This window comes from Leucoraja erinacea, chromosome 4 (genome assembly GCF_028641065.1).
Source record: "Leucoraja erinacea ecotype New England chromosome 4, Leri_hhj_1, whole genome shotgun sequence".
Taxonomy (NCBI): domain Eukaryota; kingdom Metazoa; phylum Chordata; class Chondrichthyes; order Rajiformes; family Rajidae; genus Leucoraja; species Leucoraja erinaceus.
The window spans coordinates 64936229-65180021 of NC_073380.1; the positions used below are offsets into that span (position 1 = coordinate 64936229).

The window sequence follows — 243793 nt, forward strand, 5'->3', positions numbered from 1 at the left end:
GCCAGCATTACAGTTAAGTTTTAATTACGTGCTATATCTGGACATTAGATTTGTCTTTCTGATATATCAATAACTAGATACTGTGCTCATCTGTTCTCCATTTGTTCTCGCTCTTCTTCGTAGGCAGCTTTGTTATCACTCCCCACAATAATGCAACATTCTGGAAATCTGGTGTTGGGCAGATGAACAACATGGTCTGTCCAATGTGGTGAACAGTGTGTGCCATGTTTTGTAATGCTGGAGACCTGACACTGAAGTTGCTTCGGTTTTTCTTTCAGTGAAGAATGAAGGATTTTGTCGAGGCAATAATTGTATGATTCCATTGCCGTGCAATGGAAACTGCACATCAGAACCCTCAGCAGTCAAACTGCAGTAAGCAGATGAATTTTCTGTTTTCACACACTTGGAATTCATGTTTCAATTTATTGTCAACTCATTCACTGAAACATATGGGAGAATGGGCCTTGCATTCAACATTCATAATACAGAAAATCTCTACTAATCTTAACCCTGAGAGCCTTTAGTTTATTTAGTATTTTTTCTCCAGTTAATTTAATTGCTTCATTGTATTCATTTCTCTTACCCTTTGGCTACTTACTATTTTGGTATACTTTCAGTGTTTTGCACTGTGAAGAAGGATGTGAAATATTTATTCAATTAATCTACCACTTCCTTATTTACTGCTATTAATTACTGTGCTTGGCTTCCAAGAAACCCACAACCTCTTCCTTTTTAATTTATAAAAAAAATATTTCTTGCTTGCTTACTAGGGAGAATTTCTATTTTTTAGTTTGCTTTTGCTCATTTCTACATCTCTACTTGTACTCTTTTCAATATTATTGGGGGGTTTTTAATTTGCGTGCTTAACTTTAGCCACAGCTGAATCTTTTCTCAGTAAAATGTAGGTTCCTGGGGATTTTCCTCAAGTGTCTATTCAGTTTCCTCTTAAAAGTCACTGATCGTCTCTTCTCATGGGCGTTGAGCTTCAGGTCATTACCACTTGCTAGGGGTGGGAAAATCTCTTGCCCAAAATCTTGAATCTGTGCCTTAGTTATTTTAACACAATCTAATGGGAATAACTTTTCACTGTCTACCTGACATAAACTTGTATATTTCTCCCTTCAGCACTTTTTGCATCAAGGAGATCACACAAGCTTTTACAATTTAATCTTACAGCTAAAATCTTAATTAAATACTCCCAGTCTGTCCTGCCACCTTAAAAAATCTATGCCCATGAATAGATTAATACAACGGAACAGTCTGAAGAAAGGCGACGATAGACACAAAATGCTGGAGTAACTCAGCGGGACAGGCAGCATCTCTGGAGAGAAGGAATGGGTGACGTTTCAGATCGCGACTCTCCTGGTTGCTACCTGGACCTACCTGATCTCCCGGTTGCCAAACACTTCCCATTCCCAACGTGAACTTTCTGACCTTTTTGTCCGATGTCTCCTCCAGTTAGAGTGAGGCTGAATACAAATCGGAGGAACAGCATTTCATATTTCTCTTGGGCAACTTACAGCCCTGTGGCATGAATATTGATTTCTCTCACTTCAAGAAACCCCGGCATTCCCTCTCTGTCTATCCCTCCTGCACCCAAGTCGCACCAGCTGCTCGTTTTCACCCAACGAACAGCGAACAAAGGTCTCCTTTATCATCGTTACTTTTTTGCATTCATTGTTCTTTATCTCGCTACAATACATCATCATCTATATCTTTCGTTTCCCTTACCAGTCTGTTGAAGAGTCTCGACTCGAAACATCACCCAGTCCTTCTCTCCAGAGATGCTGCCTGTCCCGCTGAGTTACTTCAGCTTTTTGTGTCTATCGTCGCCCTTCTTCAGACTGTTCCGTTGTATTGACCGAAAACGAACGATGTGACAGTACCAGCGACTTAATGAATGAAATGGAGACGCGCGGAATTAAATGGACTTGGAATAACTGGTGCGGTGGGGTTTTATCGAAAAGTGATTACATGAAATCGGTGGAAGGCGAGGTTTCGGGGCAGGGTCCTTCTTCAGACTCCATGACCCGCTGAGTTCTTCCAGCTGTCAAATGGAGACATGGGGGCCCACAGATGCTGGCATGTTGAGCGAAACACAAAGTGTTGGAACAACTCGATGGGCCGAATGGCCTAATCCTATGACATGAACTCATGAAGTGTCGAAGTAAGCCAGCGGGTCAGGCAGCATCTGTGGAGGGAATGGATATGCAACGTTTCGGATCGGGTCCCTTCTTTTCGAGCCGAATAAACCTCTGCCCATTCCCTCCGCTGATGCTGCCTGTCCCGCTGAGTTGTTCCAGCGCTGTGTGAGTTCCTCCAACACTTTGTGTGTGTTTTATGATCATGATTCCAGCATCTGCAGTTTCTTGTCTCTACATAAACTAGACCTCAGCAAAACTGAGTGTACTGTCCGGGAGATTATGTTATTGCTGCCAAAACAACAGTTGGCAATTTATGTACGGTAGATGTCATATTGCGTGGGAAACGAGGTCTCCAGGGAGACAGACGCAAAGTGCTGGATTAACTCCGCGGGACAGGCAGCATCTCTGGACATTTATAAAGCATTACATTTTGGAACACAAGGAACTACAGAAGCTGGTTTACAAAAAAATACAAAATGCTGGAGTAACTCAACTGGAGTATCTGGAGAACATGGACAGGTGACGTTTCGGGTGAAAGAAGGGTCTAAAGTTTGAAGAAGGGTCCCGACCCGAAACGTCACCTATCCAAGTTCTTTAGAGATGACTAATCTTCAACATTTCACTTCTGGCACTCAGGCCAAACCCATGGTTGACTCAAGAGTCACTACGGTAAACTTACGGGCCACTACGTTCTTACAACGATTTTAAATGTTCCAAATTTTAACTTCAAGAGTAAATTTGTGGAATTTGTGGAAAACTTGAAACATGTTTCAAGTTTTTCAAGAGTTAACAAGTTTCCCGGGTACCTGCCGTTAGCGGCACGAGTCGCGAAGTTGCGTCCATGATTTCCACAGATTTAAAAAACACTGGACATCATGCTGGACATAATATACGACTGGACAAGCTGCTTGAATGTGTCCTGTCCTATATTATGTTGTCCAGCATGATGTCCAGTGTTTTTTAAATCTGTGGTACAGATCTGAAGTAATTGACTCATTCTAACTGTAACGGCCCTGTAGTAGAAGCATCCACGTCGCGGGGCTGCAAACTGGAAGAATCCCGAGCTAATTACCGTTCACAGGGTGCACGGCTGAAGCTTCCGATGCCTCGCGTGTGAGTGTGCGCATGTGAGCGAGGCCGCCAAGAAAATGTGCCGTCCCCCGGTCCCCTCCATGATTTGACAGCGGTTTCCATCTCTGCGATAACGTGCATCATTTGCACGTCTTTGGAAATTCTGCCAAGCGCATGTCCATTCTGAAGTTTACTGATGTCCTATTCAATAGGTATTATTCAATTGGTATTATTCTTGCTGTTTGCCATGTCACGTATGGTGTATTAGACCAATTGTGAAATCTTCTGAATTCCAATATTTAAGTCACTATAACCTCAGAGAACACCACTGATTCCAATGACTGCTGGGATAATTATAGATTAAATGAAATATCTGAGTATTCTAAAAATGCTCATATTAATTAAGTTATTAGTTAGAACCAAGTAATGGAAAGAAATTGAGGTTGGCATGTGTAGTGCAACCATTCTGCAGGAATAGATAATAGTGAGAATTTGAAAAAGCATGCTAAGATGGAATATGAAGTGACAAAGAGGAAAATAGCCACTGTGGTTAGTGTATAAGCAGTGACAAGGGAATAATCACTTTCCCTTCTTGGCAGGAGGAAGTGATTATTTTGTAGTTTCTGAAAATCAATAGAAATAAATTTAGACGATGTACAAGGTGTTAAGGCATATAATACTTGGATATTCAGTGATCTTTGTAATATTTACTCGAAGGTAAATTGTATAATTCCTAATATTATTTCCTTCCAAGATAGAAGGTGGCCATTTCAGCCCATAAAATCTGTGCACAATCGCATTCTCTAATGATTTTACCCACTTTCCTATCAATTCCTCTAAAACTGCTTTACTAACCTACCTATATTCCATCTTCATTTTCCTTGCCCATTCACTTCATTTTCCTTGCCCATTCACTACATCCCCGAATTCCTTTAGCATCCTCTTCACAAATCGCAAAGTTGGATGTAGTCGAGGGTGAAGGTATAAGGACAGGTGTTTTGCAGGGGAATGTACCTGGGAGTTGGCGGTTTGGGTGGGAATGGATGAGTGAAACAAGGAGTTGCGCAGGGAGGGGTCTCTGCGGAAGGCGGAAAGGAGTGGAGATGGGAAGATGTGATTAGTGGTGGGATTGCATAGGAAGTGGCGGAAATGTTGGAGGATAATGTGTTGGATGTGGAGGTTAGTGGAATGAAAAGTGAGGACTCTGTGCCTGTTGTGTCTGGGGGAGGGGAAAGCGAGAGCAGAATTACGGGACACAGAGGAGACACTGGTGAGAGCTCCATCTATGACAGATGGGGGGAACCCACACTCGTTGAAGAAAGTAAGATATTTTGGATGGCATAGTATAAGAACACCTTTGGAGATGATGCGGCAGAGGCAGAGATTAGGGATTAGCATTTCAACAAGAGGCAGGGTGGGAAGATGTGTAGTCCATATAACTGTGGGAGTCGGTAGGTTTGTAATAGACGTCCATCGATAGTCTGTCACCTATGGTAGAGACGGGTCGAGAAAGGGGAGAGAGGTATACGAGATAGTCCATGTGAATTTGAGGGCAGGGCGAAAATTAGTATATTGTATAGTTCTGCTGCTACTGATGGTCCACCTTGTCTTGTTGATGCTCAGTTTCAAGCTACCAGATTTGTCGTGAGTTTAATATATTTCACACGATTGCCATGCCTCACAGCACCATGGAGGATGCCTTTGGACTGAAAAGTTGATTTTGCCTCCATGATGGCAATACTAAATTTTCTGTACTAAACTGTTGAATATGTTCAATTTTAAATTCCTATTGCACCATGTCTAACTCTAAATTTTTTGTGGTTAGTTAGTTTTCTAACCACATGTAAGTGATAGATTTGAACGTTAGGTTCTGAGACATATGGTGAAAAAAAAATGTCATGTGACGACAAGATCATTACAGAGCTAAAACAGCTGAGCAGTTGATAGAATGGGATGACTGGAAATTTTCAATAGTGGGAGGCTGATATCTGAATTAATTACTGTGATATTGGTGGCATTTTTCATTTATTTGCAAGTCCTTTGCAGTGTTGTGATGGAAATGTGCAGGACTAACATATATACACATGTGGTTAAATATACTGACTTTCAAAATTACATTTTTTAAATAGAAAGTTCATAAAACCTTGGATTCATCTATATTTTGTTCGTGATTCTACTTTTTAGAAGCTGTCAGAAAGAGGAAAAATAAGTGAAGATTCACATAGGTAGTTACAAATGTTCTCAGCAAGACATATTTGGAATTATTTCTACTTCTCAATATTTCACCTTTCGAATGTTGACACTGACATTCTTCAGACAATGGGCACTTTCAGGAATGATTCTCAAATCTCACATTTAAGGCGGCACGGTGGTAGACCGCAGGGCTGGCGGTCGAAGCTCCTCACCAGGGGTCCACGGCGAGGCACCTCGCTCCCAAAGGTAAGTCGCCGCCGCGCCCACGGTAGAAGTAAGCCGCGGTGGAAGCTTCTTCTCTTCCAGGGTCCCCAACGCGGGATCCCAGGCTGCGGACGCCAAGCCAGCTGGAGCTCTGCAGACTTCAGGCTGCCGCCGTCCGGCAAGCCCCGGCGAGGGCTCGTCCGCTCCACACCAAGAGTCCACGCTGCGCCCGCAGTTGAAGACCCGGGCGCGTCTCCAGGAAAGGCCGCACCGACCCTCGATGTTAGGCCACGGCGGAGGCGACATGGAAAAAGTATTTCCCCATTCCATTTCCCTTCCTTCAAAATTTGTTGGGGAGAATGAGATGATAATAAGTGGGATATCTTGGAGATCACTACTGGGGCCTCTTCTTTTTACCATTTATGTATGATTTGACGCAGATATGGTTGATAAATTTATTGCTGACAGGAGTCTAAAAAGCGATATCGGTAGGTTAAGTTAATCAATTATCTGGTAAATGGTGTAGATTGTGGGGAAAATGTGAAATTTACCATTTTGGCAGGAAAAATTAATAGGAAATGTGCCTAATGTATCTATTTGTGAGTGATTATAGGGTGAGGTGCAGAGGGATCTGCCTTCCTTGCACATCATTCCCAAAAAGTTAGTATGTCGATGTAGCAAATAATTAGGAGTGATAATAGAATGTCAAGGTTTTTTGTGAGGAGAATTGAATATAAATATAGGGACATTGTGCTTCAGTTATGTAGGGCTTTGGAGGGACTATCCCAGGGGTACTTTGCATAGTAAGTGGCTTTTTATTTAAAGAAGGATGTGGATGCATTGTAAATATTTCTGCAAAGCTTTACTCGACTCGCACCTGGAATAGGTAGTTTATATGTGAGAAAAGATTGGGCAGAACGAGACTGTATCCTGTGGATTCTAAAAGAGTGAAAAGCGACGTGATTTAAACACAAGATCCGGAGGGATATTGATAGGACGGATGTGGAAAGGATGGTTCCTCATGTGGAAGAAAATAAAACTAAGAGTCTGTTTAAAAATAAAATGTCACCAATTTAAGACACTTGTAAGTTAAAACATTTTCTCTGAGAGTCATGAATCTTTGTAACTCGCATCCTCAAAGGGCAGTGGAAAAGGCAACAATACATAAGATAAGCAAGGGAGGGTAAAGGGCCTGTCCCACTTTCACGACCTAAATCACGACCTCTGCCGAGTCTGCCCTTGACTCGTACTGCAGCATGGTCGTCACAAGGTTGTAGGAGGCCGCAGGTAGGTCATAGGCGGTCGTAGCAGGTCGTGATGCTAGTCGTAAGTACTCATGGCATCTGTAGGTTGGGGCGTTTTTTCAACAAGATGAAAAATGTCCATGAGTAAAAATGGTCGTGAATTAGGTTGTGAAAGTGGGACAGGCCCTTAAGATTACTGGGCTCAGGGAGGAATGCAGTCACAGTCAGAACAGCCATATCGGAGCAGGTTCGATATACTGAGTAGTCTACTCTTGCTTATGTACATATTATGTTACGTATATGAACATAAGAAATTGGAGCAGTAGGCCATCTGACCTGCTTCACCTTTCATTATGATCATAGCTGATTTTCTCCCTGTTTCACATTGTCCCCCAATTTATTGATAATTTAATGTCCAGATATTTAGCAGTCTGTGTTTTGAATGAACATAAGAACTGAGCCTTCACAGCACTGTGAGATAGAAAATGCCAAAGGTACAACCTACGTCATCCTGGCGGCAACCTTCGCCATCGTGGCGAAAAGCTACGACAGCACCTACGTCAGGAGAAGACAAGCTACGACAAGCTCACGGTCGCCGACTGTCGCCGATAAGTTTTGAACATTTCAAAATCCAGCGATGACCAGAAAAACGCTATGATTCTTTGGGCAACTGAGGAGACTACTCACGACTGTACAGGCGACACCCTGGCGACCGTGTAGCGACAGCCCAGATGCCGGCAGTCGCCTAAAAAATCGCCTGTGGGACAGATCCTAAAATCAATAAAATTTGTGATTCTACTGGAGGAATTCTAGTGCTGTTCCCCTCCCCCAGAGACACACACCACACACACACCACACACACACACACACACACACACACACACACACACACACACACACACACACACACACACACACACACACACACACACACACACACACACACACACACACACACACACACACACACACACACACACCTGGGGGCGAGGTTGCGTTCTGAAAAATTTTAGTACACTTTGAATACAAAGCTAAGCCGTCATCTGCAAATACGGCAAGTTTAAAAAAAAAAAAAATTCTGTTGATTTATTTACTACTTTTTCACACAAATTCAATAAGAGTGATTTTTGGGGTGATGATTTGTGGATTTTGTAAGGGCTAATTTTGGAAACCCAAATGGCTATAACACGGAAGTCTACTTTATAATTTGAACATTTATTTAGTTTGATGCTAAATTTGTGCTCATTGCATGGGGGAGCTTTGGAAATTTTAATTTTCTCCTCAACCCAAGGGGCATTTTCACAATGGGGAATGTTTGACTCGGTGAGATAGATACTTTTGATCCTGACTGCAAGAAAGGCTAAAGAACTGTTTGTTTTTTAAGCTGCTTGTTTACATAGAACAGTACAGCACAGGAATAGACTCTTACGCCAACAATATTTGTGCCAAACATGATGTAAAGTTAAAGTAATCTCATCTGCTTGTACATGATTCATATTCTCTATTCCCTCCAATTCCATGTGCCTATCTAAAAACCTCTTAAACACCACTCATTTCTTCCTTCATCACCACATTCAGGCCCTCGCTACTCTGTGTAAAAAGAACTGGCCCCACAAATTCGCATTAAGCTTCCCCCCCTGTCACCTTATAGCTATATTATTATCTGAATGGTGGCCGATTAGGAAAAGGGGAGATGCAACGAGACCTGGATGTCATGGTACACCAGTCATTGAAAGTAGGCATGCAGGTGCAGCAGGCAGTGAAGAAAACGAATGGTATGTTAGCATTCATAGCAAAAGGATTTGAGTATAAGAGCAGGGAGGTTCTACTGCAGTTGTACAGGGTCTTGGTGAGACCACACCTGGAGTATTGCGTACAGTTTTGGTCTCCTAATCTGAGGAAAGACATTTCTTGCCATAGAGGGAGTACAGAGAAGGTTCACCAGACTGATTCCTGGGATGGCAGGACTTTCATATGAAGAAAGACTGGATAGACTCGGCGTGTACATGCTAGAATTTAGAAGATTGAGGGGGGGATCTTATAGAAACTTACAAAATTCTTATAGGGTTGGACAGGCTAGATGCAGGAAGATTATTCCCGATGTTGGGGAAGTCCAGAACAAGGGGTCACAGTTTAAGAATAAGAGGGAAGTCTTTTAGGACCAAAATAAGGAAATAATTTTTTACACAGAAAGTGGTGATTCTGTGGAATTCTCTGCCACAGAAGGTAGTTGAGGCCAGTTCATTGGCTAGATTTAAGAGGGAGATAGATGTGGCCCTAGTGGCTAAAGGGATCAGGGGTATGGAGAGAAGGCAGGTATGGGATATTGATTTGGATGATCAGCCATGATCATATTGAATCGAAGGGCCGAATGGCCTACTCCTGCACCTATTTTCTATGTTTCTATGCTACGTAGTGTTGGATATTTCCACCTTGGGGGGGGAAAAAGGTTCTGAAAGTCTACCATATCTATATCTCTCATCATTTTATATACTTCTGTCAAGTCTCTCCTCAACCTCTGCGTTCCAGAGAAAACAATACAAGTCTATCCAATCCAAGTCTCTCCCTGTAGCTGAAACCCTGTAATCCAGACAGCATACTGGTAAACCTCTCTAAAGCATCCACATCTTTTTTTTAATAATGAGGCAACCAGAATTGCATCCAATACTCCAAATGTGGCCAAACCAAAGTCTTAGAGAGCTGTGTCAGGACTTCCTGACTCAATGATCCAAGCAATGAAGACAGTTCTTAACCACTTTGTCTACTTGTGTTGCCATCTTCAGTGAGCTATGAACTTGGACTCCAAGATCCCTCTGCACTTCAATGCTTTCAGGGTCTTCCCATTATCAATATGCCCTTGTCTTTCATTCAACCACTCAAATCACCTCACACTTGCTCGCGTCTAAACACCATCTATATAACTAAAAGTCTCATCTTGACCATTTCCTGTCTGCGCTGTATATTAATTTTAGAAAAAACGCTACCCTATATCGCTAAGGCCATAGGGGCGCCGGAGGAGGGAGATGGCAGCCCTGCCGGCAGTCCGTTTGTTTTTTCACCCCTTTTGTTATTTGTTTAAAGATTGTTTTAATGTTCTTCTGTTTGTTTTATGTGGGGGCTGAGGGAAACTTTTTTTTTCAGGTCCTTACCTTCCCGGAGAGGTGATCAAGTTTCGGATCACATTCCCCGGGCTCTGCGGCCTACCATCGCTGGAGCTGGGAGCCGCCTCGGACTGTCGTGAGCACAACCGCGGGGCGCGGACTTACCATCGGAGCGGATCCTTGCCTGGGATCGCTCCCACTGCGGACTTACCATCAAGGGCTCACAGTCTCGGGAGAGGAGCTCCAATGCCGCAGAAGGTTCGTCCAGCCCCGACGCGAGGTTTGATCGCCCAGCACGGGGGAGCTGACAACTCCCCGATGCGGGAGCTGAACGCCTCGATGCGGAGGGCCCGAACGCCGCTGACTACGGGACTAAAGACCATCCCATCAACGCGGGGTTCGAGGCCCCCAACCAAGGAAGAACAACAAGGGAAGGACTTGGAACTTTATTTTCGTCTTCCATCACAGTGAGGAATGTGTAGGAGTCACTGTGATGGATGTTTATGTTAAAATGTGTTTTTTTTAGTCTGTTGCTTTTTAAATTGTATGACTGACCTGGCCAGTGAATTACACTACACCAATTGGTGTATGTGACAAAAAATGAACATGAACTTATGAACTTACTTATGAACTTACTATTTTGGGCCATCTTACTCACAGTCCTCCTCCACTGAGGCAGCCCCGAGGATTTTCCAATCGATGAAAAATAAAAAAAGTTATGTTTGAAAAATCTTGAGATCAGCTGATTGGTTCTCTCGCCTATCAATCACCATGATGAAGGTAACGCCCCTTCCATGGGTGGGGGGGGTGCGCAGGACTATAAAACCCCTGATGCTTGGAAGTGAGTCAGTCACTCTTGAAGATTGCGAGGGAGAGGCCACAACTTTGATTCTAAGCTGTGAATCGACTGAGCTGTGAGTCTGCAATGTACTTGCAATAAATGATTTGTTAGCCCTTAATGAAAATGCAATGGGCTGTTTGGCCTGCCCTGTTCTTGAAACTGCAATGGAAATAAAAATGAAATGGAAATGTAATCTTTGGCCTGACCTGTGCTTGAAACTGCAATGGAAATGGAAATGAAATGAAAATGCAATGAGCTGTTTGGCCTGCCCTGTGCTTGAAACTGCAATGGAAATGAAATGAAAATCCAATGAGCTGTTTGGCCTGCCCTGTGCTTGAAACTGAAATGAAAATGAAATGAGTTGTTTCGACTGCCCTGGATTTGAAATGTAAATGGAAATGAAAATGAATTGAGTTGTTTGACCTGCCCTGTGCTTGAAATTGAAATGGAAATGGAAATTAAATTAGTTGTTTGGCCTGCCCTGCGCTTGAAATTGAAATGGAAATGGAAATGAAATGAAAATCCAATGAGCTGTTTGGCCTGCCCTGTGCTTGAAATTGAAATGGAAATGGAAATGGAAATTAAATGAGTTGTTTGGCCTGCCCTGCACTTGAAATTGAAATGGAAATAAAATGAGTTGTTTGGACTGCCTGAAACCACTAATTTCTGCCCAAAAGGCCCCCTATTAGCCGAGAAACCAGCCCCCTTTGCCCAAAATGTCCGTATTCGCCCAGGAAGAGCATTTTGGCCCAAAAGGCCCGTGCCTGGCCAGGAAAAGTCCAGAAAAAGTGCCTTTCACTAAGATTTCACTCAGATTTTTTTTTAAAGAGCCCCTTCGGCCCATCAGGCCTGTACTAGCCCTGGAGGAGTCCCATTGGCCTATCGGTAAGTATTCCCCCTGCAAGTATTAAACCTCATCCCAGTATTTTTTTCTCCCTTCATTGGCTCCCTGTGAGATCCAGGCCAGGATAGACTTTCCTCCTACATTGCTGTGATCTGCAGAAAAAGATGAAAATTGTCTAAAATTGATTCTCCACCCTCTCCTTCTCTCTCACAGAGTTTCTCGCCTGTTTTGGGCAGAATTTCTGGCAATTTCTGAGCTGCCAGCCCACTAGCCCTGAGTGACTGAGCTGCCAGCCCCCCAGGCCTGAGTGACTGAACTGCCAGCCCACTAGGCCTGAATGACTGAGCTGTCAGCCCAGCATGCCTGAGTGACTGAGCTGCCAGCCAACCAAGCCTGAGTGACTGAGCTACCAGGCCTGAGTGACTGAGCTGCCAGCCCACCAGGCCTGAGTAACTGAGCTGCCAGCCCACCAGGCCTGAGTGACTGAGCTGCCAGCCCACCAGGACTGAGTGACTGAGCTGCCAGCCCAATAATCCATTCGGCCCATAATGTCCATACTAACCCTCTGGAAACCAGTCCCTTCAGCCCACAACACCCATACTAGCGCTCTAGAAAGCACCCCCCCACCCACTGGCCACCAATATTGGAATTGGTGGAGAGGTAGAATATTGCGTTGGGGGGCCAGCCCTCCGGTGTGAACATGGTCTAGTAAATTTAGCCTAGTAAATTTTGATTTTTTTGGCTGCTTTTATTCCAACATTCAGTTTGTGTCTGTGGAGAAGAAACCTAATATACCAATGTTTTCTCTAAAGTTCGCCTGCATTTTCGAATTGAATTATTGGACTGGGTTTAAATTCTTAATTGTTTCATATTCAGTTTCAGTTATTGTGAAAGACCACATTTGCCATATTTCCCTGCTAAGAACTCTGAGTGAGTGACGCAATTGAAAGCTGACTCAGTTCCTGTATAAAATTGTTTTGCTGAATGACAAGGGTGTATTAAATTACCACATTTAACTATGATTCTCAGTATATAAAAGGATGCTTTACGAACCACAGATCACTTAGAGATATAGAATGACCGAGAAACAAAGTGAATGGTTTCATTGAAGAAAATAAATCGGCAGCAATGCTTCGCTTCCTTTAGTAGTAAATGTTTTTATGATTTATTTTTTTTTGTAAATGAAAGACTGTGCCATTACTTTGTTCAGTTGATTAATTATTTTCTTTTTCTTTTACAGGTGACTTGAAAATTGAAGATTAAAAGCTGCATTTGCTTTAAATGAATACTAAACAGAAATAAATGAGATGGAAGATGTTTTTATTGCATTTTGTGGCCTGGCCCACAATAATTACACCTACCAACCAAATGAAGAGTCTCACATTAAAGACATTTGTTTCAGTGAAGGTGTAAATCTTCTCGTGCATCTGGCATTTGTGTTCTGCACCCTAATTGGTGTGGTTGTGGTTAAGTGCAGACACCGTTCCAGTACAAGATTTCCTACAGGTTTGAGAGGCTGGATACATTTTCCATGTCACAATGCTCGATGGATATTAACATTCTTCTACATTTTTATATCTGTCTGTGTTGTGGGAGATGGCATCTTATCACAATTGTATTCAAAGTTCAACAGACCGTTTATTTATGTACCTGATGCAGCACAGCTAGCTTCTTGTGTCCTTTCCATAGTTTACTATGATGTTGCTGAAAGTGCAAATGTTCCTATGCTGTTGGTGCTTTTCATTTTTCACTGGCCTGCCGCCTGTAGCATTAATGTGTTGAAGGCATATCAGATGTATTCGCAGAGATTCATCACTAGTGATCTGACTTTTCTCCTTGACTGTACCTTGGCTTCAATCTATGGATTCTTCCTCATCCTGGAACTCAGCATATTTTTTAAAAAGGTATGTCCTACAATTTATGAAAGAAAAATACATATAAAATTAAATTATATTTTCGTAGTGCCTTCTATCATATATTTTACTGTGAGCCATTACACCTGCTCGTGATGTAATACAAATTGCCACTAGATTGACAATGCTGGTGTAGAAATGAAAAGTAACATATTTGTTAACCAAATTTTGAAGTTGGAATTGAGGCATATTGTTGTTTTAGTAGATGTTTCAATAATTCAGTGGTGCTTTATTGTCGCATGTGCGAAGTGCAAACGCACAGTTAAATTATTTACTTCCTAACAGTCCAGTAGAGTATTGCCATACCTAAGCACATCCCCGATTACAATAGTACAGAAATAGTCTTCTCAGCCCACATATAAGATGGGCCATTTTCCTAATCCATGCTCCAGTTTTTATGAGGAGTGCCCAATTCAGACAGGCGCCAGGCTGCTGCGGGCCTCTAGCCATCTCCTTCTTTGGTCGACCAACAACCAACATCCTCTCCTCGCTCGTCCACTTTGGTGTCCTAGGGCCGCCTCCTATAACCGACCTTGAAGGCGTGGTAGGCCAGACCGTGGTTCCCTTCCCATTCCTACTGGTCTTGCTCCTCTCCATCACTTCCGTTGTCCTCGCCGGCTCCATCCTCTCGGACTATGGCCTTCGGTGGACGGGTTGTGGGTTGGGACTCTTCTTCAGACTTCAGACAGGTTTACTCTGAATTGATTAAACCTGTAGTGATATTTTGATAAACTACTACAATTAATTAATACAATTAATAGAATAATCCATTTCAATACCTTAAAAATAGTGCTGCATATTTTAGTTGACTTTTCATTATTTTGCATTAATAACATATTCTCATGAGTTCAGGATTTGTTGGTATTACTTTATTTCTAAAATGTATTAAAAAGAGCTGCATATTTGTTTGGATTTGTTTTCTAATAACAACGTATTGTGGCATCAGCTGATAGTCAGACCACTTGCTGTCCTAACCCTCATCTGTGGTTACGAGGGCTGTCACGTGACGTCTTGGGGTTAAGGGGAGTGTCCTGCTACATTCGCAGATCTCACCTGGAGATCACCAGTTGACAGGTAACTGAGCTCGAGACTAATGCAGCAGCAATGACAATATGTTAGAGGATTAAACGTGTATGTATTTCGAACCTATTATGTCTGAATAAAACAACTGTTTATTCACCACGTTTTCCGCTACATTGGTGACCTGCGACGATCCAAATTTGGGATTTAGTATTTCTCCCGATGCAAGCAGCCTCGAGAGACCTGATGTCTGCAGCCAACGGCCCAGCCCTGCTGAACAATGCTGCTGCCAACCCGGCCCTACCGTAAGGTATGCCGCAGGCCGCCCGGGTCGATGGGCACGGTCCGGGCCTTGTTTGACGGCCGCCAATCTCTCGCACATGGCCTGCCTGGAGCTGACCACCGGGGCTGAGAGGCCACGGCTGGCGCCGCTCCACCACCAGCTGCTGCCCACCGAGGCTGAGAGGCCGCGGCTGCCATTGCTCCCCCACCAGCCGCCGCTCCCCCTACCAGCCGCCACTCCCCCACCAGCTGCTGTAGCAGCCCTCCAGCATCACCGCCGCTGGCCCCGAGAGTGGACCCACCCATTACCCCTCCGGCTACTGCTCAAAGCCTAGCCTCCCGATAGAGTGGGCCTACCAGTGTCGGCTGCCCGAAGACGTCCTTTTGCACCTCACCGGCAAGGACCCCGAAGATCCCCAGGCGCTGGCTGCCCGTCCGGTCGGGCTGTGGTCGGCCCAGCAGTGGGGCGGAGCCTCGGCCAGTCGTGAGTTGGCGGTACCGCGACGGATTCCCTGACTTCTTCCAGTCTCCGCCGAGGGCGCGGCAGCGCAGCTGGTCTCCGATGACACGGGCGACGGTGGGTGGAGTCCCTACGTGCAGTGGTGGTGCGAGGCCTGTCGATGCCGGCCGCCCCACATGCATCCGGGAATCGCCTCGGTTGGCCGCCTTTAAAGGCTGCCTCAGCCGGCCGCCAAAGTGGCCGCCATGACCTACTTCCACATGGCAGACGCAGCGACTGCAAAAATGGCCGACGCAGCCGGCCAGAAACAACGCTAAAACTGCTCTGACTGTTGTCAACAGCGCCACATTCCGGCCAGACACCGTCACAGTAGCCTGAACGGCGTCAACAGCGCCGCCTTCTGGCCGGATGCCATAACTGCAGCCTGACCGCCGTCCACAGCGCCATCATCCGGCCGGATGCCGTCACTGCAGCCTGACCGCCGTCCACAGCACCATCTTCCGGCCGGATGCCGACTCTGCAGCCTGACCGTCGGTAACAGCGCCACTTCAGGTCGGATGCTGTCACTGCAACCTCCAGTTTTCCAGCACAGCTTGGATCGCATCCTGCACCATGGACATTGGACAATTTGCACTTTTACTTTCCTACCACTTTGGACTTGTTTGCTCACTGTAGCTTGATTTGTTTCTTTTCATTTTTTTTTACACTGTAATGACCTCGCCGGGTTTAGCAATAATTTATTTATTTAATTATTTTCTTTGTTTGCATTGTTGCCGGTGTCTCCCAGCCGTTGTTGGGTGCCGTATTTCTCAGGACACGATCCCCAGCTGGTCGATGAGATGCAACTTTGTCTCGTCAAACCTGCGGCTTTTGCATTGGTCTCATCGCACCCCTCAGCATACGGCCAGGGTGGCCCACAGCCGGAGCGTCGACTGCACCCGCGGGACCCACCATCCCAACCCACGGCTGGGGTGCCTCCGACCCACAGCAGGAGCCGCCCTCGACCATGCTAGCACACCTTCTTGTAGAAGGTTAGCGTGTTCTATTCCTTCCCCCGGTTCTGGGCGGGTCCTGTGGCATCAGCTGATAGTCAGACCACTTGTGGTCGAACCGTCGTCAGTGGTTACGAGGGCTGTCACGTGAGGTCTTGGGGTTAAGGGGAGTGCCCTGCTACAGAAGCAGATCTCACCAGGAGATCACCAGTCAACAGGTAGCTGAGCTCGAGACAACAGCCTCACTCAGCTGCAGCAGCAATGACTATGTTAGAGGACCAAATGTGTAAGTATTTCAAAACTATTATGTCTGAATAAAGCAACTTTTATACACAACATTTGGTGCCACTACAGTATCATTGAATTATGATTTGTAATATACTGATTTCTCACTTACTATTGAAATAATTTTTAATTATTATAAATGTATTTATTATGCATTTATTTATTATAGATCTATTTTGTATGCTATTGAAAAATTACAATTTTTTTTGCAATCCTAACAAATAGCAGAACAAATTAATTGGTAATTTCTTTATTTTAGGGTTACTATGGTCCAGGGTATTCCAGAGATATCCCACCTTTAGAATTACAAGACCCAGAAAATAAATTTCATCAGTCTTATGTCAATGTTTTGTCACAGATCACCTACACGTAAGTGAAAAAGTGCAGAATTTTAGCACCTACTTTTTGAAAAATATTATTGCTCAGTTATATCCTTCCAAAATCTTTCAGAATATTAGTTTGCATCAAAACCATTCATTGGACATCTATCCCTGTTGCATAGGTTACTTTTTAGTCACAGGTATGACCACTAGAACATGCTGTATATTTTCATATCAAGAGGTTACATTTATTTTCTGTCTCATCTGATAGTCTTGTCTTATGTCGATAGTGAAAGCATCTCTGTTAGTAAATTACCCACATAGTCATAAATTTTGAGTAGAAGTAGATGATGATTATTGAAGGAGACCATTTGACTCAAGGGCATTTTAGATAAACCCAATCCTCTTCTTGCTATCCTCCAGAGCTCCTCCTACTATTATCCATATGTTACACATGGAATGACAGTGGGTTGGAACTTTGACTGCTTTTCCAGCCAAAGTAGTTATGTTATCCAACCTGCAACTAGTTTACTGGGGAATGGTGACATTTTGGTAAGGCACCATGAATATGACACTCTTGACCAGATCATGAGAATCAGTAATCGTACACCGGAGCACACATGAGGGTCCAGATCAAATCCAGTGCATTCTTTTCTCAGTTAGAGCAAACTCGACATTTGCATAAAGTCACACCTTTGCAGTCAAAGATTATAGGCTCATGCCCACTTGTTGCATTAGCACTCAATCAGGCTGTTGGTTCCATGTAACGTTTTCAGTGCATTATGGAGGAGCAATCTTTTATGTAAGGTCTTGATTAGCAATTCTGTCTTTTGTGAATGGTGTGCAAGATCCAGTGGAACTTTCCCAAAATAACAGGACATTCTCCTATTATGGCCAAAATTCCAATAGCATCCAACATCACCAAAAGTCAATTAATCAGTAATTTGAATGTTTGTGAGAACTTTAAGAATTGGCTATCAGGTTTACATTCATTTCAATATAACTTCATTTTTTTTCCTTAGGTGGATTTCATGGCTTTTAATAAGTGGCTATCGGGAACCAATCAAGATGGAAGTTCTAGGAAAACTCCCTCAGGTTATTTTGATATTGCACCCTCATTGTTAGAATATAGAGTTCCAATAAGGTTTGCATGAAATGCAAAATTGACTAGTATGCACTCCACATGAAAACATTCTAAAAGTAGATAATTCATCAGAATTAGTTCAGAAATGTAATTTCAGGCAAGTTGAACCGAGTGATGAAGTCCTTCGTAATAGCACACGTACTATTGTAAAGATCAGCACAGACTATGATGGAAAATGGATTGGAAATACAAAAGAACACTGCAAATGCTGGAAATCAAACAAAAACAGAAACTGTTGAAAGACGCGATTGGTTAGACAACATCTGTGGTAAGAGAAACAGAGTTAACATTTCAGGGGGAAACTGAAATATTAGCTCTGCTTCTCTTTCCACAGACATTGTCTGACCTGATAAATGTTTCCAGCGTTTACAGATTTGGATTCTTTGCTCCTGTGCCAGTGATGTTATTTTTTCTTTTCTGTAACCCTTGAATAATTAGAAAGACATTTAGGGAGATTGAATCTGATATTTAATTTTGATTGTTTTGGGCTACATAATCTGTAATGGACATGGAATAGTTATACATATTGCACTATATTTATTATTCATTTCACTTACAAATTATCATAATCCACCATGAAAATCTTAGGAATCTGAAAATGTTATTCATTCCACCATATCATTGTATTATTCTTGTCAGATTAATAGTTTGTAAGTATAAGAAGACAATATATTACATTTTTTGTTAAATAAATTCTGGTACAATTTGACATGGTCCACAGAAGAATTTAAATTGTTTTCCCTTTCCCTTCATCCAAGAACCTTTCCTATTTAATGTGAATTTCCTTCTAACTCAGAATACACAAGCACTCCATCTCCACCCTTGTGACTTGGTTAGTGGATTATTTTTCTGGGATGAATGATTACAGTGCTGGCAGTCTAAAGTCACCAATCTTACATTGGTATTTTCTTTTTAGGATGAAACCGCACAGAAAAATTTTGATTTATTAAAATTGAATTATGATAAGCAAAAGGTAAGTAAGCTTTTATGATATTTATGCATCTAGAGAATTCTGTGTAATGTTTACGAGATGGTGATTTGAACTTTGTCATTTTATTGTGAATTTTAGGAAAATATCTCTTCAGGAACAACTGATTCAAGAAATCTAGGCAAAGTAATTTGCAAAACTTTTGGGAGACCTTTCCTGCTAGCAGGAATTTTGAAGCTTTTGGGTGATCTAGCAGGATTAGCTGGGCCTTTCTGCATTGATGGTATTCTGAGATTTGTGGAAGCAGAGCCAAAAGAATTGGTGAAGGTAGGGTTTTAGTGTGTTTTTCTACAGTAACTGTAACAAGCACAAAATCTGGTTGTATGGCCTAGAAGCAAGTTACTGCCATCTACTTTGCTAATAGGGTTAAATCACATAATGCAAAGTCTTCAGTGTTCGAAGCTCTCCAATAGCTATGAATTTAAATAACATTAGAAACTTCAAAGGTTTTGAACGTTTCAAAGGTCTTTTATTGTCACACGTACAAATTAAGGTGCAGTGATATGCGAATTACCATACAGCCATACGAAACAAAAACTCAAGACACACAACTACATAAATGTTAACAAACATCCACCAGAGCGGATTCCCCGCATTCCTCACTGTGATGGAAGGCAAAAAAGTCCAAGCGTCGTCCTCTTTAATATACATCAATAATTTAGTTGAAGAGATTCAAAGTAACATTAGCAAATTTCCAGATGACACAAAGCTGGATGGCAGTGTGAACTGTGAGGAGGATGCTATGAGAATGCAGGGTGACTTGGGTAAGTGCACAGATACATGGCAGATGCAGTTTAACGTGGATAAATGTGAAGTTATCCACTTTGGTGGCAAAAACAGGAAGGCAGATTATTATCTAAATGGTGTCAAGTTGGGAAAGGGGGAAGTACAACGGGATCTGTGGAGTCCTTGTTCATCAGTCAATGAAAGTAAGCATGCAGGTACAGCAGGTAGTGAAAAAAGTGAATGGCATGTTGGCCTTCATAACAAGAGGAGTTGAGTATAGGAGCAAAGATGTCCTTCTGCAGTTGTACAGGGCCTTAGTGAGACCATACCTGGAGTATTGTGTGCAGTTTTGGTCTCCAAATTTGATGGCGGGACTGTCATATGCTGAGAGAATGTAGTGGCTGGGCTTGCATACTCTGGAATTTGGAAGGATGAGAGGGAATCTTATTGAAACATAAGATTATTAAGGGTTTGAACACGCTAGAGGCAGGAAACATGTTCCCGATGTTGGGGGAGTCCAGAACCAGGGGCCACAGTTTAAGAATAAGGCATTTTGAACGGAGATGAGGAAACTATTTTTCACACAGAGAGTTGCGAGTCTGTGGAATTCTGCCTCAGAGGGCAGTGGAGGCCGGTTCTCTGGATACTTTCAAAGGCTCTTAAAGATAGCGGAGTCAGGGGGTATGGGGATAAGGCAGGAACGGGGTACTGATTGTGGATGATCAGCCATGATCACATTGAATAGCGGTGCTGGCTCGAAGGGCCGAATAGCCTGATCCCGCAACTATTATTGATTGATTCTCCCGTGGTTGGGGCAGTTGAACCTGTTGGGCGATCGAAGCCTCCGCGATGGTAAGTCTACAAGCTACCATTATTCCTCAGTGTAAATTGTTCGGAGGGCGTGTGACCAAATATTCCAAAGCATTTCTTCCTCTCACTTTTCATATAGTATTCTAATTATATATAAAAATGTATACAACTAACTGTATATAAAATACATAATTACTGTTAAATATCCGATTGCACTTATAGTTCTTGAAACGGTTGTCGACCCACCCCCACCATTATTTTTTATTCTACTGATGTTTTTTTAATAGTTTTCAAACCTTTAATAACCAGAGCAGCTTGAAGCATATGTGAAATAGACTTCCAGTACAATTACAACACTGACATCTACCTAACAATGTGGAAAGTGTCCAGATATGTCCTGTTCATTAAAAGCAGAACAAATTCAATGTTTTTTCATTGTCACATGTACCAAGACACTGTGCATTCTTTTCTGGCGTACAGTTCATTGAAGTATTACTATACATAAACACAATCTTAGATTAAGTACAAAGTGTAAGGAAATAATCCACTGAGAAAATATCCAAGAGTCACCAGGTTTTGGCTCCATTTTCAAAGTCCGATTTTCTGCTAGGTCAGCTGTCCACAAAGGCCCATTGTCCTGCCAGCATTGCAGGGTCAGCCTGGCCAAGTGAAGTTGTTCGGCATCCTCCACCACTGATCTGTGCCTTTGCAAGCCACGTCCAGTCTGGGAGCAGTCTCTTGGAGCAGCGCCCGTTCTAGTTGAGCCCCTGCAGAGGCTACTGCAGAGCCTCTAGCCATCAACTCGATCTGAATCCCCATATCGGCCATTGAACCATTGTCCCTCTTCTCGCCCCACCCCACTACCGTTGAGCCCTTGTGCCCCAGGGGGGCCTCCCGCAACCGACCTTGAGTTGAACATTCTGTATTCCCCTCTGTTGAGAAGAATCCAATCCAGTTTAATAGCCATCCAATCAGCCTGCTCTTAATCATCAGTAAAGTGGTGCAATTCAATGCTGACTTTGCTAGCAAATGGCACTTAGTGACCAATTACCTACTCACTGATGCCCAGTTTGTATTTCGCCAGAACCACATGATGCCAAACTTCAGCATAGTCTTGGTCTAAGCGTGGACCAAAGAGTTGAATACTGGCTAAGGGTAGACTGACTGCCCCCAATATCAAGGTGCCTTGTTTAAACTAAAGTCATTAGGCATTAAAGAAAAAAAAAAATCAAGTGGTTGGTGTCATTCTTCACACCAAGGAAGTTAAAGCTTAGCGGTTAGTCATCCCATTCCCCAGGACATCACTATAGGTGTTCCTCAAGTCAGGATCCTTGCCCCATCTGTCATGAACTGTTTTATCAATGACTGTCCTTCCATTGAAAAGATCAGAAAGAGACTGTTCTACTCTTAAGTAAATAAATCAGTCATACCCACATGGAGTTAGACAATATTCAGGCACAGGCTGATAGGTGGCAAGTGACATTTGTATTACAAGTACCAGGCAATTACCATCTCCAATAAAAGAGAATCTAACCACCTATCAATGACATTACTATCACTGGTTCCATCATCACTATCCTGGGTCATCATTGACCAGAACCCTCCAGTGGATCATTCACAGAAGTATTGTGGCTACCAAATCAGGTTGAAATAAAAGTAACAAGATTATGCTGATTTTCATTATAAAATTGTGATAAACAGATGAGGATCCAAATCACATTGTAAAACGGAAAATCCATCTGCACAGCTCTAGGTATCTGTTTGGGAAGAGGTATCGGAAATATTTAATAAATGGTAATGATGTTTCATCTCCTGATTTTACATAGGAAATCCATTTTGTCAGTTTCTGGGAATTTACTAATAATGGCTATGTTTTGGCATTCTTGATGATGTGCACAGTGCTCTTTCAGCACCTCTGCTTGCAGATGTCTTATTATATTGTTATTCGAGATGGAATACGCATAAGATCAAGTCTGCAGGTAAGATGGTTTTATTTTATCCTTCTTTCCCACAAGCCAATTTTCTCTTTTCCTTTCCACCTGTTGACATTTTTCCCCAGGTTCTGATTTTATGCCAGTACTGCGCTCACCTACATCTCATCTATGTCTTAAGAAAGTGGCCATTCTTTAAAGATGTTCAGCTGTATGGGCCTCAATCCTATGGCCTCCTGCCAATCTGTTTAAATTCAGCAGGGTCAAATGCTCGATTAATGTAAGACATATCCTAATCCAATTTAAAATTTACATAGACTATATTACTCGAAAACCAAACTGAATAAAAGATTTTCCAAATGTTTCCCCCATCTGTGATAAATGTCTATCTCAAGAAGCAACTATAGCACACTCCTTCGTCTCCTGCATAAAACTTCATAAATTTTGGAAATAAATCTTTGAAATCTTCACAAAAATATTTAAAATAAAATTGGACCCTAACACAGAATTGATTATTTTCGGAACAATGGAAGCCTGCTCTGAGGTAACTTCATTTCAAAATAGTTTTCTTAACTATGGCTTGATAACGGCAAAAAAACGTATACTCAAATTTTGGAAAAATGCACCCACCCCAGCGCTTAAAATGTGGATCACAAACACGTCTGAAATGTTACATCTTGAAGATATGAGATTCGTCCTAGCAGGAAAATCAGAACAATTCTTAAAGATATGGTCTCCTTTCATCGATTTATTACGTATAATATGGTGCAACATAACTCAGGAAATTAACCGTTTCAGAACTGGGTGAGGGGTGTGGAAAGATATGAAGTAGGTATATTCCTTTTCTTTTCTATTCTATTTTTTTCTTTCCCTTTTTTCTCTTTTTTTAAAATTTCCTTTTCTGGTTTTCTCTTATTTTTCTACATCTTTATGGGCTCTTTCTCTCTATCCATCCACAAACTACTAATTGTTCACTTCTAGGGCTTACACAGCACTACTTTCCTTAATCTTTTTTCTTCTTTTCTTGTTTCTGTTATTTTTCTATTGTTAAATTTAAAACAAGAAGTTGTACACGAAATATATTATGTTATATGCCACGGTTTTTATGACTGTACATTGCTTCTAATAAAAATATTTTAAAAAAATTCAGCAGTGTCTTTAGATAGAATGAAGAGCCTGACCCAATTTCAATCTTCCCCCTCTCTTCCCCCAATTACAAAATAAAAAGAGAAAATGATAAAGATAGCAGGTCAGGCATCAATTGTAGAGAGGAAGGTTTTAGGACTAAACCTATTATCCTAAAATGACAACGTATGAGAACTTCATTTTCCCCTCTTTCCATTCCTTAGTTCACATAGTGGAATGATTTAGGGGTGGGGAGAATGAGTGGGAGATTAAATAAGTAGTTATCAAGTTTGGGTGCACTAAAGGTTAACAGACTTAATAGGCATGGTTCATGTTTCTCAGCTGACAGGAAATATGGCAACTAAAGGGAAGTAAGCATTTCTGATTCCAGCACTTAAATGATTATCCACGAACTACATTGAACACAATGACCTGGCAGGCAGCCCACCTCAGCCCAAAACCTCCAAGGTAACTAACCACAATATGTCTTCCAGTAAACGTGATACCCCAACCCTCACCATAAACTGTTGTTTGCCTTTGTCATCTTACAACAGCTTGCCAACACCTCCCACTGTCTTTATTTCTAATTCAGATTCAGATTCAAATGTATTGTCATTGTGCAGTGTACAGTACAGAGACAGCGAAATGCAGTTAGCATCTCCCTAGAACTGTGCATTTATGTAAATAAAGCATGGTGCACGGACACCACCATCATCGAGAGTCACTGCTCAGCTAACCTAGAGTTCCTCTTGGTTAGATGCAGACCGTTCTATCTGCCCAGAGAGTTTACCTCCACTGTTGTGATTGCAGCCTATATTCCTCCTGATGCTAATGCTAAGCTTGCAATGAAAGAACTGCATACTGCCATTAGCAAACAACAGACTCACAACCCCGAGGCAGCCTTCATTGTTGCGGGTGACTTTAATCACTCCAACCTGAAGACTGTACTCCCCAAATTCCACCAACATGTCTCCTTCGCCACTAGAGAAGACAAGACACTGGACAAAGTCTACACAAACATGGCTGAAGCTTACAAAGCCGTCCCCCTCCCCCACCTTGGACAGTCTGATCACCTCTCATTGTTCCTGCTCCCAAAGTACTCCCCACTCATCAGACGGGTTAAACCCACTGTGAGGACAGTTAAAGTTTGGTCAGAGGAGGCGGACTCCACACTTCAGCAGTGTTTTGGAAACACTGACTGGAAGGCGTTTGCAGCCCAGGCCACCCTTGACTCTCACACGGACATTGATTCCTATACATCCTCTGTTCTGGACTTTATAAACTCCACCATCAATAGTGTCACCTCCCTCAAACGGGTGACCATATTCCCGAATCAGAAGCCATGGATGAACAGCGAGGTCAGGCTACTGCTGAAAGCACGGGACACCGCTTTCAGGTCAGGCGATGCCCGAGCCTACAGTTCATCCAGGGCTAACCTGAAGAGGGGCATCAAGAAGGCCAAGCACTGCCATAAGCTAAGGATTGAGGAGTACTTAAACAACAACCCCGACCCCCGACGCATGTGGCAAGGCATCCAGGCCATCACGGACTATAGACCCACCAACACCACCCCCACATCCAGCGACGCCTCCTTCCTTGAGGAGCTTAACCACTTTTATGGCCGCTTTGACAGGGACAATCTAGAGATGGCCATCAAGGTCATCTCTACCGCTTGTTGAATAATTCTCAACTTTCAACCATTAAACTCATGGAGGGAGATTTTTGCCCTGAGTCTCATATAATTTGTTATAGATTGGGCATAGCCGAGCTCTCCTCACTGCCCCTTTTTTCCTTCCTCCATGCTCCGCTCCCACTTACCACCTCTAATGTTCTGATTTACCAAGTACTATACCAAGTGAACTTCAGTTGATTCCCCTTCTCTGGGTAAAAGACTGCATTCACCTTATTATTATCATGATTTTGTACATCTCTATAAGATCACCCCTAACCAAGTGAAAAATTCTAATTGCATTTTACAGTACCTCTGCTTTCCATTTTTGCAATGTATTAATACTTTTTCAGGCCATTAACCCCACCATTCTGTCCTCTGTAAATGTGGTCAATATGTTGCTTTCATTGGTATGCTTTATGGCTTTGTAGAAGTAATGCCTATACTGCATGCACAATCTTTATGTTTAAATAATTCTCCTCATCTACTACAACGGTACTTCATAAACTCTCAGCCTCCAACACCAAATGCACAAGGTCATCTAGTGTGTGGAGTATCAAAACATGCCCTATCTACCATTCTAATTTGAATGTATATCACTTATCCTTTATGCTCACTAGATTTTCCTACTCTTCTTAAGAACAATTAGGTCAAATTTATTGTCACAAGAACAGGGTTATAGAGACAATGAAAATCTTGCTTGCAGCAGCATTACATGCACCTAGTGTAACGCAAAAGATCATTTTAGACATTAATTACACCTTATACAAGACAGTGAAAAGAACCATGCAAAAAAAAAAAATATTAGAGCAAAAACACAATTGGAAAACAATTAGTGATGAGCAATGTACTATGAACTGAATAAATTGAAATAAATCAGAATTATCAAGGCATTTCGTATTAATTTTCTAGACAATGATTTACGTGAAAACGTTGTCACTGCCAGTGCGGGTCTTCAATGGTGATCATCTGACGGTGGGCCAGATCATCAATCACATGTCGGTGGATGCTTTTCAAATAATGATGGTGGCATTTATGGGATTCTATGTCATTGCAATTCCAATACAGGTATGTTTACTTCATAAAAGCTAAATTATCAGAAATTAACTAAATGGGAAATATTTCGTAAAGTGGCCTTCTCTGGGGCATTGTAGTGTTTGCAGCTCGCATGTCAATAATGTGGACCATAGAATTAAAGATGTTATTGCAGTAAATATATTTAGAAAAATGGCCTTACTCATGCATGGAGACACCAGCTTCCTGACAATTATATACAGAAATTATAGAACTGCATGCATGCTTCTGATAAATTAACCATAAATAAATGATGGTTGCCATCATTTTCTTTGCAGTTTTCCACTGAAAAAATGATAAATTAAGTTAGTGATAGAGAGGACCAATGAACTGAGAAAATTTCATTTTTAATTGGAAAAAAAACTTCACTTCCAAAAGCAGTGTAAATTGTACCATGTGTAGATTGCAATAAATCGTGAAACCTATAGAATTTTCCTGGAAATTTCCAGATTTGATCACAATTGTGACAAAATAGAAAACTTTCCATATTCTATCGAAGACAATTAGTAAGTAACCTGGGGTTGTAAAATGGATTCTTAAAATGCTAGTTTAGGAACAAGTAAAATATTGCAGCGGCACATTATTCAAATAATACAATCTATTATTGTAAAACTCTGATCTTGGATGTTTACTTGTGGGTTTGCTTGCTTGCTTGCTTGAACTTTTTCTTTGATTCACATCTCCAAAACCTGTCGTGGTAACGATGACATTTTTACATATTCTGGTAGAGTTTTACCTCATGATCTCAAAAATCCCCTCATCTGAAAATTTGATTTATTACTTCCTGAGTTTTTAACTAAAATTGTTCACCAATCTGACATATTTTTAAAATCTAACGTGCTGAAGCGAGCTGGATGACGTCACAATGCCTCTGCTCCTCGCGGTAAGCTGCGTAGAATTTTCAACCTGCCCCCCCCTCCCTCTCTAGGGAGTGGTGAATATTGGGACCTATGGGTGAGTGGTGGAGTATTGCGTTCGGGAACCAGCCCTCCCGTGTGATGTCACACCCCTCCCACCCCTCAATTTCTACCCGCCTCCTTCTCCCTCTACCCCCCCCCCCCCCCCCCCCCCCCCAGCCGCGCCTGTGCAGTTGGGGGTTATGCGTGAATGGATAGCGCGGGGGATTGGGTAAAAGGAGCAAATTAATAATATTAGTATAGTATCAAGGGGGTGGGGGTTAGTGTGTGTGGGGGGTGGTTAGTGTGTGTGTGTGGGACGCCAGAGGCCGCCCCCCCCCCCTGCAACAGCGCGTTGAAGGGACAGGACCCAACGGGTCCCCCTTGGTCTAGTGAACAATAAAGAACAATATTTTTCATGCATTGGATCACTCGCACAGTGTGTATTTTACCAAGTCTTGCTGCAGTTCCCCAAAATTACAAACTATTTTTAGTTTAAAAGATATTGTGGCTTCATCAAACTGCTGGTGCACCCTAATTAATGCTACTTTGGATGCACATATAAATTGTAACAATCGGTGAAGCATCTCGGCATTATCTTTTAACGGTCAATTAGGGATGGGCATTAAATCATGTCATTGTCAGCAATCCCCATGTGTTCAGCGACAAAACTGCGATGGAACTTTTAAAACCTTTATTGCAATTGCATGAAACAATTTAGTTGTTACTTTATTTTGTACTATTCCAATCATTTTACTACTAAATACATTACTTGTATCTTGATTTCAGATTATATTGACAGTTCTGTTGCTCTATCTGCAACTGGGGTATAGTGCGTTGATAGGAATCTCTATCATTATAGTGCTCACCCCTCTTCAGTACTATATCGCAAAGAAATTTCTTTCTATTCAACAAATAACAATGGAGTGTACAGATGACAGGATCAAGAAATCCCATGAAATGCTGCAGAACATAAAGGTAATGACTGCTATATTTGGTGAGTACAACTGCATTCCTGTTTGAATTTGGAAAAAAAACTGTTAAATAAACTATTATCTTGGCAAACAATTACTTTTTTTATGTTATAAGGAAAACTGTTTACTTCCATATATTTATATACAATCCTACTTTATATACAATCACTATTTCATTCTGACTTTAATATTAGCTTAACAGCAGATGGTGATCTCAAAATGAGCTGATATTTGGCAAAAAAGTATTTAATCTAAGGTGTAGAGGTTTGCTGGGACTCTAAGGGGAATTTTCTTTTTCACACGGAAAATGGTTAGACCGTTAGAGTATGGAATACATTGACTGCAGAGATGGTGGAGGTAGAAAATTTCATGAGATTTAAGAATCGGATAGACAAGTGCTTGAATCGTCAAGGTTTAATATGCCACAGACCTAATATAGGTAAAAAGGATTATATAGGAACCACAGATATAGTGGGCCGAACGGCATGTTTTTGTGCTGGACAACTCTGTGACTCCTGCAACTGGATCCTCAATTTCCTGGACTTCCTGTTATCAGGCAACCTAACCATCCTATCAACAACTAGAGAGCAGTCCTGAACTACTATCTACTTCATTGGAAACCCTCAGACGATCTTTGAATGGTCTTTACTGGCTTTATCTTGCACTACACGTTATTCACGTTATTCCCTTTATCAGGTATCTGTACACTGTGGATGACTCGATTGTAGTCATGTTTTTTTGTTCTTTCCATTGACTGGTTAACACACAACAAAAGCTTTTCACTGTACCTCGGTACAAGATTAAAGATTCAAGAGAATTTATTGTCATGTGTCCCAGATAGGAGAATGACATTCTTGCTTTGCTTCAGCACAACAGAATATAGTAGACATAAATAAATACAGAACAGAATTGATCAGTGTGACCATATACCAGGTGTGGGTCCTTGATGATGCTGGCAGCCTTTTTGAGGCAGCGACTGCGATAGATCCCCTCGATGGTAGGGAGGTCAGAACCGATGATGGACTGGGCAGTGCTTACAACTTTTTACAGTCTTTTCCGCTCCTGGTACACGTGATAATAAACTAAACTCAAACTCTATCATTATGAGTTCAAATAACTTGGAATTTTAGCTACTGAGTTGATGATCTTTCCAGCAGCTCTAATTTTTCAAAGTAGACAAAAATGCTGGAGAAGCCCAGTTAGTGAGGCAGCATCTATGGAGGGAAGGAATGGGTGACGTTTCAGGTCGAGACCCTTCTTCAGGCTGAGGTGGGGGGGGGGGGGGGGGGGGGGGGGGGGGGGGGGGGAAGAAAGGAAGAAGAAAGGAAGAGGTGGAGACAGTGAGCTGTGTGAGAGCTGGGAAAGGGAGGGGAAGGAGGGAGAAAGCAAGGACTACCTGAAATTGGAGGTCAATGTTCATACCGCTGGGGTGTAAACTACCCAAGCGAAATATGAGGTGCTGCTCCTCCAATTTGCGGTGGGACTCACTCTGGCCATGGAGGAGACCCAGGACAGAAGGGCGGATTCGGAATGGGAGGGGGGAATGAGAATGGGAGGGGGAGTTGAAGTGCTGAGCCACCGGGAAGCGATCGCCAAGCCTGCGCTTTGGTCTCACCGATGTAGAGCAGTTGGCACCTAGAACAGCGGATGCAATAGCTGAGGTTGAAGGAGGTGCAGGTGAACCTCTGTCTCACCTGGAAAGACTGCTTGGCTCCTTGGATGGAGTCGAGGGGGGAGGTAAAGTGACAAATGAAACATTTCCTGCAGTTGCAAGGGAAAGTACCAGGGGAGAGGGTGATTTGGGTGGGAAGGCACGAATTGACCAGGGAGTTGAGGAGGGAGCGGTCTCTGCGGAAAGCCAAAAGGGAAGATCTGAAGATGTGGCCAGTGGTGGGATCCCGTTGGAGGTGGCGAAAATGTTGGAGGATTATTTGTTGTATGTGATGGCTGGTGGCGTGGAAGGTGAGGACAAGGGGGACTCTATCCTTGTTACAATTGGGGGGGGGGGGGGGGGGGGGAGAGTGGAGTGGAGCTACGGGATATAGATGAGACCCTGGTGAGAGCCTCATCTATGGTCGAAGAGGGGAACCCCCGTTCCCTAAAGAATGAGGACATCTCCGATGCCCTGGTTTGGAACACCTCATCCTGGGTGCAGATGCGGCGTAGATGGAGGAATTGGGAGTAGGGTCCTTACAGGAAGCAGGGTCGGAAGAAGTGTAGTCCAGATAACCATGGGAGTCAGTGGGTTTGTAGTAGATGTCGGTCAGTAGTCTGTTATCTGAGATGGAGATAATGAGGTCTAGAAAGGGTTGGGAGATGTCAGAAATGGTCCAGGTGAATTTGAGTGCCAGATGGAAATCTTCCATATCAAATGGTGACACGGAGCAGAACTGAGGTTGCCCCTTTGAATTCCCCTTATTAGGTTACTCTCCGTAGTATGGAAACTGCCATTTTCAAAGTCGCAAACAATAATCACCTGAATTACTGTGACTAGGGTAGCAGGGAGTTGTAGCTGCCTGGAAAATGTGTCAGAGTTGGTGTTGGGACCAGATATGATGGTATTTAAGAGGGTTTTAGAACGCAGAGATGGAAGGGATATGGATCATGTGAAGGCAGAAGGGATTAGTTTAATTTGGCATCACATTTGTCACTGATATCATGGTCTGAGTCGTGTTTCTGTGCTGTCCTGTTGTATGTTCTATGTACACCAACTATCTTTCCACTGGTACCTGTACTCCCAAGTTGTTCTCCAACACTGACATATCTTCAGCTCTTCCATGGACAGGTATCACAGTCTTTAGGCCTTGTGATTGCTAGAGAAACAGTACCTAGAGTCCCTCCTCCTTTAACTGCTCCTATAACTCCATTTATTTTCACTCTCCCAACCTGAATTGCCCCTGTACCTCAGTGCCCTAGTCTGTTTGCTCATCTACCCTGTAATTGTGCCTCGAGCAATTAAGTTGCATGTGGTTTCCATCAACTCCTCTGTACTTCATGTGCACTATTTCACTTGCACTAGCTCCACCATTCTCCCTCTCTCTGCCACCTGAATCATCTGCCAATTAACCCCTCCTTAGCTGCTCCAACTATCACTTGCCAGCTTTTGCCTCAGCCTTTTCTGTCACCTTTCTACCAGCTATGTCCCCTGCACTCCTCCCTTGAAGGAGGGGTCCCAAAATATCATCTGTCCATTTCCCTTCACATATGCTGCCTGGCCAGCTGAGTTCCTCCAGCAGTTTGTTTTGTTTGCCTCGCATGCAATGCTTGCCTTAAAATATTTAATTCTGTTACTTTCAGCTTTATCTCACATAGCGCTTTATTCAACAATACACCAATTCTATACGCCACAGTCTGTGGTCTTTCTGGATATTGTGGTAAAAATAATTTTGTGCGTTAAGTGGGACCATTTAAATTCCAACCCATTAATACCTTTGTGTCACCTTGCAATAATTAACCAGTTCTAGCTTGTTGCCTGATACTTGTGGCTCGGTGTGGTGTGGCGGCGCCTATCATAGAAACATAGAAAATAGGTGCAGGAGTAGGCCATTCGGCCCTTCGAGCCTGCACCGCCATTCAATATGATCATGGCTGATCATCCAACTCAGTATCCTGTACCTGCTTTCTCTCCATACCCCCTGATCCCTTTAGCCACAAGGGCCACATCTAACTCCCTCTTAAATATAGCCAATGAACTGGCCTCAACTACCTTCTGTGGCAGAGAATTCCACAGTTTCACCACTCTCTGTGTGAAAAATGTTTTTCTCATCTCGGTCCTAAAAGATGTCCCCCTTATCCTTAAACTGTGACCCCTTGTTCTGGACTTCCCCAACATCGGGAACAATCTTCCTGCATCTAGCCTGTCCAACCCCTTAAGAATTTTGTAAGTTTCGATAAGATCCCCCCTCAATCTTTTAAATTCTAGCAAGTACAAGCCGAGTCTATCCAGTATTTCTTCATATGAAAGTCCTGACATCCCAGGAATCAGTCTGGTGAACCTTCTCTCTACCCCCTCTATGGCAAGAATGTCTTTCCTCAGATTAGGAGACCAAAACTGTACGCAATACTCCAGGCGTGGTCTCACCAAGACCCTGTACAACTGCAGTAGAACCTCCCTGCTCCTATACCCAAATCCTTTTTCTATGAATGCTAACATACCTTTCGCTTTCTTCACTGCCTGCTGCACCTGCATGCCTACTTTTAATGACTGGTGTACCATGACACCCAGGTCTCGTTGCATCTTCCCTTTTCCTAATCGGCCAGCATTCAGGTCTACTTTCCTGTTTTTGCCACCAAAGTGGATAACCTCACATTTATCCACATTATACTGCATCTGCCATGCATTTCCCCACTCACCCAGCCTATCCAAGTCACCTTGCAGCCTCCTAGCATCCTCCTCACAGCTAACACTGCCCTCCAGCTTCATGTCATCTGCAAACGTGGTGATGTTGCATTCAATTCCCTCGTCCAAATCATTAATATATATTGTAAATAGCTGGGGTCCCAGCACTACAAACTGGGATGAACAATTGTTGTAGTTCATCCATGCAGTCTTTAAATGCCTTCCATTGCATATCCACCGTCAACCCTTTAAGAATCAATTGTGTCTATCTTGGCCAATTCACATTTCATACCCTCAAAGTTACCTTTCTTTAAGTTCAGAACCCTTGTTTCTGAATTAACAATGTCACTCTCGATCCTAATGAAGAACTCAACCATATTATGGTCACTCTTGCCCAAGGGGCCATGCACAACAAGACTGCTAACTAACCCTTCCTCATTACTCAATACCCAGTCTAGAATAGCCTGCTCTCTCATTGGTTCCTCTACATGTTGGTTTAGAAAACTATCCCGCATGCATTCCAATAAATCCTCTTCCTCAGCACCCCTGCCAATTTGATTCACCCAATCTATATGTAGATTGAAGTCGCCCATTATAACTGTTTTACCTTTGTTGCACGCATTTCTAATTTCCTGTTTGATGCCATCCCCAACTCCACTACTACTGTTAGGCCCGACTACAGTCCGTCTGTTTTTTTTACAGAGATTATCTTTGTCAGTAATTTAAAGTCTTAGCATTTTGCAATGTTTGCTGTATTCTGAGGATTCAAGAGATGTATCCATGGTGAACCTTTAGTGCTAAATAATTATTTGAGAAATATCATTTTTTTCCTTCAACTTGGTTGGTTTTTCAGAGGGAAATGGTCTCATTGTAAAACACAAGGAATAAAAATGTAGTCTCCTTTAAAGCCTCTTAGGGCTTTAACCTTTGGAATACTGCTTAGAATAATCCTTCCAAATGAAGAGGCAGCAAAAATTAACAAAAAATCTTCATTTCATCAGCACTTAAGGTTCACCAAGAATTCATTGCTTGAATACTGAGAATTCAACAAACACTCTAGCAGTGACTAGTGGGGTGCCGCAAGGCTCAATGTTGGGACCCCATTTATTTACAATATGTATTAACAATTTAGATGAGGGAATTAAATGTAACATCTCCAAGTTTGTGGATGACACAAAACTGGTGGCAGAGTGAGCTGCGAGGAGGATGCTATGAGACTCCAGGATGACTTGCATAGGTTGGGTGAGTGGGCAAATGCATGACAGTTGCAGTATAATGTGGATAAATGAGAGGTTGTCCACTTTGGTGGCAAGAACAAGAAGGCAGATTGTTATCTGAATGGTGTCAGATTAGGAAAAGGCGAGGTGCAATGAGACCTGGGTGTCCTTGTACATCAGTCACTGAAAGTAAGCATGCAGGTACAGCAGGCAGTGAATAAAGTAAATGAGGATTTGAGTATAGGAGCAAGGAGGTCCTACTGCAGTTGTACAGGGTCCTGGTGAGACCATACCTGGAGTATTGTGTTCAGTTTTGGTCTCCTAATTTGAGGAAGGATATTCTTGCTATTGAGGAAGGATGAAATGGGATCTTATAGAAACATATACAATTATTATAAGGATTGGACAGGCTAGATGCAGGAAAAATGTTCCCGATGTTGGGGAAGTCCAGAACCAGGGGTCACAGTTTAAGAATAAGGGGTAGGCCGTTTAGGACTGAGATGAGGAAAAAGTTTTTAACCCAGAGAGTAGTGAATCTGTGGAATTCTCTGCCACAAAGGATATGGAGGCCAATTTACTGGATGTTTTCAAGAGAGAGTTAGATTTACTGTGGCTCTGGGGGCAAAAGGAATCAAAGGATATGGGGAAAAGCAGGAACGAGGTACTGATTTTAGATGATCAACTATTTTCTATGTTTCTATGTGTCTAAAATGCTAAAGATATTAAATTAACATCCCAGGAGTGGCACTGGAGGCACCCCTGACAGTGGCATATAAGAGGCTTTTGTTGATACATGAATCTGCAGTGAATGGAGAGATATGGATCACATGTAGGTAGAGGAGGTTGGTTCAGCATTGATGTTGTGGGCCAAAGGACCTGTTCCTGTGCTGTACTGTTCTATGTTCTATAAACAGCGAAGCTAATCTCTAGCATGTAAATGAACGCAGCAATAATTTCTGATTTCTAAACATTACATTTTTAAGAAATGAAACTATTTGCCTAACTTTGTTTTATTAATGCCTGATAACATCACAGCATTTAAAAGAATAAATAAAATGAGGTTCTCAGTGTATTTATACATTGACAAAGTCTTAAGTTTGACTACCTAGTATCCAGAGTGTGATAGCAAATTGGAAACAAAATTGGCCTGGAGGTTGGAGGTAGAGCGTGGAGGATTGGAGAGAAGGCAAATGATGTGCCTGCCTTCTTTGACCGAGACAAAGTGTGTAGGAATTGGGACGTCATGTTAAGGCTGTACAATGGTGTGCAGCTCTGAGAATAATGTGATTAAGCAAGATAGAGTGCAGAAAAGGTTCACAGGAATGATGCCTGGAATAAAGGCCTTGAGTTAGAAGGAGAGATTCGGACTGTTTTCCTTGAGCGAATGTGGTTAAAGGGTGAACTTATAGAGATATACTAGACTGTGGGACCCGTTGAATCCCATGTTCACACGGGAGGGCTGGTCCCCCAACGCAATATTCCACCAATTCCAATATTGCTGGCCAGTGGGGGTGGGGTGGGGCTTTCTGGAGCGCAGGTTGGGTGTTGTCGGCTGAAGGGACTGGTTTCCAGAGGGTTAGAGAGAGAGAGAGAGAGAGAGAGAGAGAGAGCGTAGATCGCGCAGGGAGCAAATGACCATGTAACAATTACAGCACGGAAACAGGCCATCTCGGCCCTACAAGTCCGTGCCGAACAACTTTTTTCCCTTAGTCCCACCTGCCTGCACTCATACCATAACCCTCCATTCCCTTCTCATCCATATGCCTATCCAATGATACCAACGAACCTGCCTCCACCACTTCCACTGGAAGCTCATTCCACACCGCTACCAATGAAGGGAGGGAGAAAAGAAAAATACTGGGGTGAGGTTTAATACTTGCAGGGGGAATAGTTACTGATGGGCTGAAAGGACTCTTCCTGGGCTAGTACAGGCCTGATGGGCCGAAGGGGCTCTATAAAAAAAAATCTGTTAACTCCCTGTGAAAGGCACTTTTCTGGACTTTTCCTAGCCTGGCATGGGCTTTTTGTGCCAAAATGCTCCCCCTGGGCTAATACGGGCATTTTGGGCAAAACGGACTGGTTTCTTGGCTAATAGGGGCCTTGTGAGCCAAAAGTAGTGTTTCAGGCAGGCCAAACAACTCATTTCATTTCCAGTTGCATTGCAGTTTCAAGCACAGGGCAGGCCAAATAGCTCATTGCATTTTCATTTCACTTCCATTGCCATTGCCTTATCAAGCACAGGGCAGGCCAAGCCAAACAACTGATTGCATTTCCACTTAATTTCCATTGCCATTACACTTTCAAGCACAGGGCCGGCTCAAGCCAAACAGCTGATTGCATTTTCACTTCATTTCCATTACCATTGCCCTTTCAAGCGCAGGGCAGGCTCAAGCCAATTAGATATGCACATCGTCGTGAGATACTTTGATAGGGTTAAATAAATCTTTTAAATTAATTTCCTTTTCTCGTGTTGGTATAATGGAGACTTTTAACCCTGTCTGCCAGAAAGATGGCAGGGATGGCTCCGTCGTGCTCTGGCATATTGAGTGTCCAGAATGAACAGTTGAATTGCTCTTAACACATATTTTAATTTCATGATGTTGGATTACATTTCTGGGGAAATGCTACTAGCTTTTGTAAGGCATGTTGTAAGGTCTTCCAATTGTTATTGATTATTCTGTTGCAAACAATGTCACTGAAGTTATGTTTTATATTATGCCCTGTTAAGAATACAATCAATAGTATTTTCACCAGAAGATGTAAATAATCACTTCAAAATATTTAAATTGTTGTTCTTATTGAATTTATACTTCAATTATCTTCCAGCTTTTGAAGCTTTACTGTTGGGAAGGGATCTTTCTCGAGGCTATTGAAATGTCAAGGGGGAAGGAGCTGAAATATATGCTGAAAGGAGCATTTTATGTGATTATGACATGTGAGTTGCACTTATAAATGATAATTACTGTAATACTTTAGTATCTTCCAAATCCAAATCTGCTCTGAGCTGTAATATAATATCATAATGCAGTTTAGGAAGAAATTACATGATGGGTAAATGCACGACTATCCTCTGATAGTTTAGTTTAATTTTTGAACTTTTGAAGTTTACATTATTTTTCAACCAACTTGTAAAGTAGAAACTTAACACTTAAAATGTTTAAATGTACTTTGAATCAAAGAGACCATAATGAAAAAGATAAAAAATTGGATTAGCTCTGATAAATATCTTATGGGAATTATTGTGTCAGATGATTTGCAGCTCTCTGGTTATCTATCTATTTATATCTATTTATTTGTCAGTATACACCAGAACCATCTTTTGAGTGTGACCAAGTATGTTAATTTGTGTCGATTTAAAAAAATGCTTAAATGACATGTAAGAATTTTGTGAACGATGGACTTTTATGCTCATTCTTCACATTTTCAATCCTTAAACTTCCTAATCAAATCCAGTTCATTACACAATACAAAATCCAGAATTGTCTTTTCCTTTCCAAGCTGCTCTAAGAAACCATCTCATTGGCACTCCACAAATAGCCTCTCTTGGGATCCAGTACAAACCTGATTTTCTTAGTCTACCTTCATATTGAAATCCTCCCTGCCCGTTAGCATGCTGTACTATTTTATGTTGTATGTTCAAATGAGAATTTTTTTTTTCAAGCTTCATGGGCCAGATGACATATTCCTGAACCTACTTATGTTCTTAAACATAAGAAAGACTTGATGTTGTATTTCACGTCAAGATGACCTTTGGAAATTACATCCATGTATTCAATAATGCTGCCTATTTCCGTTCCTGGAGCACGAATCATGCCTGAGCTCATTAACTGCTGAAACTTTGATCAATACCTTAGTTGCCCTGAGACGTGATGCTATCAGTGTATTTCTGGCGAGCTCTTTTCATTCTATTCTCCATTATTGAGGTCATTGAAAACTTTGCTCTCCTATTCTTTGACTGCACCAATTCTTACACCTCTCACCTGTTTTGTACGTTAAATGCTTTGTTACATAAATGCAAGTAGTAACAGGAAGACATACATTTATAACACTCATTGAATATGGAGAGAAGTTAAAGATTTCTTTGCACACAGTTGGAGGTGCTTTAGTTGAAAGTACAAACATTATTTATTTGGGAAAAAATGGATAAATATATGAATCAGAACTTGCATGGGACTAGTGGGAACACAGAGTACATTTTAGATGTAATTTGCAAAACACTAATGTTGTTGAATTACCCATTAGGATGTAATGAGTCCATCATGCATCTCAGCTTCAGTGAAGATGAAATCCGAACAAAATAGTTTGGCCAGGAAAGTCAGTAGGTGAATGTATCAAGAAAGTAGATTATAACAATTATATTATGAATAAAGTTTAAAGAAACAAGAATATTATTGTTCTGTTAAAAGTTACAAAAGGGGTCAAGGTATAGATTCAGCTATTGTACGAAAGAGTTATACAATGAGAGCATAGAACCTAATATATACTGTACTGTGGAGTGAACAGTTGGAAAGCATAGGGTTGCATGATGAATTAAGAAACTTTGTTGAGATTAAGGGTAAAAACTGTAATACATCATGAAAGATAAACATCTGTTAACAACTAACCAAGGGTGGGTTAATAGTTCTGGTTAAAAGGCATTCCTTTTAATGTGCCGTTTCTCTATAAACTAATCTCTCCAATATTTAAAAAAACATTTCTGCCAGATTGTAACATTCAGTTGGCAGCAAATCAATTTATGTTTGGCTAATCTTTTCCTTTTAAGGATAGATTTTGAATGACCTTGAACTGTATTCTATATCCTGCAGACTGGTCTTTTTTTCTTATTTTTCTTTTGTGCAATGAGACATGAATATCGTGCACTGAAAGCTGTCATGACAACAGATTGAGGTGTTGCTTTGATCAATGATTCAATCTGCGTATTATTAGATCAAAGGTATAATTCGGATGATTATTAGTTTAATATTTGGGAAAATGTCATATAATTAGGAAAATGCCAAGTTGTTAAATGATACAAAAGAATAGTGGCATTGATCAATTGAAGCATGCCCCCACTCCAACCTACCTCGGAGTGACCCTTGACAAGACCCTATCCTTCAAGGAACATCTCAAAAGAACAGCAGCTAAAGTGAAGTCCAGAAACAATCTCCTCAGTAAGCTTGCTGGCTCAAAGTGGGGGGCAGCAGCCCCCACACTGAGCATTTCAGCAATAGCCCTTGCATTTTCTTCAGCCGAATATTGTGCCCCTGTTTGGTCCAGGTCATCTCCCACACACACCATGTGGACACCCAATTGAACTCAACAATGAGGATCATCACAGGAACAATCCGCTCAACACCACTCCCCTGGCTCCCTGTCCTATCCAACATAGCCCCTCCACACATCCGGCGAGTAGTCCTCACTCAAAGGATGCTCCAAAAGACCAAAAACTCCCCTCACCTGCCAATTCACATGGACATCTTTAACTAACCCACTGCTCGACTTCCATCTAGATGACCAATTTGGAAGAACCCACCACCAGCTGATTTCACCATCCAATCAGCTTGGAAAAAGGAATGGGAGTCCAAGGACGTCCCAAATAAACATCTGGTGTCAGACCCCACCCTACCGGTTCCTGGCACCAATCTCCCAAGGAAGCAGTGGATGACGCTGAATAGATTCAGGACTGGACATGGCCCCTGCTTCACAAATGGGGCAGCAGTCCATCCCCACGGTGTGCTTGTGGAGAGCAGCAAACAATGCAACACATCATTGAAGCATGCCCTCAACAAAGACTCAAAGGAGGACTTGTCACCCTTCATACAGCAAATCAAGAGGCAACTGCTTGGCTAAAGGACTTTGCATTAGCTAAATAAATTGATCAATTTATTTTAATGTGTGCAAAACTTAATTCAAAATATGGAAAACTGAGAAGCTTCTTTAAGCAGGTGGATGGGATAGATGGGAAATTGTGGTACAGTATTGGTTAGCCATCAACATAAATTACTTTGAAAAATCTGGTAAAAGGCAATGCTTTCACACAGCCATTAGTTTTAAAATACAGTTTTATCGTGTATGAAAAATTTCTTCCTGAAACTGCGAATGAAACTATCATTATAACTAATTGGCAAATAATTTTTAATTTTGTTAAACTTTTTGCAAAGTTTGAGGTATGAAAGGTGAAGTTTAGCACTATAGTTTAAGTTGTTGATGGAGCTCGTTGCATTTTTATTTTGTAAGTTTCTGTCCTTTATGAAGTTTTCTGTCTGTGTCTAACTAAATTGAATAATTAATTTTATTAAAAAATATCTTTGCAGTATTCCTCACCCAAGTGACACCTGTTTTAGCAACTATAGTGGTAGGTAGACATATCTTGTTCACCATTTTGATTTTAATCTTTGTGTCTGTTTTAACTGAGATAATACAAATAATATAAAATCATAAACAATGCAATAGTTTACATTATAAGACTGCACTAACTTTGCAATAATTTAGCACACTTAAGAGTTGAATTATTTATTTGTTTCATTAACTCTTTTCGTCCTGCCAACTAGTTTTGAGTTACTAATGTTTACTATATCATGTATACTGGACATAACAAAACGAGCAATGGTACATTTTAATTGAATATCAAAAATATTTTGACGGCAAATGTACTTGTATTCTAATACATTCTGCCATGATCCTGATCTAATACTGAATGAATTAGACATGCGGAATAAGTAAAGCATGTTGGTCAATATCTGAAGTAAAAAACATAGGCCATTATTTTTATTGTCAAGTTTACCAGAAAGTAAGTTGAGATTTGGGTTCTGATAAAAGGTCAGACAAATATTAACATTTCTTTGCTTTCTCAGTTGGTGAGTAACTTGGTGAACTTTATCTGTTCTTATTAATGTGAAAGTTGGGAATATTCACATTTTCTGATCTGCACTTTTAAATGAAACAAACATGAGAAGATAATTTGGTTGACCATGAAAAATTAGAAATGTTTTGCCTGTTTTTCCCCAATCAATAATTGAACAAGAACATTAAATTATGCATATTACATACTCATGTAAAGCTTAAGATTCGTAATGGAGATTAAGGCCTCAAGGTACTGTTGTCCTTTATTAGAAAATGTGAGTTAAAAGTTAGCTTCATTATCATCAGTTAATGTCTGGAATTACAATCTTTGTTGCTGTTGTACTTTTGGCTGTCATCTGTCAGTTTGATTAAATGTCATTGCAGTAAGTTTTGTAAAGAGTAAAACATTAATTGTGGTATGCACTCAAAACATACAGCCATAGCTTTGGTTGATCTTCAGTTATAATGTGCGTTTTGAGTCTATTTGAAGGGAATTACTAACTATCACTACCTTTTTACCTTTTTGGTATATTGTGCCAGATGGCATACAGTTTGTATGTAGATGTTATCAAATACCTTTCTATGTCTTTTTTTGCTATAACCACTTTTAGCTTAGTCTTGAATAAATACATGTGAAATGTTTAATATGATCACAGCTTTATCAGTTGCATCATTTAACTGAGCTCAACATTTTCAGACAGACATTGCCTTAATAATGTAAAACCCTTACACATTGTATTTTAATATGGTAACATTTATTTAGTCTGGATGCAAATCTAAAAAAATGAATGAACATTTGTCACTTTTTGGAACTTTGCATTTGTAGTTGCATTTTAAAATGTATGCACATTTTAAGAATTTACAGATTGCAGTTGAAAACTTGTAGTGATTTGTGGGTTCATAAATATAAATTAACCCTACTAATCTGCAGTCTGATTCAAACATTAAGGAATGCAGGGTTTTATTGATTTCTATTGGTTTTATTGATTTCTATTTTTCTTTGTGCATCTAGACGTTCAGCATCTATACTAGTTTGAGTGGATCACCATTGACTGCTAATGTGGCTTTTACAGCACTAGCACTTTTTGATAAATTTAATGGTCCACTCATGATGTTCCCAATGGTAAGTTCCATGCTAACTATTTTGTTAATAAGTACATATAACAAAATATTTTAGAGGTACTTGCAATGTAGAAAGATAAAGGTGAAATAATTTGTGATATGGACTAATATCCATATCGGTGCGAATTGCTCAACAGTCAAAGTATCAATAAATTTAAAAAAAAATCAAATCATGAGGGATCAACCTCCTTAGCCAGTGCTATTAAATAGTTACACCTGTGCTAAGGTTCTCTGTCAGCTTAGTGGGTCAGTAATCTTTATGTTGTCCAAATGGACCATTCAGCAATGAAAGAGGAATTTACAACATAATACATAATCGATTATAAATTAATTTTATTTACTTGTTCTTATTCCTTCTTCCTTCATGTTGTTGTTGATCAAAAATATTTACCAATACCTATGTTGAAAATTTTAATTAATCCAATGTGCAAGACCTTTGGAATTTCTGATGTCCACTACTCTAATTTAATCTCAAAATGGGTTGATCGGTCACTAATTCTAAGATATTGGCCTCTTACAGTTTTCTTTAATGGAAGGACTTTAATTTTTGCATCTATGTTATTCTATTGAAGGGCAATGTTGTTTTAATCATCCTTCAACCTTTCAAACATGGAAAAACAGATGTCAATTTCATTCAACATGCCCGTTATATTTTAATCCTTTAACCTCTACGCCATCAGAGAATTTGTAATTTATCCCTTTTATAGAGAGCACATTGCACCAGGTTGTCACCAAGACTGACTCTTGCCTACCTGCTCATAATTCATATCCCTGCATTCCTTGTGCCTATCCAAAAGTCTCTTAAATATCACTATCATATCTGGCTTCACCAGCATCCATGGCAGCAGGTTCCAGGCACTTGCCATCCTCTGTGCAAAACAAACGTGACCAGTCCATATGACATAGGAGCAGAATTAGACCATTCAGCCCATCATGTTTACTCCACTCTGCAGTCATGGTTATCCTATTTTTCCTTCTCAACACCATTCTTCTGCCTTCCCGTAACTTTGATGCCCTTGCTAATCAATAATCTATAAATCTCCACCTTAAATATACTCTTGGCTTCCACAACCATTGTGGCAATTAATTCCACAAATTCACCACCCGTTGGCTAAAGAAATACCTCCTCATCTCTGCCCTGAGGATTTTATTCTGAGGATTTGCCCTCTAGTTATAGACTCTCCCATCACTGAAAATGTCCTAGTCACATAGAATAGAATGCTATTTATTGTCATTCAAACCTAGGTTTGAACGAACTGTCACTCTATCTAGGCATTTCATTATCCAGTAGGTTTCAATAAGATCCTTCCAAACTCCAGCGAGTATGGGCTCAGAGCCTTCAAAAGCTCCTCATATGTTAACCCAATCATTCCCAGGATCATTCTCATAAAGCTCCTTTGGACCCTCTTCATCACCAGCACATCCTTCATTGGGTATGGGGAACAAAACGGCTTTGAATATACCAAATGTGTCCCAGCAGGAGAGTTATAAAGCCTCTGGATTGTGTTGATGTTCCAGTAAATGAATGCCTTTCTTAATGACCTACCAATTGGCCTTTTAAAATGTATCAGCACTCCCAAGTCGATTGTACCTCCAATTTTTGAATTCTCCCCCCTTTTGGAAAGTAGTTTATACCTTTATTCCTTCTACCAAAGTGCATGCAAGTACACTTTGCTCTGCTGTATTCCATTTGCCACTTCTTTGCCCACTTTCCCAACCCTTTTCCCCAAGGTGGAAATATAGAAAACATAACTATAAGGTGAGAGGTGGAAGGTTTAATGGAGATGCACAGAGCAAGTTTTTTTTTGCATAGAGAATGATAGGAGCCTGGAATGCATTGCCAGGGGGTGGTGGTGGAGGCAGATTTGTTTGTTTGTTCGATCGTTCCGGTTTAGGCACCGGCTGTCCACACGGCAGCCAGCCAACAGTCACTTGTCCTTTTTTTTCACTTTTAACAATTTCCCTCCGGGGATGAATAAAGTTTATCATATCATATTGTATATGACAGTAGTGTTTAAGAGGCTTTTAAATAGGCACATGGTAGTGCAACGAATAAAGGGAAATGGATTATGTACAGGCAGATCAGATCAATTTAACTTGGCATTATGTTCAGCACAAACATTGGGGGCCAGAGGGCCTTCTCCTGTGCTATACTGTTCTATGTTCTGTCTTTAATAGCCAGATATCATGCAAATATTCTAACCATGAAACTCAGAGATGATGCAGAAGCATGCTGTTGTGCACAGGTGGGTGGCATGTATAGGATCAAACAATATATAAAGAAGCAAAGAAGCAGTGTAATAGAAGGAGTTGTCAACAGTGGTATTGAATCTCTCTTAACGCATCAATGCTGATCCTTTATCGTTTCTGGTAAAAATTGTGTACTTTCCTTTCTGAAGGAGCTCCTCCAGTGCATACACTGCAGCAGTTCATGAAGGCAGCTCAACAACACATTTTCAAGAGTAATTGGAGATGGTCAATAAATGCTGCCTTTGTCAGCTCTGCCAACATCCATGAAAGAATTTTAAAATTGATTGGCTATTCCTTATGAATGTATTTCGTAAACATTCCTCAGGATTATTTCTTTGTGCACTTTTGTTTTCTGCTTGAGTACATTTTTTGGGAACCCGGGACAGCGGATGCCAGGCCACTGGAACAACAGGCCACGACTGGCCCGTGAACACGTCGCACAGGATGGAACCACCCGAAGGGCCCAACGGCACATCCTCCAGCACCAAACCCTAGATCGTGGTGCTGTACGCCAGCATCTCTTCGTCCAGCAGCTGGAGTAGTCTATTCCGCAGGGCCGGGTTGAGAATGGTTGCGATCGCCGGTGGGGGGGGGGGGGGGGGGGGGGGGGGGGGGGGGGGGGGGAGCCCAAAGCGTCCGCTACCAGGTTACATTTACTGGTGATGTGCCGGACGTTGGTCGTGAATTCTGAAATAGCCGTAAGCTAACGCTGCTGACAGGCGGACAAAGGATCCGAGACCTTGGCGAATGCAAAGGTGAGGGGCTTATGGTCCGTGAAGGCTACGAAATCCCGGTCCTCCAGGGAATACTGCACCACGAGGTGCAAGACGAGCAACTCCCAGTCAAAACCACTGTAACGTTGTTCTGTTGTTCAGCTGGCAGCTGAAAAAGGCAAGAGGCTGCCATTGACCGTTGAATAACTGTTCTAGAACGCCGCCGACTGCAGAGTCCGAGACATCCACGGTAAGGGCTGTGGGGGCGTCGGCCAAACCAAGGCTTCCTTTGCCCCCTGAAACGCCGCCACGGCGACATCGTCCCATTTTACCTCCCGCCTCTTGCCAGTCAACAACTGGAAGAGCGGCCGCATTATTTTAGCCGCCGCCAGCACGAACCTGTGTAGAACGTCACCATGCCCACGAATTCTTGGAGACCCAGCACTGTGGAAGGCCGCGGAAACTGGCGGATTGCCTCAACCCTATGCGTTCGAGGCACTGCTTCATGTCACGTCACCAGGTGGCCCAGAATGTCGATGGCCCGGAGGTCGAACTGACATTTGCCCGGGTTAATAACCAGGCCGTGCTCGCTGAGGCGTTGGCACAATAAACGTAGGTGAGTGCAGTGCTCCTGCCTCGAGCAACTTGCCACAAGGATGTCGTCAAAATAGATGATAAAGAAATCGAGCCCACGCCCCACCAGATGCTGGAAGGCCTGCGCGGTGTTCTTAAGGCCAAAGGGCATCCGCAGGAACACAAAAAGGCCGAACGGGGTGATGATAGCCATCTTTAGGATATCCTCCGGTCGCACAGGGATCTGATTGTATCCCTGGACTAAGTAAATTTTTGAAACTAGCTTAGCCCTGGCCAGATGGGCTGAGAAATCCTGGATAAGGAAAATACGGTAACGATCAGCTGTTGTAGCCTTGTCACCACAAGGCCTCCAGTCCCCGAAGTCCTTTGGCACCATGTGCATCAGGGAGGCCCATGGTCTGTTGGAGCGTCGGACATTGCCCATGGCCTCCATTTTTCGAAACTCCACCTTCGCTATCAGGAGTTTATCAGGGGCAAGCTTACGGGCACGGGCTTGGAGCGTTGGACCCGATGTGAGAATAAGGTGCATGACACCATGTCTCGGGCTGGCCGAGTCGAACTGCGGGGTGACAATGTCCGGAAACTCAGCCAGTACCTGGGCATATACATTGTCCACCGTCGCTACTGGGTTGTTGATTGGTGCGGGCGACGCAGTAGGGCACAGGTAGATCTCCTCCAATGTCGAAGCATGGACAAAGCGTTGTCCTCTCACATCCGCCAGGAGCGATTGCGCCCGCAACAAATCTGCGCCCAACAGCGGCTAGGCCACATCCGTAATCATGAATGGCCAGGTGAAGTGGCATGTTCCAAAGATGATGGGAATAGTGCGGACGCCATATGTGCGGATAGAACTGCCATTCGCAATGGTTAAGGGGGGGGGCCGCTTACCAGCACGTGTGTCCACTCTGGAGAGGGGCAACACGCTGACCTCCGCTATGGTGTCCACCAAGAACCTGAACCCCAAGCATCGGTCCCAGGCATAAAGACGATGGGTCCTGCCGGCAACCGCGATGACTATCGGCGGCCAGCACCGGCATTTCGCGGAAGCGAACATGGCTGGCGGCATTGATGGGCCGCTGAACCCCAGCGTTGGTGGTAGAAACACCACATCCATTTTCTTGGCTCCTGTGCAGCCTGCCTAGTCTGCGGCTCCATGGAGCCTCTGGTGGGCGTGGTCTTAGGCCGCTTTGCCTTCCAGAGCACTGTGTCGATCCGGTCCATTACAAAGCGCACCCACTTCCTGCTGGTCTGCCAGCCACAGCTTGTCGGCACGCGCCGCTAGCCTCAAGGGATCTTCAAAGCTCTCCCCTGAGAGCTGCCGATGGATGTCGTGAGACATGCGCGAGCATCTCGCTCATGAGGCCCGAGGGCTTCCTGTTGCCGAACCCGCCCATGTTGAGTACTCACGCCGCTCGGCCCAAAGATCTGGAGCAGCAGCTCCTTGAGGCCTACATATTTTCCCACCGCTGGCAGATTATCAGAGGGAAGGCACGACCCGGCCGGCCGTTTCCTGGTCGAGAGCGCTCACCATGTAATGGCAACGGGTCGCGTCGGCTGTTACGCCGCAAATGTGAAACTGCGACTCTGCCTGTTGGAACCATGCCTGCGGCTGCGAGGTCCAGAATGTAGGCAGCTACAGGGTGACCACGTTGAGTTCGGCCTCCTAGGCGGCAATGGCGGGTTGGGCGATGGCAGGGTGCATTTTTTATTCATAAATTTTCTTCAGAATTACACTTCTGGATGTCAGGGTCACCATTGTAGCGGGGACTCGCAGGAATCCAGCCAAGAATCAGACACAACACGAAGTTGCATGAACGAACGGTACTTATTAACAGTGCTTCTCCCTACTCCTATAAAAGGGCACTGGCGTTGCCCAGCCTTAAATAACCCAAAGATCAACCCCGTGACCTGCGCCTGCCACACCAAGACACCTAACTCCTCCCTCCAGAGCTGAGGGTTCACTGTGCCCGTGGCCTACTTCCAGGTAACGCCACAAGATTTTTATTTTGAACTGGTCAAAATAAGAACATAATATTTTGTAATTAAGCATATGAAATGAAGATACAATGCTGGTATTAGTTTTCACCCATCCAAATTCAATGTAAAATTTTGATGATAGCATAATGCTGGTGGAACGAGTGACTTTTGCTTAAATCAGATGATTGAACACATTGGCCATCTGGGAATTTTTACATTTTAGTTTAGAGATACAGGGTGGAAACAGTGTTTTTGGCCCACCAAACCTGCACTGACCAGCGATCCCCACATATTAACACTATTCTACACACACGAGGGACAATTTTTACATTTACCATGTCAATTAACCTACAAACCTACCCCTGCGCCACCGTACCACCTGGTTTTGCCTTGTTTAGTTGTATTGCAGTTGGTGAGCAGTTGATATAGTGTAAAATTACTTTCTTAAGCTGGCACATCAACATTTGATATGATAATTGCATTTGGACATTAGCCTGTTATTTAATTGAATTATATATTTTGCCATCACTACATATTTTTGCTTGCTGTGTTTTAGATTTTCATTTACTATTTTGTTATTCAACAACTATGCCGTATCTTCCAGAATTAAATCTATTACTTTTTCTGTCTTCTTTAAAATTTACTCACCAGAAAAAGAAATCTAATTCCTATCCACTTTATTACAGATTGCAAAAATTATCGTGAATGGAATTGTTAGCATTCGTCGATTAGTATCTTTCTTTAACACTGAGGAACTGAAACAAATTACGGAATCTGATATTGGCCATAAAGATACCGAATACCATATAAACTCTCCAGACTCATCTAGCAAAAATGGGTATTTGCCTGTTGAAGTAAGTAATAGTTAATAATATTCTTGTATTTTAATTAAAACTGATATTACCTTGACCAAAAAAAGCGTGAGTTAAACTCCAGCTATGTTTTTACGCATTTTTTCTAAAATGAGAAGGCCCATTTCAGAAAACGTTTAAGGAAGACGGGAAATGTTTGATATTAATTTGAAGTTTAAGATTAATTTTAACAATGATTATTATTACCAGCTGTTCATTAAGCTTGTACTTATCCATAGACCTATATGTTTTTGAAATGGAATGTAATTAGAAATCATTTTCATTCTCTACTGGAGCTCTGTATTCTGTGCAAGCAGGGCAATTAACTGTTTATTTCTCAAACAATTTTTGTGAAGTATCCTTAATATTTATACAAAGTCAAAACCAATAGTAAAGTTCAGTGGTTAATTCAATGCTAACTCATACAGGAAAAACAAAGTAAAGAGAGTAAAGTAAAACAATACCTTGAGTTGACCTTTTGATGCCAAAGATTATTTGCCAGTAATAGCACCGTATAATTTTATTGAAAAAGAAAATCCCCTGCAGTCGAATGGGCCTGAATTCTTTTTTTATCCCTGGTGAATTTCTTACTTATTTTCAGGCAAGATTACAACTGAACATTTTTTATGTGTTTCAGTGGTGAAGCTCAGTGCTCGATACTAGTACAGCAACATTTTAGAGGAATAAGGCAGCCTTTTCCACACAACTACATTTAACCTTATCTGATTTCCTGAAATTGCTGTTAAATTTATTCTTGGAAAAACTGTAAGGATTGCTAGGTCATTGTTATTTTTGCTGCAAAATCAAGGCAGCTGCCTCACAGCACCAGTGATCTGGGTTAGATTTTAACCTTGGATGCTGACCGTGTGAAGTTTGCACATTCTCACTATGACCGTGTGAATTTCCTCTGCGTGAATTGGTTTCCTCGAACATCCTAAAGGCGTGCGGGTGTATAGGTTGATTTGTTTTTTGTAATATTCTCCTAATGCATAGGGAGTGGATGAGAAAATGGGTAACATAGAACTAATGTGAAAGGATGATCAATGGTCAGCGTGGACTCGGTGGACCGAAGGGCCTGTTTCATGCTATATCTTTAAAATTTTAAGTCTTTTAAACTAATATATTCAAGTCAAGTCAAGTCTATTCATCACAAACACATACGAGATGTGCAGTGAAATGAAAAATGGCAATGCTCGCGGACTTTGTGCAAAAAGACAAACAAACAAACAAACAAACTATAAACACAATATAAACACACACATATTCTTTTACATATTAAATATTGGAAGGAAAAACGTTCAGTAAAGTTAGTCCCTGGTGAGATGGGCGTTTACAGTCCGAACGGCCTCTGGGAAGAAACTCCTTCTCAACCTCTCCGTTCTCACAGCATGGCAATGGAGGCGTTTGCCTGACCGTAGCAGCTGGAACAGTCCGTTGCATGGGTGGAAGGGGTCTCCCATGATTTTATTGGCTCTGGAGTTGCACCTCCTGATGTTTAGTTCCTGCAGGGGGGCGAGTGAAGTTCCCATAGTGCGTTCGGCCGAACGCACTACTCTCTGCAGAGCCTTCTTGTCCTGGGCAGAGCAATTCCCAAACCTGATGGTAATATTTCCGGACAAGATGCTTTCCACAGCCGCTGCGTAGAAGCACTGGAGGATCCTCGGAGACACTCTGAATTTCCTCAATTGCCTGAGGTAGTAAAGGCGCTGCCTTGCCTTACTCACGAGTGCTGAGGCGTGTGATGTCCATGTCATATCCTCAGAGATGTGGACTCCCAGATATTTAAAACAGCTCACCCTATCCACAGGATCCCCATTTATCCTCAATGGTGTGTACGTCCTCGGATGATGTGCCCTCCTAAAGTCCATGATCAGCTCCTTCGTTTTTTTGATGTTCAAGAGGAGGCTGAGTGCTAGATCAGCCACCTCCTCCCGGTAGGCCTTCTCATCGTTGTCTGAGATCAGGCCCACCACCACAGTGTCATCAGCAAACTTAATTATTGAGTTGGAGCTGAACCTAGCCACACAGTCATGTGTGTACAGGTAGTACAATAGGGGTCTGAGGACGCAACCCTGGGGCGATCCTGTGCTCAGGGTGAGGGACTTCGATGTATTCCCTCCCATCTTGACTACCTGGGGCCTGGTGGTGAGAAAGTCCAGGACCCAGGCACACAGGGAGGTGTTGAGCCCCAATTCCAGTAGCTTCCCGGCCAGTCTGGTGGGGACTATCGTGTTGAAGGCTGAACTGAAGTCTATGAACAGCATCCTCACGTAGCCCCCCTTCCGGCTGTCAAGATGAGAGAGAGCGGTGTACAAAACCTGGGAGACCGCATCGTCCGTGGATCTGTTCGGATGGTATGCGAACTGCAACGGGTCCATGTTCCGAGGGAGGAAGGCGCAGATGTGTTTCTTCACCAGCCTCTCAAAGCATTTCATGACTACCGAGGTAAGGGCCACCGGACGGTAGTCATTCAGACAGGCTGGGGAGGCATTTTTTGGTACCGGTACAATGATGGATTTTTTGAAGCAGGCAGGGTCCACGGACTTGTCCAGGGAGAGGTTGAATATTGTAAGAATTTTCCTACCTGTAGGCATTTTCTTGAGCATGCATGTGACTTAACAACATGCATGATTCAATGATGTTCCAAGTTGGAAAGCAATATTATTTTAGGAAATGTAAGAATTTCTTTTGTTTTAATGCAAAGCATTACCTTGATAATACGTGGAGTATTTGAACCTTTTACAGGTTTCTAGCTGATGTGAAAGAGCTGGTATAGAATTTATGCAATTAATAAATAGTTTGAGCTCTTATGTACACAGGAATTATGTTCAATTTTAAATCTGAGATTGGTAATTTTTGTAAATATTTAGAGAAAGGTATATTGTTAAGTCACATGCATGGTCAAGAAAATGCCTACAGGTAGTTCTCTTCCTTTGTCCCTAGAAAGTTTAGGTTTATTATTCTTTCTTGAACGTGCTAAGTTATTACTTATTCTGAGGCATTTTGCATTCTTCTTAGCTTTGGCGTACTTAGCCTTAAGGACCTGTCCCACTTTCCCGAGTTACTCACGAATTCTCACGAGTTTTCCCCTTGATTCAAACTCTGAGATGCCAGCCGTAGGGACTCGGGGCAATTTATTTTACTCGTGGACATTTTTCATCATGCTGAAAAAACGTCCCGACTTATCTGATGCCCCGAGTACCTACGGCTGGCATAATGAGCCGCTACGATATAACCATGGACTCCTAAGGCTTCCTACGGACTCGCTACGGACATTCTCCGAGTTTGAATTGAGGGGAAAACTCGGGAGAATTCTTGAGTAACTCGGGAAAGTGGGACAGGCCTTTTAAGGTTTGGATTACACCCAAAATGCTACATCATATTGTTATGCTCATCAAAAGTTTCATTTTACTAAAGGTTTAAACCTCAATGGTCATGTTGTTGGTAATTTCAGTTAATTTGGAACTCTTCCTATTATAACACCTTATGTAGATATTGATATACTGTTGCTGATAGTTTTTCTGTTATTAGAAGAGAAAACATTTGGGTCTTTATTTTTACATTCAACTTTCAAAGATTGTTCCCCAGATTTTGTGGCAAAATGCAAGGCAAAAATAATGAGCCCCATAATAAGCAATTTGGGGATGATACAGTCAAGAAGAAATGGAGCAAGTTTCTTAGGCATGATATAACATTCAGTTAGATTTTTGTTTATACTCATCTTATTCCTGTCCACCCACATTGGATGTGAAACCATTAATATTCTTACGTGGGCGTGCACATCTCTGAAGATCTTTCCTGGTCCGAGAACACTGATGCAATTATTAAGAAAGCACATCAGTGCCTCCACTTCCTGAGAAGATTATGGAGAGTCGGTTTGTCAAGGAGGACTCTCTCTAACTTCGACAGGTGCACAGTAGAGAGCATGCTGGCATCGTGGCTTGGTTCGGCAACTTGAGCGCCCTGGAGAGGAAAAGACTACAAAAAGTAGTAAACACTGCCCAGTCCATCATTGGCTCTGACCTCCCTTCCATCGAGGGGATCTATCACAGTCGCTGCCTCAAAAAGGCTGGCAGTATCATCAAGGACCCACACCATCCTGGCCACACACTCATCTCCCTGCTACCTCCAGGTAGAAGGTACAGGAGCCTGAAGACTGCAACAACCAGGTTCAGGAATAGCTACTTCCCCACAGCCATCAGGCTATTAAACTTGGCTCGGACAAAACTCTGAACATTAATAGCCCATTATCTGTTATTTGCACTTCATCAGTTTATTTATTCATGTATTTACGTATATAATTTACGTATGGACACAATGATCTGTTTTGTAGTCGATGCCTACTATGTTCTGTTGTGCTGAAGCAAATCAAGAATTTAATTGTCCAATCAGGGACACATGACAATAAACTCTCTTGAACTCTTGAACCAATTTCTATTTATCCCAATTCAGAATCTTAAAATTGACCAGCTGAGCAGCTTTTTGAGCGAGAGAGAGAGAGACAATGTTTGATCATTTGTGCACCAATGTTCTTACAGATGTGTTTCTTAAATAGCCTGTTTCTGCTGATAGGAGAAATCCAGTACAAAGGAACATAATGTTTAAAGATAGACACAAAAAGCTGAACTAACTCAGCGGGACAGGCAGCATCTCTGGAGAGAAGGAATGGGTGACGCTTCAAGTCGAGACCTTTGTTCAGACTGGTTACGGATAAGGGAAACAAGGGATATAGACGGTGATATGGAGAGATAAAGAACAAAGAATGAAAGATATGCAAAAAAAGTAACAGGAGGAATCACAGAGGGGGAACAGCGAGAGAGGATGTTGCAGAACTCTCGTCGGAGAGAGGAGGAGAACTTCTTCAAAAAAGGGAATACCTTGAGGAGATTTTGCCGTAGAGTAGACGAAATGTGTAAGAAGGAACTGCAGATGCTGATTTAAACCGAAGATAGACACAAAAAGCTGGAGTAACTCAGCAGGACTGGCAGCATCTCCAGAGAGAAGGAATGGGTGACGTTTCGGGAGGCTGCCTGTCTATCTTCGGTTTAAACCAGCATCTACAGTTCCTTCTTGCACATAATGTTTAAAGAGTCAGTCGAACAAAGATAGAAGTTAAAATTTTCATGCAAAGGGCAGTAAAGTACAAATTTCTACCCTCCAAAATATCAGCACAATTAATAATTTTAAATTCAATATTGATAGACATTTTGCTGGGCAAAGCCATTAAGGGATATGAAGTTTAGGGCAATGAATGGAATCACTTACAGATCAATCACAATCTCATTGGATCATAGAAGAAATTCACAGGGAGTGCTTTTTTTGTGTGTTCTTGGTTAATGATATGGTATTAATTTAAATTTGGTTGTTTGTTCAGATGTGCAAATGTTTAGTGGTTGGCGATTACGTTTATTGTTGTGATCTTGCAAGCTTTGTTGCTAGTTCCATTTTAATTTTGGTAGAATCATTTACCTGAACTTTACAAAAAAACGCAATTTATTTTTTATCTCGATTCTAATCTCGCACCTCATGCAGACAGAGAGAAACGATGTTGATCACTTTAACAACTGCAATGATTCATCAGACTGCCCAGACAAGTCTCATCCAGACGTAATTAATTACTCGCATGAATCAACGCTTGAATGCAATCCAAAGGATGTTGAACTCCTTCCCAAATGCAGGTGAAATTTCAAATTGACAGTGATTGTAAATTTGGCTTAGTTAGTTATTTATTGCATACAATTAATAACTGTTAACAGCATAGAGTTCTAAATAATAGAAACAGGCCCTTTGGCCACCTGTATCTATGCAGACCATCGTGCCTATCTATACTCATCATAATTGCCTGGCCTAATTTCAGATCACTCTGTTTTGTTTATTCAAGTGTGTGGCCTGATGCCATTAATATGTTGTTATTGTTCCTGCCTCCACCACCTCCTCTGACAGCTTATTCCATGACACCAAAATCGCAGCAGGGCCTTGATTAGATGTCAAGTGGACCGAAGAATGGCAAATAGAGTTTAATTTGGCTAAGTGTGAGCTGTTATATTTTGTGAAGTTAAACCGGGGCAGGGCCATAACACTGAATGATTTGGTTCTGTGGAGTGTTGTAGAGCAGAGGGATCAAGGGGTAAAAGTACATTGTTTCCTGAAAGTGGCATCGCAAACTAATAGAGCGGAGATGAATGTTTGGCACACTGGCTTTCATCAGTCAGGGAATTGAATACAGAAGTTGAGAAATTACGTTACAGTTGCATAAGATGTTGGTGAGGCTGCATGGAGTATTGTGTTCACTTCTGATCACCCTGCTATAAGGGAAATACCATTAAGATGGGAAGAGTACAGAGAAGATTTATAAGGATGTTGCCAGGACTCAAGGGCGTGAACTATAGGGAGAGGTTGGGCAAGCTAGGACTTTATTCCTTGGAGATCAGAAGACAGGGGTGATATTAAAGAGGTGTATAAAATCATGAGGGGAAGAGATAGGGTGAATGCATAGTCTTTTACCCAGGGTTGGGGATTCAAGACTCAGGAGTCATAGGTAAATAGTTCCCCGAAAATGTCCTCCAGTTTCAGAGAAACCTACCAGAGGAACGGACACTGCTATCTAGCCTGTCCATGCGCATCATCATTTTATACACCTCTATCAGGTCACTTCCCAGCTACCTTCACCCCAGGGGAAACAGTTGCGGCAAACCCAATCTCTCCTTGTAACTGGTTGCACACCAATCCAGGCAACATCCTTGAGAATCTTTTCTGCTTCCTCTCTAGCTTAATCACATTCATCCAATAATGTGGTGATCAGAACGGCACACACTATTCCAGATGTGGCCTAACCAACCTTTCTGAATCTGGTGGTATGTGCTTTCCAGCTTTTGTATCATCTCCCTGGCAGGAGAGGGGGAAGAGGGAATAACTGGGATGTAAGTGGTTCTTAATTATGTTGGCTGCTTTTCTGATGCATCATGAAGTGTTGATGGCTGTGATCAAGGACATGTAGTCTTTGCTATGTTCAGTTATGAAGAAATTGTTCACTACTATGCAATATATTGCAGTCTGTTTACTGAAGGGGAAAAGTGAAAAACTACTAATTGACAAAAATGTCAATTTTAATTGTTGAATATAAAAAAGGAAAAATGTCCTTTAGCATTTTAATATTCCCTGCCTTGCAAACAGAAACACTTGGACTTGCAATGTGCCTGTATTGTAGATATTTTTTAATAAATAGCTCACTGTCCAGAAATCTGAATAAAGTATTCAGTGTATGTTACTGAAGAACAATTTGTGATCTTTAACCCCAATCTATCTTAATGTCAAAGGTTCTTTTGAAAATACAATGTGCAGCAGTTACCAGACAATTGGAGTATTCATTTAACTGGAGCATTTATTCAGATGAGGATTTGTTCTCTGTACATTTTTAAATAGAAGTACTGCTGTTTCATCAGAACAGATTTATCCATGGTCCCCATAGAGTAAATACATTTTGGCAGTTGACACATATTAGAACTGCCACCCTATGATGCATGAATTTGCTGCAACTGTTTACCTAAAAATAATGTCAGGCCTCACCAAAGCCAGGAGCGATAAAGTTGTCCGGATCTATAGTTTCCACTATGTTTTTATAGTTGCCATTATGTCACATAAGTGTTAAATGCTAGCCTGCTTTCATATGTTATAGCCCCCTCATAACAGTTTTTATATGTTTAACAAATCTCAAGTTTATCTTTTGCATAAATAACATCAATCTGCTTTTTACTTTTATTATGCCTTTAATCTCATTTATATTTTTTAAACTGAAAATCTGATTTTTGCTCATTATTTCTTCAGGGAGGGGATAAATACTCATGATTCTTGCGAATGTCCAAAGTAATAATATAAATTAATAACACTCCATTTTGTGCCAGCAAATAATTTCAAGCCTGAAAGCATCTTTTATTAGAATTGGATAAAAATATAGTTTAGAAGGAGATCATTCAGAATGTTTTTGTTGTTGTTTGCTTTGCTATTCAATTAATCTTATTTTCTGGTCCTTTTCTTCAATCCTTGTACGTTTTTTCCCCCCTAAAAGTATTTATCCCATTGTAGTGTATTTGCTTTCACAGCCCTTTGACAGCGGTAGAAGCGGGGGGAAGGGGGTTATTTAAATTCACAACAACCTAGCTATGTGGAAAAACATGTTTTTATTTTCTGATTTAAATCACTTTCCTTTCATTAGCAACCCAAGGACTACTGAAAATAGTTTATCCTTCATTACTCCATCAGAACTGATTATAATTGTGAACTCCTAGTCAAGTCTTCTCTTAATCTTTCCAGCACTAACAACACCCATACCCAGCTTTTCAAGTATCTGAAGTCTCTCATCCTTGAAATAAAGGACTCTTTCCTGGACTCGTACGGAAAATATTTCATGCATCTTTCCAAAACTCCCATTTTCTATGGTGGGTGTCATATGGCACACCTCTTAAAGCCACAGCCACACAATGCCAGCGACCTAGGTCTAGTCCTGACCCCCCCAGTGCTGTTGATGTAGTTTCCACATTCTTCCTGCAACCACATGGGCTCCCTACTCGGCTGTAGTTTATTTCCACATCCCAAGATGTACAGGTTGGCAGGTTAATCAGCCATTGTAAATTGCCTCCAATCTGTAGGTGAGTGGTAGAATCTGAGTGGTTGAGTGGGGAGTACAATTAATGCAATTTAGGTGTTCATGGTTGTTGTAGACTAAATGGGACGAAGGGCCTGTCCCTTTGCTGTATATCTCTCTATGATTATATGACTATAATTGTCTCCCTACATTTTAAGAATGCAAAGGTAATCTAAATGAATGGTGGGGAAAAACATTTTTTTGTTTCAACTTGCAGATGTTTATATATGTCAAAATTTTACTTGAACTGAAAGCAATAACTTTATTTTTCTAGTGCAAGCAGTATACTGGAGATCCACAATGGCTTTTTTGCATGGGATAGCCATTCTGAAAAATCGATTCTTCAGGATATCTCATTAAAAATTTTCAAAAGTAATGTTACAGTTATTGTAGGCAAGGTAAGTTAATATATTGGTAATATGTTATTTAATGTTACTTCTATTAACAAGGTGTTTCTTATATGAAAGGTCATGTTAGATTGCAAATACAAACTTTGGCGGTAGGGTGGTCATGATTTACAATTAAACTAGTTTGTGGGTGTTCAAAATTATGGTATTTCATAAAGTAAAGATAACAAAACCAAGCCATTTAGAAGTAAAACTAGATGTACTTTTTTCATGCCAAGGTAATATAAACACAGAGTCCTCTCTTTGCAGATGGCTTGATAGTTTTGTATGTTAAAGAATGAGAGTAGACTTACCAGGGGAGATGGATCAAAACAACACTTCTACTATTTTTAATCAGGCACTGGAAGGCAGCCAAGTCAAATGTTTCATCTTGCAGAAGAGATATAAAAGTTTAAAATTTGCAGTTGGTTGTGGACACAATGCACGATATGGAGATGTGCACATTTAAATCGCCCTTTAAAATTTGTTTCCATTAATACATCATTTTGTTAATTAAGGTGATGGCCATAGTAATATGGATGGAACACTGAATTTTGAGCATCTTGAATCAGTATCAGGGATCTCAAATGTGAAATGGATAAAGAATACATTTCTGCCTCCTCCCTAAAATAGCTGCTGTTTTGTATCAAATTACGTTATTCTATTTGCTATTCTTGATATTATGTACGTATGTCCTTAAAAAGCTGGCAATTCAAAAAATGATAACGTTTCATTTATTCATATACCTGTATTAATAACGGGGTTAACATCATTATATGAAAGCTTGAATGACAAGGTATCAATATTAAGAGACATAATTTTCATGGTGCCTTGCCAGAAAATTAGAATGTGATTTGATGAAGGAGAGTTAAGGGCCTGTCCCACTTTCACGACCTAATTCACGACCTTTTTTACTCGTGGACATTTTTCATCAGGCTAGATAAACGCCCCAACCTACTTGAGTACCTACGACTAGCATCACGGCCTGCTACGACCTCCTATGACCTTGTGACGACCATGCTGCGAGTATGAGTCAAGTGCAAACTCGGCAGAGGCCGTGAGTTAGGTCGTGAAAGTTGGACAGGCCCTTTAGCAAAGCTGTTTGGTTGGACAATGCAGAAAAAAAAACACAATTTTAATTTAAGCCAAACTTTAAAATATATAGGATTTATCTTTTGGAAAATTATCCATTCTAATTGTTATTCACACTTGGCTAATTAACACACGCATTTTTGTTTGGAGTGGCATTATCTGCTTCAAACAAAACCACCCTTTATCTGCTGCTCTATACTGTATATATATTTGACTCCAAATTCAACCATGTAGCATTATTTGTTTCCGTTCTGCATGGTTAAAAGTAATTTTCCTGGAGTGAAACACAATAATGGCCACTTTGGTTTTATTTTATTCCCCATATAAGAAACCCCCCATCTGGGATGACTAGCGCTATCAATAGAATTATTCTGGGCTGGGACTTCACAGTTAAATCCTACTGCGTTACCTTATAACCATTGACCCTGCCCAAACCACCAAACTTATCACCCAATATGCAAATGCTGAAACCCTAAAGTCTAACCCACTGCTCTCCCTCACCCTGACATTGGCTACTCTTGTACCTTGTCACTAGGAACCAGTTCAGCCAATTCAATGCAAAACCATCAAACTTATGCCCCAATCAGGACACTGACTTCAAGCCCTACTCTTCCTCCTCCTCCTCCACACAAAAGCACATATTGATCCTGGATGTTACGTTATCCTTTACACAACTAAAGTATAAATGCACAACTTTTCAGTAGCACTGACATCTTGAAGCAATTATAGTATAATAGTATCTAGTGTTTCGTCATCAACATTTATAGTTTATTCTGACCCTCACCTCGTCTACCATTGGGCCCCCAATAAGCCCATTATTCTTTGAGTTGTAACCCATATGTTTAATGGTTATTTCCCCCACCAACTTGGAACTCTTTTTACCTTCCCTCCAATTACATTTAATGCTGCAAATATTAAAATTCTGATTGCCATCTCTGCATCCTTTGGAACGAAGTTGTCTTGAGTCTGCACATCTTTGGCATCTATTCTGAAACGTGTAATGCTTGTTCAATGACCTTTGGCAAGGTTCTGCCAGACCCCAAACATAATGACAGCTTTGCAGTCAGTATCAGCAGTAGAATAAAAGGGGGGAAATAGTGAAAAGCTTTAATATATGATTTTCATCAACTTTTGTTCATTTTTAGGTTGGGAGTGGAAAATCATCCCTTATCTCTGCCATATTAGGAGAAATGATCCGTGTATCTGGTCATGTAGTATGGCGATCAACTGATCAACCTGTGGCATATTCGGCACAAACAGCATGGTTGAGAAATGCCTCTCTACAGGATAACATTGTGTTTGGAGAAAGCTTTGACGAAGAACGTTTTCAGACCGTGATTGAGGCCTGTGCACTTCAACCTGATATTGCCATTTTACCAGCAGGGCAGCTGACAGAAATTGGAGAGAAAGTAAGTGCATGGAAATATTTATGGCAGCTTCCTTTAGGGTTTCTGGGTGCAAGGCTGTAGGGCTCATCTTAAAGGAGGGAGGAATACCAGTGAAGTGGAAACGTTTAAAAAGTGAATTTGAGAATTTAGGTGTTGAAGACACAGCCAACTGTGATGTAGGAATTAAACACTGCCCAAATTGGTGGGGCTTATGTTAGAGTTTGTAGGTCAGGAGGAGATTAAAGAAATATGTAAAGAAGGGGCAGTCAGAATAATAGTGTACTTACAAGATCTGAAGCTTGAGTTAAATATGACATCAATATTCAGCCTTGGATAGTTGTCAGAGAGAAAGATAGAGTAGATGCGGAGATGATGGGAAAAATATGGGAAAAATATTTTTGTTCATATAGCACGGATTCAGGCCTTTCGGCCCAACTTGTCTATGCTGCCCAAGAGGTCCCATCTATGTTAGTCACACCTGCCCATGTTTGTACATGTTCAAATATCTTTTAACTGTTGTTATAGCACTTGCCTCAACTAACTCCTCTGGTAGCTTATTCCATATACCTACCACCCTCTGTGTTGAAAAAGTTGAACCTCAGGTTCTTATTAAATATTCATCCCTTCAGGTGTTCTCCGCCTGAAACATCACCTATTCCTTTTCTCTTGAGATGCTGCCTGATCTGATGAGTTACTCCAGCTTTTTGTGTCTATCTTTGGTGCACACCAACATCTGCAGTTCCTTCCTACACTTCTAAAGTTTTTGCCATGATTTTTTTTTATCCCCAGGGGATTAACCTGAGCGGTGGGCAGAAACAGCGTGTTAGCATTGCACGAGCACTCTATTCAAGGTATGGATTTTCGTTTTGTATTTTAATGAGTTTGGTAGAATAGGAAGACACTTGTTATTTGATAAAAGGGTTATTTCTAAGTGGGACAATGTGATTAAGAAGAAGCAGCTGTTTTTACAAGTGGTGCAAACATAATGTTATCAATAGTTAAAAGGAAAGAAAATTGGTGATGTTGGACATTCAATTTTTAGACCAATGTAGCTGCCCCTTCTGGTTGGGTTCAAATTCTAGAATAGAGTGTAAATCAATGATGGATCTATTTTATTGCAGAAACACCCAAAGTGCCCATGAGTTGTGCCACTGGCACTGGTCTTGAAACTTAATGCAGGCCTTTCGATTAATAGGGCTTGCCCCTAGTTAGATCATTGATTAGATTAGATTACATTAGATTTTAGATTAGATTCCTTTATTGTCATTCAGACCTTTCGGTCTGAACGGAATTTCGTTGCCTGCAGTCATACATATAATAATAAACAACAAAGACACAATAAACACAAATTAACATCCACCACAGTGAGTTCACCTGGCACCTCCTCACTGTGTTGGAGGCAAAAGTCTTAAAGTCTTTGTCTCTTCCCTCCTTGTTCTCCCTCTGCGTTGAGGCGATTGCTTTGGCATCCTGGACGCACATCTCAAGGTCATCTTCATCGGTTGACCATCGAGTTGAGTATTCTCAGTTGCGCACTCTTTGTTGTAGAGCCAGAGTATGGCTGGAGATGCGCAGCTGGGGATGGTGGGATTATAGGAAAGACACTGTGGAAGATGCAGATGCTGAGAACTTCCTGCACTCTCACACTCTGATGACTTGGTCCTGTCGGCAACCTTCAAAGTTAACACAGGCCCTTTTGGTCAAAGCACACCAGCTGGTTCTATCCTGGGCCAAAATCTCCAGCTCTCTTGCAGAATGTGTTTGAGGCTATCTTTGATACAACTTTTGTAGATCTCCCTGGTTCTGGTGTCCCTGTGCAAGAACTCCATAAAGGAGCTGACATGGCTTATGGGAGTTGTCCATGCAGATTAAGCAGCCTGTCCAACACAACTGTGCCCTCAGGATTGTGGCCTCTTTCCTGACTAGATCAGGACTGTCCAGAACTTGAGTAAGATGCAAAGTACTGGAATAACTCAGTGGGTCAGGGAGCATCTCTGGAGGAAAGGTGATGTTTCGGGTCAAGATCCTTCTTCACAGGCTGAAGAAGGGTCCCAACCCAAAACGTTGCCTGTCCTTCCATTCAGAGATACTGCCTGACCCACTGAGTTACTCCAGCACTTTATGTTTTACTCGAGATTCCAATATCTGCAGTTCCTTGTATCTCCTGTCTAGAAGTTCTAAGTTGGCCATCTTGTCCTGCCAGCTGATGCCCATGAGTGACCTATGAGATTTCATGTGGAATACATCAACTATTTGATATGTTTCCAAAAAACATCCATACAAAAGGCTTGTGAGGATGACTGCTTTGTACACATTAATTTTAGTTGACAGCTTGATGTTTCTATGATTTATTACAGAAGAGTGCAGGCAACCAAGCGACAAACTTGTGTTGCTGATTATTGCCGCTATTTTTATGTTGAGAGTGACATCAGAACATGATGCTTCCCTGGTACTTGAAGTGATTGACTGTCTCAGCTCAGTGCCATTGATGCTTATGTTGAAAGGATGCACTGTAGAGTCTGGAGCAGATTGGTGCAGGACCTTTGTCTTGTTGAGTCTGATCACAAGGCTTCGGCAGGTGTGGCATCAGTGACTTGAAGGTCAAACTTTGAGTGAGCCATAAGGCAACAGTCATCAGCAAACTGTGCCTCTAAGATCAGTCTCTCAAGTGTCATGGTCCTTGCCTTCAGTCTTTGGAAGTCAAATCATGAACTGTTTGCTGATGCCTGCAAACTGGTTGAAAAGGACTGGAGCAAATACACAGGCCTGTTTCAATTTTAGCATCTCAAATCTTGTGGCATACCCTAATGGCCCTGTCTCACGGTGCGAGTCCACCCACGAGTGATCCCGAGTGAAAGAAAAAAACACACTCATGGTTGTCTACGAGATTCCAAGTTTATGTTCATGAGTTTAAACGAGTTCCCACGTGTATGTCTAAGTTTGCCGTTTATTTTGAGTTAAAGATAGAATTCTGCGCGGGTTACTCCGTATCTATTGATATGACCTACAAAGGGAAAATGCGCACCATCCAGTGCCAGTTCGTTTCTCTCTGTTTCATATACGTGGGAATTCCCTCAGTATGGTCATTCAGCGGGATAGGCAGCATCTCTGGAGAGAAGGAATGGGTGACAGGATGACGTTTCCAAAATTCTGCTGGGTTTTTGAGTTACTCCAGCATCGTGTGTTCCCTTTTTGTCAACCAGCATCTGCCCTTTCTCGTGTAGGACATTATTTGTATCCATGATTGTCGCTCCCTTAAGTTTCCCAGGGGGTCGGGACGGGACTGGAGTTGGGAGGGAAAGGTGGGGAGTGGGGGGGGGGGTGACTTAGTATATGGGAGTCAAGTGTAGGAAAGGTGTACTGACTGTGGGCAGACACTTTGGTAGTGATTGCCCACCACTCAAAAGCCGCTGTGTCTCCCTGTCCCTGGGATAGCAGGGGGCGATCAAACAGCACAATACCCACCTCCCCCTCCACGCCAACATGAAGGGCAACGATCCCAAGGCTTTAGCTTCAGAAACAGCGGGCAGGCGACAATCACCCGCCATAACGCGAGAGAAATCATGCACAATTGTAGGCTCCTTTGCACATCGGTGTTTCTGTCTTTCTCCATCTCATTGTTGGCCCTGTCTGTAGCAATGTTACAAAATTTTGAGATTTTAAAAATCAAGTCTGCAATGTATCCCATCAGATAAAGCATAAAAATATGTTTAATTTGACACCTAATTCATATCTCAAGTATTTACAAAGTTATGGCCATTTTCATACTCGGAAATTAGCATCTTGTTTCCTATTGATTTTCTATGGGACATAACAAAAAAGCTGTGATCGTGGACAGTCAAAAGCCCATAACTTTCTTAAAAATTAAGAGAACTGAATGAAATTTTCAGTTATCATAGATTGAAGCATTCTGAAACAAATATAAAATAATCTTACTTGGATGACCTGAAATTAAAGCATATAATTAGTTAGTTACCTAATTGTAGCTAATTCCAAACTTCAATTACTAGATCTAAACATCTATCCATTTCTTAATAAATGATTAACATTTTTAAATAGCCTAAGTGTCCAAATAATATTCACAAACAATTCACAATAAAACATGATTTTTAAATCTCATTTACATTAATTCATAGGCCAAATGGAAGGAATTTAGTGTTTAATTGCTGTAAATTAAAGTCCATTTAAATCGGTTTTCTAGTGGGATCCTGTGAATGCGCTGGTTTAGAACGTTCACATTGCGCTAGATTTGTGCCCTCAAATGCCCAGAAAAATACTGCGGGATATAATGGGCTCAAAATTAGCTACTCGCAACATTAAACTTTGTATAAAGGGATCTTAAGAAGCCCTTTTTAACGTAAAAATAAACAGCCTACCTTCTGTTTTCCCCTGTATGAGATCTGGCCCGTTGTCGGCGGTCGGGGGTTTAGAGGTTAATTTTTAACCTACTATAACAATTAAATAAAGCCCTTAAAACTAATAATAGCTCAAGCGAGGGAATCTTCCAGCGATTTTTCGTTAATAATTAACTAGGCTGAAAAAACTCGATTTGAACAGCCTAGGGAAAATCGCGTTTTAAACCCGCCCCCCTCTAAACGGCGCCAAAATCGCGCACACGGGCTGGGACAGATTTTCAGCGACGCTTCAGGTATGTTTTGCAACATACCTACTGTCTGTCACCACCCCCACCCCTCTGCTTCCCGGCCATGTGTGTGACCCCTTCCCTCCCCTCTCCAGCTCCCAGCCCATTGCACCGGTCAGTGCCAGTCGCCCTGTGGGAGGTGCTCGGGGGCTTTCTTCCAGCGTGGCCCCAGACCGGGGGGGGGGGGGGGGGTGGGGGGAGTCAGCGGGCACGCCAGCTCTGCCACACTGTGGGCCGCCACCAACCAAGCCATCCGTCCACGTCCACACGCTCGGTAGAACAGGAGCTGAGACTGGGAACTGTACCGCCCTTGCCCCCTCCCTCTGCAACTGCAAACAACCCCACTCTCCTGCTCACCTAACCCGCCCATCCCTTCTCTCTGGGTATTGAAGGCGCTTCTGGTCTGCAGTGTGCAATAGTCACCAAAATACGCTGCATCTTTAGAAAAGAAAAATACAAAACATGTCAATCCCACTGGATAGGCCTTAGTCATGGTGCTGTACAACACGGAAACAGGTCCATCAGCCCAGCTTGGCCGTGCTGTCCAAGTTGGCGTCTTGGGGTAGTCCTATTTGCCTGCATGTGGCCCATAGCCCTCTAAACCCTTCCCATCCATTTATCTGTCGTTAATAACTTCAAGAAAATTCCTGCTTCAGTTTCCTGTGTCCAACTCAGAGAGAGTCTCCCCCCTTTCCAGGGTTAATCGCTCCACTGTTTATAATGCTCTCTGCATTATGAAGTCCTCGACAGTGAACCCCATGGGCAATCACTACCAAGGTGTCTGCCCACACAGTCAGTACACTTGTCTCCCGTACTAATTCACCCCAACCTCCTCCCCCCCCACTCCCCTTCCCCCCCCCCCACCTTTCCCACCCAACTCCAGTCCCGTCCCAACCCCCTGGGAAACTGAAGGGAATGACAATCAACTGCCACAGATACAAATAATGTCATACACAAGAAAGGGCAGATGCTGGTTGACAAAAAGTGAACACACGGTGCTGGAGTAACACAAAGACGCAGCAGAAATTTGGAAACGTCATCCCGTCACCCATTCCTTCTCTCTAAAGATGCTGCCTGCCCGCTGAGTTAAAGAGTGCCCACGGTAGACTCACGAGTCACTACGGTAAACTCACGGGCTACTACGTTCTTACAACGAGTTTAAATGTTTCAAATTTTAACTTCATGAGTAAATTTGACTCGTGGAAATCATTAAACATGTTTAAAGTTTTTCAAGAGTTAACAAGTTTCCCGGGTACCTGCCGTTAGCGCCACGAGTCGCTAAGTTGCGTCCACGAGTTCTGACGTTCCCGCTACGTTAATTGTACATGATTACCACGAGTTTAATTTGTTTTAAACTCGGGGTCACTCGTGGGTCGACTCGCACCGTGAGACAGGGGTTTTACCTTCCAGCTTCTGGTTTATGAAATTCATCCAGAATCTTGAGGTCAGCTGCTTTGAAGAGTTCAACAGGAAGACCATACATCCCCAGTTCCTTGTCAGAACTGGTCTGACATTGTTTTCTTTGACATCATCCAGAGTTGGGATTAGGTCAGGGTCATCCAGAGTTGGATGATAACATGATAGCATGACTGGAAGATTGTTTGCTTAACAGAAAAAGGAGAGTAGGCATAAACACATCCTTTTCTCTTTGACAAAATGCAAGGAGAGTCAACAATGTTTTATTGTCATAGGTCCCAGATAGAACAATGCAATTCTTACTTGCAGCAGCACAACTGAATATGTAAACTGTATGTTTGTAATATATGAATGTAATATAAACCGTAAAGATGTAATATATGAATGGAATCCACAGGGATTGGTGATAGGGCAGCAATACTTTGCATTTTATCTACTTGGATGCAGGAACTGAAATTATAGTTGCTAACTTTGCTGATAACTCTTGTACAGCCTTGAAATTAAGTTGTGAAAAGGAAGTAAGGATGGTACAGGGGTCTACAGTTGTATCAAGCCAATAATCAGAGAACTGACAAATGAAATATAATCCAATTAAATGTGTAAACATCTATTTTGGCAGAAGAAAATAGAGAAGAATATCTAGATGATAAGAGTTTGCAGAGCTCTCAGGTGCAGAGGTCAGGAGTCAAGAGTGTTTTATTGCCATACGTCCCTGACAGAACAAAGCAATTCTTAAGGGCCTGTCCCACTGTACGAGGTAATTCAAGAGTTCTCCTGAGTTTCCCCTGATTCGAACTCGGAGAATTACGGTAATAGCTGCTCGTAGGTACTCGGGGCTCTCGTGGACAATTTTCAACATGTTGAAAAAAATTCACGAGCTTTCCACGTTTCCCGAGTACATGCCATTAGCTTTACGAGCCGCTAAGAGAAGTCCTGAGCTCCGACGTACCCGCTACGTACATTCTGCGTATTTACCACGAGTTAGATTTTTTTTTTAAAACTCGTGAGAACTCTTGGGTAAACTCGTATAGTGGGACAGACCCTTAACTTGCAGCAGCACAACCGAATATGATTTAGCAAAAGGCAAATATGTAACAGAGAAATGCAGATACTGCAAATAAATAAGAAAGTTGGGAGAATGTTTTGGTTCATTGCTAAGAGCATTGAATACAAAAGTATTGGTGAGATCCCAACTGGAGTACAGTGCACAAGACTTTGCTTCCTTATTTAAGGATTGATGTTAAAGTGTTGGGAAAAGTTCAGAGAAGATTTACTCAACTATTGCTTGGAATTGGTGGATTGTAGTGCGAGGAAACGTTGAACCAGCTTGCATCTACTGGAGTTTAGAAAAGTGAATGCTAGTGCTGTGGAGAGATATTTCTACTTGTGGGGAAATGAGCAATTGTCCGTTAAGACAGATGAGGCTAGATGTTCTGCCTGAGAGTTGTGAAATAGTCTCAAAGCAGATTAGATTCAGAATAGATCAATAGATTTGTGATAAACAGAAAGACTATCAGGGATAAGAGGGAATGTGGAGTTGAGGTTACATCAAAGAAGCTGTGATCTCATCCTCGGAGCAGGCTGGAGGAACTGCTTGGCCAATTCCTATTCTGAATTTGTCTGTTCAAGTGTAAGTCGGGCAAGGGTTTGAGAAGAAAACAAAGTTAACATTTTATCTATCCTGAAATAAATCTGTTTGAAGTTGCGGAGGGAAGGTTTGGAGAGAACAGGGTGGAGGGCAGGTGAGAACTATGATGAAAATAGCTAAAGGAATGAAGTCAAGTGAATAACAAAAGATTTGGCAGGGCAAGTTTGAAATTGGAGGTAGATTGTCGATTTTGAGAAACCTACTGACAAGATGGCAATCAAAAGGTAAAAGTTCAATATATTTGATTAAAATGTAGGAGGAGGTGAAGTGAATTAATTTCCACACATTTATGGAGTGTTCTGCTTAAATAGGTGGTGAAAATAACTTAAGAAATAAAGTAGGACATATAATGAAAATTAAGCTTTTTAAATGGTGGATAAAAACAGGAAGATTGGCTGCACCAACAATTCAATAGGTTTTAAATGGCAGTGAATTAAAGAAGATTTTATTAACATGATATGTTAAAGTTCTATCCGCGCTATCAGACAACAAAACACATTTGTTGAAGTATATAACAATTACTCTTTATTACGCATGCGGGAGTGGGAGAGCAACCCAGAGTATGGTTTGCATACTCCTTGTCCCTCGCGGTCCCACTCAATTATTCTATGCACGGGCAGTATTTTTATGCACGAATAGTCACGGGTCCAGCTAATCACACAATCAGCACATTTCTGCACTGGACCTTATTGTCTAGAACAGACTTGTTTTTCTCTGCATTTTTCTACTTGGTATTGGGCCTCTTCCCTTTTTAGTCACAACACCTTTTGCAGTTCTGCAAAACCTCCTTTTATTAATTAGCTAGCAATTGTAAGTAAGTAAAGCAGGCTCATGCCTGTCACGTACACATTAACACTTAAACCCCCATCCTCTTCTACATTCCACCTTGTTGATCTTTGTGATCAACATTTATATTATAGTAAGAAAGGATTTTAATATTTTCTTTCATTAATCAGTTGCAAAAATGGAGGCATGCATGTCTGATTATAATTTGGTTTGTACCCGTCCTTGGGCTCGCAAAGGAATACCTTCTTCAGCATGCATAGAGATATGGGTATAAACCCAACATTCTAATCAGATAAGGAAGCCTGTTTTTCTTTCACCTGCGAGCACTGTGTTGTTGTTGGTGGACCGATTTGCTTGCAGTCCGTCAAGTGTATCCAACAAGGATGATCTTCGACCTTAACTGCAGTGGGGGTAGTTAGGAGCACCTGGAACAGTGCTTTCCACCGTGGTCTTCCGATCCCAATTTTGGACGAGGACGTAGTCACCCGGCCACACCATCCGTCCTTCAGCGGTGTCAGTCGTCGCCCTTTGTGTTTCATGAACCTGGGAGTACAAGACTGATAGTGCATTTGTTAATTGCTGCACATAACTTATTAGTGCTGAGAGCTTGCAGGTTGAAGCTAACCCCTACACTACGGTCTTCTCCCCAAGGAGTCCACAACAGCCTTCTGTACATTATTTCGGCCGGCGTTTGTTTAGTAGCTCCGTGTGGGGTCACCCTCATTTCAAAGAGGGCCAAGGGAAGTACCTTTATCCCATTCAGTCCAGTCTCCTCCATCAGCTTTGCTAGTTTAAACTTCAGGGTCCCATTTGCCCTTTCAACATGCCGGCAGCTTGTGGATGGTAGACACAATGGAATTGTTGTTTAATGCAAAACTTTTGGCAGGCCTCTTCATTTATTTTTGCTATAAAATGGGGACCATTGTCGGAGCTGGTAGTTGTAGGCAATCCGAACTGGGGAATAATTTCCCTTAGAATGATTCTCACCGTGGTTTCGGCTGTAGCATTTACAGTTTACAGAGCTTATGTCCATCGCTAAATATATCCCCAATTACCAAACAATACTTATAGCACTCGATGTAATTAAGGAGGACTGGCAGGAAGGCCTCAGGTACACAAACTTGTCCAAGAGGGGTGAGCCAATGATCGGTGTGGGAATCTATGGCATATCCCTCTCATTTCCATAAATCATGTTGCACAGCAGAGGTGTCCCTCTGCATAGCCCTGACCTCTCCCAAATCTGGCAAGGCAGTTCTATTCACAAGGATCTGTGGGCCTACAGGGGTCTGTGCGGCTGTCTATGCTGGGTGTCGGCAGAGACATTGCCCTGGGAGACCGGATCAGAGGAGCCAATATGGACGCTGCCGCTGCCAATTAATTATTGCCGGGTGGGCGAGAAGGACAAGTGCCTGCAGCAAGTTGCGGATGTAAACAACATTCTTAATGTGGGTGCCAGAGGAGGTGAGGAACCCGCGATGCTGCCACAGTGCCCCAAAATCGTGGGCAACGGCAAAAGTGTATCGGGAATCGGTGTAGATATTCAACTGGTGAGCATTTTCACGGAGCATGCTCGGGTGAGGGCGAAGAGTTCTGCCTGTTGTGTGGAGAGAGGTTACTGGAAAGCGGCAGCCTCAATGACCGAGGTCATATTTTGGACTATGGTATATTCGGATTGTCGTCGTTCGGTGTTCGAGAAAAGAGATGAACCATGTGGCACCGGCCTCCGGGGGGGGGCGTACAGCAAGTCCTCGCGTGTGGTGGTCAACAGTTGATTACGCCGAAGGCAATCATGCGGTGGCCCCACCTGATGATCCGGTGGAGAAGTGAGGAAGGCGAACAGGTTGATGGTGGTGCACTTGTGGAAGGTAAAGTAGGGATTAGCCAAGAGGGTGACCTCATAGCATCCCAGTCGGGCCTGTGTTAGGTACCTTGTTTGTCCGGTGGTAAGGAGTGCCACAATGAAATGCTGGGTTTAAACCTGGACATGCTGATGGACAGTGATGTTGGCTGTTGTACTGATGGCAGCGTTAAGTCCAGGGAGAATCTGGGTGCAGGGAAGAAATCCTAGAGCCACAGGATCAAATTTCATCAAGTTGTAAGAGACAGGACGCTGAACGTCGCCGTGGTACTGCATGAGGACTGCGGACGCACAGTCATCCAACATAGTAACGCAGAGCTGGAAAGGTCGGTCGTACAGAGGTCGTCCCACCACCGATGCAGTGCACAGAATGCGGTGACCTGTTCTGCAGAAAGGATGAACTGGTGGAGGCCAAGGGGGGGAAGAGTAGTTTGGTGTAAAGTGCAACGTTGGGAATCCATTGGCGACAAAAGTTCACAAAGCCCAGAAACGCTTGCATCTGTTTAGGAGTGTAGAGAGTCGCATGGGCAATGATGGGGTCAATCCGTGTAGATGTCAAGGCTCTTTCATTTGCACTGAGAAATATGCCCAGGAACGTAACTTGCAACTGCCCCTGGACAACTTTGCTTTTGGGTAGTACGTATCCCGAACAGCGGAGCGCCTTTAACTGTACCTTCGCGTCCTCACGGTTCTCTCTGGGGCCTATGTTGGCCAGGAGGAGATCGTCAACATATTGTATCACCACGGAGCCATGGGGTAATCGGAGAGTTGTCAGCTGGCCACTCAGAATCTTGGAAAAGATGGTGAGCGAATAGATGTACCCCTGGGGTATTCGTGTCCAGGTGTATTGTTGCCCCTCGTAGGTGAAGGCGAAAAATTATTGGCTATCCAGGGGCAGGGGAACGGCGAAAAAGGTGTGGTATTTGGCATTGCTCTCTCGGGGTAGTTCCGGATTCACCCTTAGGCTGGAGTCGCTTATTGGTTTTAGCCCTTTCAGCCACTGACTTAACTACTTCCCCTCCAAACACTTATGCTCTTTCTCTTTATTCTTCTGGGTCTGAATCTTGGGACGGACACTTCAGTTTCAGCTTCTCCCGGTCCGTCCTCAGTTTTTCCAGGTCTGACAACGTTCTCCGCTCCTTTGGGGGATGTGTTCCGTATCACAGCTTTAGCTTGGTTCTGCAGATTGACCAGCTCTCCTTCCTTGTTGCTGAGTGTGTCTCACAACTCCCATAGTTCCCGGAGTGATCCATCCAGGTGATGCTTGCTGCTCTTGTATGTCATGCCACCATCCTCCTCTACAGATAAAGTAGTAAATTTTCTTTGATGAGCATTGTTGTTTCACAGGTTTGATAACAGTAAAATAAAGAATGACATGTCTTCAGCTTAGTTTTGAGACAGCGCGGAAACAGGCCCTTTGGCTCACCGAATCCGCGCCGACCAGCGATTTCCCCCCCCCCCCCCCCATGCTAACACTATCCTACACACACTACAGACAATTTACAATTGTACCAAGTCGATTAGCCAACAAACCTGTACGTCTTTGGAGTGTGGGAGGAATTTGAAGCCGAATGTTTCTTACTCTTCCGTTGTTCTACTTTGGGACAGGTACTTGAGCAAAGCCTGGGGATCAAAATTAATAAAGTGTGATAAACAATTGAGCAAGATATGTTGCTTAAGATTTATTTTAAATGTGAAAGTACTTGCCACAAATGCATTTGGAAAAAATAATCAAATTGTTTTCTGAACCCATTTGAATCTTGAATTATGTCAAAATTTGAAACTTTACTCTCCTAAGTTGCCTCAACATTTAGTTATTCTATCTCATCTTTACCTTAGGTGCCCTTTCGTAATATTGGATGACCCTTTATCATCCTTGGATGTACATGTGGGAAATCAGGTTTTCCACCAAGGGATCTTGGGGATTTTAAAGAAAGAAGGCAGAACTGCTATCATTGTAACACACAAACCGGGGCTGGAATATGTTGAGGAAGTTGACTATGTAAGCATAATATCTTGATGAAATTATTTTACTTTAAGACATTAATGTTCATTTTGATGACTGCTGATTCCTGTTGTGTTATCATAGAGTATATTCAATTAATTAATTCCATTTGGACTGTGCTGTAGATTGATTAGATTATTTCACCTCCTTTTAATTATGTTTACGTTCGGCGGATCTTCTAGGTCCTGAAAACCAAAGATCCTATAGGATCTTTGCTGAAAACTCCAATGAGCCAATCAAAATGGCCAGTCAGCGAAGGAGATTGCCTTCGACTGCCTGTAAGTAAATAGCGACCCCAAAAACGAATAAGGACTTTATCTCACAATTTGGTGACCTTATCGCTAGCTTGTTGCCCAAATTTGACCGGATCCTGATTCTTGGTGACTTTAACATTCATGTCTGCTGTCCCACGAAGCCTCTTGTGAGTGAATTTATGAACCTGGTTGAGTCCTTCAATCTGTTTCTACTCACCACTGGACCCATGCACAAGCTTGGCCATACACTAGACCTAGTGCTTTCGTCTGGTCTCCCAACTTGTAACACAGATATTATTGATGCCTGTCTGTCTGATCATAGTGCTATTATATTCAATATATCTCTGCCTTTCTCTCCCTCAAAATCCCATCTCCCTGCTCGCTACTCCCGCTAGATTAACTCCACGATGGCCAGTAAGTTCTCTCAGGCTCTCATAGCCGCCCCCGTCATCTGCACTATTGAGGCGTCTACCCTCCATCTCAGCACCGACAACCTAATTTCTCTATTCAATACTACTTGCTCTTCCATCCTGGATTCTGTTGCTCCTCTTAAAACGAAAAAGCCTAAGACTAAAGGCGAGCCGTGGCTCAATGACACCACCAGAGCCCAAAGAAGAGAATGCAGAAAATCAGAACGGAAGTACAAATCTGATAAGCTTCACATTTTCTTTGAACTCCTGAAAAACAATCTTCACAAATACCAGGAAGCGGAAAAATCTGCAAGAACAAAATACTTTTCCACCCTTATCTCCAAAAACGCTCATAGGTCCTTTTTAGCACCATCTCCTCCATCATCTGTCCTGCCCCCAGCACCAGTCCCCTGCTAAGTGCAAGGAATTTACTACATTTTTCACCAGCAAGGTAAAGAACATAAGAACGAATATTTCCACTCCCTCCCATGACCTGGCTGTCTCATTGGTCTGTTCTTCAAAATTAGATTGTTTCCAACCCGTTACTCTACCCTCCCTTGTAAAACTGATCACCACCATGAAAACCTACTACCTGTCCCCACGACACTGTCCCCTCTGCCCTCCTAAAGGACATCATTATAATAGCCGGTCCCAGCATCCTCGCCATCTTCAACAGTTCTCTGGCCACTGGCCCTGTACCTACCTGCTTCAAGCATGCGGTGGTCCAGCCATTCCTGGAAAAACCTAACCTCGACCCCACCTTGCCAAGCAACTACAGACCCATTTCTAAACTGCCTTTCCTCTCAAAAGCCCTTGAAAAGGTAATTTTAAGTCAACTTATGCCTTACCTTCACCAAAATACTATCTTGGAAACGTTCCAATCAGGTTTCGGGGCTCTCCAGCGACTGTGCAATCCTGCTCCTTCTCGCTCAGCACAGCATTTGATACTGCCGACCACACCATTCTAATTGACCGTCTGATTGACAATATGGGGTTGATATTGATGGCACTGCCCTGAGCTGGTTCATCTCCTACCTCAAAGGTAGGAGTTTCTCTACTAACATAGGCAACTCTTTCTCCTCCCCAGCTAGTCACTGCTGTGGGGTTCCACAAGGTTCCATCCTTGGCCCCATTCTCTCCTCCCTGTATATGCTCCCCTTCGGCCAAGTCATTGAAAGGCACGGCATTTCCTTCCATTGCTACGCAGACGATACACAACTCTATCTCCCCCTGAAGCCCAAAAACCAATTAAATCTGCTTAACCTGACCTGCTGCCTCGAGGATATAAAGTGTTGGATGGCCCAGAACATCCAACTAAATGAGAGTAAGTCTGGGGTCATCCATCTCGGCCCCTCGGACTCAATCAAAACGATAGCAGGCAGCCTTGGAAGCCTTACCCCACTACTCAAACCTCACGTCAAAAACCTTGGCGTGATATTTGACTCAGCACTGAAAGTTGACAAACAAGTCAATGCCATGGTAAAAGCTAGCTTCTTTCAGCTTCGGACGATAGCTAAAATAAAACAATTCCTCCAGTTTGATGACCTCGAAAAGATCATCCACACATTTATCTCCTCCCACCTAGATTACTGCAACTCCCTCTACACTGGCACCAGCCAATCTTCCCTGTCCCGCCTGCAACTGGTCCAAAACGCCGCAGCGAGACTCCTGACGGGTACCCGAAAAATCGATCACATCACCCCGATCCTGGCCTCTCTCCACTGGCTCCCTGTGCGGTTCCGAATAAATTTCAAGATCCTCCATTATGTCTACAATGCCCTCAATGGGCTTGTCCCCACCCACATTAAAAGTCTGCTCACCCACCACATCACCTCCAGGTCCCTCAGATCGGACGACTTGAGGTTGCTGAATATCCCGCGGTCTAGGCATAAGCTCAGGGGCGACCGCGCCTTTGTGGTTAGCTCCTAGACTGGAACAGCATCCCTCTTCCCATCAGAACTGCCCCCTCCATCGACTCCTTTAAGTCGAGACTAAAAACTCATCTGTACTCCCAAGCCTTTTTTTATGTCCTCTGAGCAAGGGCTATATATATGTAGTGATGTTTGTATTTAGTCTATGAACCACTGTTGTTTGTTATACTATTCTTATACCAATGTAAAGCACTTTGGCCACCGAGAGTTGTTTTTTAAATGTGCTATATAAATAAATGTGACTTGACTTGACACTCCACCGGCTTCGACCAAACGGCAACCTATTTTTAGCCGAGGCCGGTTTTGATTTTGTTGAAATAATCGCAGGAACATAGAAGAAGCCTAGACTACGCGGAAACCACTTTCGACCATTAGGGAGAGTGAGCAAAACCTCTGGAACCTCACGGAAAGCTTGGGTGGGGCGCAAGGTCACCAGAAGTTTCCGTTCAGGTTTCCTAAGTGGGACAGGGGGATAAGTGTATGTAGTGTTTAATAGCCTGATGGTTGTAGAAAAGACGCCATCTTGCCCTCAGATTCACTTTGAAATTGAGTTTGCAACCAATTTCCATCTTGCACTCAAATTCACTTGGAATCGGGGCTACCTCCTGCAGCCTTGCAGAACTCATGGACTTCATTAACTTCGCTACAAATTTCCATCTTGCACTCAAATTCACTTGTACCATCTCTGACACCTCCCACTCTTTCTTGATCTTATCATCTCCATCACAACTCTTACAACTATCTAGATTACACTTCTTCCCACCCTGCCCCCTGCAAACACCCTATCCCCTACTCCCATTTCTTCCGTCTATGCCGCATCTGCACCCAAGATGAGCTGTTCCATGCCAGGACATGCGAGATTTCCTCATTTTTTAGGGAATGTGGGTTCCCCTCTTCTATCATAGATAAAGCTCTCATGCGTGTCTCATCGGTGCTCCGCTCTTGCTCCCCTTGCAAGGTGGATATAATCAAATTTGTAATCTTCTGAATTGTGACTACTCATTTTTAGGTAATTGCTATGCTGGATGGGAAGATTGAAATCCAAGGGACCTACCAGAAGATATCTAAACAGAGACCAGATTTGATAACATTTTGGAAAAATATGACATCAAAAGGTTTGTATTATCACATAAAATACATTACTGTAAAATCTGGAGTGCGAGTCAATTTTAAGAAATGCCTTTCTTGTAAAGTTCACGGCACATTTTTACCAACTATTCTTTGTCTACATAATGGAGCACTCCTTATTTTCTAAACTGTCCACAATATGGGAAGCCTGCTGCCTAAATTTCAAGGTTTGGCAAGTTTGAAAATAAAACGTACAACTTGTGATTATACTACAATATTTGGGCCTCAGGACAGTAGATAAACTCCATATGGCTTTCATGGCAGCAGAACTGCCGTTGTGGACCAACAATGTTGGAGAGGCACGTCAAGAGCAGGGATGTCAATATTCCTTGAGAAAGTGAGAATGGAGGGACCAGACAAGCAGCAGGAGCTTGGAAATCTTTGACAGACACAAAGTGCTGAAGTAACTCAGTGGGTCAGGCAGCATCTCTGGAGTTACTCCAGCACTTTGTGTCTATCTTTGGTATAAACCAGCATCTACAGTTCTTCTTTCTACGTTCCATTGACCCTCCATCAGCTGGATACCAAGAACATAGAAGGAGAGGTATCAACTATTAGTAGGTCAAGTTGCCAAAATTTAGGGAATCTAAATATATAGCCCCCTGAAAGTGGCACCACAAGTTGATAAAAGAGTGGTTAAGTTGGTATATGGTATGCTTGCTTTTATTGTTCAGGGCATTGAGTATGTCACAAAGTCATTATACAACTTAATAGGACTTTGGTTGGACCACAATTAGAATATTGCATGCAGTTCTGGTCACCCCATTACAGGAAGAACGTGGAGGCTTTAGAAATGGTGCAGAGGAGGTTTAGCAGAGTGATAGCTGGATTAGGAGGTATTAGCTACAGGGAAAGGTTGGGCAGTCTTGGATTGTTTTCTCTGGAACGCCAGAGATTGTGGGGAGACGATAAAAGTGGCATAGGTGGGTAGAGAGGTGCATAGAGAGGCAGAATCTTTTTCTCAGGATGGCAAATCAAGTTAAGGTTAGAGGGGCAAAATTTAAAGGACAAACTTTTTTTCCACTCCACATGAATGCCTGGAACACACTGCTACGGGTGACCAAGTTGCAGCAGATACGATAGTAGCATTAAAAAACTTTTGGATAGTCATATAGATATACAGGGAATGGAAGAATATGGATTATGTGTAGGTGGATATGAGATGGTCTTGCATCATGTTTGGTACTAACATTGTGGACCGAAGAGCCTGATCTTGTGCTGTACCTTTTATGTTCTATTTATTTAAATTCTGCTTCAGCTTAGCAAGTGCATCGCCAATGGTCCTTCAATTCCTTCAGTGGCTCTCAATTACTAGCTGAAAAAGTGCTGAGCTTTTTTTAAAGACTCTTTGTGATCTTGTGCAGCTCTGAAATTTGACAACAATGCAGCACCATTGAGCTATGCCAGTATTGTCGGTTCTAGATGGCCAATAAGCTAGCAAGTGTAGTGGATAGTGTGGAATCTGGAGTATCTTTGCCTTTTGTGACTGCATTTTATTGCAAAGTCCCAGAATCAAGACTGGACTTTCAAACTTCCATAGTAATTGTGAGATCTTTGACAAGAAGCTTTAAAAAAGTAGCCTCATCGATCATATTTGTGGCCAAGATGGACAGAGTGGTCCAACTTGAACAGATACCCACTGTCTAAACAATCTTAAATCCCTTCTTCTAACCACAAATTAACACACATTATTATAACGTTCTCTCACTAGTGCATGGAACTAGGAATAATGTAGAGGATACTACATTTTGAAATCTTGTTTTTTTTTAGTACTTTCCCCAACCATCATCTAGGACTTTAAAGTTTTGACTGTGAGACCTCAAAATTCACTGTTCTCTGCTTACAACATGGATTACAGCTTATGTCTTGCACCCAGAAATGCTCTGTACCCTTGCACAAAGTGATTAATCTGGCATCATGGGAAATATAGAATTTGGTTGTCATGTTTACTGTGAAACAACTGCTTGGCTGTCCTTGTCACAATTCAATTCTCATCTATTTTGTTCCTGCATTTTGCTTTGCATCATAAACCAAACTTAGGACTGTTTTATTTCACTGCTGGAGTAACTCAGCGGGTTAGGCAGCATCTCTGCAGAAACTGGGTAGCGGTTTGATAGTGCTAGGCTCTTGGGAAATTCGAGTACATTCCTACCGTTCCTTGCTATACCGACTCAATGCAGTGGGGGATGAGATCATCTTTAACCTGTGATCTAGGAATATTAATATCAAGAAACGAACTGCAGATGCTAGTTTACAAAAAAAAAGACACCAGTGCTGGAGTAACGCAACAGGTCAGACAGCATCTTTGGAGTACATGGATAGGTGACATTATGGGTCGGGACTCTTCTTCAAACTAATCATCACAATCAGTCTGAAGAAAGGACCCGACCCGAAAGGTTGCCTTTCCATGTTCTCCAGAGATGCTGCATGGCCCGCTGAGTTACTCCAATACTTTGCGTTTTGTTTTGTTTCCAACAATCACTTGGAAGCAGCATCATAAATTCTTGCTGCTCCCTTGATGTTTCCTGGAGCCCCTTGACTTTTGTGAACTATCTCTTAGGAGCTTTGGTGCAACCACCCTTTAAGTGATAATTTAAATATCTGGCACCGACTAAAGACATGCAGCTAATGAAAAATGCTGTTACAGCTAGCTGTGCATCTGACATGATTATGAATTGACAGCATATACAACATTAAAATCAACTGGCAAATGTTCTAATTTTGAGGTTGATTTCCTTGCTGGAAGAAGATGCAATGGTGTAATTAGAGCTAGGTCCTTTAAGAAGGAAATCAGAAAACATCAGAGTAAGAAAAGAAAGGATTCACTCATGAGTATATTACAGAAGGATAGTGTAGAAGTAGAAGCTAGCAAATTTTGAGAAACTTGCAGTAGAGAATATTGGAGTTGTCAACTATTTATTTTCTTTGTTACTCGGATGTGAAGCTTCAGATCACCTATTTAATTATTAATTTATAGGATATGGACATTGCTGTCAAGACAAGCATTTGTTGCCCATCCCTGGTGGCCCTTGGACTGAGGAAGCATTTAAGAGCCAACCATATTGAACTTGATTATATACCAGATGGCAGAATTTGATTCCTATTGGGCATTAGTGGAACATAGCGTTTTCATGGCTAGCATTACAAATACTCCATGCCATGATGGGATTGGGAATATTCCTGGAATAATGATATTTAAAATACTATGCAACTTGATTGTCATTTCCATTAGAAATGAAAATCCGGTGGTTCCTGTAAAGGGGTCAATCAGCTTTATCCATAGGTGACTAGATGAACATCTACCCAATGTGGCAAAGTTTGAGGAGCTAGTGAAATTCCACTGAAGTGATAGGTGATCAAGGACATGCTTAAGGATGTGGTGAAAGTTTAGGGAGTTTATTAAAGGTGAAAAGGAAATTGGAAAAGTCAAAGCTGGAGGTAATAATATTTCTGTTAGGAGACAATAAATGAAAACCACATAGCTCTCTGTGGGAAATGTGATGATGTGGTGAATTTCAGAATACATTTACAGACAAAAATGCTTATTTTTCCAATTTGTGTTTATGCATGTTTGATTTAGATTTTTTTTTTAAGGGATGACCATAAAGGTAAAATGACCAGAAGAAGCGAGAGTTCAAATGGTGGCTGAACTTTCAATAATGGAAAAAAAGCCTGATGATAATTTAAAAGGAAAACTGATGCAAGAAGAGGAAAAAGAAGAAGGTTCTGTATCCATAAAAATCTATTGGCTTTATGCCCGTTCCATTGGTCTTTTCTTTTCATTTTTATTAATTCTTACAGTGGCATCAAAGCAAATCTTTCTGGTAGCTGTTGATTTCTGGCTGGCAGAGTGGTCATCTTCATTCAGAAACCACTCAGAAACTGACTCTCAGGTCTGTATTTAAAAATGTTCTTGCTCTTTCCCGTAAAATGTTCTGATAACCCAGTTGTAGAGGAAATATTATGTCATGTATGAGTTAATATTTAAATCTATTTGTTAACATGCAATCATTATTTTTACGTAACCACCGCTATTGTTTTGTTTTTCTTGCATATTCTTAGGATGAAAATAATGTGGAAGATGATGTTTTCAATCATTACCTCAATGGATACCTTGGGCTGGCATGTGGAGGAATGTTGTGTGCCTTGTTCAGTTCCTATACACATGTCATTTCAGGTTTGTATTTTCGAGCTCTGACAGTTGGATTTAACACAAGCATTAACTTTTATCTAACCAAATAAGTATGCGTGCTGTCCTTTAGAATAGTTTCTACTTAATGTTCGGACATTCAGTGCTCATCGTGATTTCCTTCTTATTTTGCCATTGTGAAGGTATCCGTGCCTCAAGACATCTCTTCGCGAACATGCTGCACAATGTTACAACCCTTCCATTAAGATTCTTTGAAACAACACCTGTTGGAAGAATTTTAAATAGGTATGAATCTTTAAAACGTACAATAATTACATAGTTCACTTCCAGATAATCATTTTTTTAAATATTATTGTGCACATGACAGAGTGGAGTATGTGGAAGCTGTAATTATGGTGAAAAGCGAGACCAAATTTGGTTGAATAGTTAGCCAGAAATGTAGAATGTGTCAGAGCTTTAGATGTATATCTGCAAGCAACATATATCTGCAAAGAATAATTGCTGTTAACAAGGAGTTTAATAATGTGGTTGTTCACTTATATTTCAATACCATAGTTTCACTTCAAGCCAGTGTGTGCTGTGAGTGAAATTGCTGACTTTTATAGATAAATGCAATGATGTTAACAGATTGTGTCTGTGACTGCTTATTGTTTTAGTGCCTGCCTTCACTGGCATAAATGCGAGATCAACCACATTAAAAAATATTCTTTCCAGTGGAAGTTGGTAAAGTATTGTAGTTCTTTTGTAAAAATAACTGCCATAAACACATTAACGAGGTACAATCCGTATTTAAGGTTGCATTTTGCTTTATTAAATACACATTTGTGCAACAGTTTATTGAAACTTTGTTTATTTCCAGATTTTCATCTGATTTCAAGACCATAGATGATCAGATTCCCATAAACCTGGAAAGATTCATGACACATGTTATGTGGTGCCTGAGTGCCATTGTGATCAATGTTGTTGTGACTCCATTTTTTCTACTTCCAGTTATTCCATTACTTGTTCTCTATTATTTTCTTCAAATGTTTTTTAGAGTTTCCGCCAGGTAATTTTCTTTGAATTGTCCCACAGTTTACATGATTGACAATATTTGTGTTTAGTTATATTATCTAATTTATTGGATGTGCAAGCTGCATTTATTCATGTTCTGAATTATCTAAAATTGGGTGTTTGTAATTTAGAAGCTTGTAGAAATAATAGGGCTCGCTTTTGTTTGATGGTTTTTTTCTGATCGCAGTTTACAGTAGTGAATTGAAATTAGCCACATTCTGGATTGCTGAATAAGACAAACATTGGCCATGATATTTAGGGATAAATAATATGAATTGAAGTTAGCCCTTAATATCTATCAGAAAACTATTCTGACATTTATGCCATTAATCCAATATATATGAAATGTTCCTTTAATTCTGTAGCTCTCAACTGTGAACTTAGAATGCAAGTGTTACTCACCCCTAGGAATTACAGGATTTTTCCATAAATAATGCTGAACTATTTATATAGCTTCAGATGTAAAATAAAATCAGGAATATAATAATCCTAATGCAGGGAGTTTTTAATACTTTTTGAAGTGAAGACACAGATGTGGTGCTTCTTCTGTCAATGCTAGACTGACATTCTGCAGAAACAAGCAGATAACACCAGAAGGAATGAATTATATGGACATTATGTTGTCGGTCCTTATTAGGACTTGCTTTTATGAAATGTGAGTATTCTAATTGCATTCCTCTGTACTGGAATAACAGTAGAAGTAACCAAGTCAGGACAGAGTTCAATGCTGCCACAACTTAAAATAGAAATGCATTTGCTAATATTTTGTAGTTAAATCAGTAAAATTGTGCTGCTCCTCCTACAACGTAAATGCACTCTTTTAATTCTTCATTTTGGTTTGTTCTAATTTTCTACCTTCCTATTACTGAAAGTGATGATTCACCTTCGATATAATCCCAACATTCAACTTCACCTTTCAGCTAATCAATGAATGTTGGTAAGCTATGCGGCCTTGTACTGGAAGTTTGTTGGCCAGATCAACAACAATGACGAAACGGCATACAGGAAAGAGATTTGGAACCTTGTGTCGTGGTGACCTGGCCCTTAAAATCAGCAAGGTGAAAGAGTTGGTTGTTGTCAACAAGAAGTGGGGAGAGTGTCCTCATCAACAGAGCAGCTATAGAAATCATCAACAGCTTCAAGTTCCTAGGCATCTAAATCACCAGCGACCTAACCTGGTCCCTGCACACTGTTATACTAATTAAGAAAGCGCATCAAAGTATTTACTTAGGTGTCCAAGATGAATCGGCATCTTCACCAGGGTTCTCACGAATTTCTACTTCTACAGATGAGCTATCGAAATTATTCTGATGGAATGCAGCTTTGCTTTTGATTTTGAGTAGTTTATCTTCAATATTTTTGATATCCCTTTCTTTTCCACATGGAAATTTAATGCCATGGGGTTTGACTGAGGAAAGGGAAGGAATGGTGTTAAAGTAGCACTTTGATATTACAAGAGAATTATTGGTCTTCCATTGAAAATGACATTCAATTGAAATCTAACTTAGCCATCATTGCCTTCTGATAAGATGGTTATTACAGATGATTTCAGCTCTATTAAATGTAAGATGTCAAGGCAGAGGTTGTTATAAAAATGATGTTGTGCTCGTGTTCATTACAGGGAACTTCAGAGATTGGACAGCATCACCAAATCACCCGTATTTGCACATTTTTCGGAGACACTCGGGGGTCTGACAACTATCAGGGCGTATAAACTTAAAGACAAGTTTTTTCAACAAATTCTTGACAAGATTGATTGTAATACTGTTGCTTTTTTATATCTGAACACCATGAACAGGTGGCTGGCTATACGACTGGTTAGTTTATAAATGAATCAAATATTTAAATGATTTTTGAAGATGTTTATTTTATTTGTAGTACATGTGAAAAAGTCTATTTTGAGTTGGAGAACATAATTTTAGAAGACAATCTGAACGTTTAACCTATGGCTGGCTAATGTTTGATTTGTTAATAATGATTGAGATTCTTGTTAACTGAATTTGGATGAATTTATAAATGAGATTCTAATTTCAATAGAGACACAAGAAACTGGACGCTGGAATCTGTTGCAAAAAAAAAAACCCCAACAGTTGTAGGAACTCAGTGGGTTAGATAACATCTATAGAGGGAGTAAACAGACCATGGAGGAGGAGGGAAGAAAGCTGGAAAAGAAAAGTAGGAGTGGGCAAGGTCTGGCAAGTAATAGGTGGATAGAGGTGTGAGGGGGTGGTTGGCAGATGGGTGGGATAAATAACAAAGGCAAGAGGCAAAATTGAGATAAAAGAGTGAGATAAGGAAAGAAGAGGTGTGAAATGTAAAAGCGAAAGGAGGGATATGGATGGAATGGGACAAGGAGGAGAGGAAAAGGGTGGATAAAAGGGAAATATAGTACTTGGAGATGGGAAATAAGAATGCAGAGGGAGAGCAGGGGGACTAGGGAGGTGGGAGATGGTGGGTGAAATAATTGCACATTGGGGTGGGGGCAGGGCAGAGGAAAGAGGTAGGGCTGGGTATTACCTGATGTTGGAGAATTAAATGTTCATACCATTGGTTTGTAAGCTATGCACTCTGGCAATAGGCCAAGGACAGAAAGGTTAGTTTGGGAATGGGGATGTGAGTTAAAATGGTTAACAACCAGGGGATCCAGCAGGCCTTTCTGGACCGAGCAATGTGCAAAAACAGTCGTCTAATTTACGCTTGGTCTTGCCAATGAAGAGGAGGCTACATCGGGACCATTAAATTCAATAGACAAGGATGGAAGAAGTACACATGAACCTCTGTCTCACCATGAAAGGCTGCAGGGGTCTCAGGATGGAAGTGAAAGTGGAGGTGTTACATCTCCTGCAGTTGCAATTAATGTGCTGGGAGGGGGCGTGTTGGGTGGGAAAGGACAAGCAAATCAAGGAGTTGCGGGGAGATGTGACTGGTGGTTGGATCACATTGAAGGTGGCAGAAATGTCGGAGAATGTGTTTGAAGCAGAGGTTGGTGGGTTGATAGGGGAGGACCAAGAAAACTCTATCCTTGTTCCATCTGGGGGATGGGGGAACGATAGAAGAAATACAGGATACAGATGAGATATGAGTGAGGGCGCCATCCACAATGATAGTGGGGAGGTCACCTCCAGTGAAGATATTTTCATCCTAATTTTAACATCAATTCTATTTTTCAGGACGCAATTGGAGCAACTGTTGTTTTTGCTTCAGCAGTCTGCACATTATTGACAGCAACACTAGGTTACTTACCAGCTGGCCTCGTCGGCCTTGCTATTGTATATGCTTTAAAGGTACACAAGAATAGCCGAATTAAATTTTTCTTAAAAACTCTATTTTTGATATAAGTGTAACTGGTATTGCATAAAATCTTTGTATGATTCTCAGTTTATTTTTGATGGTTATGCTACAAAGACATTAGATTTTTAAGAAACTCACATCATTTAAATTCAAATGATATGAGCCAACAATATCAATTGTCAGGCAGTGTAATTTCTTTGAAAGTGGTGAACATTGCAAAGAATGATCCAAATTATTTATAGGCAAGTCAAATGAAATGATAATGGAGATTCAGATTCAGATTCAGATTCAATTTTAATTGTCATTGTCAGTGTACAGTACAGAGACAACGAAATGCATTTAGCATCTCCCTGGAAGAGCGACATAGCAAACGATTTGAATAAATAATAATAAGTGTCCGGGTGGTGATTGGCAGTCACCGAGGTACGTTGTTGAGTAGAGTGACAGCCGCCGGAAAGAAGCTGTTCCTCGACCTGCTGGTTCGGCAACGGAGAGACCTGTAGCGCCTCCCGGATGGTAGGAGGGTAAACAGTCCATGGTTGGGGTGAGAGCAGTCCTTGGCGATGCTGAGCGCCCTCCGCAGACAGCCTTATCCTTGCTGTGGTTGGGAGAAGAGGGGATGTGACCCCCCCCCCCCCCCCCGGATGTGCAAGTAAAAAATGAGACATGTTTAAGAACCCCGTCAGCTCTTTTATACTGTAGAAGAAACTGTGTGGTAGGTTTCATCGTCCGAGACAACTGTGTGGTAGGTTTCATCGTCAGAGCAGATATGATAGAGCTGGGGGAAAGGAATGGAATCCTTACAGGAAGCAGGGTGGTGGAAGTAGGTGAAACCAAACAAACCTGTCTCTTTGTGGTATTATGGAATAGCCCTTGATCAGTCCTACCCAGGATCCCTACCTTGACATTCTATCCTATATTGGTGCCTCTTCCTGAATTTGCCTAGAACTTGAACATTTCATTAGTTTTGCCACTAATTTCCAGCCCATGTTAACTTTCACATTTCCAAATCAGCCCTCCCTTTCTGAAGGTACACAAAAAAGCTGGAGAAACTCAGCGGGTGCAGCAGCATCTATGGAGCGAAGGAAATAGGCAAAGTTTCGGGCCGAAACCCTTCTTCAGACCCGAAACGTTGCCTATTTCCTTCGCTCCATAGATGCTGCTGCACCCGCTGAGCTTCTCCAGCTTTTTTGTGTACCTTTGATTCTCCAGCATCTGCAGTTCCTTCTTAAACACTCCCTTTCTGAATATCTGTTTCCATCTCATGAAGTGATTGAGTGGCCAATGCCTATTACAAAACTTGACTATATTTCATTTCGCCCTCCATTCTGCTGTGGCTCTATTCAGTTTTTCCAAATCTTCCATCTCTGTTGTTTCTGCTCTGTTAGTAGGACTTTCCCGTTAATCTATTTAACCTTCTACAACCCTTTCAGCAAAATAAAAACTAGTTTGTGTTCTCATTTTCCCACTTTTATGTGTCTTTGATTTGAAATTTAAACTCTTTCTTTTATTTTTCCACAAATGCTGTCTGATCTACTGAGCGTATCCAGTATGTTCTGTTTTTAATGTGGATTTAATCCTGTATTTTTTTTTTAAACGAGCTGACCTTTGTTGTTGATAAGGTAATCATTTTCATGATTATCATAAAAAAAAAAGGTTAATGAGACTATATTTAGTCTGCCATCTTGCAATTGAAGTTAAGATCGCAAAGGAATAAAATCTAGTATAACCTAGTAATAATCGAATATTACTACTTGAAAAGGAAGATCACAAGAGATGAACAAGAGTAAATTGAATTGTTTTAATTTGTTTCTGTGATGCTTATTTATTCTCAGATGTCTACTTACTTGAATTGGTGTGTCCGGGAATTTGCTGATATGGAGATGCATATGAATGCGATAGAAAGAGTGAATCACTACACCACCCTTCCGTCTGAACAGGAGTCTGAAGAATCACAAATTAGCATAGGTTCAAACTTTAAGTTGTTAAATTAATTAATGTCTATTCTATTGAATCCCGTTCATTTATTGGTGATGCTTAACCTGAATTCTTTAAAACAGATATTGAGGTATGCTGTTCATGTTATGATATAAAAGCCTTATGTTCTTCACAGTATGAAACAAAACTTGTCAAAACTAATTATTATTGCTTCAGTTTGGTTTCTAGAATTCAGGCTGACACAAAGTGTGCAGAATTATCTATTTTTTAAACATATTTTAGACTCTCCATACATTTGGATAGATGGAAATTTGATGATTCACTGTTGATTATTCAACAACGTGTATTTACGATAAATGCATAGAAGATAGACAAAAAATGCTGGAGTAACTCAGCAGAACAGGTAACATCTCTGGATAGAAGGAACGGGTGATGTTTCGGATTACCCATGGGTGATCCATTCCTTCTATCCAGAAATGCAGCCTGTTCCGCTGAGTTACTCCAACATTTTGGTCTAACTTCAGTGTAAACCAGCATCTGCACTTGGATCGGCAATCGTTTTGTTGAACACCTCCACTCAGTCCTCCTAAACCTACCTGATCTCCCGATTGCTCATCACTTTAACTCCCCCCCTCATTCCCATATTGACATTTCTATCCTGGGCCTCCTCCAATGTCAGTGTGGCCCAGCGCAAATTGGAGGAACAGCAACTCAAAGGTTCAAAGGTTATTTTATTGGTCACATACACCTAGGTGTAGTGAAATTCTTGTTGCCAGTGCAGCACATAAAAAAAGAATACAAACATGACAATAATAAAGAACTTTAACATAAAAAAAAATCCCCCCCACAATGGTTTCCATTATGAGGGAAGGCACTAAGTCCAGTCCCATCCCCATGTCCACCCATAGTCCGGCCTATTGAGGCCTCCGCAGTCGCCTCTACGGAGGACCGATGTTCCAGGCCGTTTTCGCCTGCTCGTATTTCGCTTACACCCCAGCGGTATGAACATTGACTTCTCTAACTTCAGGTAGCCCTTGCTTTCCCTCTCTCCCCAGTTCTCCGACCAGTCTTACTGTCTTTGACTACATTTTATCTCTGTGCTGCCCACTCCCCTGACATCAGGCTGAAGAAAGGTCTCGACCCAAAACGGCACCCATTCCTTCTCTCCAGAGATGCTGCCTGTCCCGCTGAGTTACTCCCGCATTTTGTGTCTAATGCATTTCTATAGTTAGTTGACCTTCAGAGATTGCCAACAGAGTAGCTATCAAGTGCAGAAATGAAAATTCTTTCATTTATTTCAATTTGATTTTTATTCAAAAATCATTTGCATGATTTCTAAAATGCTTTTAACAATATTATCTTTCAAGGAGCCGTTTAAAAGAGGAGAGAGACAGTAACAGAGATGGTTTTGGAGAGAATTTCAGTGCATAGGGTTATGGAAGCTGAATGTCAAGAAATATTGCTGGGATTTTTGGAAAAACTCGATTTATCTTTGGTCCTCTTATTTAACTTCTACAATTCGTCCCATCAGCCACATGATTTAAAAATGGCATCAGTTCCATTACAAGTACCCCGATGACACTTTGCTTTACTTCGCTATCACCTTTTATGATCTTTTGTTGGCTTGAAATTCTCTGACCATCTAACACCTGATATTGGATGAATAGCAGTTTCATCCAACTAAAATATTAGGAAGAACAAGGCCATCACTTTTCATTCCCATCACAAATTTTAAGCTCTTGTCAGTGACTTCTTTCTTCAATCTGCAAACACGATAGTGGTATCATTGACCCGAGTTAAATTTGGAATTAATAGCCATGTAATTACCAAAGCTGTCCAAATCCCCCATGTGACATCTCTCACCTCTATTGTTGCTGTATGTTGCTGAAACCTTGATTGATGCCTTCGTTAGCTGGCAACTTCACAATTCCATTTCCTCCCAACAAACATCTTCCTCATTTTTAAACTGATGTCATTCAAACCTCATCTCTTGATCTGACCCATCACGATCCTTTCATTCACAGCCATTTAAGGGCCTGTCCCACTTACGCAACCTTTTCAGCGACCACATGTCGCCAGGGGTCGCCTGTATGGTCATGAGAGGTCTCCTAGTCACCCAAAGAGTCGTAGCGTCTTTCTGGTCGCCGCTGAATTTTCAACATGTTGAACATTTTCGGCGACCTATGAGGGCTGCCGATAGTTGCCGAAAAGGTTGCGTAAGTGGGACAGGCCCTTTAGTTATCTAGTGTATCATCTGGTTGTGCAATATCTCAGTGTTAAAATTCTCACGTTTTCAAACTACATCGTATTCTTATCTTTGTGATCTGTTTCAGTCCTACAACTTTTTGAGACATCTATGCTTGTCTAATTCAGGTCCCTTGAGCATTCCTAATTTTTGGCTGAGATCATGACAATAACTGTATTTGCCTACATATTTTAAAATATGGAGAGAGTGTCTGTTTTACAAATAGATAAACAATATAGAACTGAATATAAAGTAATTCAATTACAATATTTTATTCTCATTAGTTATTCAAATTTAACATTACAATACAGGCTTAAACAGAATTACAATTATGCTTATTTAAAAAAATTTATTCAAATATTTGTTCAAAATTTTTGCAAAAATAGTGATTAATTATGACACGCAATGTTTGATTACTTATCAACATTTATTTTGTAGATTTTCTTTTGGACTCAAATCTCACCAACTGGCCACACTCTGGAGAGATAGAGTTTAATGAGGTCAGTGTACGATATGATAAGAAGCTTGATCCTGTCCTGCACAAACTGACATTTAAAATTAACCCTGGAACAAGAGTTGGAATATGTGGGCGAACTGGAAGTGGGAAGTCAACTCTGACATTAGCCCTTCTGAGAATTATTGATAACTTTGAAGGTTTGTGTTTCTTGAGTAAAAATATTGAAAGCTTAAGTGTTAATCATAAATCTGCTTAACTTAGTAGTATATTAAACTCTAGATTTTTGAATAAGATATCATAAAATAAATGATTACATATCGTAGTTCTGCAATGATGTGCGTTTCCATAACACAAATTGAATATAATACGAATCACGAAATTAGATATAAACACTATTTGTATTGTGCTAATTGAATTGCTTCTAAATGGGATTTTATATGGGAACTAGAGAACCACAAAAGATAAAAGAAGCATAATGCCAAATAATGAAAGGATTAAATAGAATGGATGTGGAGATGGTGTTTCCATTAATCGGAGAGCATAGGACCAGAGGGCACAGCCTCAGAATTAAAAAAATGTATCTTTAGAATGGAGATGAGGAGGAATTTCTTTTGACAGAGGGTGGTGACTCTGTGGAATTCATTTTTACAGACGACGGTGGAGGCCAAGACATTGGGTATTTTTAAATCAGAGATTGAAAGGTTGTTGATTAGGAACGGCATCAAAGTTTACTGGGAGATGGCAGGAGAATAGGGTTGAGAGGGAAAAATAGATCAGCAATAATCGAATGGCGGAGCAGACTTGATGGGCCAAATGACCTAATTCTGCTCCTATGTCTTACGATCTACGATCTGAAAATTCATTAGCATGGATAAAACAGGATAACAATGTTCACTGTACTTCCTTGATTTGAAGTTTCTGACTTGAAAGGACAGAATAACTGGTTGCTACAGGGAATTCTGACCAAATATGCAGTAACTGAACAGTCTGAAATTTATGGTAGACAAAAATGCTGGAGAAACACAGCGGGTGAGGCAGCATCTATGGAGCGAAGGAAATAGGTGACGTTTCGGGTCGAGACCCTTCTTCAGACTGACGATCAGTCTCAAGAAGGGTCTCGACCCGAAACATTGCCTATTTCCTTCGCTCCATAGATGCTGCCTCACCTGCTGAGTTTCTCCAGCATTTTTGTCTTCCTTCGATTTTTCAACATGTGCAGTTCCTTCTTAAACAGTCTGAATTTTATACTTGGGCTAATTTGAGCTAATTTTGGCTCACTGGCTGCATCCACCTGGGCCAGATCAAGTGACTAACCAACCACACCTTGTGTTAGTGAGCCAAAGTGACGCCTCAGATGAACAGACATATCCAATTATCTAGTGGTGTCGACTTTTTCTAGGATGAACCTCTTTGTGGTAGTTTTTACATGTCTAATATTTGGAGTAATTTAAAAAGTAAATATTAAGAAAACACTTAAAATAATGCACATTAAAACACTAAGAAATAAAAAACATTTAATTTTTTTTCTGTTCCATCTCTACTTCAGAACCATCCCCAAAAATTAAGTGACTGGGAACTCCAATTCTGCACATGTGGCTAATGTAAGATCAAAGAGTGGGATACCCTAATAAAAAGCTGAGAAATCTTAGGACTGGGCTCTATCATTGCAGGTCAACTTCTGGTATCCAATTTGGAAATTTGGAAAGTAATGACAGATGCATTAGCATCTGTCTTTTAGGAGGTCCTGGATTTTCAGTGGGCCCATGAAAGCTCATGATCGACTGACTTGGGAGCAGTAGAACATCAGTAGCTCCCAAAGCAACCAACAGCCACATCCGTCACAATTTGGCCTGTTGTTTCTACTTTCAGGGTTTATGTACAAAATGTGTATCTGGGTTTTGCTGGTTCATGGAGGATTTAATTTTGAAGTTAATTATCTTTGCAGGCTGTATAAAGATTGATGGAATAGATATTTCCTGTGTGACACTGGACCGTTTAAGGAAAGCAATATCAATAATTCCCCAGGATCCTATTCTGTTCAGCGGTACTATCAGGTAAATCATGCATAGCAAATGCAGAGATATCACAGTGCATGAAGAAATATAAATTACGATATTTAAGTTTTGACCATGTTGTTAAATGTATCATATACTCTGATTTATGTTTAGATTTAATTTGGATCCATACTCGATTCATAGTGATAAAGAATTGTGGGATGCTTTGGAAGTTGCACAGTTGAAACCTTTGGTAAGTGGTAGATTCATAATAAACTTTTGATAGATATTTCCAAATTCTGCATATAATCAGTTTTGATACTTGAAAATAATTTTACGATTGATAGTCACACAGGTCTTCAGACTCGTTTCCATTAATGGATAAATTACAGCTGTTGGACTTCTTAATTTAAAGCCTGAGCACCTGTAAAGGAGCAACTTACATCTGTCATTTTTCAATGTGGAATCTAAAATATTTCTAAACTACCCTGTTAGTGCAGTGAAACTTTTAGTTTTTATGACCAAGAAGATAGTTTCCATTTGACAGGTCCTGGAGGGAGTTCTGGTTAGATTGGTAATAGCAGTGTCAGAAGCTTTGAATTTGTCATGACATGTACATATGGAAAGAATGTAAGCTTCACTGCAGCAGCACATCTGTTGTATTGATGAAATGAGACCCTTGAGCAATAGTCAGTATTTCCTTAATACATTGTTCAAATGAAAAATACTTGTGATTTATATATACAGGTTTTTTTTTTCAGTATAGATCAAATAACAAGTTCTAGTTAACTGTTAAGTTTTATAACCACAAAAGAAGAGAAATTCCATCATCAGTTAATGAGGAATATAAATGTAATCACAATTGTAATAAAGTAATCAATTAATTCATAAGTAAATCATTCATTTATATTATAAGACCATAAGATATATATTCCCTTGAGCTAGCTGTGCCATTCAGTAAGATTATGGTCACTTACAATTACTTATATCCATGTTACCAGCATTTGCCAATATTGTTGTATTCCTTAATGTGCAAAATCTTTCAGTCTCACTCTTGATTTCACATGACACTCCTCCACTCTCACAGGGGTTGAGAATTTATTAGATTCACAATTCCCTGATAAGACATTCTTATGCATTTCAGTCGTAAATGGCTGACTATTCTGAAGCAGCCAGGACAAATAGTCTCTCAACATCTATTCTGTCCCAACGATAGGCACAAAATGCTGTAGTAACTCAGCCGGTCAGGCAGCATCTCTGAAGAAAATAGATAGGTGACGTTTTGGGTCGGGACCTTTCTTCAGACTGATTGAACTGGAAACAAGAAAAACTTTTTGACAATAATCTCCGATTCTGCTCTTGCCGCAAGCAAGGTCCCAGAGGATTGGGGAGTAGCAAATATTATTCCTTTATTTAAGAAGGAAAGTAGAGAAGCCCAGGAATTATAGGTTGGTGAGCCTCACCTCAGTGCTAGGGAAGCTGTTGGAAAGGATGTTTTGGGATAGGAATTAGTCCCATTTAGAAAATAATGGGTTAAGTTGATAAAGTTGATGATGGTAGAGTGGTGGATGTTGTCTACATGCATTTCGTATGGCATTTGCTGAACTCCCATGGTAGGCTGATCCAAAAGATTAAAGGGGCTGTCCCACTGCGGCGACCTAATCCGCGAGTTCAGACGAGTTTGCCCTCGACTCATACTCGCAGCATGGTCGACATGAGGTCCTAGGTCTTTGTAACTCTTTCATGCTCGAGAGTAGTCCCCCCAACATGTTGAAAAATGCCCACGAGTAAAAAAAGGTCGCCATGGAAAAAAATCTATACTTTTTTTACTAGTAGGTTTAGTCGAACTAGGTCGTAGTAGGTCAGCATGTTATTTGTAGGTAACCGAGGGTAGTCGAAAGTAATGGAAGGTAGTCGTAGATAGTCTTCAACATAGTCGAAGGGAGATCGAAGGAGGTCGGCTTCACTCTCCACTTTTCGGTGTCCAATTTTCCAAAGCTAGTCTTCAACATAGTCGAAGGAGGTCTTCAACATGACATTTTTTTCAAACCCTCCTAAACTCTTCTAAACTTGTCAATTAGGCCGCCGCAGTGGGACAGCCCCTTAAGATGCACGGGATTCACAGTGACTGGTTCACATGGATTTAGAACTGACTTACTGATAGATTTTCAGAGGGTTCAGGTGGAAGGACAATATTCAGGATGGAGGACTGACCAATGGAGTTCTGCAAGGATCTGTGTTGGACCCCTGTAACTTGTGATGTACACTGTATAGTTGGTTAATAAGTGCAAATGTCACAAATTGCCGGAATTGCGAACTGCGATGAAGGCTGTCAATGTATACAACGGGATATAGATTACCTATAGAAATAGGAGGAGAAATGGCAAATTGAGTTTAATCCAAACAAGTGCAAGGTGTTGCACTTTTGGAGATTGAATGTAAGGGGAAATATACAATTAATAGCAAGAACCTCAATAGCATTGATGTACAGAAGGACTTTGGGATCCAAATCCATAGCTCCCTGAAAGTGCAAAACAAGTAGGTAGAGTGGTAAAGAAGGTATATGGTATGCTTGCCTTCATTTTCGGGGCATTGAGTATAAGAGTCAGGAAGTAATGAAGAAGCCTTGTAGGCATTTTAGGCCGCATTTGGAATATTATGTGCAGTTCTGATCGCCCTATCCAGGAATGATGTGGCGACTTTGGAAATAATGCGAACAAGGTTTACCAGGATGCCTGGATTAGAGTCTATTAGCTACAAGGAGAGGTTGGACAGACTTGGATTGTTTGCGCTGGAATGCCGGAAGGTTGAGAAAAGACCTGATGTAGAAGTTTATAAAATTAAAAGAGGCATAGACAGGGTTGACAGCCAGAACATTTATTTCAAGGGTGGAAAGCAAGCAGGGCATAACTTCAAGGTGAAAGGGGCAAAATTTAAAGGAGATGGGCAGGGTGTTTATTTATTTTTTGAACACACTGCCAGGGATGGTGGTGGAGGCAGAAGATACGATGGTGGCATTTAAGAGCACATGAATAAGAAGGGAATGTGGGGATCATGGGTACGCAAATGAGTAATTTATTTTGGCATCATGTTTGGCATAGACCTTCTGGGTCAACGAGCCTGTTCTTCTGCTGTACTGTTTTATATTCCAAACTCGTATTGAGAAGAGAGTCAAGGCCTTAATAACAAGATGGACACGAAAAGAAGAAGACCATGAAAATGAAGCTTCGCGTACTGCATTGGTAAAGGAGGTGGAAATAGCAGAAGGGGTAGGGCATGATACTAGTGAGAGAATGAGGTAAAGGCATGAGACTGATGAGAATCTAATAATCAGCCAAACAGATCCAAGAGAGATTCTGGAGATGTAAATATTGATATATGCAACTATGAACTCTAGTATAGATGATAACAGAACATGTTAGCAAGACCCAGTAGGTCAGGCGGGATCTGTGAAAAGATACAGTTAATATTTCAGATCTGGGACCCTATTCCAGAACTAAGAAAATAAAAACAAATTAGTTTAGGATGCAGAGAAGATGGAAGAGGGTGACATGTGGAACAAAGGGGTGAAAGAAAAACTGATATGCCTAAGATTGAGGGTTAACCTCGAACTTAGGCAGGTCAGGCTGACCAGCACTCTTCCTAGCAGGCAGCTTTCCTTTCCAAATTCTCTTTGGCAAGACAATGGATTATGACATTGTAAGAATTGCAGGTTGTTATGACTTCAGCAGCATTGCACATTGGGATTGTATGTATTGCACATTGGGATCCCTTGGGAAATGTTTAGGCCTAAGCACACCAACATGGCAGTGACTGTGTAAACTGTCTTTATAGAATCTAGATCCATTTCGCTCTTACTACTGTTTGTAACTAATCATGATTTTAATATGTCAATGAGATTTCCAAGAATAATTTTAGTAAATCCTATAAAATCCTGATTGAGTGTCTCCAAAATACCTCAAAAACATATCTGGGCCCCAGCACCCTTACCTGTCAGTGAATATAGAAACATAGAAAAATAGGTGCAGGAGTAGACCATTCGGCCTCGAGCCAGCACCGCCATTCAATATGATCATGGCTTATCATCTAAAATCAATACCCTGTTCCTGCTTTTTCCCCATATTCCTTGAGCCTCAAGAGTTAAATCTAACTCTCTTGAAAACTCCATTTACAGGATCTAGCTCAGAATAGAGCCAAATCCAGAATTCCAGAATTGCACATCATTCCCCAACTGTGGTGCCCAGGGCTGGACACAATCATCCACATGTGGTTAAAACAGTGTTTATGTAGGATCTCTTTGAAAATGTGTCACCCGTTGAAATTGATCTGTTCAAAAGCCAAAACCATTGTTAAATATGCCAGCAGATTGCTGGAGTGAGCATATGCCAACGGATTGCTGGAGTCATTTTCGCCATTACATTCGCAACAATATGCCAACGTAATCAAGGACCTTTTCCACCAAGTCCTCCTTCTCTCCACTACCATCAGGCAGAAGATAGAAAATTTTGAAAGAACATACCACCAGACTCAAGAACAGCTTCTTACCATCTGTTATCAGACTTTTCAATGGTCCTTCAATAAGCCAGGGTATCGTCCCGATTTTACAACCTACCTCATTGTAGACATTTAATTCCTTCTCTGGAACTGTTATTCTACAATGCTGAGAAGCTATAATTTGCACTGTGGTATATTTCTCTGCTCTCTAGCCGTTGCATTTGCATTTGGCTTGATTATAGAAGTTATATGAATAGGGTGTTTGATTTTTTTTTAATGCTTTAAATTAAAACAATATTCTTGTAAATACGTGCACAGCTGCCTACAAATAACAATTAAATATAATAAATTAAATTATTTCAGTGCACAAAATATTGTTTTGCTTAAAATGTATTAATCCATTAATTATAGAAACAGAAATTAAGTGCAATCTTTTCAGTGATATAGTTTAGCATCAACAATCTTCATGTTGATAAGAAATTGGAATTTTAGTCTCATAATCAATCATATTTAATACAATTTATTGAAAATGCATTTGGTATTTTTAATGTTCTTTTACATAGCAAGTTTGTGACAAGCCAGTCTTTTCAAAGAAAACTATTTACTGTTTAACTATGCAGGTTGAAACCTATTACAAAAGATTTACTCTTAATACTATAAAATCCAGTATTCAATAAAGAAAGAAATTTTAAACATTGAAGTTTGTTAGCCAAATATTTGTGAGAGAAATATTTTAGAAGTAATAAACAGAACTGTAATTTGCAAATATATCAAAGATAGAATCTATTGTTTAAACAAATAACTTATTGCCATGAGATTTGATCAGCAATTACAAATATTGTTGGAGCAAAGGTAGTTAGAAAAGAGATTTTAATTTTCAAATATCTTCGGATTTTCTAAATTAAATTCACATGAAATGTTTTAATTCAATAGGTCAGTGAGCTTCCAGAGAGATTGAATGCCCTTATAGCAGATGGGACTGAAAACTTCAGCCAAGGACAGAGACAGCTTTTCTGCATCGCCAGGGCCATTGTCAGGAAATCAAAAATTACACTCATGGATGAGGCCACGGCATCTGTTGACATGGAAACTGATGCTGCCCTTCAAAGTGTAAGGATCTTTTTCTGAATATGATTCGAGCCTTATGATGAATTTTCATGAATCTGACTGAATTTTATTATTTGAATTGGTGTTATTTCAAAAATGTGCCTTGCTTGCACAATCTTCTGCTGTACTTCCATCTGTATTAGGGAGTTCAGAGCCTTGTAAGTGTCGTTTATAGAAAGAATAACTTTACAATAATTTTTTTGTCAGCATAATATATGAATGCATTTGTATTCACATATCACTTACCTAAATAGTACACAAGGCTAGTGCAAAAGTCTTTAGTGCAAAAGAGCTTACATCTGTATTTGGAAAGTTACTAGAAAGTATTCTGAGGGATTGGTTATACAGGCATTTGGATGTGCAAGGGCTGCTTAGATATAGTCAGCATGGTTTTGTATGTGGGAGGTCATGTCTCACAAATCTGATTTAGTTTTTTGAAGATGTGACCAGAAAGGTCGATGAGGGCAGAGCTGTAGATGTTGTTTACATGGATTTCAGTAAGGCACTCGACAAGGTTCTGCATGGTAGGCAGTTCTGGATCCAAGGAGAGATAGCTGAATGGATAGCAAATTATCTTCATGAAAGGAAGCAGAGGGGGATGGTGGAAGGTTGCTTCTGGGACTGAAGCCTGTGACTAGTGGTGTGCCTCAGGGTTCGGTGCTGGGACCTTTACTGTTTGTCATCTATATTAATGATTTGGTTGAGAATATACTGGGCAAGTTTAGCAGGTTTGCTGAGGATACAAAAGTGGGTGGTTTTGCAGATAGTGAAAGATTGCAGCAGGATCTGGATCGATTGGCCAGGTGGGCTGAGCAATGGTTGATGGAATTTAATACAGAGAAGTGTGAGGTGGTGCATTTTGGGATGTCTAACAAGGGCAGGACCTACGCAGTGAATGGTAAACCTCTGGGGAGTGTTGTAGAGCAGAGGGATCTAGGAGTGCAGGTGCATGGTTCCTTGAAGGTCAAGTAGCAGGTAGATAAGGTAGTCAAAAAGGCTTCGGCACAAATTTCAAAAATTTGGATACAAGCATGTATAATATCTTAGAAATGGCAGTGCTAGTGGAATGTTAATGTATATCTCAGTGTCTGCATATTTATTTTCACTCTTATTTTCCTTGCTTTTTCCACTAACATAATTATTTCATTTTTTATATAAAAGTAATTGGTTATGTTGCATGGTAATATTAGGAATATTTGCCATTTGATATCAGAACTACCACTTACTGTACTTCTGTGCATTTTGTTCCTTCTCTAGGTTATTTCCACTGCTTTCACAAATAGCACAGTACTTATTATCGCTCATAGAATACAAACTATTATGGATTGTGACAGAATTCTAGTTATGGAACAAGGAAGGATTGTAGAAGATGGAGAGCCAAAATACCTGCAACAAAATGACAATTTAATTTCTAGACTGGTCAAGACAACCAAATGACCAGATATTTTGCTAAACTGCTCAAAACATTGTGCAAGTATGGACTCATTACAAAAAAAACACAAGGACAATTAAGTGTTTTTACATATTTTATTAGAATCATTGAATCCCAAGTAAGCGGAGGGGAATTTCATTCTGGTGCTCATTTGATGGAAGTGGTAGATTCAATTTCCCACAATATGGTTTACCCATTAATGGATAATTTGGGGTAAAATATAAAGGTGACTTTATGAAAACCTTGAATTCAGTGTTGATATGTGATTAAATATATTTATACATTTGTTTCTTTTGTGGCCAATCCTAAACATGGTGCTGTTAAAATTACCTGCCATCCCACTTGTATACTGTGTATCACTTGATAATTTACCAGGACCAGTTGTGTAAAATTATATATCCACTATTTACTATTAGTTCAATAAATGACTGAGACTTGATTAGTGTTTCTCTATTGAATATAATGTAGCTCCTGCTGAGCAAGGTAAATGAAATTGCACTGGAAAATGTTACAGTTGGTAAATGTTTAATAATAATGAAACAGTGATAACTCTTGTAGTATTAACAAGTAAAGAAACTTAAACTTTGGGTTGAGTACCATTTCTTTCCAAGGTAATTGGAACATTTCAGTAATTAAGTTCTAATTAGAAAAATAAGGTATAAATAGAGAACTAGATTGTAACACATTTATTTAAAATAAATCAAATACCTATAATATGCACTAAAATTAATACAACATCATGAATATCAATAATAGTCCAAAACCACCATTTTACAAATGTCCATTGTGCTCAAGCTATCAATGAAATTCGTGTTCAACCAATTTAATTTGCTCAATGCATTAAAGATGAAAGCACAATATACAGGAAGATAATATGGATCCAAAAACTAATCTAACTGTAATACAGAACTCATATGCTCCAGAACTGACTGACCTCTAGCAACCTGTCCCAGCACAGCTACAGCACTGGAATCTACTGGTAATATGAAAAACTGGCTGGCTATTCATATTTGCATAAACATTCAAATCCATTCTGGTGATTACTGCTTCCTTTGGCAATTCTCTGCCAATATGGCTATTGAGCAAAACATAACCACCAATAACTTGTTGATAGATGTTCAGTTTGTGTTTTGGCTTTGAACCTTATTACAACCTTGTGTGCAAAGAGCTAAACTGCAAAATGATGTGCAAGGATTGTCCCTTTAGAATAAAATGAATCACTGTAGATTAAAGGACTGATTCTCATTACTGTACATTTATAGATCTGATTAGCGTTTCTCCATTGAATGGAATGAAGTTCCATTAGGAAAATGTTAGAATTGATAGTAAGTTAATCATGAAACAATGATAATTCTCATTTTGTAGTATTATGAATAAGTAAAGGAACTCAGAAACTTTGGGTCTTAGTTTTATTTTAGCCAGTGGAACATCAACGGCTTCAAGTAAACGTGAAATTATTGAAATATAAGGAGAAAACATTTGCTGGAATCAAATCTCCCAAGCTGAAAGATAGTATGGAAAGTAGTTCATTTTAACTACCACTGCAGGCGGTCTTCGGGGCTGTGTCCTAGACACGTCTTCATTTGTTTGTTCAAGAATTCTTCCATTATGTTCAAAAATAGAGATGATGACTGATGGCACAATATTTAGTTTGCAATTCTTCAGAAAATGAAACAATACAACCTAGACCACAAATAGTCTTGGGCTAATAATGTGGTGTGAATGTTTTTTACCACTTAAGTGACATCCCTGTGAAACACGACCAGTTTCAACTTTCTAATTGCAAATACAACTATCACCCTCCATTTCCTATCACCAAGCCAATTTTGCCCAGATGTCCATGTTTTCTCACTTTTTGGACCACTCTTCCATATGGGACTTTGGCAAAGGCCTTACTGAAGTCCAGAAAGACCATCATTATTAACACGCTTAATTACCTCTGAAATATTTCATTTGTATGCATGTAGAATCACAATATAAATAGACTGAATGCTTTCTTGGGAACCTGGACACTTTGGCTACTTACATAGCTACATAAAATGAGTAATAAGTTGGCCTGTTTAAAGAGCAGGAAAAAAAGTGTGCACTCGTCCTTTTGGAAGAGCATGTCGGGAGAGGAATACCTCATGATTCTTTGGCTCGCTCTAACATGAAACCAATTTGTTCTGGTACTGATGAATATGTCTCAATCCTGAAAGCTGCAGATGATGCCGAAGAGGACTCTACTCTGACCTTGCACAACCCTAGTCTATATCCCCAATAGAGAGAACAGCTCTCTGGCAAACCATGAAGGAGTAGGGATGGCAAACTCAAATGGTGTCCTTCTCCTTAAGATATATTTGGAGTTTGGCTTTATCCTAAAGAACACATAGTTTCATCAGAAACCAAAAACATAATGTCATGGTAACATCATCAGATCAAGCACTAGCATGTGCAGGATTATGTTATGAGATGAGCAAAGGATTGTAAAGATGGCCACATTACCTATGCCAAAGACAGCCAACTGATCAAAACTGGACTGGCTTAATCCATCAACCTGACCTAAAAACAATGGTATCATCTGAAAAGCAATGATGCAAGACGATCAATGTCGAACCTGTCAAGGCAACTCAAACAATATTTCATAGACAACCTATCGGCAGGGAGTTAAAAAGTATCCACGGATTATGGGTTGCCTGAAGGTCCACCAAAATTGACCCCTGGAAGACACTTGAAAACCAAGAACTAGGACTGGTTTCATGAAATTACCCAGGAGATCAAGAAACTAAAATTGCAAACGTAAGGAATTCCTGAATTGAAAGATCCATAATTTCTCAAAGGAACAGCACTACAGGCATAAGGACCAGCAGAAAAAAATGGTCTCCTGCTACCTGATGCAAGGCAGCTACAAGTTGGCAGATACTATGTACCTCCAAGGACGCCATGACCTGGGCCCATGAGAAGGAGTTTGGATCAGTCAATGGTGAGAATAAACCCAGAGCACAGTATATTCAGCAACTCGCGGTCAGCCATGAAATATGTCAGGAACACCGGATAGAAGTTCAAGTTCACATTTATTGTCACATTCACCAATTGGTACAGTGAAATTTGAGTTACCATACAGCCATACAAATAAAAAGAACACAAACACGATAGAGTTTAACATAAACATTCACCACAGTGGAATCAACATTTCCCACAGTGATGGAAGGCAATAAAGTTCAGTCATCTTCCTCTTTGTTCACCATGGTCGAGGCCTTTGAACCCTTCGCAGTCGCCGCTACGGACAGCCCGATGTACAGGCCCTCTTGCCGAGATGATCGGAACGGATTGGAACACACTCGCAGCTTGGAGCTCCAACACTGGCGATCCCCGGCAAAAGATCCCAGGCCTCCGCGATGTGAAAGTCAACGTCGCGCCCGCAGCTAGAAACTCCGCAGACCAAAGTCAGCAACTCCAACACCCTGGCAAGGCATCGCCCACGGTGATAATTCAGTGTTGCACCACTGCTGAAGCTCTGGGCCGTCTCCAGCAGGAAATGCTGCACCAATCCAGTTGGTAGGTCGCGACGGGGGGGGGGGGGGGGAGAAGATGAGACACAGAGAGAAAAGATGCATCTCCGTCCAGGTAGGTGACTGAAAATCGGTTTCCCCTTATTTCCACCCCCCACATAAGACATACTAAGAAACATTTAAACATACAATTAGACACACTCAAAATAATAAAAATGGTGAAAGGACTAACAGTTGCTGGTGAGGCAGCCATTTCTGGTGACACCCGGTGGTATTGATGAAGTTAGAGGAGATGCATGTGAACTACTCAGGAAGGTCTGCTGGAGTCCCTGGATGGAGTTGATAGAGGGTGTATTGGGACAGGCATAGCTGGGGTCCATGCAGTTGACTATACCTTGAACTTGAATAAAGTAAGGCTGATCCTTCTGTCCTGCACCTCGTCCAGAGTGAGGCCACATGCAAACTGGAGGAACGGCACCTAATTTTCCGCATGGGTAGCCCACAACACAATGGTATGAACATGGAATTCTCCTATTTTAGATGACTACCAAACCACCCACCCTCCCTTTCTTCTCCATCCTCCACTTTCCTCCCCCCCTACCGCATCTCTCTTGTGTGCTCTACCTAGATTCGCACCCATTATTCTCCTCTCCCTCCCCTTCCACCTACAATCCCTCCTACTTAGCTTCTTTTCTACTTAGCTTCACAACTTTTCAATCCTTTTGCCTCACACCTTCTGTCTTTTCGTCTCTGGCCTTTTTCCAGACCCCCCACTATTACTTGCCAGGTTTTGCCCTACCCCTCCTCTCTTTCAGCTTTCTAACTCCCGCCCCCCTCACCATAAGCAGTCTGAAGAAGATTCCCGACCTGAAAAGTCATCTATCTATGTTCTCCAGAGATGCTACCTGACCTGCTGAGTTCTCCAATACTTTGTCTTTTTTTGTAAACCAACATCTGCAGTTACTAGTTTCTACACATTTCCAAGAAATGTGTATTCAGTAAGTGTGTATACATATAACTTTTTCTATTGGTATTAATTTCCTTTTTATCTCTTCTTCGAATTATAAAGTTCCAACTGAAATTTCACCTTTGCGTCCTTAAGTATTGATTGAGTTGCTCTTTCCAGCATTTAGCTTTGTTTCAAATTTCCAACATGCAGTATTTTTTTAAATTGCAAGTGTATGTTATAATAGCATCAAGCATTTGTATTCTCCAATATTAGGTAACTACCCGTCCCCCCCGTCCCCCTCCTCCCCAGTACAGAGAGTACTCAAAAACTCCTTTGTTTTTATTGGCTATAGACAGGAAAAACTGGCCTCAGTTGTAATATGTTTGAATGGGAAACAGCGCACCTCAAACAGCTGCAGTTTGTTAAGTCAATGTCATGGGATAGTTTACTGTATTCAAATGGATTTTTTATACTGCCTTTTCCTTAGCAAAACCTCCTAAAGTGCTCATAAAAGGATGTGTTACTAGTCCAAAATCATTCCAAGCAAGCAAGCAAATGAATTGAGATACAAGGCAGACATAAGATTATCTCAGCACCTTTATTCCAGTACAGGAGACTGAAATTGTTTAAGGCATCAATTCAGGAGATACCGGGAAAAGATCAACGAGCATATCAATGTCAGGACTTTAAAACCTAAGGCCATGGTACATTCCTGAAAAGATACAATGATCTCACTGAAGTGGTCAGAATAATATTGATATGGTTTCACTCTATGCTCACAATTTAACCTCTTCCAGCTTCAATTTTGTCACCTCTTATCGTGCTCCTAACAATCACTATATTGTACCAGTAAAGCAAAACAAAAAAAAAAAAGAAATACTCAGCACTTTAGCTAATATTTTTAGAGAAACAAAGCTAATTATTTAGATTGATGATCAATTATGGGAGCTGAGAAAGGTTGACAAAACATGAAGCAACTAGAGACAAGGACATTGGGTAACAGGAAAGTGGAAGTGAAAGTGTGTGATTATGTGGAAGTCGTGAAAGACAAAGAGATGAAAGCAAGGTTGGTAAACGGAGGTGATAATGAGATAAATAATGAAACAAAGAATAGGTCTTTTTAAAATTGATGAACTGAATGTTGACCCCAGAAGGTTGTACATACCTGAACAATGAGGTGCTGCTCCTTGAACTCCCATTGAAATTCAATGAAATATTATACAATACAGAGATCAAATTGGAAAATTAAAACTGAGACAACTGCAAGTTTGTGGACTGAACAAAGGTGTTTGCTTGCTTACCCTTTTTCATTATTGTAAGCAGTGATTATAGAATACGAAAGAGAAAGAAATACATGTAAACCATTCCCTCCTGTGGAAGGACTATTAAGATCATTGGACAATAGGAAGAGAAAAGGTACAAAGCAAATGTTACATGTCATATGTTGCACAGGAAAGCCCCAAGGGAAGGATAGGGGGTTGTTAGTAGTGTTGGTAGAATGGACGAGGAAATCGCAAACAGCAGACTCATTGGAACAGTGAAAGGAAAGTACACCATATCCCGCTACTTATTTCTCTTCACAAGTCATTAGTCCTAATTTCTATTCCTGCCTCTCCACGTGCTTCAACCAATACCAGCAGCATTGCCACCACCATATCCAATATATGCCATATTGTCTAACAACTGTTCCATCTGTTTAGGCATATTTTTAATCCAGTCCTACTTAACCCATGCATCATAAACCAGATTATATAAATAGGCCTCAATAATACTATGAAAACCAGTGGCTCCCCTTTAAGTGGTTTTAACAGGTGTCCTATTAATTGATGCTTAGAAGAAGCACATCCTTTTATACATTATGTTGTGGATGGGGAACAGGGAGGTTCAGCCTAGATTCCAGGGAAGACTCCAGTCAATCACTTTTCTCTGACGTAAGGTTCAAAGAAGCTAGATAAACTGATTTAAGCAATCCTCAAACTACGTCTCTTACAATCTAATTGGAGCCTGGTCCAAGAATGGACCATTGAGGTAAATTCCAGAGATGAAGAGAAAATAAGTGCCCATGACATCAAGGCAGCAATTGACCAACCATGGCATTAATGCGCCCAGAAACTGAAATCAGTGGATAGCAGGTGGACAACCCTTCAATGGTTGGAATCATACCTCACACAAAGGAACAAAATGTGTAAGAAAGAACTGCAGCTGCTGGTTTAAATCAAAGGTAGACACAAAATGCTGGAGTAACTCAGCGGGACAGGCAACATCTCTGGAGATTCTGAAGAAGGGGCTCGACCCAAAACGTCACCCATTCCTTCTCTCCAGAGATGTTGCCTGTCCCGCTGAGTTACTCCAACATTTTCTGTCTACCTCACACAAAGGAAGATGTTTTTGGTTGTTAGTTATCATCAATCCAGCCTTGGATCTTAGCTGTACAGGTTCTTCAGAGCAGTGTCCTGTGCCAATCATGTTCTGCTACTTCAGCAATATCCTTCCTTTCATCGCAAGGCCAAAATTTGAGATGCCTATACAATGTACAATGTTCAGTTCCATTCATAACTCCACACCAGAGTACAAGACCTAAACAACATTCAGGCAAGACTTAATAAGTGGCAAGTATTTTTTTTTACTGCAAACGTCACAGAATATGATCATCTCCAAGAATAAAACATCTAAACAAAAACATATCATTGCTGTGAACCCCACCATCAACATCCCAAGGTCACTTAATTGGTATTCCATCCACTACCACCAGCCCATTTGATTGGTACCCAATCCACCATCCTAAACATTCATTTCCTTCACCACTGATGCTCAGTGGTTGCGGAATGTAGCTCCTATAAAATGTGTTGCAGACGAACAACAACCACACATAATAGAAAGCTCAGAATGGAGTTATAGGTAATGCTCAGCCCATTAGCCGTTCCTGTCGTTCCATCACGATAGTACAATTTCTTTGCTTGTCACCTGGGTATTGCAAAAATCATTGGTAAATCCTTAGATTTGGGAAATGTGCAAAACCTTAGCCATTATCTTAACTGACTGGTAAAAGCAGTGCTAAGGGGAAGGGGAGGTATTTCTATTATATGTACAAATACATTTTCTCAAAATCTAAATGAATAAGAAAATGCATCTGCAGTTTAAAGTATTAATGGAGAAAATGAAGATATTCAGGGAAGTGATAGTTAAAATGATAAAATGAACATATTCATTTGAAATACATTAACAGGACATTTTTGGGGTGTGGGGGACTGTGAATGCTCAGTAAAAAGTATTCCAGGTGCAAACAACAGATTTTTTTAGTCTTAAGGGGAAGACACAAAGGTAAAAGTGTTGAGTTGTAAAATTTTAGCATTTATCCTACTGACTGACAAAGCAAACTCAAAGCCTACTTCTGCTCCCATTGCTAGACTTCTGGAAACTTAACTTCATAATTTCTTACCCATAGCTCCTAAAGTGTTACTAATTTAGCACATATCCATTGATACACCTCAAAAAAATTAGCTTTGCATCCCATTTGCTGGCACCTATAATTTATCTTCTATCTAATAGAGTCATACAGCATGGAAACAGGTCGTTACCCACACTGAAAATGTTACTCGAATTTCTGTAAGTAACTTTACATTTTTTTTAAATTAAGCATGTACATATGATTGGAAGGTGTGGTTACTGAATTGTTCTGGCCTAAATCATAATTAAGACTTCATTACAGTGTACACATTGATATACATTTATTTTATCTGTAGGGTGCAGACAAATATATAATTTTGATCAGATGGTTGCATTTGGCAAACTTGCAACCATCTTGCAAACTTGCCCAATGGCTAATATCAGTCCCATTTGGTTACATCTTATTCAATGTTATGTTTTAGCAATGAAAAATATGTGACTGAGACTAGGATGATCAAAATATTTTCAGCAATCCGATCTCTTCTTCAGCTTACGAATTCTCTCCTGCCGAATAGTATCGCATTCCAAACCAGCTATTTCTGTCAGTCGCTGAATGAAAGCAGCTGATGCACCATGGAGAGGGTTATGGTAGTTCTGTACTGTATTAATAAAAAGTAAATGAATTATAACCACAGTAAAATTCTTGAAAGGCTCTACATTCATCTATCTTTGCAGCGTTAATGGATGTTTCCAGATACCGTAAAGGTAAATTTAAATGCAGTCAATGAAACATGAGAATCATATAATAAAATAGCAGGATTAGAGTTTTAAATATTTAAATTACATAATGGTTAAATACATCCATTATCATGTTATTGAATCCATTTGTATATTCCTTTCGTACATTTCTAATTGTATAGTAAAGTTAACATGTTTATACTTTATCGTACAAAAGTATTTGACCAATTCTTAACTGGGAATATAAAGCTTTCGATAGGCTGTCTGACAAATTAAATAAGACTTTAATTGCAACCAGACTCAACTAATATTAACTAAATACCTTCAATATGTACATTTTCCAAGCACAATAAAAACTGATATAATTCTCATTTTTAGATAGAGTGGAATCCACTTTTAATGATCACTGCTTCTACTCAGCAGTTTTAGAGAACAATATTTGTGACAGGGATGGCTGTTAGCCAAGTTGGGCCTTAGGACATTGTGATCTCAATTTGTTACGGTCTCCTCACTTGAATAATTAGCTTTAGCTTTCAAAAAAGTCTTAGCTTTGCATTGGCAGTGACGCTAATGAAAGTGCACAAAATATAGCAGTAGTTTAAAGGAATGTTGTGCTTAAAGATAACAGACTGCAACTGTGGCCAAATATTTTTTCAGTCCTTTTAAAGCTTAAAAATAAATTTTGATTATTTGAAAGGACACATACTCAGAGTATGTGGAGAGACCAAGTTAGTGGAATTTTTTTGCCATGTGCCATTTCACTACATTCGATTATTTTTTCAAATATTTATCCCTTTCCTTTTAAAACTTATTATGGACCTTTCCTTTTAAAACTTATTATGGATTCTGCTTTCAAATCATTTTACTATATAGTATACATTTCTGGATAAATTAAGTCAAATCCTACCATTGAAAGTTGTGAATTGAAGTCATAAACTCAATTCATGTGACTCATGACGGTGTTACCAATTTGTAAAAATATCTCAAGTTCAGGAATGCCTTTCAGAGAAATTAAATTGCTTTCGTACTCAAACAACCCTTGCAGAATGCTGCAAGGAATTTGTTGAAAAGGCTACTCATTTGTAAAGTTAGGCACAACATCAGTAGTACACAAATTTTGCGTTCGGAATAACATAAAAATTACTGGCAGCTGGTAGTGTTTTGGAATATTACACAACTCACCGTTTCAAAATGACATGCAAGTTACAGACATTTAACACATTTATTGCAACAGTTGATACTGAAATTAATCCAGAGCATGCTACAGAAATAATTACAACAGCTGACCATTTGGCAGAGCTTCTTAAGGTAATAGGCACCCTATCAATTTTAAAGCAAATTTTTCCACTAATACACATATACCATACCTGATTCTTCTAAAATATATTCAATACTGAATAAATAGGCAAGTATATTTACATTCAAAAAAATATATATAATAGGTTAATTGGCTCTGTAAATTGTCCCTAGTATGTTGTACAGAACTAGTGTACGGGTAATTGATCATTGGTCGGCACAGTCTCAGTGGTATCTTCAAGCTAAACGATACACACACAACTAAGGAAGAGACAAGTTTTCCAATTTCTCTGATATCAAAATCACAAATACCTTTGCTACTTCCCATACATCAGTTCTAGGCACTGCTAATGCTGAGTGGTTATCTCTCCTGGAGTTTCCTACAGTATCTTATTTGGATTAACACCTGCTCTTCCATGGCTACATCCACAGGATTGTCCACTAAAACATGCCTCTGACCGTTCTCAGTAACAACATGGTAACAAGTGGCCCACATAAACCATTCTATATCGGTCACTGATCCTTCCTACTTATTTCTTCAGGCTCCAAGCACATCCAGACAAATTCCAGGGCTCTTCTTCGACAACTGAACTTTCCCTGGAAGTCTGGGCATTCATCTGGTCTCTTGCCTCGAATTGTTTTATTGGTGTCTGAGCTAGGAATCATCTATTTTTTTGATATTTGGACTGAGGTGTGATCTTGCTACATTGGATGCAAGCAGTACATTTTGTGCATGGAGTTTAGAGTATTAGGCATTGTGAGAATCATTTTGAACAACAGTACAAGGAAAATTTGCCAAAAACAATACAAATGTTGCATTCGGAATAACATAAAAACTATCAGCAGCTGGATATCCTCTTGCCCAAAATCAACAATTAGACAGTAGAAAATTCAGCAAAACCCAACTCCGAAGAAGCATAAGTGGTTTTGACTACAAGTTATGTGTTAAGAAAACATCTACAAACAAAGAAACACCTCGTTGAAAGCAAGAGTCGTAAAAATCACTACGTACCCTCCTTTGAATTGAGGAAAGCAATTTAATTATTTAAATCTATTCAGAAGAGGTTGATGGAAGTGGTTGACATGCTCAGTGCAATGCATCCTTAGAAGATGCAAGCAATTTATCTTAGCATGCCTGTCGTAGTATAACTGTTGCATAGATATTTGATACATTGTCATAAGATCTTTATTGCCCTCACCACTTCCTGCCACAGCTGTAATATTCTCCTTCCTTGGGGCATGCATCACTCATGTTGAAATGCCGTCTTCCTCTTCTCCTTAAGTTGTCTTTATATTGTCACAGTCTGATTTATTATTGAATTGTGGATTTCCAGGTCAACCTGCAGAACTTAGAGTTCATTAGTACACTTGCATTTTAACTATTTTCTGGACAATTATGGGTTTTTGGGTCTCCTTGGCTACGTGGTCTTCGTATTCTTCAGTAGCATGCTGGTTTCCAGGTACCAAAAAGTGAGCTGTCCATCAGGACTGGCCAAGAAAATGAAAGTGGAGTCAATCCATTTGCTAACAAAAAAGGTTATAGATTATGCTCAGCCAAACCTGAGCGGAATTTGCCTCTAACAAAAAATACAGATAACTGGACAATGTAGCAAGAGCAAGCGATCCCAAATGATTTGTGATACCAAATGATTCCATTATTCTGCGCCAATATATTCTTTCAAAAACCTAGTTACTGAAATACACATTTGAACTGGAAATGGAGAAGAAACCCTGATAGGCTTACAAAATGTTCTAAATTAGATAATGTGGCAAAACACATAAAAGAAAGGTCTGACATAAAAAATATTTTTCTGACACTATTTGGAATGTCAATGCATATTGCATTCAATAAAGATCTCAAATTTGTATTTTGTAGTTTAAAGAACAAAAAAACATTGAAAAATAAACATTGAATGACCAAATTTATGGATTTGGTAAATCTTTCTAAATTAGAGTGTTGATTGGCATAAGATTGTGGTGTAAAGCTTATTTCTAACACAGTAACGTAATAATAGAAATAACCTACTTACACTTCTCCTCACATGGAAATGATATTGGACAACATGGTCCATTATGTGTCTTTGGGCTGAGTGAAATAAAAGAAGAAATAATTTAGAACAATTTTTGAGCAACAGGAAAATTATTGGGAATCAAGTTTAATAAATATTTTTTGCTGAATCTTTCAAATGGCAACAATGTTTAGAAAAGTTTTATAACTGTCTGCTTAAATATAGCTGAAGAATTGCCAGATCACTCGTACAATTTAATAATATCAGGCTAACAGTTGATGAAAGTTGTAAATGGATGTTTCATCAAACATAATAACATTTATACCAATATATTAAAAATGGATCATTTTTTGTAAATTACTTTGGACTTACATGGTTGTAAATCCATTTACACAATATCAAATGTATTTGCTTCATGCGTAAGAAGTCTTTCAAAAACTTGTTGCATCATTTATTGGCTTGTGCTTTTTCCAAATGCCTCTTCAATAAGACTTATTTTATTCCTCAAAGCTAGAACCTACAATGCTTCCTTCCTCACTGGGCTGTGAAGCAAGGCTCCAAATGGAGCTATTTTTGGTTTACTCCACAATTATTGCCAAAAAGCTCTTGTGGTAATTCCAGGAATTCCTCCTGATACAAAATGTTGGAGTAACTCAGCGGGTGAGGCAGCATCTCTGGAAAGAAGGAATCGGCGATGTTTCGGGTCGAGACCCTTCTTCAGACTGATGTCAGGAGGGAGCGGGACAAAGATAGAATGTAGGCAGAGACAGTAAAACAAGTGGGAGAACTGGGAAGGGGATGGAGAGAGAAAGCAAAGGCTATCTGAAGTTAGAGAAGTCAATGTTCATACCGCTGGGGTGTAAGCTACCTAAGTGAAATTGGAGGAACAGCACCTCATACTTCGCTTAGGTAGTTTACACCCCAGCGGTATGAACACTAAGACTTCAGAGAGCCCTCTCTCCACCCATTCCCACTACGAATGCCTATAATCCCGTGTCATAAGAAACTTCCACAATAGTTGCTTCCAAAAAAAAAAAAAAAAATTTATCAGAAAATCTGTTCCCAATGAAGGAAACAGTTTCATCTAACCAAGATAATGCATGACAACTTACTCTTGCAGTGGAGATATCTAAAAGGAAATTGAAGATATCGCCGAGACACTGCAAGATGTAGTGAAACTCAGATGTTGCAATCTTCATCAAAAAAAAACAGTTGGAGAAACGCAACAGCTCAGACAACATCTGTGGAGGTAAATGAGCAGACACATTTTGGGTTGGGACCCTTCTTCAGACTAATGGAGTATAGGGGGATGGCTGAAAGAAAGGAAAGAGGGGAAGGGGGTGGGGCAACAACTAGCATGTCATCAGTGGATTCAGGGAAGGTGGGTTCATTGGCAGATTAATCAGATGGGGAAGAGAAGGGTGGAGAGTGGAACCAAAGCTGAAAGTGAAGGGGAGAAGATACAAGGGTACAGATGTAGAATCAGTGTAGGTTTCAGGTTTTATCTTTCATCTTTAACCTTTTACATTAACTTATCAACTCCAACCTTGGTTACCATATCCACCCTTCTCTCCCCCTGGATTCATCTGACATTTGCCAGCTCTTGCCTCACCACTTCCCCTCACCTCATTTTATAAGATATCTCCCCTCTGTTCCATCAGTCTGACGAAGGGCCCTAATCAAAACCATCATCTGTCCATTTTCCCCTGCAAAACTGCCTGACCTGCCGAGTTTCTCCTACAATTTGTTTTTATTCATCTGCAGTCAATTGTGCCTCCAGCTGTGATCATACTGCTGCTACTAAATACTATTAAAATTAAAACTGGACATTCCGGTCAGGCCAGATCGTACAAACTAACATCCAACACAATCTACTTGCAAATTGTTCTTTAATAAAATTTATCATGCTAAAATCCAAAGAGCTGTCCCAAAGAATAGACAAACAAACATTAGCTATTGTTATATTCACATACTGTTAGAGACTCATCAAAATAGATCACATTTACATCAAGGAAGGAGACCTCAACCCAAGGCAATCAGATCAGATAAAGGCAAGGATACTCCTGATGATTGACAAATACCAATATCCCTCAGTATTTTATTAGCATTCCTTCTGGAAGTAGTAATACTAGAAGGATTGAAGCAAGAACACAGACAAAGAAGTGCCATCATCAAGAATACTACTGAACTAGCCAAATTTTGAAGAATATGTTTATCAGACTGGACCTGGAAACAATATTAAGAAAAGCAACATAGGGGGTATTCATGCCCTATGTTGAACAGATTTTCAATAATTGTAGATTAATCTGTCCATATCAGAATTGATGACACCATAGTCCTTATGGAAATTAAGTCAATTTTCACAATGAAACACTATCATCCTCCAAATGTTTGTGTGGTACCCCATCATGATAAATTGGATAGACTTAAAATATATCCAGCAGATTAGTAAGATTAAATGAGAACTTACCAGTTTGAAGTTTGATCTGTATTTTATGAGGAGTTACGATGAGGGATTATGTGAAGAAGCCCGCCAGGAAGCATGCGTGTCATTCTTCAAAGCAGCGGTGTGAAATCACAGATAACTAATGACTAATCATAGTAAGATTAGAGAAGAGATACCAGTTGAGTATATGATCATGGGTGGGAACGGAGGGCATGTATTCCCTCAACGTACTCCTCATAAAATACAGATCAAACTTCGAACTGGTAAGTTCTCATTTAATCTTACTATTTTACTTTGGAGTCACGTGAGTGACTACGTGAAGATTTTAAAGCTCTGTGATTTCATGCCGTGGAAACGGGTCCATGCATCACGTCTGCCTTGATGACTGTAGGAGGAATTGTGTTAACATAATTTGGACATGAATTAGACATTGAAATCATAAAATTTATTAACACAAAATTATAACCCCTTTTTACGCGTTTAAATTAATTTACAGAACATAAAATTGTTTCTGCAAACGTCCCAGGTTTCATTACTGGTTTGTTGTTAAATAATTGGAATGTTTTTTCCCCAGACCATCCTGCTGCCTTGAGGATTTGGTCCATTGGTACATCCAACTGTATCGCTGCCGATGTAGTTGCAGCCCTGGTGGAATGAGATATAAAAATATTAGTATCCACCCCAGCCTGTGTTAGCACCTGTTTCAGCCATCTTGAGATGGTCTGGACCGTCACTCTTTTGTGTGGTTGCTTGTGGCTGACCAAAAGTGCTTTCTCATTGCCTCTTAGGATTTTCGTTTTCTCCATGTATAACGACAGATGTCTTACTATACAGAAACGGTCATCTGTTGGGTATGACCTAAATTGTATATTGAGGCCTGCTGATCCCTGTCTGTTCTGCTTTACTAACTCATAGATATGAAACGTAATATTTTCTGTTGAGGAAGTCATGTTGTCCAGTCTTAGTTTATGCAGTGACTGTACCCTCTGTGCCGTGACCAATGCCATTAGCATGACTGTTTTTAATGTCAGTCTGTGTAGGGACAGAGCTGTTGCTGGAGACCAATTCCTGAGCATCTTCAGGACAATACTTACATCCCATATTTGGGAGTATCTGGTTCTTGGGGGATTAGTATTAAAAATTCCCCTCATAAGTTTTGTTAAGGGTGAGTCCCAACAGAGTAACGCTCTGTCCCCTGCCATAGGTAAGTCGATAGGGCACTTCTGGCGCAGTTGATGGCACTGTAACTGAGCCCCTCATCATAGTGGAGGCCTACCAGATATTCCAGAACAGACTGTCTCTGTAGGTGATGTTGTTTTAATGTTTTGTTTTTATGGCAGTACATCTCCCACTTCCTATAGACCAGATACTGTTTTTTGATTGACTGTCTTTGGGCCGCCGAGATCATGTTCACTGTTCGGTCCGTCAGTCCCAGTTGTAGTAGAGGTGTTTTTAAACTCTACAAATTAATAAGTTCAAATGTTTATGGCATGGGTGGCTATCCCTTGTTACGGGATGTAGCAATAAACCTGGTCTATGTTGGTTGGTGATACATGGTTCTAATACCATGTTTAATACCACTGGGAACCATGGTTGAGTAGGCCAATCGGGTACTATCAAAATACCAGACGCAAAGTCTTGTTGTATTTTCCTTAATACCCGAGTGATGAGGCAGAAAGGAGGGAATGCGTAAATAAACAATTTCCCCCAATGCAGCGAAAATGCATCTGACGCCGCTGCCCCAGGGTCTGGTTCCCATGAAACATAATTTGATAACCGGTGGTTAAGTCTGGATGCGAATAGATCGATATCTGGTGTTCCATATTTTGCTGTAATATCAGCAAATACTTTTTTATTCAACATCCATTCGGTGTTTTCATTAAATTTGCATGACCTGGTGTCTGCCCACTAAATTTAGTCTTCCTGGTAGGTAAGTGGCTGATATCCAAATATCTCTCTGGATACACCATTGCCAAATTGTATTAGCCAGATTGTCACATGATGTCGATTTGTTTGCACCCATGTGGTTAATGTATGCTACCACGGTGGTATTGTCTATCTGTAGTCTAACATGCTGGTGATATGACCCAGTACAATATGACTTTAGGCCATGGAATGCACCCAACATTTCCAGGTGGTTTATGCCCAGTGTGAGTAATAATGATGCCTCCTGAGCAGTCCATCTACCTCCACAGCTGGGGATGGTATTGGTGGCTCCCCACCCAAGTGCACTGGCATCAGTTTGCAGTACCATGGAAGGGTTACTGACAATGATTGGATTGGAACAAAGCCAGATGTTATCTATCCACCATTTTAGTTCCATTTTAGCTTTGATTGGTAGTTTCATAGGTCTGTCAAAGTGACCTGCATTAATTTTGAGTGCTTGTATTTTTGCTCTCTGTAAGTTTTGGTAATGTAGAGGTCCAAATTGTGTGGCTGGAAAGGCAGCCACCATTTTGCCAATTACTTTTGCTACCAATCTGATGGATGGTTTGCTGATGTCAATGAGGTTATTGCAAGCCTCTATTAAATCTCAAGCCTTTCCCTTAGGCAGAGTCACCGACATGTGACTTGAGTCAATGGTGAACCCCAAATAGTCCATAGTAGTGGAAGACATTAGTTTGGATTTAACTGGATGGATAATAAATCCCAGTTTTTCAAATAACTGTTTTGTGGCTGTTACAGTTTGTTTGGCCAATTCCAAAGTTTTGCCCACAATGAGTATGTCATCTAAATATGCCATGACCATGTGTTTACGTTTACGTAGAAACGCTAGGGCTGGTTTCAAGATTTTTGTGAACAGCCTGGGGTCTGATGATAACCGATGTGGCAGTGCTTTATACTGGCAGAGTTGTCCCATCCAGTTGAATTTTAAGTAACATCTGTGGTCACCTCGTATAGGCACTGAATAGTAAGCATCTTTTAAATCGATGCTGGCCATGAAGTAACCTTTGGAAATTAATTGTTTAGCAGTAACAAAGGTTTCCATTTTGAAGTGAATATATTGTACAAATGTATTCAATTTTGTCAGATCTATGATGATGCGACAACCACCATCTTTTTTGTTTTTGGTAAATATATTGGACACGAATTCTAATGGTTCGTGTTGAGTTTTCTCAATTACACCTTTTACGTAATGCCGCTCCAGTTCAGCTTGTGCTTCTGATTTTTCTTTATCAGAAAGCATGAACATTCGGTTCAGTATATGTTGAACTGGAGGGCTGTACTTGTGTATAAACTCTATTGTATATCCCTGGATACTGCTTAAGATGTAAGTATCGGTTGTTAACATGCTCCATGCATTCAGAAAAGAGTGTAATCTCCCCCCAACCTCCATGCTCCCTGTATTTTGTAGGGAACCAGACCCACCTACCTCCATAGTTACCAGTGGCTGGTTTACTTCTTTTTGTAGGTTCTTCGCTGCTGTTGTTGCGCTGGTGTCTGGATTTTCGGTTTGGTTGGCGTTGGAGGTCCCCGCATCTTCCAAGAAGGCCGGTCTGGGCCATGGCCTAAAAAAGACTCATGTTTTGAGTACCGGGCCTTCGAGCTTTCACCAGTTCTGCTGGTGGGTGCGTAGGGGTGCTGTCTTTGGTTGTAGTGGGTTTTTGTTGGAGTCCCTTTTATTAGTCCCAGGGTTTTTGCTTCCTCATCGAGCTCCTTGACTTGCCTCGATAGGTTGCCTCCAAACAATAGTATTGGTGGTTTTGTGGTCCCAGGTTTGCACAGTCCCGCGAATTTTGGGTTTAGTGTGGGTTGAATGGCATTCTTTCTGATGTTATTTATTTCATGTTGAGTGTTGCAGAGTAGTGCCAGTGCATCTTGTTGGTCCTGGGACATGTCCTTGTCATCCACTGTATGGGCAAATGCTGTTATCCCTGCTGTTAGGAGTTTCAGTACTTTTTGTAATTTGACGTCCATACTTCTGACTCCTGTTCCAATGTGTTTCCATATACAGTTGTTTACTATTGGAACATTCAGGGATATGCAGTTGCCCGGTGCCAGGTGTCTTGATGTGGTGTCCAGTACAGCCTGTTCTTGTAACTGGTTTAGAGACATGTAGTCTATACTGGCAGCAAGCTTTGGCTCCAGATTTTGACCAGTCTGGTCTGGCTGTATGAAATTGGACACCATGTCCAGTAGGTTCTCTCGTTCCTGCACCCCTTGCACACTTGTCTTTCCTTCTGCGGACCCCTCTTCCAGGTCAGCCCAGAACTGACCCGTAGTGCTCCCCTCTGATGAGGTAGAAGCACTGTGCAGCCCTTCAAGAGGTACTGCTGTGGGTTTATCATAGGGCCCACAGTGACCCGACTCCATCTCCCGGAGTCTGTCATGTTGGAGCAAATGCTCCACACACCGCTCCATCCGGCTCCAGCGTTCTCCGTCGCTGGGCGCCCGCGGTTGTTCAAAGTCGGACTCTTCTGAGTCCACGACCTTGTTTGTTTTGTGTCTAGCCTTACTGCCCGGCCGCGTGGATCTGGCAGGTGCGGAGGCGACATCGGGCACAGCTGATCCCACTATCGGTGATCCGAGTGCCGCTGGCTGCTGCTGGCTGCCCGCTGCTCCGCGGTCCTCCCTCACCAGCTTTGTCGCAGCCCTTTTCTTCTTTGTTTTATCCATGTTCCCACCTGTAGTTAACGTAGATAAAGAAATGGAAACAAAAAACCGCAGAGTAAACTCTTACCTGCAAGTTGCGGCTTTTAAAACTGCCGCTGCGGGGGAACGTCGTTCCACCGCGTCTGACATTTCGCAATGCGTGTAGCGATATGACACGCATGCGTCCTGGCGGGCTTCTTCACGTAGTCACTCACGTGACTCAGAAGTAAAATAGAAAATTCTAAGGCTCATTTTTAAATTCATCCAGTTACTCAAGATATCTTGTTCAAGAAGGAACTGCAGATGCTGGAGGGTTGAAGGTACACAAAATTGCTGGAGAAACTCAGCGGGTGCAGCAGCATCTATGGAGCGAAGAAAATAGGCGACGTTTCGGGCCGAAATCCTTCTTCAGACTCAAGATATCTTTATCTCTACTGTTAACATCAAACCCAAGCGCCAACTCAAGTACAATAGGGAATACACAAAAGGACACAATGCGCTGGAATAACTCAGCAGGTCAGGCAGGATCTCAGGAGAACATGGATAGGTGACGTTCCAGGTCGAGACCCTTCTGCATACTCTGGATGACACCAGCACTTTGTCTCCTTTTGTGTAGAGATGCTGCCTGACCCACTGAGTTGCTTCAGCACTTTGTGTCCATTTGTGCATTAACCAGCATTTGCAATTCTTTGTTTCTTCAATGGGGAATGTTGAATATTGTGCTGGAGCAGACCCATGTGCTTCTAAATGAGTCAAAGTCATAATACACAAATGTGACAGTTAATCAGCAAAAGTAACAGATGATAGACAAAAACAAGCATACCTGAAACCAACAAATCAAATAAATAATTCTGCAGTAATGCTAGTTATAGCCATGGTATGGCAGAATAGCTAACCAGTGGCAGCAGCTCCAGAAATATTTTAATTCACCAACAAAAGTAGAGTAGAGCACGCAGGTCAATAGTCAAGGCTGAATATTTAGAATTATCTTAAATCAGAACAGCCAAGCTTATCATCTGTCTGTTTTCTTCTGCCCTTCCCAGACACCACTTTCCAGCCAATTTGTTTCACTCCAGTGATAAAAACAGCCAGGTTGGAACAGAAGGTACAATCGTAACAATGGTTAAAATGAAGTGCTAGCAGCTAGAGTTCTGCATTGCTGGTCCAGAAGCCTTGATTTGATTTTTCACTCTGACAGTTGGAGAATTCAAATTTAATTAGTTGTATAAAAATGAGGAAAATTTAAAACTAGTAATAATGTAAATGATACGCATATATAAAAATCTACATGAGTCACAATTGTTCCTTAAGGTAAATCTGTTGTTTACCCCATTTTGGCCTAAATCTGACTTCAAGTTCTGCCTCCTCATTTCTGAGGTAATCAAGAATGGTGGCATCCACAATTAAAGGGCCTGTCCCACTTATGCAACTTTTTCGGCAACTGCCGGCACCCATCATAGGTCGTTACATGTTGCCGAAAATGTTTAACATGTTGAAAATCCAGCAGCGACCAGAACAAGGTACGACACTTTGGGCGACTACTCACGACCATACAGGCTTCACCCTGCGACATGTCGCCAGGGTGTCGCCTGAACGGCCACGAGTAGTCTCCTCAGTCACCCAAAGAGTTGTAGCGTCTTTCTGGTTGCTGCTGAACTTTCAACATGTTAAAAATTTTCGGCGACCTATGACGGGTGCCGGCAGCCGCCGAAAAGGTCGTGTAAGTGGGACAGACCCTTAAGGGTGCTGTAGTTCAGAAGACTAGCACTCCAGAAAATCTAAGCTCCAGTAAAATACTCTGTGGTGAAACAAAGCTCAGCTACAACAGTGACATCTAGCTGTTAGAGTGGAAACTGGCTCAAGAATGTCTGAATCACAATTTATTTCTTATTTTTACCCTTCCAACTCACCAGTGGAAAAACTACTCAACCTTTCATCATAACTCAAACCTTCCAGATCTGGTAACATCCTCATGAACCTATTTTGTTTCTCTACCAGTTTAATGATATCCTTCCTATAGCAGGGTGGCCAGAACTGTATGTAGAACTAGAAATGTGGCCTTATTGACATTTTGTACAGTTGTAACGTGATGTCCCAACTAGTGTCAACACCCTGACTGATGAGGCAAGTTTGCTAATCACCTTCTTAATCACCCTGCCTGCCTGTGTCACCACCTTTATGGAACTATATACCTTCACCCCTTGGTCTCTCTAAACCACAAATTCCCCAAGTGCTCTGTCATTACTGTGTAAATCTTGCCCAGGTTTGTCATAACAAAATGCAACACCTGACATTTTATCTGAATTAAACGATATATGCCATTCTTCAGCCCATTGATCCAGTCAGTCATAGAGTTATAGTTTTAGAATCATATAGTGTGGAAATGGGCCAATCGGCCCAACTTGCCCACACCGGCCAACATGTTCCAGCTACATTAGTTTCACCTGCCTCTTTGCCCCATTTCCCTCCCAAACCTGCCTTATCCATGTAACTGTCTAACATTTTCTTAAATGTTGCGATAGTCCTGCCTCAACTATCTCCTCTGGCAGCTCATTCCATACACCCACCACCATTTGTGTGAAAAGGTTACACCTCAGATTCATATTAAATCTTTTCCCCTTCACCTTAAACTTATGTCCTCCGGTCGTTGATCCCCCTACTCTGGGCAAGAAATTCTGTGCATCTACCCGATCTCTTCCTCTCATGGTTTTATACAGCTCTATGAGATCATCCCTCATCCTCCTGCGCTCCAAAGAATAGAGTCCCAGCCTACTCAACCTCTCCCTATAGCCAGACCCTCGAGACCTGGAAACACAGGCCCGTACGATGCTTTCCAAAAAGGGGGGTGGCATGACAGGATTACAAAAAATGTAATGTGAAATAGAGTGCGCGCTGCGCACATCATGAGTGCGAAGCGTGAAGTCCCTCGATGTCAGGGTCTAGGACCCGCTTAAGGGCCCTGGAAGCTCTGGGGTTTTAGATGCTCTCTGATGCATTCTGAGCCTTATTTTGGAGCATTTTTGCACCAAATTTATGACTAAGATTTCAGAAATTAACAGGAATCTGAGAGGTAGCTTTTTCACGCAAAGGGTGCTGGGTGTATGGAACGAGCTGCCAGAGGAGGTAGTTAAGGCTGGGACTATCCTAATGTTTAAGAGACATTTGGACACGTACATGGATAGGACAGATTTAGATGGATATATGGGCCAAACGCGTGTCAGTGGGACTAGTTTAGATGGGACATGTTGGTCGGTGTCAGCAAGTTGGGCTGAAGGGCCTGTTTCCACACTGCATCATTCTATGACTAAATGTTAATAAGAAAAATGAATGTAGATAAGTAGAGCAGATTTGAAAGAGGAGTGAAATGTAAAGGCAGAGAGAGGTTTATGGGTGGAAAGAAACATAGGAAAGGAGGGGGGGGGAGTGGGCTTGAGCAGATGGGTGAAGGGAAAATAGACACAAAGTGCTGGAGTAACTCAGTGGGTCAGGCAGCATCTGCGGAGAATATGAATAGGCAACGTTTCACGGAGTGCTGGAGTAACTCAGCGGGTCAGGCAGCATCTCTGGAGATTATATTTTGGGTCAAGACCGTTCTTCAGTAATATTCATGATGTGACATGCATAGACATTCCTGAATGTTACCCAAACCATCGTGAGCTACTTTGTTACGGTGCTTGCCCCCTCCTATAATGTCTCTGCTGCCTTGGGTGATGCAGGACAGGACACGAGCTTTGGGACCTGGTGTGAAGCTGTTGCAGTCTGTCCCAGCCTGGTAAAAACCTGGATGGAGTGGATGTAGAGAGGATGTTTCCACTAGTGGGAGAGTCTAGGACCAGCGGCCACAGCCTCGGAATTAAAAGACATTCCTTTAGGAAGGAGTCGAGCAGGAATTTCTTAAGTCTTTAGGCTGGTGAACTGTGGAATTCATTGCCACAGACAGCTGTGGAGGTCAAGTCAATAGACATTTTTCAGGAGGAGATTGATAGATTTTACTTCGGAGTCACGTGAGTGACTACGTGAAAGAAGCCCGCTACGACGCATGCGTGTCATATCGCATACGTCGTAGGAGATTGATAGATTTTACTTCGGAGTCACGTGAGTGACTACGTGAAAGAAGCCCGCTACGACGCATGCGTGTCATATCGCATACACGCATTGAACGAGTCAGACATGGGAGAGGACGTCTCCCTAGAGGGAAATGCAAAGAAGCAGGTAAGAGACTGCAAAATTTTTCCCACTTACCTTGCAGGTAGGAAAGGCAAGAAGCTGCGGGAAGCTGGAGGGGAGAACCGCGGAAACAGCGGGCAGCCAGCAGCCAGCAGCAGCCGATGCGCGAATCCTCCGGAGAGGATTCCTAAAAGGCTATTTTTAGTAGCAGCAGAACAGCTGTGCCCGATGTCGCTCCCCGCACCGGCAAGATTGACTGCTGCCGGGCGGGAAGCGAAGCAACACGTCCCGGGGGGTTTTCCAGACTAAGCAGTCTATGTTGGAGCAGTCGCTAGCGGCTCTGGAGCCGATTGAAGCGGCTGCGGGACCCGGAAGAGAGCAGGACTACTCAGTAGCCGTCAGCCGACATCTGGGACAGCAGCCCAAGGACCTACGCTACGGGGTCCGTGGGGCTGCGGGAGGAAGGACGTTCCTCCCAAACGACAGGCTGAAAACCAGTACAGGTAAGAACAAATTTCCCTTACCTTTGGTTCTTTTTTCCAGAGTTTGCTGCTGTATTCTGAAGAGCAGCAGGCAGCCAGCTAAGGACGTCAGGGCAGAGCCACAGGTCGTTACTGCTGTGTTCTGAACAGCAGGCAGCCAGCTACTGATGTCAGTATAGAGCTGAAGTGCTGCCACACAGAATTGCTCCTGCTTAATGACCAGCAGCAGGCAGCAATGAATGTCGGCACCAGCATCTCCCATAAGGGAGCGAGTGCCAAATTTCACCCTAAATGGGTAGAGGTGCCCGTGAGTACTGGGACCATGGGGAGCGACCAGTGCCCGTAGGCATGGGGACCGGCTGCGGGAAATACCGCGTGCGACTAGTGCCAGAGAGCACCAAGATCGGCAGGAGCGGTCCCATATATTAAAGCACCCGCGACGACTAGTGCCCGAGAGCATGTAAGTCGGCTGGAGCGATGGCTGGAGGAAATTTCTCCACAGTGGCAGGCTCCGGGATTGGAGGATAGCCACAGTGGGCAAATAAATATAAGTCCCACGGCAGTTTCCCATAAGGGCTGCATGAAATGTCAGACGCCTCTGAGGAGGGTATGGACGGTCTGACGGGGTAAAATCTGAGCAGGTGATGGAGCCATTTTCCCCTATTGAAGGGTGGGAAAAAACAACCTGCTGAACATGATGAGCCAGTACTGCCAGCAGAAACACACTGAGAATGATCTCGAGAAGGATGGCTGTGAGTATTGAAGGACTGTGAGTCCACCCATAAACTTCAAGCTAATATGTTGCTGAAGTGTTGGCAAGGCTTTTATACCCCGGGATATTGTGGTGCTCTTAATGTAGCCATTGTTACAGATGCATTTGCAGACATGTTGGGAAGGCCGTTAGGAATCGGGATATTAAAATCCGTAATACTCTGAAAGGTCTCATGGCGGGCATAATAGTTTTGGCCCGCATGTTATAAAAGGTGGACAAAATTAGTGACCACAAGGATGCCATTAGCACTATTTTTTGCGATGTGCAGTTTGAAGGGCCATTCAGCCAGCTCTAGACCCTAGTTCGCTATACTATGTAAGCAAAGGGCTATAGACCCCGTTATTTGGGGGGGGGAGACCTGTCTAAACAGGTAAAAGAATTGGCGAGGAGGCTCGACTTTGGGGCTGATTAGAGCATCCAAAGGATATCTGGGGAAGACATTAACCTTATGTGCATCCTAAGAGAGGTAGTGTTTTTGTAATTATACTACAAAGAATTGGGCAGAGGTACTCAGCAGCAGCGTCCTGTTTAGGGTTTGGCCCGGGACGACCACTGTGGAAGATGCAAAAGTCTCTACGTCAGCATCTACCCTAACATTAACCTTTAGGCTCTCCACAACCGCGTATGAAACCAAGAAAATAACTTGGTTACCACCGATAACCATGGAGGTAGGTGAATTTGGGGCTCCAGCATTAATAGGGAGCACGGAAGTTGGAGGGACATTGCAACTTCATGTTGAAGCTTGGTGTAATATATCTATGGACAGATATATCCTTAGCAGTTTTAAGGGATATCTGATAGAGTTTCTACACAAACAAAACCCTCCAGTACAACATAAACCGGACAGATATACATGCTGGTAATGGAATAAACCAAACCTGAACAACAGGATTTGTCTCAAACATCTTTATTAGAAATAAGAAAGATGGGGGTTGCCGTATTATTATGGATTATCAATACTTCACAATGTTGTGCAATATATTCATTTTAAAAATGGATACTTTTAGCAGTGCTAAAGACTTAGTTTTCAGCAGGCTACTGTATGGCAAGTATTAATCTTTAAGATCCTTGCTATTCAATATCCAACAGGGGGAAAAATTTTAAACCAGCGTTGGGACTGCTGCAACACCAAAATCATAGAGTAATGGTATAGTTGGATGATATCCTTATTGTGGGAATAACTTATGAATCGGCATGTTAGGCAGTGGTTGCCACTAAACAATTGTTTGAACAGCTGGGATTCATTGTCCATCCACTTAAGTCAAAATTGACACCATTAACACATTTAATATGTTAATGACTTTACTAATATGGAAAGCCACAGAGTTCAATGGGCTCATAATTATAGAGGTCATTTATTTTGGCCAATGGAGCTAATGATAGAAGCTATAAAAGAATTACAATGTTGGGAACACAAAGTTAAGTATTGCTCCAAACCCAATAGTTATTCACAACCCGTCTGTGCTATTACAAACAGATGCCAGTGCAATTGGTTACGGTACAACTGATACCATCTCGAGCTATGGGGGAGATGGAATATATAAGAAGCTAACCTACATAACACTAAGGGTTAGAAATGTTAAGTGCATTTCATGGGCTAAAATCTTATTGCTCAGGAATGAAACTGCAGCATGTTAGATGGTAGATAGATAATACCTCGGTGATGGCATATATAAGTCATATGGGTGGAAAGATATCAACATCTTGTGATGAATTGGCAAATTCAATTTGGCAATGGTGTGTCCAAAGGAATATTTGGTTATGGGCTACGTATCTACCAGGGATACTAATTCAGTGGCAGACACCAGGTCACGAAAATTTATTGAAAGTACTGAATGGATGTTGGATAGAAGGGTATTTGCTGAAATCAGTAAAGTATGTAAGGCCGGATATTAGAATTGCATCCAGGGTTAAATCACCAGTTACCGAGGTATGTATCATTGGTACCAGATCCTGAGGCAGAAGCTACAGATGCTGTTTCACTGCACTAGGGGAGGGTTTTCATTTATGTATTTCCTCCTTTTCTACTTTATAAATTTGGGGTACTAAGGGAAATTCAACAGGAATCGGCATCGGGGATGTCTTAGTACCTGATTGGCTTACCCAACTATGGTTTTCCGGGGTACAGGACATGGTGCTGGAACCATGTATAACGGTAAGACATAGTCCTAAGTTGCTGGTGCATCCAGTAACTGAGGATAGCTATCCATGTCATAGAAAATATTGATTTAGTAGGTTGTAGACTCTAAAACACCGCTACGGGACATGGGGCTATCAAAAAGAACTGTGGACATGATCACAGCAGCACAAAGAAGGTCTACACAAAAACAGTATTTAGGTCATATTAAAAATGGACTAATTACTGCCATAATAACTTTCGGGACCACAGAAATAAGGATGTTCCGGCGGTGTTAGAGTTTTCTCACCAGCCTGCACTATGGAGGACTGAGTTTCAGCACTGTGAATAGTGCCAAAAGTGCATTGTCAAGTTATTGGTGGCAAGGAACAGTAAGACAGTCTGTGGGATCACATCCTCTGGTAGTTAAAATTTTAAGAGGAAATGTTAACACCAAGCCACCAAAAATAAGATACAACTATATCTGGGATGTAAGTGTGGTCTTGACCTTGCTAAGGAATTGGTCGCCGGCTACAGCATTAAATCTGGATAACTAACTAGAAATGGTAATGCTGATGGCGCTAGTCACAGCGCATAAGCTCCAGTTATTGCAAAAAGTAAGACTGGATGGCTTCACTATGGCGGCAGGAAGTTTGGGGTTTGTGATCCAGGACCGTATTATTAAACAAAATAGGCCAGGATCAGCGGGGCAGGTCATAGAATTGATGGCCTACCCGGAGGACAAACGCCTCTGTATAGTGAAGCACGTTTTGTTATACAGTGAAAGTACAAAGGCTATCAGAGGCAAGGAATTGGCGTTTAATCAGCTATAAGAAACTGTACCATAGAGTGTAACTCAGACCATTTCGCGGTGGCTGAAATATGGGTTAAGATAGGCGGGAGTGGACAATAACATATTTAATTATCACTCCACCAGGGCTGCAGCTACATCCGCAGCAAAACGCCTTGATGTATCCATGGACCAAATCCTCAGGATTGCAGGATGGTTGTCGGAGAAAACGTTTCAGAAATGTTATAACAAACCAGTTAGCAGTATGGGAACGTTTTCGGGGAACATTTTAAGTTCTGTATGATAATTTATCCCTGAAGAATACAGGGTTATGATTGAATTAATTCGATATTATTTATCATTTCCATTAAATAATTGGTATGAATGTTTTGAATATAATTAACAATTTCTCCCTAACTACCAAGGCAGTTGTGAAGCATGGACTCGTTTCCACGGCATGAGGTCACAGAGCTTTGAAATCTTTCACGTAGTCACTCACGTGACTCCGAAGTAAAATAGTAAGATTAAACGAGAACTTACCAGTTTGAAGTTTGATCTTTATTTTATGAGGAGGAACGTTGAGGGAATACGTGCCCTCCGCTCCCACCCTCGAATGGTCATATCTTAAACTGGTATCTCTTTAATAATCTTACTATTTTAGGTCATTATAGTGTATCTGTGACCTCACACCGCTGCTTTGAAGGATGACACGCATGCGTCGTAGCGGGCTTCTTTCACGTATTCCCTCAACGTTCCTCATAAAATAAAGATCAAACTTCAAACTGGTAAGTTCTCGTTTAATCTTACTATTCTTGATTGATACGGGTGTCAAACGTAATGGGGACAAGGCAGGAGAATGTGTTTGAGAGGGAAAGATAGATAGAGCCATAGAGTGATACAGTGTGGAAACAGGCCCTTCGGCCCAGCATGTCCCATCTGCACTAGTCCCACCTGCCCACGTTTGATCCATATCCCTCCGAACCTGTCCTATCCATGTACCTTTCTAACTGTTTCTTAAATGTTGCGATAGTCCCCGCCTCAACTACCTCCTCTGGCAGCTTGTTCCATACACCTACTACCTTTTGTCTGAAAAACATACCCCTCAGATTCCTATTAAATCTTTTGCCGTTCACCTTAAACTTATGTCCTCTGCTCCTCGATTCACTTACTCTGGGCAAAAGACTCAACCATATCTATTCAAATCATGATTTTATACACCTCTATTGGATCATCCCTCATCCTCCTGTGCTCCATGAAATAGAGTCCCAGCCTACTCAACCTCTCCCTATAGCTCTGGTCCTCTAGTGCTGGCAACATCCTCATAAATCTTCACTGTATCCTTTCCAGTTTGATGACATCTTTCCTATAACATGTTGCCCAGAACTGAATACAATACTCTGAATGCGGCCTCACCACCTTCTTATGCAACTGCAACATGACCTCCCAACCTCCATACTCAGCCTGACCCGCTGAGTTACTCCAGCACTCTATGAAACATCACAGAACAGGGCAAGATTAGCAAGTTTGCTGATGATAAAGATGTGAGTGGTTTTGCATATAGTGAAGATGGTTATGAAAGGTTGCAGCAGGATCAGGATCAATTAACCAGGTGGGCAGAGGAATGGTGTAAAGACGAGTCAAAACACACTATGTCTTCACTACTGTTTTATTACTATTAACAATACTCAGGTACGTTACTGCCCTAGCTGTCCGTGGTCTGTCACCGGAGCTAGAGAGCGATCTAGAGGTGGGGAGGTTACAATTATACTGGTGGCATGGGGAGTGGTTAGTAGTGGTGAGGTCACTATGTTAAAGGAACATGCACTAGTCTACAAGGGGGTGGAGTCGGCTCATTGACAAGCCGCAGGTGCTGGCGGGAGCGGCGATAGATGGTACCCTCATGGTCAACGAGGTAAGAGCGCGGCAAACCGGCAGAGCCGACGACTACCGCCAGTCGGTAGTGTCCGGATGGGGACTGCATCCGGTCGACCTGACCAGGGAACAGCCGCGGAAGGGGACGGCAGGACTTGTCATGGGAACGATTTTGTATTTCGTGCTTTTGGGCAATGCGCTCCCGGACGGTAGCAGGGCGGAGGACAGAAGGCACCAAGGACCGCTGGGACACAGGGATAGGTGGGCGCGTGGTGCGGGACATGAGTCGCTGAGCAGGCGAGCCCAGGGCAGGGTCTCGGGAAATGTTGCGGAGGTTGAGGAGGGCCAGGTGAAAATCCGACCGGGAAAGTCTGCAGTGCTCCAGCAATTCCTTGGCACTGCGGACAGCGCGCTCCGCAAGGCCGTTGCTCTGCGGGTACTCGGGGCTGCTGGTGAAGTGACGAAAGTTCCAGGTGGCAGCAAAATCGCGGAGCTCCGCACTTGAAAACTGGCTACCGTTGTCCGACTGCAAAGTCGCAGGGGAGCCAAAGGTTGCGAAGTGGCGGCGTAGCTTACCAATGACAGCAGCAGATGTGAGGGAGGTCAGCTGGTCCACCTCGAATCAGCTGGAGTAGGAATCCACAAGGACCAGGAAGTGCTTGCCGCGCCATTCGAAGATGTCAGTGGCAACTGCCATCCATGGCAGACCGGGGGCCGGCTGTTGTAGAAGTGACTGCCGTTGCTGGTGGGGAGAGAGACTATTGCAGGTGGAGCAGGCGGAGACCCTCTCCCGGATGTCCGGGGCCATGCCAGGCCAATAGAACTGGCTCTGTTCCTGGGACAGAGTGGACTCGGCCCCGGGGTGGCCGCTGTGGGCGGTTTGAAAATAGTGGTCCCGCAGTGCGGCAGGCACCACAACCTTGTGGCCCTTCACCACCACTCCGTCATGCAGCACAAGCTCGTCCCGGACCAGAAAGTAGGGCACGGCACCGGCCGGCAAGGATGATTAGTCAGGTGGGCTACAATAGCCTACAAATGGTTGATGGTTGCATGGTTCCTTGAAGGTCGTGTCGCAGGTATATCAGGTGGTCAAAACGTATTTTGGCACTTTGGCCTTCATCAGTCAGAGTATTGAGTATAAAAGTTATGAGGTCATGTTGTAGTTGTATAAGACGTTGGTGAGACCACATTTATAATATTGTGTTCAGTTCTGCCCACCATGTTATAGGAAAGATGTCAAATTGAAAAGAGTACAGAGATCCCCATCCTGGATCAGTCCAATCAGGGTTGTGTCGTCCGCAAACTTGAGAAGCTTGACAGAGGTGTCTGTGGAGGTGCAGTCATTGGTGTGGCGAGAGTAGAGGAGAGGGGAGAGTACGCATCTTGCGGTGCTCCTATGCTGAGCGTTTGCCGGTCCGAGATATGCTTTCCCGTCTCACATGCTGCTTCCTGTCAGTCAGAAAGCTGGTGATCCACCGACAGAGGGGTTCAGGCACAGTCAAATCAGAAAGTTTGGAGCGTAGTAGCTCTGGCACGATGGTGTTGAATGCAGAGCTAAAATCAACAAACAAAATCCTCGCATAGGTCCCCTGGCGGTCTGGGTGCTGGAGGATGAAGTGTAGGCCCAGATTGACTGCATCATCCACAGATCTATTGGCTCAATATGCAAAACGCAGAGGGTCCAGCAGAGGGATTGGGATATTCAGCTTGGCCAGCACAAGCCTTTCAACTGTCTCATTGACTACAGAGGTCAGTGCGAGAAGCCTGTAGGCATTTAGAACAGTAATCCTTACCTTTTTTGGGTACAGGGACAATAGTGGAGACTTTGAAGCAGGCAGGGACAGTGCATCTTTGCAGGTACTGGTTACAAATGAGTAATTGGTGTGAGGTTTTGATGGGGGTGGGAGAGGGTCCACTCTTTTCATTCCTGGAGTCTTGCCTTAAGTGGGTGTGAAGTGGTGAATGGGATGGAGAGGGTGCAGGGTCCATTCTTTGCAGACTGGGGTCTGGCTGTGTTTGTTGGGGAAGGGGTACCAGGGTTGCGTTTCTGATTTTCAAACCTGCAGCAAAACTCATTCAGATAGTTCGTCAGCTGACGATTGTACAAAGAGCGGGGGGTTTTCCTCTTATAGCTGGTGATTTCTTGCATGCCCTTCCAAACTGAAGAAGAGTCACTAGCTGAGAACTTGCTCCTCAACTTCTCAGTGCCTTTCCTTGGCAGCTCCGATTCCTCTTCTCAACTCTTTATCGATTAGGCTATCTTTTAACTCTTTAACGATTAGGCTATCGGCTTGACGCCTCTTTCTGGCGCACAGGGGGGGTCAGCCGGGGTGGCGTGGATGAAGAGGAAAGTGGCGTGGGTCCAGCGGGGGTGGCGTGGGCCCAGTGGGGGTCAGCAGGGGTGGCGTGGGCCCAGTGGGGGGTCATTGGCGGTGGCGTGGGCCCAGTGGGGGTGGCGCGCGCCCAGTGGGGGGGGCATGGGCCCAGCGGGGGTGGCTTGGGCCCAGCGGGGGTCAGCGGGGGTGTTGTGGGCCCAGCGAGGGTGGCTTGGGCCCAGCGGGCGTGGCGTGGGCCCAGCGGGGGTAGCATGGGGGGGAAGATGGCTTGGGCCCCGGCGGTGGGGGGAGGCGAGGGGAGCGAGCCCCGCCGCAGCGGTATCTGGTGTTGGGGTTACAGCCGCTGGGTTCAGATTCAGTCACTCGCGACGGGAGGACGGTCTCCTGGTCGCCAGGCAAGTCGTCGGTGAGGCTCCGACACCGCGGATGGAGATGCTGGACCGGGCGGGCAGACACCGCACACCCCCCCCCCCCCGGGCCTGGAGAAATGGGCACTCCCTTATCCAAATTTTTTTCCGACTTTTTAATTCCCGATTTAAAAAAATATATAAAATTTCCCCTCAGTATTTTTTCTTACTCTGGGGGAAAAAAGGGGGTTGCGGTCGCACCCAACGCACCTCCCCTTCGGACGGCCATGACACATCCCCGTTAATCTATGTACCCTTTCCAGCTTGACAACATCTTTCTTATAAAATGGTGCTCTAAACTGAACACAATACACTAAATGCGGCCTCACCAATGTCTTATATAACTGCAACATAACCTCCCAACTTCTATACTTAATACTCTGACTGATGAAGGCCAATGTGCCAAAAGCCTTTTTCTCCACATTATCTATCTGCAACTCCATCTTCAAGGAATTATGTCCCTGCACTACTAGGTCCTTCTGGTTTATAACACTCCCCAGAGCAATACCATTCATTGTGTAGGTCCTGCCCATGTTAGATTTCACCTTTCTCTGTATTAAATTCCATCAACCATTCCTCAGCCCACCTGGCCAACCGATCAAGATCCTGCTGCAATTTTTAACAACCATCTTCAATATCTGCAACGTTTGTAACATCTGCAAACTTGCTAACCTTGCCATGTACGTTCTCATCAAAATCATTGATGACCAACAGTAACAGGCCTGCACTGAACCCTGAGGTGCACCACTGGTCTCAGTCCTCCAGTCCGAGAAGCAACCTTCCACCATCACCCTCTGCTTCCTTCCATTAAGTCATTTTTTTTTAAATCTATTCAGCTATCTCTCCTTGGATCCCATGCGATCCAACCTTCCAGAGCAGCCCACCATGTACAACGTTGTCAAAGTTTGCTGAAGTCCATATATTCAAGATCCCATTGTAATCATAGATTTTCTTCCTGCATTCATTTTGTCATCCACAAACTTACCACCATCTGCATTCATATCCAAACAATTAATATAAATAATGAACATCAGTGGATCCAATATCGATCTTTGTGGTACATCATTAATTACAGGGCCTCAAGTCTTAAAAACAACCCTCTATCAGCACCATTTATTCGGTACCTTCATGAAAATTCTGAATGCAATTGGCTGGATCTGACATGATCTCACATTCTTGACCAGCATACCATGCAGCACCTTGTCAAAGTCCATGTAAACAACATCCACTGCACTGCACTGCCCTCATCAATCTATGCGGGAACCTCTTCAAAAATAAAATTGGAGACACAAAATTTCCCATACATAAAGTTTAATCATCCTTAATCAGACCATGCCTTTCCAAATGCACATAGATCCCATCTCTCAGAATCCCTTCTAATAGCTTACCCACTACTGGTGCAAGGCTCACTGGTCTGTCGTTCTCCAGCTTTTGCTCTCAGCAGATCTCAAATAGAGGCACAATATTAACCACCTTCCAGTCACTGGCACCTCACCCATGATTATTGATGGGGAGGGATAGGGGGAAGCTTAAGTGGCAAAAAATACCACCGTTGGCTACTTAGGCCAAACACTGCGCTTTGCATATTCTCTGAATTAGCATCTATCTATATATTACTAAAACTCTGTTCTTGACCGGTTTTGGCTTTCTGTGCTGCGGTTTCCGAGAGAACACCGCCACCTACGGCCGTCATTTTTGGCCACCTCACTCAGAGCCCCCCTCCGCCTCGTGTGTGCTGAGGATTTTTCCCGTCGATGAAAATTGACAGAGATATTAATGTTTTTACAACAATCCCCATTCTCTCTGCTGCCCCTGCTGGAGGGAGGTGGAGGGACTATAAAACCAGGAAGTGGTGTGCCTCAATCAGCCTCTGCAAGTGGCGTGCCTCAATCAGTCTCTGCAAGTGGTGTGCCTCAATCAGAGCTTTGAATGATACTGACAATGTCTACAGCACTGTGAGTACCCTTAATTTGGTTTGAAAATGAAAATATGGTTAGAGGTAAAAAAAGCATTGCCTGCAAATGGTTGTTTGGGTTTGTGTTGAAGTAAAAAGGCACTCTCTCCCCCTGCCCTCCCTCCTCTCCTCCCCCCCTCTCTCTCCTCCTCCCCTCTCCTCCTCCCCCCCCCCCCTCTCCTCTCCTCTCCCCTCTCCTCTCCCCCCCCCTCCTCCTCCCCCCCCTCTCCTCCCCCTCCCCTCCCCCTCCCTCCCTCTCCTCTTCTCCCCCTCTCCTCTCCCCCCTCTCCTCTCCCCCCCCCCCCCCCACTCCCTCCTCCCCCCCCCCCCTCTCCCTCCTCCCCCTCACCCCCCCTCCCCTCCCCCCCCCTCCTCTCCCCCCCCCCCCCCTCCTCTCCCCTCCTCCCCTCTTCACCTCCTCCCCCCCCCTCTCCTCTCTCCTCCCCCTCTCCCCTCCCCCCCCCCCCCCCCCTCTCCCCCTCTCCCCCCCCCCCCCCTCCTCCTCTCCTCCTCCCCTCCCCTCCCCCTCTCCCTCCCCTCCCCCCCCTCTCTCCCCTCTCTCGTCTCTCCTCTCTCTCTCCCCCCCCTCCCCTCTCTCTCTCTCTCCCCCCTCCTCCCCTCTATTAGCGTGAGTGCGGGAGGGGGGTAGTTTAGTGTGTGATGCTGCATGCCGCCTCCCCCCCCCCACAACCGCACATTGGGGGAACATCTGCACTTGGTCTAGTATTGAATAAAAATAAGAAAATAACTTAAAATAAAGGAAAGACCAGCCACAGAAAGTATCAAGGAGTGTGGGGAGAAAGAATATGGTATTAAATTTGAATTGCCATAATGATATTCAATGGTGGAGTAGAATCAAGGGGCCAAATTACCTTTTTATAATCATAGTTTATTGTCATGTACACCGAGGTACTGTGAAAAGCTTTTGTTGCGGGCTATCCAATCAGCAGGAAGACAAAACATGATTATAATTGAGCCATTTACAATGTATAGATACATGATAAGGGAATAACGTTTACTGCAAGGTGAAGTCCGATCAAAGTCCGATTTTTTTTGTGCGTTTCGATGTTCTTTCTTTGGCACATGTTTAATTCATTTGTAGCTATTCTTACCTTAATGTGTGTAGCTCAGATGCAGCACATGTAGATTCCTTGAATAAATGTTGAAGACTTTTGGCCTTACACCCTTGAATTCCATTTGTTTGAGCCATTGTTGGTACTCTAACATCTCTGTCATTTCTTTTCATATCGGAGGAAAGAACTGAAATTGAAAGGAAACGGGTCTGTTGGTGAGAATCCAGAACACAGCATTCATAAGAGAGGAGGAATTAATTAGTTATTTTGTCACTAATTATTTAAAAAAATTAAAGTAATGAACAAATGGGAGCAATATACAATACTACTTGTAGATCTGCTCTAGCTATATGTTCACCAATATTAACACACATATGTTACACACCACTCGGATCTATAATCCAGTCCAGGTTTTACCACATAGTCCCCATTTAATACTAACTTTTCCAGGCACCAGCTGGAGGTCGATATGCAGCTACGGTGATGTCAACATGTTGTGTAATATTATTAAATTCCAATAAACTTGTTGGATCTTTACTTGGAGTGTGTGTTAATAGCGCGGGGGGGCAAAGATCTCCCTAATGGGAGATGGTGATGTATAGAGTGTGGACATCAAAGATAAAGATGAGCCTGTGGGGACTAGCAAACTGAAAGTTATTGAAGTTATGGAGAGCACAAAAGTTGTCCCTGATGTAAGTGGAATGCAATTGGTCAAAGGGAAAAAGGATGGAGTCTAGAAATGAAAGAAGTCTACTATGTTTTATTTGGTAGTGTATTTACTTGTTTTGAATGACGGAACTCAACTAGTGCTGAAGCATTACCAATGGATGGTAACATCTCTCTCCACATTGTGTCCTTCATTACATCAACTGCAGTAGATCAGGAAATTTATTGTTTTATGAACTTCCATCGGTCTTCATCTGATGATTACAAAATAATACTATGAGGTGGTCTTGTTGATGCGTCATCATGCAACTATCATCCAAATGGCCTACAGGTCTGTTTTACACAATAAAGATGCAACATCTTGTACAAATAGAAAATCAGCCACTTAAAAAGGGCAAAACAAACATGCTATGTTATATAGGAAAGAACTGCAGATGCTGGTTTAAATCGAAGATAGACACAAAATGCTGGAGTAACTCAGCAGGACAGGCAGCTATGTTGTTCCTTCTTCTACCTTGCATCCTTGGAAAATACAGTAGGGTTAATCTCTAGCTTTAACAAATGCTACGTGTCGGGACTCTTCATCAGCCTGAAGAACGGTCCTAACCCAAATTATCGTCTATTTCCTTCCTCAGATGTTCCCTGACCTGCTGCATTTCTCCAGCAGATTGTTTCCTTGATGCTCAAGATTCCAGCACCTGCAGTCCCTTGTCTCTCTCTGTAGTAAAACGTGATGCGTTCTGATAATGAAATTAGAAACTTAGCCTTTTCTCGGTAATACCTCAGTACTGTATAACATTCTTTGTCTGGTGAATCTTTGCGTTCATACCATGAATGCTTCCAAGATCAGCACAGAATATCTCAAGTTTTGTCAAATACACTTGATACAGTTTTTTCATGCTTATCAAATTTGATCTTTGAACCAGCAGAGCACTTTCTTCACTTTCACCACTGCAGCTTTACAACATTGCTGTAATTTTGATCCTTTCTCCAGTGTAGGCACAAAGAATAGTGAATGAGTTTCCATGTAACATCTGGCCAATTGCTGTTTAAATTCCAGTTCACATATCACTGGTACTGGAACTCCAGTTCTTACAAAAGATCATTGACCCAACTAGAAATTATATTTCTCTCTTCCCGGATGCTGTCTGCCTGCTCGTTATTTCCACCATTTTCTGTTTTTATTTCAAACAACATCAACACCTTTCTCCTTCATTGGTATGCAAAGATTCAGTAGAATTATCTTAGAGTGGGTACACAATAGCCATCTAGGAAAAACATCCTCCTAACCTAATTTATGCAAACAAAATCCTTTACAACTCTTCTCAATAGGTTTCATATTGAATAGTTACTCCAGTTTGTCATGATCTTCCTTGACAAATGCTCCTTGGTACAATATATACATGGCAAACAGACGCAGTCTGTTTGCAGTCATTAATTCTAATGATATGTGCCAGCACATCAATGAAATCTTTTCGAAGGTTACACAGAAAAGCTGGAGAAACTCAGCGGGTGCAGCAGCATCTATGGAGCGAAGGAAATAGGCAACGTTTCGGGCCGAAACCCTTCTTCAGACGTTTCGAAACGTTGCCTATTTCCTTCGCTCCATAGATGCTGTACCCGCTGAGTTTCTCCAGCTTTTCTGTGTAACCTTCGATTCTCCAGCATCTGCAGTTCCCTCTTAAACAATGAATTTTTTCGGCTAGGATTTGATCACGACTGGCCCTAATTGAGTCACTCAGTAAAGGGTTGGACAGTGGAGATGCAAATGGCGAAGATTTAAATACCGCATGGATGAACTCCAGAAATTAATCATCCCTGTCTAGCGAGAAAATAAAACAGGAAGGCGGCTCAACCATGGCTGAGGGAAGTGAAGGATAGTGTTAAAGCCAAGGAAGAGGCATATAAATTGGCCAGACGAAGCGGCAAACCAGATTGGGAGAAATTTAGAACTCGACAGAAGAGGGTAAAGGGGTTAATTAAGGGGGGAAAAGAGTATGAAAGAAAGTTTGCGGGAAATATGAACACTGACTGTAAAAGTTTCTATAGGTATGTAAAAAGGAAAAGATTAGTGAAGATGAATGTAGGTCCCTTACAGTCAGAGACAGGTGAATTTATAATGGAAAACAAAAGAAATGGCAGAACAGTTAAACAAGTACTTTGGTTCTGTCTTCACTAAGGAAGACAAAAACAAACTCCCGGAAGTACTAGGGGAACAATTTATGAAGGGGAAATCTAGTGGGAGGGAGAAACTGAAGGGAATCCAAATTGGTCAGAAAATGGTGTTTGGTAAACTGTTGGGACTGAAGGCAAATAAATCCCCCGGGTCAGATGGTCTGCATCCTAGAGTACTCAAGGAGGTGGCCCTAGAAATTGTGGATGCATTGGTGATCATTTTCCAAAGGATCAGTTCTTGTGGACTGGAGGGTAGCCAATGTAACTCCACTTTTAAAGAAAGGAGGGAGTGAGAAAGCAGGGGATTATAGGCCAGAGCCTTACATTGGTATTGGGGAAAATGTTGGAATCAATTATTAAAGATGTTATAGCAGTGCATTTGGAAAGCAGTGGCAGGATCAGTCAAATAGTCAAACGAGATGGATTTATGAAGGGGAAATCGTGCTTGACTAATCTTTTGGAATTTTTTGAGGATGTAACAAGTAGAATGGATAAGGGAGAGCCAGTGGCTGTAGTGTATCTGGACTTTCAAAAAGTCTTTGACAAGTTCCTACACAAGGGATTAGTGTGCAAAATTATAGCACATGATATTGGGGGTAGGGTATTGACATGGATAGAGAACTGGTTGGCAGAAAGGAAGCAAAGAGTAGGAATGAACGGGTCCTTTTCAGAATGGCAGGCAGTGACTAGTAATGTGCCGCAAGGCTCGGTGCTGGGACCCCAATTGTTTACAATATATATTAACGATTTAGACAAGGGAATTAAATGTAACATCTCTAACTTTGCGGATGACATAAAGCTGGGTGGCAGTGTGAGCTGCGAGGAGATGCTATGAGGCTGCAGGGTGACCTGGATAGGTTGGGTGAGTGAGCAGATGCATGGCAGATGCAGAATAATATGGATAAATGTGAGGTTATCCCCTTTAGTAGCAGATTATTATCTGAATGGTGTCAGATTAGGAGAATGGGAGGTGCAACGAGACCTGGGTGTGCTTGTAAATCAGCCACTGAAAGTAAGCATGCAGGTACAGCAGGTAGCGAAGAAAGCCAATGGCATGTATGCCTTCATTACGAGAGGATTTGAGTTTAGGAGCAATGAGGTCCTACTGCAGTTGTACAGGGCCCTCGTGAGACCACGCCTGTGCAATTTTGGTCTCCTAGAATAGAATAGAATAGAATAGAATAGAATATAATAGAATGCTATTCATTGTCATTCAAACCTGGGTTTGAACGAAATTCCATTTCTACAATGTTTTACATTACAACACAATCCAAGACCCACACTTAACACAGTTTACATAAACATCCATCACAGTGAGTCTCCAACATCTCCTCACTGTGATGGAAGGCAAAGTCTTTATCTCTTCCCTTTGTTCCTTCTCCCGTGGTCCAGCAGTCCAACTGCAGTGTCGAGGCGAACTGGGGCTCCGATGTTAAAGCCCCCGGCGGGCGATGGTAAGTCGTGAGGCCGTTTAAGCCACGCCGGGCGATGTTAGGCCCCGGCTCCATGTCCTTAAACCCGCGATTCCAGCGGGAGAAGTCGTCGTTGCGGAGCTCAGAAAAGCGGTCTCCCACCAGGGACTTGGAGCTCCCGATGTTCCCATCCACCGGGTCTGCGGCCGGTGCCTCCGAACTCCAAAAGTCGGGTCGCAGCCGCGCGCCACCACAGCTCTTCCCGCTCCGAAGTTGGCCAGCTCCGCTATGTCAGTTCCGCAGGCTCTGCAACTGGAGCCCTCAGGTTAGTCCCGGCCGGAGGTCGCCGCCGGCTCCACGATGTTAGGCCCAACGACATCCGAGACCCGACAGGGAATAGTCGGGTCCCCGCACAGGGAAGAGATTAACGGTTTCCCCCACAGCCCCCCCCCCCCCCCACCCCCCACATATACACAGCTAAAAAAAATAATAAAACCTAACTCGAAGACATACATTTAACAAGACAAAAAAAAAAAGACAGACGACTGTAGTCGAGCCGCTGCCGTTAGGCGCCGCCACTTCCTAATTTAAGGAATGCAGTGTAGGTTCACCAGGTTAATTCCCGGTATGGCGGGACAGACATATGATGAAAGAATGGGTCAACTGGGCTTGTACTCTCTGGAATTTAGGATGAGACGGGATTTTATAATAAAGAACGTTAAATATAAGAAAAGATATAACATTCTTGGAGGATTGGACAGGGTAGATGCAGGAAAAATATTCCCGCTGTTGGGGGAGTCCAGTTCCAGGGGTCACAGTTTAAGAATAAGGGGTAGGCCATTTAGGATTGAGATGAGGAAAAACATTTTCACCTAGAGAGTTGTGAATCTGTGGAATTAGAGAATGCCACAGAAGGTAGTGGAGGCCAATTCACTGGATATTTTCAAGTTTAAAGTTCAAAGATTTAGCTCTTAAGGCTAAGGGAATCAAGGGATATGGGGAAAAAGCCGGAACGCGGTACTGATTTTGGATGATCAACCATGATCATATTGAATGGTGGTGCTGGCTCGAAGGGCCGAATGGCCTACTCCTGCATCTATTTTCTATGTTCTTTGTTTCTAAATCTTGTGCCTACTTGACTTCCACTACCATTCCGATAAAATATCAATGACCTGCTTGCGCTGTAACATATAACTGTTATTATTATTGGATATGTAAAGTCAATTAACAATTGTTATAAACTATAACAAGTGGGGATGGAGGGGTTATGGAATTGGTGTGTGGGTAGGTGGGTCAATGAGAGCCTTTATGTATGTTATGTCTTGTGCTGTATGTTTTATGTTGGACCCCCTCGAAAACGAGATGACTGTCCATCTCAAGGGGTTATCCATGAATAAACTTGTTTCAAACTTGTTTCAAAATGTATGCTTCACATGATGCAGCCTCCTCCAAATATGTATTTTCTACGAAATTATAATCCCACAACATTTTCTCCACAGCCATTTAAGATTCAATGTTCAGCAATCTCTCAAATCTACCAGCAAGTTTCACATAGCTGCCAACAAGTTTCACACAACTGATTCCAACTAATGAATTTACACGTTATTATACGAGTTGGTAATGGGGCACTCATTTAACTTATTTAACTATATCTATCATATCATAAATCATATATCAATTAAAACTCTGTGTGTGTGTGTGCATGCATGCATGCATGCGTGTGTGTGGGTGTGTGTGTGTCATTTTGCATGTGAAACGTATCTCCTCGAAAACCAGATGCCGAAATGGGAAAATGTTTACATATTTCAGTAGAGATTTTCCTTGCGAGTTTAGAAATCCACTCCTCTGTACCTTTGGTACATTATTTTCCTGACTTTTTAATAAAAATTGTTGAACAATCTGACCTTTTTTAAAAAAAAAATCTGACCGCTGCCCAGCTGCTGATGTTACAATAACAGTGAAATTTTTACATCTTCTGGTAGAAAATTTCCTTATGATTTCAAAAATCCAATCCTCTATAAATTTTGTCGATTATTTCCCGAGATATTTACTAAAATTTATCACCAAACTGACATTAAAAAAATATTAATGTTGCCCAGCTGCTGACCTCACAATGCCTTTTCCAAATGCCAAAGACAGTTAAAAAAAAAAACATTGCTGTCTTCATTTACAGCTTAGATCTGACCTGCTGTGTGTGTGTGAGGGGGGGGGGGGGTCCTCCCCAGAATTACATAGAGCTGCCGACAGCTTTCATGCATGAGACGCGGACGCTTCATTTCCAGAACATTCTGAACGTGTGACGTCCCTGTCTCTCCCCCTCTCTCTCTCCCCATCTCGCTCTTTCCTCCCCTCTCTCTTCCCCCCTCCCTTCTCTCTCTCCCCACCCCTGCCCTCCCCCACCACCCCCCTGCCCTCCCCCCCCACCCTCCCTCCCTCTCCTAAATCCCCTTTCACCCTCTCCTACCCCCCTTTCCTCCACCCCATCCCCTCCCTTTCCCCCCCTCTCTCGTCCCCTCTCTCTCTCACACCTCCCCCCCTCTCCCTCCTCTCTCTCTAGCCCTTCTGTATCTGCCCCTTTCTCTCTCTCTCTCTCTCCCCATTCTCTCTCTGCCCTCACTCTCTAACTCCCCCCCCTCCCTCTCTAGACGCGCCTGCAAGTTGGGGGCTATGGGTCAGTGGATAGGGCGGTCATGGGTTAAAAGGAGCAAATTAATAATATTAATATATCAATGGGGGTAGTTAGCGTGTGTGCGGGGGGGGATAGTTAGTGTGCGTGACGCCGCATGCCGCCCCCCCCCCCTTCCCCCGCAACCACACGTTCGGGGAACAGACCCAACGGGTCTGCACTTGGTCTAGTATACTTATAAAACTCTGATCTTGGATGTGGATGTATTTGTGTGTATATTTGTGTGTTTGTCTGTGATTCACATCTCCTCGAAAACACGACGCGCTAACGGTGAAAATGTTACATATTATTTACCTCAAGATTTCAAAAATCGCCTTATCTGAAAATTTGATTCACTATTTCTTGATTTTTTAATTAAAATGTCCAAAAATCTGAAATATTTTTTAAAGCTAACGAGCTGATGACGTCACAATGGCTCTGCTCCTTGCGGCCAGCTGCGCAGAGTTTTCAACGCGCAGCCTGCTGGCAGTTATCCATGAGCTGCGAGTTACGTAACCCCCCCTCCCCCCCCGACTCGCAGTCATTTTGTCGCCTCCCGCCCGCAGTCGACTCGCACTTGGCCAACAGCCCTCCCCCCCCCAAAGGCTCTGGATTGAAGCCACTGAACACGCAGTAATTTGGTTGGGCTTCCGAGGGCTTCAGAGGTCCCGCAAGGTCCTAAGAGCTTCCGAGGGCTTCAGTGGACCGGCAAGGTCCCGAGTGCTGCCGAGGCCCGCCGCCCACTCGCAGTCGGCCCCGTCCACACCGCCCGATCGCCAAGTTCAAGTCTGCCCTCTCCCTCTCTCTCCCCCTCCTCTCCCCCCTCTCTCCCCCTCCCCCCATCTCTCCCAACCCTGCCTCTTCTCCTCCTCTACCCCTCCCCCCTTTGTCTCCCCCTTTCCCCCCCTCTCCAAATCAGTTCTCCTCAAAACCCTCCATCCCCATACATTTTTTAGTCTGCCCTGAGCGAATATGAAGTACCCCTCTCTCCCCCTTTCCTCCCCTCTCTCCTGGTTTGCCAAATCAGTTCTTCCAAACAAAACAGACTTCTCCATTTCCTTCTGCCATACATATTTTTAGTAAAAGAGTATTATTTTTTATCTGCATGTTCAGTCTGAGCGAATATGAAGTACCAGTTGTGGTCAGCTCTGTGTGCGCGCTATCTGAATACAATGGATGTCAGCAAAAATAGAAACAATATCACTGAAACAAAATACTGCTCCTCAGCTGCAATCAAGAAAACGCATTAAAATCTCATAAATAGTAAGGATTACTCTTGTCAAATCGTGTTCAGCCATATTTTATTCTCTGGCACCAATTAATATAATGCTTGCTTTCAATTAAAAAGTGCTATGAATACCACTCTAAAATGTGCTTACGCAAAATAATTATCTTTTCTTGATGCCATCTAACCACCAGAGGGAGCTGATGGCAATGCAATACAACTCTTTTTAATTGATTGAAGAATATAGCATGGAACCGGGCCCTTCAAACAAATTGAGTCCACGCCAAATATCAATCAGCCATTCACACTAGATCTATATTATCCCACTTTCCATCCATTCCCTACATACAAGGGGAAATTTACAATTACCAATTAACCAATGTTAATGGGATGTGGAAGGAAAGGGAGAACATGCAAACTCCACATAGACAGCACCTGAGGTCAGGATCAAATCCAGGTCTCTGGCACTGAGGCACCAGGTCTACCAACTGCGCCACTGTCTGCCCATAAAACAAACCCCGCCTCATAGAATCCGAGTAATCGATCAGGGCTGCACAACAAAGGAAACAGACCCTTTGTTCAACTTGTCCATGCTGATCTAGTTGTCCAACCAAGTCTAGTCAAACATGTCTGTACCCGACTCATATTCCTCCAAACATTTACTATGCACATAATTGTCCACATTTCTTTTAAATATTATAATTGTACACATCTCTACCACTTCATCTGGTTCCATGTATGTACCACCCTCTGTGAGGAAAAGGTTGTCCCTCAGGTCCCTTTTAAATCTTCTCCCCTCATCTCCAAACTGTGCCCTATAGTTTTGATTCCCCTACACTGGGGAAAAGACTGGCTATTCACCTATTCTAAGCCCCTCATGATTTTATACACCTCAACAAAGTCATCCTTCTGCTTCCACACTTCAGGGGGAAAAAACACAGACAATCCAGCCTCTCCTTATAACTGAAACCCTCCAGACCCGGTAACATCCTCAAATCTATTGTGTATCCTTTCAAATTTAATGATATCCTTCCTATAGCACAGTAAACAAAACTGTACACCTCCGGATGTATTCTTGCCAATGTCTTACACAACTATAACATGATGTCTGCCCACTTGTGTTCCACGTTCATGGAACCATATACCTGCTCGCCTAGGTCTCTCGGGTCTACAAACAAGTATCAGAGAAAAGGATTGAAGACTTTGGAATTGTTTTTGTGCAAAACTTTTGTAGTTACCTAAAGTTGGATAATTCAATGTTTGTACCATTGGGAATAACTACTCAATATGGAATATGAGGTGCTGTTCCTCCAGCTAGCGTGTGGCCTCAGTCTGGCAATAAGTGCCCAATCCAGAAAGGTCAGTATGGGAATGGAAAGAGGAGTTAAAATGGTTAGCAACCGGGCGATCTAGTAGGCCTTGGTGGACCAAGCACAGGTATTTGGCAAAATGGTGCCAAATCTGCAGCTGCACAAAAATGCCAGGGATGGGTTTGTTTGGGTGGGAAGGGATGAGTGAACCAAGGAGTTGCAATTTGATCCAAAACTGGCGGTGTGATAGGAAGCAGAGGGTAATGGGCAATGAGGTTTATGACAGGGATCACGCCTGGGACTCTTGGTGTTTGTTGTATTCAGTAACAAACTGAACGCACGCATAGGAGATATGGCTTGTAAATTTGTAGACAACACAAAGGTTGTTGTTGATATTGAAGAGCATAGTCTTTGTCTGTGTAACAGGAAGAATGAGTTGGGTGTACACATGCATAAATCTTTGCGACAGGATATGTTGAGAGAGTGTTCAGTACAGCATATGGGATATTAGTCAATAGACAATAGGTGCAGGAGTAGGCCATTCGGCCCTTCAAGCCAGCACCGCCATTCAATGAGATCATGGCTGATCATCCCCAATCAGTACCCCTTTCCTGCCTTCTCCCCATATCCCCTGACTCAGCTATCTTTAAGAACCCAATCTAGCCCTGAGGCAAAGAATTCCACAGACTCACAACTCTGTGAAAAAGTGTTTCCTAATCTCCATTCTAAATGGCTTACCCCTTATTCTTAAACTGTGACCCCTGGTTCTGGACTCCCCCAACATCAGGAACATGTTTCCTGCCTCTAGCATGTCCAAACCCTTAATAATCTTATATGTTTCAATAAGATCCCCTCTCATCCTTTTAAACTCCAGAGTACACAAGCCCAGCTGCTCTATTCTCTCAGCACATGACAGTCCCGCCATCCCGGGAATTAACCTTGTAAACCTACAGTGCACTCCCTCAATAGCAAGAATGTCCTTCCTCAAATTAGGTGGAACACACTTCACGGCATGGAGGTCCCGAATCAGTACTTTCCTACTGAAGTCCGCGGCTTCAGGATGTTATAGGCAGCAAGCCGGCAGTCAGAGCTCTTCTCTGGCAACCCCCGGCGAGGGATCCCAGGCTCCGGGTGGTAAGTTCATGCCGCGCCCACGGCTAGAAGCTCTGCAGACTGCGGCTTCAGGATGTCATAGGCCGCGGGTCAGCAGTCGGAGCTCTTCTCGGCGATCCCCAGCAAGGGATCCCAGGCTCTGTATGATAACTCAACTCCACGCCCATGGCTAGAAGCTCCGCAGACCCCAGTCCCCACGGTGCCAAAGTCACTAGGCCAGCGATTGGAGCACTCCTCTCTGGCAACCCCCTGCTCTGCGATGAAAAGTCCACGCTGCGCCTGCTGCCAATGCTCCAGGCTCGTCTCTGGGAAAGGCCGCTCCAATCCATGGTGTTAGGCCGCGAGGGAGGCGACATGGAAAAATACGCCTCTCTGTGGAGGAGGCGGCCAAAAGCGGTTTCCCCCTTACCCCTCCTCACCACCCGCCACATAAGACATACTGAGAGACACCCAAGGTAACACTAGATACACCAAAAAAAACAAAAAGAAGTAGAAATGACAAACAAGCTGCTGGCAGGACAGCTGTCTCGCAGCGCCCCCACCAACCCCAATTAGTCCAAATCTGCCCACCACACTTTAGTATGGACATAATGGCTATGGGATGATGCAAAATAATTTCTTGGAATGATTTATGGGATGGTTTTAATTCACAAGGTGAGATTGGAGCAAAGCAGATCAAGAGTTCTGACAGAAGTGTATAATATTCTGAATAGCAGATGGTTCAACAACACAATACAAATTCTGGGGCAATAGGAAAATGTGAGGAAAAATTATGATTTGAAACTCAGTACCTGCAAGGTTGGCAGGAACACAACACAGATTTCTGACATAATGATCCCTCCCAATTTTATGTTGGCTGTGGGAGCCATTTATATTTATTGTTGGCATCTCATATTATTTTGCTTATACAGGTATATATATTGCAGTATTATTTTGGACACTTGGGGGAGGTCATTAAATGTACAGGGTGGTGTATATATAAGGGCATAGGGGACAGGAAGGGGCAGGCACAGGGAGGGAGCGCATACAGTTCTCAGCAGACCAGGGACAGAGCAGCCAGCTACAACTTGCATGCAGAATTAGGAAAACCTGGTACATTCATCTCTTTGTTTGTGCAACTACCTCAATAAACAACCAAATACACTGGAAATAACGACTGGAAGATCTGTTCTATTGGGTCTGCGTAAGATCACTCCAACTGTACCTGTGTATCAATGGCAACTGGAAAAGAGGGCACTGGAAAAGTTGAAAATTTGCCATTACACTTAAGTGAGAACTTGCTTTATGAGTGAAACTTGAGCTTGTGAATCATTCAAATGGAACAGGGATTGTTTTATTTCACAAACCTGACACAGCCATCCCCATTCAACTGGAGATTGTCGCCACCTGCGCTAATCTGACTGACGGAGATTGGAAACCCCGAAAGCCAATGCACAGGGAGAGTGAGTATGTACAGCATTGAGCTTTATTGGAGAAGCTATATATGATAAGCTGTATTGGAAAACGTTTACTGTAATGGAGTTAATTGACTGAATGCTATAATCACACAACAATATCAGTTGTTTGAAACATTGTGCGGTTGGCATACGGTTTTCACATCAACAAGTCTTAAAGGGATAGTGAACAAGTATGCCTGTTGTCAGATCTGATGCTGAGTCACAAGATGGCGATGTTGGAAAGGATTCTGAAAAAAGGGTTATTAAATCCACTGCCAAAGGCTTAGAATTGCTCATTGAAAATTGTCAGACGACAAGAAACTCGAGATGTAAACAAGTTAAGTTAATGGAAATGATGAAAGAGCTCATGAAATCAAAGGAAAATGCAAATGAAGTACAATCTAACCTGGTTCAATTAATCAAGCCCTGTGATGAAGTCAAAGAAAGGCATGTCATTTGGTGAAGTTACCACTGCCTGATAATGAGCTTGAGAAGCAAAACCATCGGTTTCAACAAAAAATTGAAACTTTTAATGGTTTTATACAAGATGTAAAGGTGTGGTTATCTGATGTTGGACAGCAAATTACACAATCCATTGTTGAAGGTGCCATATAACAGATTGTTGGAAACTCAGATGACATTGGGGCCTGATGACAATGTTCCAAATGCCTCAAAACCTAAACTAAGCTACAAATCTAGTTCTTCATCCTGAACCTTCTGAATTTTGTAGTTGGCAGGGCAGTACTCTGCATATTGCCGACTTGAACAATTTAACATTTTTATCAAGCCAATTTAACCTGTACGTCTTTGGAGCGCAGGAGGAAACTGAAGATCTCGGATAAAACCCACACAGATCACAGGGAGAACATACAAACTCCATACAGACAGCACCCGTAGTCGGTGATCGAACCCGGGTCTCTGGCGCTGCATTTTGCTGTAAGACAGCATCACTACCGCTGTGCCACCGTGCATCTTCAATGTCCTCTGCTTGCATTAAAGCTCAGGCACAAAATGTTGCTCTCATGGAACGGGTTGCTGCCCTGAAGAAAAGGCATGAGCTTGATGCACACGAAGAACAATTGAAAAGAAAGAAAGAACAGCTGGAACTAGGGACAGAACTGGCAGACACTGCAAAGATCAATGTATTTGAGGCCATGAGATCAAGAAGCAGCTCTTGAGTATATGATGGGATGAGCTCTTAAATGAGAAAAGAAACTGCTCAAAAGGAAATATCAGCTAAATTAAATCCACATGCAAAAGAATACTTACCTGATCAAGTGCAACAGGTTGTTAGACCAAAATAAACAATTCATGAACTATCTGTTAGAGCTCATGATGTGACCCATCTAACTCAATACTCTCTTCAAAGGCAAAATGTACAGACTCATGTGCAAAAGGATGTGCAGGGGCATGTTCGCAGTACCCCTCCTGTACTGACTGATGGAAGCCAAGGTGATATCTGTAACCTAATTCAGAGGCAAAATGACATCACGGCTCTTCTGGCTCAACAAAATCTCTCTTCTACTTTACCATCAAGAGACATTCCTGTTTATGATGGTGATCCTTTGCAGTATAAAATTTTCATCAGGGCATTTGAATGAGGAGTGGAAAGAAGGATGAATGATTACAGTGACGGCTTGCATTTTCTTGACCAATATACAAGAGAGCATTCAAAAGACTTAGTCTGCAGCTGCCAACATTTGCCTCCAGCCCAGGGCTATCAAAGAGCAAAAAATCTGCTTTAAGAACATTTTGGTGATGAACATTAAATTGCCACTGCATATATGGACAAGGCATTTGCCTGGTCAGTGATCAGGTCAGAGGATGTGAAGGCATTGCAAGTGTTCACACTGTTCTTTAGAGGTTGTTGCAATGCAATGGAACATCTCACCTATATGGAGGAAATTAATGTTGCTTCCAATATGAGGACCATCGTTCTAAAACTGCTTTACAAGCTCAGGGACAAGTGGAAGAATAGGGCATGTCAGCTCCAGGAACAACGTGGCCATCGAGCTAGATTTTCTGACCTGGTAGACTTCATAGAGAGACGTCAAGATACTGTCAGATCCACTTTTTGGAAGCATCCAGGATGCTCTACTTTTGCTAAAGCAAAAGAAAGGTCAAAACCAAGAGGAAGCAGTTTTGCAACAACTATAATACCTGTAGAAACACCAGCGCAAGAAAATCTGACAACAAATGGAATGAAAAGAAATGTATCCACCACCAATTCTCAAGGTTCTTGGTTGTTCTGTAATAAAAGTGGTCACACATTGGGGCGGTGTCCACAGATCAGGGGCATGGAGAAAAGACAGACTTCTTAAAAGAGAAGGGAGTCTGTTATGGATGTTTGAAAATAGGACACATGAGCAGAGACTGCAAGAGTCGTTTGACGTGATGTGTGCAACCAAAATCATCCTGAAATACTTTACATTGAACAAAAGGACAAAGAGAAGAAACCAGAACATACAGAACAGAATGAGAAACCAATTGTGAGTAATGCTGTTCTCTCACTTCATATGTGTGGGCATATTGGGGCCGGTGACAAAACCTGCATCTTCTCAATTGTACCAGTAAAGAGCCACAAGGGGGACACAGTGTTGCAAACTTAAGCATGTTTGGATCATGGAAGTTCATCGACCTTTTGCACAGAAAGCTTGATGAGAAGGCTGAACATTACAGGACTGAAGACCAATATTCTCTTGCGTACCATGAACCGTGAAGCCTATGATCAGTCAACATATCTCAGGTTTGGAAATATCTAGTCTGGACAAAGACGATTTTATTCAACTATCTGATGTGTTCACACATAAGACCATGCCTGTTTCCCAGCTAAACATTCCCAGAAAGGAAGATCTGATACAATGGCCTTACTTGAAGGACATCAAGATTCCTGAAATAGACTCTGGCATTGACCTGCTCATCGAGACAAATGCTTCAAAGGTATTCGAACCTTGGGAGCTGTCAACAGCCAAGGGGATTGACCATATGCTGTGAGGACCCTGCTGGGGTGGGTCATCTATGGTCCGCTGAGAGGAGACAACGACAGCAGGGACGAAAATGGCTGCCCTGCTGCTGTCAGCCAAGCTGAATATGCAGGAGCTCTGTAAGAAAAGACATGGATGGGATGGAAACATACCCCAAACCTTCTCTCAGCGATGCACAGGATGGTTAGCAAATCTCAACAAGATGGCGGAGTTTAAAGTGGACTGGTGCATGAAGCCCACAAGTATTGGTCAAATCAGATATGCACAGCTGCACCACTTTTCAGATGCCAGCGAAAGTGGACACGGATAGCGGAGGGAGATGGAGAGAGAGAGAGATAGAGAGGGGGGCACGCCCAGAGTTGAACGGTAGGTGTCCTGCCTTGGCCAGAGGCCCCCTTGATTTCGAGGCCCCAGGCTTCAGCCTATGAAGCCTAATGGTAAATCCGGCTCTGCGAGGCCCCCCCTAGACCTCGAGTCCCTAAGCTTAAGCTTGTCTAGCTTATTGGTAAATCCAGCCCTGAGCGTAGGTTCACCAAGTTAATTCCCAGGATGGCAGTACCTGTACTGACATATGATGAAAGAATGGATCGACTAGGCTTACATTCACTGGAATTTAGAAGGTTGAGAGGGGATCTTATAGAAACATATAAAATTCTTAAGGGATTGGACAGGCTAAATGCAGGAAAAATGTTCCCGATGTTGGGGGAGTCCAGAACCAGGGGTCACAGTTTAAGAATAAGGGGTGGGCCATTTAGCACTGAGAAGAGGAAAAACATTTTCATCCAGAGAGTTGTGAATCTGTGTAATTCTCTACCACAGAAGGCAGTGGAGGCCAATTCACTGGAAGTATTCAAGAGAGTTATTTATAGCTCTTAGGGCTAACGGAATCAAGGGATATGGGAAGAAAGCAGGAACGGGGTTCTGATTTTGAATAATTAGCCTTGATCATATTGAATGCTCGCCTACTCAGTGCCTACTCCTGCAAATATTTTCTATGTTTCTCTTATTCTTATTCTCTTGTTTAAGAAAGAACTGCAGATGCTGGAAAAATCAAAGGTAGACAAAAATACTGGAGAAACTCAGCGGGCGAGGCAGCATCTATGGAGCGAAGGAATAGGTGATGTTTCGGGTCGAGACCCTTCTTCAGAATTATTCTCTTATTCTATTAATTTTTAAATACATTTCCTGTCTAATATTCACTAGTTTTGACAAAGGATTCAACTAAAATGTTCACACTTATTCTCACCCAAAGATTCTCAAAGTCATCCAAGCAGTCTGCCACGTCTTTGCTGTCTATCAAGCACCCATTTACACTAATCCCATTTTGTTCTACCTACTTTCCCCATCAATTCCCTCCTGGATTCTACCATCCACCTACATGAGGGACAATGTGCGAGGAAACCGAAGACCCAGGCAGCCACTGGGAGAATATGCAAACTCCATGCGGACAGCACCAGATGTTTTGATTGAATCGGGGACAGTGAAGCTGCGAGGCAGCAGCACTACCAGCTGCACTTAAATGTATGTTCAGATACACTGGTTAAACATAATTTGCTTGTTAAATGTTGAATAGCTGATTAAATTAATGATTATTTTAGGTTATTTCCATTTCCTATTTACTAGTTATTCTCCATCTATCTACTTTCAACGTATGAACCAGTACTCTGACAAAAAATCAAGTGAGAATGGCAAGGGCACAGGATATATTATGGTGGGAAATCTCATTGATTCATCAAACAGGACATTCAGAGACAAAGCTGCCACACTGGCTCAACATCAGATGGTAAATGTTCAAATATGGGGAATAAAACCTTTTGATCCTTTTCATCAATTTATCTGTTTCAGATCATTGTAGAGACATGGGCCCATCATCTCACCAGAGAAGCCTTCCATTTTATTTTGTAATATTTCTACACTGCTAAATAGAACGGATTCAGAACAAATCCAGCAGCTCAAAACTGGCCATCTATAAAACATTACACGTCATTGGTTCCAACAGTTATATTTAATCTCTATCTGTACTCTTATATCTGAAAATATTCCTCATTAACTTCAATAAAAAGAAAGGAAATCAATGTTTATCTTTCAATGGCAAGTGTATCCTTGAGCTCTACGCATGCATCTGCAATTTCAGCTTTTCTGCTGGACTTGATGTAATCTAACAAAGTGTAATGAACGCAGAGAGCATTAAAACTGAAAAGGAATGCAATGTGTTATAAAATGGTAGCTCACAATCACCTTAACAGCAATTAAGGAATGACAAAAAATGTTTTGCCTTGCCAGCAATGCTCTTGGCCCTAAAGTAAATATAAATCAAAATCAAAACGTTGCTATATATATGCACTTTAACTCTATCCACCTCACTTGATTTTCAAACAGATATGGAAAACAATTTTTTAACACTTTGCAAACGTAATCCCGAATACTCAACCAAATTAGCTTTTCATGTGAGGTTGATAACACTATTGCTCCTTGTGTGAAAATGTATATCCCGATTTCACTTGATTTTTTTGAAAGACAGAGCTATAATTCTGACAATTCCTCCTTGTACTGGATCTTCCCACCAGAAAAAAAATGGTTCTCCGAAAATACTAGATTTAATACTTTTTTCCCCTTCATTTAAAAAAAAATGGTGATTTGGTTCATCGCCCTTCAACTCAAAAATACAATAGCACTGTTTTAATGCTGCCAGACAAATGTTACTTTATCTATGAGTATTTAATTTAACAGTGGAGTCAAGATTTTATGTGTACAGAATTAAAAAAATATATTAAAATTCACATTGCTAAAGATTACAGACAAAATTTAAGAGAATGATTCAAGTATTTAAAGTTCAAATTACCTTTACTCCCACCAAGTCCTGCACTGGTTTTCTTGCTCCAGTCAAATGGAAACTGATCTTTTGAGAACTCTTCAAATAAACCGGTGGGGAGCAATCTTTGTTTTGGGCTTCGACTTGTGCATTCTTGCCTTTCTTTTGAACTGAAAAAGAGGAAGTGCTACCCTATGTTAATCAGCAGTGTTAAACAATAAAGTAAATTTTGGACAAAGTAAAGTTAATCCTTTTCAATCTAATTCCTGTACGGTCAGAGATATTAACAAAAAAGGCACTAATAACAATTCCAGATAAGAAAAATCATTGTCAAACTGCAAAAACGTAATGTTTTTGCAAGAATCGGCAGAAGTCTACTTTCCATAATTTGGTTTTGCACAACGAGGAATACAATATCCCAGTCAATATCCAGCCAAACACAGGCCTAATGAGGCTGTTTGTTTCACAGATTTATATAGTGTATATCTGATGTCAATTGCAGCTGAAATGCTATGCCTTGTATCATATTTATGGACATTTCTCACAAAAACATAATTTTCCCATTTTCAATTTCTCTGCCATCTTCTCCACTTGTAATAAGCCACAATCACATACACTATATGCCAGTAAAATTAAAGCTCTTCACAGTACATGAACTATTGGTATAGCTTTGCAGTCCTTTGGCTGCTTTCAAAACATTCATTAAACTAAATGAAAACAATATTTCATCCATATGTCTGCCAACAATTGCTTCCTCTTCATCTCAAACCAGGGCAGGACTTACACGATAAATGGCAGAGCCCTGGAAAACATATACGAGGCAGAAGGGTGACCTTGTTGAGGCGTACAAGATCAAATGGGGCATGGATGAAGTGAACGCTCACAATCTTTTCCCCAGGGCACAGGATTCTAAAACTAGAGGGCATAAGCTTAGGCTGAGCAGGGAGTGATTTTAGAGGGACCCACAGAACAACTTTTTCCACTCACAAAGTAGTCCAGATAGGTAAGGAGCTGCCAGAGGAAGCTGTAGAAGTGGATACAAGTACAACTTTCAAATAGCATTTGGCCAGAAAGGGAGTAGAGGGATATGGGCAAAGTAGAACTTGCCAATAATGCCAATTTGCTTGGCATGCACAAGGTGGGCAAAAGAGCCTACTTTCATACTGTGTAGCCATATGACTCAGCATCCAATGAACCTCACTTTGAGGGCTTCCTAATGCTCAAATATTGTTTTAACTGGCAAACCTTTGATATCAATCCACCTTGCCAGATCACCTCCACTCGGTCCGCATTAACCAACCTGACCTACCGGTGGCTCAGCGCTTCCCTTCCATTCCGTATCCAACCTCTCTGTCCTGGGCCTCCTCCACGGCCAGAGTGAGCAACACCGGAAATTGGAGGAACAGCACCTCATATTCCGCTTGGGGAGTCTGCATCCTGGTGGCATGAACATTGAATTCTCACAATTCTGTTAGCCCTTGCTGTCTCCTCCCCTTCCTACCTCTCCCTCAGCCCTCGGGCTCCTCCTCCTCCTTTTTCCTTTCTTCTCCCCGCCTTCCCCCATCAGTCTGAAGAAGGGTCTCGGCCCGAAACGTTGCCTATTTCCTTCGCTCCATAGATGCTGCTGCACCCGCTGAGTTTCTCCAGCATTTGTGTGCACTTTGCCAGATTTCTTTCTAATTCACAAAAACATTGCTCCTCATTTAATTGCTCAAAACTTCAAGCTATTGTAATTATTGTTTCTCAACTGCTCTTCCAATGATCCCCAACTCAATGCCCAGAACTGGCCTAGCACTGCTTTCTTCTTTCCTGACTTGGCAATTTGTGTGTTTTTATAATACTGTGTACAAAAAGTGTGACATCATACATAAAACTGAAGTTCACAAATAAATTATTTCAATATGATTCAGATTAATCAAAAACCCTCACAACAGCAGTACATGACAGGGAGAGATAGTTCATGAAGTTTGAGAAAATTTAATTAATGAACAAAATTTCTTGTTTAACATGCGTTTTTTTATGCTTTATGTTTGGTGTCCACCATAACAACCGCTACATGAAACTTAGAAAGTCATTTTTTTCTAAAGCATTATAGCTGATTTCTTAAATTTTGCTGTTTTTCAACATACAAATATACTTTCTTGCTATAAGCATGGAGTATGTGATCAAATGAGCAATATTCCTGTTATCTACTGAAACATGCGTTACGAGCGTTACACAGTGTCCAAAGGTGGACACCAAAATGAAAGTAGCCCCCGTTTCTTCCAGTATTTTTTCTTTGTAATTTCTTTCTCATATTTTGAATAAACATTATGGAAGTAATTGTCCATACATGATAAGAGACTGCAGGTACATAATTTGATGGAAATATAGCTACTGCAAAATGTTGGTGCTACTCATGTGATGGTGGACACAAAAATATTCACTAATTTTGGCATGCAGCAGCTTTTACAGAATCTTGATATTAAGGTTACTTTCTTCTCATAATTTAATTATCTATTGAGTTCTTCAAACTAGAACATTTTCAATCTCCTTGGGAAGTTCTTTGGTCTTAATTTACCATTGTGGTGTAACCATGGTTACTCTAAAATAGGGTGGACACCAAGAGTAACCACCGTTACACTCTTTGAAATATGGCCATTCAGAGGACTTAATGCCAAATTCATCAAAAGTTTTGCTTATTATTGTGAAACATGCATCTCTGCAAAGCAACAAATTTGAAAATGTTTTGAATTCTAATGAAATTAATGCAGAAATTGCCTCTTTATTTAATTGTGCCACAGCATGTCACATTTTTGGTGTCTTAAACATTGATATTTTTGAGATATAAACTGGTTGAATCAGGGAATTCATTTAATTCATAACTTGATTTTATCTCTACTATCTCTTGCACATGCGAGTAACAATCCTTGAAAAAATTAACACCATACTCCTTGTAGAGATATGATATTTTTAATGTTCTGTGTTGAAATCTCTCCAGTATTGTAAATATATACATTTACCAAAATAAAAAAAACTCATGTGTCCCCTTCAGATTACTTTCAAAATCTATTTGAAAATATGCAGCCATGTTCACTAAACTGCCGTTGTTACACCATCCTCTTATTTTCCTGTAAATTAGCTTTCTACATCTCATTAATTGGTAACCATTTGTAAGTATGAAGCAACTCTTGAATTCTATAAAAAATCTTAGAACCTCAGGGTATTATCCTATTTAAAACTTATTTTGACCAATACTGCTTTCCTTCACCTAACCCTCAACATCATCCTAACCATTATTTCCTTCCCTATCACATTTTCTAATATTTTTAGCTATAACATATTTAGTTGTCCATTCCTCCACTTTATAACACACATGCATTCCATGTTGCTATTGGTACCTACAGCTCAATAAATGTATCTGTCCTATTCTGTGTTTAAGCATATGCTCTGCAAATCTTCCTGGGCCTACATATAAACATTGGGAATAAATAGTCAAATGGCCCTATGTGCCTCCTCTGCCATCCAATAAGATTACAGCTATTTGTTTTATCTCACCAGTTTTCCTGCACCAGTTTCATAATATTCGACAAAAACCCCAAATAATCCAATAATCTATATCCAATTATTCAGAAATGGCAATGGCTCAAAATTCAGCTCAGTTATTAGTACAGTAAGTAGGGAATTTGGAGTATATGTGGAATTTGCAGCTGAAAAGAGATTCTGGACTGAGGAATGAGTGTGCGCCAAAGGCCTAATCAGGAATATTGGCAGGTTTGCAAATAGTGCAAGGAGTCCTTTAGTTTAGCTTAGGGTAGAGATACAGTGTGGAAACAGGCTCTTTGGTCTACTACGTCCGTGCGGACCAACGATCATCTGTATACTAGTTATCCCAGTTTTGCATCCTACACACTAACAGTAATTTACAGAACCCAATTAACCTTCAACCCTGGTCTCTTGCTCTACTGCTGCACCACGGTGCCGCCCTTATGTGCTTATAAGTTTCAACTTTATTCTGATCAACTGAGACAGGTAAGCTGCAACTCATCGGATTCTATCCCCCATGTCCTTTAAACTCAGCAGACTCACTGGAAAATTTATTATACTACTTTGCAATATGAAACAAAAAGTAAAAATGTCTTTGGATATGAATAAGAGTAACATCCAAATGTCCAGAAAAATCTGCTATTCCAGCACCACAAAAGTCCAAAGGATGACAGATTATCCGAGTTTTACTGTGCATTGGTGAGTTTCGGAGCACAGGAAACAGACTATGAGCCTGATGCCAAGCCATCAGGATTTTCAATGAGTCGAGGAGAACATTTTTGTAGTTTTACTATACATTGTACCACCAGGATGCGCCGCACAATGGCTGCCTCGCCAAAAGTCTGTCTTCGTCTTTTCCTTCTTTGTGTTTTTAATTTGTTGTAAAATGGATGTTTTAGTTTATCTTTCGTTTTGTATTATGTGGAGGGTGGGGGAATCTTTTCTTATCTCTTTCCTCAACGGAGATGCCATTTTTTCCATATCGTATCCCCATCCACATTGCGGCATAACATCGTGGAGTTGGCGGCCTCTTGTTTGGAGCTCCAAAGCCACGGAGCCTGCAGACTTTAAGATCTCAGAGCGGGCAATCCCTTTGCCAGGGGTCAGCCTTTGGTGCTCCAACCTGCGGACTTTAACATCGTTGAGTACACTGTCCCTGGGTACTCCCAAGCCGCAGGAGTTTTCGACCGCCCTGAAGCGGGAGCTTAGACCGCCCCGACGAGGGTGCTCGATCGCCGGCTGCGGATGGTTCGAGTCCCCCAACCGCAGAAGGAATGGAGGGAAGAAGATAAGACTTTATTGCCTTCCATCACAGTGGGGAATGTGGAGGAGCCGCTGTGGTGGATGTTTATTTCAATTTTTATGTAGTTGTGTGTCTTGGTGCTTTTTTGTTATGACTGTATGGCAAACTAAATTCCTCGTATGATGTAAAACATACTTGGCTAATAAATTACGATTATGATGATGTATTAATTCTTTAAATATTAGACATTTCTTGTTTATTGTCAAATCGCAAATCATATATGTCAACACTTTATGCCTTCGTAGCTTGCTTTATTCAGATTTGACTCCCTGGTTTCAGATGGAACTAAACCACTACTAATCAATTACGACTACTATTCCCTAAAGAGCTTTAGTTATCAGGTCAATTAACCCTTTTTCACTACACAATATTACATCTAAAATAACTTATTCCATCTTTGGATGCTCAGCATATTGATCTAAATCTTTAATACACAACATGGAATTCATGCTCCACAATATAATAGTCCCCCCCCGAAAATTACATGCACCTCTAACTTTCTTATTTTCCACGTCTATTCCTTACTATATATTTCAGCGATGTTTGATTCTTCCAATCATCATTACTGCTGTATTCTGTTAAATACATTTACATCCCTTCCCACAGAAACCACCCTGCAGGAACATTGGCACCATCCAAAAACATTTATCTTGTATGGGTTCCAATAACGCAGGAACATAAGTCTTACTTCCTGCATCATCTCTCCATTAACACATTATCCTATTTCATCTTGATGTCCCTGTACACACAAACATGTAGCCCTGAGAACAAACCAGAGATTACAACTCTCCAAGTTTTACTTATTAATCCCAGCCTTGATCATGAAACGGTTTGCAAGACCTCAATTCTTTTTCATGTGCTCATTAATTAGTTACACTGATTGACGCCAAAGCCAATTTTGTATTATATAAAAAGAAAGTAATCGCCTACATCATTTACATCAAGCGAGAACATCAAAAAATCTTGATTCTGTTAGTCCCGGTTCCTGCCACTTGTTTTCTGACTTCCACCAATTTAATTTCAATGTAGGTGGGTAGATTGCTATTAATTTTACTAAACTTAATCTTCTTCAAAAAGTTTTCAATTCAAATAAATTAATGGACAGTTCTCAAACTAACTTTTTCAGTCTATCAAAAGATTATATAGTGGATCTTGCCAATTTTAAATTGACTCTTGAACAATGCAATTGCCTCGACAATTGATGAATGCTGATTGAATCCCATAACTTTTTTTTTCTCTTATAGGCTATTGCTTTTAGGTACGTATCTTATTATTTTTAATTACATTTAGTCCCAGTTCAAAATCATGTGGAATTTTGATTGTGCTCACCAGGTTTTTAAAATCATGAATTTCATTTCTTGAGTTGTGAAAAATAACAAGCAAATATTTTTTTTCAGGAAAGGAAGTGATTTGTTTGGGTAAGATAGATCTATGTAATATCCTACACAATAACTCTCAACATAGGTGCTAGCAAGGATGTGGCCTCAAGACCCCGACTATATTCCTTATACACTCACGACAGAGAATTGGCTTCATGGAAGGAAGCAGAAGGTGATGGTGAAAGGTTGTTTTTCGAACTGGAGGCCAGTGACTAGTGGTGCGCTTCAGGGATCAGTGTTAGGGCTTTTGCTGATTTGGATGAGAATGTATTAAGCATGATTAGTAAGTTGCGGATGACACTAAAGTGGGTAGCAAAGATGCTTATCAAAAATTACAACAGGATCGTGATCTGCTGGGCAAGTAGGTTGAAGAATGATGAAAAGGAGTTTAATGAAGATAAGTGTTAGGTGTTGCATTGGGGGAAGTCAACCCAGGATAGTACCTTCATTGTGAATGGCAGGACCCTGGGGATTGCTATACAGCAGAGTATCTAGGAGTACTGGTACATTGTTCCCTGAAAGTAGAGTGACAAGTAGTTAGGGTGGTCAAGAGGCTTTCGGTAGATTAGCCTTCATTAGTTAGGATATTGAATATAGAAGTTGGGATGTTATATTTCAATTGTTCAAGTCATTGGTGAAGCAGCATTAGGTGTATTGTGTTCAGGTTTGGTCACTCTGCTATTGGAAGGCTGCCATTCAGCTGGAAAGAGTGCAGAGAAGATTTATAAGGATTTTGCCATGACTAGAGGGGCTAAGCTATAGGGAGAGATTAGGCAGGCTAGGACTTTATTCCTTGGAACACAAGAGGCTGAGGGGTGATCTTGTAGAGGTATATAAAATCATGAGGGGAATAGGCTGGGTGAATGTATCGAGTCTTTTACTCATGGACATAAAGTGTTGGAGTTACTCAGCAGGTCAGGCAGCATCTCAGGAGAACATGGATAGGTGATGTTTCAGGTCGAGAACCTTCTTTAGACTGAACCCATGGTAGATTATTTTACCCACGGTAAGGGAATTAAAAACCAGACGACATATGTTTAAGTTGAGAGGGGAAAAATTTATAAGGAACCCAAGGGACAATATTTTCTACACACAGGGTACATAGGTCGAGCTGCCAGAGGAGCTGATAGAGGTAGGAACTGTAACAACATTCAAAAGCCAATTGGACAGATACATGGATAGGGAGGGTTCAGACAGATATGGGCCAAATGTGAGCAGGTGGGACTCGCATACACTGGGCATCTTGGTCAGCATTGGCAAATCCTGCCATAGGGCCTGGTTCTGTGTTATATGGCCCTATCACTATGATTGTGCCGTAAAAATCAGCTCGATCTCCAACTACAAGTTTGCAAGTGACACCACTGTAGTGTGCCAGATCATGAACAATGATAAGACGGAGTACAGAAAGGAGATAGAGAACTTAGTAACATGGTGTCAGGATCTCACTCTCTTCCTTAATGTCAGCAAGATGATAGAGCTAGTTATCAACTTCAGAAACAATTGTGCCTCAATCAGCATCAATGGTGCCGAAGTGGAAATATTTAAGAGCTTCAAGTTCCTTGGCGTAAATATTACCAACAATCTGTCAAGGACCAACCCCATTCAAGAGACAAGCAATAAGGCACACCAACACCTCTACTTTCTCAGGACACTGAAGAAATTTGTCATGTCTCCACTGATTCTTACAAACATCTACAGGTGCACCAAACAGTAGATTGCATACTGTTGAAGTTGAATCACAGTTTGGCTTGGGAGCAGCTCTGTCCAAAACCACAAGAAATTGCAGAGTTGTGGAAGTAGTCCAGTCCATCACACAGGCCAACCTCCCCACCAGTGACTCCATCTTCACGTCATTCAGTCTTGGGAAAGCAATCAATGTATTTAAAGGCCTTTTGCACTACTGAGAACTATATTCTGCACTCTGTATCTTTTCCCTCACTTATCTATTGTACTTGAGATTTGCTTGATTAGTATTATCAGATTTAATAGGATAGCATACAAAACAAAGCTTTTCACTGTATGTGCAGGAGGGAACTGTAGATGCTGGTTTACACTAAAGTTTATACAAAATGTTAGTGTAACTTTTCATTGTATCTTGGCAAAACTAAACCTAATTTTGCTTAGCACCAAGTGCAAACTTGGGGTAGATTACTTTTCTGTGCTTTGCAGTTTTGTCAGTTCAAACTTCTGGAGATTGCTCAGCTGAAAGGGGGATGTGCAATGCAAGATACTTTAGAGCCATGAACTAATGTCACTAATTAATAGTTCTTATCTTGGGAATAGCATTTTCACAGCTACATTATGCTATTTACAATTTCATGGTACAGGTGCACAACCTTTTATCCGAAAGCCTTGGGACCAGACACTTCTCGGATTTCGGAAATTTTCGGATTTCAGAATGGAATATTTTTAGCATAATTTTAACGGGTGGCTTGTGCTCGTGGTCGCGAGTTTGCGCCTCGATCCCGGCAGTTACTCCAGGTGAGTAAGGTAGCGCGGCTGCCTCCTCCCCGGAGACCGGGGCACTCGTAGTTCTCAGGCCGCACCGGTTGGAGCTCCGACCCCGGCGAACTGATCCCTGGCTCCGCAGCCCTCCAAATTCAGCGCGTCCCGACGCCCGCAGCCCCAGCTCCGTGATGTTGGGAGTCGGAGGCGGTGCAGTTCTGGGATACCAGCGGGGAGCGGGCAATGCCTTACCGGATCGCCGTGCGGTAAGCTCCGGAGCGCTGTGGCCACCGACTACCAACATGTGGCTGCGGGTGTCCGGCCGCGGGCCACGCTGGATTTGGAGCACCGCACAGGCAGGGGTAAAGGTCGCCAGTGTCAGAGCTCCAAATCTAGCACGGCCCGCAGCCCGCAGCCACAGCTCCGCGATGTTGGGAGTCGGCGGCCACAGCGTTCCGGAGCTTACCGCACGGCGACCCGGTAAGGCATTGCCCGCTCCCCGCTGGTATCCCAGCACTGCACCGCCGCCGACTCCCAACATCGCGGAGCTGGGGCTGCGGGCGTCGGGCCGCACTGGATTTGGAGCGCCGCAGAGCCAGGGATCGAGTTCGGCGGGGTCCGAGCTCCAACCGCTGCTCCATTTCCGATGGTAGGCCGCGAGGACGGGGCGAAGAAGCAGCTTGGAGGGATTCTGCCTCTCCGACCAGGTAGGGGACTAACAATTAAAGTCCCCCCCGGAATGCAGACCTGGGTTGACCGTGGGTCGTGTCAAGTTTGGCGCCACCTTTGGTTCAGTCCGGTCTTTTCGGTTTCCGGATAAAAGGTTGTGTACCTGTATTGAGCCAAGCCTCTCTTCTCTGAAACCATGTTGGAAGTTTCTAATAATGCCAATGTAGATGTAATCATACATGCTATCTTCTAACTTTTCTAACAACACCTCTGTAAATGAGGTTCCTCCCTCAACTTTGTCCAACACCTGTCTCTATACCACTTCCCTTGACTCTGTCCAGCGACCCGGACAGTCATTTTAGGTTAGGCAGAGGTTCACTTAAACCTCCTCCAACCTCATCATTGCTCAAGGTGTGGGCTCTTATACATCGGCAAAACCAAACGTAGACTGGCCGATAATTTCACTGAACACCTTCGCTCAGTCTGCCTGAACCTATCTGATCTCCAGGTTGCCAAACACTTTAACTACAACAAATAATCCTACGTCATTTTCGCCACCTCCAAAGTGACCCCACCACTCGCCACATCTTCCCATCTCCCCCAATGTCTGCCTTCCGCAAAGACCGTTCCCTCCGCAACTCCCTTGTCAATTCTTTCCTTCCCTCCCGTACCACCCCCTCCCCGGGCACTTTCCATTGCAACCGCAAGAAATACAACACCTGTCCCTTTACCTCCCCCCTCGACTCCATTCAATGACCCAAGCAGTCGTTCCAGGTGCGACAGAGGTTCACCTGTATCTCCTCCAACCTCATCTATTGCATCCGCTGCTCTAGATGTCAGCTGATCTACATCGGTGAGACTAAGCGGAGGTTGGGCGATCGTTTCGCCGAACACCTCCGCTCGGTCCGCAAGAACCTACCTGACCTCCCGGTGGATCAGCACTTCAACTCCCCCTCACATTCCCAATCCGACCTCTCTGTCCTGGGTCTCCTCCATTGCCAGAGTGAGCAACACCGGAAATTGGAGGAATAGCACCTCATATTCCGCTTGGGGAGCCTGCATCCGGTGGGCATGAACATTGAATTCTCCCAATTTTGTTAGCCATTGCTGTCTCCTCCCCTTCCTTAACCCTCGAGCTGTCTCCTCCCATCCCCCAGCCCTCGGGCTCCTCCTCTTTTTTCCCCCTTCCTTCTCTCTGCCACCCCCTATCAGTCTGAAGAAGTGTTTCAGCCCGAAACGTTACCCATTTCCTTCGCTCCATAGATGCTGCTCCACCCGCTGAGTTTCTCCAGCATTTTTGTGTACCTTCGATTTTCCAGCATCTGCAGTTCCTTCTTGAACATTTTAACTCCCCTTCCCATTTCCACACACCTTTCTGTCCTAGGCTTCCTTCATTGTCAGAGAGATGCCAAATGCAAATTGGAGTAACAGCATCTCATATTTCGCTTGGGCAGCTTACAACCCAGTGGTATGAATATTGATTACTCTAACTTCAAGTAACCCATGCATTCTCTCTCTCTCCATCCCTCCCCAATCAAGTTGTAGTAGCTTCAAAGTCATCTTGTTGAGTCTCATTGCCTGTACTCGTTCTCATTTAACAAACAGTTACAGTGCCCTCCATAATGTTTGGGACAAAGACTCATCGTTTATTAATTTGCCTCTGTACTCCACAATTCGAGATTTGTAACCTTTCCCTTGATTTTCAGTCTGAAGAAGGTTCTCGCCCCAAAACGTCACCTATTCCTTTTCTCCAGAGATGCTGCCTGACCAGCTGAGTTACTCCAGCTGTTTGTGTCTGTGTTAGTCTAAAGAAGGGTCTCGAACCGAAACATCACACATTCTTTCTCACCAGATCTGCTGCCTGTCCCTCTGAGTTACTCCAGCTCTTTGTGTCTATTTTAAGCTAACCTTTTCCAGATTCTAACTTTTTATTTTTTCAAACATTCATAGGAACAGTTTCCAACAGCTATAAACTATAGGCATTGAAAGTTTACATCAGATACATCTCTAGATCAGTGGAATGTCAGCTATTTGGCGACTGTGGAGGCCTCAATAGGCCCGACTTTGGGTGGACAAGAGGATGGGGACTGAACTTTGTGCCTTCCCCCACAGTGGGAATCACTGTGGGGGGGGATGTTTTATGTTTGGTGTTGAATTTCTTCATGAATACTTTGTTGTATTTTTTATTAGTGTGCTGCAAGGACATCAGAATTTCCCCTTGGGGATTAATAAAGTTTATTCAATTCAATTCAATTCTATTTAACCTATGACCACTGTGATCAAACTTGTTTTAACCATCTTCAAGAATTAGAGAAGTTTCTCATTATTCTCTTCAATTATCGTTTGTTCATTAAAATTTTTGCTTCATGAATTGCTTACATGATTATAAGTAGGAGGTGAAGGAGAGGTCATGATGCACATGAACACAACTATTTTTCCATACTTTTAATAACTGTTTCTTGCTATTGGATGCAGGACTCGATTTCAGCATTGAAGATGGAAGTACACTGAGCTTCTACTTCATCCTACCGATTCCTCAACAAGCAACCATACTCACAGATAGACACAAAAAGCTGGTGTAACTTAGCTGGACAGGCAGCATCTCTGGACATAAGGAATGGGTGTCGCAACTGGTTCCGATAGAGGTACGGAACTTTACTCTGATTGTACACAAAAATGCTGGAGAAACTCACTGGGTGCAGCAGCATCTATGGAGCGAAGGAGATAGGCAACGTTTTGGGTTTCGGACAGAAACGCTGACTATCTCCTTCACTCCATAGATGCTGCTGCACCCGCTGAGTTTCTCCAGCATTTTTGTGTACCTTCGATTTTCCAGCATCTGCAGTTCCTTCTTAAAACACTTTTACTCTGATTGTGTTCATTTTAAATTATATAAATCTCTTCATTTTTGGTTGATGCTGTATTTATTTAAAAGCCCCCCACAGGAACCCCATCACCAGCCGATGATGAGAAAAGTAGTATTGTCAGCTGTTCCTAAGAAATCCTTGGTCAATTAAACAGTTTTACAAATTCCAAAATGAATTTTTAAAAGTACAGGAATACGGTCTCCACAGTAATGCTTTAAAATGTGATTATTTTTTCCACCAGAGACGGAGGAACTCAAAACCAGAATAGAATCAAGTTATTTTCAACCCTTATGCATATCATACATATTGGAATGTATTTTGAGATAAATAGAATAAGTATCTTCAACTTCTAAATCCAGTGGAAGTTCAAATTTGTACTTTTTCAAAAGTATTTTGGTTGGACCAAATCAACAAATTAAAGAAATAGATCAAAATAGATTAATTCTAATATAATGCAGGAGTTAAAAATTACATTGATTTTTAAGATTAGTTCCAGCCATTGCAGGAGTTCAACAACTTCTACTGACTTCCATCAGTAAGCTACAAGCGTATCGTTTGTTACTGGTTTTAATTACTCAGCCTCTTCTTCATGTAAATCTAACCCAAATAATCATAAAAATGGTACTGCAAAGGCCATGTGGAAAATTGACATTATTTTAGCAATCTTTATTTATCAACTCAATTCTTCATAGATCACTGGTTCTTCATCTCAAACATGTTTAATCCCAACCACTTGCAAAATGCTGGAAAAGTCATGTGCCTTAATTTAAAATGCCTATGATATATTGATGCTATATTTTTCAAATTATGCTGACAGTTAACAAAACCATTGCTAGTCAACTGGTCAACAAGTAACTGATTACATTGAATCCCAGTGTGCAACCTAAATAGTTTCAGCAGGTAACAGAACAGTAATTTTAAATACAATAGTCGTCACCCTTTCTTCTTTTACTTAAACTGAAAGATGGCCAGATACATAAAGCATGAAATACAAAGAAAGGCAGAAATCAAGAAAGGGGAGAGAGGTGTCAGAGATAGCCAGGTGAATTTGTGGGCTCTCCGTCCCTCCCCCACCCTAGTTCTCCAACTAGTTTCAGTCCTCATTAATTTTACTGATTGTATGCCTCGTTGTCACCTTTCCCTCAGCTAATAAACCATTCTACATTTCCTAGATCATCGCTTGCTTTGATCTGTCATTTGCACACCTTACCCTTCCAAATCTCTAGTCTCCCTCTCCCCTAACACTCAGTCTGAAGAAGAGTCACAACATAAAACGTCATCCATTCCTTCTCTCCACAGATGCTGCCTGTCCCTCTGAGTTACTCCAGCATTTTGTGTCTATCTTATGTGGATATGATTTCAGTGGGACAGGAGCAGTGAGAAACAATAGCTCTCCTGTCTGTGGATTTTGGAAAGGAGATAGAAACAAGCAATGTGGGGCTGGGAAACAATAAGATTGGAGGCTGTGGAGGAGTGATCATCAGAGATCATGAGATTAGAAACAGCCTGGAATATGATGGTGTTGTATTCTTCTGTGGGGTCATGGGCAAGGGGTAGGTAGCTATGAGGATGTGTCCGAGAGCTGGCGTCTAGCCTCAGCATAGTGGAGGCCAGCCTGCCAGACAACAACAGCACCTCCCGTGTCGGCAGTTCTAATGCTGGATTGTTGCTGACTGAGCAGAGGGCAATGCATTCAGAGGGGGTGAGATTGGGTTAAGGTTACAGAGAAGTCAAGGCGATTGATGTTGTGTTGGCAATTGGAAATAAAATGGTCTAGAGAGGGTAGAAGAAAGACAGAGTTAACGAGGAGGGGGAATGTAGGAAACAGAAGAGACTATTGAAGAAGAGTTCTACATCATGGAGTTCAGAACTGGTTGAGGTGTGGGCATGGAGGTACAAAGGTAAGGACTCTGTTGAGGTCTAACCGTTCTGCATCTGGGAGAGGTCTGACGTGTGATGACATGTGAATAATGACGTGTGTTTTAACCATACATATCTGGGAGTTTTTAAGTTCAATGCCCGCTGTTTCAAGCTAATACTGTATTCCCCAGCTTGGCTTGAGGAAGGAGTAAGTTAATGTAAACTTTACAATTCCGAGCTGTGCAATGAATCTTGCTGAAAAGTGTATGCATGGCTCAGAGAGCGAGGAAGTAATTAGTGTGAAGAAAAAACACCAGCACAAACCTGTTTGAGTAATCAGCTATAAATTAAGGCCAATATCAGTCACCACGTTATTTAATCACTGTAAAGAGAGTGACCACTTGGGAATATTTAGGTTACCGTCCTTCCGTTGGGCAAATCATTGGTCTTGCCCTCTGATGAAGCAAATGTTAAGAGTCCACGCCAGTTACAGCAGAGAAGAACTGGCGGTATCTACTTCCACCATTCTCCCCACTTACTTTGGCAGCCGTTCGACTTCGGATACTTCCTCGTGTCTGAATGATCTCCTGTCGCTGTCCCGCACTAACTTGGTTTTGTGCCTGGATGAGGACAGAAATCCTGGCTCGGGACAAGGGTCAGAGACCAGGCCGGGGTACAGGGGTGAAAGGGAGGCAGTCTGACCCCCAACTTTATAAACACGATGGGATGCAGCGGCTGGACCGCGTCGCCAATATTCAGAGACCTCTTCCAGGAGCTGGTAGTCATCATCCTCTTCGTCGTCGTCCTCCACCTCCAGCCACGACATTGAGTGTCCTCATTTACGCGGAACGACCAACAAACGGACGGCGGGGCGGGCGCGCGCGGCCTGCTCGGGCCCATTGTGCTCCGCGAGCCAGGCCGTTATAACCCCACCCCCTCCCCCTCCCTCAGTCCCGGTCGTCTCCCGGCAACGGCCCGGCAGGTGTTCCAGCCGAGGCGAGGACACAAAAGCTTTGCTCCTCAAAACTACCTCGGAACGCTGCTTTGCTCCACCTTCTCCACCATGCGATGCAAACCAAAGTTAGAATTGGTGGAGGCCAGCTCCTTACGGTGCTCATCACCTCGTAATTAAATATACTCTTATAATCAGTTCAAAGTAATTTAATTATTCGTTTTTTCCCCCATGGACGAGTGCTCGATTCGATGCGAATAAACTTCTAAATGTCCTTACAGTGACGGCAGTTGCGTCACATTTTTACAGCCCTGTCATCTTAAGCTCATTTACAGTGAAGATCTTTTTGCAACAAAACTTCAGTTCAAATTGGACACTAAATATAGCAAGAAAAGTAAAAGCTTTACTCAGATCAAAAATACATTCGTAGACAAAACATATTATTTTTGGCTAAAAATTGGGAAATGCGGGTTACCGGTGATGCGTGTAATGCTGAAATGTTTTCCAGCGATAGAGACAAGGCAATCGAATAACTTCATTCAGCACACTGGATCATAATTTTAAATTATGCTTGCAAATTTTTTTTTGGTACTTGGTAGAAAGCATGAGGTATATTAAAAAAAAAATTATGTTCACATATTTAAGAAATTTGTGCAACCAGAAAAAGACAAAGAAAGCAATGCTGTCAAATAAAAGTTTTAGTTAAGACCAGCGACTCGGGTTATTTGGGAAATGGAAACCATATACACCTCTTTCTGTGCTGTACAAATCCGAGTATCATTTTTTGTTTCCTAAAAAATGGTGTAAAGTCAACTCATGGAGTTAATATTAAACTTCAGCATCTCATTCAAGCTTTACCTTTGGCATTCAGCAATTCTGGTTTACAAGGTCGATTACCTACTTCAAGTTCAAGTGAGTTTATTGTCATGTTCAACTACCTATGTTCAAATATGCTGTCAATTAAAAGTTTTAGTTAAGGCCAGTGACTCGGGTTGTTTGGGAAAAGGTTAACTACCTAGAACTTCCCAAAGACTAGATATTTTGGTCAGTATTGATCAGATAATTAGAGTGGAAATTGTCTTTTACCATTACTTGGAATTGTCAATGGTTCAATGGTTATTTTGTTTATCACGTGTACCAAGGCACAGTGAATTTGTTTTGCATACAGTAAGCTTATTGTCATACACAAGTACAATCTTTGATTAAGAGCCAAATGCATAGAAACATCCCACTGAATATGTGCTAGCTTTGACAGGGTTTTGGCACCATTTTCAAAGTCCTAGCTGCAGATGGCACTAAAGGCCTCTTGCCCCCATTTGGACTGTTAGCAAACAATCATCCTTCTCCTTACCCAGCCTTCAGCATTTGTGCTCCGGGGGGGGGGGGGGAGCACTTCCCCCAGCTGAACTTGAGGGTGCAGAAGGTAAGACACCCAGCTCTCCCTGTCAAACGCCCCACGCGGATGAGTCTAGGACCCACTCCAGTAGGTTGTATGACAGATGAGTCGGGACTGCTGCTGGGATATGGCAGCGGCGTGTACCCCATCTGGAGCTTTCCCTTTTAAAGCTCAGTAAATTAGACTGCATCTCTATTGCCCAAAGTATTTTAAATATCCCCATTAACTTGGTTTGTTCAAGCCTATTACTGTTATTTACTACAATTTATCCATCAAGCCAAATTTAAGAAAAAGCAAGCTTTCATTTGCAAGCTGGTTCTCCATGCATTACAAATGTTGAGTGATGACAATGCTTTGAAAATACTTGTTTTCTATCTCAAAGATCTGACCAACTTTTAAGTTGTACAAACCAATAAGCACGAAGACAAGCTGAAAATGCATGCTTTGTTATTTAAAAATATTTTAATTACTGCAGTATATAACCTAGTACCATCACTTTCGTAGTGATTTAATTTCAAGAGAGTGGTCAACTTTTGACATAGTTCATGAATCTACAAATGTATGTAGAACGAGCCAATTCCAAAATCTCAATCCGTCATCCTTTATAATTCAAATAAGTTTGTTATCTGGTTGGGCATAGCACAAAGCAGACTCCTAAAATGTTATAACATTTACTGCATTTACAAATAGGAATCGAAGACAAAAGATCATTGCAAATTTTTTGTTTTATTTAACAGACATGGTAGAAATTTGACACACGGCATACCTAGAAGGGAAGAGAAGCAAAAATTAGAAAATTCACATGAAATAAATCACCCAATTTAGCAACAGTATTTCCTGGACTTTAGAGAGAAAATGGACAACATTCCATCTGGCAAAGATCAGGAAAAGTTCCACCAGAAAGGTATACACCACTACTTTCATATAATTTCCTTATTTTCCTCCACAGACCCTCTAACTTGCCTTGAAGACAACACAACTAACTACAACAAGTTGTCAACCCCCTTCAGGATGTCATTAATATCAAATATTCCCCCCATCTCTATCCTACAATTAATGTATTTAATGCTTTATTTTAACCTGCAGAGGAAGCCAATTGAGCCAAAAGCACCATGAATGTATTAATCCCTGACACACTACAACTTTACATTTTTTTAATGCACAGCCAATCATAATCATACTTGATTAGCCAAGTATGTTTTGCAACATACAAGGAATCTCTATACACTTATTTTTCTTTGGTAAGGTAAATCCCATGACAAAATATCTTAGTTGTATTAGATTTATTAACTGAAAAAAATATAAGCACCATAAGCTAATTTATATTTAAAGTACTAATTGATAAAAATGTTTAAAGAATTGTTAGCTTCAAAAGGAACCTTATTAATTCAAACATGAATACCATTTTCTTGCCAACCAAGCTTTTGAATAAGTTACAAAGTATTGCACCAGATGTTTTTTTGTAATGTAACAGGATCAGAAACATTGTTCTGTGGCTATGGAAACTGCAGAATATACTCCACATTAACAAGATGGCGATCAAAAATCATTTTGGAAGAATGTTTTAAAAATGCAACCACCTAACCCGACTAATAATTCAGAAAGGCAGGCAGTGGGAAGACACACTGGGGATAAATCCAATGATATTGCTGCCTGTGCAAAGATAAGTATTTTGGACACTTCAAATGAAATTAAAGTATAAAAATGGATATTAACCTCAGCCTCTCCAGCCCAGTTAAATATGTAGCCAGGCCAAGTTATCCTTTTCATTCTCTGCCTTGACAGCTTATTACACAAAGTTTAGCTTTCAGTTTATTTAATCACAAAACTATCGGTCACTTTGAGGTATTTTTTTACGTCAAACTTGAAGAGTGAATTTTTGTTCAGTCTTCTATATATTCTAACCAAGCTTTTCAGATTTTACTGTAAGCTCTGAGCTGCTGGTAAGTATTTTTAAGTTATATTTACAAGGGTGCCAAGAAATTTAAAATCCTCTCAATTAATCATGATAGAATCAAAATACAAGTTTTGAATTGTAGTACTGATCAGTAAAAGAATACCAAAGTTCCTAAATTATCTAAAGGAACAGTCCATATGTTGCTTTAAACTTGCTCTGCCCTCAGCCTACACTTTCTATCAATTTACAACTGTCACAATCTTTGCTCCTCCAACTTCATCACTGTCTGAGCAGGCCATTTGGTTAACCGCCAGATGATTTAGTTAAGCTCAATGCGAGCTAAAAAAATATATATTTTTAATTAAAATACTGCAGGGGGGTGGAACAATGAATCCGAGTAGTCTGGGCCTGGCCTAAGCTAAGTTTAGCCAACTGTTGTTACACTCCATTTCCCCTGGATGTAGTTGACCAATTGGATTTAGATAAACCAACAAAATGATGCGAGTCAAGACTGCCTTATGCCTAGGTTGAGCTGTGAACACAGAACAAATATTGTTTCCTAATATTCTTGTGTCGAGCAAATTGTTCCAAAACTGCCGCCCAAGCCAGAGGCTGGAAAGCAGATAGTGAATGAAGCAAATGCCAATGCTTCCAATTAAAGGGGTTCAATTGGAAAATTACAAACCAGGAGGTATCCAGCCTTTGTTGCACCTACCACTCCCTTTTCTCTTCACTATATTTTTTGAGGGTGTTATGCATGAGAGCTCGGGTTGTGTGCAACAAATCAAACTAGTGCACTGACTAGAAATAGGTTATGGAATAAACAGCACTTCAACTTCGTAAACATTATTGGGATATAATTAACACATTATTAATTAAAGGCATTAATTTGCAATGGATTAATTTCCATCTAAATAGGTTTTCAAAAACCTGCTAATATTGTAATGGTAACTATATAGGTGCCAAATTCCTGCCCTTTTTGCTCAATTTCAAGAGCACTACTATCTAATTGATTAGGTTCTTGACAGATGTTGATAGAGTGAACCAACTTAATAAAGGTGTAATCATTTAGTTTACAACTAAAAATAATTAACCCTTTCAAAATAGGTGTCTATTGCTTCATGAAATTCCATAAAGTTTTGCTATGCCAATAGAGCTCTATGTAATTATAAGATGTAAATGTTATGCACCTTATAAATAACAATTTATTTATAAGGTACATAAAATGTCGTTATATTTATGTTAATTTCACCAATTGCAAGATATATTTATACAAAATCAAATGTTTCTATTATCACCCATTCACCTAGTTCTAAACCCAATAATGCTGTTAAACATCCACAAAAAAACACAGCATACCTTAGTTCATACACCTAATCATCCTGTTGATTTGGTCTTCTCTGTTACCAGCATCACCACCCTCAACAAAGTGTGTTGTCTTTTTGTTCATGCCACCACGTGGTGAAGACAATTTAAAGGGCCACAAGAAATTGTTGGCCATCTTGAAGTTCTTCCCCACAGTGTAGACCTCATGAATCAGATCTTCAATACAAATGATGCCAACCCTTCCTGAAATGTAAATAATTAATTAGCAACAACTTATTTTGAAACATATACCAACTTCAAAATTAAGTCTTCCAGAACAGTGTCACAAAAGCAGGCAAACAGACACTTGGGTAAAGAATATAATAAAAAGGAACTGCAGATGTTGTTTTATAACAAAGAAAGACAAAATGCTGGAGTAACGGTGTGTGACGAATAAAACTGATTGTATTGTATTGTGTTAGGCAGCATCTCTGGAAGAAATTACTAGGTGACAACCCGAAACGTCACCTATTTTCTCCAGAGATGCTGCCTGACCCATTGAGTTACTCCAGCATTGTGTGGCTAATGTGTTGCTTGCTGTCATTCTGATAATTGGGACTCCACTTAGCGTGCATCACAAGTACAAATTTCCCACAGATTCCCAGCAGTCAGTGTGCTGAACCTGATAAACCTGATACAATTGAATGAGTTAGTACTTAAGTGTAATTTCTACACTTAAAATGCATTTAAATATGTTAATATTTCATGTTTTGGCTTTAATTTTACATAGCTTTTTGAAAGTGTCAATTAACATTGTCAATTAATTATTTTCAGTGCTTCTGAGACATTCAGCTTCTTGATGTTTTTCCCCTATCACCAATGTTGAAACATGGTTTTGTAATAAGAGTTACAGATTTAATTGGAATCACTGCTATTCTCCGCAAATTGTACAAACAAAACTTTATGATATAAAACAGATGACTACAATGTGGACATAGAACTATTACGTTTTTATAAATTACACCGTTAAAACATTTAAGGTTTGACCTGATCAGATAGACTACAAGTCTCAAATATTAGACAATACTTCTTACAACCTGCCCTCCAACCACAGGATAAGTAACACCTGTCCCTAAACCTTCTTCCTCACATCCATCCAGCGACCCCAACAGTCCTTCCAGATTATAGACGTCTAGCTGTATCTCTCTAACTTCATCTACTGCATTCCGTGTTCCTAATGTGATCTCCTTTAAATTGGCTGGACCAAGCAAAGACTAGGTGATCTTTGTGCCGAACACTTGCACTCTATCTGCCAAGGCCCGTTGGATCGGTTTTAACCATTTCCTTTTCCCCTTTTAAGTTACACCAGCACTTTGTGCCTTTTTTGTAAACCAGCATTTACAGTACCATGTGTCTCTAGACAGTACTGGTGAATATTCATGAACAATTCAGAGAATGATCAAAATATAATCAAGTTCTCAATGCATTTAAATTAATCCCCCATTAGAACTCTTATGAGGGAAATGTGACATAAAATATTGCCAACTGATAATCTGTTCAAAATCTGCAGAATGGAGAACAGTTGCGAGGTTGAGTAACAGCAACAGGCAGCTGTGACAGTGTCTGAATATCATCACAGGCAACAAGCTAAAAGAGAGCAATCTCAAATAATAACACACCTCTACCAGATGAGCTCAATAGATTTAACATCCATTACCAGCAAGTATAAGTTTTACCAAATTACCCCCCACGCTCCCACATCATTCACTAAGTCTATCTTATACATCTCGGAGGTAGAAATTATATATGTTTTTTCCACGGGTAACTCTTGGAGAGCTTCCAGCCTGGGTGAAGTCCAAGGATGAGCTCTGAAATCTCATGCTAATCAACAGGCCACTCTTCACCAACATTCAACCTAATGGGCCTGAAAAAACGGCAACTGGAACGGGGACTGTCAGAGTGGAACACACACACACACGGCTTCCTTCACCAGCCCGTTTGCAGACGGTGGACGGGCAAGCAGGGGGAGCGCTGTCTGAGTGAAATTCACACGGTGCAAAGCCCTAGGTGATAGAGACACACCGCAATGAACAGGAAAGTTGGCCCTGTAATTAAGACGGCTAAAGCACAGTGTACGGTAAGTCCTTTAAAAGAGGGGGGGGAGGGGTGGGAAAGAAGGAGTGGAGACAACTTTTAAGAGGCCAGAGATACACGGCTGTGAAGCCCAGCGGACATTACCGGTCGGTTATCCTTGGTTCTGAAAACTACTGCTTACGTTTCCCCCCCCCAATGATCCAATTGAAAATCACCGGTCAACACCGGCTTCAACCTACGAGAATCTTCGACCACCTGTGCACGAGAATTCTCGCTACTCGCCATGGCTGCTTAATTCTTGTCGCCGTTGAAAAATTTGCGGCGACCAGAATGCGGGAACTCCTCACGACCACCCGCGACCGCATAGTCTCCTGCAGTCGCCTAAAAAGTCTAAGTGGGACAGGCCCATTAGTTCAAACAGCCAACTACAAAACAACCCTCCATATTCCAGTCCCCAAAGGAAAGTAGTTACCTGTCTCAGTGACTACTACCCAGTAGTTTGAACATCAAACGTTACGACCTAATTTGAAATATATGTTTTGGCCGTTCACCCACAGCTACATTGACTACACCAACACACACACAGTCTCTTGCAAAGTTGCTATCCTTTACTCTCAATTTCATAGTCTGCCACATCTGCTCCCAAGACAAGGTAGGCAATCTGAGATGTCCTCTTTCTATAGAAGATGTAGCTTTCAACCTTCAGATGGAACCCTCACCCATTTCTCCTGTTCCTCACAGATCTGCTTCCACTCCTCCCAGTCCTCACATTTCACACCACCACCCGTCACATCTAATAAACTATCCACAAATATTACGGCAACCGTTAATGGGATTCCATCCCCAAACACATCATCCCTTTTCTTACCCCTTTCTGCGAACATTCATGGTTCGCTCATCCCTCCACACCCAATTCACCCCCTTCCCAACCACTTTCTACTGCAACACTTCTCTCACTTTTATCCAGAGATCACACAGCCTTTTCATGTGAAATGAAGATTCGCTTGCATCTTTTCCATCTCCAGTAATTTCCCTACGCCATTTTCTCATTGTCCTGCTTAACCACCTTCTCCTGCTCATCTCCGAGTCCCCTTTATCCCCTCTTTTTACTCCTGCACCCCATGCCAACTGCATCCTCCGCTTCAGCATTTACATTTCCCTCCTTCTCTCCTTTCTTATCTGACACCCCTCCATCTCCCTTTCACCTCAAATCTTTGTCACTATCCCCATCCAGTTTTACAACCATCTCTCTTTTCAAACTTTCTTCCTCCTATTCCATCAGTTTGAAGAAAAGTCCCCGCCTGAAACATTGTTTGCCCATTTTCCTCGACAAATTCTGCCTGACACCATGGAATTCATCCAGCACTTTCTTTTAAGCAAGGGGTGAAGTAGAGGGAAAGGTAAACTAGGCACTTAATAGTCACTTCCTTACCCAGAGTCTCGTAAGAACTAGAACACACAAATATAAAAATTAGCAAAGCAAAATATCATGGTTGCTTTACAGAAGAAAAATTACCATGAAGAAAGGAGGGGGCGGAAGAAGAATGCAACAGAAATATATCCTGATGGGGTTGCAGGAAGAAGCACAGGAGCAAACTCACACAAACCATGTACAATTGCAGAGACCAACTAAACCAAATGTTGCATAAGATCTTTGATATCACAGCATATATCATAGAAAAGTACAGCATATAATTGAGCCCTCATAGGCCACCTCATCCATACTGACCATGATGTAAATCCCATTTGCTCATATCCTTCCTTCCCTTCCTATCCAAATATCTTGTCAAAGTATCTTCTACTCTGGCCATTAATTTCAAATATTCACCACGTGTGGAAAAATCTAACTTGCAGATCTCCTCTCTCAGTCTAGACTTCTCTCTGCCATGGGGAAAACGTTTTCTATTATATCAATCATAATTATGTAAACCAGTATAAGGTCACCCTTGGCCTACTCCATTCCAGTGGCATAAATCAACCCAATCCTGATATCAGCCCTCCATTCCAGGCAACATTCTGGTGAATCTCTTCCTGTATTGTGGTAATCAGAACAGTTCACCATACTCACAGTTTAACCCATACTCAGTTTAACCGATGTTTTACACAACTACAACACATCCCATCTCTTATATGCAATATCTCTGCCTATGATTGCAAGAATATTATTTTTTCCTCACTAAACGACCCTCTGGTGTCACCACCTTCAGGGAACTATGAACCGCAACTTAGAGATCGCTCTGTATATCAATGCTCCTCAAGTTGCCGCTATTTATTTTGTACCAGAATTTGACAAGCCAATGTGCATTGCTTCACATTTGCAAAGTGATCTACTGTACTCTCGGACTGGCTTTGACCACTATTATGATGATGCCGCTAGACTTACTAGCTGTTAATTTAGTCAGTGTAATCAAGGCTATTTGACAAACATCCAGTAACACATGGAAGGACACAAAGTGCTGGAGTAACTCAGTGGACCAGGCAGCATCACTGGAGATCATGGATAGGCAATGTTTCAGTATCCATCTGAGACTGCGGAAGAGTCCTGACCCGAAACATCACCTTCCAATGTTCTCCAAAGATGCAGCCTGACTCGTTGAGTTACTCCAGCAGCTTGTGTCCTTTTGTGTAAATCAGCATCTGTAGTTCCTCGTTTCAAGAGTGACACCTAGAGCCTGCTGCTTAACATAAATGAAACAATCCTTTTAAACATACATTAAGCTCTCATTGAACAACTAAAACATCAAAAATAATCTAAAATAGTATTTAATTATTTTTTTTGCCTGTCTCCTGGCCATTTACGTCTCAATTTTTAATGGGAGTTACAGTGATTCTGCCTGATTTGACACAAAAGGCAGAGGTATAGATTGCCACCATTATTTTGAACCCATATCAGCACCAGAAGTCAGGTGTTCCAACATTTAAATACAGATTATTCTATTTCTGTTGTGTAAATTCTATGTATTTGTAATTCTTCTGTAACAATCATTGGCACCCCAGCACTTTAAAAAAAACTTTTAATGTTTACAATCCATTGGAGAGCTGGATAAATTACATTTCATGTTTTTTTTCCAATAGTGTTATTACAAGCTGACCCATTTTCCATTAAATATATTCATGTACAAAAGCATAAGAAACTCGCAAGTCTCGGTCTAAACATGGACAAGGGACCTGAAGCACAAACATAATTTCCAAGCTTTGATAATTAAGTTAGCATTCAATTAATGGTAAAGTTAATATCAAAGAGAATTTGGAAAAAAATCCAAATTGTAAAGGTGATTCTGGTTGAACAACTCTTACTCAGGATATTTCTGTAGCACTTTTAGTAATATCGAAAATAGATGAATGCAGTGGATAGCCTGTGCTATATAAAATAAATGTATAATGTGCAATTACATGTGGCAAAATCCATCCTTAACTGAACATGCCCGTTCGCCCTTTTCCTTGAACTGCACTACCAAGAACATTCTACATTAACACATGCCGCACACCATAAATGTTTGCTTGAGTAGAGTAGGAGAGATGATAGCCATTACACATTGTCGATCATGATTCTTCATCAAATGCGGTCCACTTTTTACGCCATATTATAAATATGAGGGAACACACTCTCTCCTGAAAGAACGTGGCTTCTTTTACATGAAAGTAGTTTAAGGCTATCAAGGACAAAGCACCTTCATTAATTAGCACCTCATTTTCAAGTATTCATTCTGTCCACCACTGCCACAATGTGTACTTGCAAATGAATACTGTCTTTTTGGCAGCATTTTCCTAATCTGCTCGTTACCTAGAAAGAGAATGGCAAAAACACCACTCCAAGTCAAACAAAGCAGAGATTATTTTTATTGGACATAATGTTCAACAGACATTCTGGGCCAAAGGCCATGCTGCTCAATGTTCTAAACAACCGTATTTGAACATATATCAACGTTCCTTCATCCATCAGGATTACTTGAAGTCCCTACATTACCAGATCAATGATCAGTGGTTTGTGCAGCACCATGTCAGCATCTCTGAAACGATAAATCTTGGCTTCTAGCAATGTTCCCAAGACATGTATGAATAAACAAAAATTGTATTCACTCAATAAAAGGTAAAATGTGCTGGAATTGCTCAGCAAGTCAGGTAGCATCTCTGGAGATCGTGGATAGGTGACATTTCATGCCAGGACTCGGAACGCCACCCATTCATGTTATCTGGGGACACTGCCTGGCCCACTGAGGTACTCCAGAACTTTGTGACTTTTTTTTTTTAAACCAGCACCTCGAATTCCTTGTTTCTCCATTCACTCAATAACTGTGACAAAAGCTTTGGTATAATTTTTTTACCCACACCCTGTTTGGAAAAATTAGGTAGTAGTCAAGCAATAACAACAACAAAAAAAAGTATACAACGAGTAATGTGCTCTATGTTGTATGATTGGAAGAAAACATGCGCCCAGTGTCAGTTAAAAGAACAAACTTACCAAGCTGCTTTTCGATCAAGGAATTGTCAGTGAGTGCAATGCGCTGATGCCTGATCTTGCCAAAGCCACGTTTGTAGATCAATTCACGGACAGACTTCAGATTTGGGTAGCTAGGAAATTAATAGAGCAAGAACGATTGTGCTTAAAGAAAGTCACTGATTCATAAAATACATAAATGTAATTGCACAAACACTATTCCAAAGGCAGGTAATCTTAGTTAAAATCTGGTAATAGTAAGTTAACTACTTCTCCCCACACTATCCCTCAGCAGTCAGAGCGGCAGCTTGGACCCAAGGCTGCAAGTTGTACAACTATAGTAATTTTTTATTATGGATGATTATTTATTATGGATTATTATCAGTTCTAGGAATCAGTTGTTTGAAGCTCAGTAACACATGTAGATGTCTCAACAGTCTCCAACGTAAACCAAATCATTGGAAAGAACTTGACACAAAATCCCAACAAGGAAGTTTGTTTTTAACATACATACAATTAATTGTTGTCATCAAAAAAGATTTTCCAGTAATTGAACGAAACCAATAAAAAGTTTAATTCATATTCAGTGAATATTAGACATATCAGACAGCAGATTTACTTCACATTTTAGCATAAACAAAATTATATAATTGCAAACTAATTTCCAATCACTTACCCCCATGCAATATATGGCTCTGCAATACGGAGCATATTGATTGAAGCTTTATTCAATTTCACAAACACTCCATTGAAGATCTGACGCAGTCGAAGGAGCTGAAGCACCTTGCGCACTTTCGGGCTAACACCATTGATGCTGCAAAGCCCCAAGCAGAAATTAACACCAAGAAACATATCATTTGTTTTCCATTGATAAAGTTCTTAAAAACACAAATTAGCATTTTAATTGAATAGACTAAAATGTATTCACCAGCGCCAATAATTGATGACTAATACTCACCCCCTAATACGGATCACAAATGCCAGCCTGGGTTCAGCAGGGACATAGTAATTGTTGGCTTTACGTGCCATTCTGGCAAGACGGATCTCACTTCGGTACATTTGCTTGTACTCCTTGTGATAACTCTCAGCTCTTTTGTAGATTAGTTTCCTCTTCTGCCTTTTTACCTGGAAACCAAGATAGCAAATAGTAAATTTACATTTTTGACATTGCACCCAACTTGGAATTTAAGTTATGAATGCACATAAGCTGCCTGAACAAACAATTATAGTAAACAAAACACAAAAAGCAGGAGATATTCAGAGGGTCAGACAAAATCTGGGGTTGGAATGGACAGGTGACGTTTTGGATCAACACTCTTCTTTGCCAGCTTTCCTATTTGTATTCCCTATTCATATCAGACTGACAAAAGGGCCATGACCCAAAACATTGCCTGTCCATTCCCTCCCCACAAACTGCATGACCCACTGAATTCACAGACACCAAACCAGGGAACAAAATACATTGTTTTTAAGGAACATTAAATGCACACTGAAATATAACAAGATCAAGATGGAATCAAATAATGATTGTTTTTTAAATGTCACTGAAATCCATATTTTCAGGAGGGAAGTGATGGAGTTGATAGAACATACCAAAAAGTCACAGGTTTAAAGTAATGGTGAAAGGATTAGAAGACATTTTTCTTCACCTAAACGGTGAAGTTAGGTAAGGGGAGGTACAGCGAGACCTTATACATGTCCTTGTCACTTATAGTTGGTGTGCAGGTACAGCAGGCAGTGAAGAAAGCTAATGGAATGTTGGCCTTCATAGCAAGAGGATTTCAGTATAGGAGTAAAGAGGTTCTTCTGCAGTTGTATAGGGCTCTGGTAAAACCACATCTGGAGTACAGTTTCAGTCTCCTAATTTTAGGAAGGACATCCTTGTGATTGAGGCAGTGCTGCATAGGTTCATGAGATTGTCCCTGGGATGGGGGGGGGGGGGGGGGGGGGGGGGGGGGGGGGGGGACTGTCATGAGGAAACATTGAAAAGACTAGGCTTGTATTCACTGGAGTTTAAAGGGATGAGGGGGAAATCTTATAGAAACATATACATTTATAAAAGGACTGGACAAGCTAGATGCAGGAAAAATGTTCCCAATGTAGGGCGAGTCCAGAACCAGGGGTCAGTCTTAGAATAAAGGGGAGGCCATTTAAGACTGAGGTGAGAAAAAACTTTTTCACCCAGAGTGGTGAATTTGTGATATTTCCCTGTCACAGAGGGTAGTGGAAGCCAAATCACTGGATGGATTTAAGAGAGTTGGATAAAGCTCTAGGGGCTAGTGGAATCAAGAGGTATGGGGAGAAGGCAGGCACGGGATATTGATTGGGGATGATCAGCCATGATCACAATGAATGGCGGTGCTGGCTTGAAGGGCCGAATGGCATCCTCCTGCACCTATTTTCTATAGCGAGCCGGGTCTGCAAATCACCGCCAAAACACTTGTAAATACTCACAACATTGAAAAAGTGCTTAGAGGAGAACTTGATGTACTGTAAGCTATAAGGTGTATGCTTTGGATAAGAAAGATTCATCATCTACATCCTCCCCCTTGGTCAGATACTCCGCCACTTCAACCTGGACTTCCACTGTTACGCCGACGACACCCAGATCTACCTGAGCACCAAATCCCCCATCAACTCCTGTTTGTCAGCTATAAAAACCTGGATGCAGCATAACTTCCTCAAACTCAACAGCGATAAGACAGAATTCCTCCTCATATGCTCCAAAGCCACACTCAGCAAAATCAATAACCCCACTCTCACCATCGACGGCACCACTGTCTCCCCATCTCCCAAGGCCCGCAACCTTGGCATGATCTTTGATTCCACCCACTCCCTTGAGCCTCACATCCGCCATGTCATTAAAACTTCCTTCTTTCATCTCCGCAACATCGCCAAACTCAGACCCTCTCTCACACCTCCCGCTGCTGAAAGACTCATCCATGCCTTCATCTCCTCCCGACTGGACTATTGCAACTCACTTCCCCTTGGCATCAGCTCCACCTACATCAACCGACTCCAACTGGTCCAGAACGCAGCCGCCCGACTCATCACCCACACCAAATCCTGGCATCACATCACTCCAGTCCTCAAACAACTTCACTGGCTTCCCATCTCCCACCGGATCACCTACAAAATCCTGATCCTCACCTACAAAGCCCTCCACCATCTGGCCCCCCCCCATATCTCACTGACCTCCTCTCCCCCTACCAACCCCCACGGTCCCTCAGATCCACATCAGCCGGTCTCCTCTCCATCCACAAGTCCAACCGCAGTTTTGGGGACAGAGCCTTCTCCAGGGCAGCTCCCAGGCTCTGGAACTCCCTCCCCCAACTGATCCGCAATTCCGTGTCCCTCACCATCTTCCAGTCCCGCCTCAAGACCCATCTCTTCACCTCTGCCTATCCTTAGCCCCACGTCCCCCTCCCTTTTCATCTGTGCATTAATTGCCTCATATTGTGTTTTGAATTGTATTCTGTCTTTACTTTGTGTACTAGTCATGTCTCTACTATTTATTTCATTCCCCTTACATGTTTTTCCTCTACCTGCTAAATTTTTGTAAGGTGTCCTTGAGACTCTTGAAAGGCCCCCATAAATAAATTTAAAAAAAATATATATATATATTATTATTAAAGATTGTGAGATATGGGCCAAATTAGACTAGCTTAGATGGGGCATCTTGGTCAAAAGTTAAGCCAATAGACCCGTTTCTCTGCTGTATGACACTGACTTAAACCAAGAATTTGGAATAGGACATTGCTCTGAATATTGGCCAAATATTTATTGTATCTATCTCATGCCAAGTTTCTAATAGTGAACCAAGACATGGAGAAACTACAGTCTAGAATGGTTCCGACTCATAACATCATCATAAATGCTCTATCACCTGCTGAGTTTCTCCAGCACATTACTCATGGTCCCAGCATCTGTAGCCTTGTGGCTTCATTCAAATTATGAAATTGATCTGACCCTATACAAATTACTTTAAAGGACATATCTGGTAAACTTTAACAATGCATTGCAAGCCATAAAAGGTCAGCACACAATATTTTTTCCAAATCATTTTGTATCATCAGTGAAAATGACTTTTCAGCTCATCTTTTTTTTGGTCAATTCCATTGAAGAAATTGGTTGTCCATTGATCATGGGCAAATCAATGAAAATAACTTTATGATTTTCCATATTATACTATTTCTGATTCCTGATGCCATCTTTCTAATGAAAGGGCATTTTTTTTAACAAAAGACAACCACTGAAGAATATTCTGTTAAAATAACCATTAATGTTTCCAAAAATACATGGGGCAATTAAACTAAATGTTTAAATGAAGGCTTTCCCCCTTCAGTCAGTCAACTTGTAGAAACAAGGAACTGTAGATGTGTTGAAAGGAACTGCAGATGTTGGTTTACACCGAAAATAGAAACAAAATGCTGGAGTAACTCAGCGGGACAGTTTGAACATGGATAGGTGACGTTTCGGGTCGGGAACCTTCTTCAGATCATTTCTCTCCACGGATGCAACTGACCCGCTGAGCTCTTGCACTCGCTCTTTTTTTTTGCTCTAGATACCAACATCTGTCGTCTCGTGTCACTTCACTATACGCGAGATTAAAACACAAAAAGTAAACCTGCACGGCAAACGACTTCACATACCTTCTTCTCTGCCACCAAACGCTTGATACGTTTGGCCTTCATGGCTGCAAACGCCTGGCGTTTTTTCAAGAGGCTTTCCGGGACAGGTGGTACCTTCTTTTCTCTGATCGGTGAAAAAACAAACACGCATGGAGTAGTTAGAATTGTTATCACTCATCATACATCTCTGAACCCCATATAGGCATTAATACGTTAAAGGCCACGACAGCCGAAAGTAGACTGAATCAGTCTCATTTTAATGTTACATCGACTAGGCCCCAGTCTGATGGCGAAGACAATGAACGCTTACCCGCAAATATAAAATTTGTTGACAAGTATATTTTAATTATTATTATATTCAGCCCATAAGTGCTGTTAGTGAATGGACGCTACAAGGCGGCCTCACATCAAGCAAGGGGAACTGGGGTGTTACATCGCCAACAATTTACACCCCATAATAATTAAAAGTTTAAAAAATATATATATATATAATGCACGATGGTCCATCGCTTGAGGATATGCCGTAGTAGAAGGATGCGAGTGGTTGGGGTTAATGGGTGGATGGGCTCGGATTGGAACCGCACTCACTTGATGTCCGCCATCGTCGCCAACGCCGCCGGGGAGAGAGAGAACGGCGCATGCGCCGGGCGCTTGAAGCCCGCACCCGGTAACCTGTCTGTTTCATTGCCTGAACCGATTGGGTGGGGGCGATAGAGACGTTTAATAATTTTCAACACGTTTTATTAAACCAGCGTGAATAATAATTCAAGTGGAGACAGATGTGAGGGAATGCAGCGCCATTCGACCAAACAGAAGTGGTCAGTCTGAAGAGGGGTCTAGACCCGAAACGTCGCCCATTCCTTGTTTTCTCTCCAGAGATGCCGATGCCGCCTGTCCCGCAGTTTGTGTCTACTCCACCATTTTGTGTCTGTCTGTCTGTCTGCGGTGTGAACCCGCGTCAGCAGTTCCTTCCCACACGGGAGTGGGCGCCTTGTATGTTGTTGGCGGGGTCCTGGGCGCCGGCCATGCAGGCTCCATATTTAAAGGGTGAGGCGGAGCTGAAGATGTTCAGAGTGGCAGCGGTCGAGGGGGGGAGGAGGGAGGGAGGGCGTGTGTGCGTGCAGCGCTCTCGGCCCACAGCTCTGACAGGCAGCCGGCTCCCGCATCCCCTCCCACTCTCACTCTCACTCTCACGGCCGCTACTCCCGGCGCAAGAGCCCGCTTTCCCTCCGGACGCCAGCCATGAATATCGTAGCCGAGTTTTTCCTTGTCACCCTCAAAGTGCTGTGGGCTTTCGTGCTGGCCGCGGCGCGATGGGTGATCAAGCCCAAGGAGAAGAGCGTTTGCGATCAGGTGTGCTTGATCACGGGGGCGGGCGGCGGGCTCGGCAGGCTCTTCGCCCTGGAGTTCGCCCGGAGGAAAGCCATCCTGGTGCTGTGGGACATCAACCAGGAAAGCAACGAGGAGACGGCCGACAAGGTCCGGCAGCTGGGCGTCCGGGTCCACACTTACACTTGCGACGTGAGCAAAAGGAGCAGCGTGTACAGGACGGCCGAGCTGGTGCGGAGAGAGATCGGCGACGTGACGGTGCTGGTCAATAACGCAGGTGTAGTGTCCGGGCACCATCTTCTCGAATGTCCCGATGAACTTATCGAGAGGACCATGATGGTCAACTGCCACGCACACTTTTGGGTAAGTTTGAGGTTGAGGATTACGAGGTTTGTACTTGATTGAGGGGGGCGGGGGGAGATTGCTTAACGATTAGTTCTGTCCAAATTTTAATTTTATTAAAAAAATACTTTTTCTCCTTCTCTCTTAAGTAACCTACTAGTAATTGACACAAACGCTGTCAATTATTTGTTGCGTTCTTTCTGATGAACAAATTATTCCCACCCACAATCACTGCTGATTGTGTTTTGAAGTAATGGGTAATACAGGTATATTCTGAATTTCAATAGTTTTGCTAAAATGCGATGTTTTGTAAATGCTGTCACTGATTCGTTGGAACAGTTATTTCGTAAAATGCACAAGAGGTTGTAAAGTAAATCACTGCATTGCAGTAATAACCCACTCCTGAAGACTCAATTCGAAGGAAAGTAAATCTGAAACAGACCAGTATATAAAACGAATGTACGCTTTCCTAACAGTCATTCAATGCTGACTTTCCTGCTAAAGTTGTGTTACTGTGCAGTTTTTCATTATTTTGGTATCGTATTTGCTGTTCCAAGTCCGTTTAGTTTTATTTCCCATTGTTATGTATGAATCCTAGCGGTTTCTTTATCTTTAATGAATGGCCTCTGGTGTTGAAATGTTGCGGAACCCACCGTAAATTAACGCAAGCCTTCGCATCGCAGATAACGTTATATGACGAACGGCCACACGTGCTTACAAACATGTCCAGTACGGTGATGTCTGAAAACAAATTGGTTAATAGTATTTTAATATTTTGAAATAAATACTACATTACTTAAGGCAAAATGTACAAATCCAGGTTTAAAGGTGGTGAGATACTTGGTGGTTGCGTCTATTTGATGAACATTGGATGGCCTTCAATTATACTATCTTTTCATATTTGTAAACATATTTTGCATTCTGTAAGCCCTGAAATTTGTCTACTTGATTTTTAAACATGTTGAGCAACTAAGTAACCTGTCAATGTAGCTTTATACTAATTGATCTTTATAGATAGATAGCTCGGCTAAACGTTTTTAGTGCATTAGGTTGGATTATGTTGTTTTCTAAGGCAAACGTCATCCTCTGAATCCTTGAACAATCTGAGCTTTTTACTTTAGCATTTTAAATGACTGCAGTACCAAAATTAGTTGAGATGGGTTGTTTTATATTTAACAACTTGAAATACTTAATCACATAAGATAACAAATATTGTAGATATTTTGTACCTCGATTTTCACTTCAATAAAGCTAGTGATCACCACAAAGGAGCAAGTTGTTTCTCCCTTTCAGGTAACTCATGAGAACAATCTCAATCCTTTCATTTGTGTTTATGCTAATAATGCATTTGGAGTAGAAAACATCTTATTTTTGACCAGTCTAAAGAAGGGTTCCGACCTGAAACACCACGCACCTTTTTTCTCCAGAGATGTTGCCTGACCTGCCGAGTTACTCCAGCACTTTGTGTCTATCTTCCTTATTTTGATATCCTATTCCAGTCTGGCTTTGACATTGCCTTGCCATAAGCTTTCTTGTGCGGTGATAACATGAAAATGGTCTCTTATCTTGAATTTGTGATCCATATACTTTGCTGTAGTTGAATGACAGGTTAGAAAATTGTAGTTCGAATTAGTGCCTCTATTCTTGCACAATGGGTTGGATTCTGCCTTGTCAATTTGTTTCTTGGAAAAAAATCTGTGTAATAGTGTTGTGAGAAAATTGGTGGTGCCTTGATTTGTTGCAGGCCTGTTTTATTATGACTGATTTGATTCTTTTAATTTGAAGACAATTAAATAACCTGCAGCTAGAATAACCATGCTCCAACGATTTAATGGCGGTCATGGTGGCGCAGTGGTAGAGTTACTGCCTTACAGCGAATGCAGTGCCGGAGACCCGGGTTCAATCCCAACTACGGGTGTTGTCTGTACGGAGTTTGTACGTTCTCCCCGTGACATGCGGGGTTTTCTCTGAGATCTTCGGTTTCCTCCCACACTCAAGACGTACAGGTTTGTAGGTTAATTGGCTTGGTAAATGTAAAAATTGGCCCTAGTGGGTGTAGGATAGTGTTAATGTGCAGGGATCGTTGGTCGGCGCGTACCTGGTGGGCTGAAGAGCCTGTTCCCGCGCTGTATCTCTGAACTAAACTATTCTGCCAGTTAAATTTTCCCAGTAAGTCTTAAATTAAAAATTGATAATTTTAGCTCTGTACTAACCTTTGTTAATTTCATTTATAAAATGATATTTGTTTTTAATGCTACATGATCAGGAATGCTTCATTATTTGGAAGCATTCAGTAGATTGGAAGCATTCAGTAGATCAAGCAGTTTCAGTGGAAAGAGAAAACAGTTACATTTCAGGTCAATGGCACCTTCATCTGAACAACAGTGTGATAAATGCGATAATTTATCACAGTCTGTGATATGATAATAATTTCCAAAATAATTCACTGGTATCCTGACCATGTAGCAAATTGGAATACTTTTGGGGAAAAGTGAAAATTACTAAACAGTTTCAGTGCTAATATAATTATTTGGAACGCGCTAAACCATGTTGTTGACATACAGCACAATCTCTGTAATTGCCTCCCATCTCTATTATTGATGATAACACCCTTGATTGTGTAGAATGCATTTGGAACTAGAACATGGCTAAGCCCTAGATAGACACTGAGCGGGGCAGGCAGCATTTCTGGAGAGAAGGAATGGGTGACGTTTCGGGTCGATACCCTCTTCAGACACTGTTCTGAAATGTGACCTATCTAAGAGTATGAGCATATAGAAAGACTGAAGAGAATCCTGACTCAAAACATTGTCCATTTGTATTTTTTTGCATGTCAAGAGTGCTGACTTTACAGCACCTGCTGCATAGGTGGTGCTGTTATAACTGAAGAGTTGAATATCTCGCGTTTGATTATTTAGTTTTATGCAACTACATGGCCTCACCACTGAGTGGCAGTGTTGCAATTTTTCCCAATGCAGGGACACTCAGACCCAACTCTGAAACGTGAGGCAAACTGTTACACAAGATACAAGATACAATTTATTGGTCATTTGGACCCCTTGAGGTCCAAACGAAATGACGTTTCTGCAGCCATACATTACAAACAAATAGACTCAAGACGCAACATAATTTACATAAACATCCATCACATTGATGTGATGGAAGGCCAAAAAAACTTATCTCTCCACTGCACTCCCCCCCCCGATGTCAGAGTCAAAGTCAAAGCCCCCGGCTGGCGATGGCGATTGTCCCGCGGCCATTAAAGCCACGCCGGGTGATGCAAGGTCGCACACCGGGTTCTTGATGTTAGAGCCCCCGGCGTGCTCTCGCAGAGTCCCGCAGCCATTCCAAGCCGCGCGGGGCGGTGCTGTAAGGCCCCGCAACTCGGGTGGGAGAAGTCGCCGTTGCGGGAGCCCTGAAAGGCGGTCTCCCTCCAGGGATCCGCGGGCTCCCGGTGCCACCGTCCGCCAGACCAGCAGTTGCAGCCTCCGAATCTCCGGAGGTCGGGCCGCAGCAGCGCTCCACCACCGCTCCACCCGCTCTGGACTCGGCCAGCTCCGCGACGGTGAGGTGAGTAGTCGGCACCAGAGCCCCCGGTCTTCCTGTTGGATATTTCCAGTATTCCTTCATTCCCCAACCCCTACCTCTGCTTTAAGAAGCATCAGCCATGGTCCTACATGATCTGGATGCTACGTCTTTCGTGTTCTGAGACATTAAAAAAAAAAAAAAAAATTCTTAATGATTCCACGGGCAGTTTAATTCAGCAGTGGAATGAACTGACAAATTTATGCATCTTCAGAAACTCCAAATTAATGTTTATGATTGTGCTGGTGACTTCCTGCCATTATCCACTGCCTCATTTCCTGGTCTTCAGGATGTTTTCCTTTCACGTGCTTTCTAATATGCACCAATATTCAACACACCAAATCTCCACTTCTGGGGAAGTAGAGGTGCTGTTGGACATTGATTTCACCAATGTGCTGGGCCCAGGATAGATCTTCAGAGATATGCACGTCCAGGAACACGTAATTGTTGACCCTCTCCACCACCAACCCATCGATGAAATTGGGTCTTGCATTGAAGGCCAACAGAAAGTTTATCTTTCTATTTGCTGCAGTTTTACGTTGGTTTTTATTAAGTGTACAAGGACATTGAGGTCCCTTTTTGTGTATGAGCATTTGAATAACTAATACTATTTAAATAATTCAAACTTTTAAAGTTTTTATTGATTTGGTATAATTATAGAAGATCTATCTATGTTATTGCTTCTGCAATGTATTTGTCTAACCACCTTGAAGCCTAAGGTTAATTGGCTTGGTACAAGTGTAAATTACCCCTAGTGTGTGCAGGATAGTGTTAATGTACAGGGGGTCACTGGGCCTGGTTCTGCACTGTATCACTAAACTAAATATCCAGGCCTACTAGATCTCCCAGTGGATAACCCTTTTAACTTTCCCTCTCCTTCCAACACTGACCCTTTTGTTCTGGGCCTCCTCTATTTCCCGAGTATGGCCACATGCAAACTGGAGGAACAGATCCTTGTATTCCGCTTGGGTAGTTTACAATCATATGAACATTGAATTCTCCAACTTTAAGTAACCTCTCACAACCACTCGTCCCTGGACTGCCACCAATTTCTCCCCTCCACTGCCTGACCTGCTGATTTACTCCAGCATTTTATATCTGTTTCCAGTCCATTAAGTGGCTTGAAATAAATTATTTGCGTCGTATAAACTGTGTGCAGATTTTTCCTTATCATATCCTGTTCAGATGTTTTGTATTATTTTCAATACTTGAGCATCTAAAATGATTAAACTGAACTCTTTGCTAATATTCACTTCAGTGCTATTATATTTTGAAAATATAAGAAATGTTGTCTTATTTGAGAGTATGCCTTCATATCCCATGAAAGATTTTAATATCTTGTCCATTGCATATTCAAATTTTAGCAAGGCGTTTAAATTTTGCCACCTCTTCAGGTATCTTCTCTTGATATCTGCACTTGTCTTATTTTTAATTTTTTTCTTTGACCTATGCTCAATTCATTAATTTTCAGTTTTGTGCAAACCTTGTTAAACTCTCCTACCTCTTTAAAACTATAATGTTAACTGTGGTAACTTCCTGTAATATCTGTCTATCACTGACTTATGCAAGCAACATTCATTCCGCCTGTCCAATTGGGTTGGATCCTAAGTTCCTCAAGACACTGGTCTTTTCACTCACCAGATTCTTTGACTTTTGTTTTGCTGCATTTTTTTCCATCACTTTTTTACCCAACTTCCCAGCAAATGTCTACTCTTCAATCTGGAATGGTAATCCATTTCTTATCAAATCAAAGCTTTTATGCACTTGTATGTCTGACAAAGCTGATCTGGCTGTTCGTGATCAATTTTGACTGTGCCACCTTGAAGTTGGCAGTTTTTGTTAGCCAGTTCGATCATCTGTTTGCAGACTTGCTATGCAAGGATTGTTCATAACTTTTTCTTCATTTCCTGAAATGTTACAGTGGCTGTTCTTTCCGATTTGTCTCAGTTGGTGACGATTGGTAGATATCCTGAGTCTTCTTGGAGTTGATGGCAAGTCAAAGTTTTGTGTATGCACTGTTGAAGGCAGTCAGGGTCTGGTCTGTTGCAGATGATTTTCTGAAAGAGCTGCAACACTGTTGTCTACGTATTGGAACTCGATGAGGGAGCTCATAGATGTCTTAGTTTTGGACTTGAGACGGGCAAGATTGAAAAGTCTGCCGTCAGTTCTGTAGACTATTTCGATTCCTGGGGGTAGGTCGTCCTGGATGATGTGGATGGTTGTCGCAATGAAGATGGTGAACAGTGTTGGGGCAATCGCGCATCCCTGTTTCACTCCTGATCAGACTTGAAACTGCACACAGTTGCTGTTGCTGGCTTTGACTGTGGCAAGCATGTCATCATGGAGGAGTCTTGGGGTTCGAATATACCTTTCAGGACATCCATAGGACGTCCCATAAGAGTTCCCTTGATACCCAAGTCGAAGGCCTTAGTAAGGTTGATGAATGCCATATACAAAGTTTGACGACAAGTTGTTCACAACATTTTTCTTGTAATTGACGCATTGTGAAGATCATGTGAGCTGTTCACCGTGATGGTCTAAAACTGGCTTGTGGATCTTCTCGGCTGAAGGCTTGAGTCGGTTGTTCATGATGCGGGCGAGGACCTTGCCTGCTGTTGCTAATAGGGAAATTCCACAATAGTTTCTGCAGTCAGATCGATCGGTTTTCCTTTTGTAGATGGTAACGATTGCCGAGTCTCAAGTCTCCTGGTACATCTTCATTTATCCAGATCTGGATGAGAAGTTGATGCAATTGGTAATGGAGCAGGTTACCTCCAATTTTGTAGACCTCGGCTGGTATTTGTCGAGTCCGGCTGCCTTGTTGTTTTCCAAGGTTTTGATATCTTCCTTGACTTCTCAAGTGATGGTATTCTGCTAAGGGAGTCGTCAACAGGCTGCTTTGGAATGTTGTTGATCACATTCCTGTCAAATGAGGCGGTTTGATTTAGATCTTCAAAGTACTTCCTCCATCTTGAATTGATGTCGGCATTGCTCTTCAGGATGGTTGACCTATCTTTGTTTGTGAAAGCGGCTTGACCGTGAGTGGATGGACCAAAAATGGCTTTGATGGCGTTGAAAAAGCCTTGAGTGTCGTTGGTGTCTGCTCAGCTTTCTCCCTCCACCCTTGGTTTTTCAGGTTTCGGGTGCACTTCTGGACTGCAGCCTTGCATTCCTGATAGCACTTCCTTTTGGTAGCCGACTGTTGGTCATTTTGTAGGGTGATGATAGCTTTTCTCTTTTCATCGATGAGTTGTTGGCTATAATGGAAATTAGATTAATAATATAAACCAACGTGGAAGTATGTATTTTGCAATGCAGGGAACATTGTTTGATCAGTCTTTGGAAATTGATCTGGAGGTACTTTTCTCTGCACATAGTTTAAAGCCAAGGGCACATTTATTCAACTTGAGGACCAATCGAAATGAAGATTTGTGGCTCGTGTTTACACGTATGGGGGTGGGAGAAGAAAAACATCAATCTACTGTAATTTAAATTCTTGTCTGTATGCTCTTGATCTTGCATAGTAAGTTACTTGCTGTAGGGCTTATGGAGAAGTGTTGATAGACGTGAATTTTTCAAGATCAGAAATGAAACGTGGACATTCCAGTGTGTTTTACTAATAGAAATCAACTTATCAAAAATCTGCTTAGAGAATAATAGTGTGGTTGAAAAAATAACAAAGACCCTTTATGTTCAATTAAATAATAGTTAATTCCTTCAGTATACAGGATTTGATTGATTTACAATAACTTTTTTCGGAATCACTTTTTTTTTAAAGCAATAAATATTCTAAATAAAAAGAACAATTATATCTGATGCCAACTTAGCACAGAAGATTGGAAGCAGAGCTGGTAAGGCTGTATCTGTGGAAAGAGAAACTTAAATATTTTGTATTTGAAGATCTTTCATCAGAAGCAAGATGTATTGGTGGTGGACTCTTATCGAAGGTGGCAGAAATTGCAAAAGATGATCTGCTGAATGGAAAATGTTGGGGTGAACACAAGCAGTTCCTCGGAGTAGAGAGGGGTGAGAGCAGAGGAAATGGATGAGATGTGGTCAAGGGATTTGATTGATGATTGATTGGAAGGCATAGAAGATGTCCAGTCCCAGATAGAATAGCTGAAATTACTTCAGTAGTTGAGTTTGCCATTGAGCTATCTCCTGAGGTGGAGGAATTGAGAAAGGGAAGAGATTAGTCAGATTGGTAATGAAGTGAGAATAGGGTGAAAATTAGCAGCAAAAGTAATGACATTTTGGTTGAATGCAGGAAGGAGCACCACAGTCAATGTAGGGAAGTCCCAAGCTCAGGACTAAATTAGAACTATTTCAACTACCCCGAAAAAAATGGTTGTCATTTGGACCCCATGCAAATTCCCATCGCTGCACCTTTTTGAAAATTCTCTCCAGATCAAAGTGTGGCTGTTCCCTGTTTTTCCAAATTTGACCAGTCATTTCAAGTGAAGCGCTGATTTCCTTGCACATTTACTGATCTGGTGTATTCCATTTGGTGCTTGCAATTCGATCTACTTTATATTGGGGAAACCAAACATGGGTGCCTGCTTTGTGGAGTATTTGCATTGAATAACTAAGGATCAAAGTAAGCTTGAGCAGCAGCACCCACTGTCTGGGCATGTCGCAGCCTTCTAGATGCTATATTGAATTCAACAACTTAAGGTGACTTTATCTGTTTGTAGCATAATTTATGTGTCGGAAGGATAGAAAAAATGAGGTCTTGACCCAAAACCTCACCCACACCTTCTATCCAGTGATACTGCCTGTCCTGCTGAGTTACTCCAGCATTTTATGTCTATCTTCTTGTAACATAATTTATGTGTTTGTAGCCTGTTCTAATGTATCCATCTAAAATACATGGATATTTATTGTAGAATATTATAATCTGATTGTTTCCTACAGCTCGGAATGTTGCATCCTTTTTTGTTCTCCTTGACTCTCTTGTTCACTTGGCCAGCTGGATTTGTTGATAGCTTTATCCTTTCTGATTTTTTTATTTTGTCTGTTTGATCCTTTAAACATAAAGCTGATTTATTTGGTTCTGATGAAAACACAGCTGTAATTTCTACAAGGTGAAACCAAAATGTATAAAATTGGACTTCAATAAAATCTGACAATGTGCACTTTAACCACATGGGATTTTTTTTTTTTTGTATTACAAATCTCAAATTGTGGAATACAGAGGCAAACAAATAAATGATGGGTCTTTGTCCCAAAACATTATGGACGGCACTGTATATTGTCTAATTTAAGCACAGCTTTGCCCTGTCGCCTTAAATGAAGGTGCCTTTCTTCATTGCTTCAAAGCACATTAGGACTTGATCCATCCTAGGCTAAGATTTCAGGATTGCACTGTTGTTTTGGATAAAATGTCAAATAATTTGCCCTCTGGAGAAGTTTTTATGTTCCATGGCATGATTTTTACCTTTTTAACCATGGCACTATTTAAACCCCCTCCAAAAAAAAATCAAAGTCTAGCTAATTTCACAGCTATTTCTAAGACTTACCAATTTGCAGTCAAGAAAGTACTTATACCAGAACAGTTATTCTGCATATGTACTTTGGTAAAATGAAATATAATGGAGGGTCCTGATGTCTTGGGCGGAAATCCTGTAAATATAATTGGAGATGTACATGGTGGTGCTGTACATTCTCCAAATTAAATCTAAATTTATATGTGTGCTCTGAATTGGCTCATCCTGTTTGGGATTATAATTGTGTCTTCTCCTGCTGATAGGTAATGCATGTTAGAACAATCAACGTTTCAGATTCTTAACGTTCTTGTACGGGGCACCACTTCACTGAATCCCAAATCCACAAAGATTATGGGTCTTAGTGGATAAGGATTGTCCACTAAATATCCAGCAAGATTTGTTTAAATTCCAAGTTTGCTCTATACAGTATAGTTAACTTTTACTGAAACATTCAAACTTCACTTAATATTTGAACTAAAGGCCTTGATTGGCTGTGAGCAAATACATATCATGTTTTTTGTGTATTAAAGGTTTTCTAACAATAACTTTTTGCATATCATGCCCAATCTTGAAAGGTGTGGAGAAAATAGTCTCAAGGAGGATTTTAAAATTCAAACTGGTGTTACAAATAATTTGCCATGGTTCTTTGGAAATCACCACTCGACAAACATCACACACTGGTTATTCAAACCACGGAATAACTTTTGTGGCTAAATATTTGTTATAAAATACTTAATGATAAAGGCAAAATTTTGAGGCAAGTGTTATTCTTGGGCTCTGTACCATTGAGTGATTTGGATAAAAGCCATATGTTGCCATTGTACTAATAAAAATGGACAAAGAAGCTGGAAAAGGGAAATCTGGTTGCAGAGCCTCAAAAAATCTGTTTAGCATTCTGCTTTAATAGTGATTGTGTAAATCTGTGCAATAATCCATCCTTTTGAAAGTTACAATAAACAGACTGAAAACTGCAGCCAGAATTTCAAATGGTCTCTTTATTACAAAAGATTAAAAAGATTATCCAATGTCACAGTTCCCTTGATCATTCTCCCATCTCGAAGCAGGCCAAAAGATCTTGAAGCTAATCAGACTTGGAAATGGTGTTGTATTCATTTGTAGAATTCCTTTAATTTTAGCTTTTCAGAAAAATGGCAAATATTTGGGAAGTAAATTTAACCATGTTAAATTTTATGGGGATCTATTTGGCTTTTTTTTTTAAATTGCTAAACTTGTTAAAATATGGAATTAGTGATGTTCTGTGCTTTGTGTTGCTTTCTGGCTATCACGTCTTGCCACTATGCAACTAGCTTTAACTCTAAAATCTTACATGCTTCAATAAAATTATTATTGCTTGGGATTTAAAGAATCTGTCCAGCACTTTAAAAAATAAATAAATAAATAAATAAAAGCAGAAAGCTTGGGCTAGCAGAATTAGCTGATGCTAGCTTTAAAGCTTGAGTAACTGGTCATGTACCCTGACCCAATAAGTGTTTCTCACAGAACAGGGACATTATGTAATGGAATTGTGCTTGTAGGTCAAAGGTCAGGTTGAAGATGGGTAAAACCGAAAACATTTGTGTTTGCAACTAAAAGGGCTGAGTTAATGGATGAAGAGATTTTGTTGAAAAGACGTGTGAAAGAAGAGAATATAAATGATGTTATTTTTGAGTAAATTCTAAAATAAAAGTAGGCCATGGGCCCTGAAGCCATATCAATATTCATGTGAAGCCTTAAGGATTATATACATCCTAAACCATTTGTATAAGCATAACAACCTGTGGGAGGTGGTGTCCCTTCTCGGGCTTAAAGTGGACAGAAGGTATAAACCGTATTTATTTTAGGCTGAATATATTGCCTGTGAAATTTTACTTTCTTCTCCCCACCAACATACCACCTACTTTTCTCCACTCCCTCCACCTCAAATTACACAAATAGGTGGATTCAATCCTTTCCCCTTCCCCCCTTCTTTAAATGTATCTTTGGGTTTGTGCCATCTTGATGACCAAACACAATTTGGTTTGAACTTGATTAACTGTGATAATGGTAGAATTTTGGGCCAAATTACTTATACATGTTTTTCTTTGATTTAGAAGGAAATTTTAATTAATTCAATTGAGGAAGTTAAGAATGCAAATATCAGAATTAATAAGCATAAATTCTTCATGACATATCTTCCAGTTTCTTCCACATCAAGCTGCAATTAATTCACTTGTCTGTTTGAATTAAAGCATTTAATACACTCTGAATTTTATGTAATATCTTTAGAAAACACCAAGTACAACATTTAAATGCAGCTCACTTTGAGTAAGATTCAACTACATTGACTCTTAAATTTGATCATTTTAAGCTATTCTTGAATAAACTAGTTTATAGAAATAAAATAAAAACCAAGTTTTTTTTTTGTTTTTTTTTTAAATTTTCATTAGAAGTTAATACAGTACAAAACAGTACAGTGGAACCTAATTTTAGGTGCCAACTATGTCATATCCATTCTATGTACAACCTCTAGTTTTATGTTATGAGAAGGAAGTAAGCAAGACAAGAAAAAGAAAACAATAGAAAGAAGAAAAAGTGGAAAAATAGATGGTAGAGAGTAGAAAAACGTGAAGTGTGTATATAAAAAGATTTAAAAAAAAAAAAAGTGGAAAGTAGAAATAGAAGAGAAGACCCCTTAAAAGAGAATTTTTCAAATCTGTATTCGGAGATGTAGATCTATCCACGTCATGAACTGAAATCGGCAATCTTTACGGTACCGCTGCATCACATGATTCCAAAAAGTCGATGAAAGGAGACCAACTCCTTAAGAATTGGTCATATTTATCTATTAGTCGGAGTCTCATTTCTTCAAGGCGTGCTATGTCCATCATATTCCTAATCCACATTTTAACAGTTGGTATGGTTGTATTTTTCCAAAATTTAAGTATCAATTTCTTTCCAATTATTAACCCATAATTAAAAAAAACCATTTTGGTCTTTATTTAAATTGGTATCTTCTCCTATTATTCCAAATATAATCCATTCCGTTTTGGGTTCTATTCTTGACTTGAAAAGCTTTGTAAATATATCAAATATCACTCCAAAATTTATTCAACTTTGTACATCCTACAAATGAATGTGTTATATTAGCGTTTTGAAACAAACATTTATCGCATCTGGGAGATACGTTTGGATAAAATTTATTCAACCTCGTTTTTGAATAATATAGTCTATAATAATTTGAATTGAATTAAATTATGTCTTGCATTAATAGAACAGTTATGTGTATTCATCAAATACTTTTCCCATCTATCCTTCGAGATCTTTATCATTAGCTCATGTTCCCAATCTTCCCTTAGTGCTTCTGTTGAGGGTGATTCTCTATTTAATATATTATTATAAAAGTATGATATTAATTTTTGTGAATCAGCCTTAATATTCATTGCTTCTTCTAAAGGGTCTAAAAATATAGTTTGAAATCTATGTGTATATTTCTTCATAAAGTCACATACCTGTATATATTTAAAATATTGACTATATCCTTCAATTTAAATTTTAATTTTAATTGTTGAAATGATAACAGTTTCCCCAATTCATACATTAAATATGATCATTTTAAGCTATTTTTGAATAAGCTAGTTTATAGAAATAAAATAAAAACCAACAGTTACATTTTATAGAACATTGTGTACAGACAGGGGTTTTATCAACAGTTTGGTTATGATTCCAAATAAAAATTAAAGACTAAACAATATGTTCTTCGATGCAATGATTGAACAATGTGATTCCAAATCTATAGGTATGAGATTTGTCGCATTCTCTGGTCTTGTCTTTTAAATATTAAATGGTTCATAACGCCATGCCACCATAATAAATATGTAATAGTTTCAGATTTATTTGTATGATGTTGCTGCTGAATTGCTGTTGTCTTTCATGTCAGCTGGAAGAAGATGGCCTATTACCTCCCATCCTATGTCAGACTTTCCAACAAGTGATCAAATTGTTTGCACTCTGCCTCTGTGCTTTGCCCCAACTGTTAATGTGGGCTTTATTTTTGCCTGTCAGGATATTGATTTTAATGGCAACTCCCTGTTAGCTTGTGTAAACACCGGTGTAAGATTATTTGGAGATTCTTTACAGACTGTTTATCTTTTCTACAAAACTCTTGACTTTTTAATAATGTTAAGTGGGGAATTCCCAAATGTTTTGTGAAGCACTAGCTAAACAGAATAAACACTCATTTTCTTTACCCTGGTTGAATTTTTATGCAAATAGTGTTTTTAAAAAGCTTTAAATTGTCAGAATGCAATGAACATTCTAAATTATTTACAGTAATATCCAGCTATTCACTCACGCCAAAATAATGTTTATATTACTTGCAATGGAACAAGAGTCTTCTAACCACCACAGTAGGATTTGATTTACATCTTTCCAGGTAAATACCTCCTGCTATGGTATGGCACCAGTAACCTGCAGACAATTGACTTAAAACCTTCATTAAAGTTGTACATCACAGACACCTGTAGGAATTCCATTATATGTCTTGCTCATTTAAGTACCCGTTCAGGTGCCTTTGACAGCTGATTCCAGATACTAGCAACATTGTATGAACTAAATATTCGCCCTTCATATTTCTTTATACCTCCCTCATCTTAAATATGCCTTTCATGCCGACCAAGATGCCAACCTGAGCTAGTCCCATTTTCCCATACCCCTCAAACGTTTACTATCCACCTCTTTTTAAAAGCTATTTGAGATGCCGTAATTATTGCCACACCAAGTTAATCATTTCCCCTACATGCCACGAGGAGAGGAAAGACAGCATTCACCCTATCTATGCCTGATGGGGTTTTTTTTTTACATCTTCAAAGATGAAAAATATCGCCAGCAATTTGTCCTGGACCAAACCGATGTGGCCAAGAAAGCACACCAAGACCTCTACTTTGTTACAAGGCTTGGGAAGTTCGGTATGTCCTCGACAACCCTCACCAACTTCTACAGATAAACCGTAGGAAGCGTTTTATTGGGATGCATCACAGCTGGTCAGGGCCGGATTTAGATGAAGAGAGGCCCTAAGCTGTTCCACTTGTGAGGCCCCCTCCATGTTGGTTTTTAGCGCTGGCGGCGAGACAGCGACCGGACAGCCATGGCGGCCAAATCTCCCACATTTCAAAGCGAGGGAGAAAGTGCCCAGCGCCGACCAGTTGCAGTTGCAGTGCGCATGCGCAGGGCGGCCGATGATGTGCTGGCCATGGTTGTGCGCATGTGCAGGGGGGAGGACGTGCAGGCCGCAGCAATGCGCATGTGCAAGGCGGCCTGTCGTGCCGGCGGATGAGGAGCGAGCGGAGCCCGGCGGCCCGGACACGGATAGCGGGGGGAGACGGATAGAGAGGGAGGCCCGCCCAGAGTTGAACGGTGGGTGTCCTGCCTTGGCCGGAGACCCCCCTAGACCTCGAAGCCTTAAGCTTATCTAGCTTATAGGTAAATCTGGCCCTGCAGCTGGTTTGAGAACGGCTCCAAGACTGCAAGAAATTGCAGAGAATTGTGGATGTAGCCCAGACCATCGCACAAACCAACCTGCCTTTCATTGACCTTAATCTACACTTCACGCTGCCTTAGCATGGCTGCCAGCATAATCAAGGACCCATCTCACCTAGTCATGCCCTCTTCTATCTTCTCCCATCAGTCAAGATATATAACTTTTTCAAACTCATATCTCCATATTCAGAGACTGGTTCTTCCTATCTGTTATCAGGCAACTGAATGGCACTCTCATCAGCTAGAATGCAGCCCATCTACCTCTTTAGAGATCTTTGAACTTTCTTTAATCAGTCTTCAATATTGTATCTTACACTGTATTCTTTATCTTTATGCAAATTTTTAATATGTATTTGTAAACTGTGAAATAGTTTGGTTAGATATTTTAATGCTTTTAATTTCACAGTTCTTGATACTGAGGAGCAGATCCACGTCATATTTCTGCTGTAGAGTTATGAATAACAAAGTACTTTCAAATGAAGTTTTGCAATAGCAGTGGAAGCCGAATTTAGGCCAATAACTTTTTTTTTGTTTTACTTTGATCCTTGTGCAAAGATATGAAAACATCTGTTACATTTGCCTTTGACTTTAATGTGCCTCTGTTTAAAATTATAAACTGCATATCTTGGGGTAAGGATAAATAGTTTTAGTTTTACTTCATTGTATTTGGGTAGTATTGAATAGAAATGCAGGAAATAAAAGTACAGTAAACTCTCATTATAATGGAACATGGGAGGGGGATGTTGTCCGTTATTGCCAATTGTCTGTTATAACCAAGTAAGGTTTATCATTGTAGGTATCTGAAACAAAGGACTGCAGATGCTGGTTAATTCACAAAGTGTTGAAGTAAATCAGCAGGTCAGGCAGCATCTCTGGAGAACATGGACAGGTAATATTGGGACCCTTCTTAAGACAGATTCAGTTACTCCGGCACTTTGGGTGAGGGGACGGGACAGATTGGTTATTTTGGGGGGGGGGGGGGGGGGGGGGTGATGGAGAAGATTTAGAGATCTGGGTCATGATTAGTGGAAGCAAGCAGCAGATAATAGAAACTGATAGGAAAAGTTGGGTGTGGGATCGAATGTGGGATGATGGGGCCTGATGGGAGGAGTGCGTGAGCGATGGGGAAGAAGACTGCTGCAGAGCACCTGTGCTATGGCCTCCTGGAACTTCTGGTAACCATTTCAATTCCCATTCCTGCTAAGTGTGTGTCCTTTTCCTCCTTCACTGCCATGGTGAGGTCAAATGCAAAGTAGAGTAAGAGCACTTAATTTACTGCCATGGTAGTTTACATTGTGACAGCATAAATAGAATTCTCTAATTTGGGATAATCTGATCCACATTGGCTTCTCTATCCACCCAAATCTTCCCTTTTTACCCAGCTTCTTTCCCATCTGACTCCATCCATCAATCTGCCCCTCCTTATGTGTATCCTATTATTTGCCAGCTCTTTTTCACTTCCTAGCCTCTAAACTAGCTATCTCTCCTCCACTCTTTCAGTCCAGAGGACGGATCCCTACCAAAAGCATTGACTGTCCAGGTAGGGCACCACAGTTGCAGCAGGATCTGCTTAAATCTTCCAGTTTGTTTTCTTGCTCCAAATTCCAGTACAGGTGCACAACCTTTTATCCGAAAGCCTTTGGACCAGACACTTCTCGGATTTAGGAATTTTTCGGATTTCTGAATGGAAGATTTTTAGCATAGATTAGGTAGGTAGCGGGGGGCGGCTTGAAAAGTCTGGAGCGGCTGCCTCCTCCCCGGAGACCGGGGAATCATTGTAAATATTAAGATTAAACGAGAACTTACCAGTTCGAAGTTTGATCATTATTTTATGAGGAGTACGTTGAGGGAATACGTGAAGAACCCCTCCAGGACACATGAGTGTCATTCTTCAAAGCAGCGGTGTGAAATCACAGATAACTGTAATGACTTAAACATAGTAAGATTAGAGAAAGAAATACCAGTTGAGTATATGATCATGGGTGGGAACGGAGGGCATGTATTCCCTCAACGTACTCCTCATAAAATAATGATCAAACTTCGAACTGGTAAGTTCTCGTTTAATCTTACTATTTTACTTCGGAGTCACGTGAGTGACTACGTGAAGATTTCAAAGTTCTGTGATTTCATGCCGTGGAAACTAGTCCATGCATCACATCTGCCTTAATGACTGTAGGAGGAATTGTGTCAACATAATTTACACATGAATCTGACATCAAAATCCATGAAATTTATTAACACAAATTATAGCCCCTATTTATGGGGTAAATTAAATTACAGAACTTAAAATTGTTTCTGCAAACGTTCCAGGTTTCATGACTGGTTTATTATAAAATAGTTGGAATGTTTTTTCCCATGACCATCCTGCTGCCTTGAGGATTTGGTCCATTGGTACATCCAACTGCATAGCTGCTGATGTAGCTGCAGCCCTGGTGGAATGTGATTTAAAAATATTAGTATCCACCCCAGCCTGTGTTAGAACCTGTTTCAGCCATCTTGAGATGGTCTGGACCGTCACTTTTTTGTGTGGTTGCTTATGGCTGACTAAAAGTGCCTTCTCATTGCCTCTGATGATTTTCGTTTTCTCCATGTATAACGACAAATGTCTTACTATACAGAGACAATCATCTGTTGGGTAAGACCTAAATTCTATATTGAGGCCCACTGATCCCTGTCTGTTCTGCTTCACTACTTCATAAATATGAAGCGTAATATTTTCAGATGAAGAAGTCATGTTGTCCAGTCTTAATTTATGTAATGACTGTACCCTTTGTGCCGTGACCAATGCCATTAGCATAACTGTTTTTAATGTCAGTCTATGTAGGGACAGAGCTGTTGCTGGAGACCAATTCCTGAGCATCTTCAGGACAATACTCGCATCCCATATTTGGGAGTACCTGGTTCTTGGGGGATTGGTATTAAAAATTCCCCTCATAAGTTTTGTTACCAGTGGGTGAGTTCCAACAGAGTGACGCTCTGTTCCTTGCCATAGATAAGTTGATAAGGCACTTCTGGCGCAGTTGATGGCACTATAACTGAGCCCCTCATCATAATGGAGGCCTGCCAGGTATTCCAGAACAGACGGGATGTTCATATCTCTGTAGGTGATGCTTTTTTTGTTATAATACATCTCCCACTTCCTGATATAGACCAGATACTGTTTTTTGGTGGAATGTCTTTGGGCCGCCGAAATCATGTTCACTGTTCGGTCCGTCAGTCCCAGCTGTAGTAGAGGTATTTTTAAACTCTACAAATTAATAAATTCAAATAGTTATGGCATGGGTGGCTATCCCTTGTTACGGGATGAACCAACAGGTCTGGTCTTTTCGGGATGGTGATGCATGGTTCTAATACCATGTTCAGTATCACTGGGAACCATGGTTGAGTAGGCCAATCGGGTACTACCAAAATACCAGACGCAGAGTCCTGCTGTATTTTCCTTAATAACCGACTGATGAGGCAGAAAGGAGGGAATGCATAAATAAACAATTTCCCCCAATGCAGCGAAAATGCATCTGTCGTCGCTGCCCCAGGGTCTGGTTCCCATGAAACATAATTTGATAACTGGTGATTAAGCCTGGATGCGAATAGATCGATATTTGGTGTTCCATACCGTGCTGTAATATCAGCAAATACTTTTTTATTCAACATCCATTCGGTGTTTTCATTAAATTTGCGTGACCTGGTGTCTGCCACTAAATTTAGTTTACCTGGTAGGTAAGTAGCTGATATCCAAATATCTCTCTGGATACACCACTGCCAAATTGTATTAGCCAGATTGTCACATGATGTCGATTTGTTTCCACCCATGTGGTTGATATATGCTATCACAGTGGTATTGTCAATCTGTAGTCTAACATGCTGGTGATATGACCCAGTACAATATGACTTTAGGCCATAGAATGCACCCAACATTTCCAGGTAGTTTATGCCCAGTGTGAGTAATAGTGATGCCTCCTGAGCAGTCCATCTACCTGGAGATGGAATTGGTGGCACCCCAACCAAGTGCACTGGCATCAGTTTGTAGCGCCATTGAAGGGTTGCTGATAATAATTGGATTGAAACAAAGCCAAATGTTATCTATCCACCATTTTAGTTCCATTATAGCTTTGATTGGTAGCTTCATTGGTCTGTCAAAATGACCAGCATTGATTTTGAGTGCTTGTATTTTTGTTCTCTGTAAATTTTGGTAATGTAAAGGTCCAAATTGTGTGGCTGGAAAGGCAGCCATCATTTTGCCAATTACTTTGCTACCAATCTGATGGATGGTTTACTGATGTCAATGAGGTTATTGTAAGCCTCTATTAAGTCTATAGCCTTTCCCTTTGGTAAAGTCACCGACATGTGAACTGAGCCAATGGTGAACCCCAAATAGTCCATAGTAGTGGAAGGCGTTAATTTAGATTTAACTGGATGGATAATAAACCCCAGTTTTTCAAATAACTGTTTTGTGGCTGTTACAGTTTGTTTGGCCAATTCCAAAGTTTTGCCCACCTAGTATGTCATCTAGATATGCCATGACCATGTGTTTTCGTTTCCGTAGAAACGCTAGGGCTGGTTTCAAAATTTTTGTGAAAAGTCTGGGGGCTGATGTTAACGCATTTGGCAGTGCTCTATACTGTCAGTACTGTCCCATCCAGTTGAATTTTATGAAACATCTGTGGGCACCTCGTATAGGCACTGAATAGTAAGCATCTTTTAAATCGATGCTAGCCATGAAGTAACCTTTGGAAATCAATTATTTAGCAGTAACAAAGGTTTCCATTTTAAAATGAATATATTGTACAAATGTATTCAATTTGGTCAGATCTATGATGATGCGACAACCACCATCTTTTTTGTTTTTGGTAAATATATTGGACACGAATTCTACCGGTTCGTGTTGGGATTTTTCAATTACATCTTTTGCGTAAAGCCATTAATGCGCTTCTGATTTCTCTTTACCAGAAAGTACGAACATTGGGTTTGGTGTATGTTGAACTGGAGGGCTGTACTTGTGTATAAATTCTATTGTATATCCCTGGATACTGCTTAAAATATAAGTATCGGTAGTTAACATGCTCCATGCATCCAGAAAGGAGTGTAATCTCTCCCCCCCCCCCCCCCCCCCCCCCCCCCCCCCCCCCCAACCTCCATGCTCCCTGTATTTTGTAGGGAACCAGACCCACCTACCTCCATAGTTACCAGTGGTAGGTTTACTTCTTTTTGTAAATCCTTCGTTGATGTTGAGGCGGTGGTGTCTGGGTTTGTGGTTTGGTTGATGTTGGAGGTTCGCGTGTCTTCCAAGAAGGCCGGCCTGGGCCATGGCCTAAAAGACTCATGTTTGGTGTACCGGACCTTCGAGCTTTCACCAGTCGGTCTTGTTCTACTGGTGGATGCGTAGGAATGCTGTCTGTGGCTGTAGTGGGTTTTTGATAAAGTCCCTTTTATGAGTCCCAGGGTTTTTGCTTCCTCATCGAGCTCCTTGACTTGCTTCAATAGGTTACCTCCAAATAGTAGTATTGGTGGTTTTATGTTCCCAGGTTTGCACAGACCCGCGAATTTCGGATTTAAAGTGGGTCGGATGGCATTCTTCCTGATGCTATTTATCTCGTATTGAGTGTTGGAAAGCAATGCCAGTGCATCCTGTTGGTCCTGGGACATGTCCTTCTCATCCACTGTGCGAGCAAATGCTGTTATCCCTGCAGTTTGGAGTTTTAATACCTTTTGGAGTTTGACATTCATGCCTCTAACTCCTATTCCAATATGTTTCCATATACAAGTATTGACTACTGGAACATTCAGGGATATACAGTTGCCAGGTGTCTTGACGTGGTGTCCAATACAGCCTGTTCTTGTAGCTGGTTAAAAGACATAGTCTATAATGGCAGCAAGCTTTAGCTCCAGGTTTTGGCCAGTCTGGTCTGGCTGTATGAAGATGGGCACCATGTCCAGCAGATTTTCTCGTTCCTGCATCCCCTGCACACTTGATTTTTCTTCTGCGAACCCCTCTTCAGGATCAGCCCAGTACTGACCCCCCAGTGCTCCCTTCTGATGAGGGAGAAGCACTGTGCAGCCCTACAAGAGGTGCTGCTGTGGGTTTTCCATAGAGCCCACAGTGACTCGACTCCATCTCCCGGAGCCTGTCACGTTGGAGCAAATGCTCCACACACCGCTCCATCCGGCTCCAGCGCTCACGGTTGCTGGCCGCCCGCGGTTGCTCAAAGTCGGACTCCTCTGAGTCCACGACTTTGTTAGTTTTTTGTCTTGCCTTACCGCCCGGCCACGGAGTGGATCTGGCTGGTGCGGAGGCGACATCGGGCACAGCTGATCTCATTATCGGTGATTCAAGTGCCGCTGGCTGCTGCTGGCTGCCCGCTACTCCGCGGTCCTGCCCCAACAGCTTTGTCGCAGCCCTTGTTGCTTTCTTAGACTTGTCCATGCTTCCCACCTGTAAGTTGGTATAGGAAACACACAAAAAGACCGCAGATTAACACTTACCTGCTGGTTCCGGCTTTTTAAAACTGCCGCTGCGGGGGAACATCGTTCCACCCCGCCTGACTTTTCGCAATGCGTGTAGCGATAAAAGGTTGTGCACCTGTATCTGCAGAAGTTTTAATATGCATTGTATACCGGGTCGCATACTATTGTGGTTGCAGGAACAAATGTTTATATTTTTCCACTCGATATTACTTTCTTTCAGCTTATTTTGTATGAATACTTTTCGGTTTCCGGAACTGATCCGGATAAAAGGTTGTGCACCTGTATCTGCAGAAGTTTTAATATGCATATACTAAATCGACTTATAACCATATAACCATATAACAATTACAGCACGGAAACAGGCCATCTCGGCCCTACAAGTCCGTGCCGAACGTGTTGTCATTGTGTCATCGTGTTGAAGTCTAAAGAAGGGTCTCGACCCGAAACGTCACATATTCCTTCGCTCCATAGATGCTGCCTCACCTGTTGAGTTTCTCCAGCATTTTTGTCTCATCGTCTTGAATGTTTTTTTTGGAAGCCATAAAAGCCATTTAAAACCACTGGATGTAAGAAATTAAACACTTTATTCCGTTTGTTCAATTGGTAGAAGATTAAAATGGTAAACACCGATAATTTTCTGGAAGTGTACTGATCAGCAATGTAATATACTTTTCTTCGTGTACTTTGTTACTTTCAGAATTTTTTGGTTGGAATATTACACACCAGATTCCCTCAAATACAGTGATAAAATGTTGCTGCAGCATGAACATAGTTTAGATCTTTTTCAAAAACTTTGATCCAATTGTAATGCAGAATTTTGATTGTTGTTGGACTTAATCCAATGATAATCTGTTTTTATGAATGCTGAGCACGGGATGAATTCATCTGCAGAAGAGCGTTTAGAACTTTTATGCTTTTTATACCTCTGCCATATTAACACCTGTGCCAGATGTAGAAGTAGCTTTTTGCAATTCAGAATTGCAAGCTTGTGTATAAACAACAAGGAACACTTGGCACAGAGCCTTCATTTTTTTAGATGAAAGCCGATGGATAAAGTACAGTAATCCTGGAGATGGAGAGATCGGTTTAGCTGACCCAGTTATCTTACAATTGGTTATTTGTTTTGGGGAGCCATTTGACAAGATGCCATATGACAGAGAAAATGCCATGTTGATGGCACAGCACTTGTGAGTAATTTGGTTTGCCAGTCTGATATTGGTTTTGAATGATTAGCGCAGTCAGTTGTCAATATGTTCATTAATTCTCCATGTATCATGCAGGCAAATATGCCCCCTGTTTAAAACAATGCAATAACCATAATGACCATCTTCTGATCATCACGAACTGTTAACTTTAATAAAAATTATTATTACATCACAAAATTTAAAGCATCTACAAACATTCTCTGTTTCTGTTGCAAATTGTAATATTAGATGTGTCAGCACACGTTACAAGTAGCTTTTCTCTTAATATTGTCCTGCTGTCAGATCACCTTTTATTAGCACTATGAAGTTGGCAAACCTATACTTCAAAGATAACCACGTCAATACAAAGCATTGTGGGATTAAATACAGATCATGCTTGTTATGGAAATTTAATTTGTTTTTTTTTCATTAAATAAGAAACTTGGAGGAATCTGAATTCCATTAGAACAGTCCATATATTTCATGCAGCATCTACTGACTGGCTTGGAGGTACATTTGGTGCTTTACATAATTCTACCTTGACGGCACAAATGCAGCTTTGTGTTTGGCAAACAAAAGAAATTCAAGCAATTGGAATTAGTTTGAATCAAAATACGACTGGCTTGTTGGTATTGCAGGGTACTAATCAAATTCAAATAGGAGGGAGGGGATGGTGGAGAGAAAGCACTGACATTTGATACTTCCGTTCCAGACTCCATGACCTTGCCACTTAAATGCTACCTTATTTCCTAAAGGAATATAATCACTTCTCCACTCCTTTGGGGGCCTGAGTTCAACAATCCAGGTGAATCTATCCATGGGCATAAAATCAAAGCAGCAGCTCCAGTCTTGTTGAATGGAGGAAAATGGCTGTAAAGGAGCAAAGTATATGTTGGGTAACGTGGTCAAGATCTATGTAGTCATACCACAATTGGGGCCTTTTTGACCCCTAATTGCACACTAATTCCAATTGTATTTTCCGCTTTTTCGTCAACTAGCTGCAGTTCCACCACTGACAATTTAGTCGTTATTTAATCTGCACATCTTCGATGAGAGGAACCCCACATGGTCACAGGGAGGTACACAAAAATGCTGGAGAAACTCAGTGGGTGCAGCAGCATCTATGGAGCGAATGGATGAAAGATCGAACGTTGCACCCCTGGTGGTTGCATGAAGAAAGTGCCATGAGATGAATGATCTGAAGGGACAAGAGTAGACAAACAGAATAATTACCAAAAATATTTAAACCTAGAAAATAAGTGCAGGGGTAGGCCATTCCCCGGCTCTTAAAGGGGAGGGGAATGTCTAGTGGTGAAATCTCATTGGAACTGGCAGAAAGTGCAAAAGATCTATTGAATGAAATCTAGTGCAGTGGAAGGCAAGCACTAGAAGAACAATTGCTCTTTGTGAGAAGGGATAGGAGTGAAAGTGTGTAGAAATGGATAAGATGTGTGTAGAAATGGATAAGATGTGCTCAAGGGATCTGTTGACTATGGCAGAGGGCAAGCCACAATTCAGAAAAGAGGACATTTTGGAGCCTAAGTCTTGCATAAGCACATGTGACCGAGATATGCGGGAGAATGGATGGTGCACTTGCAAGAAGTGATGAGAGGATGTATAATCAGTATAGCTGTGGGCTTGCAATGCCTGTTGCTAGCTTGTTCTTGATGAGGGTGGGAAGATCCAGAAAGGTAAGGAGAGAGTTGTATGGAACAATTTCTTTGACTTCTACTTTATCTAAGGTGAGTACTTGCATAGGTCCTAGCTGCATCTGTCTTTTTGTGGTTTGCACGGCACAGCCTTTGTTTCAGCCCTACTTACACTTGTTTTTGCTTTGACTAGAATGGTATGTGGGTGGTTTAAACAAAACGTGGCTTTTGTTTCTGTGAGTTTTATTTTCCCACATTACATCACTTGCATGTCTAAAAACAGCCACTTGAGTTTTGGGATTCTAATTGTGTGTTCCTAGACCACCTGTGATCCATGCCCGCCTTTCCTCTGTCTAATAAACTCTAGTGAATTATTTGATTCTGACTGTCCCATTTGATATGTGGCTAGCTTGTGGTTAATTTAAGAAGAGGGCAAATTTTTCCTTATCACTTGAACTTTGCATTGGGGTAGACAACTTGTTCTCGATAATCCTATGTAAAGAACCTGATTTGTGTAGGAAAGAACTGCAGATGCGGGTTTAGACTGAAGATAGACACAATGTTGAAGTAATTCAGTGGGACTGGCAGCATCTCTGGAGAGAAGGAATGGATGACGTTTCAGGTGAAGTGAAGATTTGACATTTCTAGGGAAAATATCAATGTTTATTTAAAGCTAAGTCCTTTTGCCACTTAAAGCTTTTGTACTTTTACAAATTAAAACAGCCGTGTGTTCTAATGTCACTGCTGTCTTTGTGTCATTAATGTTCAAACGAGTCAAGATAGTTAAGGAAAGGCCAGTTCCTGGAGATAACTATATGCAAGTAATTGTATAAAGGTGATCTTGCATGAACTTGCATGTCGCCTCGCTTGTGGCCTAACATCGAGGATCGGTGCGGCCTTTCCCAGAGACGTGCCCGGGGCTTCAGCTTCGGGCGCAGCGCGGACTCTCGTCACGGAGCGGGCGAGCCCTCTTCAGAGGGGAGTGCTCCGTTCGCTGGCCCATGGCAGCCTGAAGCCGTGGTCTGCGGAGCTCCAGCTAGCGCAGCGTCCGCAGCCTGGATCTCTCGTTGGGACCCGGGAGGAGAAGAGCTCCGACCGCCGGCCTGCGGCCAACTTCTACCGCGGGCGCAGCGGGGACTTACCTCGCTGGGGACCCCTGGAGAGGAGCTCCGACCACTGTCCCTGCAATGCTTCTGGCTGCAGCGCGGCAGGGACTTTAGATCTTCGGCCTGCGGCCTACACCAGCTTGAAGCCACAGTCTCCAGTGGGGGGGCACCAATTCAGGACTTGCCTGGACTTTACCTTGCCTACACTACTGGACGCCTGCAGCGGCGGCTGCGGAGGGGTGAGGTACCGACCACGAGGGGAAATGGAGGAGGACTGGCCAAGTTGTGTGCCTTCCACCACAGTGATGAATGCTGTGGTGGATGTTTGTGTTAAATTTTTATTATGTTTTTGTGTGTTTTTTCATTGTACCTCTGCTGGCAAATTCATTTCACTTGTGACAATTGATGACTAAAACTGATATTGATTGATATTGATTGAAGTTTGAGGACTTCTGATGTACATAACTACCTAACGATCAGTCTGAAGAAGGATTTCGACCCGAAACGTCGCATATTTTCTTCGCTTCATAGATGCTGCTGCACCCACTGAGTTTCTCCAGCAATTTTGTGTACCTTCGATCTTCCAGCATCTGCAGTTCCTTCTTGAATACATAACTACCTTGTTCATTTCGCAAAACTTAATGAGATTTACAATCCTCCAGAATGTAACTGATGAGCTGGGGTTTTTCTATCTTGACGCAAATCTCAAACTAATAATAAATCCAGACACAAGTAGTAATACGGTCATTAATAAATGCATTTGCTGTGTTTTTTGGGGTAAAAGTGACACATTTTCAAAAGGAAAGCAGAAAGCCAATCTATTATTGCTTTAATGACAGTCGCAAGGTTCACGAAATGCAGGATGCAAGGCCAGAAGAAAGAGTAGACTAGGTGACTACATAAATATGCTCTGCTATCAAATAACACGTTGCTGATTTATTTTTCCTCTTGTCCTGCCCAATCCTAATCTCTCGGTAGTTCAAGAACTGTTTTCAATGTATTTAATCATGGCAACAATAAATGCAAAACTATAAAAAAATAATATCCCTCATTTGTAACTTCGAAAGCGACTTGTGTCCTGCCTTACCTAGGTCCTTAATGCTTGACTCCCGACCAAAAAAAACTACTATGTTTAGAATTATGTTTTAATGGGTTCTCTTAACTTGAATGTAGGCTCGTTCTCTTTAGTTTCTTCTTTCTTGAATAACCCCCTTATCCCAATGTTTTTTGGTTTTTTTTTTTTTGCTTCATTGTCTATGTGAGGAGGCCAGAACTGTATAGTTTGTGTGTTCTCGCCAAAACTGCACATGTTTGCAACCGTTCAATAGTTTGCTAAGAATATGCAATTAGTCGTAGAAAAATTGGACATACTAGACTGGAATTTGGGTGATGACTTGGAATATGCAAGATCCTGCAGCTTGGTTTCTACAGGGTGGATATGGAGAGGATATTACCTCGGTGGAAGAATTGTGAAGTGGGGGTCATTCCTTAAAAATAAGAGCACCATTTTGATGTAGGTACAGTCTTTTCTAAGTGTCAAGAGTCTCAGGCAAACTTCCTCCAATATTTTGAGGGGAAAGAGTGCTTGATACGCAAGGGGTTGCAAGGGGCAAATAGGAATGGAGTTTGGGTTGGCTGTAAGCCACAACTTTATTAAATGCTGGATTAGTCTCTAGTTGCTGAGTGGCCAATTCCTCATTTTGTATGTTGAGTTTCCTTGCTCCTGGACTCCAATTCCCAACTAGCAATAAGGGTTGGTTTATTTGCTGTACTTGAATGACTGCTTTGTTTCCTAAAGATGCCCCCAGGCTTTTTTGGAAATCAGTATCGTCGTGATGCACAAAACTGCAGAATCTGAAAATGGAAAATAAGTGAAAAATCATTGGGAAATTTATAATTCACGCAACAACTGTAAAATGTCATTGACCTGAAACTGAATTTCTTCACAGATGCTCTGATCTCATTGATCCCAGCATTTCCTGTTTCTTATTGCACCATTTAACATTCTTTTCTCTTTTAAATTCGATATTCTATTGCTTTCTTTGTAATCTTCTCACCCACTCGCTTTTTTTCAAAGACTATCCTCTTTACAACTTGTTTTCCAGTTTGCATTGTTAGCAAGCTATTTTAGTCTGTCGTTAATATTAATTTGTAAATGGCTAAGCTCCAGCAGTTGTACAGATGTGCTACAATTTACCAAACTTGTAGTAATTTATTTCAACTTTGTTTTCTGTCACTTGTTAGTATCCTTGTACCAGGAGGCCTGGCCAGATGCACATTTTTTTTTCTTGTGTGGCAATGCAAATATGTGGTATCTATTAACTTTGCTCAACTTAATGTTGGCTCAGATAAATGATGCCAGGGTCACATCAATGGCTAGTAAATTCTTAACGTAAAGAAACAACACTGATGGCAAACTATCTAATTCAGAGGGAAAATATATTTGCTCCAATAGAGTATCTGCAAATTATCTAATAATTTACAATTCAAATGTGCAAAATCAATACATTTTGAAATACAGACAGTCCCTGGGTTACACAAGATTTATATCTCTATATAACTAAAAGTCTTCGGTAGTTTGTGCCCATGATGTGTCTCTGTGTGTCAATCTGGTTAATTCCTATCTTCTTCGAAACGCTAGGACACAGCCTTCCCATTTTCACACATCCGATTCGCATTTCCCCCGTGGTGGCGAAAAACATCTTCCTGTCACACTTCCACTTATTTCTGAAGTTACAGCATTTAAAAAAAATACCCAAAACCAAGTTTTTAAATGGAAAATCTTTCAACCCGCTTCTTAAGTGACATCACAATGCCCCGCAAAGGGGGGGGGGGGGTTGGGGGGGGTGGGTTGGGAGGGGGGGGGGGGACCAGCTTCGGGTGACGTCAGGGGGAGGGCCGCATTTAACGGGGGGTTGCATATATAAGGTCAAAGGGCGTGACATACGGAGTCGCTCAAGCCTTCTACGCAACGCAACAGTACCAGACGTAACAGGTACGTTCTTGCCTGGTAAAAACCGCCAACAGCACTGCTGCTCACGGACGGAGAGAAGATACAAATGATTTTCGTGACTGACTTGTGAAAGAGCAGCGTGCTGGCGGATTGAGGGCAAGTCCTGGCCCACGGCTGCCCGGGGCTGGAGGCTGACTGAGCGCTCTGAACCCGAGCACCAAGGGACACTCAGACACCCAGTGTAAGTGGCCGAAGGAGCGGATCCTTCGGGACAGCCCTCGCTCTACCCCCGTGGTCAGCGCTGTCCTGCCACGGCAGCCCTCCGCCCCGTCTCCCCCTGTGCAGCTGCACTGTGACGAGCTGTGGGTCGGCAGTGCCCACACACTGGGCCGGGTGAAGGGCCGCAGCTCCGGGCAGCGGACACACGGGGACACAAAACCCTGCAACGTTCCCGTCAGCTGCAGCAACTTGGGGACAGTCTGGTCCCTCCGCCCACCCAAAGTCACTAACTAACTGGCACCGGACCCTTACCACCACACCAGGGTGATTCACGACCACGACCCCCACACGGGTGATTCACCCGACCAAAGGACCCGGACCCCACACAGGATGATTCACCCCCACCCCTGGACCCCGACCCCTGCATTATTTCACTGTGCCGAGGATCGGAGAGGGAGGATTCACCCCCACCCCTGGACCCCGACCCCTGCATTATTTCACTGTGCCGAGGATCGGAGAGGGGAGGGAGAGGAGAGAGAATGTGGTGGAATATTGCGTTGGGGAAACAGGTCAGTGATGGAATATTGCATTGGGGGAGCAGACCCAACGTGTCTGCACTTGGTCTAGTTCCTAATAAGATTCTGCCAGCCAATTTTAAGTCAGAATTTCTATTAATAATTACCCATGATGTATTGCTCTACACGAGCTTATTAAATTTTCATCAAATATTCATACTAACACTGTCCATAATTAAACTAATGGGTGAAACATTACTGTCTAAAAATGTTCCATACAAATTCTCACAAACACCTTAAGTTTGATTGCTGTAAGTCAGGTCATCCATATCCAGACGGTCCCTTGTACTTCATGATAGTGATAAATCCCTTGTCAAGAGGAGTTCAAATGCAGATCTGGGCCAGAATGTTGACTATCCCTTTCTTCCGACAGATGCTGCCTGACTAAAGTTCCAATTTATTTAATCTTGCAATAAATCGCAATGTAGCTGACCACTGTGTAAATTGCTTGTGTAAATAAAGACTTGCAAATTGTGTGATGCATTATACATTTTAGCCCCTAAATGTATCAATCAAAAAAAAACTCCTCTGGGATATTTCACCACAGACTTGTTAAAGTGTGATGCAGACTGCTTTCTGCCTTCTGCTCTCTTGTGGAATGTGAAATGATTTAACCAGCTGAGGAAAGATGATGCTGATTAATCTTAAATCGCATTCTTGGTGAGAACAGTGGATTTGTCACTTACGGACAAATAGTTCACTTGTCAATGTGACTCACTGTCAGTATTTGTCAGAAGTGTGGAAAAACAAAGCCTTTATTAGAGCAGTAAATCATTATTTCCCACGGTCACATTCTACTGTTTATGCAATGACAGTCTTCTTAATGAGTCCTTCAGGCTCTTTCATTTTATGACTGAGCATCATTTAGGAATTTTAATGAATAAATGTGACACTTGGGCTAGGATATCAATGCTAAACAATATTTCTTTTGTTTCAATATACCTGTACTATGGATTCTTTATCTTTCTTATTTAAACTTGCTCCAAGTTTGCAGCTGAATTACAATGAGGCTATTGCATTTGTGGTGCCATTAGTTATGTTAATTTATCTGTACCTACCACTTCTGCAGTTCACTTAATTGGCCAAGAGGATATTTGTTGTGTTAATAAGAATTGCATGTGTCTGCAGTAATATCTGTACAATTGGTTTCCCCACTGAGTCTTGACCATGTGGTCCCAGATTAGGACAAATCTGGATTTTTATTTAATAAGACATTGTGAACCAAGACCCAAAATGTCATCTATCCATGTTCTCCAGATGTGCTGCCCAACCTGCTGAGTTACTCCAGCACTGTCTTTATAGCAAATGGGTATCTGTCATTCCTTGTGTCTAAATAACAAGATACAAGTTGCTATCATGGATATTAAATGCTCATTGCTGCACAAAGAATTTGAGAAGCTCTTTCCTCCAGGAAATGGCAGAATGTGAATCTAGGCAAGTTTGCTGCAATTGTACAAATCCTTGGTCTGCAGTAGTGGTGCTTGATGTATCTATTGAGCCTTGCTCTCCTTGATCAGGAAGGGTATAATTCCTCCTTGATAGTAGCTAACCCCAAGGTAGAGCTTCAGGATGGTGCCATTTTCCCAGAGCTTGTATAATTGTTTAATGTTTAAATCCATCTTATCTGCCATCTTTTTTTCATTTGAAGGAGTATATTGTTGCCTATGCTTCACAGCAATTGAGACATACAGAACCCAGTTGTAGAAGAAGATACAATTATTCTTCAATCTTAAATGGTAAAGATACATTGCTATGCTATGCACACACTGAATAATAGCATAATTACGCTTAAGATGAGATTGTGAGCTTTACCTGTTATGGTCTGTTTAGGTCGACTAGGTCCCTGTTTATTGTAGCCTGCCTCCATTGGCTTGGGCTATCATCAATAGAGCCATTGCCAGAAAGAGAGTCACTGGAGAACAGCACTTCCTGAAGAGACCTGAGCAGATGTTTTAAACTTTTTTTAAATAATTTGAAGTGAAACTTGGCCATTGTGTATCCACACCTTCCCAAAGTTGAACTTGTTAGTCTGAAAATGAGGGGCATATTTGTCTACTTTGTTTTAAACACTTAAATGTTCTTGATTGAACCATCATTCTCATTAATTTGCACGACAGACTCAAACCAATCTTGCCGTTAAAATTTGTTTTGTGCAAACGATTGAATGTAGACTAGTGGTGTGCCTCTGGGTTCGGCGCTGGGCCCATTGCTGTTCGTCATCCACATTTGGATGAGAACATACAAGGCAAGATTAGCAAGTTTGCTGATGATATGAAAGTGAGTGGCTTTGCCGATAGTGAATATGGTTGTGAAAGATTGCAGCTGGATCTGGATCCATTGGCCAGGTGGGCTGTGGCATGATTGATGGAATTTAATATGGAGAAGTGTGAGGTGTTGCATTTTGGGACGTCTAACAAGGGCAGGACCTACACAGTGAACTGTCGGCCTCTGGGTAGTGTTGTAGAGCAGAGGGATCTAGGAGTGCAGGTGCATGGTTCCTTGAAGGTTGAGTTGCAAATAGATAAGGTGGTCAAAAAGGCTTTTGGCCCATTGGCCTTCAAAAGTCAGAATATTGTGTATAGAAGTTGGGAGGTCATGTTGCAGTTGTATAAGACATCGTGAGATTGCATTTAGAATAATGTTTAAGTAAGAACTGCAAATGCTGGAAAAATCGAAGGTAGACAAAAATGCTGGGGAAACTCAGGGGGTGAGGCAGCATCTATGGAACGAAGGACTAGGCGACGCTTCGGGTCGAGACCCTTTTTCAGACTAATGTGGGGGAGGGGGAAGGAAGGAAGAGGCGCTGACAGTAGGCTGTGGGAGAGCTGGGAAAGGGAGGGGAAGGAGGGAGAAAGCAAGGACTACCTGAAATTGGAGGTCAATGTTCATACCGCTGGGGGGGAAACTGCCCAAGCGAAATATGAGGTGCTGCACCTCCAATTTGCGGTGGGACTCACTCTGGCCATGGAGGAGGCCCAGGACCGAAAGGTCGGATTCGGAATGGGAGGGGAAGTTGAAGTGCTGAGCCACCGGGAGATCAGGTTGGTTAATGCGAACTGAGCGGTGGTGTTGGGCGAAGCGATCACCAAGCCTGCGCTTGGTCTCACCGATGTAGAGCAGCTGACACCTTGAACAGTGGATGCAATAGATGAGGTTGGAGGAGGTGTAGGTGAACCTCTGCCTCACCTGAAAATACTATTGGAGGAAGTGCAGGTGAACCTCTGCCTCACCTGGAAAGACTAGAATATTATGTTCAGTTCTGGGCACCATGTTTTGGATAGATATTGTCAAGCTTGAAAGGGTTTCAAAAAGATTTACGAGGATGTTGCCAGGACTAGATGGTGTGAGCGAAAGGGAGAGGTTGAGTAGGCTAGGTATTTATTCCTTGGAGCGCAGAGGGATGAGGGGTATTCTTATGGAGGTGTACAAAATCATGAGAGGAATAGATTGGGTAGATGCACAGTCTCTTGCCCAGAGTAGGGGAATTGATGACATAGGTTCAAGGTGAAGGGGAAAAGATTTAGTAGGAATCAGGGGTAACTTTTCCACACAGGGGTGGTGGGTGTATGGAACAAGTTGCCAGAGGAGGTAGTTGAGGTTGGGACTGTCCCATAATTTAAGAAGCAGTTGAACAGGTATAAGGATAGGACAGATTTGGAGAGATATGGACCAGGCACAGGCAGGTAAGACTAATGTAGCTGGGACCTGTTGGGCAGTGTGGGCATGTTTGACCGAAGGACCTGTTTCCACACGGTATCACTCTCTAGAAGAATTATATCGCATCTCAACTGCTGGACTTCTCGGGCATGACACACATGCTATATTTGAGCACTTGCCTCAAAGATAGCTGCTGAATTTCTGCAATATTTTTCCTTGCCACTTGGCTACATCCTCTGTGCTTGTAACACATGCACGTGTGGCAGTAGTGTAGACGGGGCATCTTGGATGGCATGGTCAAGTTGGGCAGAAGGGTCTATTTCCATGCTGTATGACTCTGACACTGACTATTGATATATAACCATGTAATCTATGTACTTAAAGAGTTAGTTTCTGATATTTGTAACCTGCATTTAGATATTTTTAAAACAAAACTAGCTTGAGTGTGGCTCGTATCATGAGATACGCTGACTATCTTCCATTAGAATACAGCAATAACCCAACTACTGATTTATAACCATGATTCTTGTAATACTGAGTATTATAATTGCACATGGTCAAAGTCTGCTCCAACAACCAGAATAATAAGCCCCCTCATTAATGTCTGTAACCAGCTTGTGTTATTGGGTGCAGGTAACAATATTGAGTGATTTGGATGGCGGTGGAAAGAAAGGGCTTGTGACTTTTTTCCATTTTTTTTTTTTTGCAGGATTCCTGATTTGGTTTTCAAGAACTTTATACATTAGCATTTTACCTTCAATTTTCCTACCCTTGTTGGTGCTTTGAATATGTAACTAATTTCTTTGATCATCACTTCATTTCTTTCAATGTCTGCACATCATTTACAGTGTTTCCTATATGCCAGATTATTTTTTCAATATACGAGATGCTCTGTGCCCTCTGCTCTTCAGATGGAAGTCAAGATGTCACAAGAAGAGCCTTCTACTCAGCGGTTCTTCTGCTCAGCGGCTGTGGAAAGTATCTTGTCCGGAAATATCACGATTTGGTTTGTGAACTGCTCTGCCCAGGGCAAGAAGGCTCTGCAGAGAGTAGTGCGTTCGGCCGAACGCACTCTCTTGGTTCTTGGTTTCTTGGTCCTCCAAAATATTCCAAATGGAATTTAAACTGGAGGTGGTGATGGGAACTTCACTCGCCCCTCTGCAGGATTTATACATCAGAAGGTGTAACTCCAGAGCCAATAAGATCATGGGAGACCCCTTCCATCCCTGCAACGGACTGTTCCAGCTGCTACAGTCAGGCAAACGCCTCCGTGACCATGCTGTGAGAATGGAGAGGGGGGGGGGGGGGGGGGGGGGGGGGGGGGGGGGGGGGGGGGGGGGGGGGGGGGGGGGGGAGAGAGGGGGGGAAGAGAGAGGGGGGGAAGGAGAGAGGGGGGGGAAAGGGGGGGGGGATTAGTAAGCACATTGTTTCCCTAACGGCATTTGGGGGGGGGGGGGGGGGGGGGGGGGGGGGGGAGAGAAAGGGGATTAGTAAGCACATTGTTTTAATGGCCGTGGAGCTGGCAATTTGATGGTTTTTTTCTCTCTACCTATGGTTCTCTAATTTCAAAGTTGCATGATATTTTCCTGTCATATAACCTTTTAGAGAAGACCAGACAAGCAAGTGGGATCATAAATGTATAAATTGCAACACTGGAGGATCGCCATAGGCAACTGTTGAACTGTAAATTAACTTCATGTTAATTTACAGAGGGGGGGGGGGGGGAGGGGGGGGGGGGGGGGCTGGGCTGCGGCATCACACTCACATTAACCACCCCCCAAACACACAGGTGGGGGGAGGGTGGGTGAGAAGAGGGGAGGGAGGGGATAGGAGGAGGAGGAGACGGGACAGATTTGGGAGGGAAAGGAGAGCGGGGTAGGGGGTGAGAGAGGGGAGATGGGGAGAGAGATGTGGGGGGGAGAGGTGGGGGGAAGGGGGAGAGAGGGAGGGGAGGGGGGGGGAAGGGGGGAGAGGTGGAAGGGGAGGGAGGAGGAGAGGGTAGGGGCAGTGATGGAAGAGGGACAGAGGGGTAGGAGGAATGGTGGAGAGAGGGAAGGGTGTGGGGTAGAGAGGGATGGATGGGGGAGGGGGTGAGGAGAGGGAAACAGAAACATAGAAATTAAGTGCAGGAGTAGGCCATTCGGCCCTTCGAGCCTGCACCACCATTCCATATGATCATGGCTGATCATCCAACTCAATATCCTGTACCTGCCTTCTCTCCATACCCCCTGATCCCTTTAGCCACAAGGGCCAGATCTAACTCCCGCTTAAATATAGCCAATGAACTGGCCTCAACTACCTTCTGTGCCAGTGAATTTAAGAGATTCACCACTCTCTGTGAAATCTTTTTTTCTCATCTCCTTCCTAAAAGATTTACCCTTTATTCTTAAACTGTCACCCCTTGTTCTGGACTTCCCCAACATCTGGAACAATCTTCCTCCATCTAGCCTGTCCAACCCCTTAAGAATTTTGTACGTTTCTATAAGATCCGCCCTCAATCTTCTAAATTCTAGCGTGTACAAGCCGAGTCTATCCAGTCTTTCTTGATATGAAAGTCCTGGCATCCCAGGAATCAGTCTGGTGAACCTTCTCTGTACTCCCTCTATGGCAACAATGTATTTGAGCATTGGGCATTGTGACATCACACGATGGAACGTTCACCAGGGGCTGGGGCTCCTGCAAAGGCATATGTAAATGAATCCATTCCGATTGGACATCTGTGAGCATCGGGCATTGTGACATCACACGATGGAATGTTCACCATGGGCTGGGGCTGGGGCTGCTTCTATGGGTGAGAAGCCAGTTTATTTTTGAAATATTGGGGGGGGGGGGGAGGATTTGATTTAAAAACGTGTACTTAAACACGACGAAATGTAATGAGGAGCGGATACTTAGAAAGAAAAGTGAAATCTCTACCGAAATGGAAAAGAGCAGTGGGCATTGTGATTGGACATCTGCGAGCATTGTGACATCACACGATGGAAACGAATCAAAAGGCAGAAAGGCAGCCGGACTTCGGGCACACAGTTTTATATAATAACTAGACCAAGTGCAGACCCGTTGGGTCTGTTTCCCCAACGGCGTTTGTGGGGGTGTGTGGGGGGAGAGGTGAGAAGAGGGGAGGGAGGAGGAGGAAACGGGATAGATTTGGGAGGGAAAGGAGAGCGGGGTAGGGGGTGAGAGATGGGGAGAGAGATGTGGGGGATGGGGTGGGGGGAAAGAGTGGAGAGGGAGAGTGGAGGGGAAGGGGGAGAGAAGTGGAAGAGTGGGGAGGGAGGAGGAGAGAGGTAGCGGGAGTGATGGAAGGGGTAGAGAGGGAAGGGGGTGGGGTAGAGAGGGAAGGGGGGTGGGGGAGAGAGGGGTGAGGAGAGGGGGAGGAGAGAGTGGGAGAGAAGTGAAAGAGTGGGGGAGGGAGGGGTAGCGGGTGTGGTAGAAGAGGGACGGGGGAGTGGTGGAAGAGGGACAGAGGGGAAGGGGTGGGAGAGAGGGGAAGGGAGGGAAAGAGAGAGTGGTGGGGGTGGGAGAGGCATGGGGTAAGGAGATAGAAGTGGGAGGGAGGGGTAGGGGGAGTGGTGAAAGAGGGACAGAGGTAGGGGGAAGGGGTGGTGGTAGAGAGGGAGAGAGGGTGAGGAGAGGGAAACATAGAAGCATAGAAATTAAGTGCAGGAGTAGGCCATTCGGCCCTTTGAGCCTGCACCACCATTCAATATGAACATGGCTGATCATCCAACTCGGTATCCTGTACCTGCCTTCTCTCCATACCCCCCTGATCCCTTTAGCCACAAGGGCCACATCTAACTCCCTCTTAAATATAGCCAATGAACTGGCCTCAACTGCCTTCAGTGTCAGAGAATTCCAGAGATTCACCACTCTCTGTGTGAAAAATGTTTTCCTCATCTTAGTACTAAAGGATTTCCCCTTTATCCTTAAACTGTGACCCGCTTGTCCTGGACTTCCCCAACATAGGGAACAATCTTCCTGCATCAGACAAATGCAATTCAGGACTTTTCTCTTCACAAGCAAAGTCAGAATGACGGTTAGTGAAGAATTTGAATAATCGCTGAGCGTTCAGATGCTGCGCGCGCCTCCTGCACTAAAGGGGGGGGGGGGGGGGGGGGGAGCGTGTGTCGTCACACACAAAGATCTTGTAGCGGAGAGCTCCGCGATAAGATCTTTAGTCACATACTAAGCACACGCCTCCACAAACAGATGAGCGTCTTCTTGATTGGAGGGCGCGTGGCCGCCTCCACAAACAGTCACATACACCGAGGACCCGCCCCCACAAAAAATATTGTGTGAGGAAGGGGAGGAGGAGGGTGGGGGGGGGGGGAGGAGAGGATGGGGGGAGAGAGGTGAAGGAGGGGGGTGGGTTGGCTTGGAGCGGGCGTGCATGAGTCGAGAGAAGAGAGAAGGGCAGAGAGAGGCTGGTACCACAACAAAAAAGCTGTATAAACTCAGCGGGTGCGGCAGCATCTATGGACCGAAGGAAAAAGGCAACTTTTTTGGCCGAAACCCTTCTTCTTCCGAGTTTTGGCCAAAAAACGTTGACCATTCAATTCGCTCCATAGATGCTGCCGCACCCGCTGAGTTTATACAGCTTTTTTATGTCTACCTTCGATTTTCCAGCATCTGTAGTTCCTTCTTAAAGACAGAGACTGTGCATGGTAAGGGAAGGAGGAGGGAGAGGGGGAAGAGTGTGGAGGGAGGGGGATAGTGGGATGGGAGGGGGAGAGGGGGGGGGGGGGAGAGAGGGGGGCGGAGAGGGGGATAGGGGGGCGGTGAGAAAAGGGGGGGCGGGAGAAAGTGGGGAGGGGGAGGAGAGGGAGTAGCAGGAGTGGTGGAAGAGGGACAGTGGGAGTGGTGGAAGGATTTGATTAAAAAACGTGTACTTAAACACGACGAAATGTAATGAGGAGCGGATACTTAGAAAGAAAAGTGAAATCTCTACCGAAATGGAAAAGATGTCGGCGATTCTGCGTCTGGTTTCGGAGTTGCAGTGAATCAAAGGAAGAAATGCAGCCGTACATGTAAATGGATCCATTCCGATTGGACATCTGCGAGCATTGGGCATTGTGATTGGACATCTGCGAGCATTGGGCATTGTGACATCACATGATGGAAACGAATCAAAAGGCAGAATGGCAGCCGGGCTTCGGGCACACAGTTTTATATAATAACTAGACCAAGTGCAGACCCGTTGGGTCTGCTCCCCCAATGGTGTGATCCCCCAACCCAATATTCCACCATGCACCCGTCTCCTCCAATGGAACTGAAGCCGTTCTCAAAAGTAAGATTCCAGCACTGCCCTGCCTCTTTAAAAAAAATCCCTGCCTGCTGCAGCAGTGAAAAGTTCAGTGTTCCTGTCTTGCAACATTGTTTTGAAGTGTGTTGGAAGCTGAGGAAGGAGCAGCCGTCAACGAATCGAAAGGCAGGAAGGGATCCGTACTGCAGGCGGACTGATTTGAATTTTATATATATATATATATATATATATATATATATAGATAGATAGATATTAATGGGAAACTAATATATTAAATCACATACTGCATGTTTTTTTGAGCTAGTTTGTCAAGAAAAAAACTGCAGTAATCAAAGCCCGAAAGGGTAGGATGGGGCTCAACCCCAGTGTTTAGATGTTGGAATGGTTTTTTATCATTCTAATAGAATGGTTTTCCAACTCCACTGGTAATTAAACTTTTTTTTACTCCTAGTTTTCTTTACATTTTTAGGATGTTCAAAAAGTTGTATAAAATAAACACTTCAGAAATTAATTAATTCATGTTTTTTGCTCATGTGACGAAATAAATTATATATAAAATTATACACAAGGGAGAATAAGATGAACATTAAAAAAAACAAAAGAAAATTTAGTTGAGGGTGAATGAAATTTTGTGATAAAGACTCAAAGATGAATGACACTGAAATAGTTTAAGATGCACTGGTCTATGCAAGAAGAGCAACCGTCTGTTCACAGGTGGAATCGAGCAGTGCTTCAGACTACAACTTCAGCCTTCAGTAGAACTTAAGTACTTTTAGCCAATTTAAATTTGTCAGTGCAAGCATGAAGATAACAGAACATGAGGTCATGTTGTGTCATAATGGAAAGCTTTGTCGTAATTTTGATAGTGTTGCTTGCGTTCTCTAGACTGACAAAATACTAAAGTTGAATACTACGGTTCCCATAATGACAGCAAAATGTTGATGAGGGAAGTTACTACCTGCAGCATCTTGTGTTTAATCAACTTTCTCTTGTATGCTTCCCTTGTATGGTGTTCCTTTTTGGTCAGAGTGTAACCTTTTTGGTAACCCTCTCTATACCTGAGCTTCCATATTAAGAGCCTCCACATGTTCCTGGCATTGCAGTCTTGATGTGAACTGTTAAAAGTCTGAAGAAGGGTCTTGACCTGAAACGTCACCCATTCCTTCTCTCCAGGGATGCTGCCTGTCCTGTTGTTACTCCAGCATTTTGTGTCATTTGTTAAAAGCATCACTTGGCTTCCAATTACATACTATTTACTGGTGGACCAGTGGTCAGCAGAATATTTCATATTAGAATGGATATTTTTTTGCCAAATTAGAGTAGTGTTTGTCATTTTTTAAACATGACTGATTAAATATCAGCAATTGATTATTAAAACTGCACCAATTCCTTGTTGCTCTTTGCCAGGGGATTGTTTCCCTTTCTAATCTGACAGTGAAATTGCCTTAGAAGACCCGCTTATTTATCTGGGATGTTGACCACGGCCTTTCATTTTCCACCCTCCACCCCAACAAAATCCCCTAAAATCTCCTTGTCCAAAGTATCGACATTGGGACACGTGCATTAGAGCATATAATATTGTCATTCACTAATTCTCCTTGGTCATTGAAGACTTGGACCAAATCCTTGATCATGAAGCTTCTTCCTTGACTATTTTAGACTTCTATTTTGCCCTTGTATAAGGTGGTGCACCTACTCCCGTACTCTTAAAACTGGTCACTGTTTGCCCATTGTTTCTGTTAGGCAGCAGTGTATATTAGTGATGTAGAGATTTGTCACTGATATTGTCTGATATAGTGCAGGCATTCTAGCATGAAATTTGGCATCTAGAATAAAAGATGTCAGTATTTCTTGATGTGTGGTAGCCATCGCCTATTGGCTGCCAAACATGTTTTAGAGATCTAGATTAGGTATTACGAGGAAACGAGACAACTGATGATACTGAGGTATGTCGGGATTTCAAAATTGAGTTGTGAACATGATATGGGAGTAGAAGCTTTATCAAAATTAGTTGTTGGAAGTAGTCTTGAGAGATTTTGGGGATCCAGCAATTCCTTGCGTAGCAGTTGAAGACTTGAGGTGTCAGGAGTGAAGTGATCATAAAATCAAATGAACGTGAGGCTTAAATTAAAAAACAAATGCTATTGTGCAGGTTAATGGGGCAGATGCTAGGAATGTGGCTGTGGAGCAATTTGCTAACTGAACGTAGAGGTCTGAATTCGTAAGAATTGATGTTTTATAGATTAGGTGGGAGAATGAGCATGTCTTGTTAGAATTGTTGAGCATGGATTAAGTTTCAGTAACGCGTGAGCCAGGGAATGGTGGAAAAAGCACAATGGTAATAACTATATGGAATTGGTCATATTTGACAAAGATGAACATGCTAACCAGTTATGAGCACATTTCAGATGGAATTTCAATTACTAATGCTGTACCTCACTTTATCACCTGTTTTTCTTCGGGTGCAGCAATAATAGGAATTGTTTCAATGCTACTGCATATTGAAGTAGGAAATAAGTCGAAACATTGGCTATTTCCTTCGCTCCATAGATGCTGCCTCACCTGCTGAGTTTCTCCAACATTTTTGTCAGAATCACCTAGTCAGAGTTAATTGTTGCTCCAGTAGCAGGCTAAATGTAACAAATCATGTTATGTCTGTAAATCTGTAACTGATACTGCACATTTAATGCATTTTCTCATGGCAGTGTACTTGAAAACTTCTCTGACTTGGTCATAGTTGCTTATTCAGCAACAGGGCCTTCTGATTTTAAATGGCATGCCAGAACAAGCCCCACCCATGGATAGTGAAACCTGAAGATATGCAGGGCAGCCAACATTGGTTGAGAGTGAGAAATTGCGAGGGAGCGTAGCGACCAAGGGGGGAGCGTACCGTGGGCGGGGGGGTGTTCACCCTCCCACGGTAGGTAGCTTTCGCATTTTTCAACTTGAAATTGTGCAATCTGGTGCATACTGCAGCGAGTCAAGTGTAAGTTAAACTTACACCTAAATGCAACATTTGTGCTTTAAATTGGATTAGGTATGAATAAGGTTAGGCTAAATCACATTCCTAATTACATTCCACAATAAAGCCAAGCTCTGATCAACAGGTGCAGCACATGAATGACTATATTCATGTATGGAAATCAGATTATATTCATGCTGTTTTCATATATATCATGAATCATTGGCCATGATCATATTGAATGGCCGGATGCAGGCTCGAAGGGCCGAATGGCCTACTCCTGCACCTATTTCTATGTGTGTATATATAGAGGGATAGAGAGGGAAACAGAGAAACAAGGCAAGAGTCGGACTTCCATCACTGTTCTGCACAAATAAATGAATCAACCTTACCCTTTGAATATAGAAACAAGGCGAAAATAATGCCACATATTCAATGCCACATATGGTTCAACAAAATTAAGATGTATATGTAAAAAAATATATGGAAACAGGCCCTTCAGCCCAACCAAGTCCACACCGACTAGCAATCTATCATATACCAATTCCATCCATCACGCCAGGGACAATTTACAGAAACCAATTAACCTGCAAACCGGCACTTCTTTCGGATATGGGAGAAACTGTAATATCCAGAGAAAACCCATGTGGTAATAAGGCAACAACTCTACCGCTGCGACACCGTGCCACCCCATTAAATTATTTTTTCTGTAATATTTATTATGGTGTCTCGTCAATAAAGATGAACACATGATTCTGATTTCTGCCCTTAGTTGGATAACACACATCTCCAGTCATTGTGTTTTATGGCTGGTTTTCAACCTCTAGTCTGAAGGTCTCGACCCTAAACATTACCCATTCTTTCTCTCCAGAGATGCTGCCTGTCCTGCTGAGTTTTTCTAGTTTTTAGTGTCTATCTTCAGTTTAAACCAGCATCTGCAATTCCTTCCTCCATTATTTGTGAAGCAAAACAGGTCAATAGACAATAGGTGCAGGAGTAGGCCATTCGGTCCTTCGATCGAGAACCGCCATTCAATGTGATTACGCATCCCCAATCAGTACCCCATTCATGCCTTCTCCCCATATCCTCTGATTCCGCTATTTTTAAGAGCCGGATTGGCGGCGTGGATTGGCGGCGCTGGCGCTGGCGCTGGCGCTGCCATGTGAGTTGAAGGGCAGGAGAGAGGGAGGGAGGGAGGCTGCAGCGGCAGCCGGCAGCACAGCGCTCGCAGCCGGTATACAGAGGCACTGACACCCGCTGCCCGGGACCAACGCGCTTCCCCAGACCGTGCAGATCGCTGTCATGTGGCGCAAAGAGACAAACTGTGCTGTGGAAGGACTGAAGACAGCATGAGAGAATTCTGTCATCCGCGTGAGGGCGTGAGAATTAGTTGAAATGCATGATTCTCATGCTCAAAGTGTGAGAGTTGGCAGCCCTGGATATGGCATCGCTGGAAATACCTGGGCCAGGCAGCATTCATTGGAACAGTCAACGGTCATTAGAACACATACTTACTGATAAAGGATGGTGAAAGCTTGATAATGGCAAATCTTAGTGGCATTATATGGGAGAGAAAAATGCTAGGATTGAAATGCAAAACACCACATATGGTAGAAATCCTTGGGTGGGAATTAAAGGGAGTATTATTGGAAATGACCAGGACGTTGGGCAGCAACTAGCTCATTTTGATAAAATGAAGGCTTCATTTTTGATATAATTGAATTTGAGAACCAGGGTTTATGCCATGTTGGAAGTTGAAGCAGGCTTGCAGCAGTGCAAGAAGTTGATTAATATGGGTGAGGATTTTAAATTGATGGCTGACTAAGCAGAACTTCCCTAACTCAGTTTTTTAAGTTTCGAATTTCAAGCTTTATCATTTTTATTAGACTTAATTACAAAACTAAAGTCTATTAATTTGAAGTAACTCGCTTAAAATTCAGTTTACTTGAAGCGGTTCCTCTCATGAATGGAGCTGCTGAATGTAATTGCTGAATCCATGCCAGGAAGTTCATGCTCCCATGAGGACTCCAGCACAGTAATTGGCAAGTCCACTGAACATGGTCAGGAAGTTTGGGACTTTTCGATTTGGGCATCCTTGTGTGGGAGTCCTGAGTTTCCTGACTTATTAAGTTATTAAGGGAATTAAGTTTCATGAAATAACCCTGTAAATTCAACTGGTTTGTTATAGAGAAGTGACTGATATCATACCTTGATATTAATTTAGTGTGATTGCTACCTCTGCCTACACCCTGTTATGCCAATCAAACAGTATCGTTGGCTGCTTTTCTTTACACGGGCTGTTCGTATAATTCTTGACATTTTTACCATTTTTGTGCCCTTGCCAAGCTATTAACTAATCGTACATACCAGCAGTGTTATCCTTAACACAATACAGTTTAGTGTCCAATTTTATAGTGCTTTATTTAAAACTTGGTTCAAGCTTAAAATTTGGTCTTGCTGTTAAATCCTGAAATCAATTCTTTCAACCTTCAGAATTGTTTTAATGCATAGTAATATTTTGCAAAATGCACCTGAAATGTGACCAGTAACTAACTGCCTTAGCTTCCCACCACTGCTGCCCCCACACCCCCACCTTGATTCTTCCTGCTAAATTCTGAGGAGCTGTTTTGAAATGTTTGTGCAACTGTTCTCTGTAGGGATGTGCTGTGGACTTGGTTTGCTTAATGTTGACTTGGTATAATTGATCAATACCAGCATGGGGAATATATTGGGATGCTAATGACGTTGGGAGTTTGGTTAATGAATTTTGGCATATCCCGTTGCTGTTTCCTTCAAATGTAATGACAATAAGATGGTGAGGCATATGATTAAACATTCAAAATGGATATTATTGTGGAAAATATGTCTGTCAAATACTGGTTTTCTCACCTGAAGGAAACTGCTCAAGGAAACTTCTCAGTTTTAACCATTACTGTAAAATGCAGACTATGCTATTGTGAACAATGATTGCGTTACCTTTCTAATCATCAGCATTGATCATATGGAAGTTTTTAAAAATTGCCTCAAAAAATACACCTAGCTATATTAGCAGTTTGCTTCTATTGCTGAAATCGACCCAGATAATTATCTTCAGTTGATTTTTTTCTTTGTTCTCCATACCTTTTTTAAAATCTCTGCAGCAGTTCCATTTTTAATTTTGATCCCTAGCTTTCCCATCCACTTCCTACATCTGTGTGCAAATGCTGAAACCAAAATGAGCTTGGCAATGTATCGATTGAAAGGTTTAGGAGCTGCAACAAATGGTTGAGGCAGAGTTTCACTGGCCCTATGGTTGAACTTTTTTATGCTTAATTTCCTAGTACAGTTTGTGGAGGATCTATTAATTTCTGACTTCTTCTTTACAGACCACCAAGGCATTTCTTCCAAAGATGCTGGAAATGAACCATGGCCATATTGTAACAGTGGCAAGTTCCCTTGGGCTATTCAGCACTGCTGGTGTTGAGGTTTGTTTACTTTAAACTATCTTGCAAAAATATTTTTTATTTTACAGAAGGTAAAATGGTGCATTAAGGTGTGATCATTTTTAAGGATTAGAATTAAATGCATTGTCTTAATGTCTGAGCAGTTGCTCTAATTTTTCTAGGCAAACTACTGGTATATCCTCAAAAATGAGGATGCAACTAGCTGATATTAAGTCTAGCTGTTTACAATTCTATTTTTGAGCAGGTGGAAAACTTGTTTCCCTTTTAGCTGTATTTCAAGGACTACAACTTCATGGGGCATTGGCAGCAATTAAGAGTTGACCTATTTTTGCATGATCATGCCTTAAATGTACTTCAACGTAGCTGTTTTTGAGTTTTATGGATTTGCAATTGTATGTCCCATTGGCTACTGGTACCCATATTTCCAAAATTAAGGCCAATTGTGGTTGACACAACCTGATCTAATATTCTCATTGTCTGCATCTGGTCACTTTTTTTTAACTTCTTGCTTCCCCATTCTTTGCATTAATTTCTTACAACTATTCTCTTGTGTGCACAGTTCTTGAATCAATTTATAGTGGTGCCATACTGGAATAATTAATGTTGCTTAAGCAGAAAAATTGAAAGTGGCCAAACGTGTGAGCAAAATGTTTGTATGCATGCTAACTTTCCACTACCCCATCCTGCCAAAAACTTCATTTTATCAGAGATTTGTTTAAAAAAAACATGTCACCACATTCTTGGATTTCTCTCAAAATGAAGCCAAATCACAGTTTGACTGTGATCTAAAAGTTGTGATTGACAGCTGCTTGTAATTTAAAAAAAATAAGATTGCTGTCACTGACACTGTTTCTACTCCTATGCAAGTACCATGTTGCAGTGCCATTTAATTAATATTGTGGTATAAAGCAGGGCAGTCCTAGCATTCCTTTTGCCATTAAATAGAAAACTATATTTCCATTTAATGGAAAAAATAGTTTTCTATTTATTGGCAAAAGGAGTGCAAGAGTACAATATAATCTAAAGTCAAATGACTGCAAAGAACTTTGAGACTTTTTTAAACATTAAGACCATCACCCCCTTTTGATCTTGCTGGCCTTACTATTTTGGAAATGTGGATGTCAATCGAGGGCAATTGATGTTAGCCTTGTTAAGTGTGGGGAGACATTCCCTTAAACAGTTGAAGTCTTTATAGTGAATGCTATCCGATAGGGAATTCCAGGACTTGGAAAAATGACAATGAATAAACAAGTGACATATTTCCAAGATGCTATGGTGCAGGAGTTTGAGGAATATGCAGGTTGTGATGTTCACATGTACCCACAGTTCTTATTCTTTGTAGAATTGTTCATGGGGCAATGCTATTTGGAGTAGCCCGAGGTGTCTCTATCTGATGATACACACTGCATCCACTACTGGTATTGGCATAAATTATTTTTTTGGGTAGTAGATGGCTTCAAATCTTGGAGACTGTTTTTGCCTTGGATGGTATAGATCTATTGATAGTGGTGAAAAAGCAGTAAAACATGTTTGCCTTCATCATTCATGGCATTGAGTACACGAGTTGATGTATTACAATGTACAATTCATTGGTGTGCCTGCGCTGGGTGTACTTGTATGCAGTTCTGGTTGCCGTGCTTTGCTTAAGCTCAAAGAATGCAGAATATATGTGCAAGGATGTTGCCTTGACTAGAAGGCCTGAGTTAGGAGTGACTGGATATGCTGGGACTATTATTCCCCCTAAAGTGTAGGACAGTGAGGGATTTCTTTATAAGATGTATAAAATCAGAAGATCATAGATAAGGTCTCCTTTCCAGGATACAAAAGTCTAAATCTAGAGAGCATAAATTTAAAGTGACTGGGAAAGATTTAAAAGGAACCTGTGCAGCAGCTTTTGCAGTGTTGGTTATATGGAAGAAGCTCCCAGATAAAGTTGTAGAGGGGAGTACTATAACAACTGTGTAAAAATAAATAAATAAAATTAAAGAAAATTGGGTAGGTACATGCATAGAGAAGATTTGGAGGGATACAAGTCAAATGGAGATGCATATTACTAGCTCAGATGGACATCTTGGTCAGTATGGACAAGTTGGGTTAAAGGGCCAGATTCTGTGCTGGAAGACTCTCTATTTGTTGAGTGCAGATTTCCTAGTTAACGCAGCCAATTCCAGGCTGACTCGTGCCTTGTAGATGAGAGGTTTTTGTCGGTGAGTTGCTTACTTTTACATTCCCAGCCTGTAGTCTGTTCTTACACCTGTAGCTGGATCAGTTTAGTTTTTTGGTGATTAGTAACTCCAAGATGTTGACGTAGAAATTCTGACAGTAATGTAATTTGAGTGCCACAGGTGATTAGATAAAAAACTACAGCATTGTTGCAGAGCAGGAGGATGCCATTTGGTCCATGTCTGTAATTGCTTTTCACCAGAGCAACACTCTCTGGTCTGAAAGGTTCCTACACTCTAGGTCATCTGGCAGCCTCGCCAATGGTCTGTCTGTCTTTTTGTCTTTTTTGTTATTTTTAGTATGCTTTGAAAAATATGTGTTCATGTTCTCTGGTTTGTTTTATGCGGGGGGGGGGGGGGGGGGGGGGGGGGGGGGGGGGGGGGGGGGGGGGGGGGGGGGGGGGGTGGGGGGGGGGTAGTTGTTGGAGGAAACTTTTTTCAATCTCTTACCTTGCCGGAGATGCAACTGTTTTCCGGATCTTATCTGTGGTCGCTCTGCGGCCTAACATCTTGGAGCTGGCGGTCTTACTCGAGACTGACTTTGACCCCCACTGCGGGGCCGTGGACTTGCCATCGGAGCCTGCGATCACTTGCCTGGCATCAACGCTCCAACTGTGGCCAGCGGATTTCAACATCGAGGTGCTCGCAGTTTCAAGTGGAGACTGATGTCGGGGAGCTCCAAGCCGTAAGATGTTCGACTAGGCCCGACCCGGGGTCCGATCGCCCGGCGCAGGTGAGCTGAGGTCCCCCGCACCCCGATGCAGGAACTTTATCGCCCCAATGTGGAGGGGTTAACCATTGGCTACGGGAACCAAGATCGCCCCGACAACGGAAGGCTCGAGGCCCCCTACCGTAGGAGAACAAAGAAGGGAAGAGATTTAACTTTTTTTTCGCCTTCCATCACGGTGAGGAATGTGGAGGAGTCACTGTGTTGGATCTTTAGGTTAATTTATTTTGTGTTTTTTGCTGTTTCTTTATTGGTATGACTATATGGCAAATCAAATTGTTGCACAACATACTTGGCTAATAAAGTATGATTATGATGATCTGTTCATTCCCTCCAAAGATGCTGCCTGATGCAAAAATATCATCATACTCAATTTGATCCCCTTGCATCTGAGCTTTAATCCAGCCACCCTCCACCATAAAGAACCCTAAAGGGCGTGTCCCACTTTCATGACCTAATTCACGACCTCTGCTGAGTTTGCCCTTGACTCGTACTCGCAGCATGGTCATCACGAAGTCGCGAGTAGGTTGTAGCAGGCCGTGATGCTAGTCGTAGGTACTCATGGCATCAAGTAGGTCGGGGCGTTTTTTCTAGCATGATGAAAAATGTCCACGAGTAAAAAAAGGTCGTGAATTAGGTCGTGAAAGTGGGACAGGCCCTTAACTCCTTATCATTATATACATTTATCACATCTCTCCTTATTATTCTCTCCAAGGAAACAATCCCAACCTCTACTCGCTCCATGTAACTATAACCCTAGTTCCTCATCTCAGGAACCATTCTTCAGTCATCTGTGGGGCCCTTTTTAATGCCTTTGCATTGTTCTTAAGTGGCCATCTGAAATGATCATCCTTTCAGTAAATCAAGTTTCACTGTACCTTCATTGGTACACGTGACAATAAAATACCCATTGAACCCTTTTTACTTCCATTGATACTGCTTAATCTACTGATTTCTTCTTGCAGTTTTTTTTAAATTCCAGATTCCAGCATCAGTCGTCTCTCGTCTCAACAGACGAATAAAGTTTTACTAAGATTTGATGGCAGGCAGGAGGCTCCTTCTAAAGATCTGACTGACCTGGACCAACTTGTGAACAGTGCTACAGGGAGCAATTGGGTGTATGCTTTGCCAGGGAGACTTCATGAGTGCAGTCTTTGTTTGAATTTGAGCAGATGCATGTATTGTACGCTTTGCCCAATGTCCCATCCTATGAGCTGATGCAAGTGTTTAGTCCTTGATTGACATTGCAGCGGTTTCCACCTGGAAGCTAGTCATGATTGACAAAGGAAGTTGGGGCACATGCAAAGCTGCATTAGTGGTCCCAAAATGCCCCAAGTATTCAATAGCTAAATAACTTTTGGTGGATCGAGGCTGATTTTAAACCTCAAAACAAAATTCTGTAAGTGCTTCCAGTTAGGCCACATCCCTGAAAATAGACGACTAACTTTTCGTGAGTCAAAAAAACCTTTTTGTCAGACCCAGAAAATTTGTTGTTTTTTATTGAGAGGAGGAATGAATAGGACACACAATATCTGTGGGAAAGACCTGAATTACTGAGGTGATTCTATACATGGAGGTCAATTATTTTCTCCCCTACGTGACCCATTCATATTCATAAATGCAGACTGGAGCTGTTGTTGGGACCTGAACCTGGAGGAAATGCTTGAAATTCCCAATGACTCGGATGGACTGACAAGAAACGTAATATTCTAGATAAATAACCTTGCAGCAGACTGGATGGTTCTGATACAAACAATGAAAATGAAGAGCTTGCTATTGTTGAATTCAATATTGATTCTCAAAAGCTGCAGCATGTCTAAATAGAGGATTAAGTTGTTTCTTAAGATTTGTTGGAACAGTGTAGGAGGTCCCATAGATGAATTGGTGTATGGTGCGGAGTTCAAATCACAGGCAATTAAACACTCAATGTATGGACTAAAAGGAGTCTCTGAGCACTCGCCCAATCTGCAATTGATTTTGCAAATGTAGTGGGGACCCCATTGTGAGATCTGGATGCAGTTCACAAAATTGAAAGAAGTATACTCCTGGACAGTGAGAAAAGACAAAATTAACAGCAGGTGTTGCATCTTCTATGGTTACATGGGAGTTGATGGTCATGGAACAGTAGTCCACTTAGTCATAAAGGGACAGTCCCTTAGGAATTATGGAAAGGAAAGGGAAGCTGTCTGGTGGAATCTTGTTGATTAAAACTGATGGATATTCTCTTGTAAAGAATTTGGGTGAGGGGCAATAATTCAGATGGCTTTGGCTGAAGAACTACCCCTATGAAGAACTATGTTATGCTGGTGGGAACAAAGGTACCATGGAGAATGAAAATTCTACCAAAAAAGAGTCCTTTAGCAGTGTATGTTAAGATGCTGAAGACTAATTGAAAAAAAAACTGCTGGAAAATTGGTTAATCTGGTATTCAGTGTGGCAGTGCTTCTCCCTACCCTGTTTGGCTGATTTACGCTATGGATATACCTTTTTGTGCAGAGTTGAATTTTGGTCATGGTTATGCTGTTTGAGCATTAAGTGTCCCGACCTGACCCGATCATAAACTTCAGGGATGCCACGTGACCCGTTGACTTAGTCCAGCACATGGTGTTACATTTAAATTTTCAACCATTTCCTAAATAGACAAAATTAATTCAGTTGTGCAGTGTTTGGTTAAATTCTTCAGTTATTTTTCTCAGTTCTGTTTACAAATGGACAATAGAGGAACATGCGAAGATTAAGATGGTGGAAAAAAAACATCAGTTCCCCATCCCAACTCTTCCACTTGTCCACGATCAACTTAATTTTATTACTTCTACTAAGTGCTAGCTTGTTAAGGTTTTTTCTCCCATTTCAGTTGCATCCTTTCATCCCTTTGTCTCAAGGTCTGATCAGTGATGGTGCTTGGAATTTGAAATAATTCTCTGTAGAATCTTTTGCGTCCCACTAGAATTTTAGCAGACGTCTCCTAGAACTTGTGGAAGACCATTGCGAATAACTTGTGTTGACACATCTCTTGACCATGAACCAAGCATGAACTAGTGTTTTTGGTTGAGCGTACTAGTTGAGATGCAAAATGTTCTGACTTGTTCATTATTATGCCATTTAGGATTACTGTGCAAGCAAATTTGGAGCAATAGGATTTCACGAATCCTTAAGTCACGAGTTGAAGGCAACGGACAAAGATGGGATCAAGATGACACTAGTCTGCCCCTATTTGGTGGATACAGGCATGTTCCGTGGCTGCAGAATAAGGTGAGATAGTTGAATTATTCAGTCCAAGTTTAAATGTGTAGATTAATGGTATTAACTGCTAGACAAGTTAGGAATGGGGTTTAGTTGAGAATTGGAAACAGAACATTAACTGTAGAGAAATTATGGTGTGGTACTTTCCCCAATGTAAGCATTTTAATGTAAGTTGCCTAAAGCTGGTTTTTAAAACAAGGTCCTATAGGGTTTTTTTTAATGGAAAACTCCAATAATCTGGCAGATTTTTCATTTTTGGATGTTACTCTTGTTAGTACACCAAGACTTTTAATTCACTTTATTGGATATTGTGCAGTATTTTTCAATGAATATGGTGAATTGAAAGGGAGCACAGCAAACACCAAAAAAATCCAGGTGCCAAAATATCAGCATGGCCAAATAGTCCAGTAAAACTCATAATCTGTAATGGGCCTATCCCACTTAGGCGATTATTTAGGCGACTGCCAGGGACTACTTTTAATGGAATTCACATACGACACCTGGCGACAACCTACGACAGCACATATGATAACACCCACATCAACCTATGACAGCAAAAATTGTCGCCACCTTTTGCCGAAAAATTCTCAACATAGAAAATGTTTTCGGTAGTCGCCCAAAAAATCGCCTATGTGGGACAGGACCATAACTTAACTATCAAACAATCTTCCCAATATGCTAGTGAATAATAAGTTGACTCGACACTACTGAACTGGAAATGTACAAGCATCACATTATAACTCTAAATGTGCAACTCTTTGAATAACATTTTAGACAATAGACATAAGGTGCAGGAGTAGGCCATTCGGCCCTTCGAGCTAGCACCACCATTCAATGTGATCATGGCTGATCATCCCCAATCAGTACCCCATTCCTGCCTTCTCCCCATATCCTCTGACTACGTTACTTTTAAGAGCCCGATCTAGCTCTCTTTTGAAAGCATCCAGAGAACCTGTCCTCCACCGCCCTCTGACTCCACAGACTCACAACTCCCTGTGAGAAAAAGTGTTTCCTCATCTCCGTTCCAAATTACTTACTCCTTATTCTTAAACTGTGGCCCCTGGTTCTGGAATCCCCCAACATCGGGAACATGTTTCCTGCCTCTAGCATTTCCAAGCCCTTAACAATCTTGTATGTTTCAATGAGATATCCTCTCATCCTTCTAAACTCCAGAGTGTACAAGCCCAGCTGCTCCATTCTCTCAGCATATGACAGTCCCGCCATCCCGGGAATTAACCTTGTAAACCTACGCTGCACTCCCTCAATAGCAAGAATGTCCTTCCTCAAATTTGGGGACCAAAACTGCACACAATACTCCAGGTGTGGTCTCACTAGGGCTCTACAACTGCAGAAGGACCTCTTTGCTCCTATATTTGATTCCTCTTGTTATAAAGGCCAACATGCCATTCACTTTTTTCACTGCCTGCTGTATCTGCATGCAGTGGCGTAGCGTGGGGGGGGGCCAGTGGGGCGGTTGCCCCGGGCGCTAAATTTTTAGGGGCGCAAAAAAATTGTTGCTCCGAGGCCAGGCCGCCGCTGTCGCTGCCCCCGCCCCGAGGCCAGGTCGCGTCCCAGCCCCGTGGCCAGAATTGTCAAAAAATTCCAGAAGATTAGTCCAGCATGATTCCCCTTCGTAAATCCATGCTGACTCAGACCAATCCCGTTACTGTTATCCACTTTTAATTTTGTTAATGTTCAGAATAGTTAGATGACTTTTGAATTCTGAATGGATCTTTTGCTAGTAATCTACTGTTGACATTTCCTTGCCAATTGGGTGGTTTTGGCCATTGAGTTGCTTTTAAAATGTGCGCTAGCCAACATTTTGTATTGCTGCATTAATGCGTTGTTTATGTTATAAGAGGATCCATTTTCTAAGATATTTGTGGTCTTGACTGCAAAGACTCAACACTGCCAGCTGGAATGCATTATAGAAAGTTTTTTTTTCAGATTTGGGCACTCTGTCTGAATTATTTGTCTGAAATCGATGCATTTTGCATGCAATAAATTATTTGAAGTGTAGTTCTTATCTTCCAGATTAAATCGTTTTTGTACAGTAAGGTTTCATTAAACAGTTAAAAAAGATGAATGGCTGCTTAATCTCTCAAATTTGTGACGTGAATATTGGCCAACACTTGAGAATTAAGTTGTAGTGGAAAACTAGTTTCCCATGATGTATTGCTAATTATATGCCATTTACTTGGAGGTTAAAAGCATTTGATTACTAAAGCCAAGATTGCTACACTTGTGCAGTGACACAATACTACTTCAGGCCACAAAAGTGTTATGGGGGGGAAAAGGACTGGTTTTCAAAATTGAATTTCTGACATGGTAGGTGTCCACCAGCTTCAGACGGTGCTTGATTTGTGATCAATTTAGCTGCAAGTCAAAAGTGATAAATAGATAAACTAAACCCAAGGGTTAAGCTGTGTATAAAATATTTGTAGTTCCAGGAACCAGATACTTTCACTTTCACCATGGTACCAAGCAAATTTGCATGCACTAAAATTTCGGGGGGAATTTTCTAGTAAACTGTAAACATCCTTGACCTTTTCAAAGCCCTTTGAAACTGCATTAGTCATTGGAATACAAGGTCAACTTTTTGTCTGCAGATTTACATTGGCTTTTGTTCATGGAAATTTTTCACCAATTATCATTTTATCACTGTTAAACTTGCTGTCTTTCTGTTAAAACACCTGTTGTTACTAGCATCGGGCCACTTTTTTTCATAGACCCTTCCTTTTATACCTGTCTCTATACTAGATCTTGTGTGGTTACTTTTTAAAATATTTTTTTTTGCTAGGGCAACTATAGTAGGATATGGCCATTAATTATTTTAGGTGGGGGGGAAGAGTGAGGTACGAAGACCTGTAGTATTTCTACGTCCGTTCAGAACCACTGCGAATATTAATGTTTTAGTTTACATCCACTCCTTTACTTGGTTTTTCTGAGGATGTTTTTCTTGGCATTTCCTTTTATACCTGTAAAACCATTAGTGAAATTGTATTTTTAATCTCATTTCTAGTCTGACTAATTGGTGCTTTTGTCTTTATAATGGTCTGAATTATTTGAAACTTTTTTTGCCCCCAACATTTTTTCTGATTGGGAAAATCTGTGCAAGTCAAACTTTGAATCTAGGCTGGTATGAAATAGAGCTTGTTAAAACAGGCAGATTATATTTACGGCTGAGTAGGTAGAGAAGTGGTTGGATCAACGCTTGCTGTTTGTTTTGGACTCCTTTAATCTCTCTCCTTCTTACTTTTTGTGTATAAAGTTTCAGGTGGTATCTTCTCTACCTATGACACCATGTTTGTGTGCAAGGTAAAGGAATTATACAGGATAACCTCCCTATAAAAACTATACCAGTTCATTAATACTTCATTGACATGCTTTTTTTTGTAATGCACTATTGACAGAAATGAATTTTGAGATTAATCTTTGTATAAAAATCAAAAGGACTTCTATAACATTTACCTTGCAGGAAAGAATTTGAGCCCTTCCTTCCGCCTTTGAAACCAGAGTACTGTGTGAAAGAAGCGATGAGAGCCATACTCACAGACCAGCCGATGATTTGTACACCTCGAATAATGTATACTGTAACATTCATGAAGAGGTAAGTGGATAAGGATTTAAACATTAGATTCGTTATCCAGCAATGTGGAAGAGTGTTTTAGACATTTGGACTATATGAAACACTTCAATGTGAAAGTAAACATTTTAACAGACTTCTATAGCTTGAACCCTCTTAAACTTAATGATATTTTCCAAGGCAATGCAAATGTCATTTTCTCTCCTTTCTGTGTTCTGATCTTTGATTTGAAGCTAGTTTTTATTTCAGCAAATGCTGCTTCTCCTGGTTAATGTTTGATTGTCATTAATTTCAAGGTTTGTTTCATTAAAACGATATATCAAACATGACTATTTTCAATTCCTGATCAATTGCAGACGGTGTCATGGTGATGTAAGTGGTAATTTTGATCATTTTGAAGTAGATGCTCCTTTTTAAAATGTGCTATCACTTAAAGTTACTCAATTGCAAATCCCTATGTACAATCTAAATGTTAAATCTGTCATTTAAGCAAGAAAGAATGGATAACAAACCAAACACTTGTCTTAGCAGTACATATTTACAAATGCTTGTCTTGAGCAGTGAAGGAAGTATGTTGGCCTATTATTTAGAATTTGTTTGCATACCAACATGTCAGTTGTGATTGGCTTTGAATTGTTGATTTCCTAAACTGTTTATTGTACTTGAATGACAAAGTATCTGTCTGCTATTTTGAAACTGACACTTTGAAAATAGCCATCTTCCGAATAGTTTTGCATTCCCAGTGTGACCTTATTGGTGATAGGAATTGTTCAGGGAAGCAGTGCAATTTTAGAAACTATGTGTCAGAATAATATGCTGCTTTGCTAGATAATTTAAATGTTGTATCTTTAAACAGTCCAATATACTTGAGTTGTACACCTTTCTTTAAACTACAATCACTTTTGCATCTTGCATTAATGTATACTTGAATGTCTTTGCACCACTTGAATCGTTGTAGGTTCCTCGAACTGCAGGGCCAGTAATGAATAGTATTCAATACCACGTAGTCCCATGATAATTTTACCCAAACTGCCTTCTATTGTGCGACATTGGATCCTTTATCATTGAAATTCAAAAGATAATTGCATTACATTTATGTCCAGATTCCTGTTAATATCTAATGCCTTTTTGATCAGTGGACAACTTTCTGTCTACTTGTGTTCTGTTTCTTATTAATACCTTGGATGCAGTTGGGGCTTTCAAAAGGGCATATTTGTATTTGTGCTGTTAAGTTGTCATGTGTACTGAAGTCAGGGCTGCCAACATTGATTGAGAGTGAAAAATTGCGAGGGAACGGAGCGACCGAGGGGGGGAGGGTATGGGAGGAGTGAGCTTTTGCATTTTTCAGCTTGAAATTGTGCAATCTGGTGCATACTGTAGCAAGTCTTTTAACTTGCACTTGAATGCAACATTTATGCTTTAAATTGGATTAGGTATGAATATGGTTAGGCTAAATTACATTCCTAATTACATTCCACAGTCAAGCCAGGCTCTGATCAACAGGTGCAGCACATGCATGACCTTAGTATATTCATGTATGGAAATCAGATTATAATTCATGCTGTTATGTGTGTTTATGTGTATGTGTCTATGTATGTGTGTGTGTATATGTATATGAAAAAAACAAACAAGGCAAGAGTCGGACTTCCATCAATGTTCTGCACAAATAAATCAATCAACCTTACCCTTTGACTTTAGAAACAAGACAAAAATAATGCCACATATTCAATCGTACATGGTTCAATGAAATTAAGATATTTATGTAAAACATTTATATGGAAACAGGCCCTTCAGCCCACCATGTCCACACCGACCAGCAATCTACCATACACTCGTTTCATCCTACATGCCAGGGGCAATTTACAGAAGCCAATTAACGTACAAACCTGCAATTCGTTTGGATGTGGAAGAAACCGGAATATCTAGAGAAAATCCATGTGGCCATAGGGAGAATGTCCAAATTCTGTACAAACAGCACCCATAGTCAGGATCAAATCGAGTCGGTGTGTGTGAGGTGCGTGTAGCGGCGCCAACATCCGGAGTGAGCGGAGACCTGGCGATGCCCTGGTAGCGTTTCTTTCTTTCCCCCCCCCCCCCCCCCCCCCCCCCCCCCCCCCCCCCCCCCCCCCCCCCCCCCATCGTGGGCCGACCCAGGTGCTCTGTGTCCTGCTGGGGTACAGGGGAGGTGAGGGTCAGTGACCCAGGGGTCGGGCAGAGCCTTGGCCCGAGATTCATTCCCGTGGCTCCGGAGGCGGCACTGACACCTCCACTCACCCATTCCACTCCGGGCCAGGGTTAAAACTCCAGAATGGCCGACGGACACAGAGCTGCCGGAGGTGAGGGTGGGAGGTGTGAACTGTACCTCGGTGGGGGGGTGCTGGGACCACTGCCATGTCTCACCTATCACACCATCTGCAGGAGAGAAACAAAACTACTTTTTTTTTCCCCCAAATCATCCCGCGGGCCGGATTGGACACCTCCACTTTAAACCAATGCCCTCTAGTTCTTGAATCGCATATCCTGGGAAAAAGACTATGCATTCACCTTATATATTCCCCTCGTGGTTTTTACTCGCCTCTAAAACAATTTTTGCTTTATTTTGAATTTCCAGCACCTGCAGATTTTGGTTCCATGGAAGTCAAATGTACTGCAGTTTGCCATTTTAAATAGTGTGCTTAACAGTATAAGACAATTAAATTGCTCGTTCTTTGCGGGAAACCCGCCGACAGAAAACTATTCGCATTGGTGAGTGTGGAGGAGATCTGGAAGCCTCGGGCAAATTAAATTGTTCGTGATTTATTTATTTTTTTAAATTTGAGCGTGAGAAAATTTGTGATCAGCGTGAGAATTTCATGAAATGCGTGAGTCTCACGCTCAATGCAGGATAATTGGCAACACTGAAGTGCAGTGAAAAGCATGTTTTGTATGCTAACCAATCAAATCGGATAATAATATACATGAATACAATCCAGCCAAACTCGAGTACAATAGGTAGAGTGAATGTGGAATATTAGTTCTGATCTTTAAAGGCTATTGGCCTATACTGCATATAACTGAGAGGAATAGGTTATATTTTGAACATTGAGCACTTCAGTTTAGTTTATTCTCTCATTTGCAACTGTTATGCCTTTCATTCTATTATCCAAACAATCCTTGTGTTTCTTGAATTGTCCATAAATGGGTTTTAACAGCTTTAACCAGTGGATTTGCAAGCTTCTCGTTTTTTTTCTGATTATGTACTGCTGTCTATCAGAAGAGTGTGACTTTTGCATGTGCTGCTGTAGATTTAATTTTTAATTATATCCTATTTTAAAAGGTCTGCTTTCCTCCTGGGGAGAGAAAGTTGGGTTTTTGATTGTAGACTAATGTTCTCTTTTCAGCACACTTTGATTTATGTTGTTGCACTAATTTTTTTTTCATCCTGCTTTTTGCACCTTTTTTCTCTTTTACATTATTTTGTGTATCATTGTTCCCACTTTCAATCAATCCTTTTTGGAACAAGAGTTAATCTGACATTTGGTACCTGGTGCACATTTATTCTGAATAACTATTCTGGCAGAAAACCTACTGTCTTTTAGAAACCCACAGTGTCCTCCATAATGTTTGGGACAAAGACCCATCATTTATTTATTTGCCTCTGTACTCCACGATTTGAGATTTGTAATAGAAGAAATCATATGTGATTAGAGTGTACATTGTCAGATTTTAACAAAGGCCATTTTTATACATTTTGGTTTCACCAGGTAGAAATGACAGCAATGTTTATACATAGTCCCCCCCCATTTCACGGTCCCATTATGTTTGGGACACAGCAATGTCATGTTTAGTATTTTGTTGCATATCCTTTGCATGCAATGACTGCTTGAAGTCTGCGATTCATGGACATCACCAATTGCTGGGTGTCTTCTCTGACTATGCTCTGCAGGCCTGCACATCAGCCATCTATAGCTTATGCTTGTTTTGGGGGCTAGTCCCCTTCTGTTTTCTCTTCAGTATATCAAAGGCATGCTCAATTGGGTTCAGATCGGGTGATTGACTTGACCACTCAAGAATTTACCATTTTTTAACTTTGAAAAACTCCTTTGTTGCTTTAGCAGTATGCTTGGGATCATTGTCTTGCTGTAGAATAAACCGTCAGCCAATGAGTTTTGAGGCATTTGTTTGAACTTGAGCTGATAGGATGTGTCTATACACTTCAGAATTCATTATGCTACTACCATCAGCAGTTGTATCATCAATGAAGATAAATGAGCCAGTATCTTCAGTAGCCATACATGCCCAGGCCATAACATCCCCACCATCGTGTTTCACAGATGAGGTGGTATGCTTTGGATCTTGGGTAGTTCCTTCTCTCGTCCATACTTTGCTCTTGCCATCACTCTGATATGTTGATCTTCGTCTCATCTGTCCACAAGACCTTTTTCCAGAACTGTGGTTGCTCTTTTAAGTACTTCTTGGCGAACTGTAACCTGGCCATCCTATTTTTGGGGCTAATCAGTGATTTGCATCTTGCAGTGTAGTCTCTGTATTTCTGTTCATGGTGTCTTCTGCGGACATCAGTGGTCAGTGACAAATTCGCACTCCTGAAGAGTGTTTCTGATCTGTCAGACAGGTGTTTGGTGGGTTTTCTTTATTATAGAGAGAATTCTTCTTTCATCTGCTGCGGAGGTCTTCCTTGGCATGTCAGTCCCTTTGCGATTAGTAAGCTCACCAGTGCTGTCTTCTTAATGATGTTCCAAACAGCTGATTTTGGTAAGCCTAAGGTTTGGCTGATGTCTCTAACAGTTTCATTCTTGTTTCTCAGTCTCATAATGGCTTCTTTGACTTTCATTGGCACAACTTTGGTCCTCGTGTTGATAAATGACAATAACAGTTTCCAAAGGTGATGGAAAGACTGGAGGAAAGACTGGGTGCTGAGAGCTCTCTTGTACCTGCATTAAGGAGGCAATTAAACACGCCTGAGCAATTACAAACGCCTGTGAAGCCATGTGTCCCAAACATTATGGTGCCCTGAAATGGGGGGACTATGTACTGTATAAACACAGCTGTAATTTCTACATGGTGAATCCAAAATGTATAAAAATGGCCTTTAATAAAATCTGACTGTGCACTTTAACCACACATGATTTTTTTCTATTACAAATCTCAAATTGTGGAGTACAGAGGCAAATATATAAATGATGGGTCTTTGTCCCAAACATTATGGAGAGCACTGCAGTTGTATATCATAATACTGGCACTTGCATTGTTCAAATATTTTTAAATTTTGACCAAGCTTCAAGTTTAGTATGAAGGGCTTAAGGTGCAAGTCGAATGTTGCCTCTTTTATAATAATGTGCTTCTTTCCATTTCAGCATTATGCCGTGGGAAGCTGTTGTGTGCATGTACCGTTTCTTGGGTGCAGACAAGTGCATGTATCCATTTATTGCGGAGAGAAAACAGGCTTTGAACAACAACGAGGCCAAAAATGAAATCTAAAGCAAAACTGATCACTGCATCCATTTGGACACCTTGCAAGTGAATGCAATGTTTAGCTCGTCAACATCTCCATACAATTCAGAATGACAAGCATTTGCAGTGATTGGTTGTTTGAACTTTGCAAAATGGCTGTGAAACTTCAGTTTTCTATGATCACTGTGGATAAAATGGTTGCTGTACCATGTATTAAGTCACAAGATAAATGTATTATGCATTATGCCAATCTTTTTAATGTTTCTAGTGATTAGACGTACATGTTAATGTCAACTGAGCAAAGCAAGATTTTGATAAGTTTAACATTTTACTTTTTATTCATCAATGCCATTGTGTTTTGGTGTTAGAGCTGTATTATACATTGTGTTGAACTAGCGATTTGGGTAAATGCAGTACTTTAGAATATTCCAGATATATCTTTTTAAATAGTAAATGCACTGTAATTATTGATAACTTCTCTTGGTCCACCTGAAGTACTCCTGTTACTCCATGACTATATCAATTATAGCGTTGCAAATAAAGCACTGCAAATTTCTCCAAATTTGATATTTGCAGAGCAAATGTGCTCTTGTTCAATACCCTGAACACTTTTTTAGGAAAATCTTATTGGTGTGCCTTTTTTAATCTGTTTTAATTATTGTCCTATTTTCAGTGGATTAGTGGTCCATTTTTTTTTTTTTAAAGCCTGAAATTTCTACCTCCTTTGTATATCTATTTGTAGAAAACCTAAATTTAACATCAGAAATTATAATGTCTTTGTGCATCTTGTGTCACTACTTTTATATGAAGACCAATGTCTGTAGCATTTTTGGTAATGTAGCTAATTGTAAAAGTTTTTAATTAAAATGTGATTGTTAGATGCATAAAATGTTGACATTTTGTGGTGCTTGATAACTGAAATATTAAGAGTCTCATGTTTAATGCTCGCAATCATGTGCATTGGTTGGGTGATGTGCAGATTCATTATTTTGGACATTTACCATTTTTAATGAAATCTGTTTGTTTTGAAGAGAACTCGGGTACCCAAATATATTGTAAGACCGTCCACGAAAGAAGAGTCTTCTTTATTAATCAAATCTTGGATCAATTTTCTCATCTTTAGTATTATTTTACATTGCAGATTTTCTGTAAGATTACCAAATGTCTCCCCTCATTACCCCAAATGCTCTGACAGGTCCTTAAATGAATCTCCTTGCAAAATATGTTTTGGTTTGTTCAATCCTTCCATACATTAAATCTTATGTGGCTGGTCTTATTTCTTCAAGATCGGAGAACAATGCATGTCCTTTAATTCCAGAGATTCTGAAGAAATTTCCCTTTCATTATAAACAGCTGACATCTCCTTCTGAGACTATTTCTAAACTTCCCCATCTCCAAATGAGAAAGAGATCACCAAGCACTCAAATTTGCGTGCCTTCACCATTCTTCTACACTCCCCCGTAAACTTAACTTCTCTAATCTTTACCTCCTGTTGAGATTTTACTGTTTTCTCTCT

The 243793-nt window shown here is 41.8% G+C and overlaps 4 protein-coding genes across 5 annotated transcripts; 2 read left to right on the top strand and 2 right to left on the bottom strand.

The window, feature by feature from the left end:
• The first annotated feature begins 12824 nt into the window (after positions 1-12824).
• Positions 12825-98469, top strand: LOC129696506 (ATP-binding cassette sub-family C member 9-like). The gene is given in 31 exon segments (XM_055634481.1): positions 12825-13546; positions 16854-16963; positions 17937-18009; positions 18975-19031; positions 19128-19313; positions 22409-22561; positions 26220-26375; positions 28067-28255; positions 36634-36742; positions 40101-40141; positions 41642-41752; positions 47972-48139; positions 53669-53814; positions 57052-57175; positions 59401-59664; positions 60433-60494; positions 71833-71995; positions 75603-75707; positions 79317-79338; positions 79340-79614; positions 79784-79898; positions 80054-80156; positions 80731-80919; positions 82546-82741; positions 84095-84208; positions 86051-86183; positions 88837-89052; positions 90801-90909; positions 91024-91102; positions 96277-96453; positions 97708-98469. Coding segments are annotated over 31 exon segments (4722 nt in total). The 5' UTR covers positions 12825-12949; the 3' UTR covers positions 97888-98469.
• Positions 98470-102185: 3716 nt separating this feature from the next.
• Positions 102186-167516, bottom strand: si:ch211-171b20.3 (uncharacterized). The gene is made up of 5 exons (XM_055634489.1): positions 165146-167516; positions 150589-150728; positions 132800-132947; positions 109774-109829; positions 102186-106368 (listed from the first exon to the last, which is right to left on the bottom strand). The coding sequence occupies exons 1-5, from the start codon at positions 165430-165432 to the stop codon at positions 106235-106237; spliced, it is 765 nt and encodes a 254-aa protein (XP_055490464.1). The 5' UTR covers positions 165433-167516; the 3' UTR covers positions 102186-106234.
• A 144-nt stretch (positions 167517-167660) lies between these two features.
• Positions 167661-182059, bottom strand: rpl7 (ribosomal protein L7). Of its 2 annotated transcripts, none has more exons than XM_055634491.1 (7): positions 181908-182059; positions 181341-181443; positions 177647-177813; positions 177365-177502; positions 176709-176822; positions 170211-170416; positions 167661-167720 (listed from the first exon to the last, which is right to left on the bottom strand). In XM_055634491.1, the coding sequence occupies exons 1-6, from the start codon at positions 181919-181921 to the stop codon at positions 170212-170214; spliced, it is 741 nt and encodes a 246-aa protein (XP_055490466.1). In that variant the 5' UTR covers positions 181922-182059; the 3' UTR covers positions 167661-167720; position 170211. The 2 variants fall into 2 exon arrangements, with proteins under 2 accessions (XP_055490466.1, XP_055490465.1); XM_055634490.1 differs by having other exon boundaries at positions 170211-170420; positions 176713-176822; positions 181908-182057.
• Positions 182060-182428: 369 nt separating this feature from the next.
• On the top strand, positions 182429-243341 carry LOC129696508 (retinol dehydrogenase 10-like). The gene is made up of 5 exons (XM_055634488.1): positions 182429-183011; positions 226971-227069; positions 233104-233249; positions 236719-236850; positions 242181-243341. Exons 1-5 carry the CDS (start codon positions 182562-182564, stop codon positions 242302-242304), a joined length of 951 nt encoding a protein of 316 aa, XP_055490463.1. The 5' UTR covers positions 182429-182561; the 3' UTR covers positions 242305-243341.
• Positions 243342-243793: the final 452 nt, after the last annotated feature.

Bases quoted from the DNA above. Each gene is read 5' to 3' on its own strand.
- si:ch211-171b20.3 (XM_055634489.1), bottom strand. From the start codon at position 165,432: ATGTCGTGGCTGGAGGTGGAGGACGACGACGAAGAGGATGATGACTAC. The intron at 132,948-150,588 runs GTAATTTGAACT...TTTCAATTTCAG, and splicing joins AGGACTTGGTGGGAGTAAAG to TTCTTTCCTCCGATATGAAA. The intron at 109,830-132,799 runs GTAAGAATAGCT...TATTTCACTCAG, and splicing joins TCTGAGCTACACACATTAAG to CCCAAAGACACATAATGGAC.
- rpl7 (XM_055634491.1), bottom strand. The intron at 177,814-181,340 runs GTATGTGAAGTC...CTTGGTTTCCAG, and splicing joins GTTTGGTGGCAGAGAAGAAG to GTAAAAAGGCAGAAGAGGAA. The intron at 176,823-177,364 runs GTAAGTGATTGG...TTAATTTCCTAG, and splicing joins GAGCCATATATTGCATGGGG to CTACCCAAATCTGAAGTCTG.
- LOC129696508 (XM_055634488.1), top strand. From the start codon at position 182,562: ATGAATATCGTAGCCGAGTTTTTCCTTGTCACCCTCAAAGTGCTGTGG. The intron at 227,070-233,103 runs GTTTGTTTACTT...TATGCCATTTAG, and splicing joins TCAGCACTGCTGGTGTTGAG to GATTACTGTGCAAGCAAATT. The intron at 233,250-236,718 runs GTGAGATAGTTG...TTTACCTTGCAG, and splicing joins TTCCGTGGCTGCAGAATAAG to GAAAGAATTTGAGCCCTTCC.